General features: G+C 45.9%; 8 protein-coding genes and 2 long non-coding RNA genes across 13 annotated transcripts; 5 read left to right on the top strand and 5 right to left on the bottom strand.

Annotated features, from left to right (window-relative positions):
• Positions 1–7,544: 7,544 nt before the first annotated feature.
• Positions 7,545–40,852, bottom strand: Acvr2b (activin A receptor type 2B). Its single transcript, XM_059267172.1, has 11 exons — positions 40,801–40,852; positions 19,499–19,706; positions 19,067–19,176; positions 18,792–18,943; positions 18,571–18,714; positions 15,042–15,185; positions 14,674–14,822; positions 12,628–12,742; positions 11,093–11,231; positions 10,877–11,007; positions 7,545–10,359 (listed from the first exon to the last, which is right to left on the bottom strand). The coding sequence occupies exons 1-11, from the start codon at positions 40,850–40,852 to the stop codon at positions 10,165–10,167; spliced, it is 1,539 nt and encodes a 512-aa protein (XP_059123155.1). The 3' UTR covers positions 7,545–10,164.
• A 12,047-nt stretch (positions 40,853–52,899) lies between these two features.
• Xylb (xylulokinase) lies at positions 52,900–94,720 on the bottom strand. Of its 2 annotated transcripts, XM_059267170.1 has the most exons (20): positions 94,702–94,720; positions 89,028–89,110; positions 87,806–87,888; positions 86,442–86,511; positions 83,035–83,115; positions 80,114–80,200; positions 79,480–79,608; positions 77,753–77,818; positions 75,231–75,303; positions 71,935–72,053; positions 67,966–68,047; positions 66,542–66,582; positions 65,871–65,986; positions 64,988–65,103; positions 64,323–64,396; positions 61,775–61,871; positions 58,584–58,642; positions 56,838–56,925; positions 54,739–54,833; positions 52,900–53,748 (listed from the first exon to the last, which is right to left on the bottom strand). In XM_059267170.1, the coding sequence occupies exons 1-20, from the start codon at positions 94,718–94,720 to the stop codon at positions 53,671–53,673; spliced, it is 1,656 nt and encodes a 551-aa protein (XP_059123153.1). In that variant the 3' UTR covers positions 52,900–53,670. The 2 variants fall into 2 exon arrangements, with proteins under 2 accessions (XP_059123153.1, XP_059123154.1); XM_059267171.1 differs by lacking the exon at positions 94,702–94,720 and having other exon boundaries at positions 89,028–89,169.
• A 3,720-nt stretch (positions 94,721–98,440) lies between these two features.
• Positions 98,441–107,914, bottom strand: LOC131915526 (3-ketoacyl-CoA thiolase B, peroxisomal). Its single transcript, XM_059268881.1, has 12 exons — positions 107,647–107,914; positions 107,414–107,507; positions 106,328–106,385; positions 104,374–104,453; positions 103,911–103,953; positions 102,000–102,098; positions 100,983–101,063; positions 99,984–100,174; positions 99,656–99,835; positions 99,336–99,391; positions 99,105–99,250; positions 98,441–98,797 (listed from the first exon to the last, which is right to left on the bottom strand). The coding sequence occupies exons 1-12, from the start codon at positions 107,815–107,817 to the stop codon at positions 98,722–98,724; spliced, it is 1,275 nt and encodes a 424-aa protein (XP_059124864.1). The 5' UTR covers positions 107,818–107,914; the 3' UTR covers positions 98,441–98,721.
• A 753-nt stretch (positions 107,915–108,667) lies between these two features.
• Positions 108,668–113,179, top strand: Myd88 (MYD88 innate immune signal transduction adaptor). Its single transcript, XM_059268880.1, has 5 exons — positions 108,668–109,661; positions 110,382–110,516; positions 110,911–111,091; positions 111,244–111,335; positions 111,584–113,179. The coding sequence occupies exons 1-5, from the start codon at positions 109,334–109,336 to the stop codon at positions 111,736–111,738; spliced, it is 891 nt and encodes a 296-aa protein (XP_059124863.1). The 5' UTR covers positions 108,668–109,333; the 3' UTR covers positions 111,739–113,179.
• An 11,100-nt stretch (positions 113,180–124,279) lies between these two features.
• Positions 124,280–127,212, bottom strand: LOC131915527 (uncharacterized). The gene is made up of 3 exons (XR_009380352.1): positions 126,859–127,212; positions 126,102–126,725; positions 124,280–124,375 (listed from the first exon to the last, which is right to left on the bottom strand). It is a non-coding gene; the product is annotated as an uncharacterized LOC131915527 (long non-coding RNA).
• A 381-nt stretch (positions 127,213–127,593) lies between these two features.
• On the top strand, positions 127,594–219,545 carry Oxsr1 (oxidative stress responsive kinase 1). 2 transcript variants are annotated; one of them, XM_059268877.1, is made up of 18 exons: positions 127,594–127,760; positions 153,101–153,213; positions 158,385–158,493; positions 171,473–171,614; positions 185,195–185,250; positions 186,675–186,784; positions 189,536–189,637; positions 191,151–191,284; positions 196,551–196,599; positions 197,363–197,428; positions 201,057–201,179; positions 204,681–204,716; positions 209,881–210,027; positions 211,083–211,147; positions 213,613–213,665; positions 215,138–215,206; positions 216,319–216,383; positions 216,762–219,545. In XM_059268877.1, the coding sequence occupies exons 1-18, from the start codon at positions 127,691–127,693 to the stop codon at positions 216,834–216,836; spliced, it is 1,584 nt and encodes a 527-aa protein (XP_059124860.1). In that variant the 5' UTR covers positions 127,594–127,690; the 3' UTR covers positions 216,837–219,545. The 2 variants fall into 2 exon arrangements, with proteins under 2 accessions (XP_059124860.1, XP_059124861.1); XM_059268878.1 differs by lacking the exon at positions 127,594–127,760 and adding an exon at positions 157,050–157,141 and having other exon boundaries at positions 153,108–153,213.
• A 4,266-nt stretch (positions 219,546–223,811) lies between these two features.
• On the top strand, positions 223,812–230,848 carry LOC131914536 (solute carrier family 22 member 13-like). The gene is made up of 9 exons (XM_059267169.1): positions 223,812–225,113; positions 225,816–225,919; positions 226,128–226,282; positions 226,502–226,670; positions 226,835–226,955; positions 227,042–227,136; positions 227,338–227,552; positions 227,729–227,837; positions 228,086–230,848. Exons 1-9 carry the CDS (start codon positions 224,736–224,738, stop codon positions 228,303–228,305), a joined length of 1,566 nt encoding a protein of 521 aa, XP_059123152.1. The 5' UTR covers positions 223,812–224,735; the 3' UTR covers positions 228,306–230,848.
• Positions 230,849–235,733: 4,885 nt separating this feature from the next.
• LOC131914535 (solute carrier family 22 member 13) lies at positions 235,734–244,187 on the top strand. Its single transcript, XM_059267168.1, has 10 exons — positions 235,734–236,228; positions 241,136–241,239; positions 241,444–241,598; positions 241,814–241,982; positions 242,147–242,267; positions 242,354–242,448; positions 242,650–242,864; positions 243,041–243,149; positions 243,398–243,613; positions 243,852–244,187. The coding sequence occupies exons 1-10, from the start codon at positions 235,851–235,853 to the stop codon at positions 243,943–243,945; spliced, it is 1,656 nt and encodes a 551-aa protein (XP_059123151.1). The 5' UTR covers positions 235,734–235,850; the 3' UTR covers positions 243,946–244,187.
• Positions 244,188–250,307: 6,120 nt separating this feature from the next.
• Positions 250,308–252,039, bottom strand: LOC131914534 (uncharacterized). The gene is made up of 2 exons (XR_009380157.1): positions 251,726–252,039; positions 250,308–250,621 (listed from the first exon to the last, which is right to left on the bottom strand). It is a non-coding gene; the product is annotated as an uncharacterized LOC131914534 (long non-coding RNA).
• A 3,709-nt stretch (positions 252,040–255,748) lies between these two features.
• Slc22a14 (solute carrier family 22 member 14) lies at positions 255,749–272,773 on the top strand. Of its 2 annotated transcripts, XM_059268875.1 has the most exons (10): positions 255,749–256,281; positions 257,305–257,408; positions 257,623–257,777; positions 258,698–258,866; positions 267,802–267,922; positions 268,161–268,258; positions 268,600–268,814; positions 270,151–270,259; positions 271,598–271,792; positions 272,365–272,773. In XM_059268875.1, the coding sequence occupies exons 1-10, from the start codon at positions 255,769–255,771 to the stop codon at positions 272,564–272,566; spliced, it is 1,881 nt and encodes a 626-aa protein (XP_059124858.1). In that variant the 5' UTR covers positions 255,749–255,768; the 3' UTR covers positions 272,567–272,773. The 2 variants fall into 2 exon arrangements, with proteins under 2 accessions (XP_059124858.1, XP_059124859.1); XM_059268876.1 differs by lacking the exons at positions 267,802–267,922; positions 268,161–268,258.
• The last annotated feature ends 1,397 nt before the right edge of the window (positions 272,774–274,170 follow it).

Here is a 274,170-nt window from a genome sequence, read left to right as displayed (position 1 = left end):
TCTAAAGGACTAAAAGGGCCAAAGGTTGCACAACTGGACTGTTAAGAGCCACGTAAGAGCCTTCGAACAGATGCTTAGCAAAGGAACAGTTAAAAGGTATCTGCCCGGCCAGAAGTAGGACTCAAAAACAATGTTTCTCCACTTAAACAAATTAGTCATAGACCCTAAAATCTTGTTAGCAGAGAGCAACAAGCTCATTTCTAAATGTTCTCTGTGTGTTCTCTGCTAGGCAATAAGTGTTGGGCAGGGCTGTGGTGGCGCACGCGTTTAATCCCAGCACTCAGGAGGCAGAGGCAGGTGGATCTCTGTGAGTTCCAGGACAGCTAGGACTGTTAAACAGAGAAGCCCTGTCTTGAAAAACCCAAATAAATAAATAAATAAATAAATAAATAAATAAATAAATAAATAAATAAATAAACAAACCAGTGTTGGAGTTCCAGGACAGCTAGGACTGTTAAACAGAGAAGCCCTGTCTTGAAAAACCCAAATAAATAAATAAATAAATAAATAAATAAATAAATAAATAAATAAATAAATAAATAAATGAACCAGTGTTGTTTCACTCCCTTGAGGACTCGTGTTCTCACTCGGTGCTGTTATTTTCTCAGTGCCTCAGCAGCGATTCCACACTTCGCTGTGTTTGGCAGAGCAAGTCTCCTGCACCCAAACCCGGGCCTTCTCTGATCCACTCACAAGAATACTGCTCAGCATGGGCTGCAAAGCACAGGAAGACTTGAGGTGGGGTTCCTGGCGCTTTCAGAAAACATCCTCCTGCCTTTCAAGAACTCACCCTTAGTCACAGAACAGTCCATTTAGGAGATGACCTTGAGTCCCTGGCCTTCTCACCTCCATCTGCCAAGTACTCCGATACCAGAGTACTTGTGGTACTCTAGCTATGTGGTGCCACTAGCTATGGGGCTCTGGTTCCACTTTGGTTTTAGAAGTTTCCTGTATCATTACTAGTGTGTCTGTGCATGTCCATGCCATGGTGCACATGTGGAGGACAGGGAGCCTCTTGGCTGAGTTAGCTCTCTCCTTCCATCTTATGCAGGCTCTAGGGATCAAACTCCGGTCCAAACTCCAGCTTCTACGGTATCTTTAACTGTCTCAGCAGTCCAGCCGGCAGATATGGAGATGGTGCTTAGCTCCAGGCCCACGACAGCAGTCAGCAACTGCATGTGTATCCAGCAGGAACCCACAGACTAGAACCAACCCTGAAAGCAGGGAATGCTCTTACTGACTTCTAGCTCCCATAAAAAGAAATGTCAAACTCCCTCCATGGGGCTGCTGACAGAATGGCTCAGTGGTTAAGAGCACATGCTGCTCCTCCAGAGGACCCAAGTTCAGTTCCCAGCACCCACATGTCGGCTCACTACTACCTGTATGACTCCAGCTTCAGAGGATCTGATCACCAGTTTTGGCCTCCCTAGGCATCCACACACAGATAGCATACAAATACCCATATATAGAGATATTCACAAAATTTAAAAAAGAAAATAAAAGACAAGGATACTTTATTTATTATTATTTATTTTCATATACAAAAAGATAAAACTTGAAATAGTTCTAGATTTTTCCTCCTATTCTGTTGGGGGTGTGGCTGCTCCTTCACACAGGGGGAAAAACTACATTCACATCGGTTTGTTTGAGGACCCAGTGCAGAATTCCAGCAGCAAAACCCCAATGTAGCAGATCTAATTTCAAACTTGACACTCGTTTCTAAAATTACCACAGGGAAAAGGAGCAAAGACCCACTGCAAATGGATGAACTATGATACAATGTTCTTTCCAGAATGTTTGCATTTTGCAACTGTAGTTACATTGATGTCTGCTTCAGGCCATTATAGGGGTGTGTGTGTGTGTGTGTGTGTGTGTGTGTGTGTGTAATATATATATATATAAAAATCAGCACACTTTTCAAATCCAGACAGGGTAACAGCGACAAGCTTAACTCTGTATATATATATATATATTTTTTTTTTTTAAAGACATGATACTTTAGTATAACTTTTGTTAATTCAGTAGTACACACTATTTTCTGTTCTACAAAATGTCTGTTTTATAGCTACAAGGGTGAAAAGTGTCCTACTACATTTACACCTCACATATTCTGGCATACAAACAGTACGTAATCGAATTTGAGCCCAAAACTAGAAGTTTTGAGTTTTAGCACTTGAGAGAGCTTCCTCATGTCTACAGCCTGAAATCACAGACTAGTCACGCCTCCACACTTTGCAATGACTCGTCATGTTCAACCGTGAGAAACAGATGAATCCAAACTTTTAATTACAATTCATATATACAAGTTAGATAACACAGCTCAGTGAGACTTAGCTACCCATCCTAAGGGCAACACACACATTCTCCACTAAGTTAGACAAGTCTTAAGTTTTTTTCTTCCAAATAATGTACAAATTTAGAAGTAGCTGGTAAAACTGATAAATAAGATGGTAAATAAAAAGTGACATTTTCTGTTGGTTCCAAAACCGTCCCTGCAAAATCCCATGCTCTGCTGTGTTTTTTAACTCACTGTCTGTCGCGTGCCAAAAGCTCTTCTTCACAGGAATCGACATCAAACTCGATGCAAGGTAAGTTTACAGTACTGTGTAACACTAATCAGATTCAAGGACAAATGTGGAAAAATAGTAACAGGTGAAAAATCTGGCCTTCAACGTCACCATTGGGATCATGTCAAGTTCATGAGCAGATTCTCTTGTACAGTTGAAAAATGGCATCGTGTGGATTTGTGTCAAGGTACTGAAATCTAGAAGTATGTTTCTAATCTGCGGTAACTTTCTCCTTCAATTCTCAAGTACCACTCAATTTTCTTTGCATTTTTACAGAATTCTGGAAAAAAAAAAACAACTGAGGGAAAGCAAGCCGCTGGCATCTGAACAGTTGCGCTCTTGCTGATGGCCCTGGCGTGTCAAATGAGGGCTCTTGCCCATGTGACAACTGCTCGCTCCCGGGCGGCCTCTGACAACTAGTGTTTCCTACCCTGGTCTGTCGTGCTTTTCCCCTATGGAGAAATTATTTGGCTAAAATTCATACACTTAACTCGTGGCAGTGCTCTGGGAAAACCCCACTAGGCTAAAGCACTTACAGGGACCGAGGTCAACAGTCCGCTCAGCGGGGGCCGACACCAGACACCCAGAAGGCTGAGTTAAAACCCACCAGGAACACGCCGACCCTGGTGTCCCATGGTCAGCGGGACAGCCCAGGGCAGGCAGCTCATGGCTGAGTTACCACTTTTAATCTCAGCCTGCTGTCTATGCCCCAGAGACAAAAATTCAGATGTGGTGATAGCTGGTTAATTAAGCTTTTTGAACTGGTAAAAAAGGCTCTTTAAAAATATATATATATATATATTTATTTAAAATACATCAAAATGACAAGCAGCCATATCCCACAAGGCCTAATTCCACAGCAACGTATACTACAGACATCTTCCCAGAACGCACTGTGGCAGTGGATGGGGGGCTTCTACCCTGCTGTTTGAAGGAATGCTCTATGTCTGAGCTCTAGCGACTGGAAATGTGTTACAAAGAGCTCATCTTTGGAGCTGATTTGCGTGTGAGACCAGCCAGTTAGGTTGCTTTGCCTATTCAGACACGTGAGAATACTGAACATGGCAGAACACACAGGACACAGAAAGCACCGTTCGGATGACACTCCCAACCAGCCCCACCCCAGTGCCAGGACAGGCTTGCCAGAAGCCCCTGGGTCCACTGGGAAGAGTTTTGCTTTAAAACAAGTCAGTGGCCACACTCAGCGGACCTCCTGCATGTGTGGTAAGAGTCAGCAGTATCGAGAGGGCCCAGACGGTGACACCGTTCAACACGAGGTCTGAGGTAACTGGTTCTTAAAGTACCCGGATCACACAAGTGCATCCAGAAATGGGGGCTGGAAAGGGGGAGACGGGGAAGGGGCGGGGCTAGAAAAGACAGGGAGAGAGCTTACAGCAGTTGCTTTTGAGGGGTGGCTGACAAAAACAAAGGCACAACAGAATTACATTCCAAGACAGGCGGCCACAGAGCACAGACGTGTTCTTTATGGGGACCAGAACGGGGGGAACTGGCTTCCAGAACGCAGCTAGATCTGGAACTAAGTGTCCCAAGTAGAACAACATTCTAAACCAGGATGAACAGGGAGCGGAGCTGGTTTCAAAGGGCACACTAAGGATCTCTTAGCAGGAGGGCCCCGTCCAGTGTAGTTCTCTAAGCAGCAGGCTGGAGCCAGCAGGCAGCGGGTAGGAAGAGGCCTTCCGCCGGACCTCAGAACTGGCCACGGGACAAAGGACTTAACTGAATTATCTCCTCCCTGTACCCCATGCAAAGTCCCATCTAAGCAACCATCCACAAGGGGAGATGAAGGCTGCCTAGGCCTTGACGGAGACCCTCTGCAGGCATCTGAAAGACACCCTCCTCTGAGCTTCCTCTGTGGGTTCCTGGTTCACAACAGTTAGAGCAGAAAGCAGCCCTGATCAAAAGGGGCAAAACTCCTGGGAACTCTCCGCTTAATTCCGTCACTATATCCATGTGCCCCACCGTTTCCAAAGAATTTGTTTGGTCCTAGATAGTTCTGGTTAGTGGAACTCAGGCCACCAAATGCCCACGTCAATGTCTTCTGTAGCCCAAACCTTTCTCTAGACCGGTTCCTTCACGGCTCTGTCCCATCGCTTCCGAACCCACTATCGTGACCCCCTCTTATGTAAGGAGCAGACAACCTTTCACCATCAGAACCCTTTGTTCAGCAGAAATCAAACCCACGACAAGCTCCTCCCTTCACCCAGCCACTGTCCTCTCCACAGGCAGGGAGCAGGGCAGAGACATCACTGCCCTGTGAGAGGGGCTTAGGCCAAGGGGACCCGTAAAAGGACTCCAGGCTGCCAGTGTACTCAGGAACCCGTGCAAGCGCTAAGCTCCAGCACTCACGCTCCAGTGTGTGCATGATCCTGAAAGTAAAGCTCATTGCCTTGGATTACAGAAGCATTCTCACTCCAACTCACTAGTTTATAAAAATAATCTGTGGTATAAAACCATCTCCACACGGTGTGGAGCAACTGTCGAGTGACAGAACCAAACGCATGTGTGGCGCTAGACTTCATAAAGTGAAACTTCAAGGGGGTGTCTGTCACCCGGTTACTCTTTTATTTACAACTCCAGCTAAGAACACTGATGCAATGTGGTCAGGCATCAGGAATGGGCCTGTGCAACAAGCGTGGATGCTCAAGGACTTGAGGCAGGGTTTGTTCATTCACAAAAAACCTGCCTTTGCTTGCCCAAAAAAACTAATGGGGTCACACTTCTCCTACTGTAAACTCAGACACAAAGTTTACAAATGAACACAGGACCTCTCCTCTGCAGAGGTCCAGATCTCCCCGTATGAATGCAGCCATCTGGCTGCACACACTACCTCAGCTGAGACAGTCCACAGACGCTGGCCTGGAGAACAGGAGGCCCTGCAGAGCCCATTGCCCCACACTGGCGTTTAGGAAACATGCATTTTAATTCTTGAGGGAGACATGGCCAGGTGCTGCCACGGATGGGGGAAGTAGTGCTGGTTGGGCACTACTGAGCTACGCATAGCACCGCTAGAGCAGAGTCTCCCTTCCTTCACACCTGGAAGATGCCAGCGTGAAAAATGCTAAAAATCGGTTTAGGGAAAAAAAAAAAAAAAAGATGTAGGCATTCCTGATCTCAATTCAAATTGTCAGCCCAACAGTGATTTAGAGTAATCACAAATAAGTCCCAATAGCCCACCAAAAAACTTGGGCTGATGTATTGATAGTTTACAGGCCTTTTGAACTAATTTTTTAAATGTGGTTGAATCAACTAATTGATTCCCAAGGAAGTGTTTTAAACTTAATTTATTTTTCCTATAAAACTAAATCATTATCCCAAAACACTTCCCTAAACCTCCTAGAGGTCTGGGGTACATTCACAGTAGGGCTGCTGGCTACACAGCTACCCAGAATTGCGCATATGGAGCTATGCATTGAATCCTGAATGCATAGAAAGTTTATCATCTAGACGGTGAAAAACTCATCAGCTGAATTACTGGGCCAGTGTTAGCTGAGATTGAAATCTGTCACCAGGCCGAACAAGCCAGCTGCTGAGTACTTCCCAACTTAGTCTTTGCAAACGGCCAGTGATGAAGGGGAGTTGAAGTCACCCAAGCTGAGAGAAAAGGGACACCTTACCACCATCCTTTCTGGCTGTTTCTCTAGTTAGCAGATGGATGGTCAGAGAGCATGCTGAACTTCTGGGAAAGGCGTCATCTACCACTCCTGAAATGTAGACCAGGGCTTGATCATCTCTCCAAAGCTGTGCTACCAAAAGTCCAAAAAGATGAAATAGCTGATGCTTGGGATCAAGCTGAATGAACTGGAAACTGCTCTGATTCGGGGACGTATCTAATGAAGAAGGTCTTGAGAACAACGGAGGGAATTCAACTTCTAATACAGTAGCTTTGCTGTATTATTATATAGGAAAAACCAACAAGATATCCTCCTACCCAGCAGTACACACCAGGAACTCCACACACTAAACAGGTAAAATTCTGTGTGTAAGAGAGCCATCCAGTTCTCTAGCTCTGGATGAAACAGTCACTTCTTCACCTAAGTGGCTAAGCATAGAAACCACCACATGACAGGCTTTCTGAGCCAAAAAGCACATGGCAAACATCAAATATTTGTAGGCTGGCTACCAATTAAAACCATTCATAAAGCCCAAGCCCCAGGGCAGAGCAGCAAGACAGAGAGGGCCAAGGGTGTGGTCAACTCCAGGGAGCAGAGTGGCAGCCCACACACTGTGCTAGAAGCTCAAGCCCAGTCGGGAAGGCTGGCCCAGCTCCACCCAGCAAGCCTGGTAGCCTAGTGATGAGAAACAGATCTGCCCTTTGCTGTGGATGTGTGAGCAGAAGACCCAGCACCTGCCCTTGCATCTGGTGTCCATGGTGCCAGGCCAGCCCGTCAGCCCAGATGCCAATGACTGTTCCTAGGCTTCCTTGCCATCCCGTCAATGAGGGTTCTCTGCAGAGCTCCACAACTCAGCAGCCCTGTCCTTGCCTCTTTTGTCCTTCTCTGACATATTCACAGAAATCTCTGGCAACAAATGACTGCCTATTATCACAGGTATTTTAACCAGAACATTCTCCACCAAAGCCCACTGCCACAGGAGCCTGTTGGGACCACAACATGCAGTGTCGAAGAAGAAAGCATCTCTAGCCATTTCTCCTGACTTATCTCATCCCTTTCCACACACACGGACTTCCTCAGTCTTCCAAAAAGCTTTGGGGAGAGGAGACTAGAAGGGAAGTGATATGAAACCTGTGGGAAAACGCAAGGCAGAGGCCCCTTGACCCAACTAGACACAAGAAGAAGAAGAAGAAAAAGAAAGAGAGAGAGAAAGAGAGAAAAAAAGAAAGAAAGAAAGAAAGAAAGAAAGAAAGAAAGAAAGAAAGAAAGAAAGAAAGAGAGAAAGAAAGAGAAAAAGAAAAACAAAGGCCACCCAAGTTTCCAGGCCACACCCTGGGAGATCACCTAGCTTCCAGCATGAGCACCTGAGTGTGTTACCTGAAGCTCAAGGAGGTCTCCAGCCCCTATTCTCAGACACCACCACCCAGACTCTCCCTTTTCTAGGCCACAGCAAACAGGTTCCACCTCTTGACACTCCATTCCGATGCAAAGCCTGACATGGACACTGCTGTGGCTGGACACAGGGTCAGCAAAGAGGGGGGCCACCCCCAGAAAAGGTATCAGGCCTGCCCTGCCTGCAATGTGTCATGACTGGGATGTCCCACACCAGAGCTCAGCCAGGCCAGGATGCTTATGACAAGCAGACCAGCACACAAGAGAAGCCCACCCAGGTCACAAGGTCACACAGGGAAGCTGGGTTTACTGTTTGGCACATCGTGTGACTGGTGACTGGGTCACTCCTGCAGCTAAGTCACTACATTTCTTAGTGGTTTGTTTGTTAAAAGCAGAGGTCCCCACTGCCTGAGGAGAAAGCTAACGGAAGCAGATATGGCACTTTTCAATAAATATTTAAAGCTCCTTAAAAAAAGAAGTGAAAAGAAAAGCAACTGCTGTAAGACCTGTTTTGCTAGAAAAAAGTATTCTGAGAGAAGAAAATACCATAGCACAAAATCAAATGGGGGAGGAGGGTCACACATAACTCACAGAAACAAAGTACATGTCTCCCTACCTACCTGGCCAGCCCACAGTGATCCACGGAGACAAAGGCCAAGGTCTGAGGGGGAAGCCAGCAGACCTTCCTCAGCACCCTGTGCACAAATACCCACAGAAAAGAACAAGCCCAGGGCTGCCCCAGGCACCACACACGACATGCTGAGGGGAGCGGCTGCCCAGCCGTGAGCTGTGCCCTCCCAGACTTCACGGCACAGTGACAGGCGCTAGAGTCTACCTGCTGCCCAAGGAATTAACCCTCAAGAACTACTGAGGGGGTCTGAGGGCTGTGGTTCTGCCAAGTTAAAATAGGGGTGTCATCCTGAATACTACCCAGGGGACTTATGGAACAACACCTGACCCTCTAAGCAACCTAGGAGGAAGTGGCCTACCCTCAAGACAGAGATGACGAATGCCCAGACTCAGCTCAGACAGCCACCTACAGCTGACAACAATTATTTACAAGGGAGCTTTTATCAAACAAAAATGGTAGTCCTGACTAGAAGACACAAACTTTTTTCTTTTTCTCTATTTCTTTTAAACTTCCTTGTCATAAAAGCCAACTTACATTAAAATATACTTCCTACAAGACAACACAACTAACAAAATATATAATTAATAAAACGTACACAAGTAGAAAATTCTGAGGTATTTCTGGTTTGAGGTGGTCTGTGGTCGTGAAGTTACTTCTTTTACTTTTAAAATTTAAACCTCGGAAGCCACACAGTAAAGTATGTGTATATATGTGGATGTGTGTGTTCTGTCTGAAAAAGAATTAGCATGGTTCATAAATTAAAAAAAAAAAAAATTCCAATGTCGAAACAGCAGCATTAGGAACATTCAGCGCCTGGAGCAAGGTTATGGCGTAATAGAAAAACAGTTTTAGAATATGCACCACTTTAAAGGGTCTGGAGAAAGCCATGTCCATGAGCCTCAGAAAGGAGTCAGTAATTCCGCTGCATGGGGTCAAGCCAGAGCGGCAGGCCAGCAAGGTCCCCACCCAGGGATCCCCTGGGCCACCACGGGCATTTCCCCAAACTGCCAAGAAGAAACTGCAGTTCAGTATTTCCTCCATGAAAGAGATCTACAGCATCATGTCTAATGAAGAGTGTCCACTAAACTGTCACATCCTCCCCCAGTTCTAACACACGAGCAAGGCCAAGCCCATGTCAGTGGGAAGAAACTGGGCAGGGGGGCAGCCTGGCCCTGCTCCTGGACTTTCTCCAGACCCTGTGCTTGCTATTATTACTGCTCGGCCCCATAAGTCCTTACCCTCAATCCCTTGTTACCTGAGAAAACAGCCTCCATACCAAGAGTGTTGCTCCAAATGTGCCCACGTCCAGTGTAGCTCTGCTCCAAACCCTCCCCAGAACATCCTCCCTTCCAACGTCAGTCTAAAGCATCCTCCTCATCTCAGTTTCCCTCTGTTGGGTCAGGATGACACCCACTAGCTCCATGAAGACACATCTGCCATTTCTTAAGCTCACTGCCTGGAAAGGGAGAAACACAAAGTAAAGGGTGGGGGACCCTCTTCTGAGGAAGGGTATGTTCATGTAACAGTCTTCAAAGGTTCCTCTAGTAGAGATTGCAGCATTGAGTTTCCTAAGACAGGAGACGGGTTTCTCTGTGTTACAGATTCGAGACGACAAAGAGAACGCTGGCGGAAATGGATCCCGAAGGTCAGGAGGTGGCTGAGGCTCTGCAGCATGGCGCTGGTTCTGCGTTCACAGCTCAGCACCTCAACGCCTGCTGACGTGTCCGCTGTTTGCAATACAGTAGAACAATATGCTGGTAAAAACTGATCCAATCCAAAAATAATATTATTAATAATAATTATAATAATAATAAAAGTCAAGGTAAAATAGCAGCTGCATTTTATGTGTTTGTTGGTTTTATGGGATTTCCAAAACAAAACACAACTTTTTTCCTTTTTTCTTCAGATCCACTGAGTCTGGAGAGACACTCGTATCCTAGGCTTAGATGCTGGACTCTTTAGGGGGCAGGTCCACATTGGTGACAGAGGTCACCAGAGAGACGAGACAGTCCGAGGTAGTGCCGTTGACCGACCTCCTGATCAGGGACACCCGCTCCTCCACACAGCCTGCAGAAAGGCGAGCCTCTGCATCATGGTCCCAGCACTCCTCAATGGTCACACAGAGCTGGGCCAGGCCCTGCAGAGCAGTGGGAGAGAGAGAAGAATGCCTGTTAGGGCTCCGTAGTGAGGGCAGCAGTGACGATGTGTCAGGGGATCAGAGAGAGCCCATGACCTAGTCACAGCCATTGCAGGTCAATTAGAAGGCTGCGGATTGCAGGCCCCCAGACCCCTGCCCCCGTTAGTCACCCCAGAGTCTGGGCCTCCCTTAGAGCCCCAGGGGAATGTTCACTAAACTTCAACACAGGAAGAAGAGGAACTCCTGCACCCCGGGGCAGATGCAGCTGCTAGCCTTGGAGCACCAGACTCAAATCAAATTGTATGCAAAGCCCAAACACAAAGGTCCAACTTTAGCAGTTGAGCCACAGTGGGGACAAGAGGGACGCCAAGGCCTACCTTATTCCCCACAACCTCAGAGATACCTCCCTAGGGTCTAGGGAACATGGCAGCTTTCCCTTGTTCCTAGGCTCCTGACATACAAGGCAGGTCCCCTCCCCTTCCTCTCCCCAAAAGTCTCCAGAACCCAGCTCCCTCACCGGATGCTTCAGCCAGTGATCCTTAATGGCAGGCCTCATCTTCTTGTGGACAACCACCTCTTGCAGTTCCTCCAGTGAAGGGTGTTGGCCAATCTCCTCCTCAAAGGGCAGCATGTACTCATCAACAGGCCCTGAGAGGTGAGAGGCTGGTGAGATCACACAAGGCCCAGCTCCTGGTTCCCAACCCAGGACACCCAGGGCTGCCAATCCACTCACCATCTGCAGCCTTGCAACGAGAAACAAGCTCCCACAGCACCAGCCCCATAGCGTACATGTCGATGCGCAGGAAGGCGTCTCTCTGGAAGTTGATGGCTCCCTCCAGCACCTCAGGGGCCATGTACCGTCTAGTGCCAACCTACATGAAGACAGGGGAGGACAGGGTTTCCAGAGACCACTCAAACACACACTAAGCCGGGAGAACCGTAGCCTGTGTGCACAGACAGGTGAAGACAGAGGAATTCAAAACACAAAGCCTCTGAGGCAAAGCCCTACTCCATCAGTTAAGATTCTATCTGATGATAACTGTAAAAATATCACAAATGGAGACAGCACTGAGGAAATAGTTACACTGGTCCTTGAGCATCCCAACAAGCTGTTCTGAGGCTTTGGACTCTACAAGATTAATACCTGAAGCAAAGCCAGACACTTAGAAGGTGAGGCAAGAGAGTCAAGAGTTCAGACCAGCCTGAACTACACAGAGAGACCCTCTAGTAAACAAGGGAGTGAAGAGACGGCTTAGTGCCTCTGGTACTTGTCACTCAAGTGTGGAAATGGACGATTAAGATATCTAGAATCCGGGCTGGAGAGATGGCTCAGAGGTTAAGAGCACTGACTGCTCTTCCAGAGGACCTGAGTTCAATTCCCAGCAACCACATGGTGGCTCACAACCATCTGTAATGAGATCTGGCGCCCTCTTCTGTATACATAATAAATAAATATATCTAAAAAAAAAAAAATATCTAGAATCCACATAAATACAGCCTGCCTGCAACACCTGGGAGACAGAGCGGGGGTCCCGGAGCCAGCTGGCTGGACCAACTGGTGAGCTCTAGGCTCAAGCGGAAGACCCAGCCTTAACATCAAGGTGGCAGATGACCCAGGAAGATGCCCAGTGACTACCTCAGGCTTCCACATTCAAATGGGAAAACACATGCTAAGTAAGGAAATAAAGCAACATTTAAGAGGCCGAAACAAAACAGTGAGAATACATTTAAAAACACCAAGTGACTCTCCAGAATGACTTGCTGGCTTAGTTTTTCACTGCTTCTTGTAGGCATTTGGTTGGGATTCTCAGCACCTTTCCTCTCATTTTATCTCACTTAGTAATTACAACTGAGGGCAGGTGGGTGGCTCCAGGGTAAAGCTGCTTGTTGTCAAGCCTGACAACCAGAGTTCAATCCAAGGAACCCACAGGCTCTGAAAAAAATAACTGGCTTCCTAAAGTTGTCCCCTAACTAAAGCACGTGAGCAAGCTCACACACACACCCTAAAGGTATTTTTTAAAAATAAATGATTACAACAGAAAGAGAAAGACTGACATACAAGGAGGAGTGGCTGAAGCCCAAATGGGGAGCCTGGATTGTTCAGCTGACTGGCCAGAGGAAGCGTCGCCAACCTCCAGGCCTTGGTTTCCCAGCTGGTGAGACAAGAGCCCTGGTTCTAAGTTCCCGGGTAGCTCCAAAGTTGCTCCAGCTGATCCCCTGAGCATCAGCCCTATGCCAGCCCCTACTCCTGCCACCCAGACTCCTTACCTGCCCATGGGTGTCCCCTGGAGGCTTCCCTGGCTCGAACCGAACGGCCAGGCCAAAGTCTGCCAGCACAGCAGTGAGGTCACTCTTCAGCAGCACATTTTTGCTTTTGAAGTCCCTGTGGAGACCAACAGGCTCGCTGAAGCCCAGCATCAAGACCCAGCCTGCCTCCAGTCGACGACGGATCATGATCCTCTTTTCAACACGGCTCTCAAAGTACTAGAGCTGGGGCTTGCAGCTCAACCATCCCCAATTCTGTGGGGCAGGAGGCAAAACTGCTTGGGAGTCCCTCACCCGCCTTCTCTGGAAGGCTTCTGCTGGAGCCTGCAAGCAGGTCCCATCCTGGTGGCTGGGCAGACCCTATACCACAGTTCTAAAAGCCAGACAGTAAATTCTCAGAGGGCACATGAGTCTTCCGAGAAGTTTACAATATTTGGAATGGAGCAAGAATTTAAAATTAGTTTGCCAAAGCTGCACAGGCAGAGCAGAGCAAGAGTGTGTGCAGGCTCTCAGCTCTGCGGTCCTCAGTTATCCCAGCTTCTATCGCAGCCTTGCTGTGAACATTAAACTGAGGACTACAGATTCGTCAGCTCACCCCAACACTTACTAAGCATTGTTGTTAAGCTGAACTACATGCAAGAGTCAACTTTGCCTCATGTATGTCACGAATGTCAACACCACCAGGAGCCCCTCCGTCAGTCACAGACTGAAGTAGCTGTGGGGCCTTGATTCAGCTGCATCTACTATTATTCCATCATCTGTGCGGTGGGGCCAAGGACAGCTCCACCTCACCTATCGGAACAAGGTTCAGTGAGTTGACATTTCTTGAGCGTTTGGAACAGTGTCTTCTTTGGGGGGTTGGGGTGCGGGGGGAGGTTGAGAAAGGTCTCGATGTGTGGCCTTGGGTGACCTAGAATTCACTATGTAGTTCAGGCTGGCCTTGAACTCAGAGATCCATCTGCTCCTGCCTCCCTAGTGCTAGGATTAAAGGTGTGCACTACCCACCCAGCCCCACTGTGTACCATTTAATAGCACACAACAGTACCAAGTTAACTAGGTGGTTCTTAAGGAGTGACTCAAGGCTGGCATGATGGCTCATGTCTACAAGCCCAGAGTCTGGAAGGCTGTAGGAGTCATGAGTTCAAGGATAGCCTGAGCTACTTAATGAAACGCTAACTCAAAAAACAAAAGTATGGCCGAGTGGTGGTGGTACATGCCTTTGATCCTAGCATTTGGGAGGCAGAAGCAGGTGGATCTCAGAGTTCAAGGTCAACCTGGTCTACAGAGTGAGTTCTAGGACAGCCAGGGCTACACAGAGAAACCCTGTCTGGGGGGAAAAAAAAAAAAGATGTGGCTCAGAAGTCCTAAAAGATCCTAAGACAGTTTTTTTTGTTTGTTTGTTTTTTGTTTTTGTCAGAGCTGAGCTAAATCCCCAACCCCCCAAGACAGTTTTAAGAGCCCTGTGAGGTCAAATCATTTTTGTAATAATATACCATTTGCCTTCAATCCCAGTATAATGTCATCATCATGATACATAACCAAACACACCTGTTGTACACCAGTAAACATCAGCAAACATAACCTACATAGATTAGATAAATAGAGTCCTTCTTTTGTTTGTTTGTTTGGTTTTTTTTTGGTTTTTCGAGACAGGGTTTCTCTGTGTAGCTTTGCGCCTTTCCTGGAACTCACTTGGTAGTCCAGGCTGGCCTCGAACTCACAGAGATCCACCTGGCTCTGCCTCCCGAGTGCTGGGATTAAAGGCGTGTGCCACCACCGCCCGGTGGAAATAGAGTCCTTTTAAGGATACAAAATGGTCTTGACCAAAATCTGAGAACAGCTCTCCTAAAGGAGTTAGCACTTCCTCGTATGCCCAGTAGAGGGCTCCAGAACACTGACATGGAAAGCTAGCCATCTCCAGCTCACGGGAAGGCCAGGTTTGCTTCCACACACCACAGACACATTCAGGAAGGAGAGTCACCTCTGGTTTCTAACACCAGCCCTCTGGGCAACTCCAGCACATATCGGGGGGCTCCTTAACCCAGATACCTGTGGGCAATAGAAGGCTTGTGGCCCTCGCCACGACACCAGGGCACATCCTCATGCAGGTATGAGAGGCCTCGTGACATCGTCTCTGCCACATGACATAGTTCATTCCACGTGATGATGTTCCCCTTGAGGTAATCCGTGAGGGAGCCCTAAAAGAAGGCAGCACAGACTGTGGGCAAAGGCTCCAAATGCAGAACAAGATGCAACCCAGCCAAGTCCCAGGAGGAACATCTCATTGCAAAAGTGCCGAGTGGGCAGAGTGGTGATTCTTGCCATGGAAGTGACTGGGGGAGAGAGGTGCACCTGATACAGGCAGGGGTCATGAGAACTATCTGTCCGTTGGGGTCTCTCTGGTGGGTGTAGCTCACCTTGTCGTGGAAGGCTGTGATGAGCCACAGCTCCACCTCCAGGTTGGAGCCTCGCTTCTCGGCAGCAATGAACTGCAACAGGTTCTCGTGCTTCATGCCGGGTGTGCTGAAGATCTCCCGTTCACTCTGCCACGACTGCTTGTCCTGAGGCAGGGAGGCAGCTCAGTCTTGCCTCTCAGAGCCCCACAGCAGCACAGCCACCCAACACACCCATCTCCGTGCCCAGTCCTTGGCTTCCCAGCCCCAGCACTTGCAAATGGCATCTGGAGAACCAGGCCAACCACAACCTCCGAGGTGGCTGACACCAGCACCCTGATTTACAAACGGGATCACAAACACCAAGTGAGGTGCCCAGTGCCAGCCTGCAGGTGCTCGATCTTCTAAGTGTCTTGGGCAACAACTACTGGGATTGCCTGGGTCTGAAGCCTCTGAGGAGATCTTAATGTCAAAAACCAAACCCAGGGACTGGAGAGATGACTCAGGAGGTAAAGAGCCTGCTTGGCAAGCACAAAGACCCAAGTTCGGATCTCCAACAGCTACATAAAGTCAAGTATCACGTCAGCCTGTGACCCAGTGCTAGAAGCAGGAGGGGCAGAGACAGAGGGTCCCTGGGACTTGCTTGCAAACTAGTCTATCCAATCAGTGAGCTCCAGGCTCAGTGAGAGACCTTGTCTCCAAAAACTTAAAAAGTAAGAAGCTGGAGAGGTGGCTCTGGGGTAAAGAACACTGGCTGCTCTTCCTGAGTACCCAGGTTCAATTCTCAGCACATACATGGAGGCTCACAATTGTCTGTAACTCCAGTTCCAAGGATCCAATACCCTCTTCTGGCCTCCACAGGTTCCAGGTATGCATGTGGTACACACAGATACATGCAGACAAAACACTCACACACATAAAAATAAATATTTTTTATTCAAAATAAATAAAAATAAAAAATTTGGGGGCTGGAAAGATGGCTCAGAGGTTAAGAGCACTGGCTACTGGCTGCTCTTCCAAAAGTCCTGAGTTCAATTCTCAGCAACCACATGGTGGCTCACAACCATCTATAATGAGATCTGGTGCCCTCTTCTGGCAAGTAGGCATACATGCAGACAGAACACTGTATACATAATAAATAATATTTGCTCTGCCCACATATAGCTAGGGCTATATACTGCCCAAAGGAGGTGGTGTTGGTTACCGTTGTATGTGACCTCTTAAAAGGAGAGGAGATATATTTTAAAAGTATCTTGACTTCTAAATTTGGATCTAAAGATATGTTGCTTTGGAAAAGAGACTATACTTTTGTTTCCACAGGAAGAAAGAAACTGTGGATTTGTTCCAGGTTAAGATGGATCAGATTTGATCAAGCAAGACCTCCTGAACCTTGACAGATGGTATCTATCAACAAAGGTTATAGCCGGTCTTCCCAGGACTTGACCATTATCTTGATTTTTCTCAGGATCCCCATAAGATTGCTAGCACCCCCAATCAGCAGGAATTAGTATGAAAAGCTATGCCCAGATTCTCAAAATATTATTTATAAATGTTTATTTTTATTTAAAGGAGGTTAATTATAAATGCAATCTCTTTCTAAAGAAGAAAAAGAGATACAGATATGATAGGATGAAAGGGTAGATTATTGAATCTACTTTTAAAGAGCAACAACTTGTTTGAATTGTTTCACATTGCTATTGATTTTAGCTTATTGATACAAATTTAAAGTTAATTTTGTAATACTGTATATATATTTCTTGTATATGTACTGTATATATATATAAACTCTTGTTTAAGGTATTATGTTTATGTAATTCATTTAAAATTATAATGTATAATTAAGAAATGCAGATTAATAATTATTCATATATGATAAGCAAACTGATAGTCACGTTAGTTAAGTTTTCTAGGTATACATAGATATATTTCAATTAGGTAGGTAATCTTCAAATACTTCAAAGGCCTACAGAATATGGCATTTAAAATGTTTTAAAACTAAGACTTTTCTGGACAGTGAGACATGTCTGCTTCTGGCAGGACCAATTTACTTCAAAGAGGAAGATGGGCATTGAAGACACTCCATATGGAGTTTTTCTTCTTCTTGGCAAAACTGGCCACTAGGACAAGAAATTGCTCTTGCCTGGACTGCTTGACAGTATGCTGTATAAACTGAACATACAGAACCCATAGGAAAATAACCACTATACTTTGCCTAAACAGGGTGAGATGGTCCTTCAGGTTCCTGCTTCACAGAAGATACTGCCAGACATTCTGCAGGACACAGAGGAAAGCGACTGATGAACTTTGCCAATAGGCGAGACAATCTTTCAAATTTCCTACTTCACTAAAAAGTCTTCCAGAGACTCTAGGCCTGTAGGCTGAAGATAGATGCCCCAATGTTGCAGAGGAACTCTGGGTTACTGTCCAGGCAGCCAGATGTCTCTGTCATTTCTAGAGTTTTGGAAGTTGCTTACAATGCACTTCTTGTTTACTTAGGTAATATTATATCCTGCTAGGGTCTTTGATGGAGTTGAAGACTGATAATTATAATTATAGTTTTCCTTAGTTATGATAAAAGGTAAATTAAATATAAAACTTTAGACTCACAAATATAGGATTGATGATAGAATATTTTCTTTAATTTTATCAAATACAGATAGACTAGATATTGTAACTGTAATTCTTGCTTGATAACTGTTATATATAATTTTACTATTTAAAGTTAAAACCTTCCTTTTGATTAGATAGAAAAGGGAAAGTGCTGTGGGATGTCTTTCTATAACTGTGAATATGTGTTGCTCTCATTGGTTGATAAATTAAGCTGTTTGGCCAATGGCAAGGCAGAATAAGGTTAGGCGGTACATTCAAATGGAAGACAGAGACAAGAAGGGTGGAGTCAGGAGAGACGCCAGCCTGCTGCCCAAGGAGCAACAAGATGCCAGCAGACCGGTAACACCATGGCCACCTGGCAACATACAGATTAATAGAAATAGGTTAATTTAAGATGAAAGAGCTAGCTAGCAAGAAGCCTGAGACATAGACCATATAGCTTGTAATTAATATAAGCCTCTGTGTGTTACTTGGGACTGAGTGGCTGCAGAGACCAGGTGGGACACAGGAAGACATCCGACTACAAAAAATAAAAAATTTGTAAAAGGTGGAAAGCCAGGCATGGTGATACACACCTTTAATTCTAGCATGTGGGAGGTGGAGGCAGGTAGATCTCTGTGGGTTCCAAGCCAGCCAGGACTACATACTGAAACTCTGTCTCAAAAAAAAAAAAAAAAAAATAGGTGGAGTGCAATAAAGGAAAACACTCAAGTGTCAAACTCTGGCCTCCACACACACACCTGTGCCTACATGAATGTGTAAGTCACATACACAGAAGTAACAGCAAAACCCCAAACCAACATGGGTCCAAGTTTGGCAGCATCTGACCCTAATCCTCTGATGGACTCTCACCACGTGATCAGGAGCGTGGATGGCCCTATGGTTGAGACTCTACCGAAGACCACAGTGAGAGAAGATGGCCTGGATGCCCCCAGCAGCTCACCTGGAGAGGGAAGATCTTTACAGCTACAAAGTCATTCATGAGCTGAGCCTTCCAAACGCAGCCAAAGCGACCCCGAGCCTTGACCTCCAGCAGCTGCAGTGGCTTCAGGCCCACCAGCGGGGATGGGGGCGGAGGCCCAGGATCCTGGGAAAGCAAGGGCTAATGGGAGTCTGCCCAGCCATTCCTCCTCCCTGCCCTGTCCCATACTGACACCGCCTCACCTCATGGACGTCCACATGGCCGTAGGGAGGCTTGCGATGGCGATACATCCAGAAGGCCAGCAGGACGATAAGGGAGAGGCCCCCAATGGGCAGCAGCGAGTAGGCCAGCACCGTGAGCAGGGTGGGGGCTGTCGGGGGTGGCTCGTACGTGACTGGGGGACACATGGAGCCCTGTGTCACACAGCCCGCCCACTCCAACCCTCCAGAAGGCCCTGCAACCACTCCCCCCTGGCGCCAGAGTGTCCCATTTTTCCTTCTTTCCACGGGCTCCTCACCTTCTGGGCCCCCAGGCTCTGGCAAGTGGGTGAAGCGTTCGTTGCAGAAATTGCCTTCACAGCAGCAGAAGTACACCTGGGGGTTCTCCTCAGTGGCCACACACTCCTGCCTGCAAGCCCAGAGTCCATGTTACAAACTCCAGGGCAGGGAAGGCAAGGCTGTCCCAGGCCCCTCCCCACAGACAGAGCAGCTCCAGCGAACACCAGCAGGTGGGTGAACCCACTTCCGCTATACAGTGACCCACGTCTAAGACGGACAGCCAGGCACAGCCAGGCACTGAAACCTGAACTGAGGGGAGCAAACACCAGTACAAGGGCTTGGGATCCTGGGCATTGCCTCGGAAGCCGGTTTCCAGCTCAGACATCCTGCGATCAGGGGGTGGAGAGCACGGGCAGGCTTCAGCAGTGGGAGCGCGCCCCAGCCTAAGTTACCTGTCGTAGCAATTGAAGTCATCCAGCCAGCAGCCCTTCTTCACCAGCTCGATAGTGCCGGAGCTGTTGCGCCAGGAGGCGTAGCAGTGCAGACGCTTGTCCTGTTCGCCCTCGCAGCGCTCCAGGCCGCTCTGGTTGGTGCGCTCTAGCTCCCAGTTGGCATTGTAGTAGATACACTCCCGAGTCTCAGCCTCCCCGCGCCCGGAACCTGTGCCCAGAGAGGAGAGACGCTGAGCAGATGCCAGTGGCTTGTAACCGGTGAACGAGGCCGTGCTGAAGGCACCTGTAGGAGACACTAACTCACCCCTCTGCCCTCGATGCTGAACCCCTTCAACCCACACATCTAACAGCTCTTAGAAAGACCAGACTAGTTTTTCTTCCTCAGTCCCCTGCCCACACCGGCCAGTAATCAGGGAGGAGGAGCCTTCCTGCACTGTTCTTGCCCGGTGCTCGCCTGGTACTGCAGAATATCTAAGCCTTCTGAAAAGGGGTAAGCTCAGGGTCACCAAGGGGCATTTCTCTCAGACAGGAAAGATAAGCTGCAATCACAGACCAACTCTGCAGCTGGGTTTGGCCAACACCCCCAGACACTCCATCCACTCTTGCATGTTCTTTCCCCAACAGAAGTTCCATCTAGATGGCTGAACGTGCCGACTTAGTGTAGCCTCATTCACCCAATCCATCTTTCTCATCAACCGTACTAACAAGCCACAGTCCCAACCGTTTTGCCCACAATGACCCCATGAACCTACAGATGTAGGATAAGAAAGAGTACACAGCACCAAAGAAGGCTGTCTTGGTACCTCACAGGACCTCTCAACAAGGGGTGGATTTACTACCTCACTTCTAGAACCCTAGAAACCCTAAAGGAAATCGCATTAACTCAGCCCCTCTGCACCTCGGCCCACGAGCACCCCAGCTTCCAAAGGTGCCAGGAGCCTGGGTGGCACCTTTATTGCCTGCATACCCCAGGCTACTGTGGCAGTAGCTGGCAGTTGAGCTAGTACCCAGCCCAGGTACAGACCTGCTTCTCTCCAACCTGGAGTCCCACTGAACAACAGCAGCCATGGTAGCAGGGGCTATTCGACACATCCAGAGTGTGAGTAAAATAACCCCAACAATCCCCAGGACAAGGTGACAGCATCGGCACCATGAACACTTGTATGAGAAGTAGAAATAATATTATTGTTTGTGTGTGTGGTTTTTCAAAACAAGGTTCCTCTGTGTAGCCCTGGCTGTCCTGGAACTCACTCTGTAGACCAGACTGGTCTCAAACTCACAGAGATCAGCCTGCCTCTGCTGGGATTAAAGACATACATCTCTGTGCCTGGCTGAGACACAGAAGGCTATTGTATGTGTCCTCCTAGTGCCCAGCTTCCCCCACAAGACTGGAAGGCTGACCCCAAACAGATGGGGTAGATACACAAGGGCAGAGCGCTGTGGGTGCACTACTTAGAGAAAGGAAGGGCTAAGAACAGATGGCTTCAATATGAAGCACACACCGGCTATGCAGGCTTAGGGTGAACCCAGGGCTCCACGGATGTTTGGCTTCACGGTGTCCTAGGTTCAACCTCCAGCTCAGGAGAGCATCCACCTCCATTTGGACAACAATCAGCCCCTTGTTCAGGGTGAGGAGTCACAGGGGAACATAAACAGAGCGGGCCTGAGGCTGGCCTAGCTCCTCTCTCAGGCTACTGTCAGGCAGGAGCCCCTCTGCACTTCCTGGGAAATCCACATCAAGGCTCTAGGTAGGGCCCAAAGGCTCAGGATGTCACCTGAGCAACTGACCAGGCCTGCTCACAGCAAACCCTACAGAGCAGCTTCTTCACAGCTGTGTACCTGGGGCAAGTCACCTAGCCACATTATGGAGAAGTGACTGACAGCCTGCTTCCTAAAGCTGTGGAGATCCTTCCAGTCCAGGCCTCACACCAAGCCTGCCGGCAAGCTTTGCATCCCATGTGACATTCCACACCCCTCCCACACCACACCCAGGCTAGTGCCAGCTGGAGACCCAGGGGCCGCCCACTTCCTCTCTCCTCCCTGGCTCCCTTTCTTCACACTCTCACACCGGCTATTTATAGCCTATGGCAAAATTCCAACCACAAGGCCACCTAGCCTTTTAATAGATGAAGGCCTCCCGCCCACATCCCCTGCAGCCAGGTCAGGAGTCTCCCCAACTGGCCCTGCCTGCTCACCCATCCCAACAAGAGAGACCCCTACACAGCTACATTTCCACCAGTCCCAGGACCACAGCCAAGGCAGCTAGGAACAGGGAACCTAAAGGAGAGAAGGGGGGGGGGGGGGGGGGGAGATGAGGCTACAGTATGAGGAGCATGTGATGCACACAGCCCACGTGCATGAACACCCGCAGTGGCGTTTATCTTAGACTCCTCTACCCTGGGGCTGGGGACGTGGCTCAGTGGTTACATTCTTGCAGAGGGCTGGGTTTGGTTCCCAGCATCCACGTGGTAGCTCACAACCACCTGTAACTCCAGTTCCAGGGGATCCAATGCCCTCTTCTGGCCTCCACGGGCAATGCATACATGATACACATGCATGCAAAGTACCAATACACGTAAAACAGAAATAAATCTTTTTTAAAAAAAATCGTTACTCAACTAGCGGAGGTGGCACACGCCTTTAATCTCAGCATTCAGGAGGCAGAGGCAGGCGGATCTCCGAGTTCCACCTGTGTTTGTGTGCCATCCGGACTGACACCCACTTGGCACTACAAAGCATGAGAACCCTGAGTGGGCCACTTCACAGACGACAGAACTGAAGTACGGTGGCTCTTTGGAAGCCACTCCCTGAAATTCCTGTGCTTTAGAGCCATTGGCCGGCAGAGTGACCTCACCCTAACTTCATCTGCTCTCTGGCTGGACCCTCAGATTACGTACATCTAGCAGTGCCATAAGCAAAGCATTACGAAGCTTTACCACCTTCGTGGGCTCCTTTGTGGGCATTCCCTCTCAAAAATGCTGAGGCTAAGCACCTTCGACTCGGTAGATATTGCTAAATTCTTCTCCAGTTTTCAAGCAGCCTCACTGAGTCACAACCTCATCCAGGCTCCCGTGACACACATGGCACCTTCCCGACTACAAACCTTTCCTGGGAACGACTGTCATCCCTCTTCCCTATGTCGAGGAAAGTCTATGTCCTTGGGAGTAACCTGTTTATAACTGCACAGTAACCCCCTTGCCGCTTGTCATGCTGTCAAAACACACACACACACACACACAAAAAAAAAAAAAAAAAAAAAAAAAAAAAAAAAAAAAAAAAAAAAAAAAAACACCTCTGGTGCTAACGTGCCCAGGACATTTCTTGTAGTGTTTTCTCAATTTATTTCCCAACTTTCATTTTAAGGCTTTCTACCCACTTTTATTTTCTATCATTCAATCTAATGCTTCTTTCTTAAAACCAGACGTGAGTCCTAACGCACTCATGGTTTAAATTTGTGTTTTCTCATTTCTCTTTTTCCCTTGCAGTTCTGGTGATCAAACACTGCACTTCATGCAAACTAGCCACATGCTGGCCAACAAGGATTACCTTCTAAAATACCCTGTGCTGCCACTTCTGGCTGGGAAGCTAAGGTTCACTCCTAAACTAGTGTAAGCTAGTCGCTGAAGTGTAGCTCTTAGGCGGGAAGGCTGAGTTAATGAGCCTTCCCACCATCTCTCCCGGAAGTGACTGGTTTAACTCCATCACCTTTCAGTTTTCATTAATAATTGATCTTCATTGGGAATAAACTTTTAATGCATCATATTCAGTATTTAATATTTTTGCTGCCTGTATCTATCTCTAAAACATTATTTGTGGTTTATACAGCCAAGATTGCTTTTTTTGCTGCTATAATGGGTTCTTGAGTCTAGGTATATTAGCTACCTTTTGAGGGAAGTCTGCAAGGGTGCTTGCAGCCACGGCAAGGCAGGAGGACGCTTGCTCATTGGGGTGCGTCAGGAAGCAGCGACAAGGCTTGAGGTGGGGCTGAGCTACCACACCTTAAGGCCACCTGCAGTGACCCACTTCTTCCAGCTAAGCCGTGGTTCCCAAAGGCTCCAGAACCTCTGAACACAGCACCACCAGTGGGAAACAGTATTCCAACACATGAGCTTACAGGGGACATATCACACACCAAAACATGGACATTTCTAATCATTTTGGGATTCAAATGCTACCAATGTTTTGTTTGCTTCTTTTTCTAGAAGAATCTCATTCTGTGTCCCTGGCTGGCCTCGGGCTTGTGACCCTCCTGTCTTAGCCTCCCTGGACTGCAACTGTGTGTAGACTTGTATTGAAAACTTAATCCTCAATGCAAAAGGGGGGGGGGTGCTTTAAGAGATAGGGGCCCTTACTTCATGGATGAACTAATGTCATAGCACAGAGTAGGCTGGTAATCATGGGATTTATAAACACCCCCCACCCCATCTCTCTCACTCTCCATGTGATTTCTTCCACTGCATGAAAGGATATCACTGAGGCCTTCCATAAATGTTAGAGTCACACTCTTGGATTTACCAGCCTCAACTAATTATAAATTGTCCAGAGTGTGGTACTGTTTGTTACAGTAGCAGCCACAGACTAAAATACCTTTCTCATCACTGTGACCAAATACCTCACAAGCACCTAAGGGAGCCAGGAAGCCAGTCCTCAGCGAGCTTTGTCCTTTTTTCTTGAATTTAGTCCCAGTCCTGTTCCAGGGTCAGACATCCCTCAGTCCAACCTCTCTGGAAATACCCTCAGGCACAACCAATCGCGTGCCTCATGAATGGCCTACGTTGTTTCTTAACTCAATCCAGCTGACTGCAAAGTGACCACTGCCTACCCCTTCTTCATATTGCCCAAGTTTGTGTCATTTGGTAATCCTTTAAGATCTTACTTCCAGTTCACTGTTTCTTCCTATCACTATGTCTAATCTGTTTATCTCGTCTACTTTATTTTTATTTATTTGTTTGTTTTTTATTTATTTATTTTGGTTTTTCGAGACAGGGTTTCTCTGTGTAGCTTTGCGCCTTTCCTGGAACTCATTTTGAAGATTAGGCTGGCCTCAAACTCACACAGATCCACCTGGCTCTGCCTCCTGAGTGCTGGGATTAAAGGTGTGCGCCACCACCGCCCGGCCTTATTTTTATTGTTTAATTATTTTTATTTCATGTGCACTCATTTGCCAGCCTGTTTATTTGTGTGAAGGTGCCAGATTACCTGAAACTGGAGTTGCAGGCAGTTATGAGCTGCCACGTGAGTGTTGGCAACTGAACCAGGTCCTCTGGAAGAGCAGCCATGCTCTTCATCGCTGAGCCATCTCTCCAGACCCCTTATTTTTATTTTTTAAGACAGGGTTCCTCTCTGTAGCCCTGGCTGTCCTGGAACTCACTATGCAGACCAAGCTGGCCTTAAACTCACAGAGATTCACCTGCCTATTCCTGTCAAGAACAGTACCAGGCTTGCAAAGTATGCACAAAACCCAGGATTTGATGCCCAGCACCTAGAAAAGAAGTAAAACACCCCCCCTCCAAAGAAAAAAAATGTGGTGTGGTGAACGTGTGCCAGGAACAGAACTCAGGTCCTCTGGGAGAGCCAGAAATGCCCTAACCACTAAACCATCTCCACAGCCATCATCATCCTGGGTCAATTTTGATATTCTGTTCTTTGGACACTTCCAATCCCCCTCTAATTTTTTCATTTACTTTTATTATTTTTAATTGTGTATATGAATGCAGATAAGTATAGGTGACTGGATCCGGAGGCACTGGATCCCCCTGGAGCTGGATTATAGGTGACTATGTGCCACCACATGGTGCTGGGAACTGACCTTAGAACCTCCACAAGAGCAGTGCGCACCCTTAGCCAGAGCATTCTCTCCAACACTCTCCTCCTCCAATTTTAATTAAAATTTACTGACTTTTCGTTTGCTCATTTCTGATGACTTTCACTTGTGATAGGTTTTTTTTTTCCTCAGATTTGATATTGGATATCAAAATTATGTCCAATGGGGCCTTTTCTGTGGAAACATTACCGTCCAGAGAGAAGTGACCACTTTTGCTTCTGCCAAACTCCATACCAATCTGGAACACCTTTAATTTCTTGATTTAAAGTTTCCCAGAACAGGACATGAACTTTCTAACTCCCAGTTCATGCTTAGAGTTATAAATTGTCAGAGGAAGCTGCTCCCACCTCCACCTGCTCCCCGTTCACCCTCGGCTGAGACGTTACATTATCTAGTTGCTTTGTCAGCCATAGGCTACACGCTTTCCCTAAAGGGTTGACAGCAAGGAAGCCTTAGGGCAGGAGGACCCTAACCTCAACTCAACATCTACTGAACCTGTGCCTCTCAACTACGGAAATGGGCAGGCCTGAAGGAATGAGCAAGTTTCAGCAAGGTGTGTATGTCTGTGTGTGTCTGTGTGTGTGTCAGAGAATATGCCCTAAAGCCAGGCAGTGGTGGCTCATGCCTTTAATCCCAGCACTTGGAAAGAAGAGGCAAGCAGACCACTGTTAAGTCTGAGGCCAGCCTGGTCCAAAAAGAGAGTTCCAGAACAGCCAGGACTACACAGAGAAACCCTGCCTCAAAAAAACAAGACAAACAAACAAAGTATATGTCCTGTGCATGCAGGTCCCATGGAGGTCAGGAGCACGTATAAGATCCCCTGGAGCTGCAGTTTCAGGAGTTTGAGGGTCACCAGATGTGGGTGCTGGGAATAGAACTCAGGTCCTCTGAAGAGCCAGAAGCACTCCAACCATTGGACCATGTCTGCAGCCCAGGATAAGCAACCGTGCCTGGTGGAGGAATAAGACTTGTTTTCTGTGTCTTCACGCTCCTCTCTCACGTCCCTCCACAGGCAGCTCGTTACTCTTAGCATTTCAAGAGGCTTCTCAGTTCATTCGTCCACTATAAATGCCACAGAGAATCCAAGAGCATCTTCCAAGGTGACAGGACGAAGCCAGGGCATCTAATGTCACCTCACCAGACTCCATAAACAAGTCCCTGGCACCACCGCTCCACAGAACAGGGTGTGGCCCAGGGCCTTCTGCCGGCCCTGTAATTCCTGAAGAACACTGGAGAGCGTGCTACCAGATGACATTAGTGTTACAGGCATGTGTCCTCCCTCACAGAGAACTTTACCAAAGCCTAAGCCTGAAGGAATAAAAAACCCACAGAAAGGACAATTCAGAGCAGGCGAGTGGACAGAGGAGCAGAACTGACATACAGACCCCTTGACTGGCCATGAACAAAGCTGTGCAGCAGATTCCCACCACAGAAACAGCCAAGACTTGGCACTCCATGGCATCAGGTGTCGCCGTAACAATGGAGTAAAAAGGAGTCCAAAGACAGAGGATGGGCCGGTTAGGGCGGGCAGGCCCTCGGGCTCTCTCGTGGCTGGAGGCTGCCTTGCCCCAAACCCGCAGAGGCATAAAGCAGACTCTGGGTGGGAAGGAGCAGGTCACCTCAGGGCAGAGTCACACTGAAACCCAAGGAAGGACACAGCAAACACAGGCACTCAGCTCTCTCCTAGCTGAGGCTTCCAGGACCTCGGCCTTTCCTCCTCAGGAAAGACCAGAAGACCCTCTTCAGCAGAATCTAACTATCTAATCAGATCTCCACCTACAGGCTCAGAGCTCTCAATCAGCATCCAAACCCATCCTTAATCTAAAAGGCACAGGGCTGAAGATCAGTGATAAGAAACCAGCAGAGAAGATGAAGGGAAGACAACTTTTTAAGAACAGTTCACCCCTAGAGAGAAAGCAAAGGCCAATACACCTTGAAAAGTAGGACAGATAGCTCTGTGTGGGTGCTTGTGTGTGTGTGTGTGTGTGTGTGTGTGCGCGCGCGCCAATATCTAATAAGAAAGAAATGCCGGGCTGGAGAGATGGCTCAGCGGTTAAGAGCACTGGCTGTTCTTCCAGAGGTCCTGAGTTCAATTCCCAGCAACCACATGGTGGCTCCCAACCATCTGTAATGAGATCTGGCGCCCTCTTCTGGCATGTAGTCAGAACACTGTATACATAATAAATAAATCTTAAAAAAAAAAAAAAGAAAGAAAGAAATGCCGCTTACAATGGATAAGGAAGTTGACTGGTTTTGACCTTCTAACAACCAGTACTTGCAAGCTAGACTATGGTAGGACAATGCCCCCGCCCAGCTAACTATCAATGAACTGCAAAGGCAGAAGAGAAAAAGCAAGATTACAAGAACCTACCTCCAGAGGCTGGAGGGAGGCACAGTGGTTAGAGCACTGGCTGCTCCTGCAGAGGACCCAGGTTCTATTCCCAGCATTCATATGGCTACTCACAACCATCTGTGACTCCAGTCCCAGGGGTTACAATAACCTCTTCTGACCTCTATGGGCACCAGGCATGCATATATACATGTAGGCCAAACACTCATAAACAAAACAAAACAAAAAAAAAGAAGAAAAAAAGAAAAAAAATCAGCCTCCATCTGCCCTTCATCAAAATGTACTGGCACCTAGCTGCAGTGGCACACGCCTTTAATTCCAGCACTCGGGAGGCAGAGGCAGATGGATCTCTGAGTTCAAGGCCAGCCTGGTCTACAGAGCAAGTTCCAAGACAGCCAGGGCTACAGAGGAAGACCCTGTGAGACCCTGTCCCTAAACAAACAAACAGTACTGAGGAGCTGGAGAGAGAGCTAAGGTCGACAGCATGTAAAGCTCTTAGAAAGGACTCGAGTGCAGATTCATACATGCACACACATAATTAAAAATAAAATACATATTTTTTAATGTTCTGGAGGGTACACACCACCAAAACCAGAGATAAAACGAGGAAAACTTAGAAAACAAAACTTCAAGATCCAAACACAGACGTAATTGGTGAGTTTGTTCTGGGTGGTGATCATGAAAAATCCAGATGACAAGCCAGGCCAGGATAGGACCAGCAGCAAACTATTCAACCCTTTAGCTGACCCTAGAACTACACAGGCGTGGAACAGACTCCACACAACCAAACAAGCCAAGGAGCTGGGCAGGTATTCAGCAGCTGCTCTCCACAGAGGAATTCAGTCAATAGAATTACCTGTTGTAACAAACACAAACAGAGGCAAAATCAATGTCTTTGAGAGGAACATAACAGAATCTAGATTCTCTGTAGCTGCCATTCACAACACGGATATTATGCCCATTTTCAAGAGAAAACACAATGACTGTAGGCCAGCTCTAAGACAATTAATGCTGACATTAGCAAAGGGGTTAAACTAATACAAGTATTCCCAAGGTGTAGAGGAAAATGCATCCGGGGCTGGGAGAATGGCCTGGTCCTGGCCTGCAAATCTGTACTCTTCTTAGCTACACGACGCCTTCAATTGAGATGGTGTCTTCATTTCCTCCGGCCTTTTCCAGGTCCTTCAGAAAAGGGACAGGCCCTGGTCAGCAGAGGAGGAAGGCTCTGGTTTAATCTCTAGTACTTTGGGGGGGAGGGGAGCACAAAACTTAAAAACATCACATTTGAAATTTAAAATTCACTACAAGGGGCCACAACTTTATAACAGTTTGGATCTGAAGCTCCCCCTGCAACGGCTGGTGGGGTGTGTGTGTGTGTGTGTGTGTGTGTGTGTGTGTGTGTGTGACCCTCTGTGAGTTCACACAGACTCTCAGGAAGCAGAGCTCAGCCCTGGGTATGGCTCAGCGGGGCATGCCCTTGGGGCTGAATTTCATCCCATCCATTTCCGGCCCCCTCCTCTCTTCCTTCTTCCTCTTGCTCTCCTGACTGTCTACAATTCCACCTTGTCACTGCCGAGCAACACCTAAGCATGAGAGCTACCACGTCAGAACGAGCAGCATCGTTGTTGAATTCAGATGCGATGACCCTAATCTGGAGTGCACCCAGGCTGGCTTCCACTGGTTATGTGTTTAAAGCCATCGACGGTCACTAAAACTGGGCAACTGTAGAAGAAACTGAGGCCCAGGATGAGGTAAATCTTCCAGAAAGCATCTACAGGTGCTTCTGGCTGACAATAAAGGCATTATTAACCTCAAAACATTTTAATTCAACATTAGGATTTGTCTGGATCTTTGACTAACTGAAAAGGTTACTGACTGTAACCAGCCCTTGCTCAGTACTGGACCTCTTGTGTTCCCAGTCTCACAAGGCTGTCATGCACAATACAGTCTCTCACCTGCCCCAAAGAATGACAGAAAACAGACTCTGTGGCGAAAGTTATCTATCACCCATGCTCACAAAAATCCTGCCTGCAAATCTTCACTCTTCTTAGCTTCAGCCAGAGATGCTGTCTTTATTTTCTCTGGCCTGTTTGTTGCCTTCAGCAAAGGGATTGCCCCTGATTAGCGGGAGAGAAAGACTCTGCATCTGCTTTTTACCCAGCTTCTAGACATTTCTTCAGGACCAGTGTGCTCCAAATATACAGACACTGAAACAACCTAGATTCCAAGCTTTTCCTGCCTTCTATCTCTGTGTTTCAGACGATGACCACATCTGGATATGCTTCCCCAACACTCCAGGCCTTCTCATTTTTTCTCTGAAGCTCTACCCTACCTTCCACTGTGCCTCTGCTTGCCAACCTCCACCATGAATGCATGACTTTCTGGCTTCCTCACATCTATCAATAGTCCCAGAAATTGCTAAGATTTACAACTTGAATTCTCTCAAACTGTAGTAAAACTGCCTTGGGACTTCAGAAATCGAGGCAGCGAGGGCACAGACAGGCAAGCAGGTTGGCACTGAGTTCACCAGCATATACAAAACCACCCATGGAAAGTGTTAAACAAGAAGAGAGACCATAAAACAAAATCCAAAAAAAAAAAAAGTAACTTCCAGCTAGCTTAGTAGCCTGGGCCTTCATTTCTGGCAGGTGGCAGAGGCAGGCAAATCTCTGGGAGTTCCAGACCCCGTCTCAACAACAAAGTGGCTTCCACTCCAAATGTAATCCAAGAGGAAAACAGAATTCACTCTCTCAACTACCACCTTTATTACAAAACGCTATAGACTGATGTGTGTCACCACAACATCCACAGGTCAGAACCTCAGCCGTCACAGTGCCTGAGGCCAGCCTGGTCTACACTAAGTTCCACGACAGCCAGGGCTACAGATGCCCTGCCTGGAACGACAACAGAGTAGACAGAAAGTGAGGGAAGAGGCCATGAGCCATCTTTTAAGAGAGAACTCTGAGTGCACAAACAGGAAAGGCCACGGTGGCAGGCAGCCACTGTAAGCCAACAGGAGGGAAGAGCCTCTTCCATCAAGCCAGTCGGCATCTTACTCTCGAACTCCAGTCTCCAGTGCTGTGTGATTTCCCACGAAGTCTACTTTGCAGACAGAGGCATAAATAGTCTATGTCACCAGGACGAGGTAGAAGAGCCAACTGGGACAGTATGCGTACTAGAGACATTGCCACAAGTACAGTGTCATTGAAATCCATGAGCAGGGCCTGACAAGTCTGCTTACATCAGGACAGCTGAATCAAGTCACTGAGGAGACGCCGGACTTTGGAAATCACACCATTCCAAAATGCCTTCCCTACTTTTACATGTAATCATGGCAGAGGGCTGTATAAGGAAACCAGAGATACACCTGCCCACATACAGAAATTCCCAAGGCCCTTCTCATGAGCTCTTTATTACCACGTGTACAATTAGAATCCTGCCACACCAACACTCTGTCAAGCACACTGTGCTCACAGAGGCAGTGCCCACTACCCAGAGCTCTTCAGCCACCCTCAGCAGGTGCCACAGTCCCTGAAGAGGGTAGAGATGGCACACGGCATGGTAAGTGGCACACACACACACACACACACACACACACACACACACACACACGGCTATCACAAACTCAAGCTCCCTTGATGGCACTAGAACCGTGACACCTGGACAGGATCCTCTGTGGTTGAGCACTGTGGCCGAGGCTGAAGTCTAGACCCGAAGGAGCCCACACTGCCATCCTGCCCCTCTTCCACACCTGCTGCCACCACCTGCCATTTTCGGTGCTTATTTAAATTAGAAACACACACATCTTGTGTTCCAGGAATTACTGTCATTAATCTACATAAATGATATATAATCAGAAAGCCCACCGGTAGGAGGCCAGATAAAACATAATCCATACCCATAATACTTGAGAATTTTGCCTGGCTACTAAAAAGAGTAAACCAGGCATAGTGGCCCATGCCTTTAATCCTAGCACTTGGGAGGCAGAAGCAGGAGAATCACCACAAATCTGAGGCCAGTCTGAGCTACACGGTGAGTTCCAGGCCAGTGTAGGCTACAGTAAGACTTTGTCTCAAAAGTCAGTCAATCATGGTGATCTAGTTCCTGCCCTGTCTATTAAGAAAAAAACCAAAAACAACAAAAAAAAAAACCTTAGTAGATCTATGTATCTAAAGGCTGCCTACATGGATCTGAGTTTAAAAGATGTGAAAGTCACAGACACGGTGAGCAAGATGGATGGATACACACACACACACACACACACACACACACACACACACGAATGGTTCAAGGCTGTGAATATGACCATATAAAAGATAACAAGCAAAACTAGTTTATACTGCTGGAGTCAAGAACATGGCTGCCCTGGGGAGATGGGTCCGACAATCAGAATGGGAGGTGGGGCTTCAGAGCACACGTAGGATTCCCCAGGCCGACTGCAATCCTGAGAGTCCCTGAGACAGGAGGGGAGTTTTGGGAGACACAAACTTATAAATGTCTAATTCTTGTTTGTTTTTTGTTTTGTTTTTCAAGACAGGGTTTCCCTGTGTAGCCCTGGCTGTCCTGGAACTCACTTGGTAGCCCAGGCTGGCCTCGAACTCACAGAGATCCGCCTGCCTCTGCCTCCTGAGTGCCGGGATTAAAGGCGTGCGCCACTACTGCCTGGCTAAATGTCTAATTCTTGATCTGGATGCTGACGGCACAGGTACATTCAAGTTCATGGAAACACATCAAGTGCTAACTCATGACAATTACACTTTTCTTCTTTAGAAGTTTGTGTTCGGCTGTTTTGTCTGTCTGTCTGTGCACCATGTGCACTGCCCGGTGCCCATGGAGGTCAGAAGAGGGCGTTGGCTCCCCTGGATCTGCAGGGAGAGAGGTTTGTGAGGCACCATGTGGGCGCTGGCGTTCAAACCTCTGAGAGCAGTCAGTGCTCTTAACCACTGAGCCAACTCTCTAGCAGCAACCCTCCCCCCATGCCCGTTTTTAATTTTTGTGTTGTGGATCAAACCCAGAGCCTTGCACATGCTAAACACCTTCCACACCCATTTCTACATGTACTGGGCTATGCTCCATTCATCATCACGGGCTTCAGTGCATACCTGATACTTCAGCTAATGCCTGAAACAGTGATTCCATCAGGGACTCACCAAAGAAAGAGTGCTAATGCTCAAGCAACCTGTGTTTGATCCCAGGAACTCAGAAGACAGAGCCAGTTCCCACAAACTGTCCCCTGACCTCCACATGCATGCCATGGCACCTCCCCCACACACACTACACATTTTTTTAAGTGTAGATAAAAAATAAAACTCTATTTTTGTAGTTATTACCTATAATTGCACTATGGGGGGAAACGCCTGAAATAATGCGCACCAACCACAGACTTTCCCTGAGACGAGGAGGCAGTTCAGCTGGGACGGCATCAGCCTCGCACTCATGAAGCCCTCGGCTCCATCCCCCAGCACCACAGAAACTGGGTGTAGTGAAGCACACCAGTAACCGCAGCACTCAGGGGCCGGAGGCTGGAGGATCATAGTTCAAGACCAGCAGCGGCAGCAGCACAGCTGAGTTCAGGGCAGACTGGACTCCATGAGTCTTGGTCTCAGAAAAGGTGTGGGGAGGGGGTAGGAGAGACGGCTCAACAGGTAAAGTGCTTGCTGCTCTTGCAGAGGACCTGAGTTCCGTTCCCAGCACCCACAGCATGCAGCTCACAACCACCTGTAACTCCAGTTATAGGGGATCTGAAGTCTTCTTCTGGCCTCCATGGGCAATGCATGTACACAGTGCACAGAAACCTACACACACACACACACACACACACACACACACACACACACACACAAATAAATAACATTTTAAGGGGGAGAGCTTACTCAGGAGGCACTAGGCTTTTTGTTTCCCACCTCTCTGTTTTTGAGACAGAGTCTCCATAGCCCAGGCTGACCCCCAACTCCTCATGTTCCTGCCTCTCCCAAGTGCTGGAATTATAGGCATGCACTACCACACCCAACTTGAGACCCTAGTTGTACCTGCTAAATGTACAGCTAAATTTCTGCAACTGAGTATGTATGTGTTACTTAAACGGCTATAAACTTAATGAAAATTAAAAAGGGAGGGAGAAAATAAGGCTCATGTGACCTCTGCTCCCCACAGTGGTTAACCAAGAGACCCTTGGGTAAGGGGAGGTTTGGGTACAAAGGTTTTCAATATAGAGGAAGCAAGCCGAGCCCCACCCTTGGGCAGGGGTCACTCACCTTTCTCAACTAAGCCTGAGTCCCTGATGCTTCTAAGCCACTTTGCAGATAAACCCTGACCCACCTGTTCTGTGCAGAGACGCTAGATCTCCTGGGGGCCTGGGCCACAGACAAGGCTCCCACTGAACCCCACTTTGAATTCACATACAAAGGAAACCCTCCCCCCGGAAAATATGCAAAAGAAATGTTTCCTAACCCCTGGCTGCCAGCCCAGGGCTTGAGAACTCACGAGAACTTTCTGCATCAATGGACAGGACACAGCCAGGCTGGAGGTGGAAGGTGAAGAGGGTTGACAGTAAGAGGGCATCAGATGGCATTGTCGCCACACCTGCACACACTGGGCACCACCGCACGCCCAGAAGAGACCATCCTGGTGCGGACACTCCAGCCAGCTCCCAGGGCGGCCTCCCGCTTCCTTTCATTGGTTCAGGTCTGGAGGGCGGTCAAGCATCTCCCTCTCCTCAGATGGACAGACAACAGCTGGTCTGGTCACATCCTCCCGATCAGCGGGCCACAAACATGAAGAGGCAGCTCTTCCACCTCAGCCAAGCGCTCGGTTTCCAACAGCCTTCCCTTCTCCCAGAACTAATTTTAGCCTTCTTGGTTCTCAGAGGTGGAACCGAAATAGTCTGCTGAGGAACACGTTTACAAACAAGAGCATTGGCTTTGCCTCACAAACACCTCAGCTGTAGCCCAGAAAGTAGCCAGGGAGAAGCCCATTGTCCAGCAGGCCAGGCCCCTCCAGAGAACATTCCCCAGGGAGGGGGGCCGCAAACCTGCCCAGTGGGCCAGGCCTTCTCTCCAACACCAGCTCCCAGGAGTCATGTGTCCATGAATGAAAACACCAGGCTGAGCTGCCAGTCCTCAAGAGGATCTGAAGAAGGTGTGTGTGTGAGTAGCAACAGTGGGGCTGTCCAAGGCCAGGAGCCGTAGCTAGTCTAACGCCAGGAGGAGGCACCCTTGACCCTGGAACAATCCCACCTGGCATGGTCTGCTGATTTCCAGCCCCCACCGCTGTCACAGATGGAAGTATTCTGCTGACCTTAAGGACCAGGTTGGAGGAGGACAGCGGTGTCCCCCAACCCAAGAACCTGGGTGCCCAGCAGCAGCAGCACCAGGCCTGCAAGGAGCAGACACCTCCGGGCCTAGGACTCAAATGTCAGTCCGGTCCACACCGAGACCAAAAAGCAGCTGAGAAAAAGGGGTGTCTGACCCAGAGCAAAACACACTGGTGATGGCATGGGAGGAGGGCCAGACCCAAGAATTCTAGGAAGGCGACCACATAGGGAGATGGGCCCAGGTCTCATCTCAGCACACACTTCACAGGGTGATGTGGAGCGCTCGAAATGCTTGTGAGAAGGCTTGTGTCCACCCTGCTGCCTCCCAGAACAGTAAGCAGCTCAAGCACGGCAAGCTCTCACTTAGTGGGTCAGAAAGGAACGCCCCCAACAATCCTCAGCAGAACTCTGCATGAAAAGGAGTATGAAACATGGCCCAGCCCACAGGAGTTGCCAGCCTGCAGAGGCCAATATACAGGCCTCTGTGGAAGCCTGTATGTCTGTCACAGCTTACAGCACTACACGTTTCTAATGCAAGGCTTGCCCATCACACACACCTCCCAAGCCCTTGGGAAAAGACAGGCCCATACCTTTGGGGCGAGGCCGCGCCCCTGCCCTGGCCCTGGCGTCCTGGGCCTGAACGTTCCAGGCCCATAGCTGCTGTGGCTCCTCTGAGCGCCACAGGGCAGACCCACTGGGGGGGAAGGGCATGCCAGGATCCTGTTACGACCCAGGGGCTCTGAGACCCAGGGGCTCTGCCAACAGGTATAGCCTGGGTTCACCCAGCTCCCAGGTGAGGAGAGGGGGCGTCGGGCAGGCGGAGCCCCAGCAACAGGCACTTCCTGACATTCTGCGCTTGCGGGAGGGAGAGGCAAGAGTACCAGCCTCAAGGCAAAGGCCAGAGCAGGTGGGCGGGTGCGGGCGGGCAAGCTGCCCGGCCACCCACAACGGGCCGCCTCCCTGAAACCCGAACCACTTCTGGGAAAACTCAAGGATGCCAGGATTCTCCTCAGTGGCAGCCTGTCCGCTGGAAGCATTGATTCTGAACCAAAGGCACACTCAAACAGGCTCCACCGAGCAGGAATTGCCTATGAGGGAGAATTCAGCTCCCTACCCTGACTCCAGAGAAGATGAATGAACACTGTTTAACCATTAACCCCATCTCCCACAACTGTCTACCTCTGGTTCTCAACCTACGTAAGTATGATTTTGCCTCTAGCACTTAGCGATGCCAGGAATCACGTTCACTCACCATGATTAGAGATGAGATACTGGAATTGACCAGCAGAGGCCAGAGATGCAGCTAAGCCACACCTTCAATGTACAGGCCAGCCCTGTCATCACCATCATCATCATCATCACCACCACCACCACCCCACTCCCAACATAAACAGAGAATCCACAGATACAAATGCCAATGGTGTCGAAGTCTGGGAAACCCTGTTCTAGAGAGGCCCATGCATCTAGGACTGTCTACCCAGACTGTCTCCTAAAGTGTGGCTAGGGGGCTAGAAGACAACTCAGCCAGTAAAGTGTTTGCCATACAAGCATAAGGACCATTCAGATACCGAGCACCCATAAAAAGCCAGGCAGTGTAGCAAGCATTTGGAATCCTTGTTTCAAGGGTGAGTTCCAGGGTCAGAGAGACCCCATCTCAAAAATCAAGTGGGGGGCAGTGAGATGTCTCAGCAGTAAAGCTCGCCTGCTGCCAAGTCCAGCAACCAAAGCATGAGTCCCAGGACCCACTGTGGAGAACCAACTTCTTCAAGTTGTCCTCTGACCTCCACATACGCACTGAGCTGTGGTACATGCCCACAAACTGAAATGAAATGCTTTTAAAAGACAGAAAAAATCGAAGTGGAGAGTAATTGTAAAAGATGTTTAATGGTGATCTATGGCCTTGACATGATCCCACATGCACAGGTGTTACACACACACACGCACACGCACACGCATGCATGGGAGGTATGGATGAATATGAATGGTCCTGAATGATCCAGATCGGCTCTTAACCCTCCATCCACTGCAACCCAGTCCATGGTAATAGTTAGCATCTGTGAGTGGCTCTGAACTCAGACTCTGACACCCTGTGGATCCCACCTGCACTACTGACCTCCCAGGTAGGGAGGCTGAATACATAGGATGGCTTCCGGAGTGGGGAAGAAACCATAGAGACTGAGCAATGGGCAGAGCCACAAGTAGCAGAAGTAAAGGCAAGGGCATGTCCACAGACCAGAACAGGGTAAGCAGGGGTACCAAGAGAAGTCAGTCCAATGCAGGCAACCTTCTTCAGACAGGCTGTCCGCAGGAGAGCTGACTGCAGGGCAGTCAGGATTTTAGGGAGCCCAGAAAGGGAGCAGGATGGTACACACATACAAGGTGTCCAAGTACCCACGTAGGCACTGATTTATGTTTTCTGGAGTTCAGTTTTCTTAAATTTTAAGAGCAGCGTGACAAAAGACAACGGGGCTTTCCCCTAAGCCCCCAGCAAATGAGGGGCCTTGGGGAACTGCCAGGGCAAGTGCAGAGGCCTGGAGGACTCTGGGTACCAGGAAGAGCAGCAAAGGACTACCAAAGCCTACCTAAATAGGACTCAGTCAAAGGGTTCCAGGTCTTAAGACTTCACCCAGCTGTAGGGTCTGAGAGAGTGTCACATCTGCATGGAAAGCCTTTGAGTGCTGAGGAGGGTACCTACTCCTTCCAAAGGGCATCCCCACCTGATAGGCAGGCAGCCTCGAATGGTCACAGATAGGACAGAGAGCAGGGGACATCCTCTCTGGGGAGAGACTTCCATGACTCTGTAGCCCTTGTCCTTGGCCTCTCCCACTACAATGGACCAGAAGACTAAAGGTTACTCTCTCATACACACCTCCACCCACAAGGAAACGGACAAGAAACATCTCTGTGTCCGCGGTCAGCCTATGAGGACGTCTGGGGCAGTGGGTACCTGATAAGACCCTTCTTAGCCCCTGGCTCCTGCTCTTCTGCTCCGCTCCACCCTGAAGCCTTCCGCGCCGAACCCCAAGAACAGAAACAGATGTCAGAGAATAGAATGTGCAGACGTTCTCTGCAATGCAAGAGCCAAATGCCAGCCTCCCGAGGACAGCCGGGCCAGGCAGGTCTGGAAAGACGTCCAGACGTACCCACTGGTGGAGCTGCCTTCCTTCTCAGCCTGTGCTGTCCAAAACGGCAGCGACCAGCCAAATGTGACTACAGAGAACTGAAGTTAAAAATTTTGTCACGTCTCAGTAACTGTTTTAATAGTGATTATATGTTGAAATGACCAATCTTTACGTTAACTTAATTCCATTAATTATGAAAAAGGCCACCAATAATGTAATGGTCTTCGGAAGTGGGACCTCCAGGAAGCAGTGAAGGTTGGATGAGACCATGAGGGTGGGATCCTCATTGTAGGATTGGCTCTCTTAGGGCAGACCTGACCATCCCAGAACCCCAGTCTGGCTTCTAGAATCATGTAAAAATAAGCACTGCTGATTTTCAAATATAAATTTATATATGTGTATATACATATATATTTAAACATATATATCTACATATGGCTATTTTAACTTTATTTATGAGTTAGGTCTGCAGTTATCTGTGCACCATGCGTATGCATGATGCTCTAAGGGGCCAGAGAACATGGATCCTCCTGGAAGTGGAGTTCCAGGTGATTGTCATGAGTGACCATGTGGGTGTCAGGATTGGAACCTGGGTCCTCTACAACAGCAGCAAGCACTCTGAACCACCTGGCTACCTCTCCAGCCCCAATACTGCTGCCTGACTCATGCAGTCCTGCGGTACTAGGCCAGCCAAAACACACTAAGACACAACTATTCTCTTTCCTTTTACTGACATGACTATCGGGAATTCTAAAGTTAAATATATCTGCCCATGTTCCTATGTTTCTGCTGGCAGCACTAGGATAGATCTCTTCTTTTTACCACGGGGTTGAGTAATTCTGAAGACCGAGCCAGGAACATGAAGAAGAGACCATTTTGAAGCCAGAGGCCAGGTATGCCCCAACCAGGAACCAGGGAAGCGCTCCTCTAGTTCCTCAAGAGCAGTGGCCACCTTGAGATGACAAGAAACAACAGGTGACTCTACTTTGCCCGGGGCAGGAAGCACAGGTCCTGAGTCAGAACAGATGCCTGTCAGTGTATTCTGCTGTATATTCCCCAAACAGCGCAAAGAAGTAGTGGACACAGTACCCAGGAACCACTCTCACCCCGTGCCCAGATGGGAGGCAACTGGTGAAGCCAAACTGGAACAAACTGGCGCAGTGATACCCAGATTCCAAGTCTGAGGCGTACTGTCCTGAGAGCACGCTTTCAACAGGCCTGGACTAGAAAGGGACTGGCAGATCAGGAGTAGACATCCAGGAGGTCAAGAGGCAGCTAGGGGACTGCCATGTACCCTTGGATCAGCCCACTGCTGCCCTCCCCAAAGCAGGCCAAAGCTTTCCATCACTCCCAAGCCCTCATGCTTGGGGAAAACGTCAAAAGCAACATCACTTCAGTGAATGGCAGAAAGAAACAATGTTCAACCTGAGCACCGCTTGGCCTGGACCACTCCAGAACAGCATCGAAACTGCTTCCCAACCATAGCAAAGAAGTGGTCTCTGCCCTCTAGCCTGCGCACTCACATTCCACCTCACCCAGATTCGTGCAAAAACTCTCAGGGTCGGAATTAATTGCAGCCTCACTACCTTGCAATAGAAGGGAGCAGATTGAGGGTGGGGATCCCAGTGGGGCGTGCAATGGCCATCTGGGATACCCACCCCCGCAGTAACGGGGGATCCCAGCCCCTCCCCTGCACTCTGGGCCCCGCCCCTCGCGGGTTTACCAGACTCTGCGCTGCTGCCACCTCGGGCGGCAGGGGACCCGAGCTGCATGTGTAATGGGGGTTGGGAACAAAGACGCGCAGGACCCACAGCCCCGGCCACCGGGCACCAGCCGTCCCAAGCGCTACGATCTTTTCTCTCGAGTCTCAATGCCCGACTGTCCACGTTTCCCAGGGCTGCCCCAAGCCTGTCCTGGAGCTCCTAACAGAGTTAGGCACGCTTCAGCACCACCGGGACAGAGAGATCCGTGCCTGAGCTTTAGGCGCTTTCCCAACACAACTTCGCGCATACACACCCACACGTCCCAGTCCCCAAGCAGGCGAGCACCAGTTACGCACATCTCGCAGCCGCCTGCGGGCTGAGCGCGGGTCACTCACGCCCGCCACGTGCCGGCTGGAGCGATCTGAGACCTGTTGGTTCGCCTCCTCAACGTCCTCTCCACTCCCAGTAGCCCAAAACAAAAGCGGTCCCACGAGGGCGCATCTGTAGCCCGCTGCAAGGAAAGCGGGCGCAGGTAGGAGCCACTCGCGCGAGGATCGCGACGCAGAGTGGCCGGACGGAGTGCAGAGGGCTCCGAACGGGCTGTGTGGAGAGCCGTCTGCTTTGCTTTGCGACACCTATGGCTCTCAGGGGCGCGCAGCCCCATCCCAGCCATCCCCGATTAGATGCCCGCCCAGCCTGGCCGCCTTCCCCACGCTCAGGTTTTCCTCGCTCGGTTCCTGGGGTCCGCGAGTTGCAGAACCCGAACTCCGACCCTGACGCTCCAGGTTCCCCCATCACCGAGCGCCTCCGCGAGCCAGAATCGCGCAGAGGAACCGCACGGGCGAGCTTGTCTTTACGATCTCAAGCAGAGCGCCCCGCACGACCCCGATCCCAGGCAGGTGGCGCGGCGCCGAGGCCGCGGGGCCGCCCTTTGTTGGTAAACACCACGCGCCCCGGGTCCCCGCACCCCTACGCCGCGCCGGGTCCTTACCGGCGCACAGCGATCCCCAGAGAAGGGCGAGGGCCGCCCAGGGCGCCGTCATGTTCCGCGGCGCCGCCCCGCGGACACCCGGAGCCCGCGGGCAGGGCCGCGCTGCGCTCCCGGGGCGCGCAGGGCCCGGCGGCGGCGGCGGCGGCGGCTGCGCTCTGCTTCCCGCTCCTTCTCTGGGTCGCGCTTCCAGGCGCGCTCGCTTCTGCGCTTCGGTTCCCAGGCAGCGTGCGGGGACGGGGGCTCAGGGTCGCTGCGGGCGGCGCGCAGTGCGGCCCGGGCTATGGGACGACGCGGGGGCCGGGGGGCGGCGGCGGGGCGCGGGCCAGGGCGCGCCCGACGTGGGCATGGCGCAACGGGGCTGGGCCCGGGCCCCGGGCTCAGGGGCCGAGTCCGGAGGGGCCATGAACGGGGGGTGGGGGAGGGGAGCTGAACCGAGTCCAAAATGGCTCCTGAGCGGTGGCCACGGAGCCGAGCCAGCGGGGAAACCCGGATGTTGGATACAAAGAGGCGGGCGAGCTGGGCGGGGAGGGGGAGGGGAGGCGGGCCCTCCGGCCGCGTGGTCCGCGCCCCCCTCGGGGGCGGGGCCGGAGAGGAACAACAACACCGAGGCTCCGCCCCCAGCCCGCGCCCTCGGGAGACCGTGCGCGTGCTGCACCGGCTCCTAGGGCTAGGCGGGGCGCGCGCTCGGAGCTGGTGGGATTGGACTGCGGCCCACTGGGCTGCGGACTTTGGGATGACCCGTAGCCATCCTACTTGATGCCTACCCCAAACTATGGAGGCTACGCTGCGGGATGCATGCTCTTTTGAGACCCCTGAGTGAGTGGGTAGCCCCCGGACCCCAGAGCCTGGACACCTCTGTCCTCCAGCTCCCGCGCATCTTTATCGATGAACGGATTAACCGGCAGAAAAAAGCTGAAGTCTGAATTGACAGCAGTCCCCCACAACACACAGACAGCTATCTCCAAGCAGAGGAGGACCCACAGAGCAGCTGCAGGTGGGAGAGCTGTTGGTGACCTGCTTCCTGAAGGGTCCTCAGCCGTCCTACCTCCTTCATCTCCCCCTGCGAGGGTTACCTGCAACAATCCTCCCACCCATCTCTGCTCTTGTCACACACACACACACACACACACACACACACACACACACACAGCAGGTTCCTCCATTTCAGATTCCACATTCCTCATTACACAACCATGGCTTGGGAGAGTAACAGGGCTCCAGGCAAGCCTGGGAAAGCTAGTCACAGCTCTGAGAAGAGGCCCTGCCCTCGGCAAGGGAAGAGAGGAGGAAGGTGGCACCCAGAAGCCTGGGTCATTTCACTTGTCTGAGCCTCAGTTTACCCTCATGAAAGTGACAGCGTTAGACTGTTGTATAGTTTGTTACTGCTGCGGCTTTGTTTTTGAGCCGGGGATTCTCAGCCTCCAGAGTGGCTGAGATCACAGACCTGCACGACCTTTGCCCTTTCGTCTTTCCCCTCTCCTTGTGTAACCCCCAGATGACCTCAAGTTCTCCATCCCTCTGTGACTTTTCTTCTTTACTTAATTATTTTATTTTGTATGTTTGCCTGCATGTATGTATGTGCTCAGTGTGTATGCTAGCAAGTTAGAAGAAACTGTCAGATCCCCTAGAACTGGAGTTAGGAATGGCTATGAACTACCTTGTGGGTGGTTGGAACCGAACTTGAATCCTCTATAAGAGCAACAAGTGCTCTTAGCTGCTGAGTCACCTCTCCAGTCCCATGATTTTATATTATTATTATATTATTATTATTATTATTATTATTATTATTACTGGTAGTGATGTGGTAGTGCTGGTGGTGGTGGTGGTATTTTTGAGACAGGGTCTCACTGGCTGTCCTGGAAATCGCTCTGTAGACCAGACTGGCCTCGAACTCCCAGAGACCTGCCTGCCTCTGCCTTCTGAGTGCTGGGATTAAAGGAGTGCATTTATTTTATTTTTAATCATGTGTATATATGTATGTGTCTGTGTGTGGGTATGTCCATGTGCCCAAGCAAGCCAGAAGAGGGCACAGGATCCCCTGGAGCTGGGGCTAAAGGTGGCTGTGACTGCCCGACCCCCAATGGGTGCGGGGAACTAAACTCAGGTCTTCTGAAAGAGCAGTAAAACTCTGTTAACAGCTGAGTTGTTCCTCCAGCCCAGCTTTGCATTTTTTTTAATGAATGGTAGAAACTTACTCAAACAAGCCTGCAATGACAGACCCACTGTATCAGGGAAAGCATTAGTTATCTTTTCCATATTGGAAGAAAAAACAATCATCCATATGCTAAAAATTAGACTGATTGGTTCTGTTTTTCTGTTTTGTGATTGTGTAGATGAGAGAGAGAGAGAGTTGTTGGGGAAGGGTAATAAACATAAAGGGTCTCACATTAGCCCAGGCTGGCCACCTCTTCAATATGCAGCCAAGAATGACCTCGAAATTATGACCCTCCTGCCTCTATTCACCACATGCCTGGTTATGTGTGATGTGAGGATCAAACCTAGGGCTTCCTACATGTTAAAGGACACTGACAACTCAGCCACATCCCAGCTTCTGTACCTACACCACGTTATATGCCACATAATTCCCAGTGGTCCAAAATGCCCACACATCAAAATGCTGCTCTGGTATTACTGGGAAATTCCAAATTCATATGCTGAACTATTAGCTTCACAATTGCATTTGGCAACCTATCTTAGCATCCTGAATTTGACCGCACCAAAAGAGAACTCCCATATGTTTTCCTCTATGAACCTGCCCCTCCCTCTCCATCCCTGTCTGAATCGATGGCCCAATCAGTTGTTCATATCAAAGCCTTCTGAGTCACCCTTGAATATCCCATATCCAATCCATCAGCAAGCCTCAAAGGTGCATCCAACATCCAGCCGTTTTGTTCATGTTCCCTGTACCACACCAGCCTACCTCTCACATCTGGACTGTTTCCACAACAGTGGATGGAGAGGCTCCTTAACTGGTCATCTATGCCCATTCAAGTTGCTAAGTGTCTATTTCTTTTAAAAGGTGGGGAGAGGGAGAGGGGAAAGAGAGCATGCATTGTGATCAGACAACTTGCAATTGGTTCTCTCCTTCCACTGTATGGGTCCTGGGATTCAAACTCAAACCCTCAGGATTGGCAGCAGGTTCCTGCACCCAGTGAGCATGTCTTTGGCCTGAGTACACTTTTTAAATAGTAACTGAAGTGAATCTTTAAAAGATGGGGCTCTGGGGCTGGAGAGATGGCTCAGTGGTTAAAAGCACTTGCTGCTATGGCAGAGACCTGCACTTGGTTCCCAGGGTTCAGACTGGACAATTCACAAATGTCTATAACTCTAACTCCAAGGAATTTGAGATCTCTGCTAACCTCCACAAACACCTACATGCATGCCCGTGCATGCACACACACATATATACACACACAATTAAAAATAAAATAAATAAAAAGATACTTACATCACATTATAGTAATTCCCCTTTATCTGTGGTTTCTCTTTTCATTATATCAGTTACTAACAGCCAACCAAAGCCCAAAATATTAAATATGAATTTTTATAAATTAGAACTTTCAAACTGTGAACCAGCCTGGGTAGCATGCTGACTTCTTGCCACCCTGCTCTGACCCTCCCAGGACATGATTCCTGCCTTTGTCCAGATTTTCCACGTTGTATTTGCTACTCACTCACTGGTCTCTCTTTTTTAAGATTTATTTTTATTTGTATGTATGCACATTTGTGTGCACATGCCTGTGGAGGCCAGAGGAGAGTTACAGGAAGTTGTCAGTCATCCACTGTGGGTGCTGGGAGCTAAACTCAGGTCCTCTGCAAGAGCAACAAGCACTCTTTCTTAACCACTGAGCCATCTTCCCAATCACCCACTGGTTTGTTTGGTTTTTTTTGTTTGTTTGTTTTGGGTTTTTTTTGGTTTTTTGAGACAGAGTTTCTCTGTGTAGTTTTGGTGGCTGTCCTGGAACTCACTCCGTAGACCAGGCTGGCCTCGAATTTACAGAGATCTGCCTGGCTCTGCCTCCCGAGTGCTGGAATTAAAGTCATGTGCCACCACCGCCCGGCACCCATTGGTTTCTTAATGGCCATCTTGGTTATGAAATCAACCATCATGGAATCATGGTGTTTGTTTTCAAGGAACCTGCATTTCACTAAATAATGGTCCTTATTGGAGAATAATCCTGACAGCAATTCAGATATGCCAGAGAGAAGGCATGAACCATATTTCCTTTAGCACACAGTGAATAGTCTCTCTCTTTTTGTTGTTGTTGTTGTTTCCTGAGACAGGGTTTCTCTGTGTAACAGCTTCTGGCTGTCCTGGAACTCATTCTGTAGACCAGGCTAGCCTTGAACTCAGAGATTCTGCTTCTGCTTCCTGAGTGCTGGAATTTAAAAAAAAAAAAAAATGTGCCACCTCTCTTAGTTAAGGTTTCTATTGCTGTGAAGAGACACCAAGACCATTGCAACTCTTTTTTTTTTTTTTTTTGGTTTTTCGAGACAGGGTTTCTCTGTGTAGCTTTGCACCTTTCCTGGAACTCACTTGGTAGCCCAGGCTGGCCTCGAACTCACAGAGATCCGCCTGGCTCTGCCTCCCGAGTGCTGGGATTAAATGCATGCGCCACCACCGCCCAGCCCATTGCAACTCTTATAAGGGAAACATTTATTGGATGGCTCACTTACAGTTCAGAGGTTTAGTCCATTATCATCATGATGGGACATGGCAGCATGCAAGCAGACATGGTGCTGGAGAAATAGTTGAGAGTCCTATAGCTTGCAGGCAACAGGAAGTCAACTGAGACATGGCCAGCATCCTGAGCATTGGAAACCTCAAAGCCCACTCCCACAGGGACACACCTCCTCCAACAAAGCCATGCCTACTCCAACAAAGCCACACCTCCTAATAGTGCCACTCCCTATGAGATCATGGGGGCCAATTACATTCAATCTACCACATACCTGCCATTTGGGTGCTAAAAATCAAGTCTGGGTTCTCTGGAAGAGTAACAAGTGTTCTTAACTACCAAGTGTTGTTTTTCTGTTGGCTTATCAGCCACACCTGAATCTACTGATATTTTAACTACCTTTTGCACCCCACAGTCCTACAGTCAGCTCCCAGGTGCTCAGACCTCGGCCTAGCGGGGTTTCCAGTCCCATTGGCACTGGTTCAGCTGCCACCACCAAATGTAGGTTTTAACTAGGTTTCTATGATTCTATTTACCAACAAAGACTCGAGAGTCAGATGTTGGGGTGAAAACATGCTAGATCAGAGAAGCCAAGAAACAACCAGCTGACCTTCCTTTTTGATCAGAGACCAAACGAGAAGCATTTTTCCACTTGTCCCAAACCAAAAATGACTTCAAATCTCTAAATGCCTCCCTACTGCTTCCTGTGTGTCTGTCTCTCTATCCATGTTCCTGGCTCCTCCATCCTCTTTATGGCTAATTCCTGTCAACTAGTTACTACCTCTGCCCCCTGATCCAAGGTTAATTTTATTAACACAGTCTTGAAGTTTCACAGTGCAATCAAATATCCCATAGCAACCAAGCCATCTCTCCAATTCTTTTGTTTTTTTGTTTCGTTCTGTTTGAGACAGGATCTCACTACATAGCCCTGGCTGTCCAGGAACTCACTCTGTAGACCAAGTTGGCCTGGAACTCATGGAGATCTACTTACCTCTGCCTCCCAAGTGCTGGGATTGAAAGCATGCACCACCATACCTGCAACTTGATTTTTATTTTTAATCTATCTTGTCCTGGGAGTTTAATAGAAAGTTTTTCTCCACATTGGGCTGTTAAAAAAAGTTTCATTCTAGCCAGGCGTGGTGGCCATTTCAAGTTTTCTTTATAGTATAATAAATGGTGATTTAAAAACATTTATTTGTCTCTGTCTCTGTGTGTACACACACCCATGCAATCATGCACCTATCACAGTCAGAAGATAACTCTTAGGAGTCAGTCCTCCTTCTATGACGTGGACTGTAGGTCACACTCAGGCTGCCAAGCTTCTACCTTTACCTGTTCAGCCATCTCGCCCACTCTAAATGGTAAATTTTTATGCATGAGAATAGACATATTTCTATTTCAATACGGGACATCTGTGCTGGGGGGTAACTTAGTTGGTAACATGCTTGACTCACAAGCATAAAGACCTGAGTTTGATTCTCAGAATTCATATTAAAAACCAGGCCCCATGGCATGTGCTTGCAATCTCGGTGATGGTGGTGTGAGAGGTGGAGACCAGTGGATCCTTGGAAGCTTAATGGCCAGTCCCTGTCTCAAATAAAAAGTAGAAGGCATCTGAGAAATGTCATCCTGCTGTGGGATGTATGGCAAATGTGTTGCTAATTAATCAATAAAACACTGATTGGCCGTTGGCTAGGCAGGAAGTATAGGCGGGGCAAGGAAGAGAATAAAGCTGGGAAGTGGAAGGCTGAGTCAGAGAGACACTGCCAGCCGCCACGATGAAAAACAGCTTGTGAAGATGCCGGTAAGCCACGAGCCATGTGGCAAGGTATAGATTAATGGAAATGGATTAATTTGAGCTGTAGTTAGCAAGAAGCCTGCCACGGCCATACAGTTTGAAAGCAACATAAGTCTCTGTGTTTACTTGGTCGGGTCTGAGAGGCTGTGGGACTGGCAGGTGAAAGAGATTTGCCCTGACTGTGGGCCAGGCAGGAAAATTCAAGCTACATCATCCAAGCTAGTCCTGACCTCCACATGCACACACACACACACACACACACACACACACACACACACATATCCATATACACATGCACTCATCCACGCAAGCACACATACCCATCCATACACATATACATGCACCCATACACTTGCACTCATCCATAAACATATACACACCCATACACACACACATCCATACACACATGCATTCATCCACATACATACATGCACCATACACACACATATATGCGCCCCCCCCACACACACACACACACACGCACCCAATACACACACGTGTAACACAAATTCTAATTCGTCTTAATAAAAACCTGGAGTCAGATATCAGGGTGAAAGCTAAAAGTCCAGAGAAGCAGAGCAATCCACAGCCACTAGAGAGACTTCTTACCTCTAAGAATCCTCAGACTAAAAGGGCTGAGTTCCTGTCTCTTCCCACCTTATGTTCCTCTCTCTGCCCAGCAATATTTCCTTTTTTTTTTTCCTTCTGGTTTTAAAAGCTTCATTTGTATAACAGTGTTAAGTGTAAATCAATGAAATATTTATTGATATTTTCATAATGAGGACTTTAAACATTTATACACATGCACCCATACACACACATACCCACCCACCCACATACACATACACCCACACCCACACACGCCCATCCACAGGTGCACATGTACCCATCCACACGTACACATACACACACACACACACATTATCCACACATGCACACGCATGCACTCATACACACACACACACACACACACACACACACACACACACACACACGTCCATACACACATGCAAAGTGGAACATTCAATATATATTTAGGTCTAGTTTGTAGAAACAGCCTCCATGTAGTTTCATCTTCTTCAGCCTTGAATAAGAGAGTAGCGTGTTAAACCTGTTATTTCCAGCTGTCTGTTCTCCCTGCTGTTGCACAAATGTCACAGCTAATGGGAAAGGAAGACACGGGACTCTGGAGCAGGCAGAGGATTCCAGAACTTTATTTCAAGCTGACAGTCCAAACAGCTGAGCCTGTAGCACTGGTGATCCCTGGAGTCTGCCTCTAGCACTACCATGTCCTTCTTTATGTTCTTTCCAAGAACTCCGCCCTTTGAATGGATTCTGCGATCTGCTTCCTGTGGTTTTGTGTTTGGACTGTTGCTGCCCACTCCAATTTCCAGTCTTTCCAAACCACTAATTTCATACGTGCCTCTTCTAACATGACGGGAACATAGTGGTTTGTCAGCTGTTTGGAACTTCTTAGTCGGTGGACTAAGGGCTCTCAGCTTACGGACTGGATGCCTGCTAGAGCCTGTTGACTGTGCACACGAGGCTGCAGTTACCACGTGTTGCTTGTTAGGTGATGTGCTGCCTTTTCTTTGAACATTGAGGGAGATTTGCACTTCTACATGTATTTATTTATTCATTCATTTATTCACTGTGCATATATGAGGGTGTTCATGTGCCAGGGCACCTGTGTGGAGAGCAGAGGACAACGTGTGGGAGTCAGTTCTCTCCTTCTATCATATGCGTCCCCAGGGACAGAAATCAGGTAATAGAGCCTGGCAGCAAACACCCTTACCCACTGACCCATCTCCCTGGTGCCAAGATTTGCATTTTTTATTGCTTTTTGAAAGCTTTTTATTATACTGGTTGTATAGTTTTTAATACCGATGCCTTTAATATCACAAAGTAGTTTTAATGTCAGTTAGCCTTTTTCATTACTTAAGACTCAAGTATTTGGTCTGTAATTTTTTTTCCCTTGGTTTTGGTTTTTCGAGACAGGGTTTCTCTGTGTAGCTCTGGCTGCCCTGGAGCTCACTCTGTAGACCAGGCTAGCCTCAAACTCACAGGAATCCACCTGCCTCTGCCTCCCGAGTTCTGGGATTAAAGGTGTGCGCGTGCCAGCAGCGCCCAGCTAATTTTAAGTATTTTTGACTCCTCGAAATTGCACGTGTCACAGTGAGTTCTTTGTACTCTTTTCTCCTCTCCTGTCCTGGCTGGCTTCAGCTGTCAGTCTGACACAGTCTAGAGTCAGCTGAGGGACTCTCATTTGAAGGATTGCCCAGATCAGACTGGCCTGTGGCCATGTCTGTGAGAGACTGTCTTGATTGATGGTTGATGTGGGCGGGACTGGCCTACTGTGGGTGGCATCATCCCTAGGCCTGTGTGCCTGGGCTGTTTAAGAAACATAGCTGAGTGTGAGCCTTTGATGAAGCCAGTAAGCAGCATTCCTCCATGGTTTCTACAACAGTTCCCTGTGGTGGTATTATGTTCCCCAAAATATTGTGCACCCTAATAAACTTACCTGGGGTCAGAGACAGAACAGCCACTAGATACAAAGTTTAGAAAATGGTGGCACTCACACCTTTAATCCTAGCATTCCAGAGGTAGAAATCCCTCTGGATCTCTGTGAGTTCAAGGCCACATTGGAAATGGCCAGGCATGGTGACACACGCCTTTAATCCCAGAAAGTGAGCCTTTAATCCCAGAGAGTGGTAGTAGAAAGCAGAAAGGTATGTAAGGCGTGAGGACCAGAAACTAGAAGCATTTGGCTGGTTAAGCATTCAGGTTTTGAGCAGCACAGTTCAGCTGAGAGCCATTCGGATATGAGGACACAGAGGCTTCCAGTCTGAGGAAACAAGACCAGCTGAGGATCCGGCGAGGTGAGGTAGCTTGGCTTGTTCTGGTTCTCTGATCTTCCAGCTTCACCCCAATACCTGGCTACAGGTTTGATTTTATTAATAAGACTCTTTAAGATTCATCTACAGTTCCCGCCCTGACTTCCCTCAGGCATCACTGTGACCTGGAATGGGAAGACGAAATTAACCCTTTACCCGCCAAGTTGCCTTTGATCATGGTGTTTTTCACGCAGCAGAAAGCGAGTGAGGACATCTCTCCTTTCCTTGTAACCTTGTCAGAGCAGTGCCAGAGCAGTCTTCCACACCGGCACTCATGTGGCCTGCCCAGGTTCCCCCATCAGCTCCTGGCAGGGTGACAGCTGCTTTCTAGAAGAATGCTAAGAGGCTGTGAGTAAACCTTAGCTCTGGCATGACTAAAACCTTTTTCTATACCCATGCCACTTGGATACCTTAGCCAGGTAGACCTGAGCATCCTTCTGTTTTCACTTGCCTACATGGTGTGGGGTGGGGGGAGGCACGCACATTGCCACAGCACATGTAGGGAGGTCAAAGGACAACTTGCTGGAGTTGGTTCTCTCCTTCTACCATGTGGGTTACAGGGATTGAACTCAGGTCATCAGTCTTGGCAGCAAGCCCCTTTACCCACTGAGCCATCTCACTGGTCCTTATATTTTTCTTAGTTCTTTGAAAATGTTGTTCCAGGGTGCAGGAGTACTCAGTGACCTTTCCTAGTCTGGTATGGCCTGTAGCCTTGGTCCTGCCAAAATATTACAAAGCCTTAATGCCTGGGTCACCATGAAACCCTACTATAGCTAGGTTTACTAGGAAATCTGGGTAAGAAGGGGACTAATGACCTTCGCCCTTTATAAAATCAGGAGTGCTGATAAAAGCAGTGAAACTCTGAAAGGCTCCAGTCCTTCACCTGCCCATGGCCGTCATGAGCCGCTCCTGTCCTTCACCTGCCCATGGCCGTCATGAGCCGCTCCTGTCCTTCACCTGCCCATGGCCGTCATGAGCCGCTCCTGTCCTTCACCTCCCCATGGCCGTCATGAGCCGCTCCGAGTCCACTCAAGAACGTGTTGGCTAAACTTAACCATGAGGTTAGACAGACACTGCTGCACACTTGTCTGAGACACACCACGGAAAAGAGTTTTGTTCCACTGCTATCTTCTTTGCCGAGGAGTCCGACCCCGACCTGATCTTTCTTTTGAAAGAGTCTCCTTTGGTCTTGACAATTTCACTTTTCCCTTCAACACATAAAATGTTTTATATTACACAATGGATGTTGGGATATTGTGTTAGTTTTTTTTAACCTTTATTTTTATTTCACATGTGTGGCTGTTTTCTTGCTTTTGTCTGTGCATCGCATGGAGGACTGAAGAGGTTAGAAGAGGCCATCAGATCCCTTGAGGCTGGAGTTACAGACAGTTGTGAGCAGCCATGTGGGTGCTAGGAATCAAACCCAGGTCCTCTGGAAGAATAGCCAGTGCACTCAACCTCTAAACCATCCCTCTGTAGCTGCCCCGCCTCAGTTTATTGTTTTATGGTCTAAGAAAGCCTTTGTGATATAAAAATCTCAAAACACTGCTAGAACACATCTAAACTACAAGGTAGATCTTTCAGGACACAGTAGAGCTGCCAGTGCAGCTCAGCAAGGGAGGCTCGGCCAGGGTACAGATTTGAGCCCTGGCACTGCTGGAAAGGGGTGGGGGAGAAGGAGGGAGAGAGGTTGATTTGGGGTGTTTTCAAGAATTTGTTTTTATTTTGGGTAGTTCCAATTATCAACAGGGATCTTGTCTTTCGTCGCCGAGCGCTCTACTGTTCCTGTGTTGTCCTTTCTTCTCCGTCTTTTCTGCTGCCTCCTTGACATCCTGCCATGTCTGCCCCACTTTGACACGTGTAAGCCGGTCTCTGCACGGTCATGGTGCTGTTCTGTTCAGTCACTGTCTTCCCCCATAAGCCTGGTGTGCTTCCATTTGGATTTGCGTTTTAATTTGTCACCCATGGCGTCCGTCTGATCTATTGTAAGCAAGAGCTATGTTAGAACGTCTTCTTAGTTCACTGTTTTGTGGTCCTGATGCTGCTTCTGCTGTGGCTCAGTGTTTGTAAACTCTAACAAGCTGAGGCCCAGCGGCGTCTCCTCCGCAGCTCGGGTTTACTGTGGTGATGGTGGCTGCCCGCAGCTCCTTACCCCCGTCACACACGGAGCCCTTCCCTTCCAGGTGGAAGGTGCTCTTCTAGTCTATGCTCTGTCCTTTGGACTTCCCAGCAGTCACTGCTCTGATCCATGCGATCTCACACACCTGTCTGCAACATCTTGCCACTGCACCAGATCCAGTAGTCTAGTTTAAACAAGTCCTGAGTTTGGTGCAGCCTTGTGGCAAAGGAAAACTCTGGGGGTGTCACAGGAGCAAGGTCACAGGGGGCTTATCTGAGCAAGGAACAGAGAAGTCTAAGGTAAAAAAAAAAATTGAAGAGGAAGGAGGGAGGACTCAGCATCTGCACAAACATAATAGAATAAGTGGAAGTGAGAGTCAGAAAGTACGCCAAGTAAAAAGGAAATCCAGGCTGGGAGTTGGCTCAGCTGGCAGTGTTTTCCCAGCATGCATGGGGCCATGGGATCCCCTGTACTACATGAACCAGGTGTGGTGGCACATGCCTTTAATCCCAGCACTTGGCAGATCAGGAAGATCAGGAGTTTAAGGTCACCTTCAGCTGCAAAGAAAGTTTGAGGGCAGCCTGGGCTACAGGAGACCTTGTCTCAAAAAAAAAAAAAAAAAAAAAATCCAGAATTTAGAAATGTCTCGAAGAGAAACACACAACATTGCCATCATGTGAACTACAATGAAACAGGGGTGAACTAAAGGGTTAGCCTGGATGATGGCCCAGCCCCGTGACCTGGTCAGCACCAGTCCGGTATAGATAGACCGAGCTGGGGGAGGGCACAGGAAGGGTATTCACCAAGCCCATGAAGGTCATCTTGTGTGGGAAGTAAACCAGGAAGGTACGGGTAAGAAAGGGAGAAGATGGACAGACAGGAGAGGACCCTGGGAAGGCACTTCAAGAAACGGGGTAGAAACAGGTGGGAGGCCGATGAGGGGGGCACTGTGAAGTCTGGTTTGCAGGGAAGGATGGAGGTCCCAGTGTGGGGTGGGGTGTCGAAAGGTGAGGACCATGGAGCAGTGGTAAGTCAGGAAGAAGGCTGTCCCCTATTCTGTTGAGTTTGGTCCTAAAAGAGAGCTTGCTTTCTGCCTTTAAAATGGGGAAGGTGATCATCTTTGGTGGCCATACCCTACACACTGTGTTTTCCTGCCTCCTGGAATGAAAGACAGAAAAGGAGAGCTGCTTTGCCACCCTGGGACAGAGGCAACCCACATGTCTCCAGGGAGTCATGGCCAGCTTCAGGATGGTCCAGGACAGGACAGGAGCGCTCCACTGAGTCAACACAGCCCAGGAGCTGCGCAGAACAAGCAAGAGGACAGTGTCACTGGGGAATCTGGGCAGGAGGGAGGCAGCAGACTGCCAGGGCACACAGAGTTCATTCCAGAGGCCCCCGGGCCTGAGACAAGATTCTCTGTTCAAGTTCAGCATACCGAGGGAGAAGGGCCTCGTAGACCTGGAGGGGCAGAAAGAGAAGTTTATAATGGGGAAGGGGAAGTGCCTCTTATACCAGCTTACAGCCTACAATTTAAAAATGTAAATTCTGTTCGGTGGTAGGGGTGCATGCCTTTAATCCCAGCACTTGGGAGGCAGAGGCAAGTGGATCTCTGTGAGTTCAAGGACAGCCTGGTCTACAGAGTGAGTTCCAAGACAGCCAGGGCTGTTACACAGAGAAACCCTGTCTCAAAAAACAAAAAAAAACAACAACAAAAAAAAGTAAATCCTGAGGCTGGATGACACCCCAGTGGTTTAGAGCACTGGCTGCCCTTCCAGAGGACCCAGGTTTGAGTCTCAGCACCTACATAGTGACTCACTATGGTCTGTAACTCTAGTTCCAGGGGATCTGACACCCTCTTCCAGCCTTCTCAGTCATCAAGCACACACATGATGTATAAACATAGAGTAGACAAAACACTCATACACATAAAATAAAAATTTAAATAAATAAATACATATATTTATAAAACTTACTTCAAATTTCCAAAACCTTGTGCAAAACTAATGTGGATTATGACATTAGTAATTTCTCTAAGCAGTTATGTACTAAAATGATGATAATTTGGATACATTAGATTAAGTGGAATATATTATTAAAATTAATTTTGTTTCCATTTTTACTTTTGAAAAATGAGTTGGAGAGATGATGCAGTGATTAAGAGCATGTATTATCCTTGCAGAGGACCCAGGTTCAGGTCCCAGCACTCTTGATGTCTTTGTAAGCCAAGGATATAATTCCATAGTCAAGTGCATGCCTCCCACGGGTAAAACCCCAGGATCAATCCCCAAGTTCTTGGGAGTGGAGGAGGGGGAGGTAAGATTTCCCTCTAGTTGGGTATAGCAGGCTTAATGTAGATGAGAAAGAAAAACTTACCTTTTACAGAAAAGGAAAAAGACCCAAGCCAAACAGAGAAAACAAATGCTAAGAGAAAACCCGATGCCTTCTCACCTGGGAAGCTCCTGGGCTGGGGGTGGCAGCCAGGCTGGGATGTGGGGCTGATTTCACAACCTCTGAAAAGGCCACACTTGTCCCTCCTGCAAGGCCTAGAGGGGAAAGGTCATCTCACATTCATGCACATCGCAAACGAGGCTAACTGACTTGTGTGACAGACACTGCTATGGTGATAAACGCTGTCAGACCAGGAGGGTATGGCAGTGCAGCCCAGTGGCAGGTGTCGCCTCAGCATGCAAAGACCCTGGCTTCAGCCCAGCACCAGAACAAGAAACCCCCGAAATGTGTTTAAACTGGATTAGCCCAGCTCAGAAGAGTTGTTAAAAGTCACTGACAGCAAAACTGCTAAAAATAATTAAGATGGCCAGGCGGTGGTGGCACATGCCTTTAATCCCAGCACTTGGGAGGCAGAGGCAGGTGGATCTCTGTGAGTTCGAGGCCAGCCTGGTCTACAGAGCGAGATCCAGGACAGGCACCAAAACTACAAAGAGAAACCCTGTCTCGAAAAAAAAAATTAAGATGGGTGATGATTTCTGTTATACATATGGGAGAATGGGAAGTTTAAAGACCACCTGGAATCCAGAGCAAATGGGAAATCAACCTGGACGATTCTGTAAGACCTCATCTCAAAACAAAAAGTATATGGGGGCAGGGCTTGTGCTATAGCTTACCAAGCACAGACGAGTACATGGCCTGGGTTCAATCCCCTAGAATGGGGTAAAGGGTACAAATTTGGAAGTAAATTCACCGTGATCTTGCTACATGAAGTTGCATGAGGTGATGGAGAAAGGATTGAAGCATTCGTCATTAAGAGAACAGCACTTAGTGGAGACAGGACCTGTCCTTGGTGGAGCCTGGGGCCTATGCTGAGACACTTTGCTCAGCCTTGGTGTAGGGAGGAGGGGACTGGACCTGCCTTGGCTGAGTCTGCCAGGCTGGGCTGACTCCCCAGGGGAGACTTTGCCTTGGAGGAGGTGGGAGTGGGGGGTGGATTGGGGGGGAGGGCTGGGGGGTGGGAGGAGGGAGGACGGGGGAATCCGTGGCCGATATGTAAAATTAAGTTAATTATAAAATAAAAATACTATAAAAAGAGAGAGAGAACAGCACTTCATTCACTGTAATGTTGAAAGAAACATCAAGTTTAAGTGGGTGTGTTGAGAAGTGAAAAGTGAACGGGAAGAACAGACCCCTAGGGAAAGGGTGGCACCCTGATGACCTTGACAGCCAGGAGTTCCCCAGCAGACAGACGGCAGGGAAAAGCAACCTGCTGAGGAGGCTAACCTCAACCCTAACTGAGCTGTCTTCAGTCATGTCTGAAGTCTCAGGGAGACAGCCATCAGAGCCAGGGCCTCCAGGGAGCTGTCCACGGTTCTGGACTTCTCGGCTCTGAGGCCTTCCCCACTGTCCCAGTTTCTTGCTGTTCTGGACTTCTTCTGCAGCCAGGCTGCCTTCCTCTGCACTAGCTGGACCTACACCCACGTTCTGTGATGCCCTGGAGGCTTTCTGGCCTCTCTCTGTAGAGCTTGATTCTGATCAGGCCTCATCCAGTTTGAATACTATTTCCCTCTCCCCACTCTACTAGAGAACATGAGACAAAGGGTTCATTCTCGCCTGCTGGGAGGGACAGAAAGGAGGCTAACACTCCTGAGACTCTAGTGTCCCTCAAACTGGGAATGCCATCTGGGGTGGTTTGAAAGAAAATGGCCCCCAAAGGGAGTGGCACTATTAGGAGGTGTGGCCTCCTTGGAGTAGGTGTGGTCTTGTTGGGGGAGGTGTCACTGTAGACACTTGAGGTCTCATATAAGCTCAAGACCACTGTCTCAGTGTCTCCGTTCACTTCCTGTTGCCTGCAAGATGTAGGACTCTCAGCATGCCACCATACTCCCAGCCATGATGATAATGATGACTGAACCTCTGAAACTGTAAGCCACCACCTCAATTAAATGTTTTCCTTTATAAGGGCTGCCGTGGTCCGGGTGTCTCTTCACAGCAACAGAAGCCCTAACTAAGACACCATCCTCTCCCCTTCCCACTCTTCTCATCCCAGCGGTGCCTGAACACTCGCAGAGACAGCCGAGCCCCATTCATTGACCTACCATGAAAGGCTCGGTATGCAGAGCCCACGCAGGCTGAACTGGTGGTGTCTATGACATACACGGGGGCCCCAAAAACATCCGCAAGCACCTGGGAGGAACACAGAGGTTATACTGGGTGAGGGGTCACTCAGAGAGATCGTTTAGAAACGCTCTTTTCTCCTTGCTCATGTCTTCCGATGCCTTCCATTCAACGACAGCTGCCTGGTGATGAGACAGGGTGACCTGGGGAAGACCCTAGGGACGGGCCAGTCTCCAGGCTGTCCCTGTACCTTTTCAAAGACAAGAGCCTGCCATATAGCTCCAGCCAGCCTGAAATTTACAATGTAACCCAAGCTAGCCTCAAATTCACCTCTTCCTGCTCCAGCCTCCTGTGTGAGGAGATGGCAAGCATGCACCGCCATGCCCTGTACTGTTTTTAAAGACACGGTCTTACTATGTAACCCTGGCTGGTGTAGAAATCACTATTTAGACCAGGCTGGCTTAGAACTCACAGATCCACCTACTGCTATCTCCTGAGCACCAGGATTAACAGTGTGCACCACCACGTCTAATCCCCTGTGCGTGTGTGTGTGTGTGGGGGGGAGGTTTGCACACATGTGCATGCGCACGCGCATGTGTGTGGGGAAGGAGGCATCCTCCCGTGTGCAGGTACAAGTGGAGGCCAGAGGTTAATGCCAGGTGTCTTCTTCAATCACTTCACCTCACTGTTGAAATGTCTTTAATTTGGCCACCAGCTCACAGATTGGCTAGCGTGGCTGGCCAGCACTCCCAGACTCTCTTGTCTCCACTTCCCCAGTGCTGGGTACACATGACCAAGACTGACTTTTGATGGGGGTAGGAATCTGAACTCAGTTCCTCATGTCTGCATGGCAAGCACTTTACCAGCTGACTCATCCCCCAGCCCTGTCTATACTTTTAAGCTACTTACATCATTGTTTTGTGGGTTTTTTGTTTTTGTTTTTGTTTTTTGTTTTTGTCAACTCGGCACAAGCTAGAGTAATCTGAAAAGAGGGAAACATGGTTGAGAAAATGAGAAAATACCTCCATAAGATTAGCCTGTAGACAAGTCTGTGGGTCATTTTCCTAATTAGTAATTAATGTGGGAGTGGAGGACTCATTCCATTGTGGATGGTGCCATCCCTGGCGGGTGGTCCTAGGTTCTATAAGAAAGCAGGCTGAGCAAGCCATGAGGAACAAACCAGTAAGCAGCACCCGTCCATGGCTTCTGCTTCAGTTCTGGTCTGCAGGTGCCTGCGTTAGCTCCTGCCCTGACATCCCTCAGTGACAGACTTAGAAGCCGTCAGGCGAAATAAACCCTCTCCTCCCTAAGTTGCTTTTGCTCATGGTGTTTTATCACAGCAACACACACCCTAAGTTTGTTTATTTATTTTCTTCCAGTGTTGGGAAACAAGCCCAGAACCTCCAGTGTCACAAGACAACTGGGTGGATAGCTGAGAAGGTGGCTCCTTCAGTAAAGTGTTTGCTATAGGTGCACAGGACCTGACTTCAAACCCCTAGGAACCCACAGAAAAAAAGCTGTGTGTACAGCGCATGCCTGGAATCCCAGCCCCGGGAAAGCAAATGCCTGGGGCTTGCTAGCCTGCCATTCTGGTCAACTCTGTGAGCTCCAGGTTCAGTGAGAGACTTTGTTCCCCCAAATAAGGCAAAGAGTGACTAAGGAGACATTTAGCTCCTAGATACAACGACAAGGACAACGCTGAGGTGCGGGGCCACCACCACACGTACCTGTAAGATGTCTTTATTGTGAGATGCTCCTCCTGTGGCCAGAATCTTTGTTTTGGGCACTGTAAAACGAAAGACAAAACAGAACTAAAGTGGTTGTAGCAATTCTCCCAAGGCAGAAAGGACTCTCCTTCAGCCATGAAGGGCTTGTGTTGGGTCTATGGCTCCTGCTGATCTCCCAGGGCCGTGGAGAGACCCAAAGCTTGGCCTGTCCATGCAGGACTCCTCGTATGTCATCTACAGTCCATCTGCCTTTATCGTCTTTATCAACTAAAAAATTAAAGAATGAACTTGGGGTTGGAGCTGTAGCTCAGTAGGCAGAGTGCTTGCCTGGCAAACACAAGGCCTTGAGTTCAATCACGAGCACCCCACTCTGCTCCACCACCCCCTAAAAAATAGAAAAAGGGGAAAAACATCTCCCAACATATCAATACTAGAATTTTCTTCAATAGATAAGGGCTTCATATCCAAACCTTACAAAAAACTTTGGTGGCTTTTTTTTTCTTTTTTTCTTGTTCTCTTTAAAAAGGATTTATATGGGGGCTGGAGAGATGGCTCAGTGGTTAAGAGCACTGGCTGCTCTTCCAGAAGACCCTGGTTTGATTCCCAACACCCACATGGCAGCTCACAACTGTCTGTAACTCCAGTTCCAGGGGCGTCAACGCCTTCTTCTGGCCTCTGCAGGCATTAGGTCCACAAGTGGTACACAGACATCTATCTATGCAGTCAAAACACTCATATACATAAAGTGAGATTTTTAAAATGAAAAACAAAAATAATAAATAAAAAAAGGAACCTGCTGAGAGATGGCTCAGCAGATTAAGACACTTGGTGACAAGCCTGACGTCCTGAGTTCAGTCCCCAGAGCTCATGTGGTAGAAAGAGTGAACTGACCCCAAAGTTGTCCTCTGACCTCCACTTTCATGCTGAGTTGTATGTGCCCGCCTCCCATACACAAATAATAAATATACTTTAAAAACAAAAAGGAACCCCCACCCCCAAAACCAGGAGGTCTTGTTTAAAAAGGAACCCAGTAGAGCTTTCAAGGCAGGCTTGAATCTGCTTTTCAACTTGCTAAGAGAGTAAATGTCTTTATGTTCCACAGGAATTGCTCTTGAGTAACCATACACACTCCTTCCGGCCTCTCTGCCCTGCCTCCTCCTGCACTCTGGGCTGCTGGATGGCCCCTCCATGCCTAGATGTCCCCTACTGATGGTCCAAAGACCCCTGCTAGGCAATTAGAGCCAGTTTCTCTGCCCTACTCACACAATCTCATTTCTAAAGATGTCTGAGGGCTTTGAAAACCTTCAGGATTTTAAAAAAATACAGTTCCAAGATGGTTAAATGAGAGAGTCCATAGGAATTATTTTGTTTTATTTATGTTTGTTTGTTTGTTTATTTATTTGTTTGTTTGTTTGTTTATTATTTTTTCGAGACAGGGTTTCTCTGTGTAGCTTTGCTCCTTTCCTGGAACTCACTTGGTAGTCCAGGCTGGCCTCGAACTCACAGAGATCCGCCTGGCTCTGCCTCCCGAGTGCTGGGATTAAAGGCGTGTGCCACCACCACCCGGCTCATAGGAATTGTTTTACTTATTTTAATATTTGTATTAAAACTCAGGCATTGTTGGTACATACTGTAATCCCAGGACTTGGGAAGCAGAGTAAGGAAGATCAGGAGTTCAAGGTCATCTTCAGCTACAGAGCAGGTTCAAGGCTTCCCTAGTGGTGGCATTACAGGCATGAGCCAGCATGTCCATTTTATATGGTGCCGAGGATGGAACCAGGGCCTTGGGTTAGGCAGGCACTCCACCAACCGAGCCACGCCCAGTCCGAATTATCCTGGTTTAAGCAGCAGCAAGTAGTGTCTGCATTGAGTCTGAACACTGTTCCTTTGCTCACCATTAGTGTGTGTCACCTACAAATTCTGTGGCGTGTAACTAAGAGGGGGGTCCTCTTCATTTCTGTGTGGTAGTCTATCCTGTGAAGACACATGCATTATCCTGTCTACAATTTTTTTTGTTTTGTTTTCTTTTAATTTCTGTTTTGTTTTATCGAGACAAGGTCTGTCTGTGTCACCTGCTGGTCTGGAACTCACAGAGACCTGCCTACCTCTGCCTCTGCCTCCCAAGAGCTGTGATAAAATGACAAACACCACCACTCCCAGTCAGTCTGTCTACTCTTAATAGATACTAGATTGCTTTCATCTCGGGGCTAGTGAGCAAGGGCCACATTGAATGTTCTCATGGACACTTTTTTTTTCACGGATACCTTTAATGAACCTATGTATGTTCCTGTGCGTGTTTACATAAGAATAAGATTGCTGGCATGGTGTATATTCAGCTTAAGTAGATGCTGTCTATCGGGTTTCCCCGAGCTTATTTTTATAGTATCCTTCTACTTCGTTGGTTCAAAGACAATAAAACACTCAACACAGAACCTGAACTGTCCATAAAGGCTTCCACGGGCACTCCGAGGCAAAGAGGCTCATAGGGATTTTGTTGTTTCTTTGTTTATTGAGACAGGATCCTACTATGCAGCCCTTGCTGAGCTGGAAGTCACAGAGATGCACCTGCCTCTGCCTCCCTAGTGCTGGGACAAATGACCAACACTACCACACCCAGTGCTTCACTTGGACACTAGTGGGCTAGCACAGCCCTCTTGAAGACCCTTACAGTAGTCTAACTCCACCAGCGGGATGGAGTCACTGAGCTCTGGGACCTGCTTGCTCGGCAGCCAAGTTCTTAGGAAACCTTCCAAGAGCCCTGGGTCTGCCCTCTCCTCAGTCCTGTGAGTGCTGGCGGTGGCACTACATGACCACTCTTTCTGGTTCAGCTGAGAGGCCCAGTCATGGCCCCAGAACACAGGCCTTCCACCCACACTGTCCATATCCCCAAGGTTCAGAGCTCAGGATGCTTCTCTGCAGGTAGGACCTGGGGCACCCACAGACCTCTCCTGATGCCTACAACTTCTGACCAAGAAATCAGGTAAGCAGTGACAGAGCAGAGAAGCAGGCCACCCCGCCTCCGCATCGACATCTGCTCTCGGGAGCCTGAATCACTTCCTCACCCCACCCAGGACTGAGTCCACCCACCTTCTCCCCACCGCATCCTGTAACGAAAGACCCTTACTAGGTACTATCTCTGGGCCTCTGCCCCTCCCCAGCCCCAGAATACATCCACATGGCTGCTCACTTACTGACTCGGTAGCCGAGGCCTTCTGCATGAATCCTCTTGGCCATGAACTGTCCTTCGATCAGAGCTCGAATCTCCACATCCCCAGGGAATGCTGAGACCTGTTTACAGAAAGTGGGCACAGTGCGAGGGACTCTGCGTGTCTGTGCATGCGTGTGTGCGTGCGTGTGTGTGTGTGCGTGCGTGCGTGCATGTGTGTGTGTGTGCGCGCGCGCGCGTGTGTGTGCGCGCGCGCATGCGCTCGTGTGCATGTAAGTGACCTTACTTTTTTTTTTTTTAAATATTTATTTATTTATTTATTTATTTATTTATTTATTTATTTATTTATTTATTATGCATACAGTGTTCTGCCTGCATCCCTGCAGGATGGAAATGGGCACCAGGTTTCATTAGAAATGGTTGTGAGCCATCATGTGGTTGCTGGGAATTGAACTCAGGACCTCTGGAAGAACAGCCAGTTCTCTTAACCTCTGAGCCATCTCTCCAGCCCAAGTGACCTTACTTTAACCATCAATTTCACCTGTCCCACCTTCACACGGACACAGCTCTCACATGCACAGCTCACACCTCACCTGTGTGCCACTCTGAGGACTCAGTGACATCACAGTGCTCAGTCTCAGGCAGCCAAGGGTTCAAGTTCTGACTCTAACATTTCCCCTCTGACCCTGAATATCATGTGGATCTTCCTGTTTTGTCCTCTTTCCTAACTTAGGGCTGCAAAGACAGAACCCGGTTTTCAAGGTCACCATGGCCAAATTAGATTGACAGGACTTAGGATATGGAGTTGATGTTTGATAAGTGATAGCCAGGAACTTATCCTGAGTATCCACCATGACTCTGAAGCATCAAGACAGCTCAGATAGGAGTCACCCCCAGGCAGAGGCCTGCTTCTCCAGCCCCTCAGATCAAGAAGTAAACTTGCCACTTTCTCTCAATGCTCTTGCAGAGGACCCGGGTTCAGTTCCCAGTACCCCCACGTGGCAGCTCACAACTATCTGTAATCCCAGTTTCAGGGGACCCAGTGTCCTTGTTTGGCCTCTGAGGTCTCCAGACACACGATGTACATACATCCATGCAAGCAAATACTTATACATATGAAATGAGCAAATCTGGGGGAAAAAAACATATCTACTGAGTGAATGAATGAATGAAGAACCCTACTTTCTCCTTGGTGAGCTTAGAACTGAGGTACACAAGAGCAGGCTTAGGACTGACGTACGCAAGGGCAGGCATGTGTATCTTTTCTCTATAAACAGAAACTGAACTTCAACCTGAGGACCAGGATGAATTTTCTACATTGTTTGTTTGTTTGTTTGTTTATGACAGGGTCTTGCTACATAGCCCTGGCTGTCCTGGATCTCGCTCTGTAGACCAGGCTGACTTCGAACTCACAGAGATCCGCCTGCCTCTGCCTCCCGAGGGCTGGGATTAAAGGCATGCGCCACCCCCATGCCCAGAAAACTTTCTACATTGTATCCAAAGCATTCTAGCAAATGTTTAATACTTAATTTCCACCTGACTATTACAGTGACTAGAGTATCTCACCTAAGCTCCCCAACATCCACCAGGTTCACAAGCATCCTCCAGCTCCAACCCCCTCAAAACATGCTGTCAACTCATGGGAACTATCAGGAAACCCATCCCAACAGGGCTCTCCCGGAAGGGGCCCCAAGGAAACGAGAGAAAAGTGGCCTCTGAGAAGCGGCTTCAGGAAGGCCTGAGCTTCCTCCACCATCTGTGACCTTGTGACTTTGGGCCGGCCACTAAGGCCTCAGCTTCCCCATCTGTAAAAAGGGTTAGTCATGCCTACTTCACAGAGTTGCTTAGAGAGAGGACGATACTACAATCACACCACGATGCTGGGAACCCAATGGTGCTCAGTGAGTGCCACTGTCTCTCCCACAGGCTCTTCCCATTAGGAAGAAACTCCTGCCCTCAGGACCCAAGGGCTGCTGGGAGGTGGACGGTACAGCCACCAAGGAAATGTCCAGTGACACCAGTCTAGGGGCAGACAGTAGCTGACAGAGTACTCAGGTCCCCTGTATTCCTCCTTGGAGAAGGGACAGGGACTGTCAGCCCATTAAGGCCGCAGCCTCTAGAACGCCCCCGAGCACATCTGTAGATGGGCAGGTGACAGAACCCCTACAAGCAGCATGATCTGATGGCCGGTTGTTAAACAGAGTACTCCACACCTGAGTCGATGTAAACCCACAGCATATGTGTCTGGGGCTGGGGGATAGCTCCGCAGTTACAGTGCTTGCTGTGTGAGCAAGAGAACCTGAGTTTGGAGTCTGAGAGCCCACAGAAATGCCAGGTGGGCACAGTGGCTTGCCCGTAGTCCCAGCCTCAGAGGTGGAGACAGAATCCCCTGAACAAGCTCTGGGTTTCATCGAGAGAACCTGTCTCAATGAATCAGGTGGAAGAGCACTCAGGAAGATTCCCAGTGTCAGTCTTGGGCTGCCACACGCATGCACACCGGCAACACACATGCAAACATGCACACACACACCACACACATATACCATGAAAAGAAAAAAAAAGACGTAAGTTACCTCAATGTTTTCCGCATTAAACCTATGACGCCCGATAATTTCAGGGGTGATCTCCATTACATCGAAATAAAAACCTGAAGCAAAACCAGGAAGAGATTAGCTGCCAGCGACCCAGAACAAAGAACAGTTTCTCAAAAGTCTTCAAAAAGGGTGAAGCGAAGTTACCTCATCTGCACCTCAGGCCCCTTCCCATCCCCTCAAGGAGCCCTGCAGTATCCTCAGTCCTTCTCTCCCATAGAACAGGGGGGCTGGGATGGCCTGGGCTGTTCTGAGGTAACTCTTCTCACTTCCCCTCGGCAGCTCCCTAACCCTGAGCACCAAATGAGGTGTGCACAGAAGACATGGCCCTTCCTTCCTCAGGACGTGGCCTGGGTGCTATATTCTTCCTAACACAGCCTTGTGTCTGGGGCAGGAAGTTGCGGACAGAGAAGCAGCAGGGTCAGTAGATCCTGGGGCTGCCATTTCGTCACTAGGGGTTTTGAAGGGGTAGAAGGGGTCTGACTTTCCACACCCAAGGGGAGTCTCATGATCCCACCCTCAGAACCTGGGGGACCACACCAGTTTGTGAGACTACAAGTGTAAACAAAAAGGACCCCTCAAACTCCTCCACGCCCCCAACTCATGGTGTTCCAGGCCTTCCTGCCCCTGTCACAGGGCCAACCTACCCAAGTTTCCCTTGTTCCCCATCTCCGTGGACTGCAGGGCCTTAGAGAATTTGTTCCAGGAACAGGAAGCAGACTCATCTCGGATCTTCTCTCTCATAAGGGAGCCATTTTTGAAGCTGCAGAAATACACACAGCGTGAGTCCCAGGCTTCCAGGTTTCGTGGTGGTGTTTGGAACCCAGGTGCTCCACTAGGCAAGGATTCCACCACTAAACTTGACATGCAGACTGGACCCAGGGGTTTTAGAAGAGTTTTGGACAGAGGGGTCTCCAGGTCAGGCTAGACCACAACCCCTGGGCTGGGCACAGCAAACAGCCTGATCACAAGTATCTGAGGTTCTCCTGGGGTTCCATGGGCATCCTGGGAGGCGCTGGACTCACATTGTTCTGGGCTCTCTTTATGCTGGAAGCTGCCACAGTGGGGGTCCAGACAGGGCGTCCTGTACCTTGTATTAGCTCTCTAAGGGGGCAGTTACTAGCACAACTGGACCCGAACATTCTCCAGCGGGTCCTGGTGCTTACAGCTCAGAAGCCTTCTAAACCAGGTAGCTTCCAGCAGGTACCAAAGGCCTGTGGTCAGGGCTTAGAACGCACACCTCCTGTGAGAACCGTCAGGAAGCTAGCTGTCCCCCAGACCACGTGCTGAAGGTCAAGTTAGATATGTCAGAGCGCCATGAAGGACACGGGCGTTGGAGGTAGAGTTGGAATCCAGGCTTGGGGGACTACAGGCCTTGGCCTCTTCCCCAGATAGCACTGCTGTCAAGCGGAACTGGTGTCCCTGTGGTCTTGGCTACCCATGAGGCAATTTAGTAGGAATGCCTTGGGGTGCTGGTTATGCCGAATCGGTCTGCACCTCCCTCCCTCGACCCAGAGATTCCAGGATTACCACAGAAGTGCCATGTAGTGCTTCGTGTCTACTGGGTTGCAGAAGATGTGGCCTTCCAGGGCAGGCGTGGGCTCCTGAAGCCAGAGAAATAGGGTGTCACTGGTGCCCAGGCTGACCTGAGGAGAGAGAGCAGAGGGTGGGGTGCCTAGGGCTGGGCTACAAATGCTCCCTTTCTGCCAGTGACTTCTCCGCATCCTGCTCCCCCTCACCCAATCACTTCCTTCCTCATACTGCAGGTGACAACCGCCACCTCCTCAGAGACCCTCTTTCTTGACTCCCCATACCAGATGAGTTCAAGGTCTGCTACCCAGATCCAGGCTCTCATGGACACCATTATTGACTTTCTAGAACTCAATACAAAATCATGAAGATAATGGTTTCCCAAATGGCTTCCCTGCTGGATGTAGAAAGCCACAGATTAAATCTTCCCGCATACCCAGGAGTTCACAGCCCATGTCCAGCGCTCATGCACTATGCCCAGCAGACTAGTCACTGTCAAGCAGACAGGTCACGCTTGACATCAGCAAAGGGCCACGTCTGTCTAAGAAGGACAGTGGGCCACCATCCTCTTTAGAGGCAGCAGACCCCTTGGTGTGTAGCACACACACAACTGGGGCTCAGCACCGTGGTCCCCAGGACAGAAAGTCTGTAGGTGTGAGGAGTTACCTTACCGCAATATCACCTTCCTCCAGCCTCATGCCCGCCAGCGACGCTGAGAACGGGAGGGAAACCTCTGATTAGCAGGAGTCACATGACCCACAAACCAAAGCGCAGTAACCATGCGGACAGCAGCACAGATACCACCTTCTGCCTTAACCCACAGTTCAGCGAGCTGAGTTCAAGGAGCCCAAAAGGTGGCAGGGGTCAGAGGGTGGGCTGAAAAGTCTATTCTCTCAGGGATTCCAACTCCCCACCACTGCCTGGTTCTCCAAGAAGTCCAGAGAAGCAAGGAGACCAGACCAGGGCATCAAGAACATACAGGAAAGACAAAGGTGAGTCAGGAGTGCAACGAATCGTCCTCAGCCAGGACAAAGAAGGGCTGAGGTCATGAGGACTGTCCCCCCACCCGGACACAGGGTCCCCAGTAGCAATCCTCTGCCCTCGTTGCTGACACACCCCACTACTGAAGGAGACACAGCACACAGCTGGTCTTCTCACACATGCTGAGTGAGTGAACTGAGTGATGGAGAAACGCTGGATCAGACACCTCTGAACTCAGCTGGAGGCTGTGTTTCCAGCCTGTGCTCACGCCCAAGCACAGGAGACAGTGCAAAGCTCCCTCCACAGGAGGCCAAGTAAGGGCAGGACAGCTGAAGCCTGGGCACGAGGACAGCAAGGTGATCAAAAGGATGAAAAATGCTCACCCATGAGCCTACAGAGACGTCAGCAAGGAGAACCCCTTAGATCTAATGACGTCAAAACAGTGTCCCCAAGGAAGGGCTGAGACTGAGACAAAGAATCAAACTTCAGAGGGAAAAGAGAACCACAGAAGGCTTTATCAAGAAGCTGGGCTGCGGGCTGGGCATGGGGGCGCCCGGGCATGGGGGCGCCCGGGCATGGGGGCACCTGGGCATGGGGGCACGCACTTACAGCCCCAATGTTAGGGACTCAGCGTTGGGGAGGTAGAGACCAATAGATCTTTGAGGCTCTACCACCAGCCAGCCTAGTCTACCTGAGAGTTCCAGGTTAGTGAGAAATCCTACTTAAAAAAAGAAAGGTAGGCAGCATTATGAGGAATGGCAGACAGCTGAGGTTGTCCTCTGGTCTACACATGCACACACACATGCACATGCACCTGCACACACAAGTACATCTGCATACACATATGTGTACACACAGAGAGACATGAACAAACAGGAAGATGGAGAGGAATTCTTTAAAAGTCCAGTATGAACCAGGTGTGGTGGCTCACATCCATATTCCCCATACCCAGGGAGAGAGGACTAATGAGCATCTAAGGAGAGCCTGGGCTACATGGTAAGATCCAGGGCTTTCAGAGGGAGGCCCCATCTCAATTACATATCTATGGAAAAGGAAGGCGGGAAGTCCAGCAACCCATACTCACTTGGAGAGCAGTTCCTCCTGAGGCACTTACCTGGATTGTCCCCCGTGAAGGCCACCACTTTGCATGCTGGAAGGAATCCATAGCGCTGGACGTAGTAGGAGGAAATGGCTCCCTAAGGAGAAAGAGCACCCGTGCTCTGCTTAGGTGACCACAGCCTGCTCAGCACAGCCATGCACATCACCACTCGGGAGACTCCTGGCTCCAGATCACTGGAGCTGAAGGAATCTTCCACACCTCGAGCCAGGAGGAGGCTGCAGGCATCTGTGGCCGAGCCTGGAGCTCCATCACCCTTCCTAGCCACACACAGCAGAAGGAGTACAGGTTTGGAACCACAGGCCTGAGGTCACCTCGAGGATCATAGGAGTCTGAGATTGAGGGGAGTTAGAACATAGCAATCTCTAACTTGTACCTACTTTGTGAATGCCAAATTCTGGATACAACGTTGAAGAAAAGAAAGTAACAGGACATTGGTAAGCAAGCTCATAGATACAGCCAATGCCTTATTCACTTGTTTATCAGGCCAGCAACCAGACTAATAGTCAGACAGGCAAGTGCAAAGAACAGTGTTCTAAAGAAAACAAAGCAAGCTCAAGACCACCCTGGACCACATGAGACTGTCTCAAGAAAAAGGGGGTAGGTTAGAGGTGTAGCTCATTAGTCAGAATGCTCAACTAGCCACCACAAATCACTGGATTTGATCCCCAGCTCCACATAAAACCACACACACACACACACACACACACACACACACACACACACACGGCAAGGGGGCTGGAGAGACGGCTCAGCGGTTCAAATTCCTTGGTGCTACAGCAGAGATCTGGGTTTAGTTTCCGGCACCCACACGGTGCCTCACAACCACTTGTAACTCCAGGTCCAGGAAATCTTCTAACTCTGTGGGCACTGCCTGCACATGTTGTACACACAGACATGTAGGCAACCACTCTCACATGCAAAATAAATAAATCTTAAAAAAAAAATTAAATTAGGCATGGTGGTGTACATGTAATCTTAGCACTCAGAAGATCGAAGTAGTAGGTCAGAAGTTTAGGGTCAGCCTGGGCTACACAGCAAGTTCTGGGCCAGCCTGGGATCCCAGAGACCCTGTCTCAATAATAATAATAAGTATAAAGAAAATTAGCCAAAATAGACAGTTCAGGGGAGGGGACCCCTTTAAAACAAGAGCAGAGACCATCTCTCCTCAAACTGATAAATATTCTTTTTATAAAGAAGTTAGAAAAGGCAGGGCATGGTGGTTGATGCCTGTAATTCCAACACCCAGGAAGCTGAGACAGGAGGATGGCCATAAATTCAAGGCCAGTCTGGACTATATAGCATTAGGCCAGCATGAGCTACACAATAAAATTGCCTCAAAAAACATTTTGTTTTGTTGTTTTGTTTTTTGAGACAGTTTCTCTGTGTAGCTCTGGCTGTCCTGGAACTCACTCTGTAGACCAAGCTGGCCTTGAACTCAGAAATCCACCTACCTCCTGCCTCCTTAGTGCTGGGATTAAAGGTGTGCACCACCACCACCACCACTACCACCTGGCAAGAAACACATTTTTTAAAAGATTCTTTCCCCCAGTGTATGGGAAGAAAATTTTGTTCTAGCCAGCAATGTTTTGGGTTTCCCTGAGAACAAGCCATCGCCTGGGAAAATAAATGTCTGACCTAGGTTGCCTCAGAAGCCAGGGTGTGATGGGGCCTGCATGCAGGTTAACTCAGAGTAGTGACCCAGGAGACTAGAGAAAACAGGAGGGCAAGAGGCCTAAGAGTCCACCATCCCACCAGGCACCCCAAAGGCAACTGAGGCTGAAGCCACCGAGGAACTTCCGAAAGCTGGGACTGGTCCTGAGGACTGTCTCCCTGGGGACAAGCAGGAGGCAGTCGCTCACCCACAGGTTGTCATCCTCTTGGATGACGGCTGCCCCCCACGCTCACAGGACACATGAGTCAGGGAAGCCCAATAGAGAAAGTATGGTTCCAGCAGGGGTGGCACCTGCATGAAGCCACAGTGACTTCTCATCATCATTTGATGCGTGGTCAGTAAGTAAAGATGCATGTTTCAGAACCGGCTCTTTCCAGTTCCTCCAACACTCGCCTCTGAAAAGATTCCCATACATGCATTCTTGGCCTACGTAGGGCAAGCAAAGCCTTAGGCAAAGTCTTAGACAAAGAGTTGGTCTCGATTTCACATGAAACAAAAGACCATGGATGGCAGTTCACATTCCAGGGGCTCAGTATACAGACAAAAAACAAAGATAAAAGCAAAATTCCCACACTTCAGCAATCAGGCCACATCCACTTACTCGGGGCTCGACCCCTAGTGACCCATGACATCTTATACATAACTGAAGCCTAACTTCTTTGTTGTTTGTTTTTTGAGACAGGGTATCTCTGTGCAGCCCTGGCTGTCCTGGAACTCGCTCTGTAGATCAGACTGGCCTGGGACTCAGAGATCCACTTGTCTCTGCCTGGGATTAAAGCCCAGCCAAAGCCTAATTCTTAATGAACATGGTGTGTTACAAATGCCCCAGTCTCAAGTAAAACAACGTATGCTGTAACATTCACTACTCAGCAAGGCAACTTGGTATCCTTCCTCCTGTCCACACGGATATGGACCCTACACAATGAGACAAGAGTTAAGGCTGCTATACATGAACTCTCGCTGTCTCTCAGCAGTGTGACTCTCTGGACAGAGGCCCCTGTGTTTTAATTAACGCCCCCTTTGTGTATGCCTTGGTAAAATCCTCTAATGCCTGCACCACTCTCCGGCCTTCTACGCTGCTTCACACGGAAGTTGCCGGTTTTCTGTTTGCCTTTTCTGTCTTTCTGGCTTGTGGCACCCATGCATTTGTGTCTTGCACTGTAGGCTTCTCTGGGCAGGACTGTCCACACTTCAGCTCTGCCCACTGGCTTCACAGCACACCTTGGGTAACAGTGGTTTGGCTATGATGTTCTGCCCATGGTAGCAGGTCAGTGAGAATCTGAACACTGTGGATATGTCTGAGCATGGAACAGTCCGTCTTCCTGGTGGCCCACAATCAGTTCCATGAAGCCCCTCTCCTTCCTTCACACTCAGCTGTCTGTCCCTATGGGGTTCTTTCTGATTGTTCTGGCTTCACACGTGTGGCATGTGTGTCAAAAGACGCCATGGGCTCTTTACTCCCGTGCCTCTTCAGGACAGTCAAGAACAGAGCCGGCCAACCAGATCACACTTGGGTGTTCGGTTCATATCCATTCCAAATGGGTGGCACTACACTCATGGTCAAGTGCCCTTAACTTACTAGTGTGTCCAACCACCATCTGAAATCCTTTCAACATACTATATCTCATCTCATTTGCATGGGAGTCTTCTAAAACAGACAGTATTATCTCCAGGTGGGGAAACTAAATTGCAACTCTGATTAAACAGAGGCAGGTCAAGCTAGATGTGAGTTGCATGTCTTTACCCTCAGCACTGGGGGTCAGGAGCAGGTGGATCTCTATGTGTTCTAGGCCAGCCTGGTCTACATAACAAGTTCCAGGCCATCTAGGGCTATATAGAGACCCTGCCTCAAAACAAAGCAAAAACAATAACAATAAACCATGAACAGGCAAGCTTGAGCAAAGTCAAGGTTTAGCCTCAGTCGATGTGATGCCAGGGCCTGTCAGATCCTTAGTGTTTCTGGTTTCCAGAGCCTGCCTGCTGTAAGCTTCCATACCAGTGACCATAATTTCAGCACTCTGTGCATTTTTACCCTTCGGTGTGCAGAGACCCAGAAATCCTTCAGATAGTTTTGGAATCTAGCTCTGCCATGCAGAAGCCTCTTATCCAGATATTCAGATATTCTGACTAATGTCAAATGCTGAGTTTAGGCTTAAATGCAAGTGTGTGTGTGTGTGTGTGTGTGTGTGTGTGTGTGTGTGTGTGTGTATGTGCACATGAATGTGTGCACCCTGTAGGCTCCACCAGCAGTGCCAGTACCCACAGGAGTCATCACTGAAAAGAAGACTTACCACAACTGAGCACGAAGGAACCGGTGAGCCGAGCTTCTCCTCCAAATGGGGGGCACAGGCACCAAGACAAGCTTGGGACCAGACTTTGTCCTGGATCTGCAACAAATTCATTCCAGAACCTAAGGAAGGAAGGAAGGAAACAAAAATAAAAACATCTGGAGGTGTGGGGGCTTTGGTGGAGATAGGTGAAATTGGCAGATAAAATTAATTCTCTAGTGTAAATGTATGGCTGGTCTCTTTGTTTGTTTTTTGCTTAAGATTTATTTATTTGTATTTTATGTGTAGGAATGTTTGCCTGCATGTATGACTGTGCACACACATTCACACAGGACCAACGGAAAGCCATAAAAGAAGGTCATATGCTCCTGAAACTGGAGTTACAGATGAATGTAAGCTGTCATGTGGGTACTGGAAACTGAGCTCAGGTCCTCCACAGGAGCACTGAGCCACCTCTCCAGCCTTGTGGCTGGATCTATTTCATCACAGTGGGAAGGCAATACACTTTGAACATCTTGAACCCAAGAGCCAGAGGGCAGCAGGGCCTGTGTAAGTATACCACGTCGCCACCTCCTCCAAATGCTCTCCACAGACCCCCGTCACATGGGGAGCCTGAAAAATCTGCTCTTCTGAGGCCTGCCAGGAACAGGCATATCAACAACATGTTAACCAGAAATTGCTCCCTATGTCCCATGGGTTTCAAGGCATCCAGAGGCAGCCCTGACAGAGGGCAGCCCTCAGAGATTTCCCAATCTCATGGCTTTCCCAGGAAAAGACACATAAGATGGGGTCCTTATGATGGTATTTTTATACTTTTAAAGATTTATTTATTTATCTATTTAGTTAATGTGCACTGGTGTTTTGCCTGTATACACTTTGTGTGAGGATGTTGGATCCCCTGGAACTGGAGTTATAGACAGTTGTGAGCTGCCATGTAGGTGCTGGGACTTGAACTCAGGTCCTCTGGAAGATTAGCCAGTGCTCTTAAAAGCTGAACTATCTCTCCCAAGATTTATTATTTTTAATAATGTGCTTATGAGTCTGTCTGTGGTTATGTGCACATGACAGCAATCACCCAAGGAGCCCAGAAGAGGCTGTTAGATCCCCTGAAGCTGAAGGTCCCAGTGGTTGTGAGCCACCAGACATGGGTGCTGGGAACTAAACTTGGGTTCTCTGCAAGACCAGCACATGCTCTTAACCACTGAACCATCTCTCCAAAAGAGACCTGAGCTGCACACTTGCTGTTTTCACATGTCATGATACAAGAAGGCCTCACCAGCTGCCAAACAGGATCAAGTGCCTGAAATCAAAAAATCATTTTCTCTTTTTCTTCTTAAGACAGGGTCTCATACCCCAGGCTGATCCCAAACTTACGATGTAGCCGAGCGTGATCTGGAACTTCTCTTGTCCCCTCCCCCCCAGGGTTGGGATAACAGACATACACCACTATATCCAGCTTTCATGGGACTAGGAATTGCCCAGGGCTCCATGAATTCTAGGCAAGCACTCTACAACTGAACTATGTTACCAGCCCCTAAATAAACTTCCATTCTTTGTATATTACCTGGTCTCAGGTATTTTGTTATAACAACAGAAAACGGACTAAGATCCTCTTACACTCATCCTTGAGTTCTTTCAGCAACTTCCTCCTAGCTTCTTCTCTCTGCTGGCATCATGTCTATTTCCTCAGTTTTGATACTAAAAGCTAACACTTCTGAGCAGGGCACGGTGGCAGACATTTGTAATCAAAGTACCTCAGGAGGCAGAGGCAGAAGGATTGCTATGAGCTTGAAGCCAGCCTGGGCTACATATTGAGTTCAAGGCTAGCCTGAGGCACACAGCAAAATCCTGTTTCATAAAAACTAAAACCAGAGGCTAGAGAGATGGCTCAGTGATTAAGAGCTTGTGTGGTGATATATTGTTTTTATATATCTATATTTTTGTAATCTGGGAAATAAAGCTTGCCTGAAGATCAGAGGACAGAGCCAGCCACAGAGTTAGCCATAGAGTCAGGCAGTGGTGGCACACATCTTTAATCCTAGCACTCAGGAGGCAGAGGCAGAGATCTGTTTGGATTTCTGTGAGTTCAAGGCCACATTGGACTACATGAGATTAATCCAGTCTAAAAAAGAAACAGAGCCAGGCAGTGGTGGCACACACCTTTAATCCTAGCACTAGGGAGGTTGAAACAGGAAATTATATGGCTGAGTGGAGAAAGAAATATAAGGCGGGAGAAGACAGGAATTTGCTCTCTTGCAGATGCTCTGATAGGCTGAGGAGTTGGTAAGGTAAGAGGTGGTGGCTGTGGCTTGCTCTGCTTCTCTGATCTTTCTGGCTCTGGTTTTTATTATAAGACTATTTAGGATTCATGCAGCAGCTTGTCCTACTCTTGTAGAGGACCCAACTGGTTTCCAGGACCCACATCAGGTGCCTCACAGCCTCCTACAGCTGCAGCTCCAGAGGGGGCCGATGCCTCCATGGGCAACTGCACACAGGTGTGCACACACACGCACGCACGCACGCACGCACGCACGCACGCATAATTAAATAAAGTATATCTATTTTTTAAAACCCTAAAATCAAACAAAACAAAATCCCAAATGTTGAGTATGGCAGTACCCAACTGTTATCCCAGAAATTAGAAGGCAGAGGCAAGAGGTCAGGAGTTCAAGGTAATCCACAGCTTCATTGTAAGCTAAAGCCAGCTGGGCTACAAGAGACCATATCTCACAGAATAAAATTAGACTAAATAATAAATAAACACAATTCTCATAAATTTGCCAAATATGAGCAAAATAATAAGTAGCTTGTGAGAGTCGGATCCCAAGATGGTCCCTGTTGATTCTCGCCTCAGGTACTCACATCTTGTGAGGTGACCCCAACCCTGTCCCAGGCTGGTCCCTGAGATCAGAAGGATGGAACTTCCCAGATCAGCAAGGAGCAACTACAGCTTCTTGGCCCTTCTCTCATCCCCCCCCACCCCCCCCCACCCCCCCACCCCCGGCTGCCAGTTTGGTACCTTGTGAGTGATCTTGAACCAGGACCACCCAGTCCAGCTAGTGCCACATTCCAGACTAAGGGATACTCAGGCACTAAGTGAGAACTTAACATTTGCCATCTTCAGCCGGTAAGTGATGGGGACACTTGTAACACAACAGAAGATAACTAGTAGTCCTTCCTTCTTGGGAAATGATGAGATAGCAGCCTGACTGGCACCCACCCAGGCCGGATGAGGCGCTTGCTGTCCCCATGGCCACCCTGCATGTGAACAAGCGTCTCTCCATGCTCTGAAGACTTACCGTCACTGTAGTCGATGGGCGAGTACCCCCCCAGGAACAGAGAAGCAGCAAAGCTACTGACCAAGGAAATCCTCTGGAAAAGAAGGAAGCAGGGTGAGAGAGGACCTGCTTCCACACACCCTAAGCTACAGAACGCTTCACGCTCACACGCATATTTGCATGCGCACACACACACACACACACACACACACACACACACACACACACAGGAACAGAAGCTGAAACTTCAGCAGGTACTGATAGAGGCAAAGTGTCTGTTCAGAAGCAGCCAGAGTTCTGGGTAGTACTGGTTTAGGCCACAAAGCCATCATGACTGGGACCATGAAAGCCAAAGCCCTGTGAACATGCTGCACCTAGGGAGGCTAGTTTTCCATCTGGAATCCATTCACACACCCTCCATTCCTCACTCCTCTTCTGTGTCTTTGCATTTGGTCACAGGGAAGTGGACGTGTGGCCACAGAACACAGAATGTGCCAAGACTCTCAAGGCTACCACGAGTTTAAAGACAAACTGACCCCGACCCCAGAAGCTACGACACCCAGTCATGCCCCCAAGAGAATCACTGATGGACTGTAAACACCAGCCTGAGAATCTTTAAAGCCACCTTCCCACCCAGGGCTTCTAGACTCGAGAAGAGAGCCATCACCTCTAGTCCCCATTGGGACATACGCCTTGATTCCACACACATAACTTAAGGAGGGCTTTCAATCCTCAACGGCTAATGCTGCAAAGTAATCTGAAACGAATCATCAAATAATAAATTGCAGCCAGGTATAGTGGTATAGCCCTGTAGTCTTAGCACTTGAGGCTGAGGCAGGGGTTTGAAACCAACCCGGTCTACATAGTGAGTTCAAAGCTAGACTAGGTTACGCAGCAAACCATAATCAAAACAAAACACAAAATGCTGCATGTGTCGGGGCACACTTGTAAGTTTAGCTGTAATTTGGATGGGGGAGGAAGGAGGATCAGGAGTTCAAGGTTATCCTTAGCTTCATAGAGAGTTTGAGAACAACCTGGGCTACATGAGACAGTCTCAAAAAAAAAAAAAGTAAATAAGTAAATAAAAAGAATAAATGTTTGTAACTCTTATGGATTTGCCAAACAGGTACAAAAGCACAATATGTAGCTGGCTGTGGGAACTGGCCTTCAAGATGGTCCCTGTTGACCTTGACCGACCCACCCTCTGTGTCGGCAGCACTATCCAAGAGCTGGGGCTTCGGACTGAATCGAAAGGAACAGGTGAGGTGAGCATCAGCATTCGTCTCTCTGTGCTTTCTTTAAGGTTTATTTTTATTTCATGTGTGTGAGCATTTGTCTGCACGCATATATACTGTGCACCCATATGTGCCTGGTGCTCACAGAGGCCAGGAGAGCAAGTCCAGTCTCCTGGAACTGGAGTGACAGATGCCATGTGGGTGCAGGGAACTAAACCCAGGTCCTCTGCAAGAGCAGCCAGGCTCTTAACGTCTGAGCCACCTCTCCATCCTTCTCTCTGCTTTCTGACTAGGGACCCAATGTGACCAGCTGCCTCAAGCTCCTGACGCTTCAGCTTCCCTGCAGTGGTGGATTTGCACCCTCAACCTGTGGGCCAAAGTAAACTCTTCCTTCTCTTTGTTGCTTTTATTGGTTATTTTGTCACAACAAGAAGAAAATTAACTACAACAAGGAGCCAAGCATGTTGGGCCACACCCTTAATCCCAGCACTCAGGAATCCGAGGCAGGAGGATCAAGCCTTCCAGGATAGCCTGCACTACATAGTTAAATGCTGCTGCTGAAAGAAAAATAAAAAAAAGAAAAGAAAAGAAAAAATATGGAAGGAGGGCCAGCAGATGGCCCAGCAGGTTAGGGCACTTGCTACCAAGTCCAACAACTTGAGTTCCGTCTTTGGGCCCCATGTGGTGTAAGGAGAGAACCGACTCCCATAAGTTGTCCTCTGACCTCCACATACATACCCATACACACAAATAAGTAAATGGGATAATTCTGAAAGAAAGAGGGAAGGAGAAAGGAAGAACATCCTCAGCAATTTTATCATTGTGCAAACACCATCCAGCATGTTTATACAAATCTAGACAGGCCAGCCTAGAGCACACCTAGGCTGTACGGTGCAGCCCATGGCTCCTGGGCTACTATAGACAACTGTGGCACAGTGCCCTCTGTGGATCCAAAAGTAGAAAAGATAAAGGGGTTTTTGCCTTTACTTTTAATTTGTTTTACTGTATACTTGATCATGTGTGAGAGGTGCACACACACCACGGCACATATATGGAGGTCAGAGGGCAGCTTTCAGGAGTTGGTTCTCTCCTTCCACCCTGTAGGTCGTGGGGATCAAACTCAGGGGGTCAGGCTTGGAGGCAAGCACCTCAACCCACTGAGACATCTCAACAGCCCCCACTCTGAATCACTTAACACCTCCTCACCAAAGGCATTAATTAGCCAATGACGTAAGATGTGTTTGTGTCGGGCGAGTGTGACAAAAAGGATTGAAGTGTGACTCTGACGGAACACAAAGGCTCACCAACCTCGGAGTGTGCGTAGGCCTCGGGGCTTTGCTGGAAAAGCTTTGCTATCTGGTTCCCTGTAAAGCGCTGGGGGGAGAAAAAAAGACCACAGATTCTTAGACACTCAGATCCTGCACAGAATAATCTTAAAGTGAGGTTAGCATAGCATGATCTGGACATGGCATAGAATACCAATAGCTTTGAGAAACCCCCAAATCTAGAAATGCTTGTTATCAGCTCAACACGGGAGATGGTGTATTTTGGCCTTTGAGTCCTGAAAATGTTCTTGGTAATGAGCTCTTAGGCAGCCAGCAAACCCTATGCATTCACAGACAGAGCAGTAACCCCAGCTTACTGGGGGTGGGGGTGGGGGTGGTGTCTCACTCGTTCATTAGCTCTGTGACTAGCCCTTATTATAAGGGTCCTTAAAATATATTTACTCGTGTAGTTAGTGTGTATGGGTCTGTGTCTGAGTGTGTATCTGTGCACCATGTGTGCAGGAACCTACAGAGATCAGAAGAGGGAATAAGATCGCCTTGGAGCCACAGGTAGTTATGAGCTGTCCTGTAGGGGCTGGGAACCGAACCCAGGTCCTCTGCAAGAGCAGCCAGTGCTGTTAACCACAGAGCCCCCTTCCCAGTTCCGTGAGACCAGAAGCAGGGGCTCAGGTATTCTCCTGTGGAAACCGTATTCCTAATTGTTCTAACCGGGTTTTAAAATGTTTTGCCTTAGCCGGGCGGTGGTGGCGCACGCCTTTAATCCCAGCACTCGGGAAGCAGAGCCAGGCAAATCTTTGTGAGTTGAAGGCCAGCCTGGTCTACAGAGCAAGATCCAGGACAGGGCTGGGCGGTGGTGGCGCACGCTTTTAATCCCAGCACTCGGGAGGCAGAGGGAGGCGGATCTTTGTGAGTTTGAGGCCAGCCTGGGCTACAGAGTGAGATCCAGGACAGGCTCCAAAGCTACACAGAGAAACCCTGTCTTGAAAAAAGGAAGAAAAAAAAGAAAGAAAGAAAGAAAAGAAAAAAAAATCCAGGACAGGAAAAAAATTTTTTTGCCTTTATTTTTACTTTATTTATGAGGGAGTTATATATATGCCTTCCTCACGTAAATAAAATGTGTGTGTGTGTGTGTGTGTGTGTGTGTGTGTGTGTGTGTGTGTGTGTGAATGTCCATGTAGATGCCCAAGGAGGCCAAAAGTGGGTGTCCAATACCCGGGGCTGGGGTTACATGCCGGTGCTAGTCACCTGATGTCCTGGGAACTGAACCTCTGCAAGTGCAGTATGAACTCTGACCTGCTGAGCAATCTCTAGACCTCCATTCCCTGACTTAAGCCACATCATGTGACCCAAGATAGCCAATCACAACGAACGCTGGGACAGTGGCTAAAGCCTTGGGGCCCCTTGATTTAAGTCTGCTGGACACTATCTCCTTTCAGCTTCATTGCTATCATGAGGTTACAGACCATGAGTCTGAGGCAGCACACCCCTCCCCCATGCAGTAGATCCAGTGAGGGATGCAGCCGTGCTCATACCTGGGGCCTGCACCTGGCCTGGGGCCACATGCAAGGACCTTGCCATTGCCTGCTAAATGAAACAGGATAGCCTGGACCAGAACCCAGGGCCAACGTGTTCCAACCCGGCTTCAGGGAACGACACTAGCATCACTTCAGATGATCCCTGCCTCCCCCAAGCTGGCTGCCCACTACATCCTCCCAGAGCCTTACCCATCGTGACGAGCGTGTCACCTACCTCATAGGCCCGGGACCCTGTGAGGCAGCTGAGAGCCCGGGCCCCACCCACAGCAGCCTCCAGCTGGCGGCACTGGGCTGTGGTACTGGAGTCCATCCATACGGGACAGTTGCTGATGGAGAAGCTGTCCTAGAAAGAACAGCAGAGTTCAGGCTTTCCTTCTACCACTGACTACAGGCAACCCTGGGGCTGGTAGTCACACTGCCCATCATGTCAGGAAGACCCTGTGGACAGACCCCCTGCAGGACCAGTGAGGCCTCTCCAGAAAGCCTGAGGCGGGATGATCTCTGTTAGAGACACCTGGGCACATCAGGCTACAGGAGGCAAGGCAGCGGGCCACGGCGGCACCACAGTGCAGGTTTGGAGCTTTGGAGACAGGAGGGAAGGGAAACTGGAGACCCCACCTCCCAGCATCACCAAGGGCCACAGCTGTTCTGTGAAGGAAGGGACTCATTAATGAGGGCGTCATCTGCACCCCTGGGCAACCCCAAGGAGACTTCAGCCTGAGGGCTGAGCAGACGGCATTCCACCTTCTCACACTCATGCGGAGAAGCCTCAGATTGCAGGGTTCCCTGCACACACGGGTCCGTCTGCAGGGTTTGCAGAAGGTTATTAGATTCACAAGCATCTTCACCTGTAACTGCTGATGTAACGGGAGAGCTGGCGACAGGCTCGACAGCGCCAGGCTGGCTCCAGTCTTCCAGTAAACGCTCCCATGTTGCTGTTGAGGGGAATTCAAGCACATGTTCATCTACCATGCCTGGAGTCACAACCTCCTGCAGGCGCAGAGCCAGACTTCAAGCCAAAAAAAAAAAAATCCAAAAACAACAACAAAAACCATTCTCCAAGACTCTACCACCTCTCTGTCACATAACTCAGTGCCTTTATGACGCGTGGTTTTCACTTTTTGTTTGTTTTGTTTTGGTTTGGTTTTTTTTTTTTTTTGAGACAGGGTTTCTCTGTGTAGCTTTGCGCCTTTCCTGGAACTCGCTTTGCAGGCAGACCAGGCTGGCCTCGAACTCACAGAGATCCGCCTGCCTCTGCCTCCCGAGTGCTGGGATTAAAGGCGTGCGCCACCACCGCCCAGCGGTTTTCACTTTTATAAAATGAGAAGGAACTCCTTCCTATCACCTCAAAACTTGTAAGGAGGGTTCTGGAACCATCAGTCTGTACTGTGTATCTTTTGTCAAACTGTACTAATTTCTCAAATACCACCCACAGTAGTGCCTGAGGTTGTCTCACGCCATTTATTCACTCAACAAACATATTGGGCAGCAAGATCATGCCAGACACGAGTTAATAGGTTATTATTGACCCTGATGTCCAGGACCATGAACGTGAGTGAGGGAAAGACATAAAAACACAATTACAAACCCTGTGGAGGGCTCAGGCGATGCTCGGTTGTTAAAGTGCGTTTCCTGCAAGCGTGAGAACCCAAGTTCGGTCCTGTATTTAAAAAATAACCTGTGGGGCTGGAGAGATTACTCGGTGGTGGAGAGCATGGCTGCTCTTCTAGAGGGCCTAGCTTCAACTCGCAGCACCTACATGGTGGTTCCCAAACACCTGTAACTCCAATTCCAGAGGATCGGATATTCTCATCTGGCCTTGCAGGCACCAGGTGTGCCTGTGGTACACAGCCATGCCTGTAGACAAAACACTCATACACAGAAAATAAACAATAAATAAATAAACTTTAAAAAAAAATCTAGAGGGCTGGAAAGATGGCTAACAAAATAACAAAAGTAATAATAATCAAAACAACAAAAATCTGGCATGGTGGTGTGTGCTTATAATCCAGCACTGGGGAGGTGGGGACAGACAGGTTCCTGGGGCTCACTGGCTGGTCAGTCAGCCTAGCCTACTTGTTAAGCTCTAGAACAGTGAGAGACCCTGTCTCAAAAAGTAAGGATGACACCCAAGGTTGTCCCCTGACCACCCATATGTACAGACAGACATGGACATATGCACCCTCACACGCAAACCTGTGGAGCCGCAGTGATGAGAAAACAGAGGAAACAGCCGGTGGGTGTACAGACTGCGGCATGGACAGGATGGTAGGACGGAGCTCCAGGAAGAGGAAAAGCTGCAGAGAGCTGGGAACCTGCCGCCAAGCCTGACGACCTGAGTTTGATCCCAGCGTCCACATGGTAGAAGAACCAACTCCCAGAAGCTGTCTTGAGACCTCCACACACTTGCCCCGATATAGTGTCACAAATACACACATACACGAAATGTTTTTTGTATTTTAAAAAAGAGTAGCTAAAATTTAAGAAAGTGTATTATGTTCCAGGCACTGTCCGATGTATTTAACAGTCACAGTGACCCTGTGTGAGATAGGGGTGTGGAGGCCCCAGGAGTCTGGGTGATGTGACTTGGGTCAGGCTTCTAGGTGGCAGAGCTGGGCACGCCCAGAGCACCTCTTCTGGTTGGCAGCACCACACCAGCCCAGAATCACCACTGGGACCAGAGAACTTGAGGACCTCAGCCCAGTGTGTGGCACACACTCGCTCAGTCAATACTCTGGACAACAGGAACACTACAACTTTCTACTGGAAACACTCCCAGGGCTGGAGGGGTGGCTCAGCGGTTAAGGGAGCTTGCTGCTTTGGCAGAGGACCCAAGTTTGGTTCTGAACACCCACATCAGCGGGGCTCACAATTGCTTGTAACTCCAGCTCCAGGGGAACCAACATCCTCTTCTGGCCTCCTAAGGGCACCTACACTTATGTACACACACACACACACACACACACACACACACACACACACACGTAAAAAGAAACACATAAAACTGCTCTCATTGTTAGTATCACTCCTTATTGTTTTTCCTTCCAAGAACTAGAAAGCAGTTTTAGTGCCACCAAACAGCCACAATAACTCCATATTGAATGTCCTCTCCATCCCTTATGGGACCTGTGCATAGTTACCTATCAACTGTCTTCCTTTACTATTGTTTATCTACTAAGTACCGAGGAGTCAACGCCAGGCCTCACGCATGCCAGGAAAGTGCTCTACAACTGAATTATATCCTAGCCTTCTAATTTATTTTGAGACAGGGTCTCATTAACTTGCCCAGGCTAGCTTCAAACTTACCCTGTATAGCCCAGGTAGGCCTTGAACTTACAATCCTCTTGCTTTAGCCTTGCAATTAGCTGGGATTACAGGCCTACACCACCAAGCCCACCTAAATGTCCTATTTATACAACACCTTATCGTAGAAGCATCTCAGATCCTTTTGCAAGAAGATCAGCCATACAGCCCCTAAGGTGAACAAGCTGGAGGTACTGTCACTACCAAAGAAATGTGTACTCACTTTTGAGGCTAGCCTGGTCTACAGAGCCAAGTTCCAGGACAGTCAGGGCTACACAGAGAAACCCTGTCTGGAAAAATCTAAAAAGAAAAAGAAAAAGGAAGGAAGGGAGGGAGGGAGGAAGGAAAGAAAAAGGAAAGAAAAGAAAGAAAGAAATGCGCACTCCACAGGATGCCATCAGCTCAGCACCCACCCATTGCTGAGACAGCCAAGTTCCCAGGGCAAATGGGGCTGCTGTTGACAAACCTGGCCTGCCCCAGATAAGGCTAGAACTTGAGAGAAGTCAAAGCCAGAAGCCTTCATCTTCTCCAGGATCAGGTCCAGAGCCTGGGAAGAAGAACAGAATCCACCATGACCCAACAGAACCACTGAGTCCTCTATGAACCTTAGCTTAGAAATGTCAAAGCGCCGCAGAGAGGAGGGTTATCAACACAGGATCTGTAAGTATCAGGACAGCTAATTAACAAGCTGGCCTCAGCCACATAAAAGGCTCAACTTGGCTAAACACATTTTTTTTTGTTTGTCTGTTTTAAATGTTCATTTTTTTTTTGCCAGACATGGTGGCTCATCCCTTTAATCCCAGCACTTAGGAGTAGGTGGATCTCTGTGAGTTTGAGGCCAGCCTGGTCTACAAAGTAAGCTCCAGGATCGCCAGGGCTGTTACACAGAGAATCCCTGTCTTGAAAAATCCAACAAAACAAAACAAAACAAAACATTTATTTGTATTGGTGTGTATGTGTATGTGTGTATGTGAGTGTGTGTCCCATGTGTGCAGGTGCCTGAGGAGGCCAGAGGAGGTCACCTGATCCTCTCAAGCTGGAGTTAGATGACTGTGAGCAATCTGGCATGGGTGCTGGGAACTAAGCTCAGGTCCTCTGGAAGAGCAGCAAGCACTCTTAACCACTGAGTCATCTCTCCAGCCCCGATTTTTGATTTTTTGAGAGAAGGTCTCATGTAGTCCAGGCTGGCCCCCAACTCACTATGTAGCTAAGTGAAGGAGTCCTTGCAGGTATCCAGGGAAGCAAACTGCTCGAAGAGATAAGTATGAAAACCTGAGCTGGGCGGTGGTGGTGTATGCCTTTAATTCCAGTGCTTGGGAGGTAGAGGCAGGTGGATCTCTGAGTTCTAGGCCAGCCTGGTCTACAGGGTGACAGCCAGAGCTATAGAGAAACCCTGTTTCAAAAAAACCAAAAAAAAAAAAAAAAAAAAAAAAAGAAAGAAAGAAAAAGAAAACCTGGTGCAGATTGGCTTCATCAACCTGGATCAGACTATGGGGAGTCTAATAACAGGCAGCTTATTCCCAATATATTTAAGCCCAGTATAATTTGGAAAAAAGTTTCCTGGTGCAGTTCAACCCCTGGTGCACAAGGAAGCATAATTACATTGAGACTCAACTCAGGGCACAGGTCACCTCTTCCAAGAAGATGGGTTCTAGAGATGGGCTGCCTGTACCAGCTTTAATAGAGGTCATTGGCTGTTAGCCACTGCCTGTCCTAGTTGGAGGAGCTTGATACGGCCTGGCCCAACAGATAACACCAGGCTGTTAATCACTTCCAACGCTCAGCTGTCTGGACGGAAGAACAGGTTTTACATCTTCCCCATTGGAAAGACAATCCAGTGTGCTTAGCATTCCTGGTTTCTCTGGAGATCTGCAGACACAAGGACCTTCATGCTATGCTCCCAACAGCTAAGGTGACCTTGAACTCCTGATCTTTCTGCCTCTACCTCTGAAATGCTGGGATTCCAGATATGCACCACCATGCCTACTCTGCCTAAACAAATGTTGAATAAACGAAATCATAAACCATTAATCCTCAGGATTTCCGTCTCTACTTGGCATCCCCCAAGCACTAAGGAAGAACCAGAGCAAACAGCTCAAAGTTTTGTTTTTCTTTTACTTGTATTTCTCCTTCACCATCTGAATGACCCGAGCACGGCAGAGAAAGCAAGGCAGGCAGGTGTTGCCATCAGAGGAGGGTGCCAGGTCCAGACTGTCTGTCCACAGGAGCCTGAGGCGAAAGGGCTGAGGAGAGCCGGTGGTGGTGCTGCCAAGGGCCGTTTAACATGCTCATCCAGCTGGACTTTCTTCCCAGGAGTGGGTGGGACGGTGGTGGTGTCCAGCAGAGTACGACCTCACAGTCACATGCTAAGACCTCATGGGCTGGGCCGCAGCTAAGTTGGCCGAACACTTGCCTACCATACATAAAGCCCTGGGTTCCATCCCCAAAGCACACACACCCAAGCGTGGTGGCACATGATTATTATCTTAGCACTCAGGAGAAGGCTGGGGGATCAGAAGTTCAAGGTCACCCTCAGGTACACAATGTTTGAGGCCAATCTGGAATACATGAAGACCTGTCTCAGTATGTGTATATTTTATGGAAGATGACAGACAGACAGACAGACAGATATATGAACATTTCACGGCAGGAATCTGAGACTCATCCCAGCTCATATCTTCTGATGGCAGAGAAATCACTCCAGCTTTTGTCTAACCCTGACATCCCCACTCCATGCTGAGATCATTCCTGGCCCTGACAACATGCTTGTCAAACCTCAGACAGGAGGGCAGGGACCGGCAAAGTTGGAAACAAGTCCAGCTCCAGAGGCTGCGACAGCTCAGCGACCAGCCTGGCTCCGCAGGCAACCGGGGATCTCCTCCCACCTACCCCGACACAGCCCTCAATGTCTGGGACCTCTCGGCCCTTGCCTCTGACCTCCCACTTTGGTCTGGCGCAGTCTTCTGGAGTGCCTTTCAGCCAACCTGTCTGGGTAGAACCCACCCTTAACTCCACTCTTCCGGTGTTTGACCCATGATCAGGCAGACAAAACAGAACTCACTCTAGTTCAGTTTTTAAAAAGAGATTATGCAGGGGATGGTTCAACAGGAATGGGAGGACGGAGAGGATTTCTGGCACATACACACAGGGCTGCCTTGGACTCTCAAGTTGAAGGACTTTGCTGTCTCCAGCACATGAGGCAATCCAAGCCCTATCATGTCCATGTTGAACAAATCCTTGCACAGTTCACCAGATCTGGCCAGAGGCGGACCAGGGTGGATGGTCCAACGTAGGCGGGTTTAGCTTGGGGTTGATCTCAGCCTGACTAGTTGATTATAAGACGCTATTCTGAGTGACCATGCCGTGGGGACAAACACTAAGACACCAGGGGCCATGCTTGGACTGACATCAGGGACTGGGAAAGCCTGGCTCTATGTCCCTTTAGAGGTAGCATGGGCTGGGGATACAGCTCAGTTGGTAGAAGCTCCAGGACTGCATATTGGGCATGATGCTACACACCTATAACCCCACTTAAAGGGTAAAGACAGGAGGATCAGAAGTTCAAGGTCATCCTTGGCCACATAGTGAGTTCGAGACCACCCTGAGCTATGAGACCCTGCCTTTAAAAATAAATAAATCTTCAAAGGCAGGGCCTGCCAACCTTTGTGGCTCTGGTACCTAGAAGTCCCCTGAGAGTCCTCACAGACAAGGACAGGCATCAGCTAAGGCTGGTCTGCCCCAGGAACCACTCAACTTACTTTAACTCTGGTTAAAGGGTTAAACAGTCTCACCAGATGCCCCATGAGCTGCCACCTTGGGGCCACCAGTGACAGGCCGGATACAGGAGAAGGAAGGGAGCTTCCCTATGCTTACCTGGACCCACATCAGGACTGGAGAGGTGACCGTCAGCCTGTCCTTGTGTACATGGACACCGCCCTGAGTTCTGCAGGGAGAACAGGTATGTGGAATGGAGCTCCAGGGCAGGCTGAGCTCTGAGGAGCTGCCCCATAGTGGTAAGAGACCTCCAGGAAGAGGACAATATCCCTGAGTGCCAAGCAGAAATTATGTACTGACCAGGGGAAGATGTAAAGAAAAGATGTGGGATCTTTTTTCATATGAAACTGGACAGCTCATTTTTTTTTCCAGTTTTCATTTTATCTATATGCATGTGTTTGCCTATATGTATGTCTGTGTACCACATGTGTGCCTGGTGCCCTGGGAGGTCAGAATAGGCTATAAGATCTGCTAGAACTGGAGTCATAGATGGTTGTGAGCCACTGTGCTCAGGTCCTCTGGAAGAGCAGTCAGTGCTCTTAACCGCTGAGCCATCTCTCCAGCCCTGGGGAAGCATTTCCTAGAAGACACCTCAGAAGACAAAACCTTGCCTAGAAGGCAGGGTTGGGCCTCACGACTGAAAACTGGGTGGTGTCGTTGTTGTTTTTTCCCCTCAGAGTCTTACATTGTAGGTCAGGCTGGCCTGATGTGACCACTGGACTCTAGCCAGAAGCATGAGCTGATGGGAACTTTTTTGTTTTGTTTTGTTTTTTGTTTGTTTGTTTTTGACATAGGGTTTCTCTGGTTAGAACTCATTCTGTAGACCAGGCTGGCCTGGAACTCACAGAGATCTACCTGCCTCTGTCTCCCAAGTGCTGGGATCAAAGGTGTGCACCACCATCTCCCGGCTTTGTGAACATTTTTCTTTATAACTTCAGTCTGTGGTACTCTTTCATTAGCAACAGAAGATAGCCAAGTACAACCATCAAACTTTGGTACAGTGCCTGGCAAAAACAGATCTCAAATGTATGTGTGAATGGATGGATTGAATTAGGAAAGAATAGGGAAGAAATCACTCTCTGTATGGAAAGAGAAGATTCTCAGGGGTGGAGAGATAACTCAGAGGTTAAGACCTGAGTTCCGTTTCCCAGCACCCTGTGGTGGCTTACAAACATCTGAAACTCCGGTTACAGGAGATCTGATGTCTCTGTCCTATGTGGGCCCCAGGCATGAATGTGGTACACAGACATACATGCAAACAAACACCCATACATAATAATAATAATAATAATAATAATAATAATAATAATAATAATAATAATAATAGAAGGTGCTCAAGTTCTACGTAGAAGACCACCTCTTTGGCAACTGGGTTAAGTCAGAACAGTGTAGCTGATAAATGCAAATGGTTTAGGGAAGATTCAAACCGCCCACCCACTCACCCATGCATACGAAGTACATACCCAAATTCGGGGAGGTCTCTGTCAAAGTGCACACTATCCTCATAGAAGACGTTCAACTCTACATCAACAGCAACAATCTTAACCTGGAAGACATTTATGAAAATGGTATCTAGGGTTTTCTCAGCCTCTGCTTATGGCCCAAGGGACTTCCAACTTCAGTCATGGTTCACAGAGAGGGTAGTATTGTAACCACAGCAGCAGAAGTTTCATGGGGCACATGTTCAAAGATTTAGTAAAAAGAAAGAAAGAAAGAGAGAGAGAGAGAGGGAGAATTAAAGAATGGGAAAGCCAGGTGAAACTCCCACTGTCTATAAAAATCTGCTCCCCAAACAGTGGAGACCAGGATTCTATACCTGACAAGGAGGTGTGTCTCCAGGGGTTGTCCCCAGAGCCATGACCACGGTCAAGCCATACATGGCATCCTAATGAAGCCATTCCAAGCTCAGAGAAGGTGAGGACTCTCTGAGTCCTATGGGATGTTCCCCTCAGAGACCGGAAAAGTTCTGCCTCTCTTCATCCATCTGAGGAGAGGGGTTTCACAGCCACTGTGTGTGTTCCTCAAGGATGCATACTGAACCCCTCCCTGGGCGTCCCATGCCTACTTGGAAGCCAGGTTATAATTGCACTCAGCTATCTGCTGGAAACACCAACCTCTGACCAGCAGTCCTGGAAGCCTGGACCCTGGCGGGCTGCTGCCAGCCAAGAGAGGTCACTGGGGTGAGGGGGGGGGGGGGCAGTGGACGGGCAAAATCCGTTTATACACTAAGCCAGTTCACGTTTGTTTAAAAACAAAAGGGGCCTGCCATGGTGGCGCCCTCCTTTAAACCCAGCACTTGGGAGGAAAAGGCGGGAGAATCTCTATGAGTTCAAGGCCACCCTGGTCTACACAGTGAGTAGAGGCCAGCCAGAGCTACATAGTGAGGCCTTGTCTCAAAATATAAAATAAAATAATAAATAAAAATAAAAATAGTAAAGGCTGTGATCTGGATCTAGGTTTTGCATGCGCGCACGCCTCTGCCAGCCTGTGGGCTTTTCTGTTTTCGCTGGGTGTCCTGGGTCCCTGCCATCCGAAACCCTGACTCCGCGTGGACCCCTTGAGTCACTTCTCCCCGATGCACGTCCACGGTGTTCCGCGGGGAGGCACCCGCGGTTTCCGGGAGATCGTGTCTGGCTAAAAGGGCATCGCCAGGTTCCCCCTGGGCGCACCGCGACCCGCACATACCTGCTGCGTGCTGAAGTCCCAGCCCAGGCAACAGCGCCGGCCCGCGTGCTCCTTCATGGCCCTGGGGTTCCCGCTGCCGGTCTGTGAGTCCGTCGGTCCGTGTGTCCCGCGGTGGCGAGATTGTCGGCCAGATGGTCGCCGCGCTCCGACACCCGGAGACGCCAGGACCCGCCCCTCGCCACGCCCCGCAGGACTCTGGACTGGAGTCACGAGGCGGTCTACACTCTGGCGCCGCCTGCGGGAGGACGTTAGTGGGACTGCGTCTAGCTGGGGCGCTTGATGGTCCCTAGCATTGAGGGTCCCCACCCTGCAGCGCAGCGGCTTCCCTCCAGGTTCACCCGCCTGCCTTAAGAAGGTTTGGCTTTCCTTGGAGACACGTGGGACACAGGCGGGAACTCTGGGGTGACTAGTTCTTGCAGGTCCCTCAGGTGGTTCTGGGCCAGGGAATCTTTTGGAATTGCTCTTGGGTAGTGGAGTAGCTGTCGACCTCATGGTAGTGACTCGAAGGTCACAAGGAAATGGGTCCTGAGGTTGGAAGACCTAGGCTTTGACCAGCCTTGTCCGTACCTAGCACATCTCACCTCTGGATTTAAAATCAGTGTTCTTGGGTCTGTGAGATGGTTCAGGGGATTAAAGGCACTTGCCACCAAGCATGAGTACCTTAAAGAATCCACGTGGTAGAAAGATCCTACACATCTTACAAGTTATCCTCTGACCTACACACACACAGCATGGCACATGTGCCAACACACACACAAACACACACACACACACACACACACACACACCATAAACAAACAAACATACATGTGCCAATAAATAAATAAATAAATACATACATAAATGGCAACATTTGAGAAAAATCAGAGGTTGCGATAACCCCATGGATGACTCATTTATCTCGGCTGTCAGGTAATGTATTGGTGGTCTAATGTGTCAGGCAAGGCAAAGCCAGACAAGAACCCAAAACGTGTTCATAGAGCTGAAAGCACCTTCTTTTCCTGTGGGGACATCTTTCTAGAAATCCCCAGGACATCCACCTGCCTACAGGAAGTGCAGGCAATGTGCAGTTGGATCATCAGACTCTTCCCTTGCTGAACTCCAGCAGCTTGGAGCTCAGCCTGAACAAGAAGGCACTTAAACTAAGTTCCTGTCCTCCAGGACATTTACTGCTCATTGGGGACACAGGCCCTCAGCAGTTACTACTCAGGATGCCAATGCTCAGACACTGGGACTGCTCAGAAGCAAGTATGTGACCTGCTGAGCACACTTAGTCCTCACAGTGGTTTGACCGACTCTGTAGCACGAAATCCTAATTGGTCTTATTAATAAAAACCCAGAGTCAGATTCAGGGTGAAAGCTGACAGTCCAGAGAAACAGAGCAGCCAGCCACCAGACTTCTTACCTCTACCAAATCCTCAGCCTGAAAGAGTGCCAGCTCCTGTCTCCTCCTGCCTTACATTCCTCTCACTTCCTGACTCCACCTTCCTGGTGCTGGGATTAAAGGTGTGTGCCACCACTGCCTGGCCTCTATGGCTAACTAGTGGCTTAGCTCCACACCCTGATCTTCAGACAAGCTTTATTCGTTAGATCACAAACAAAATATCACTACACAACTCCATTCTATCTTTTGTTTGTCTGGGCCTTGTATTTTATTTATACTAACTCCATTTGGAAAGAAGGAAGGAAAAGGGAAGGGAGGGAGGGAGGGAGGGAGGGAGGTGGGGGGGAGGAAGGAAATGTTCCCCTAGTCATGGTTGCATATACCTGTAATCCCAGCACTTGGGAGGCCGAAACAAGAGAATCTCAAGTTCAAGACCACTCTGGATAAATTATTGAAACCCTGTCTCAAAATAAAATTAAAAGGGGGCTGAAGAAGCCAGTTGTGGTGGCCATGCCTTCAACCCCAGCACTCAAAAGGCAGAGACAGGTGGATCTCTAAATTCAAGGTCAGCCTGGTCTACAGAGAGAGTTCCAGGACAGCCAGGGCTACATAATAAGGAGACTGTCTCAAAATAACAGGTGGGGTGGGGGTGCTGAAATCCAAGCTGGGTGTGTTGTTGCATTGCATTTAATTCCAGCACTAGGGAGGCTGGGCAGATGGATCTTTATGAGTTTGAGGCCAACCTGATCTACATAGCAAATTCCAGGTCAGCCAAGGCTACACCGAGAGACAACCCCCCCACCCCCCAAAACAAAAAATGAAAGAAAAGAAGAAAAGTAAGTGGGGACTGAAGGTAGAGACTTTCCCTAACCTGTGCCCTAGAGTCAACCTTTTGTAACTACAAAAATCAAAATCTTAATTAAACTTGGGGTAGTAATTTACATCGTAATCCAGTACTTGGAAGGGTGAGACAAGAGGACCATGAGTTTGTGGACAGCCTGGGATACATAGCAAGATCTGGATCTGTATCAAAAATAATAATCCTCTCTCTCTCTCTCTCTCTCTCTCTCTCTCTCTCTCTCTCTCTCTCTCTCTCTCTTATTTTTTTGTTTGACAGTCTTGCTCTATGTCCCAGGTTGGACATATAAAATGTCTGGGCTCAAAAGACCCTTTTGCCCAGCACCCTTGGGTTTACACCCTCCTGCTGGAGCCTCCCTGGTGGCCTGTGACACCAGGTCTGGTGTGACAAAATCTGTTTTATTGTATTTTAAGACAAGATCTCATGTGCCCCAGGTTAGCCTGGAATTCTCTGTGTAGCTGAGACTGGCCTTGAATTCCTGATCCTCCTGCCTCACCTTCCCAAACGCTGTAATTGCAGGTCTACGCCACCATACCACTTTGAAGTTATCTTTTGCTGTTGTCCAAGGGTCAGCAGATTACCTGGGGATGAGCACATCTAAGCCTAGCTCAGTTGGGGTGGCTCTGCTCCACATGACTCTTGCCCTCACCCGGAGCTCAGTATGCTGTCTGAGAACACCAGAAAAGAGCTTGGGCAGCCATTTGAGAAGTATGTCCTGTGGCTACCCCAAAGTCAAGGGGTGGATGAGGCCAGGAAAAGGTGTGGATGCACAGTGGGATAAAGAATGGGGCCAAAGCCGGGCGGTGGTGGCACACGCCTTTAATCCCAGCACTCGGGAGGCAGAGCCAGGCGGATCTCTGTGAGTTCGAGGCCAGCCTGGGCTACCAAGTGAGTCCCAGGAAAGGCGCAAAGCTACACAGAGAAACCCTGTCTCGAAAAACCAAAAAAAAAAAAAAAAAAAAAAAAAAAAGAAAAAAAGAATGGGGCCAAGGTGGGGCTGGAGAGATGGTTAAGAGCATTGGCTGCTCTTCCAGAGGTCCTGAGTTCAATTCCCAGCAACAACATGGTGGCTCACAACCATCTATAATAAGATCTGGTGCCCTCTTCTGGTGTGCTGACATACATGTAGGCAGAACACTGTATACATAATAAACAAATAAATCTTAAAAGAAAAAAACAAAAACAAAAAAGGTTCAGGCCTCCACAAGAGCCCACTACTACCAGGACTACACAGTGAGATTCAGGCTCATAAACAAACAAACAAATAAAAATAAATAAAGCCAATGATGAAATCCACAAGAGGCTACACTACCACCAGGACTACACAGTGAGATTCAGGCTCAGGGCAGATGGAGGCTGCTCAGAGAGAATTATGAAGAACATATCAAACAACACAGAAATCATGACAGGCATAAGGTAGAAGCCATCAGAAGAGCCTTCCTGGAATGTGGGGCCTTTGGCAGTTACACATGCCACCAGGAGTGTTAGGTTGAACAGCAGAGAGGCGGATCTTATGAATTCAGCCAGAAAAGAATCAGAGAGACCCCAAGGACCTTACCGTGTGTCGTGGCCAATGTCATGGCCTAAAGAGCAAACACCTGTTTCTCTAAGGCTACAGTGCTGACTCCTGGTGAGGCTCTTTCTCAGCTTTGGAAATGGCCTCCTCTGTGTGTACGTCCCTAGAGAAAGGGGGCAACTCATGCTGTCGAGGGGTACAGGGAAGAAGACAGAACTCCACCTTGACACACCCAGGAGCTTGAGGAGTCCCCCTAATCTTTTGGTTACCTCAACTCGGGCCAACATACCATAGAATGTTTCAGGGGCTTTTGTTTTTACATTTATTATTTAGTGTGAGTAATGGTGTGTGTAGCAGTCAGAGGACAGTGTGCAGAAACAGGTTCTGTTCTTCTACCCTGCAGATTCTGGGCTCAATCTCAGGGCATAAGGATTGCCAGCCAGGGCCCTTACCCTCTGAGCCATCTTGATGGCTCAAGATATTTTAATGTAGACTTTAAGCACAAAAGAGAGAGATGGGCTGGAGAGATGGCTCCATGATTAAGAGCACATACTGCTTTTGCAGAGGAGCTGAATCCAGTACCCACATCTATCTAGCCTGGGCTACAGAGTAAGTTCAAGATCAGCCTGAGCAATTTAGTGATCTCTGTCTGAAAATTGAAATGAGTGTTGTGCAGGGCAGTGGTGGAACATGCCTTTAATCCCAGCACTCAGGAGCCAGAGGCAGGCGGATCTCTGAGTTGGAGGCCAGCCTGGTCTACAGAGTGAGTTTAGGTCAGCCAGGACTGTTAAACAGAGAAACCCTGTCTCGAAAAAACACAAAAACAAACACAAAATGAGGGCCGGAGTGTAGCTCAGCAGTAGTGTACTTGCCCAGCAGGTGCAAGGCCACAGATTCATTCCCCAGTATTGTGAGACAGAAATAAAAACAAACACACCAGAATGAGGGACTGAATTAGATAAGCAATTATAATTCAGATTCAATAACTTATTTTATGTATCTGTAATTGTATATTTCTATGCAGAAGACTTCATCTTGGGGTATATTAGAACTTAAATCTATCTTCAGTCTATTGTGACTCAGAAGAAATAAAATCAGTCTTTGAATCAGTGGGAGGCTGTTATGAGAGAAGGTAGTATTTGACCAACTCTCGCCATCAGGGCAAGCGTCGCAGAAGTCCTGGTCCAAGTCGGAGGGGGTGTTGGACCTGCCTTCTGTTAAATGAGTAACTTGTGCAGCTGACACTAAGATTTTTAGAAAGCTGAGTTAGTGTTTACAGCTGGACAAACGCTCAGTGGACTTTGATGTTTAAGCAAACCGAGCCCTGAAGGGAAAATAGCCTATTTTCCCCAAACAAGGATGTGCCTGCTGTTTGTGTCTGGACTCTCTTTAAAACAAATTTGGTTTAGGAAAATTAAATGTTAATCTTCTTTCTGATTTTACGGTGTTTATCCCCTGGGGTATGCCTGCCTAGTTTCCTTCACTCTGTGAACATTCGAAGCTAGTACATCCACACATATGAAACAAAAGTCTGGAAAGACATTGCCCTGTATTATCCATGAAAATTATCGGTGAGAATGAGATTCAGAAACTGGTGGTTAGGGGTCACTTTCACATGGTCATTTTCTTTATCTAGTTTATAATTTTTTAATTTACAAACTGAAATGATACAGAAAAGGAAAACGTTTCAGAAAAAATAAAATAGCACGTTCTCATCCACTGAGCCGTCTCTCCCATCCTACCCACATCTTTTGGAGGGACACAATGTCTCATGCATCAAACCATGCTGGCCCAGAATTATATAGACCTCAAACTCACAGTGATCTTCCTGCCTCAGCCTCCCCAGTGTTGAGATTATAATCTGGTTGACTGGAACTTTTAAAGAACCATTTGGTTTTTTAAATTACTTAAAAATTATGTGTATGTGCATCCATGCATGGGCGGAGTGCAGATGCTCTGGGATCCACAGAGGCTGGAGTTACAGGCAGTGGTGAGCCATCGGATATGAGTGAACTCAGGTCTTTAAAATCATTCTCTTTATGAGACAGGATCTATTTTTCTTTTTATTAAGAATATACTTTTTTCTCACATAATATTATCTTGATTACGTGCTCCCTCCCTCTCTTCCTCCCAGTTCCTCCTCCCCTCCCCTCCCACCTGGATCTCTCATTAGAAAACAAACAGGCCGGGCGGTGGTGGCGCACGCCTTTAAGCCCAGCACTTTAAAGCCCTAACATGACATTATGAGACAAGGAACCTCCAAAGATCCTGTTGAGTTCATTTTCTGTTGGCTGTCTACTGCTGGGCATGCAGCCTACCCTTAAGAGCAGTTTGCTGGGCTGGCCGGTGGTGGCGCACGCCTTTAAGCCCAGCACTTGGAGGCAGAGGCAGGTGGATTTCTGAATTTGAGGCCAGCTTGGTCTACAGAGAGAGTTCCAGGACAGCCTGGGCTACACAGAGAACCCCTGTCTAGAAGAAAAAAAAAAGTAGTTTGTTTCCCTAGTGAGACTCCCTTGGAGAAACTAAATTTTCATTTGCAAGTGGTTATCAATTCAAGATACCTTCTGGGTTAGGGATGGGGGCATATGCCCAATTCTCCTTTCAGCTCTAGGACCCCATCTAGGAGGTCTGTGCAGGTACTGTGAATGTTGCCTCGGTCTGTGAGTTCATGTGAGTTCGAGCATATGGTGTCCTCTATGCCCAAAGACAGGATTTCTTGTATCTCACGCTTGCCTCAAACTCCTAGATAGTTGAAAACCAGTGACCTCCTAACTCTCCAGCCTCCACCTCACTTTGCAAGTGCTTTACAGGCATGCACCACTCTGCTTGGCTTAAATATTCCCTCTTGGGGCTGGAGAGATGGCTCAGAGGTTAAGGGCACTGGCTGCTCTTCCAGAGGTCCTAAGTTCAATTCCCAGCAACCACATGGTGGCTCACAACCATCTGCAATGAGATCTGGCGCCCTCTTCTGGCCTGCAGGCAAACATGCAAAACATATATATACTCTTTCCTCTTAATAATGAGTGGTTTCAGCCAGGTGTGGAGGCACAAGCCTGTAATCCTAGCACTTGAGAAGAAAATGCAGGAGAATCTGCAGGTCAATGTCAGCTTTGGCCTATGTCCTACCCTGTTTGGTCCCTCTGTTCTCAGCCCACTCCTGTTCCACAGCCCAACTCCTCACAGCAGCCAGAGGCTCTGTGGAAGGAAAAAACCGCCTTGGATATCCTGTTTCAGTCCCTAGCAGGCCCCTCATGTCCTCAGGATAAAAACACTCTGCTCAGCCCAGATCACTTACTCAGCCAGTAAGGAAGGACAGTCTCCTTACTCTCTGTCCCCTCAGGCCTCTCCTCAGCGAAGGCTGTCAGTGCTGCACAGAGCAGGCGTGTGGGGACCAAATGCACCGGGCGGGGGCACTGCTGAGCTGTGTGCTGGGCAGCTGGGCCAGTCCAGTTAGAGACTGCCCCATGGAGGGGTCAAACAGGAAACCCCTGGACCTGCAGTAGCCACACGTGGAAAAGCAGGAGACAGCTTCAGACGGAGCAGTTCATTTCAACAACCTGGGGTGACACTGTGTCTCATCTACTGTCCTACCAGAAGCTCCAGGCTTACCAGATCCTCCTAGAGTGGACATTTGCAGAGTGAGAGATTGTATTTGCTCAGGGGTCTGCTCCTGGGGTTTGCCAACCAAACCACTCAGGCAAATTCGATTTTTCCCTGCCCCCCATGGAGGAAGACAGCACCTGTTCCCAGGCCTACCTTGCCCCAAGAGGGAGGGGCTGGAAGGTGGGAAGTCAACCACTCTCCTCTGAGGAGATTGAAGATGTAGCCTGTCTAGTATATTAAAGGGAAGCCACTCAGGCAGATCCAGAGGATGGCCTGATGGGTGGGGACAGTGAGCTCCCAACACAGCGGGGAGGGATGGACTGCTCCAGGCCTATGGAGCTCCAGGGCGAGCTTCATTGGCAGGAAGGTCACAGGTCAGTATGGAGCTGAGTTAGTTGGAGTGCCTGGCTTGGGTACAGGTAGTGTTGAAGGACAGATCCAGGGAAACGCCAGAGACCAGAAGCAGAGACAGAGCACACTAGCAAGACCCTACAGCCTAAAGTCTGGGCAGCAACTGAAGCCAAGGGGAGGAGCTTAACCATGGTGATGCATGAGGGTGACTTGGGGACTGCTGGGGTACCTGAGACTGAAGAAACTACCCTATGGTCCAGCGCCTAAGGAGCCAAGGGCTAAGCCTGGAGCACCCTGCTGTGGAACCCCATCTTCCAGGCTGTTGGCCTCCTGATCTTGAGGATATGAAAGGGTTAACCATTCTAGGGAGGGGAGACAGACATTTTCTTCAGTGGTGTGACCAACCACAAGCTGCCCATCCTCCTGTAAAGAAGCCGTGATAAAACTCTGGTTCATTAGGCTGGACTTGGGTGCAATCAACTTTGACCTGTTGTTGGCTGTCTGGAGGAAGGGATATTTGTTCTGGTCTGTGTAGAAGTTCACATGACAGCTCCACAGGAGGAGAAGCCAGAGGGTGACATCAGATGGCTGACTGACCTGCCCACCTAGGATCAGAGCACTGAGCTCCACCAGAGCCGGACAGCAGGTGCCCTCTGACCCACGCCTCTGCAGAATCCCACCTGCTCCTCTGGCTTTGGTGGCAATGTCAACTCCCTGCCATCTGCTGTCCTTGGCTCCGCTCAGAAGCATCAGTCCTTGGGGTCCCAGGGGCACACAGCTTACAACTCCACCCCTGCAAGGATGCTTCATCCCTGAGTCATAGGCGTGGGCTCCCAGGAGTGGCTTTTGTGTCTGTGTTACTGTTGTAATGCTCATCAGCCAGGTGGACTTCAGAACCTGCCTTGTGAACCAGCTGCATACCTGGGAGGTCTACCTGACGAAGGGCAGTGGCAGCTGGAGCAGCTGCACCAAGTGAGTGGGGATGTTGTGCCTTCTCACCTGCCCATTGCTCCTTGGAGGGACAGGACAAGGCACCTAAGAAGCCTGTTGGGTCCTGTCCATGCAGACAGGCTTCTCAAGATCGATAGCACCTGGCATTCCTGGAGTCCACCAGTCCTCCAGTCCCTCGCAGCCTTGCTCTGTGTTGCTGGCAAGACCACAGGTGACATCTGTGAGGCAGGACTGGTCTGAGAGGGACAACACATGGAGAACTGTGCCCATGAGTGTCCTTTTTTCTCAGTGCAGGACAAGGAAGCTAAGGCCTTGGGGTATACCCAGGAGTTCTCCAGTCTTTACAGGTGTTCTTCATTGGCAGGTGAAAGCTGCCCCTGGCTTCTGGGACACTGCCCCAGGGCCTGGGCACCGGCTGGAGCTGCCTAACCTCACTGTCCCCACTACCTGTTCCCAGGAGCAGCGGGCTATCCTGAGTCCAGGTGCTGGAGGTCTGCTGGCTGCAGCTGTAGGGCGGAGGATCTTGGGATGAGATGCCTCCTTCCTATACATGGTGCTGGATGGTTCCTGGGATGAGGGAGCCTCTGCCAGGGCAATGGTGTCAGCTGAGGTCCTGTAATGTCAGCTGAGGTCCTGCAATGACAGGTCTCCAAAGCTTGCACAAAGCTAGATCACTAGGGGGACCATGGCTCTTAATCATTATGCAGATCACACAGAATGACCCCTGGAGGAAACGACAGCCACCAAAATGAAACAACATACATTTATTACATCCATCCCACCTTAAGGGAGGCACCATCCCTCAGAGGTACACAATGACTTTGCAACCTGGGTGTCCCATGCTCACTTCAGCATAACTTGAGGTACCTGATGGGGCACTCCCACCTCTTTTTGCCACCAATGATCACATCTAAATTAAAGTGCTGTGATACCCCCCTCCAGTGCTGAGTGTCCCATGCAGGTGGCTTCTGCAGAGTCCCTCTCTGGCCACTACTGTAGGACTCTCTGGGCGGCGCCTGCAGCCAGGGCTTCAGTTCCCAGGATATTCAAAGACAGCAGCGGCTCCCATCCCCGTCCCGATGCACATGGACACCACTCCATAAGCCCTGGGGAAAAGAACCCGCGTTGGCTGGGCAGAGCTTGACCCCAGCCCATGCCCCCACCAGGCAGAGCTGCGTCTTATAGACACATGAGCAGAATAGATCTGTGGGAACTGAGCCCTAGACAGACACACACCCAGGTGGCAGACACCTTCCATAGGTTATGCTGCCTTTTAAGCAAGCCATCAGGAAGACAAGTGTCACCACTCCATGCCTAGTTCAGAACACCTGTGTGTGCTCACCTCCCCAAGCCCCAGCTTCCTGACACCCCGGCTCGGGCATCCCCACCACACTCCACAAGCAGCAGCCTTACCGTTTCCCACGACGCTTCAGTTCATTGAGCAGCGTGACCACCTGCCTTGCCCCAGTGCAGCCCAGGGGATGGCCCAGGGCTATTGCACCCCCCAGGGGGTTCACCTTCTCTGCAGGAATCCCCAGCTTCTCCACACAGTAGAGGGCCTGGAAGGAGCCGGAGCAGTAGCTGAAGCCTCCATCTGCTCTGAACCGCTGGCCCAATCGACCCCACCATGACACCCAGGCTCACCTGACTTGCAAAGGCCTCATTGATCTCAAAGATGTCTATGTCATTCACAGTCAGCCCTGCAGGCAAGATACAGACCAGAGCTGACAGTCACAGGCAGGACTCTGGATTTCCTCTGGGCTCCACCCCAAGTGCGGCTCTAGGGGTCTACCGTGTGTGCCAGGCGAGGGGGTTCCAACGGTAGGTCAGGGAGGCCTTGGATATGCGGTGCTAGCCTGACCCACCTTCATTCCAGAGCACCCGCAGGGTCAAACCCAGCACACCCCAGTCCCAGATACAGGGAATGAGGGGTCCAGGTCCAGGATGAGAAGGAGCCGCCTCACCTGCTTTCTGCAAAGCTGCAGGGATGGCATAGGCAGGGCCGATGCCCATGACGTCAGGAGGGACACCGACCACCGCGTAGGACCTCAGGACCCCAAGGATGGGAAGGCCCAATTCTTCAGCCTTGGACCTCCGGGCCAGCAGGACGGCAGCTGCTCCATCGCTCACCTGACTGGAGTTTCCTAGGGAGGAAGGGTGGGGCGAGGAGGCATCAGGCCGAGCTGAGGAGAGCCAGCCCTCCACCATCGCTTTGCCACGGGGCCTGGTCAGCTCCAGTTCTCAGAGTAGAACAGGCCACCTCCATCAACCCTATTCCTGGCCCACGCTCACCAGCTGTGGTGGAACCTCCATCCTTGAAGGCAGGCTTCAGCTTGGCCAGGCCCTCCATGGTGGTGCTGGGGCGGACGCCCTCGTCCTGGGACACGGTGATGATTTTTTTGTTGCCCTTGTCGTCGAGGACTGCGGTCGTCACAGGCACGATCTCAGCTCGGAAAGAGCCCCTGCTCTGGGCTCTCGCTGCCCTGCCAGCACCACAGACAGTGAGACACAGGCAGTGAGACACAGGCACGTCTGGGCTCCCTTCCTGCCTGTCCCTAGCTTTGGCCAACTCAGGAGAACATGTACTTTAGGGTTTGAAGTCTGGAAATATACTTGGCCCTTGGGGCGCTCTGGTTGGAAGGAATTCCTTAGGACCCTCACCTACCTTTTGGTAGGGACAGCACGCCTAAGGCCATCCAGGGCCTCTTCATCTGTCCCACAGCTCTAGATCATGTCTAATTCCCATCTCAAAGGGGAGGAGGGAGTTAACATTAAGTTTGTGTGCGTGCGTGCACACAAACACATACCATAGCATGCATGGTATGTCAGAGGTCATCTCTGGGGAGTCAGTTTCCTCCTTTCACCTTGTTAGAGGCAGTGTCTCATTTCTGTTATGCTGAGTTCAGGGAGCTGGACCACAAAACTCTAACTGCTTTTCTTGTCTCTGCTAAGACCCCTGCTTAAGGAGGCCACCTGGCCCGGATACCATGTATTTCTTTGTTGTCTCTTTGTACAGCTGGGCTGGTCAACCTAGCCTGCCCAGAGATCTGAGACTTCGTATTTCCCTGATGGCAGCTCAGCTTTGCCTGAGGTCACCTCCCCACAATCAAGCCTATTCCATAATTTGGGAAGGCAGTACCGTAGCACAACTCATCATGATGCTGGCCACTGAAACCTCCCAGCTAGAGAGATACGAGGTTTGTCCCTTAGCAGAGTTCTACCTGAAACTACCAGGTTGGCCCCGTGATCCATTCTCCAGCCCTATCAATAGCCCATCCCCGCTGTACTCACTTCTGCTGGGAGGCCAGAGCGAAGGCATCCTGCTTCTGCCGTGAAATGCCAAACCGCTCAGCCACGTTCTCCGAGGTTATCCTAGACACAAACAGTAAAGCAGGAGGCTGTGGGTCTGCTGGCCTGAGAGCTAGGGCCATACTGAAGGCCTGTGCGTGCACTTCTGGGCATCCAGGTCAGAGACAGGGTTTCCAGTCCATGCTCCAGGGACTCTTGGCTCATCATGGATATTGAGCACCCATATCAACAGATGCTCAAAGATTCAAAGACACCTCCTTAAAGGGTAGAGCAGCCTGAATGTGGGCCTACAAAAGGAACTGTCTCCTGGGTAAGTTGCCTCAGCCCATAAGACAAGGGCAGGAGGGATACTGGGGGTAATATCTGGCCTCAGTTTCTCCTATAGCTTCCAGGCTACTCTTGGAAACACAGGATGTGGACACAGCGAGGTCAGTCTGGAGTCCTCACATGGCCAGCCTCCCCAGAATCCCTTGCCCTTGGACACACACTGTGGAGAGCTCACAGACATGGCTGTAGTACGAAAGCATTGGAGAAAGGGAACAGATTCCCCACACTGCATCTCACAGGCCCTCTCCTTCATGTAAGGGAATCCAAGCTTCCCATGTTCTCAACTCTTGAGGCCTCCAAGGCTTTGGGGGCTGCTACCACTGCTTTCCCTGAGACACAGCACCTCAGACAGGGTAAGGCAGGATGAACTACATTTGGAAACCTGTGGAATCAGAAAGGGCTCTCTCTCTGTGTGTGTGTGTGTGTGTGTGTGTGTGTGTGTGTGTGTGTGTGTGTGTGTGTTTTGAGCGGGAGGAGGCAGGTCTCAGGAAAGGAAGCCAAGTGCAGCCTCAATCTCATACCCAGTTCCTATGGAGCATGAGACACCTAGGGGAAGAAGATTAAATACTGCCAGCCACAGAGGAGAACATTCCCTGGTGTCTGGTCAAGGACAGACAGAACAGTGACTGAACACACACATATATACACACACAGCTTCCTGTGGACACTCACCCCATAGGAATCAGGCAGTCTCTGGCCTTCTCTTTCTCCATTAGGCGTGAAGAAATATTCCCAGGGTTCCCTCTCTCAGACAAGGACATGGACTCCACCCTAAGGAGGAGGAGTGATTTCAGCTGTAGTAGGAAGTCCTAGGGATGGCCAGCTGAATGGCAATTTCAGGCAGCCCTCGGGAAATGTGGTAAGCTGTCTAGGAAGCCTGAGAAAGGCAGATGGTCCATGAGGCAGGTGGAGGTTATAGGGCAGCTGAGCTTCTCTCTCAAGTCCAGTCACTATATCAGACATACTCCCAGAGCCAAGACCCCACTGTCCAGTGCTGAGGCAGGAAATTGGCATCCCCGGGGCAGCCTTCTGGTACCCACTCCCCAGCATAAGGTATATGCCCTGAGTTAGGCCAAGCTCTCTGTAACTTCAAAGTCAAAAGGAGATGGGAGAAATTCCTTCCAAATAAGCACAAGGTTAATGTCAATCAAAGGGACCTGACTGGAGTAGACAGGGAGGATGGACAGGGAGTAGGTGTAGAGGACTCAGAAAAGGTGTGGGGGGCAGGTAAAGCGTATGATGAGAGCAGATGACCTTAACTGAGTGTTTTCTTCCTCTAACACTAGCTCGACCTCTTTTCAAGCACAGGAGCCCTTTACACAGTGTCACCTCATGACACAGACCCCATGGTGCCAGCTGTCCTTCTGGCAACATTCCCAGAGCTAAAGTACGTGTTCCCTTATAAAGATGAGGGCAGTGAGGGCTGAGTGGTGAGGAACTCACCCATAGCTGTCCAACCTGGACCACAACGAGACAGTCTGGCCCCGAGGAAGCCCTCAGCTAGGAGGCCGTGCACAAGCTGCACTCTCAAAGGCTAGGGGACGGTCAGGAGGTGATGTGGGCCTCCTCCAGACTCGCCTGCTTTCTCCAATACTGGGGTCCTCGAACTGATTGGACTAGACTCCCCTGAGGGACTCATGGAGCCCCGGCCCTTTCCCCAAGTCATCCCATTTGCTGTCCTCATTACGACAAACATGAAGAACTGCACCAGGCAGGCTGGCCGTGACCCTTGCCTCGCAGTCTCCGTTTGTGGACTATGGCTGTCACCCTGCTGACACACAGGCTAGGACGACCCAGTGAAGGGCGGCTAAGACCTGACCACGGCAGCAATGCCTCCTGACGGGAGACATGGCACAGAGGGTATGGAAGGCTGCTGGCCCCGGACCCTGCCAAGGCCTCCCTTAGATGTCTTTCCAGCTTCAGACACCCCAAGTCTACACCCTAGAGCCTGCCCTCCCTCGGAGCCACTTCCAAGTTAATTTCTACAGGCAGAAGCAAAACTGTAGTCTAAGTGGTGACAGTGAACAGATATCCAACAATCTGTCCCTCAGAACACAGCTGCCACTCGAACGCCAATGCAGTGACTAGAGAAAGGACAGACTAGTAAATGCTGATACAATAAAAGCTGTCCCTGGCTTTAGGATGGCTCCCAACCTAAGGTCCTCTTGTCTAAGTCTTCTCAACAGCTGGGACGGACAGGCATGAGCCACCATGCTCTGCTCTATGTGTCCCTGGGTTTAGGGGACCAAAACTGGTATTCGTCTCTCGACAGGCATAGAGAACACAGAAGTGCCCTTGAAGGCATTCTCCAGTGTAGTACTTCCTCAGCATGCTTGTCCACATGTTCTACTCTGGCAGATTCCCAGGCTACCTCAGAAACCAACTCCCTCTACTGCAGGTGCTGAGACAGAACCATTCCTGAGCAGCCCAGAGCTTGGGCCACTCCTGGACACATTTCTGGGAGCCCAGTCTAGTCAGCTGCCATGGTGGGCAGGGAGAATCATGTCCCTTCAGAATTGAGGAGAGGAAAATTAGTTTGATTATTACATTGGTTAATAAGGTCCGGCAGGAAGACAGTCTTACCCACAGGCCATGCCAATGTCATAAGACCCATTTCTGATGCCACCTGTAACAAAAGCACTTCATAACCATCCTTGGCCAGAGTGGGCCTGGCCTGGATCAGCACAGCCCGTTCCCTCCCTGCTCTTGGGGGACATTCACCAAAGCCTCACAGAAGACCCAGGAGCACCCAAAAAGGCTTGGGGTGTGACAATGGGTGCTCCTCCCCTCCTCTCTGCCTAGAGTCCCTAGGGTCAAGAACCAAGGTCAGAGCCAGTGGTGGTGGCGCACACCTTTAATCCCAGCACTCGGGAGGCAGAGGCAGGTGGATCTCTGAGTTCCGGGACAGCCTGGTCTACAGAGTGAGTTCCAGGACAGCCAGGGCTACACAGAGAAACTCTGTCTCGAAAAACACCCCAAAACAAAACAAACAAAAAAGGAACCAAGGTCAGGGCATGCTCATGGGCACCTGGCAGTCACAACTCACCAGCGATGTTGGCCACTGCCTGCAGACCCGATGAACACTGTCTGTTGACAGTAGACAACGGTACAGTCTCTGGAATGTCACTGAAACAGAAGGGAGATGGCAGTCAGCCCTGGATGTGCCACAGCTCCTAGACAGCAGGCCCCATGAGGCTCCAGGGCCCCATGAGGCCCATAGCAGTGTGTATAGACCAGAGGGATAACAGCTGGCCTTGTCCCCACCAGAGTAGATATATATAAAGGAGGGGTCAGGGACTGGGCAGACCCTGCCACTACAGCCACTTGCCACCAGGGTCCCCAAGCACGTGCCCTGCTACTGTGGCAGGGGAAGCCTGTTTGGGCCACAGGCATTCTTCTTCAACTTGGAAGACGTGACAGAGAAAAGGAGACATCTCTTTTGCCCACACAAAGACCGGCCACCAGCCTAAGAGCTAGGTCTCACAGACAAGGCCTCCAACCATCTCCACCACCTGGCCTCACCAGTACACACCTGTGTATCCTGTGTACCTTCTCTGAGCGTCTGCTCTGCCCGGGTGAAGAGTGCTTCTGACATGTTTGTTCTTGTGTTCTTAGTGTGATACTGGGCTCAGCTCTGGGAGCTACCTGGGCTGTCCCTCCGGGTAGATAACCCGTCTGGTCCAACAGTACAAAGAAAGCCTCAGCTGGGCAGTGGTGGCACATGCCTTTAGTCCCAGCACTCAGGAGGCAAGGCCATGTGGATCTCTGTGAGTTCAAGGCCAGCCTGGTCTACAGAGTGAGTTCCAGGACAGGAACCAAAACTATACAGAGAAACCCTGTCTCAAAAAAAAAAAAAAAAAAAAAAAGAAAAGAAAGGAAAGAAGAAAGAAAGCCTCATTTCTAGTGCCTCCTTAGACAAATTCAGGAAGTCCCTTGAGACTCTTGCTAATTCAGCTGTACAGTCAGGCTTGGAAACTCTCAGGCTGGGCTCTCAGTGACGGCTTTTCAGGCTTGATACACTCCTAGTGCCAAACTACCCATCCATCAAGCCCTTCCCCCAAGTCACCAAGTTTTCATCCAACAAGTACTGAGCACAAGGTACTGTGTTAAGGAGCCTAAGACACCAACAGTACTGTACCCCAGAGGATGCCCAATCAATATGCAGAAAATTAATCCACTGTCAGAGACGGAAAGAACAGGGTCAGTTGGCAAAGCCATAGCACAGGGAGGCACTTAGCAACCCACTGGACAGGAAGGTCAGTGTTCTGACACTTGAGAGCCAGTCTCCAAAGATGTTTGGGCAGGGATTGGCTAGAGCAAGGCGAGTGGGGAGAGAGCTCTCCATGGGGACAGACAGATGGACAGAGGCAGACAGGAGGAGGAAGCAGGGAAGAGATGAGGATGGAAAGTTACGGGGGGGAGGGGTATACCTTCGACCCCAGGCTAAGTCTGACCCCCTCTTAGATCCTACAGGTTCTGTTTTTTTCCCTGTTCTGACACTGGCCAGTATTGCTATTATGTCTCATCTAACTGAGGTGGAAGGTCTTCAATCTACACGTGGAAGTAACTGAACTACTGCTTTTCCAACCGGAAGATGACCAGGGCTCCTCTTGACTCCTTCCTCTTGGCTTCCCCCTCCCGCCCCTACCCTCAAGCTTCTCATAATAGACTGAGCCTTGAGTTCTCAGGCAGCGCAAGTAAGCAGAAGCAAAGTCATGGACCAACATGGTTGTATGATTATTTACCTGACATGTGAGGACAGAGTCCATGTGTCCAAAGGGTAAGCGACAAGTTGGCCTTAGGAAAAATCAGGCCACCTTTGCCCCACTTCCAAAGCTCTGGGTGTTCTGGCTCGGGGCCAGGTAACACACCGTTCAAGGTAGGAGAAAACTTGGGTCCAAGGACTCTGGTTGATTTGATATCGAGTGTCCAACCTGATAACCTGTCACCTACAGACTGGTCAATGGTGCTGGAGTCCCCACCAGAGGTTAAAGGATTACCTCAGAAATTGGGCGATGCGTGCCATGATGGCCCCAGCTCCGGGCTGAAGCACATTGCCTGTGGATAGAGACCTTATTCAGTACCAAGCTTTGCACACTAACTTTCAGCTGTGACTCCCAAAGAGGAGATATTCCAGATGTCTTCAGGATTTTCCCAGGCTCATTTGTAACTGTAGAAGTTCAGAGTCTGAGAAATGAGAAGCCAGCTACCAGCCTCCAGTCATACACCAGCCCCGTGCTGGAGGGCCACCAGCCCGCCTGCCAAGGCATGCCCCTCTAAATCAGCACAGCTGGGCGGGAGGCCTGCTTGCCTGGCAACAGGAGAGCCTCTAGGGTAAGAGGCGCACAGTGCAAAGCCTGAAAGCTGAGGGAAGTAGGGCTGTGGGTGAGGGAAGTCTAGCCTCCTCAAGTGTCCTCCTCCAAGCCCTGTGTCACTGGGGGAGGAAGAACAGGCTGGCACCCCGCAGGAAACCCTGTCCTACATTGTTCTAGTTCAGGGAAGAGCAGGGGTTAGGGCAGGGTGAACCCCGTCTACACCTGTAACCGAACCGGGGCTAGACCAGATGATTCTGATAGACAGGATGACAGAGTAGGTGGAGAACCGTGGCCTCCCACCTCCTGGAGTCTCCATAAACATCTGGGCTTTAGAGCAGTGGTTCTCAACCTTCCTAAGGCTGCGACACTTTAATACAGTTCCTCACGCTGTGGTGACCCCCAACTATAAAATTATTTCGTTGCTACTTCATAACTGTAATTTTGCTACTGTTACGAATCGTAATGTAAATATCTGTGTTTTCCGATGGTCTTGAGACCACTGTGAAAAAGCCGTTTGACCCTCCGAAAGGTCGTGACCCACAAGTTGAGAACCAATGACTTAAAGTCTGCACCACACGGCATCCCTGCTTTCCACCTCCACTCCGCTGGCTGATACGCCTGGAGGTACAGCACAGGCCATCAAGGAATCATCCTTGAAATTAGTGGACCCTGTCAAGTCTTGCTCTGTGAAACCCAAGTTCGCGGTGAGAAGGGGAGACCTTAGGAAGGAGGGGAGGGAGGGCCCAGAGCAGGCCCGGCAGGGGAGCTCACCCACGGAGATGTCGCCCAGCTGCTCAGGCTTTAGTTTCACGTCCTGGAGAACCGCGGTCAACACGGCCGACAGAAGCTCGTCCGGGGTGGTGTCCTGCAGGGCGAAGCGCAGCGGCGGTGAGCCCCGCTCCTGCATGACCACCCAGGGGACTGTGCGGTCACCTCACCCAGAGGGCAGGATCCCACCCGCACTGGCCGCCTTCTGCGCCCCTCACCCGCCGGAGGGACCTCACCTTGAAGCCGCCGCGGCCCGCACGGCCGATGGGGGTGCGCCGTCCGTGCACCACCACCACGTCGGAGGCCGAGGCCTGTGGGAAGCCAGCCGAGCAGGGAGCGGCTTGCAGCGCGGAGCTCGACTCTGGCCTGCCGGCCAGGTGGCCCAGCACTACCTGCAGCCGATGCATCGTGGAGGTGGGTCCGGGTTTGCCTGGGCGCTGGGTACAGAGATCTACGACTGAAAAACGATCCCCCGGCGCAAGCACAGGACAGTCTCTCCCGCAAGAGGCCTAAAAGTTGATCACAAGCCGGGTAGAATAATAACGCGAGTGGGGGGTGGGGTTCCTAAGGGACCCGCCCATTCCTAGACACAACCAACTAGGTTAAGGGGCGTCTGCTTGAGGGCACGCCTCCAGCTACCCACGCCTAGCCCCAGAGCCCCTCCCAAGGCTCGTCTCGAGACGATCTTTCCACTAAAAGCCCCGCCCGCCAATCCTACGGAGACCAGTCAGAATGTGCACCCTTAAGTCTCGCCCAGAAACGCAGACTGGAAGCTTAAGTTTGCGCAACCTTTTGCAGACACACGGGAAAGAGGCACCCCAAACTTTGCGTTTCCTAAAATGAACTCAGCCTCAAGGGAGCTCCTCCTCCAAAGTCTTGAGCTCAGCGCGCAGCAGCACGAAAGGCGGGAAGGCGGAGCCCGGCTCACGGCTTCTTCCTTTATTGGGCGAGCTAGGAAAAACACTCTAGTCTCCCATCAAAATTTGCTCTGCTGGGTCCCAGGTCCCAAAACTCAGGACCGAGGACCTATATAACGTTGCGGCGCCTAGTTCGGCCCCAACGGGGTTGGACTGTCACAGAAGCCCTCTCAGAAAAGAAAGCAATTTTTGTTTCCTGGTTGGTATGGAAAACTGATTTTACAAATGTGCTGAATGGCAGCCAGGTTCTTACTGTAGCGTGTCCCACACGTCTTAAGCCTGTTTTACTTCTGTTTGGGATGATGTCATTAGTGTCCACAATCTCCTAGGAATTCTACTTAGGCGGGGAGGGATGAAGACCCTGGGTCTAGACTGTAAGTAAGGTGGTAGGTCCGCGTGTTTTTTTTTTGCAGACCCCAGAGGGTAGAACTGAGTTTGCCTCAGATACCAAAGGGCAGAATGCCCTCAGTGCCAACTTGCGGGTAGGGTTGTGGCCTTCCCCTTTAAAAGGCAGTCACTACTTGCACCAGATGGCTGAGGGCAGATTGAGGCTTCACTTTGCCACTTCCGAAGCCACAGTCTGTCTTTTCCCTCCCCATTACCAGAATACAGGTTACTGTGCATAAGGGCTGAAACTCCTTCACGTCCTAAACAAGGCTAATTCACCTCACCATGCACCACTACCAGATCTCCCAGGACAGGTCAGTGGATCAAGACAGATGCCAAAGGCCTTTTTCTAGGTTCTCACAACTTCAAGGGGAGACGAGCAAAGACGAGAAACATAAGTGGGGTGAAGTTCAGGCCCTGTGTTCAGGTGTACATACAAACACTCTGAGGGTAGTGGCGGGACACCCCAGCTGCGCTCTTGTTCTCGGGACTCCAGATTCTAGCAAAGGGCGGAGCTTCTCGGAAAAAGAGAGAAGGCGGGGCTGACAGGAGCCCTAGGGGAAGTAGGAAGGAAGCTGGCCTGGTGAGCGGACATCACCAAGGCTCAGGCTGGCTCGCCATGTCTGCTGAAGGCCCCCGAGTGGGATCCATGTGCCTGGACTCCTCCAAATCCTCCCTACCCTTGGCCGCGCTCAACGTGCGAGTGCGGCGCCGTCTCTCGCTGTTTTTGAACGTGCGGACGCCGGTGGCGGCCGACTGGACCTCGCTGGCAGAGGAGATGGGCTTCGAGTACTTGGAGATCCGACAGCTGGAGACGCGCCCAGACCCCACCGGCAGTTTGTTGGATGCTTGGCAGGGGCGCTCTGGCGCGACAGTGGGCAAGCTGTTAGAGATGCTGGCCATGCTGGACCGTGAGGATATACTGCGGGAGCTGTGGTCCAGCATTGGTGAGGACGCCTGCTTTCTGGCTTTGTGCCAATGGTCGTCGAGGAGGCTGGCCTTGGCATATCAATCTTGTTTCATTTTTCTGGGGTGTGCTGTGGAGGGAGGGAGGGAGAGACGGTCGAATTTTCTATCAATATGCAGGACAGCATAGGGTTGGGGAGAGGGCTCAAAAACCCTGAGTTGTGGAAAGGATGTGGAATGAGTCTAGGCAACCTTGAGTTGGACTAAGAATCAAGATCTGCTTCTCTGGGAGTATCTCAGTTGTGTCAGGAGCAACAGAACAGGTGAAAGACTAAAGCCCCTTCTGGCATTCAACACAGTGCCCCTGCCCACAGTTAGGTATACCATGCTAGGTGGGGGCCATCACCCTCACTGAGCACTAGCCCGGTGTCTGAGCCCTTCTGGCATTCAAGGCCCTGCTCCCACTACCCTGCTCCCTGCAAGATGCCCAGTTTGGAGCCATTCTCAAGAGCCTTAGAAAGGGCATGCACGATGAAGTGTGAGAGGCAGATGCCAGCCAGACTTTGGTGGCCTTCCAGATGCCCACTCTGGGAGAGTCAGAAAGGGAGTGCCAGTTTGTCGGAGCTGTCCATGGCACCAGTGGCTAAAGGAGGCCCAGAGCCCAAGTAGGCTAATGGAACAGATACAGGGTATAGATGCAGAGTGTTTACAGCAGCCTGGGGCAACTGGGGAGCCTTCTACACCCTGTCTCTTCTCCACAGATGATGACTGCGAGAAATACATAGTGAGGCAGCAGACGCAGGAGTCTGAGAAGCCCTTACAGGTGGCCAGAGTGGAAAGCAGTGTCCCACAAACAAAGGAGCTGGAAGGCATCACCACTCTTGACGACCCCCTGGGTAAGGGCCCAGTGTCGTTCCTATCCCCTGGATAGGACAGGTGGGCCACAGCCCCAGGATGTGTGGTGTGCAGAGCATGCATGTTGGAACACAGATGGATAGACCTGGGACCTTGAACAAGTCACTCATTCTTTCTGAGTCTTGGTTTCCCCATCCAAGAAATGGGGATAATAGCAGTCCTATCTCTGAGGGCTTCTGAGACTGTAACGGCACGCCTCCAACACGGTTAACTCAGATTTCATCTGGGAGTTATTTTTTCTGGTGGGAAGGGCATATGTAAGACATCACTTTGGGATGGGTGCAGGCCCAGGTTCCCTTGATGGATGACTCCAGGCTGGGCTCCTTCCAGCCTTCCTTCAGAAAGCTGACCATTACCCTTGTCCCCTGTCCTCAGGACAAACACCAGAACGGTTCGATGCCTTCATCTGCTACTGCCCGAGTGATATTGAGTTTGTGCAGGAGATGATCAGGCAGCTAGAACAGACAGACTATCGGCTGAAGTTGTGTGTGTCCGACCGTGATGTCCTGCCGGGCACCTGTGTCTGGTCCATTGCCAGTGAGCTCATTGAGAAAAGGTTGGTTAGTCATCCAAAGGGGCAGGTGGGTGAGTGCATAAAACTCAGCTCTGCACTGGGTAGCCCTGGTACCGTGGGCCTCTCTGAGGCTCTCCTCTAGAGGTGAGCTGAAGGAAGTCATCCCAATGCCTGCACTCTGCCACTCTCCTTAGGTGTCGCCGGATGGTGGTGGTGGTTTCTGATGATTACCTACAGAGCAGGGAATGTGACTTCCAGACCAAGTTTGCTCTCAGCCTCTCTCCAGGTAAGCTAAGACCTGCTTTGGTTAGAGAGGGGAGGGGAGGGATAGCCTTAAGATTTCCAGACCAAGAATGCAGGACCAAAGCATGCCAGATCTCTGAGTGGGTGTACCTGTGAGCTTCTTTATGCAGTGGATAGGTACCATGGATACCTAGCTGGTGGAGAGCTGGTGTTGTCCCTTGCTTTGGAGACTGGGTCTGGCCCACCATAGGGCAGGGGCCTGGTCCCGATAGCACACCCTTTGGCTTCCAGGTGTCCAACAGAAGCGGCTGATTCCCATCAAATACAAGGCGATGAAGAAGGACTTCCCCAGTATCCTGCGGTTCATCACTATCTGCGACTATACCAACCCATGCACCAAGTCCTGGTTCTGGACCCGCCTTGCCAAGGCTTTGTCCCTGCCCTGAAGATGGCCCTGGGAGCCCTAGGTCTGTCAGTCTGTCCTTGCTCTTGTGCTTGCCTCCTCTGACATTGTAGGAGGGAATTTGTGGTCCACTCAGCCTTGGAGGTTCTAGCTCTACAGATGCTTCTCCAGCAGCCAGAACCCATCTGGACACCACCCCTCAAGTCCTGGATGGAACGAGTGACTGCAAGTGACATTGTTACTTGCTGGGTTGTCAGCCAGTACAGCGATTACCAGGGACCAGCTGAGCTACAGCCGAGCCATCTTTGGCCTCAGTTTTTCCACCTGAGAAACGGGATATGGAGATCAGGCAGGAACATGGCGAGGCATTGCTCTGGCTGAAGGAGAGCTGGCTGTGGGACCAGAGCATGCCAGGACGACTGCTTGCCCCATTTGCCTCACATTCCTGTTCCTCCTTTCACAGGGCAATGCGGAGCTGAGCTGACTTTGACCCATTCTCTGAAACCATCCTCTTTGCATCTTTGACCCCCTCAGCCTCAATCCTGTGTTCGGTGGTCACTAGTCTGGGTAACTGGGACCGCTTTTCCCTCCCAGGTAGCCATGCCTGTGCACATATCTCAGCTTCACTTTGCTTGAAGTGGGATCCTGTCCTCTGGCATGCCTATCATTTATAGTGGCCCCAGCAGGGCCCCCAGGACCACGTCATCAGGGAACCTTCCTCCTTGGCCCACCAACACAGAGACTTTCTCCAGCTTTCTGCACTTCGATTACTTACTTTGTTAACAAGCAGCAAACACACAGAAACATCCTTTCTCTAGTACTTGGAGGTATGTGGTCCCATGGAGTCCTATTCATTAGATAAGTGTAAATGTACACGTGCTCCTCACACAGATACTCCCTCACACACACAGGCATCTGCATACCTGTATTTACTTTGGGACAGCTCCTAAGAATGGCTGAGTAGAAGAGTTCTGCCATCAAGGGGACCTGGCCATCTCCCTGGATAAAAACGGGGTACCCTTACTACAGGTAGCAGCACATGCCTATAATCCAGCATTTGTGAGGTAGAGGCAGGAGAATCAGGATTTCAAGGCTCTCCTTGGATACACACCAAGTTTAAGGCCAGCCTGGACTACATGAGAGCTTATCACCTCTCTCACCCACCCATTCCCCCCTCCCCCGCCAAAAAAGAAGAAAAAGATGGGGGCACTGTTAATTTCTTCTCTCTCTTCTCTGATCACTGAAAGCAAAGTCTAGAAAGGCCCCAAATGTGAACGCATGCATGCCTTCAGCAAAATGAAGGTGAAAAAGGAGAAGCCGCCTCACACCACAACTCGGCAGGCTCGGCTGGTTCCTCCCCAGCAAGATGGTTTCCATATTCCTCTCAAGCTCTCTATCATGGAGGCAATGTCACTGTCTCTGGTCTCAGTGCTCAGGGCCACCCCAGGGTTCTGAATCCAACAGAAAATGTGCCTTCCTTCAGTGTCTGGGGCAGGAATGGAGGCCCCTTTGCATGACCTCATGAAGCACTTTTGTGGGCATTTTAAAACAATCTGGAGAAAGTATCTTCTCTACCTGTTATATAGGTTTTATGAGAACTTCAGTGAGATAGATGGGATAAAGGCTCATGTTTGCCATTTGTACTTCTGTATTGGAAATTTATAATAAAAATATTCTATTTGAGAAAGCATACTTGTGACTCTGTGTGTGTGTATGTGTGTGTGTGTGTGTGTGTGTGTGTGTGTGTGTTAAGGTGTTTGGAAGTAGATAGATAGGCCATGACTTTCTCATGTAAGAGAAGCTGCCCTGTAATGTGGTGTCCCCTCGGGCTTCCAGATGGCTAAGCCTCGGCCTCATAGGCTCAGGCTTCAGCAGGGACCAAGTGGAGACAAGGGTATCCATCAGCTCCAGAAAACTGCTTCCTCCACCAGCCTGAGCCTTTCCTAGGTTATACCATGTTCTAGGTCCTGGTCCTGCTGGTTGTATGTAGTGCCAGGGATTGAACCTAGGGTCCACGTTAAGCAAACTTTGTATCATCTAAACTGTCTCTCAGACCACTGTCTAGACCTTGATTATGGTGTTACACACATCCATGTATGTGATTGGATGGCTAAGTGCTACACACACAATACTGATGTTACATGTGAGGTCTTCAGATTGCCCTACAGTTATATCCCATGGTGCACTGGGTTATATCCCCTGGTACACTGGGTTAGAGACCTTGTGAAGAGTGTAAGAACTCCGATTACCTTTCCAACTTGCTGAAGATCTATAATTATCTCAGGATACAAAGTCTTAGAGCTAGTTGAGATGGAATGCCCCTAATTTCAACTAGGAAACATAACAAGACTGTCAAAAAAAAGATTTTAAAAATTAACTCCCCCCCCCCCCCCCCCCCCGAGACAGGGTTTCTCTGTGTAACAGCCCTGACTGGCTGTCCTGGAACCAGGATGGCCTTGAACTCACAGAGATCTGCCTGCCTCTGCCTCCCAAGTGCTGGAACTAAAGGCATGTGCCACTGTGCCCAGCTCCCAGAAACTTGATTTTTTTTTTTTTTTTTTTTTGAGGATCTGCTTGTTTGAGGACCAGGCCAAGACAGAATATACAAGCTAGTCATGCTCTGTTGTAAAGGAAATTAGACCCCAGTAGAAGAATCAAGATGCAAATGCAGGAAAGCCAGAACCACTCAGAACCCAGATGATAGAGCTCTGGACAGCTGGGATGCTGGCTGGACCAAAGGCAGCAGCATATCCCACATATCCTACAGAAGACAGGACTCTCAAAGTGGTGGTGGGAGGGGGGCAGGGAAAACCCTAACATGGGAGAAGCAGTATGGGAAAGATCTCAGGGATGCTGCAAATGAGAGGCACGTGTAGGATGGAGAATGGGATGGTCAGATAAGACCTTTGGGGCTCAGCAGAGATGACTGGGGCCATGGATCTCAGTCTGCAGCAGGGCCCTAGCTCAGGTCTGGGTGGGAAGGTGTGCTAGACTGAAGTATGTTAGGAGGAGCTGGGTAGTGGCTACCTGTAAGGTGGATTAGGTAAGTGGAAAAACAGGGTTGTAATGTCTGCTTCAGGAATCTGCTTGAAGAAAGACGAGAAAGGAAGTGGTGGTGAGCTGGTAAGGAGTGACTCTGGTCTCCACACTTCCTCTTTCCTCGGATCAAACCCCACTGGCTCACTCCAGTATATTCTATGTCACAGCACATCTCAATTTTGAGCAGCCACATTTCAAAGTGCTCAATTGCTACATGAGGCTGGTTGACTTTTTGACTTTATCTATTTTTTTAGATTTTTATTTTATGTATATAAGTGTTTTGTCTGCATGTATGTATGTGTACCACATGCATGCCTAATGTACACAGAGGCCAGAAGAGGACACTGAAACCTTGGAACTGGAGTTATAAATGGTTATGAGCCACCACGTGGGTGCTGGGAACTGAACTTGGGTCCTTTCCAAGACCAACAAGTGCTCTTAACCACTGGGCCAATTTTCCAGCCCAGAATCCCAGTACCTGGGAGTCCTTAGGTATATACCTAAGAGTGATAGAGCTGGGTAGGACTCTTCATATAAATTTCCACAGTGACTGCACCAGTTTACATGCTCATTAGCAATAAATAAGGGTTCTCTTTCTCCACAGAAATTTTTTGGGGTGTGTGTGTGTGTGTGTGTGTGTGTGTGTGTGTGTGTGTGTATGATTTTGCCTGCATGTATGTCTGTGCACCATATAATGCATTTCTCATGGAGGTGAGAAGAGGAGAAGAGGTCATCAGATTTTCTGGAACTGGAGTTACAGGTGAACCATCATGTGGGTGTCTGAATCCTCTGGAAGAGCAGCCTGTAGCTTGAGTTTTCCTGCCTGGCCCACAGTCAGGACAAATCTCTTGTCACCCGCCAGTCCCACAGCCACTCAGACCCAACCAAGCAAACCCAGAGACTTATATTGCTTACAAACTGTATGGTTGTGGCAGGCTTCTTGCTAACTGTTCTTACAGCTTAAATTAATCCATTTCCATCAATTTATGCCTTGCCACATGGCTCGTGGCTTACCGGCATCTTCACATGCTGGTTGTCATGGTGGCGGCTGGCAGTGTCTCTCTGACTCGGCCTTCCACTTCCCAGCTTTTCTCCTCCTTGTCCCGCCTATACTTCCTGCCTAGCCACTGGCCAATCAGTGATTTATTTACTGACCAATCAGCAACACTCTTGACATACAGACCATCCCACAGCAGCAGCCCACACCCGTAACTGCTGAGCTGTCTCTCCAGCCCTAATTCTTTTTATTCAGTGCAGAACTATGATATGGTGCTGTCTGTACTCAGGGTAGGTCTTCCAACCTCTGTTAGGCTTCTTTGGAAATGCCCTCACAGACATACCCAGAGGGTTTTCTTCTAGGTGAGTCTTAAGTCCCAGTAAGGTGCCACTCAAGATTAACCATCACACCTGCTGAAGAGCAGGGCCTGATGGGTTAGTTCTAGAGGGGGACCTGAGAAGTCTTAGGTCTTTTGACTTTATTTTAGTGTGTGATATATGTGTGATGGTTTGAATGAGAGTGACCCCCACAGGCTCATATATTTGAATGCATGTTCCCTAGTTGGTGGAACTGTTTGGGAAGGGTTAAGGGATGGGGCCGTGTTGGAGGAGATATGTCACTGGGGGGCAGACTCTGAGGTTTCAAAAGCCCATGCCATTCCCAGTCAGCTCTCTCTTTCTGCCTCCTGCTTGCAGATAAGGATGCAATCTCTCAGCTACTGCTCCAGCCCCATGTCTGCCTGCCCGCTGCCGTGACGGTCATGGACTTACCCTGTGAAACTGTAATCCAGCCCCCAATAAACTTTCTCCTCTAAGGTGCTTTGGTCATGGTGTTTCTTCACAGCAATAGAAAGGTAACTAAGACAGTCTGTGCCTGTTTGTGTGTTCATGTGTGTACACATTTGTGCACAGGAGCACATGCATGTGGAGGTCAGAGGTCAATGTCAGGCGTCTCCTTCAGTAGAACCTGGAGATCACCAATCTGTCTAGACTGGCTAGCAAGTCCCAGGATTTCTTTTCATCTTAAAAAAAAATAGCAGGGAGTTGGGGAGGGATGGTTCAACAGTACTCACATGGTGGCTCACAACTATCTACAATTCCAGTTCCAGCCGATCTAATACTTATTTCTGGCCTGTGTGGTACTAGGCACACATGTAGTGCATAGAAATATCATGCCACCAAAACACTCACACACACACACACAAAAAAAAAAAAATTTTTTTTTAAATTATTTTTAAAAAAATAGAAAACCAAAAAAAAAAAAAAAAAGAAAACCAGTGATTTCATATATCTTTGCTTCCTGACTGTGGACATAATATTACCAGTTGATGCTGTTGAAATCTAACTTTAAGGCATGGTGGTCCGATAAAATACAGGAGGTTATTCCAATGTTTTTGTATCTGTCGAGATTTGCTTTGTTGCCGAGCACGTGTCAATTTTTAAGAAGTTTCCACGGGATGCTGAGAAGAAGGTATATTCTTTTGTGTTAGGGTGGAATGTTCTGTAGATATTAAATCCATTTGAGTCATAAAGTCCGTGTTGCTCCTCGCCAACCTATCCCCTTTCTATGTGAATCAAATAGGAGCCTCCATTTTTTTTAATATGGTTTTTTTTTCAGCAGTTTCTTTTCTTTTTTTTTCAAGACAGGGTTTCTCTGTGTAGTTTTGGTGCCTGTCCTGGAACTCACTCTGTAGACCAGGCTGGCCTCAAACTCACAGAGATCTGCCTGCCTCTGCCTCCCGAGTGCTGGGATTAAAGGTATGCACTCTGGACACCCTTTTTAAAAGATTCTGTTACCAGTGGCTTCCCTTTACTATTACTCTTTCCCTGCCACGAGACTGTACCTTTAAGGAATGGGCCCAATCAGCCCTTCCTGCTGGGGACATGGCTCAGTGGCAGAGCTTGATTGAACAGCATGCATGAACGCCTCTGTTCACTCTCCAGTATCAGTATGGGGTTGAACAGGGAGGGGATTTCCTTTTTCAGGTTGCCGTTTTCAGGAATTTTATCACAGCACTGAGAAAAAGCAGCAGCAGACTTCTCAGTGATGCAAGGTTGAGAAGCTCTGACCCATACATCAGAATCAACACTCTTCTTCAGGCTGTGTGCTATGATTTCCCTCAACATTAGCTCCTGCCTTCCGAGGACATGACTCAGCCAAGTCATATATCCCAAACTGGAGTCAGGCAAGCCTTTGGGAGATCCCAGTGTGCAGAGTGAAAAGGGCTGAGTTCTGGGGCCATGGTGGAGCATGGACCTGTGAAATGGAGGCAAGCTGATGGCGGTACGTGGGATCCTGAAGCAAGTCTTGCTGCTAGAGTTTTCAGACATATAAGCCAGCAGAGCTCTGCTTGTTTAAACTAGGCTGTGTGCAAATCTTGCATTTTCTCTGTATCTCTTCCCCAGTCCTCCACCAGGCTCTGTGTCTCAAGATACCGACCTTGGATTGTTTCAGGCAGCTGCCCTGGTTTTCTGGTTTGCTGATGGCCAGCACCAACAGATTCAAAAGTGAGAGGAGAATGCAGGGGTATTCACATAGCCCGTGGCTCTCCTATCTAGGGGCTAGTGATGCCTGGTCTTTACCTTCAGGTAGCCTTTCCTGCACCTGCCCTTCTACTTCTGCTGGTCCTCATCCCATGACCATCTGGGGATTCTCTAGAGTAGCTAGCTTGGAAAGACTACACTAGTCCCTTGGCTTCCTTCACTCAGCCTGTGCCCCAGCAAACAGCTCCCTCGCCAAACTATTCTCAAGTTGTTACTTGGGCGGTTGTACCAGGCTCTTTCTTTCTTTTCTTTTCTTTTCTTTTCTTTCTTTCTTTCTTTCTTTCTTTCTTTCTTTCTTTCTTTCTTTCTTTCTTTTTCTTTTTCTTTTTTTTTTTTTTTTTTTTTTTGGTTTTTTTGAGACAGGGTTTCTCTGTGTAGCTTTGCGCCTTTCCTGGAACTCACTTTGTAGACCAGGCTGGCCTCTAACTCACAGAGATCTGCCTGCCTCTGCCTCCTGAGTGCTGGGATTAAAGGCGTGTACCACCACGGCTGTTTCTTTTAGGCCACCAACCAGCTCCCAAATCATGACAGAGACTTATTAGTCATGAATGCTCGACCTAGCTCTTATACTTAACCTGTTTTCTCTTTGTCTACATTTTGCTTCAAGGTTTTTTACCTTTCTTTCCTTCTGTATATCCACTGCTTCTCTATGACTGGCTGGCAACTGCTTGGCTTCTGGCCCTGGGCGTGTCCCTCTCTTTCTCCCTCATTCTCTTCTCCTTCATCTCAAGCCTAGATTTCTCCTCCTACTTAGTCTCTCTGCCTGCCAGCCCTGCCTATCCCTCTACTGCCTAGCTATTGGCCAGTCAGCTTTTTATTAGACCAATCAGATGCCTTAGGCAGACAAGGTGAAACAGATGCAACACATCCTTACACTGTTAAACAAATGCAGCATAAACAAATGTAACACAACTTTACACAATTAAAGTAATATTCCACAGCATAAACAAATGTAACCCACTGTAGCTAAAGTTTTCCTGCCTGGCCCACTGTCAGGACAAATCTCTCTCACCTGCCAGTCCCACAGCCGCTCAGACCCAACCAAGTAAACACAGAGACTTATATTGGTTACAAACTGTATGGCCATGGCAGGCTTCTTGCTAACTGTTCTTACAGCTTAAATTAATCCATTTCTATAAAGCTATACCTTGCCACGTGGCTCGTGGCTTACCGGCATCTTCACATGCTGCTTGCCGTGGTGGTGGCTGGCAGTGTTTCTGACTCAGCCTTCCACTTCCCAGCTTTATTCTCCTTCTTGTCCCGCCTATACTTCCTGCCTGGCCACTGGCCAATAAGTGATTTATTTATTGACCAATCAGCAACACACTTGACATACAGACCATCCCACAGCAACCTACCTTTACACAGTTAAAGTAATACTCCATAGTAGAAACAAATGTAACCCACCTTTACACAGTTAAATACTCCACAGCATAAACAAATGTAACCCACCTTTACACAGTTAAAGTAATACTCCACAACAGATGGTGTTGGTGTCATTTATTCTCATTGGTATCTGACTCAGTAATTGGGATTGGGAATGGCCTTAAGACGGGATTCCAGAATTGATCACATATGTTCTGCTGGGAAGCAACAACCTGGCAATCCACAGCAAGCAGTGTCATCGAAGAAACAGAAGATCATGCTAGAGATACAGGTGGTGGGCAAGCCAGCCATTCTGAGCACCAGTCCTGGGTGTTACCTGGTACACTGATCCATCAAGTTGGACTGGCACCTCAAGCTTCCATTGTGCAATGGACATGTTATATGCTGAGCTTATTCAAAGGCGTGATGAACTCTTCTAACCCAAAATCTTACTGTCTCTGTCTCCACCTATGCCTTTAAAGGAACACACTTCAGCAGTTAATAGAGGAAAAGAAAGCACAAGTTTCATCAAACTGTCTAGTGCCCAAAGTGACAGCAGTTGTACCTAGCCTACTATGGAGTGGCTTCAGAAGCTAATGGTGGAGGGGTGACTCCAATAGACAACATTGCTGTAGGTCTGTTGGAGGTCCAGACCTGACTTGACTCATGGGTAGTAGTGATTAATGGGTATGTCAGCTAGCTGATCAGGAATTTGGAAAGGACAGACTTAAAGACTGAAGACAAGGAGGGCAAGGGAAAAGATCTGTAGATGGATTGTTCATAGTGTCCTACAGAAATGGTCCATTTACAAAGAGGTCATAATGCCAGGGAAAGGGATTGTGGTGGCATCACACCATAGATTTCTCTCTGGTCAAGAGAGAAATTAAGTAGTCAGAAGCAATGGAAAAAAGGGGGTTGGAGAAATGACTCAGTGGTTTAGAGCACTTATTGATCTTGAAGAGGATCCAGGTTTGATTTCCAGCACTCACATGGTGACCCAACCATCCATGATTCCAGTTCCAGGGAATTTGGTGCCCTCTTATGGCCTCTGTGGGCATCAGGCATGCACATGGTGCACACACATATATGCAGGCTCTAAGACAATTCATATAAAATAAGTCTTTAAGGGGCTGGAGAGATGGCTCAGAGGTTAAGAGCACTGCTTGTTCTTCCAAAGGTCCTGAGTTCAATTCCCAGCAACCACATGGTGGCTCACAACTATCTGTAATGAGATCTGGTGCCCTCTTCTGGCTTGCAGGGATATGTGCAATACAGAATACTGTATACATAATAAATAAAAAAAATATAAGAAAAGGAATGAAAAAAAATAGAATTTGGTAGGTTGTAGGAAGGTGTTCTGATAAGGAGTAATTTGGAAGAGTTAGGGTGATTTCAAGGACAATGTTTTTATGAGATGAAGTCGTGGGAGTTGAGCCCTGAAGTGGGTCTGAAGAGTCTAGGAAAGATGCTCTCACAACTCCGCCTCAGAGGGATGTGAAAATGTGAAGGCTCTGAGGAGAGAAAGAGCTGGATAAGGACCAGAAGGAAGTCTCCCATGGATCTCAGAGACCTTCGCTTTTCGAGACAGGGTTTCTCTGTGTAGCCCTGGCTGTCCTGGAATTTGCTTTGTAGATGAGGCTGGCCTTGAACAGAGATCCATCTACCCCTGCCTCCTGAGTTCTGGGACAAAAGTTGTATGCGACCATGCATGGCTGCATTTTGTTTAAGACAGAGTCTTAGCCTTGAACTCGATTGTCCCTCTTCTACCTCTCCAGTTCAGGGATTAGAGGGCTGTGCCACCATGCCTAGGTTCCTCTGTTTGCTTGTTTATTTTGTGGTACTGGGAGTTGTAAGCATTCTTGTTCCACCACTGAATGTCATCCCAATCCTGCTACTTTGTTTCTGCCTTCATTGAGAGTCCTTTAAGCTATTTTTATACAGCTGTAGTATATAGTACCTACTATTTTAATATTTTCACATTTTACTTGTGTGGTTTCCTTTACTTCCCCATTCTTTAAAATGCTGCTGTGGTATGTTGCTTAAAATATATGCACAAGAGTTTATCTTGGATGTAGATAGTACAGTGTAGTTTGGGGGTTATAGCAGAAGCATATTTTTTACTTTTCCAGGTCATATCAAACTATTTTCCAAAGATCTTCCATCAACTCACATTCCAATTTGCTGAGGATGAGAGTTTCTGTTGTCCTTCATTTTGGCCAGCATTTAGTAGTCTCTCATTTAAAACTGTTTATTTGGAGAAAGGTGAAATTATATCTATCTATCTATCTATCTATCTATCTCTATATCTCTATATGTATATAGATATAGATATTTAAAGTCAGTGTCTCATGCAGCCCAGGCTGTCCTGGAACTTGCTATATGCTGCTGTGATAAAAAAAAATAGAAAGCAACTTGGGGAGGAGATGGTTTATTTGGCTTATAGAGTACAGTCTGTTATACAGGGAAGCCAAGGCAGGAACTCAAGACAGGCATCTCATAGAGGCAGGAAGAGAAGCAGAGGCTATGGGAATGATGCTACAGTGAACATCGTAATGAGATTTGTTTTATTATCTATCTATTGAAATGGTCTCATGTAGCCAGGGTTGAGCAGGAATTCACTTATATAGCGGAGGGTGGCCTTACACTCTTGCCTCCATTACCCAAGTTCTGGGTTTACAAGAATCTGTCACCATGCCCAATTTTGAAGTAGGTTTTTATATTTATTTTTTTTCGAGCAGAATGAATATAGGTTAAGGAAAAGTGAGATGAATTTCTGAAAGTGGGAGGGGCACTAAGGAGGAATAAGCTAAGTTGGCATTAAGACTCGATAAATCTGTACCAGATACTGTTTGAAATGTTGATACCCAGTCACCTGCCACTCGACTAAGTAGTCCCCATTTTGTGCTCATTAGCCTGAACTCATTAAGCTGATATGGTGCAAGCTTGGAAGAACCTGACCCTCCTCTCTAGCTCAGAGCCCAGTTTGATGCTGAGACTCCACTTTGGGCATTGACTATTTCTCTCCTATAATCACCTTTACACCTACCTTGTACTCCCTAAGTGTCTGTCACTTTGGACATGCGTGCTCTGGACTCACTGAGATGACAGTTTCTCACTGGGCTCCATTTTCCTAGCTTAAGGACATTCCTCTACAATCACAGTTCATGTAGTTAGTCAAACACTCTGACCTTACATGTGCCTCTGCAGGGTATTATGACAAACACAAAGCAGAAAACACACCTATGTGTGGTATGGTTGTTGGGCACAGGCAAAAGCACGTGTCCTAAGTACTGTCATTTTGACTTCAGACTCTATTTTACCTGTAGGGTGAAGCAAAGTTCAAGTTCCCAGGCCCTGGGGGAGCTGGGGACTTCCCAATAGCTGACCAACCTCCTCCTTAAACACTAGAAACAGTCCATTACTCATCTTTAGTTCTCTAAAACATATAGCTGTTCCTAATAACAGAAAGAACAAATGAATCTATTTGGATAGACTGAAAAGCTTACATTTTGTGTCGATTGACAAAGATGTAATGCATAGGGAAAGCCCCTAATCTTTAAATCCTGATTGGTGGAAAATGTAACTAACTTGGCACAGATGTTTGTGGGTTTTGTGCTTAAATACTTGCTGACATGAACATCTGGGGACACAGTCAGCTCCTGAGTCTATACTGTTGTCCCTGACTGGTCAGTTTCTGCCATGCTGCCCAGTGATAAATCTTGCTTTGTGTGACCGCTTGTGTCTGCTTGGGTTGTTTCGGAGCCTCAGACCCACAACATGGTTATTGTCCCTTCTTCTAGGAAAGAATGACATTAAATTTCATGTGACATGTAATAAGGACTCCATGAAAGGGATAGATTCCAGTATTCTGTAATTGGCCCTGATCGTGATAGGAAATTGAGAAAAATAGCTCATGACTGAGACATAAAATTGTGCTTTTAAAAATATATTCAGGCTGGGTGGTGGTGGTGTACGCCTTTAATGCCAGTACTTGGGAGACAGAGGCAGGCGGATCTCTGTGAGTTAGAGGCCAGTCTAGGCTACAGCGTGAGTTCCAGAAAAGGTGCAAAGCTACACAGAGAAACCCTGTCTCAAAAAACCAAAAAAAAAATTTTTTTCCAGAGGGGTAGGGCTAGGTAACAGGCTTTTTTGGACCGCCAGCCCCCAAATCATGACATGGAGACTTATTATTAAGTATGAATGCTTGGCCTTAGTTTAGACTTGTTCCTAACTAGTACTTATTAAATTTTTTCTTTATGTATATGAGTGCTCTGTCTGCATGTACAACTTCATGCCAGGAGAGGGCATCAATCCCACTAGATATGGTTGTGAGCCACCATGTGGTTGCTGGGAATTAAGTTCAGGACCTCTGGAAGAGCAGCCAGTGCTCTTAACTGCTGAGCCATCTCTCCAGCCCCTTAACTAGTCCTTAAAACTTAAATTAACCCATATTTTTAAAGCTATACTCTTTTATGTGGCTGTTACCTTTACCCTTACCATCCATCTTGCTTCCTCTGTGTTTGCCTGATGACTCCCTCTTTCTTCTTCCCAGAGTGCTCTCTGCTCAGCAGTCCTGTCTATACCTCCTGCCTAGCTATTGGCCATTTAGTTTTTTATTAAACCAATCACAGTGACACATCTTCACACAGTGTAAAGGTATATTCCACAACAGGGTTGTACCTCAGCAGTTTGGCTCTTGCTTAGGCTGTGTGAAGGCCTAGATTCAATCTTTCATTCTGCCAAGGAAGAAGGAAAAAAATTCAGGTTCCTCACAGCAGGTACCCACTAATTTCTAAACTTCAAAAGCAGTGTCTTTTATTTTAAAAGCCTATAAAACTTGAATTACTGTAACTACATAATTACCTGCTAATGATTACCCAAGACATCACTAGTCCTGAAATGTCTTTTCCTCTCTCTCCTAAAGGTACTAATGGCAAAATTCAAGTCAGGCAGCTGCTTAAGTGAGACAGCATGACTATGCTTTCACATCTGATTTCTCAGTCCAGTGATACATGGTGGTAGAGGTTTTGCACACACTGGTCATAGTGTTTGGGCCTGTTGCAAAATTCACCTTCTGAGAGTCGGCACATGAAACACATCTGTGACTGTCTGTGTGCTCTCTCTGATCCTGCAAGCATGCTCTGCCAGACACTGAGCTGGGGTGGGGTACAGGAGAGGTAACACTGTAAGGACTAAGATGTTCCTGGTTAATAGCTCACCTTTCTTTTCACCTCCTCCCTGTGCTCCTGTGGATTGGCCTTCATGAATGCTAGGCTAGTAAGAACTCTACCAATGAGCCACTTCCTGGTCTCTGGTCTCTCTCTCTCTCTCTTTCTCTCTCTCTCTCTGGCTGTCCTGGAACTCACTCTGTAGACCAGGCTGGCCTCCAAGTGCTGGGATTAAAGGCGTGCGCCCCCCACTACCTGGCTGTGTTCTGTAGTCTCTATGGTCATACTCAGCAGAATTAAGCCCATCATCACACACTAACCCCTCTCCCCTTTTCTCAGCTCTTCCATTCTTCAGAGTGCCTCTTGAGGTCACCCCTAAATAAACTCAAATTCTGTCTCAGAGCTTGATTTGGGAGGAAGGGATCTAAAGTAACAGAGGCATGGCTTTGAGAATGTGGGAAAAACAAGGTTCTCCTCCCAAGGAAAATATGCCATACTCTTGAGAAACCAGGGTGGGCTGTGGGGAATCTGTGATAGAAGGGTCAAGGTTCCAGACCTTGAGAGAGCCATAAGCAGAAGTGCAGTAAAACCATAATTTTATTAATAGTCTCAGACATACTTAAAACTACCTTATTTAAAGCACACTTTAGTTGGGCTCTCTAACTATTTGCTATCAAAGTACACCTTTCCTGTATTTTATGATTTATAATTGCTTATCTATGAATTTACTTAAGCTATCTACTGTTCACTACAAAAACTGCATACTCCACCATTAAAAAAAAAAAAGAAAAGAAAGAAAAAGGAACTAAGCACACTCTGGTCACCGTTAAGACAGTACTCGCATGGAAGATAACTCTAGAGGCTGAAGCTTGGCCTCGTGGCCTCAAATCCTCAATTCCTTGCTTCTTTCCTCATTAAAATCATGCTACTGTAACCTCTATCAGGCCACAGAGAGAAAGTGGGGGACCGGGGAAATAAAATGACCAGATCTATAGAACAAGTTTGGCTCCACTAATCCACTAAGGCACATGTATGAGGAGGAAAACAAGAAAACATTAATGAATGTACAGTGATGACATCTAACAATAACTTAGACCCAGTATCTTGAAATTTCATCACGAGATTGGTAGTTAGTTCCTCCTCTTTGTGGAACGGGAAAAAGAAGAGGCAGCCCTGAATTAACTATATTTAATTTCAAGGTGATGAAAAGAAAAATGTAAAGTCTGTCCTTGGTCCACACAGCCCAACAATTTCAGGTTGTTTTTGGCTTACTGATCTTTCTATAGTTACAAACCTTGAGAATTCTAATCCTCCCCACTTCCTCTTTATGTTACTTTCACTCTTCTTCGAGTAAGAGTTATCACATGCAGTAAATGTGCCACCGGTAATGCCGGAAACAGATTCGACAGCCAGACCTTGTAACTTTGTTGGGCTGGGCTATTCTGTCATCCCATTTTCTGTTTGCTGAAATCACTTTAGTCCTGCAAGGGCCACTTTCCCTGTGATGTTCCGTAAGTGCTATCAGCCAGATGATGTGCTCAGTGGACCTCCTTCTGGAGAGCTCAGCAGTGCTTCTATTGCTCGACAGGGTCTGCATTGAGAGGTGTTCGGCTGAGAACATGTCTGCATCGACTCTATCCAGGTTTATGTTTTTATGGTTTTTTCCCCTCCCATTTTACCAAAAAGCGATCTTCTAAGGCCGAGAAAACTGAACTGTGAGGATGACAAAAGACAGGGCCCTTGAAATGACCCCAAGGCGCGTGACAAAAATCTCACTTAACAGTCAAGGCGGTGTCTGGGCCGAGTCATCTAACCAAGGTCCCCGAGGCAGGTGCTCATTGGCTCTTCAGCCACGGAGCTGAGAAAAGGCTCAGCTCGCTCCCGCCCGGATCCTGGAGGCGGCGCTGAGAACTTCCGCCTTAGGGAAAAAAAAAAAAAAAATGTCATCACGGGCCGAGCTTCCGGTCCACACCGGAGCCCGCAAGACCTTTTATCCTAGTTGGCTGCGGTCCGCGAACCACACCCAGCCGCTCCCTGGGGCTTCTCCACACCCTGGGGAGCGGTTTGCACGTTGCGACGGTGTGACGGTGACGCCGTGACGTCACTCAGAGACCAGCGTCCCGAAAGGTCTCTGCTCCCCGGCGGAACAGCGAGTCAAGCTCCTGGAGGCGGGACTAACGTCTGACTGATGTCCACTCCCACCAGTTGCCCTTCTCGTGCTTCCTCAAACCAACCAATAAGTGAGGAGCAAAGCCCGCAACGTTCTTCAGCCGCCACAGGAAGCTCCGCTCCCTCCGCTTGGCACTCAGCGGCCGCCATGCTTAGTGTGGCTCCTCGTGCTGAGGCAGTTTGCTCTCTCTTGGCTTTCAGACGCCCTCAGTGAACCCCTTCCCGAGCACTTCCTCCCCCTGACTACTAACTTCACTTCTCCGCCTCCTCCCTCGCTCGCGGCTGGCCCGGCCACACCTAAGATGGCGGCTGGAGGCAGCGGGGCGGGGTTTCCCCGGCGCGGTGACGTCAGCGCGTAACGTGCCGGCAGGTGGAGGGAGAAGGGAAAGTTTGGCCGGTGCTTGGGGTTCGGGTGGAGGGCGGGACGGAGGGGCAGGGCCGAGGAGAAGCTTGTGTCGCGGTGCCGCGGAGGCCGAGGCCGGCTCGTGGGCCGGGCTAGGGACTGCGGGACGCGGAGCCGCAGGAGGCGAGGTCGGCCGCAGCCGCGCGTCCCCGCCTCGGGGCCGCGCTTGACCCGCGCGCCCCGGCGTCGTGCGCTCCAAGGCTGGGCCCGGCGGCTGGTGGGGGGCGGCGGCTGGGCGTGGGGAGGCGTGCGGCGAGTTGACCCGAGAGCCCGGTGCGTGAGGGGGCGCCGTGCCCGGCGCTGCAGCCGTCATGTCTGAGGACTCGAGCGCCCTGCCCTGGTCCATCAACAGGGACGACTACGAGCTGCAGGAGGTGATCGGTGAGAGCCGAGGGGCGACCCGCGGGGACTCTGTGGGCCCAAGCCTTGCAGGGCACTGGTGCGAGGCGTGCGCCCGGGGTGGGGCTCCCTCCGCAGGGAGAGGCGTACCTGAGACAGATGTGTCCTGTGCAGAAAGGCATGTGGATGGGTGGCAGGCCTGGTCGAGGCGGCACTGGGGTTCGTGGGCACAGCTAGCTGTGTCCCTGGGATCGTGGGCCGCAGGCACTTAGGTCCATCCCTGCACCCGCGCGACGACTCCGTCTAGTGTAGACGGAGTGCTGGTTTGCAGGGGCGGGGCTGAGGGAAGCTGCAGGTACCCGGTGTTGAGCAGGACAGACCTGGACAGACGTTGACTAGAACGAATGAAAAAAGCTGTAGCGGATCTTGGGAGGTGTCAGGAAGGCGAGGAGCGAGATTAGTTATAAGAAGGAATGATTTGGACGAGTCAGGTGATTTCAAGGAAGAGTGTTTTTCTGAGGTGAAGACCTGTTTTAAGTTGAGCCCTGAAGTGAGTTGTGAGTTGAGAGAAGATCGCCCTCCTTCCCCCGTTGAGGGGTGAGGAAATACGAAGACTCTGAGGAGAGAGAAAGTGCTCGATAAGTTTTAGGACCAGAAAGAGGGCATACATAGATCTCGGGGACCTTGGAAGCCATGTAAGGATTTTGGAGTTTTAAGTGTCCTTGGAGGGATCCCTAAACCTGGTTACCCTGTGTTGAGTGTACCTGAGTAGGATCTGAGAATACCACTTAGCTGACACCACACATGGATTTTCATTCTCAGAGGTGCATAGTCCTTGAGGAGCGAGTCGGTGGCACAGCAGGAGCACAGTGACCGTAGAAATCAAAAGGGGATGGGTTGAAACAGACTTCATCCGCTGTCATGAGCAGACTCCTGAGTGTCGGAAGGTTGTCTACACTGCCAGCATCCTGCCTTAAAAGTAGTTTTATACGAGGCCGGCTTAAGATCCCATAGCTTCCTTAAAGGTGCCAGGGTTTATTGCACTGCTTGTGTTTTTTTAAAACAAAACAAAACAAAACAAAAAAAAACAACCCCTGCCTGGGCGTACGCCTTTGATCCCAGCACTCAGGAGGCAGAGGCAGGCGGATCTCTTGAGTTCCAGGACAAGTACCAAAACTACACAGAGAAACCCTGTCTTGAAAAACCAAAAAAAAAAAAGCAGCCCACCAAATTCCTTTGTAGGGTGTGCACACTTGCAGTGGAAGATAGACTCCCCTGTTTGCTTCCCACCTTCTGTTCGATCAGTCTCATTAGTTGGCCTGGAACTGACCATTTGGCTGACGGGTTAGTAGAAAGGCTCCAGAGTCCTCCTGTCTCTTTACAGGGTCCCTGGGCCTGAGGCTTTCCATGGGATCCACACTCAGCTTGTCAGGCAGCTCAGCTTGGCAGCAGGTTTGCTGTGTAGCTGAGCCTGGTCTTGACCTCTTTTCCCTCCTGCCTCCATTTCTCTAAATTTCATTTTTATACTTTATTGGCTTCCTGTTTTCCAACAACATGGGCTAAGTTCTATCTAAAAGACATCAGCTGGCCAGTAAGATGGCTCCGTGGGTAAAGGAGACTGCTGCCAAGCCTGATCGTTTGGCACCCCTCACCCCTCATGGAAGTGTAACAGTGCATAAAGGATGTCTGGTCTTAAGTCACTCCGTAGGTCTGCCCTTGCTGCGTGTTGGGTCTTTAACACATACTGGTTGTGCTATCGACCTCTCTCTTGCTTGGTACCTTAAATTTCATGTTGAAGGAAGGGTTTAAATGGGAGATTCCAGAATGATGTCAGAAAAATAAAGAGTCCCTAGTATTGTTCTGGAAGAATAACATTGCGTTTCTTTCTGGTGGGGTGTATATCCTTCCTAGTTCTCCACAGCCTAACTGACTGTAGGAGTGGTTGGAGTCATTCTTGATGCTTTCGTTGTTCAGCTACAAACTTTGAGAGTTGCAAGGGCTGTAGAGATTTACTGACATTAATTTTGTATAGTCAGAACTATAGAACGGGATGTCTGAGTGGGCAATAAGAAGGGGTCTGTTAGTTTTCTAAGACTGGATTCTCACTCTGTCACAGAGTGATCCAAGGTTCATCAGAGGTTAAGAATACCAGTGTGGTTTGGTCATCTCTGGGGAGACAGACGGCTCAGTGGCTAGGAGTGCGTCCTGCTCTGCAGAGGACCTGAGTTTGGGGCCTAGCACCTGTGTCAGGTGCTCTCAGCTGCCTGAAATAGAAACTCCAGGAGAGCTGATGACCTCTTCTGGCCTCAGGCACCCGCATATACATAATATTTGAAAACACAGATACGAACATATACACATAGATAAAAATTAAAATAAAGCTTAAACTGTATTAAGTATGATTTAATACCATGAATTTCAGTCTTTTTATTTAGTGATTTCTTTTTGGGGGGTAAGTTTCCTTTAAACCATCACATCATCCAGTTTAGACTATTCCTATCATCCCTATGAGATTCCTTTGTACTTCCTGCCCCTAGTCCATGCAACCACAAGTTTATTTTTGTCTATAGGTTTGTCTTTTATGGATCATATAATAATATAATAATGTGACCTTTGCTGTCTGGCTTCTGTCACACAGCACACTGTTTTTACTTTCCTAAAAATGTTTGTGCAAGTATAATTTACATCCCATGAAATAAACTTGATTAAAGTGTCCAGTTAGTAATATTTTAGTGAATTTGCAAGAGTTGTTCAGTCATCACCACAATCCGGTTTTAGAACATTTCTCTCATTCCAGAATGATGCCTCACGTCCATTTGCAGTAACTCCCCGTTCCACCCCAGCCCCAGGCAACCCAAACTTTATTTTCTGTCTGGACATTTCATATGAAAACAGTCATATAATGTGTATTCCTTGGTGTTTGCTGAGGTTCACCCATGTCCCATAGCACGAAGTAACGGTTGTACGTAGTTCCTTTTTATTGGACACCAGTTGATGGGCATTGGCTTGTTTCTGTTCCGTGGCTGTTCGGAATAAAGCTATTAGTATTCACATCAAGTCTTCTTGGAAAAATTTTTTTTTTGTACCAACTCAGTAGAATCGCAAGGTCATAATGGTAAGCTTCTGTCTGTAAACTGCCAAAATGGTTTGTCAAAGTACTCATACCATTTTACATTCTACTGGATCGTGTGAGAATTCCCATTTCTATACAACTTAGCAATTTGCAGTTGGTCTTTTTTGTATGTGTGAATGCACTTGTGTGTTTAAGGGAGCGAGCCCAGGGCCTCTCACATGCTAAACGTGTGCTTGCTGCTCAACTACATGGCTAGCCCTGTCTCTTTGGTTATAGCCATTCTAGTAGATTTGCAGTGGTATCTTACTGCATTTCTCCAAGGCCTAATGTGCTTGCTTATTAGACTTTCACACACATATCTTTAATTCTCTTACTTGGGTTGTACTTTGGTACTTTTTTGAGAAAAGGCTCTCCTTGGGAGCCCAGGCTGGTCTTGGATTGGTGGCACTTTTCTCTGTCTGTCTGTCTGTCTGCCTGCCTGCCTCCCTGGCTCCCTGGCTCCCTGGCTCGCTCTCTCTCTCTCTCTCTCTCTCTCTCTCTCTCTCTCTCTCTCTCTTTCTTTCTTTCTCTTTTTTTCCTGAGATAGAATATCACCATGTAGCTCTGGCTGTCCTGGAACTCCCTGTGTAGACCAGGCTGGCCTCAAACTCACAGAGATCTTCATGCGTCTGCCTCCCCAAGTGCTGGGATTAAAGATGTGCCACCACCTGGCTCTAAGAGAAATTTTGATTAAATTTTTTTTTATTAATTTATTTTAAGACGGTCTAGCTATGTAGTTCTAGCTGGCTTGGAACTTGAGGTAATTCTGCTTCTGCCTCCTGAGGGCTGCGATTATAGGCTTGAGCCACCACACTTGGCTAAAAGTTTTACATTTTAGTGAAGTTTCTTTTTATATTGGTTTTGCTTTTGGTGTATATACACCTAAGACATCTTTACCCAACATCATAGAGATTTTTTGTTATTTTTTTGCTTTTTTCAAGACAGAGTTTCTCTGTGTAGCTTTGGATCCTGTCCTGGAACTCACTCTGTAGATCAGGCTGGCCCCAAACACAGAGATCACAGGATCACAGAGATCCACCTGCCTCTGCTTCCCAAATGGTGGGGGCTTGCTATTTTCTTTAAGTATGGTTACTGTAGCTGTTACATCTAAGTGTCTGATACATTTTGAGGTTTTGTATGATGACAGATAAGGGAAACTACCTTGTTTTGTTTGAAGACGTTGAGAGGGAAGATGAGAGAGCAGCTTTTAGGAGTCTTCTTTCCCCTCTGCCGTGTTGGTTCTGGGGACTGGACTTAGGCTGGCAGGTTCCTTTACCTTTGCGCTCTCTCACTGGCCCCTTGCTCTCCTTTATGGTAAAGTAACAAAAACTGCCTTGGGGACATGTTCACCGTACAGGTTGGACTTCAAGAATTTTATCATCTTAAAGATGTTTTGGCAAGCTTAAAAAATTTCCTATATGATTATTTGTAGGAGTTAGTACTCTCACAGTTAATCATTCGTTTTAGTAACTTTGAGCTCATCTCTAGTCTAGTCTTACATTAGAAATTTTCAGCAGCTGGAGAGATGGCTCAGCAGTTCAGAGCACTTACCATTATTCCAGGGGACCTAGGTTCAATTCCCAGAACCCATGTTTCGTACCTCACAACTGCTTGTAACTCCACCTACAAGGGATCTGATACCTTATTCTGATCTCTGTGTGTATGCACACAAATAAAAATAGAATGTTTAAAAAAAGAGTCTCAGCATGGTTATACTATATTTGAACGAGTGGAGAGAGTTTTAAAAATAAGAAATTTGGGATTAGACTGACTAACTTTGTCTTTACCACTTAATAGATTTGCCATTGTGGACACATTCTGTGCATTTGGGTTTTGTTCTGTTTTTTAATATGTATTGGTGTTTTGTCTGCATGTATGTCTGTGTGAGGATGTCGGATCCCCTGGAACTGGAGTTACAGACAGTTGTGACCTGCCTTGTGGGTGCTGGAAATTGAACCCAGGTCCTCTTAAAGAGCAGCCAGTGCTCCTAACCACTGAGCAATCTCTCATGCCCCTGTTCCAACTTGTATTAAATGCTCCCTAAAGTAGTTGTTATTGTCTATTTTCTTTCCTTCTCTTTGTCTTTCTTTTTTTGTAACAGAGTCTCTACATAGCCTTGGCTATCCTGGAACTCACTGTGTAGACCAGGGTAGACTCAAACTCACAGAGATCCACCTGTGTCTGCCTCTCAGTCCTGTGTTAAAAGGCTTGCACCACCATGCCTGGCCCCTTTGTCTTATATTTCTCAGATTCTGATATTGTTATGAAACATGAAATTCTATGTGATTTAAAATATTTAAAAAATTTATTTGTGTGAGGGAGGGTTCTTGGTGGTCTGTGTACATCTGTGTGTATGGTTGTGTGCACCCCTTGTGTGGAGGCCAGAGGTGGACATGGGGTATCTTCTGTGGCTCCCCATTTTGTTATGTCTCTGCATCCTTACACTCCACCCTGTACTGGGGTTACAGACACATCCCCTGCTTTTACCCAGGGGCTAGTATCTGAACAACTCAGGTCTTCATGTTTGTATATTAGTCACTCTGCCCACTGAGCCATTTATCTAGTCCCATGATTTGAATTTTGAATCTGTTGGTAAGCTTATTGGAACATCTCTGCATGCCCCTTCTCCCTTTGAGGTTTCATTCAAGGTTTGGTAGATTAGGCGTTGCCACTATGGTATTGTTAACACTACATTATGGTGATAGAGACAAAAACCAGCTTGGCAGAAACCACCTTGGCAAAGAAGGACTGTGCCATATGGCTTTTATTGTCATCTAAAAGTCTCAGTAATGACTAGTTACTTCAGACTGAGTTTAAAAACTGGAAAACTTTGAACTAGTTTTGAGGTTTGGTTTTGGTTGATATTCTCCCAGGTTTGCAGAGGCAACTCAATAGTTTTGTTCTTTACTTCCTTCTCACTGTAGTATTTGTGAGTTTTCACTAGCTGCACATCTGAATCTTCAAAATCGTGATTTCCAAATGTAGATTCTAGAGCATTCCTCCATAATTGTGAAAGACTAGTGTTCTGTCTGTAGTGCTGTGTTTTCTGTTTACTTCGGAGAGTCAGGTGACATTTTCAGTGAGGTCATCATGAGATCCTCAACTTCATAGGGTTAGACCAGAAATTGCATTTGTCTGCACGTAACAGTAGTTGAATACAGTCCTTCCCCTCCTGTATAGAAGACTGAGGTGGCTAGCGTCCAGATGTCGTATCTGAGGCCCTTGGTTTCCATGCCATCACAACTTAGCTGTGACTCACTCACGATGGTGTGGTATTTGTTTCCCCTCCAGCTTCATGCTCACATCTAGTCAGGAAGAATGGGGCAGAAAGACAGAGACATGGCAGCTGAGGTAGCACCCTTTCAAGGAGCTTTTCTGTCCTGGATGTCTTATCATTGACTTCTTCTATTTTATTGTTTTGAACTATGTAATTTGGTCATTGCAAGGGGGACTGGGGAATGAAGCTTTTTTTTTTAGCTGGGTAGTACATTATTACTTCAATAAAATAGGAGAAAGTTGTGAATAAAGCTACTGTTTTGTTTTTGTCAAAACTAGGTGAATCATATACAAGGTTCTCTTGATAAAGAATTAAATAGTTAATTACATTTTAAAAAAATAAGTTATTTTATGTGCATTGGTGTTTTGCCTGCATGTGTGTCTGTGTGAGGGTGTCACATCTTGGAGTTACAAACAGTTGTGAGCTGTCATGTCGGTGCTGGGAATTGAACCTGGGTCCTCTGGAAGAGTAATCAGTGCTCTTAACTGCTGGGCCATCTGTCCAGTCCATAGTTAATTAAATTTAATTAAACAGTGAAAATTAAAATAGTTAAACAAGACATTGCAAGTAAATAATTTAACCTGATGCATAGTGAATGTTAGTGTTAATTTTAAGAACTAATTACCTACCAGTTAAGAGCATAGTATTGAACACCATGTAGGTCCAGTCTCTTAAGTCCTGCTTTGCCTTGCATGAATTGGATGACCTAAGTGTTTAAAAATTTTTTTATTGCCGGGTGGTGGTGGTGGTGCACGCCTTTAATCCCAGCACTCGGGAGGCAGAGACAGGCGGATCTTTGTGAGTTCGAGGCCAGCCTGATCTACAGAGCGAGATCCAGGAAAGGCACAAAGCTACACAGAGAAACTGTCTCGAAAAACCAAAAAGAAAAAAAAATTTATTGTTATTATTTTATGTGTATGTGTTTTGTGTGTATATCTGTGCACCATGTGTGTGCCTGGTGACCAAGGAGGCCATGAGAGTTTGTCAGATCTCTTGGAACTGGAGTTCTAGATGGTTGTGTGCTCTTAACCACTGAGTCATCTCTCTAGTCTATAACCTGAGTCTTAACTTTGCTTACACTGTTTTATTTGCATTATTTTGTGAGACCAGTAATAGCTAACTGATGGGATTATTGTCATGATTAGATGGAAAAAAAAGATATTTAAGAAATTGCTCAGCATACTAAGTTGTCAGTTAATGTCCGCATTCATGATAATGACAGTGAGGGATGCCATAAAGACTGGGTTATTTTTGTGTTCTCTCTTAAGCAAGGACTTTTTTCCCTGAAGAATATTCTACTGTTTGATTAATTTCTTTAAGCGTTTATTGTGCACCTGTTATATACCAGGCACTGGTCTGAGTTCAGAGATAAAGCAGGGAAGCAAACTCAGAAACCCTTCCTTTCCTGGAGTTAGTGACTCTGCTGTGGGGAAAAGGGAAAAGACTGTAGGTACTAGAGATAGAAATGGGGGTGCGATTTTAAATAGGCTAGGGAAAGCTTCACCTGGGCGGCATTGGAGGAGAGACCTGAAGGAGGTGTGTGCTTATGATAGAGAGTTTGTTCCAGGAGGAATTGAGCAGGACTCTTGAGTACAAGAGTAGGTAGGGGTGGCAAGAGCAGAGCCTGACAGTGTGAACTAACACACTGGGGAAGAGGTTCAGAAGATAGTGTGGTAGGGAGGCGAGGTCTTGGCTGTCAGAATCTAAGTCACTGTAGGAACTTAGCTTTGTTTTTTGTGTATACATGCGTATGGGCACGCATGTAGAAGTCAGAGGACAGGTTGTGTAAATTAGTTCTCTTATTCCACTGTGGTGGTTTGAATGAAAATGGTCCCTATAGGCTCATGTATTTTAATACTTGATCCTAGTTAGTGGACCTGTTTGGGAAGGATTAGGTATGGCCTTGCTGGAGGACTTGTGTCACTGGGAATGGGCTTTGAGGTTTCAAAAGACTCCTTAGATTCCCAGTTCTCTATCTTTGCCTCTTGGCTGTGGATCAAGATGTGAGCTCACAGCTGTTCTTCACTCTGCCGTTATGGACTCTATCTAACCCTTTGCAACTGCAAACCAAATAAATGCTTTGTTTTATAAGTTGCCTTGGTTGTAGTGTTTTATCACAGCAACAGAAAAGTAACTGAGAAGTCCACTTTGTATGTTCTGGAGATTGAACTGAAGTTGTCAGACTTAGTGGCAAGGTACTCTGCCCATTGAGCTGTCTTGTAAGCCTGACCTTGGCTTTGAGAAAAATCAAAAGCTATCTCAAGTCAATGGTTTTGAACATTGGTTTAACTTGAACTGCCTTGCATTTTTAAACTTGGGCTGCTGTATGAAGTTTTTGTTGTTTGTTCGTTTGTGTGTTTTTTTGTTTTTTGTTTTTTTGTTTTTTAAGACAGGGCTTCTCTGTGTAACAGCCCTGGCTGCCGGGCTGTCCTCGAACTCACAGAGATTCTCCTGCCTCTGCTTCCCAAATGGTGGGATTAAAGGCATGCGCCATCACAGCCCAGTGGACCATATATCTCTTAGTAGTAATGGCTGGACAAATTCTGGTAGGGAAATACATTTTTTTCTCTTTTCTTTGCATGCGTGTGTGTGTGTGTGTGTGTGTGTGTGTGTGTGTGTGTGTGTTGGAGGTCAGAGAACAACTTTCAGGAGGTGCTTCTCTTGTTCTCTCATGTGGTCCCTAGGGATTGAACTCAGGTGTGGTCAAAAGCACCTTTGCCCACTGAGCCATCTTAATGGCCTTTCTCTATTTTTTTTTTTTTTTTTTTTTTTTTGGTTTTTCGAGACAGGGTTTCTCTGTGTAGCTTTGCGCCTCTCCTGGAACTCACTTGGTAGCCCAGGCTGGCCTCGAACTCACAGAGATCCGCCTGGCTCTGCCTCCCGAGTGCTGGGATTAAAGGCGTGCGCCACCACCGCCCGGCGGCCTTTCTCTATTTTTAAACTAATTTTTAAATTAGCACTTAAAGTGATGAGGTTTATTATGGCATTTTTCATACATAGAAAATTATACTTTATTCTTATTCATCATTTTCTACTTCTGTCTTAGTTACTTTTCTATTGCTGAGACAAAAGATCGTGACCAAGGTGACTTATAAAAGAAACCATTTAAGCTGGGCGGTAGTGGCACATGCCTTTAATCCTAGCACTTGGGAGGCAGAGATAGGCAAATTTCTGTGAGCTTGAGACCATCCTAGTCTATAAAGCAAGTTCCAGGACAGCCAGGGCTACACAGAGAAACCCTGACTTGAAAAACACAAACAAAAAAGGCATTTAATTTGGGGGCTCTCGGTTCCAGAGGGTTAGAGGCCATAACCATCATGGCAGGGAGTTTGGCAGCAGGCAGGCAGGCATGGTGCTGAATCAGTAGCTGTGAATTTACATCTTGAGACGACAACCACCAAGCTGAGATGCTGTGGGTGTTGAAACCTACAAGCCCACACCCAGTGACACCTCCTCTAACAAGGCCACACCTCCTAATCCTTCCAAAACAGTTCCACCAACTGGGCACCAAGTATTCAAATATATGAATATGGATGGGGCCGTTCTCATTACACCACCTCAGCCTCATCTGCCCCTTCCTCTTTGCTGGTGCTAGTCCTCCTCTCACATAGTCTTCTCTCCTGCTTTCGCAGGACTTCCACTGTCCTCTCTCTTCCCTTCCCTTCCCTTCCTTACCATGTGTCTTCAATTGATTTTTTTTTTTTTGAAAGGTTTTTTGAGACAGCTCATCTTCACTTTGTAAATTAATGTTTGGTGTGTGATATACACTAACAGTGAAGTTGCAGAAGTATACCAGGGCAGATGGTGGAGGAGATAAGGATAAAAGTCTGGGCTGGAGGATGCAAACAGGGAAATCTGTGAACAGTGACTGTTAAGGCAGTTGCTTCCATACTTGGAAAGCACTTGTGAGGGTACTTCTTATCCGATGCCTGTGTGTTTACACTGAATAGTTGTTTCAGCTGTTACACTAAATAAGTAATGACAGTCTTGCCCTGTGTCGTGCCCTTATTTTGTTTATGCTAAGACAACACCGTGGTGAATCCTGTGCATAAACTTGTGGTTTAAAGGAACACTCATGCATTAAGGTTTTGTTTCAAAGAATACCTTTACAATTTGTCTCTAATCCTCCTGTTGCTATATTCTTGCAAAATATTAGAGACAAGTTAATAATTATGAATGATTTTTGGATATCCTTTCCTATTCTGTTTGTTATTAATTGCTGTTTTCTATGTCGTAATTGTTTTTCTAATGAAGGAACGTTATCAGCTAGTCTGAATTAGTAGTATTGAATGTTTGTTTACTGTATTACCATAGTGCTTTGTGTTAGAACTTTGAGATGTTTTAACTTTTGTTTTGGGGAAATCCTATAAGTATGGATTGTTAGAAGTGCTTGTTAGAAGAACTGAAGCTGCAGGTCTCTTATCATCAAATGGTAAAATTCCAGCCCTTTGTCTTTGGCTGTTTATTGAATCATACCAGAGCTTAACTGATAAATTGTTTATAGAAACTTATTTATTGAATTAAACTTGGAGTGACAAAAACATTTTAAGGCCAGTGAAATGGATCAATGGGTAAAGGAGCTTGCTGCCAAGCCTGACATCTGTTGACACAAAACCCGCAACCTCTCATCTTAAAGGGAATCAGAGAGTTTATTCTGGAGCCATTTTGAGTAACCGTTGCCTGGGAACATGTATTTAGGTTACTCCAAAATCTATGTTCCAATGTGGAAGCACTTTCATGGTTTGCTTAGCAATTGGGATTGCTAAGGTATATTGCAGAAGAAAGTTGTAAATCAAGGCAAGTTTAAAACATCTTGGTAGGTATATCAAAGAGGCAGGTACAAAAGAAGATAGAGGGAGCTTTCCTATAGGCCCAGGACTGTTTGATCACATTCTTAACTTTTGGATTGGTGGATTGGTCTGCTAAGTTAATAGATTACTGCTAGTCGCAAGATGTTAGTTCAGACTGAGGTAGGCAAAGAATTGGCTGTTCTAGAGGGCTAGAACTGCTCAGGATAAGGAAATTAGCTTCTGGATCTGCAATATTCCAGTCTCTCCACAGTCCTGAAATTCACACACACACCACACACACACACCACACACACACATACACCACACACACAATGAATGTAATAAAAAGATAATTCTAGATGAACAGCTATGACTGATGTATTTCATTGTTAGTTCATTCTTAGCTAATGAACTCGTGTGTCAAGGAAATAAGAACTAAGTTAAAACCATTTCATTGTCTTTATGGTAGTCCCCTATCTATGCCTTTTATTTCTCAGGTTTTAGTTACCTATTGTCACCTGAGATCTGAAATAAAAAAATTAATTATTCACTCACTCACTCACTCACTCACTCACTCGTTTATTTATTTATTTATTGAGACAGTGTTTCTCTGTGTAGCCCTGTTTGTTTGTTTATTTATTTATTGAGACAGAGTTTCTTTCTGTAGCCCTGGCTGTCCTGGAACTCGCTCTGTGGAACAGATTGGCCTCAAACTCACAGAGATCCACCTGCCTCTGCCTCCTGAGTGCTGTGACTGAGTGCCACCATGCCTGGCTGAGATCTGAAATTTTTAAATGGAAAATTCCAGAAATAACTTATGAACTTTAAATTGTGCACTCTTCTGAGTAGCACAGTGAGACTGGCTACAGTCCTCACTGCAGGATGTGGTTGTCCAGGATGTCCATGCTGCCTTCTTTGTCAGCAGGCCTTCCCTGACTGAACCATTGGTATTATACTCAGCTTGTGTTAGCCCTTAGTGATGGCTCCAATGCAAGACATTGGTGCTGGCAGTTCTCACATACATGCCAGAGAGAAACCATAGAGGATTTCCCTGACAGCAGAACACACAAGCTGCATCTGCAGCATTTGTTTTTTGTTTTTATTTTATTTTTGCATTCACACAAGTGTGTGTGTGTGTGTGTGTGTGTGTGTGTGTGTGTATGTGTGTATGTATGACAGGCTGACCTTGAATTCAAGATTCTTCTGCCTCTTAAAGGTTGTATTTAGAGGTATAGCATACCCATACAGCTCCAAGGTGAAAGGTCTTAATAATAAAAGAAAAAAAAATCAGAGCTGAGCATGGTGACTCCTGTCTGTAATCATATAGTATTGAAGAGGTAGAGGCAGGAGGATTAGGAGTTCATGTTCATCCTCTGTTACAGAGAGTTCAAAGCCAGCCTAGGCTGTAAGAAACTGTCTCAAACAAAACGGCAGTAATAAAATCATAATGGTAATTGGGATTGCTAAGGTATATGGTGAGAATGGACATTGCATTTCTAAAGTTGTAAATCAGGAAATTTTATATTGTTACAATTACTGTTTGAATTTGTTATTTTTTGCATTTTATTGTGCCTAATTGAGATTAAACTTTACCATAATTATGTGTAAGAGAAAAATATCATTGTAGGGTTCAGTATTATTCCCTGGTTGCAGACATCCTCTAGGATGTCCTGTGAGTGGCATATATAGACATAATGTTAATATAGTTCAGGGTAGCATTTCAGGTTTTGTTTATGGTTAATCAGTTTAAATTATACAGTGGTAGATTAGAATACCACTAGAGAACACACTTGGAGAATTAACTTGATCACTAGGAGCACACAATAATAGACGTGAGATTGTTTAATTAAACAAAGTGACAATATAGAAGAGTCATTGTGTCTTCTGTGACTTGAACATTTCTGGATAGTCAGCCTCCTTCAGTGACCTGTTCCCAAGCATCACACAGTGGTTTCTCTGATAGCAAGAGGGGGAAAGTCTTCTGTATGGTTTTGTTCATAGAAGTGAGTGTAAATCACTGTCACTTAACCTGTTGTACTCAAGTGCCTCATAAAAGATGTTCAGCCTTTTAAAAAGCTAATTGCAGAGCACTCCAGTGGTAGTCTGTTGGGATAGATTTATTTCATTTTATATTTTATTAGACAGATGGGTAGATAAACCACTAAAAAGAAGGTAACACAAAGGCATCTGATAATCTCTTCTTGTAAGTTAAACCCAAAAAAAAGCATCTACAGTTTCTTGTGAGGAAGGTATGGAAATGAGGTGTGTCCTGTTGGCTTCAGATAGTTGAAGATAGCAGCTGAGTCTTCTGAATTGTAAAGTAAATCTTGTTTGTTGGAATGGGAGGTCAGATGGAAACTAACATTTTGAGGAGATCGGCAGACTTTCCTTAGTGTCTGCGCCATTTTGTAATTCTACTAACAGTGCAGGAGCATTACAATATTTTTTTCATATTTTCCTATTGACACTTTATATTTTATTTTCTGAGGTAGGATCATTTGATGTATCCCAGGCGATCCTTGAACTCATGACTTTTCTATCTCAGCCTTCCTAGCAACTACTCTCAGCTATTGTTTGTGTTGTGCTGAGGATTGAACCTAGGGCCATATTTATCCTAGACAAGCATTCTGCCTCCAAAATGTGTCCTTAAATCTCCCCTCCCCCAAACCGGGGCCTTGTACTTGCTAGGCAAGTACTTTACCTATAAGTGATTTAATTCCTCCCTCTCTTCTCCCCTCCCTCCCTCCCTCTTTCTCTACCTCTCTCTCTCTTTTTCCTTTTGATTTAGCTATCTTAATAGGTACTGAAGTTGTATCTTGTAGATTTTTGTCATTCTTTTCCTATACCTTGGCCCTTTACACAAGTGCTCTGTCACTGAGCTGTGAACTGTGTGTAGTCTTGGACCTCCTATACTTTTGGGAAGGACTGCTTTTGTTTGTTTTTGAGGTTGGGTCTCATGTACCCCAGACTGGCTTTGAATTCTAGGGAATCTCCTGCTTGTGCCTCCCAAGTAGAATTTACAAGTGTGAACCATCATGCTTGGCTTATGAAGGAATTTTTAAAATTGAGAACATCCTTAGGTGCTATTTTATGCTGTATATTATATTTTAACTTTTATTCTTTAAATATTTGAATAATGACTGATAAAAATGACAAAAGTTATAATCTGAGAGTAAAATAGTATGTCTGAGCCCAAGTTATTTTTGTTAGGTTATATAAACAACACACATTTAAGATAATCTTTAAAAAAAAGGATACATTCTTTGTCATATTGTTTTTGTTCTCTCTCTCTCTCTCTCTCTCTCTCTCTCTCTCTCTCTCTCTCTCTCTCTCTCCTTTTTTTCTTGAGACAGAGTCTCACCATATAGCTCTGGAACTGGCTATGTAGATCAGGCTGGTCTAGAACCCACAGAGATCCACCTGCCTCTGCCTCCTGAGTGCTGGGAGTAAAGGCTGTGTGTAAGACAAATTGCTAAATGGTCTTATTAATAAAAAACCTGGAGCCAGATATTGGGGTTAAAACTGAGAGATCAGAAGAATAGGACAAGCCACAGACAACCTCACTTTATTAACCCTCAGCATCCAGAGAGACCTCCTTCCTGTATACCCATGCCTATATGCCTTTCTGTTCTGCCATCTCACTTCCTCTCTCCGCCCAACTACATCACTTCCTGTCTGTCTGTACAGAGCTCCAGACTACTGTGGTTAATGCTGGGATTAAAGGCGTGTGTCACCACACCTGGCTCTTGTTTCCAGTGTGGCCTTGAACTCACAGAGATCTGGATGGATCTCTGCCTCCCGAATGCTAGGATTAAAGGCATGTGCTACCACTGCCCAACTTCTATGTTTAATATAGTGGCTGGCTTTTTCCTCTGATCCTCAGATAAGCTTTATTGGGGTACACAGATAAAATATCACCACATTTCCTCTTTTTTTGTCTCATATAAAAAATTCTAGGGCTGGAGAGATGGCTCAGAGGTTAAGAGCACTGACTGCTCTTCCAGAGGTCCTGAGTTCAATTCCCAGCAACCACATGGTGGCTCACAACCATCTGTAATGAGATCTGGTACCCTCTTCTGGCCTGCAGTCACATATGCTGTACACATAATAAATAAATAAATCTTTAAAAAAAAATCTAACTAATATAAGAAGAACTATATACAATAAGTACAATAACTATATACAGTATATACAGGCAATAAATACATCAACAGTGTCAAATCCATTTGCATTTGACAAATTCAGTGAAAATATTCCATTATCTATCTTACCTTGGTGAGTCCAAAATGTACCTAATTCACTTTCTATCCTAACTTGTATTACTAACTGAAAACTATCTTTTGATGTCTTTCAAACGTATACATTTTACACGTCTTAGTAAGTTTCTTTTCTGAATTTCTTAACAAGAAAAACTATAACTATCTAATCTTCAACTCCCTCAGAGACTTGAGAAGGAAATAATATTACCTAGTTAAACAGGAAGTGCAAACAAGCGACTTCCAAAAAATGTGAGTTATGACAGAAACAGCTGGCTGCCTGGACAGTCACTTGAGGTTTCTCTGCAATGTTAGGGCATCCATTCTTTGGCCTACAGGCTTAGCATATCTGACAGACTCATCTGTGAAGCAGGATTTTCTAAAGAGGCTTCCTACCTTGTCTTGGCAAGGATTGGCAGTCCTTTCTTTTGTGTTCTGCTTGTCCATTTTGGACAGCATACTGTCAGCAGTTGATTCGAGGGCACTTACTTGCCCAGTGGCTAACTTTTGTCACAATGAAAGTAAACTCCATATGGAGTTTCTTCAGTGCCCATCATCTTCTCTGAAGTAGATTGATGCTTCCAGGAGCAGACTGTCTCATAGTCATAAAAACAAGAACAAAATCTATGTTATTAAAACATCTTAAATGCTATATTCTGTAGACCTCTGAAGTGTTTGAAGATGACCTGTCTATCTAAAATATATTTCTGCTTGACCTTGAAAACATACCTAATATGACTGCAAGTTTGATTGTAATGACTAACTACTACAATTCTTTATATCCTAATTAATTGGTAATAATAATTTTCAAGGATTAGCAAATTGCATTACATTATTAAATGAACTGTATAGGTACAATACCTTGAACAAGATTAGAAATATATGTACAATATTTTCTAACAAAATCAATTTCCAATTTGTATCAACATAATTTGTATACAATATACAAAAATCCAATCTAATGTAAAATGTTTAAAACTGGTAGTTGCCTTCTAAAAGTGGATTCAATAATCTACCTTTTTATGTTATATCTATATCCTCTCATTTTTCTTTTCAGAGTAGATTCAATAATCTACCCTTTAGTCTATCATTCTTATATCTTTTTTTCCAGAGTAATTTCAATAATCTACCTCTTATCTATATCCTCTTTTTCCTTTTTCTTTTTTCCAAACAAGAACCTTAAATCTAATCTCCTTTGTTTAGCCCTTTTCCTAACCATTAGCAATAACAACTTGTAATCAATCATTCTAAACAATGACAATTACCCATAACCCATTGAAAGAACAAAAACCACCCAACCCACCTCTTGGGAATGTGGGTGTCATGTTCTTAAAATTACTTCCTGCTGTTGGGGGGCAAAGGAATCTTTAGGGATCCCGAGGAAAAAATTTTTAGGTTAATTGTCAAGTTCCGGGAGAGGTAGTTGTATCATTTGTTGTCCAGTCTCTATATAATGGGAAAGTTCAGGGCTTTCTCAAGTCCTCACTTGAATAGTCTGTGAGGCTGGATCATCTCAGCAAGCCATCTCAAAATTGTCCTGATCAGTTTGTAGCCCAAAGCTGATCTTTGGGTGATGTTTGTCAGCTTAATGGTATTATTATTGTCCATGTGGAATCATCGTTGTGGGGCCCCATCATCTGTTTGGAGACTTCAGAGTTGCTGTTCAGTGTGGTCATGGTTTCCTGCAGAAAACTGATAGAGACTCAAACTCGAAATCATGTACAGGAAGCTAGATGAAGCCTTTTTTTCTAGAATTAGTACCCTATATGACCAATAATATCATGACAAAAGTTATATATATATATATATATATATATATATATATATATATATATCTTATAAATTTTGATATAAAATTCATACCTTAAGAAAAGTTTCAAAGAATCAAAATAGAACCAAAGAATTATGAGATTAGTGGCAATAGAATAGTCCCTTAATTTTGATTTTCTCCTGTCCCTTATCAGATGGCTCTTCTGACATGATACAGAGATTTTGCATTTTCTTTTAACAAGCATGCTTGGGTTTAGAGAAGGAGAGAGCCATTCTCCAAATCCAAAGCCAGCTTTAATTTTTAATTGAACTGGAACTCCATAAAGACCATTTGTGTTTAGTGTCTGTTTAGAAGAGCAGAAACAAACATTTAGGAAGACTTATGAAATTTTATATGTGATATACCAATAGGCCAATTTACTCTTTTTCTTGGGACATTTTTTTTCTGGATGATTTGTCCTTTTTCTTCAGATGTCTCATTTGCCCAGTGTTCTTCAGATTCCTTAGCCTTCATTCTCCTGAAAGACAAAAACAAAAACCCTTCCCCAACCCTAACTTTGGGGAAGTTCCCTTTGGGCAAGTTATATCTGATTAAATGAAAAGCATTTGTTACTTGTATAAGTTAATTTAAATTGAATGGTCATGCTGGCTGATGAACTATCACCTCTTCTAACTAAGAGGTCTCTCGTTCAAATCGAACCTTTATCAATTTTGATGATAACCATAGCTTTTCTTCTCCTGTAGAAACAAAAGCAAAACCTCGTCCCCAACTTAATACAGCTGTGCTACCATGTCAAGCTGTCCTCTTCTTATATTCTTAGGTTGACTTGTAATTAAAAAACAGTTAACAAAATTATCAGATTTCTTTGTCTACCACAGTTTGTTTTTGTTTTTTAAACATGGGGTGGTTTGCCAAAGGGAGTGGTACTGTTAGAAGGTGTGGCCTTGTTGAAGAAAGTGTGTTACTGTGGGGGCAGGTTCAGACAGTTGGCTTCCTGTTGCTTGCAAGATGTAGCATTCTCAGCTCCACCACCACATCTGCCTGCATGCCACCATGCTCCCCTCTATGATGACAATGGCCTGAATCTCTGAAACTGTAAGTGAGCCATCCCAATTAAATGTTTTCTTTATAAGAGTTTTTGTGGTCATGCTGTCTCTTCAGAGCAATGAAAACCTAAGCCAAGACAACCCAGAAATCTAGAATTGATTTTTCCTTCCAATATACCAGAAAAGTTTCCTTCTTATAAAAACTTATATCATGTAAGTTGAAAAAAAAATAGTATACTTCCTCATTGAAGCCTATAGACAACAGTACTTGGGAGGCAGAGGCAGGTGAATTTCTGAGTTCGAGGCCAGCCTGATCTATAGGTCTACAGATTGAGTTCCAGGACAGCCAGGGCTACACAGAGAAACCCTGTGTAAGAGGTCAGCCTGCCTGTTTCCAGTACTGGAATTAAAGGCCTATGCCACCATGCCCGCTGACCTTGAGCTCTTCTTTCTTTCTATCTGCCTGCCTGTCTGTCTGTCTGTGTATCTGTCTATTTTTGACAGGGTTTCTCTGTGTAGCCCTGACTGTCCTGGAACTAGCTCTGTAGACCAGGCTGATCTGGAACTCACAGAGAGCTGCCTGCCTCTACTTCCTGAGTGCTGGGATTAAATGGACCAAAGGCTCGTACCACTATGCCCAAGTTATTTTACTTTACTTTATTTTTCAAAGGCAGGCACTGAGTATGTAGTCTTGGCTAGCTTGGAGCTCTCTGTGTACACCAAGCTGGCTTGGAAATCAAAGATCCCCCTGCTTCTGCCTTCTAAGTGCTGGGATTAAAGGTGTTGTAGGCAAAGTTTTCCCATCCCAGTAGCCTCTTCCAAATTACCACACTGAGGCTTATATTACTTATAAAGCTCAGTCAATAGCTTGGGCTTATTACTACTCACTCTTACAACTTAAATTAACCCATTTCTATTCATCTGCATTCTGCCACATGAGTTGTGGCTTTACCTGTCTTCCAGCATGTCCTGCTCCCTCGGAGGCTCCTGGCAACTCCCCTGACTCTGCTCTTCTTCGTATCATTCTCAGTTTGGCTTTCCTGCTTAACTTCCTGCCTGGCCTGTTGGCTTTTTATTAACCAATGAGAGTAATACATATTCACAGTGTACAGAAAGATTATTCCACAGCAAGGTATGGGTCACCGCACCAGGGTCTGTGTTAGCTACTTGTTTCTTGTATTTACTTGTAGAAAATATGTATCTTTCTATTTAGGATTTTGCTCAATGCTTTTTCCTGACGCCCTTCCTCACTTTAGATATTTAGGATTTCGTTTTGTTTCTGAGATGGGGTTTTACTTTATAACCTTGGCTAACCTTGAATTCCCTGAGCCTGGGTTGGTCTGGACCTTAATGATCCTCCTGTCTTACCCTGAGGCATACTTGAGGTTGTAGACCTGTAATGAAATGATCCACTGAGATAGTTATTGACAACCATGCTGATTAAACCACTTAACATTTTTGTCCATTAATGGCCAGACCAAGAGTGGGCTTGTGTCTCTAGAAAGTCTCCAGTGACCAAGCTTGGGTATAGCATTTTTTTGTTTGTTTGTTTGTTTTTGTTTTTTGAGACAGGGTTTCTCTGTGTAACATCCCTGGCTGTCCTGGAACTCACTTTGTAGACCAGACTGGCCTTCAACTCTTTGAGATCCACCTGCCTCTGCCTCCCAAGTGCTGGAATTAAAGGCGTGAGACACCAACTGCCCAGCTGGGGTACAGCATTTTTAAAGGCAAAACCCACAAAGACCATAATTTATATTTAAGTTAATTTAGGGTAAAATTAGCCTTGAAATGTTTATTCCTGGTAGAGAACAGTAATTATTTCAGCTATGCCATCATAATTTTTTTTAACAGGGTTTCTCTGTGTAGCCTTGGTTGTCCTTGAACTAGCTTTATAGATCAGGCTGGCCTTGAACTCACACATAACAATTTTTTTTTTTTACTTAATATCTTTTTTAGTTATTAGTTTACTTTAATTATTTTGGTTAATACATCTGGACTATGGCCAAGGCCATGGGACTCTCAGGTGTATTGCCAAGGTAGATGTGACTGTTGGGGGAAGGGTGTAGGGGCTGAGAACTATCTAAGCAAACACAGAATGGAGTGAGAACAGGATGGTGTTATCTTAGTTCAGTATCTGGGTACTTGCCTCATCTTACATTGTTGCATACTTCTCTTAGGTTTATTATTATTATTTTAGTTTTTAGAAGACTGAAGAAATTGTTCAGTGATTAAGAGCAATAGCGGTTCTTCTAGAGGACATGGGTTTGATTCCCAGCGCCCACATAGCAGCTCACAACCATCTATAACTCTAGTTCCAGGGAATCTAGTACCTTCTTCTGGCCTCTGTGGGACCAGATACACACATGGTGCACTGATACACATGCTGGCAAAACATCCACATACACAAATAAATAAAATTTAGACGTTTCTTTGTGTGGTATGTGTGTGCATGTCCATGTGTAGCACACATGTGAAGGACAGTTGTCTGTGTAGGGTGACTTCTTCAGTTGTTCTCCTTGTATTTGAGACCCAGTCACTTACTGAACCTGGGCCTCACTGATCCAACAAGGCTAGCTGGCCAGTGGGTTCCGAGGAGCCTGTCTCTTGTTTCCTCAGCACTAGGACTCCCGGCATGTGCTGCCATGCCCAGCTTTTGCAGGGTTCTGAGTCTCTGAGCTCAGGGCCTCACGCTTGTGTGGTAAGCACTTTATGGATGGAGCCGTCTCCCCAACCATTTTACAGGTTGATTCGGACTCTTATTCAAGTCAAACTCTGCTGAAAGTAAATACTTGTTATAAGGGAGTCTAGGTAACTTGGCCCCAGAATAGTGGAAGCATTTTGAGTTTTGAGTTCAGCAGTTGACTGAGGACTGTTTATTAGTGCAGCTACTGTGCAATACATAAAGCATTTTTTCCTCTTAACTTGGCAACATTTTCTTGAAATTACTTTATATTTAAGATGAAGATGAGATACTAGAGAAGGAGGGGAGAGAATTTAATGATCACTTTCCCTGTAGTGTTTAATGTTTTTCCGTCTGGGAGCTTTTACTGTACAAGAGAACATTTAGTGTATGATCATAGAAGTGATTAAAACATTGGGGGTGTATTTCAGTGAACTGTATAAAGGATGGAGAGCTGGTAGGGATAATTTGCCCTTCTGTGTTTTGGTAAAGATTCAAGTACTTTTGAACCTTAATAAGCTCAGCCTAGACCAAATAATACTCGAGACACACGTGTTTGAACAGTTTAAATAACCAAAACTTATGTAATGAGTAAATAAGTGAGTGATAGCAGTCATTAATTGAGCATTTCTCTGCCAGGCACATGGTTGGGAAATGGAAATTTATTCTCTCACTAGTAGTGGAGCTGTTGAGTGATTTTTCAGTCCATTCAATGATAGTTCTTGAAAATAAGTGAGTTTTGAGTCAGGCTTTGGAAGGAGGACATCGCGTGAGTTAATATATAGGAAGAAAGACACATTACTTGTTTAAGATGGTGCTTAATTACATTCAGGACATGAAGAATGAGTTAATATGTTCAGTTATCAAATACTCGGTGCAGTGTCCAGTAGGTGCTATGATTCAGAGGTCGGAGGAGTGATTTACAAATGCACATTTCATTCTTGGTGGAGGAAGGATTCCACCTAGATAAGATTTTAAAATAATCCATGTCAGGAAGGCAAGTGATGGGCCGGAGAGAGGAGGAGAGAGAAGGGAAGGCTGGATGGGTGAGGAGAATGAGATTAAATTTGTTGTTTAACTTCCATAACCTTAAAGGGCTTGATAATGCCTTGACCCTCGTTTTTGGGAGTGGGGGCAGGGAGGAAGGGGAAGCCAGCCAACAAGAGCTTTTAGGTAACCCATTCAGTTTCTGCGTTGGGGCTGAGTTTTGGTTCTTTTTGTAGCATTGCTCCATGCTCTTTTCAACATTCTTGAATTAGGAGGTGACCATTGTAGTAGTCTTTGTTTGTGTGTTTGCTTTGTTTTGCTTTTCAAGACAGGGTTTCGAAAAGCAAACAGGACAGCCCTGGCTGTCCTGGAACCCTCTTTGTAGACCTCAAGCTCACAGAGATCTGCCTGCTTCTGTCTCCTGAGTGCTGGAATTAAAGATGTGTACCACCACCACCCAGCTTATGGTTGCAGTATTCTGAAAAAAATAAGATAAAAGTGACTTCTTTCTTTTTTTTTTGAGACAGGGTCTCTATGTAGTCCTAGCCGTCCCGGAATGGGCTCTGTAGACCAGGCTGGTCTCACAGAGATTTTCCTACCTCAGCCTCCTGTGTTCTGGGATTTTAAAATGTCTACTTGATTAAAATTTTTTGCATTTAGTATATTTTGTAATCATCACTAAGAGAAAGAACAAACCTACCTTATGATGTAGTTACTTTCACTCCTCATTCTCAACTCCTGCCAACCACTATTTTGTCTCTGGATTTGCGTGTTCTGAACATTTTCTATAAAGGAAATCTGATAATATGGGCCTTTGACGCTGGACTTCCCTCACTCAGCCTCTTCTCTCTAGGTTTACCCGTGCTTTAGTGTGTGTCAGTGGTCATTTCTTGACTCGTGGCTCATCACTTCCAACCTTCCCTTCTGTTACCTTGACTGAGGAATTGATGCCTCCCTCTTTCACTTTGGTGGATCCTTTTCATTACATTGAACCCATCCAGATAATTCAAAATAATCTTCCCATCTTAAGCTTTGTACTTTCTTTTTTATGTTTTTGGGACTGGTCTCATGTAGTGAGAGACCTGGGACTAACTCTGGAGCCCAGTGTGACCTTAGACTCTTAGTCTTTTCCTTCTGCTCCTTGAGTGCTGGGGTTACAGTTGTGTACCACCATGCTTAGCTTTAGATCTTTAACTTGACAATATCTAACAAGTATTTTTATTTGATGTATGGATGTTTTGCCTGCATGTATGTCTGTTCACGGTTGGTACCCATGGAGGCCAGAAGAGGGCTTTGGATCCCTTGGAACTGGAGTTAGAGTTGGTTGTGAGCCAATTACCAAATGTGTGCTGGAAAACTACAAGAGTAGCAAGTGCGTTTAACCACGGAGCCATCTCTCCAGCTCTAAAGTGTGTATGTATTTTTTCTTTTTGTTGTATCAGGTAATATATTTGTAGGTTTTTGAGATAGAACATATATGTCTTGGGGATGGGAGCATTATTTTATGTACTATATGTAGTATAGATCCCTCACTGTTAACTCTACTGCTCCCTAAGGCTTTTTCCTCAGAGTGTTTTCTTTGTTGTTTAGATAAGTTATTTAGCTTGTCTTTAAGTTCACAGATTTTATCCTGTGTGATCTATACATCATTGAGTTCCCAGCAAATGCTTTTTCTCAGTCAGTATACATCTTATTTGTATAATTCCATTTGGTACTTTAAAAATAACTTCTGGGTACACATTTCATTGTCTTTTTTTCTTCACATTAACAGAAAAGATGTTTTTGGTGAGCCAAACAAATTTTTGTAGGTAAATTCGTAGTGTGACCGATTTAGCCACTGCTGTTAGTCTCCTTCAGACAAGTACCAAGACTGAAAGAAGCAAAACCTGGTGCTGAGAACAGACTGTGTTGGTAGAGCTTGTTTGTGCTCAGCAGTCCAAGGCCTGTGCCCAGTCTCTAGCACAACCCTAACCCTGTGTGTGCGCGCGTGCTCGTGTGTGTGTGTGTGTGTGTGTGTGTGTGTGTGTGTGTGTATGCACACACACACTGTACCATAGTGCCTGTGTAGAGGTCAGAGGACAGCTTCCAGGGTTACTTCTCTCCATCATGTGAGTCCTGTGGCTGGAACTCAGGTTTTCAGGCTTGGCAGCAAGCATCTTTACCAGCTGAGCCTGCCTCCCATCCCAGTTTCTTCATTCAGAATTTATTTTATTTTTTGACATTCTCTTGTAACCCAGGATGATCTCCAACTTGTCATGTAGTCAGACATGACTTTAAACTGACCCTCTTGCCTCTACTTCCTAAGTGCTGGGATTACAGGTATTCCATACGTCATTTTGATTTCATCCTGGACATTTGGGTTGTTATGTTGGTAGACCTTGTTCTTATTTTCCTCTTGTATTCCGGCAAGCAGTTGCTCTATTTATGTTTAGTGTATAGCTTTCTGTCCTACTTTTGGGAGTTGTAATACCCTTGGTAATTTAGTTTTCAGGGGTCTTGTGATATTGCTCTGGTACCACTGTGGCTCCTGTGCAGGATCTGTCCGGGCCCTATGTACTGCTAAAGGCTGGTTGGCTTGGCATTGCCATAGATGTGGACAGGGTTGAACTGCCTGCCACTGTTGAAGGTGTAAAGTAGAGGACCATGTTCATGCTGCTGCCGGAGTCATTTGGGCCAGTCCTGTCCTGGATGAGGACTGCGGAATATTTTGACTTTCTAGATCTGTGCTGAGCTGTCCTTTTCACAGATCTTTAGCCAGAGGGCAGGCTTTTCTAGTTTGTTGGCTTGTCTGTGCATCTATCTATCTTTACTTTCTTGGTGGCTCTGAAGTGCAGACCTTTCTGTTGTCCAGCCTGAAACATATGGGAGAGAAAAGGGAAATTCATTGAACTCACCACGGGTTTTCTAGCTCCAGGGTCTCTAGCTGGTACCTCCTTTCTATACCTTCTAAAACCCTTTTGTGATCATTTTTCAGTTGTTTTTATGGTATTTAGTTGTATTTGGAGAACAGGGAGTATGGACCTATGCTATCATACTTTAGAACTGGAATCCTAACGATTTTCAATTTTTTTGCACTCTTATTTATTGGCTCTAGACTTGAAATAGCTGAGGGTGGTTTTTGTTTTTTAATTCTTAATTATGTTTTCATTATTTTGTATGTGTGTGTATGTGTGAAGGTCAGAGGACAGCTTTTTGGAATCACTTCTTTCCTTCTACCATGCGGGCATTGGGTTTGAACTCAGGCTGTGAGGCTTGCTGTCAGGTGGGAACCTTTACCTGCTGAGCCATCCTGCTGGCCCTGAGGTTCTTAAGGTTGTGTTCACTAGCTCTCTAGGGCATGTCTCCTCATCTGTTGTTCACTGCAGAGCAAGACAGGCTTAGTCCTCACTGTTTAAATGAAACTGTGGTGATTCAAAATGTCGTGCTTTATCTGTGTATTATTTATTTATGTATTTGTTTTCAGGGAGTGGAGCAACTGCTGTGGTCCAAGCAGCGTATTGTGCCCCCAAAAAGGAGAAAGTGGCAATCAAACGGATAAACCTTGAGAAGTGTCAGACTAGCATGGATGAACTCCTGGTATGCATAGCTCTTATTTCTTTCTTTTCTTTTCTTTTTTTTTTATAAATTATTTTTATTATTTATTTTTATGTGCATTGGTGTTTGACCTACATGTATGTCTGTGTGAAGGTGTCAGATCGCCCTGGAACTAAAGTTATAGACAATTGTGAGCTGCCATGTGGGTGCTGGGAATTGAACCCGGGTCCTCTGGAAGAGTAGCCAGTGCTCCCCTCCCCCCCATTCTCTGTGTAGTTTTGGTGCCTGTCCTGGATCTCGCTCTGTAGACCAGGGTGGCCTCGAACTCACAGAGATTCGCCTGGCTCTGCCTCCCGAGTGCTGGGATTAAAGGCGTGCGCCACCACCATCCAGCAAGTAACCAGTGCTCTTAACCGCTGAGCCATCTCTCCAGCCCCTTAGCTCATATTTCTTAAGTGGAGAGACTTGCTCTTGTAGTTTATGTTAAAGGATGTTTTTAGTTTCTTTTGAAAAGGTGACTTATTTTCATTAATAAATGATTATTATAAAATTTATAAAATCAAAGTAAGTTGAAAAAAATTACAATCTTATTACTCTGAGGTTAACATTTGGTACGTACTTTTTTTAGACTGAATATTTAAATTAGCATTTTTGTGATTTTTCTCTCTTTTTGTGTATTTCTCTTTACATTGAATGGCTAGTTGTACCGTTCTATCTGTGTTTGCTCATGTAGGTTTAGTAAATATATGTGTAGTATCCATTGAATAGAGATAGTTTATTGACCATGTGTTCTAGTTTTATATGGTTGCTGTTTGTTCTTATTGATACAGTGGCAGTTACTTAGTTCTCATCTCTATAAGTAACACCATGGATTTGTGATTCCTGGGTCAAGACTCTTAGAGAAACATCAGTTGTGTTATGCACACTGATGGAAGATAAGAGACAGAATGGGCCCTCTACCTCTTTTTTATTTATTTTAAAACTGTTTTTTTTTTTTGAGACAGGGTCTCACTATGTAGTCCTGGCTGCCCTGAAACTCTCTGCATAGATCAGGCTGGCCTCAGACTCTCAGACTCAAAGCACCTGAGTACTGAGATTAAAGACATGTACCACCATGCTGGTTTTAAATTTATTTTTAGAGTTTATGTTGGTGTGTGTATGTACAGTGTACATGTTTGTGGGTTTGCTAGTGCATATGTAGGCCGGAGTTGAGTGTTGGGTGTCTTCCTCAATTGCTTTCCACTGTATTTTTGAGGTGAGCCTGAGTTTTCGAATTTGAGTTGATTGGCTAGCTGTCAAGCCCCAGAGTCCTCCTGCCTCTGCCTTCCATTACTGGGATTACAGGCATGTGCTATGTCAGGCTTTTATGCGTGTTCTGAGGATCGGACTTAGCTAGGAATAGAGGTGATAAAAGATGGTTTATTGGGAAGGGAAAAAAAAAGCAACCTCACAGGGATTATTTTGTATTTTTGTTGTATTCTTGGATTAGCAGTATAGTTTAAGAATATAGCCTTGTGTTGTAGGCTATATAGTGAGTTACAGAACAGCCAAGGCTATGTAGAGAAACCTTGTCTCAAAATACATAAATTAATAATAAAAAAAGCCATGTAGTAAGTGCTTAGCAAGGAAAATTAGACAGCTTTAAAAGTCATATCTTTATTTCCTTTTTTTGTTTTTGAGACAGGGTTTCTCTTTATATAGCTCTGGCTGTCCTGGAACTATATATGTAGTCCAGGCTGGCCTTGAATCCACCTGCCTGTACCTCCTCAGTACTGGGATTAAAGGCATATGCCACTATGCCTGGCTCATTTAATATTTTTTTATTTTTTGTTATTATTTTGCAGAGTTAGCAATCAAATCTAGAGTTGTATGTATGCTAGGTAAATGCTGCTCTACTGAGTTATATTCTTAGTTCATTTAATGTTTTAATGTTTTAAATCCTGGTGAGTTTTGTTTTGTTCTTTGCTTAAGGATGAAATATAATAGCCCCTTTAGGGGCCTTTCTAAATAATACAGTACTTGAGAGCTGTAATCTACCATATTAGATGTCTTGATATTTTTATTTTATAATGATTTTTTCCCCTAAGATTATTTGCAGTGGAGCTGGAGAGTTTGCTCAATGGTTATGAGCACTTGTTGCTCTTATAGACAACCCACCCTGCACTCACATGGCAACTTACAACCATATTTAACTCCACCAACCTCCACTAACACCAAGCATAAACATGGTACTCATACATACATGTAGGCAAAATATTCATACGCATTAATAAAATAAACCTAAAAAGTATTTTTTAAAAAAGGTGTATAGAGCTAGTGATAGAAAAGTCAGGGATGGACTGTAAAGGCATTACTGCTAAGCCTGATGACCTGAGTTTAATCCTTAGGACCTACAAGGTGAAAGTAAACAACCAGCTCCCAAAAATTATCCTCCGAGGTGTGTCTGCATACATACCATGGCAGAATGCACAGATGTATGCATGCATGTACTCACACATTCTCTCTCTCTCTTACTCAGTAAATACATACAATAAAACAGTGATGAGAAAAGGCAAGGGTTAGGACTGAGATTCCCTGCCTGTCTAGAAGTTTTCCCATTGCTCCCCACCCCCACCCCCTTAGTTATGGTGACAGGGAGTAAACTGCTGAGCTGCATCTGTAAACCTCCACTGTCCAAGAGGAACTGAGTTACTGGTGGTGTCCGTACTGAATATTGGGGCATAATCACAGTGAAAGAGAACATAGTAGTTATAGCTGTTAATAGGCAGCTGCTTACTTAGTTCTTTCTTTTCTTTTCTGTTTCCTGAGTTTTTAGAAGTTAAGGAGCCTAAAAGCCCCTGCTGGTGACTTTATGGCTTGCAAAATATATAGAGCAAGGTCTTTTCTATAAATCAATTCGCATTTAAGTAGAAAAGATGAAAAAATAGCATTTATCGAGTACTTCATTTATCATTTTTAAAGAATTTAAAAAGCTTTCTATACCAAAGATATAAAGCATGTACATGAATAAATGAAAAGCTGTATAAATCACTGTAGAATTTCTTTCATTCAACAAATGTTTAATAGAGGTGGTATACATGTACCAGGCACAATGATAAAGGCAAAGAATACTCTTAGCTTTCATTGAGCTTACAGGTTGTGTGTGTGTGTGTGTGTGTGTGTGTGTGTGTGTGTGTTGGGGTGTGTGCAGAAAATAACTAGGCAATAAGTTCAGGAGCTAGAGAGGTGGCTCAGTGGTTCTGAGCATTTGCTGCCCTTCAGAGGACCTGTGTTAAATTGTTAGCATCCAAGTCAGGTGGCTCACAACTGCCTGTAACTTTAACAGCTCCAAGTCATCCATTGCCCTCTTCTGACCTTTGTGGGTGCACAGGTGCACACTTACCCCAAATAAGAATAATTAAGAAAATAGTGTAAGTTCTATTTTAAACACATACGTGTGCACACACATTGGAGATTGAACTAAGGACCTAGCACATGCTAGGCAAGTACTCCATTACTAAGGTTATAGCTCCATGATGACTGGGAAAATAGGATTTAACAACTGTGCTTTTATGAGGTAGAGTTTTTATGTAGCCCAAGGTGGCCTTAAAAACCAGGGTGGGAGGACTGGTTAAATGCTCTGGCTGCTCTTTCAGAGGACCCAGGTTCAACTCCCTCAACCCACATGGTGGCTCACAACCATTCATAACTCCACTTCCAGGGGTCTGACACCCTCTTCTGACCTCCATAGGCACCAGGCATGCATATGGTGTACAGACATATATTCAGGCAAAATACTCATACACATAAAGTAAAATAAATAAGTATATATTTAAAAACCCTCTATGTAGCTGAATCTGTCCTTAGACTCTTTTATTCCTCTCGCCTTCCCCTCCCAGGTGCTAGGATTGCGTGCATGTGCCATCACATGTGGGAATCCGGTTCTAAGTCCTGGCCTTCATGTAGCCCTCAGTCTAGCAGAGCCAGACAAGTAAGCTCATATGTACTGTGTAGTATTTACGTGCTGTCACGGGAGAAGGTGCACAAGGTGCTTGGAAGTTAAGGGGCTCTTGGACTTCCAGTCTAAGGCCTCTCCCATCTGGAAAAATACAGTTGTTATTTTGCCTTTTTAATTAAAAAGAAAAAAAAGGAGAAAAAGGAGGAGGAGGAGCAGCAGCAGCCCCTGACAAACCTGGATGCTTTGGGAAAATATTAAAAAAAATACCTACATTGAAATCAGGTTGCTAAGTTAAGATGCTGTGGGAATATATGTGGTGCAGAGGGAACTGTAGGGTTCAAGGTCCAGAGATAGAAGCATGAAGTTGTTTTGTGTGGCTACATCTTAGAAGTGAGGTCAGAAGGGATAGGGATAAGACCAGAGGGTCCCTGGTTTCACTCAGGGTCTCTAAAACATTTAATTGTCCCTTGTTAATTTAAATGTTCTAAACCGAGATAGAGTTAGGCTTTGGCACAGGTCTCACTACTCTGGATTAGTGTATAACTTTGTACCATTTCAGGTTACTTCTCTTTGATGTGAGAATTGTTAATAATTTCACAAAAATTAGGTGAACTGATATTTTAGTAAGACAGAACAACCCCCCACAGACAGGCAGACAAAAACATTTACCTTCTGTTTATTAGTAATTATTTTCTGTTGGCCAGATTTCCCAAGATAGTTATTCAAGGATACCTTGAAGTAAAACTATGTGTCCCAGTGGAGGCCTCTGAGGTACTATGCCAGGATGTGATAAACAGTGCAAGTTTTCTGTTTCAGAGATTACTAATATAGTGTCTAGGAGGAGGAGAGTTAGAGTCAGAATTGACTGACGGAAACTACATGGTTTTCTGGTTGAGCCTTTTTTTTTTTTTTTTTTTGGTTTATCTGTGTAGCCCTGACTGTCTGTCCTGAAACTTGCTCTGTAGACCAAGCTGGCCTGGAACTCACAGAGAGCCACCTGCCTCTGCCTCCCGAGTGCTGGGTTTAAAGGCCTGGTTTAGCCTTTTTAGATGGGATCTTGCCGGTGTGTCCTGATCTCAGCCTTCCTTCCTCTCAAGTGCCAGGATTAGAGGTGTATGCAGCCTGGCCTGTAGCCATTCATGAAGAGATTAGTACCTTGGAAATCCCAGAGAAGACTGTAACATAGTCCTGGGATAACTAAATCTGGATTTGCTAATTTATAGGGGTTGCTTTAAGCTGGAATTTAATAAGTGACTGTGTATTTTCTTCTTTGTAGAAAGAAATTCAAGCCATGAGTCAATGCCATCATCCTAATATTGTGTCTTACTACACGTCTTTTGTGGTAAAAGATGAGCTGTGGCTAGTCATGAAGCTGCTAAGTGGAGGTGAGTATATATACTACAGTGGAATGCCAAGTTCTGTGGGTTAAAAATTTAATAAAAATTCCCCAGCACTCAGAGCAAAGGCAGCACTCTGAGTTCAAGGACAGTCTCGTGTACAGATCAAGTTCCAGGCTGGCCAGAGTTACACAGTGAGATCTTGTCTAGAAATAAATAAATAAAAATTCTTCTTATTCTGATAGGGTTTTGTTGACATTTTACATTTGAGGATACTGAGAATGTAGTTTAAATAAAACATATGCTAGTGTGTAGTTTCGATAGGTTTCACACATTCTATTTGACTGTTATACCTCCAGCATCTCTCTTAATGTAGTATAGCTTCCTTCCCCTTCCTTCCAGGACATCAGCTGATTGAAAAGTTTTGTCTGTTTATCTAGATTTATTAGATTCTTCCTTTTTGATGTGATGCCTAATCTGTATGTCTGTTTCTAGCACACTGAGCATTAGATTAAAAATTCAGCGTGATGGAATTTAGGCTAAATATTTTTAGGTCTGTAACGTTGCACATTCCATATTGCATCACATCAGGAAGGTTTCCAATCTGAACATGCATTTATTAGTAATGTTTGTTTTGTTTGTTTAAGATTATGACAACCAAGGTCTCTCTATAATAAGGATTTTCCCTTGTAGCTAGCAGGTAATCTGTGAGATGAAACTTTGCCACTATTATTCTAGGTTCCCCACAGGTCTTATATTTTATATACTTTAGCATTCAGTCCTTGTTTAAATCAGTTAATTCATTAGAAGTTATTTTTTTATTACTGCATTGTTTTTTTTTTGTTTTTTGTTTATCGAGACAGGATTTCTCTGTGTAGCCCTGGCTGTCATCATTTCTTTTGTAAATATAAATGTGTGTGTGTGTGGGTATGTGTATATTTTAAGAGGAACCTTGCCTTATTAACTGGGGCTCTTTAATCTGTACTGTAGTTCCCATTAAAAAGGCAGAATAAAAAGATCGAGGGCAGGTAAGATGGCTCATCTGGTAAAACACTTGCTGTAAAGTGCAAACCTCATGGCCTGCTTGGCTCTGGGAGCCGCAAAGGGGATGGAGGCCTGATTTCCACAAGGCTGTCTTCTGAGCACGTGTGCACTAAAGTGTTCATGCCTGCCCCAGTAACAAATGAACATTGAATATATTGAAAAAAGTGATTGTTAGCCTGGAGAGAGATGACTTAGTAGTTAAGAAAACTTGTTCTTGCAGAGGACTGATTTCCAGTTGCAGCACCCACATGGTGGCTTACAACTATCCGTAACCCCAGTTCCCCAGGATCTGATGCTTTTGGACCTCTGGGGGTACCGGGTACACATGTGGTGCGTGTGTGTGTGTGTGTGTGTGTGTGTGTGTGTGTGTGTGTGTATACATATGTATATGTATGTATGTATATATGTGCAAAATACTCATACACAGAAAATAAATCTAAGATAATTTTAAAAATGGATTGTTGAGGTGAGTATAGTGGCTCATGCCTGTAATCCCCCAGCACATGGGAGGCTGAGGCAGGAATATTTCAAGTTTGGGGTCAGCTTAGACTATATATAGCTGGTTCCTTGCAATTTTGAGTCTAGATTTTTTTTCCTGTGTGTGTGTGTGCACATGCTTGTATGTTCATATGTGCATTCACATGTGCCTGTGCACAGGCATATTTGTTTTTGTGTGTTTGTGTTCATATGTGTGCAGTTGTGTATATGTATAGTCAAGAAGACTAATTTTTATTCCTTAGATGCCCCCCACCCTCTTTGGTTTGAGACCGGGTCTTTCACTGCCCTGATCTTTGCCAAGTGGTCTAAGCTGGCTGACCAGCAAACCCCATGGTCTGCCTGTATCCTCCTACCCAGTGCTGGGATTATGAGATCGAGTTACCACATCCAGCCTTTTTTTCCCAAGTGGGTTCTGGGAATTGACTCAGGTTCTGGTGCTTGGTTTTTACTGGCTGAGCTATTTCCCCAGCCGTATTCAGAGTTCCTCAGGCTCACATTTGCATTCTTTCTCCCCAGATCTAGATTCAGTTGATATTTTCACTGAAGACTGGTATTATAAAGCAGAACTTTGATACTTGAAGTGTCCATTACCATGGCCTCAGTGATTTCAGAACTTGGAAATATTGTATGTTACAAGTAAATCATAATTTCACATTAATATTTCCTGTTTGAACAAAATATAAATTTATAAAGCTATTTTAATATTATACTTGAATTTAGCTGGAGTTTTCCTCCAGTCCTGCCTGGCCCACAGTCAGGACAAATCTCTTTCACCTGCCAGTCCCACAGCCGCTCAGACCCAACCAAGTAAACACAGAGACTTATATTGCTTACAAACTGTATGTCCGTGCCAGGCTTCTTGCTAACTGTTCTTATATCTTAAATTAATCCATTTCTATAAATCTATACCTTGCCACGTGGCTCGTGGCTTACCGGCATCTTCACATGCTGCTTGTCATGGTGGCGGCTGGCAGTGTCTCCCTCCGCCTTCCTGTTATCTCAATTCTCCTCTCTGTTAGTCCCACCTATACTTCCTGCCTGGCCACTGGCCAATCAGTGTTTTATTTATTGACCAATCAGAGCATTTGACATACAGACCATCCCACAGCACTTGAATCTCTTCTCTTGCACAGAAAATTTTTTTCTTGTAACGTATATGTAATATACACAAATACATGTACATTTGGGATGTGTAGATTGAACATTTTTTTGTTTTTGCTTTTCAAGACAGGGTTTCTCTGTGTGACCCTGGTTGTCCTGGAACTTGCTCTGTAGACCAGGCTGGCTTTGAACTCACAGAGATCTGCTTACCTCTGCCTTCTGAGTGCTGGGATTAAAGGTGTGCACCACCACTGCTCAGCTTATTGAACATTTTTTTTTTTTTTTTTTTTTTCGAGACAGGGTTTCTCTGTGTAGCTTTGCGCCTTTCCTGGAACTCACTTGGTAGCCCAGGCTGGCCTCGAACTCACAGAGATCCGCCTGGCTCTGCCTCCCAAGTGCTGGGATTAAAGGCGTGCGCCACCACCGCCCGGCTTGAACATTTTTTTTTAATGGTTATATGAAGACACATGCTATATATAGTGATACATCTTTTTTTTTTTTTTTTTTTTAAACCCCTTTTGGTAAAGCTTCAGTTTGAATGTGTTGCAAGGTTGGTAGGACTTGTGAGTGATGGAGCCTCTTGGTCTTCCCATTCTATGTTGCTTGGTTTCTGTGTGCATTTGTTTTTTATAAGGGAGTGTGATTTTTCCCATCTTATAGTGTATAGTTACAGAAGGAAGAATCCACATTTTTAGTTTTTAGTTTTGGTATAGTATTTCACTTCATACTTCTCAGAGAGACATAGGCTTAGAATAAAATCCACCTTTTTCTTCAGCAATTGCTTGTCACTAGAACAGCTTCAGCTCTGAACCTTTCTATGTGTTTGCTGAGTAAGAATGCCATCCTGCATTCCAGGATGAATGGATTGATGAGGTGACACAAGATCGCAGAAGTGAAGCATCTGCCACCGTGCCTTCATGCAGAGGTGCACAGGAAAGTTTAGTTATAGCAGGGGTCTTCCCTGCACTGTGCTTTCATGCAGAGGTACACAGGAAAGCTTAGTTATAGCAGGGGTCTTCCCTGCACCGTGCCTTCATGCAGAGGTACACAGGAAAGCTTAGTTATAGCAGGGGTCTTCCCTGCACCGTGCCTTCATGCAGAGGTACACAGGAAAGCTTAGTTATAGCAGGGGTCTTCCCTGCACCGTGCCTTCATGCAGAGGTACACAGGAAAGCTTAGTTATAGCAAGAGTCTTCCATGCTGCTGGAGCTTCCAGCGTAGCCAGAATCACCTCTATGTTTTAATCCGTTAGTGTCAATGGAGACACTGGATTGCTTTGTTAAAGACTGTTTCATGTGATGGTTGCTAACACCAACCACCTTTCAAGATGGTAGTCAAGCATGGTTCTTTTCAGTATGGACAGATATGAGAATAGCAGGTAATATTCTATCTTTAGTTATTGATCACTTATAGCATAATGATCCTTATTTGTGATTTATAAAAATGTGTAATACAGAGTTTTTCATGTTTTGAAAAAAATTTCATGATGAATGGGAAAGTCTACTTAATTCTCTCATCACTTCCCTGTGCTCACCCAATCTTTCTGCACCTTTTATGCACATTGACTGTCTCGTTAAAGGATTCCTATTTCTCTGTCCATGATCCTAGTCATGGACAGGCAGGACATCAGAAAGGTAGTTTTTTTTTTTTTTTAAACTTGCTTTTTGTCTCTCCTGGTCTCAGGTTTTCTGAGTCAGTTTCTGATTTTTCCCTCCTAGCACTAGGATACTTTAAAATATGTCCTAGTCATAATCCTCATATAATCATGTATATTTTTATAAGTCAGCATCTTAATATATCTATTTTTAAAATTTTTCTAAATTTGTTTATTTTTATGTATATGAGTGCTCTATCTGCATGCATGCCTTTATGCCAGAAGAGGGCATCAGATCCCACTAAAGGTGGTTGTGAGCTATCATATGGTTGCTGGGAATTGAAGTCAGGACCTCTGTAAGAACAGCCAGTGCTTTTAACCACTGAGCCATCTCTCCAGCCCCTAAATATCTGTTTTTAAATATTAAAAGTTTGTATTATTTAGAAAGGTGAAATCTTAATCTGCTGGGCTGTGGTGTGTGCCTTTAATCCCAGTTCGAGGCCAGCCTGGTCTACAGAATGATTTCCAGGACAGGCTCCAAAACTACAGAGAGACCCTGTCTTGGAAGAAAAAAAAAAAAAAAAAAAAGGGTAGTGGTGGTGCTGGAGAGATGGCTCAGCAGATAAGAGAACTGGGTGTTCTTCCACAGGACCCAGGTACCAGAGGACCCAGGTTCAATTCCCAGTACCCGCATGATAACTAACAACCTCTGCAACTGCAGTTCCAGGAGATCTGATGTCCTTTCCTGGTTTCTATGGGCATTTACCTAGTACACGGACTTACTTGCAGGCAAAACACCCATATATATATAAAATAAAAATGAGTAAAATAAAAAAGGTGAAATATTCCTTTTCCTATTATAGAATAAACCTTTAAACTAAATAGATATATTAAGCAATATTTAGAAAACAAAACAAACTAGAACTAAATCCATCATATGTGTGTGTGTTTGTGTGTGTGTGTGTGTGTCTAAACATATGTATATTTACATTAAGGAATTTTATTCTGGGGGTTGGAGAGATGGCTCAGAGGTTAAGAGCACTGGCTGCTCTTCCAGAGGTCCTGAGTTCAATTCCCAGTAACCACATGGTGGCTCACAACCACCTGTAATGAGATCTGGTGCCCTCTTCTGGCCTGCAGGGATACATGCAGACAGAACACTATATACATAATAAGTCTTAAAAAAAAAGAAATTTTATTCTGATATTTTCAGAAATAAGAATAACACCTTACATTTTGAATTTACTTTTTTTTATTTGTTTTGTGTTTTAGATAGAGTCTTTGTAGACCTGGCTGTCCTGGAGCTCACAATGTAGACCTGGAGAGCCTTTAATTCACAGTAATTCCCTGCCTCTGCATCCCAAATGCTGGGTTTAAAGGTTGTGTGCCACCACATCTGGGAACTTTAATATTTTTGAAACAGTCTCACTATAAAGCCCTGGATGGCCTAGAACATTCTATGTAGACCAAGTGTGGGGATTAAAGGCATGTGCCACCCCTCTCAGTGAAACTGATATTCTAAAACCACCATTTCTTGGACGTTTTGTTAAACTAAGTGTCATTGATTAGACTGATTTTACAAGCATTTCATAGTACTTTCTTATAATACTTGGTTAATTATAAGAAATTAACCTTGACAGTGAGCCAGGGAGTGGAGGGAGGCAGAGTCAGGAGGATCTTTTGAGTTCGAATGCAGCCTGGTCTACAGAGTGAGTTCCAGGACAGCCAGGGCTACACAGAGAAATCCTCTCTTGGGGAAAAGACCAAAAAGCCAAACCTTGACAGTGATTACTGGCAGTTACTACTATTTTCATAGATCTTTAGAAGTGCTTTCTGTCCAGACATCTGTTTCTGCAGTTTGTTAGCACCATACTGAAGTGTAAGGTCTTCAAAACTAGGTAGTTGGGCCAGCAGGTTGCCCTCTGGCCTCCGTCCACTTTCATGCACCATGTTCATCCGTGTGCACACAGATAAGTAAAGAAAACGACTCCGAGGGCTTAAGAAAACCTGAGAGGAAGGAAAGCAAGTACTTCCATCATTAACGGATTATGTGTAGAATTACAAAAATCTAATCTAGTGTATCTTCTTAGATAGTAAGGTATTTTGTTATTTAGAACCATTCTTATCTTTGTTAAATGCTAAGAGAGAAAAATTTGGGTAGTCTTTTGATTTAAGCAGGGCCCAGCAGAATATCTGGTTAATAGTGATGAGCTTTGCATGTTTAATCAGTAGCAGTGACTTTTTAGCTTTTTTGACATCTATTGGCTTATAATGCAATACTGGGCTAAACAAATTTTGGGCCCCCTGAAACCTCAATGGCCCAGAGACATCTTAGTAGTGGCAGTAGTCATTAAGGGTTGGGGACATAATTCAATGGAAGAATGCTTGTCTAGCATGGGCAAGGCCCTGGCTCAGTCCCCAACCCTATAAGAGAAAGGGAGAGAGTAATAGCTAAGTTTTTACATGAGTTTATTTTTGTTCTTAAAAAGGATCTTTTCATAAAAGCAAAGTGAGGAAAGGAATATGTAGATTAATTCATTTGGTTAAGTGACAGATTTTACAGGAATCTTAAGTTAGCAGTTGCTTTATTCTTTGTCCATATTATTATTTTTTTAAAAAATGGTTAAAAATTTTAATTTTTATTAGATGTATTTATGTGTATGTGGTATACCGTGTGTATGCAGTACCCACAGAAGTCAGAAGTGGGCATTGGATCACCTGGAACTGGAGTTTCGGACAGTTGTGAACCAGCATGTGGGTGCTGGGAACTGAAGCTAGGTTCTCTGCAAGAGCAACAAATGCTCTTAACTATTGAGCCATCTCTTGTCAATATTATTTTGAAATTAGCAGTGATTTCCGTGGATAATTAGGGCTTTGTGTTGTCTTGTATATTATTAGAGGGACCAGTCTTAATATTATACATCCCAGGGGCTCAGGAGACAACTACTAATGGCGAGGACTATTTTCAGGAAATAGAATCTCAGCACACCGAGCTCTGTAGTCCACTTGCTTTAATTCCTCTGGCATAACATCCTATATACACAGCTTCAGTTCTGTTCTCGTGCCTAGCTCCTTTCTTGCCTGATTTCTCTTTATACTTATCTATTGCTCCCTCTAAGTTCTATCTTAATTCTCTCATCTTAATTCTGCCTCATCTAGGTCCTTTTCACCTTGTTCTTACCCAGCTAGGACTTTTCCATCTGACTCTTCCTCATCTTCCATCTCGTTCCTCTAGTCCTCTCTTCTAGCCCTTCAATCTAGTTCTTCCCCATCTCAGTTTGTTCCTCTCAAGTTCTTACCCATCTAGTTCTTCCATTTTCTTTTCTCTTCCATGTCCTACCTAAATCTCCCTGGAATCCAGTTATATCAAGCCCCCTCTTCAAGCAAGCTCACCAGGCTTTCTTTAACAATCCAAAATGGGAGTGGTAAAAGAGAAGGTCAACTAAGTGCTAATGACTGGTTAGCATATCACTGTTAGTCCTTGAAAGTGGCTAAGAGAGATATCTGATCCCAGAGAAAGCCTTTCCTGAGGCTGTTCTCCAAATACCTGGAATGTGTATGTCCAGAGAGCGATCAGTCCATACCGTTAGCCCTTCTTAGGGAAAAGTCAATTGGGAAAACTATGAAAGCACACATGATTTTCATAACAGAATACAGCTGATATATAACAAGCCAAATAACACCAAAAACTCCTTGGAATTTGGATTTTTCCGGAGGAATTCCCTGATCTCTCCAGGTAGTGACTTTGCCATAACCAGCTGAGTTCTTATGATGTATTCCTGCGGCCTGCAGCAGTATTGCTATAGTTGGGTTTTTTTTTTTTTTTTTTGTTTTTTTTTTTTTTTTTTTTTTTTACTCTTTGCTCTTTGGGGGCCTGCCACCTAGCTCCCAAATAAATACATGGAGACTTACTCTTAGTATTTATAAATGCCTGGCCTTAGCTTGGCTTATTTCTAAGCAGCTTTTCTTAAATTATCCTGTCTACCTTTTGCTTCTGGGCTTTTTACCTTTCTATATACCTTACTTTTTTGGTTTTTCGAGACAGGGTTTCTCTGTAGCTTTGGAGCCTGTCCTGGACTAGTTCTATAGACCAGGCTGGCCTCGAACTCACAGAGATCCACCTGCCTCTGCCTCCCAAGTGCTGGGATTACAGGCGTGCGCCACCACCGCCCGGCTCTATACCTTTCTTTACGTTTTACTCTGTGTCTGGCTGGGTGGCTGTCCTCTGGCATCCTCCTCTACTTCTCCTTTTTCTCAATCCTTGTCTTCCTCCTCTAGATTTCTCCTATTTAATCTCTCTGCATGTCAGCCCCACCTCTCCTTTTTCCTGCCTAGCTATTGACCATTCAGCTGTTCATTAGACCAATTAGGTATTTGAGGCAGGTTAAGTAACATAGCTTTACAGAGTTAAGCAAATGCAACATAAAAGAGTACAACACATCTTTGCATCATTAAACAAATATTCCACAGCATAAACAAATGTAACACATCTTAAACTAATATTACACAACACATTGCTGTTTGATGTATATTATTCTGTGCTCAAGCTGTAATGGTACATAGATTATTTTAGGGAGTAGAAGAGCTATATTTTTAACTTTTTGCTTTGTTACAAAATTTGTAGTAAATCTCATTTTTCAGTATTTTATTTGCTTTATTCTAAAAAATACTTGAGTTTTAAGTATTTTTTCTTGTAAAATTTCTTTCCTTCTTTTTTTTAAAGACTTAATTACTTTGTATACAGTATGTATGACCAGAAGAGGGCACCAGATCTCATTACAGATGGTTGTGAGCTACCGTGTGGTTGCTGGGAATTGAACTCAGGACCTCTGGAATGGCAGTCAGTGCTTGTAACTTCTGAGCCATATCTCCAGCGTAAAATTTCTTTTTGAAACAGGTTTTCATATAGTTTAAGGCTGGCCTCTTCTAACTTACTGTGTATTGAAGATGATCTTGAACCCTATTAATTTAGTCTGAATGTACCTCTTGAGTGCTTGGGTTGCAGGGACCACCATACTTGGTTTATGCAGTGCTAGAATCAAAGCCAGCCTCATACCTGCTAGACTTTGTCAGCTGAGCTGCACCCCGCAGCCTGCAGTGCCCGGGTTTAATGACGCTAAATGTCTTTTGAAATGCAACTTCTTGGGCTTGTAGTTACATAAGGACAATCTGTGGAGTTTGTGGTCCTCTTTTTTTTTTCCCCCCTTTGATTTTTTACTAGCTTGCATGTTAAAGTTCAAAAACTGAGTTTTCCCTATATAACATTTCTTGCAGATTGTGGTTAAGGACATAATACAGTACACACTCCTACAACTGTCTCCAAAATCCCTACTTTTCTTTAGTTAATTGGGTTAATTGAATTGTCCAGTGATAATTGTTAGTTTCTTTTTGCTTACTGTGTTTTACCTTCACCTTTCTTTTAGTTGACATGAAAACTGTGTAACCTTAATTGTTGTTGTTTTTTCTTTTACTCTTTTGGGGGCCTAGCCACTCAGCTCCCAAATAAATCATACATGGAGGCTTATTCTTACTTATAAATGTCTGGCCTTTGCTTGTCTTCTTGTCTACCAGCTTTCCTTAACTTAAATTATCCTGTCTATCTTTTGCCTCTGGGCTTTTCCCACTCTCTTACTTCTGTAAATCTTATTCTTACTCTGTGGCTTGCTGTGTAGCTGGGTGACTGGCCCCTGGAGTCCTCTTCCTTCTCTGGCTTCTAGATCTTTCCTCCCAGATTTCTCCTATATATTCTTTCTGCCTGCCAGCCCTGCCTATCCTTTCTCTTGCCTTGCTATTGGCTGTTCAGTTTTTTATTAGACCATCAGATGTTTTAGACAGGCAAAGGAACACAGCTTCACATAGTTAAACAAATGCAAGATAAACAAAAGTAACACACCTTAAAATAATATTCTACAACATTTCCCCCTTTTTGTCTAAATAAAAGAAAGGCTTTAACTTTAACATAGTAAAACTACATACAACAAAATATTAAGTAGGAATTACATTTACAATATTCTGTCCATTTGTAGTTAGCATATTCAAAGAAAATAATGCATTATCTATCCTATCTTAGTGAATCCAGAATTTTACACCTAACTTACTTTATATCATAACTAAGAAAAACTGCAACTATAACTATCTAGTTTTCAATTCCATCAAAGACACAGAAGGATGTAATGTTATCTAACAACAGAGACATTTGGCTGCCTGGACAGTCACCCAAAGTTCTTCTGCAATGTTATAGCATCCGTTTTCAGCCATAGTATCTGGCAGACTTTTCAGTGAAGCAGGAATTTTGGACTGTCCTGCCTTGTTTTGGCAAACTTCAGTGGTCACTTTCCTGTGGGTTCTGCATGTCTGTCCAGTCTGCACAGCACACTGTCAACAGTCAAAGGCAAGAGCAGATTCTTGCCCAGTGGCTAACCTTGCCACAGTGAAAGCAAACTCCGCAAGGAGTTTCTTCAATGCCCATCATCTCTGAGGTAAATTGGTGCTTCCGGGAGTAAATGTGTCTCTTTTGAAGACCATCTATGTATCTAAAATATATGTCTCTGTGTGTTATATGTAGCCCTGGCTGTTTGAGAGCTCATGTAGACCAGGTTGGCCCTGAACTCACAAATATCTGCCTGCCTCTGCCTCCCAAGTGCTGGGATTAAAGGCGTGTGCCACCATACCTGGCGCATGCGCGCGCGCGTGTGTGTGTGTGTGTGTGTGTGTGTGTGTGTGTGTGTGTGTATTTATTTTGTAGTAAGTTCTAGGTAATAATATAATAGGACTTAATTGTAGTTTTTGTTTAATTTTTCTTTTGTTGTTTGGTTTTTTTGAGACAGGATATCATTGGCTAGGCTGAGCTGGAACTCAGTATATAGTGCAGGTTGGCCTTGAACTTACAACAATCCTCCCTGAGCCTTTGAGTGCCAGAAATACAGCTTGAGCATAATTGTTAAATAAATAAATTCTGTTGGTTTTAAATTCTATCAGGTTTCCCCCCATTTCCAGTCTTTTAAAATTTTAAAAATTCTTGAAGTTTTAAACATGGAATTCTACTTTCTCACTAAATAGTTCTTGTGGCCTGTTTCAGAAGAAAGAGGGCTCATTGATTCGGTTATTTGCTTCAGGGCTTTGTGTGTGACTGATGAACTCAACAGAACTGAACTTCTCCCTAGGCCGTCTGGATTTCAAGTTTGTAAACCCCATTTATCGAGGAAGGGAAAGCTGCCCTGAAATGTGCTAGGAAGTATTGTGTGGAGTTTGGGACCTCTCTGGCTCCTTAGCTCTAGAGAGAATAAAATGCCTGTCTCCTGCTGGAAGTCCTGAGTGGTAGTGGGCTGCTTCCAGAGGGGAGAGTTGGGAGAATAGTACTTGAAAGCAGTTCTCTTGTCTTCAGTCTTTCTTCCCAGTCCTCTCCTCTCCTCTTCAAGGTATTGGTGCTAGAACTCCAAGTAGGGGTTGCTTTCTTTTTTCTTTTAAGGCTGAATCTCACTGTGTTGCTCTGCCTGGCCTGGAACTCAGTGATTCGCCTGTCTGTTCTGCAGGCACTGAAGTTCAGATTTCTGTAGTGTGCTCTCTTTCCAAGAATATCATTACCCTCTTCTGATCCTCCTGTGGTCTTTCTTTATTCAGGCTTAAGGTGTCATCCATAATCAGTTGCCACTACTGGGCAGTGGAGTCATTTCTATGTATTTTTATGGGTCTGTCAACATTTTTTTTTTGAGTGTAAGTAATTTTGATTGTCAGTGTTCTGTGGTTTTAACTGATATGTAGTAGTTTGTTCCTCTTGCTCCTTTGTTTAGTAGGAGTAGCATCTTCTATCCTGAGAGGAATTGGATTGATAAGACATCTGGGCATTACTTAAGGAAGAACTGAAATTGCTGTTATTCTCATGTTTGCCTTTGCCTTATTGTTTTATTTATGTATTTGTTATCCTAGAATTATAGCTTTTAAGCTGACTTGATTACTGTATAGTCAGGGTTCTCTAGAGCAACAGAATTTATAGAATGAATCTCTTAATATATAGAAAGGGGATTTATTAGAGTGGTTTACAGACTGTGGTCCAGGTAATCCAACAATGGCTACCTGTGAACAGAAGGTCCTAGAATCCACAAAGCTGGATGTCTTAGCTGGTGGTCTTCAGTAGATTTAGAAGTAGCTCTTCCTACTTCAAATTAAGCAAAAATCCCTCACAGGTGTGCCCTCCGTTTTGGGGTTTTAGTTAATTCCAGATTAGTTGACAACCAAGAATAGCCATCACAATAACAAATGTGATTTTTACTTTTCATGTATTTCTTCATTGATTTGACTTGTATTTCTACAAGTTAGTTATAAAATACTGCGCAATCTACTCTGGGTTGAACACTGCTTTGGTTTGTGATATCTTTTTTTGTTGTTGTTTTTTGTTTTGTTTTTCGAGAGAGGGTTTCTCTGTGTAGCTTTGGAGCCTATTCTGAAACTCACCCTGTAGACCAGGCTGGCCTCGAACTCACAGAGATCCTCCTGCCTCTGCCTCCTGAGTACTGGGATTAAAGACGTGCACCACCATGCTAGGCAGTTTGTGATATCTTAAATTAGAATGTTTTTGATTGGTGTGGTTCACCCAGGGCTTCTTCATAAATGACTAAAATACTACATTAACCCTTACAAGGTTAGAATATAGAATAGAGAGCTAGTATTTGATACTTTTTCCTTTCTTTCTTACATAATTTGTGTACATGTTCTAATGTGGTTTGATTCCTAACTAGAGCTGAATAATTGAATGAATTAAAATTTTTATTGGGTTATGTTTCCTGTTTTCAGGTTCTGTTCTGGATATTATTAAGCATATTGTGGCAAAAGGGGAGCACAAAAGTGGAGTCCTAGATGAGCCGACCATTGCTACAATCTTGCGCGAAGTCTTAGAGGGATTGGAATACCTGCACAAGAATGGGCAGATCCACAGGTTCGTGAAGGCTGCCCTTTCTCCTTTCTAGGTTGTGTTCGTGTGCCTGGGCCTCACTGAGGACAGTTTCTTTCCGCTAGGAATGTTTCATGCTGAGCCCTGTGCTTTTGTATTACCAGCTTCAGTTTGTTTTGCTGATTATAGTTTGAATTATACAACCCATAAATATTAAGAAAGTAATAAATTTTCAAAAACAAAACAAAAAGTAAGCCTGGTAAATATGGGTATTCAGGAGGCAGAGGCAGGTGGATCTCTTGAGTTTGCGGCCAGCCTGGTCTACAGAGTGAGTTTGGGGACAGAGTGAGTTTGGGGACAGCCAGGGTCGCCTAGTAAGGCTCTGTCTCAAAGAACAAGCAAATGTGGTAAGTGTTTTAGTCAAATTGGAAAATGAAAAAAACAGAACAATTTGATTTTTGCCAAGAAGACAATCATTGGTAATGTTTGAAAGAGTGCTTTCTATTTTCTTTTCTGTTTCCTAAAGTACTTAAGAGAATGGTATTTATATAATTTTGTCTCTCATTTTTGGGGTGCTAGGGATCGAACTCAGGTTCTTGTGTGCATGCTAGGCAAATGTTCTACCACAGAGCTGTATATTTCTAGCCCTTAAAAATCAAAACAGCAACATAAACACCAGCTTTTAAAAGTCTTGCTGACTTGCCCAGGCTGGCCTTTAACTCCTGATCCTTTTGCCCTACCCTTCCAAATACTGGGATTACAGGTATATGCACACTGTCTATTGCTCTTCTCATTTTATTTTCTATCTTAAGTATTTTTCTAAATTATTGCAAAGTTCTTAATTAAATACTACTTTTTAATTAGAGCTTTAAAGTTTTCCGTTTTCTATAGTCAGCACAACCTGGACCCAGTGCTGCTACCTGAGGACTGATGGGTAGACACTGGATGCGTTATGTGTAAGCCCTTTCCAGACTCCTTGTGGGGCTGCCATCTGGTCCAGTGGAGTTGTTACTGCCCAAGGAAATGAAGGGCTTTTCCCTTAAGCCGTCTTTTGCTGCTGTATAGGGAGTTGACACGCATGGATCCTATGGAGGGTGAGGTTCTGTAGTAGCACATTGAGGGTTTGTATAAAAGATGCTCCTTGAAGTTTCCTCCTACTTCTCTATCGTTTCTATTTTCCTGAGAGCGACCAAATAAATAAATAAATAAATAAATAAATAAATAAATAAATAGATAGATAAATCACAATTCTAATGGAATGTATGTGTATATCTAAATCAATGACCTTGTAATCATAAATGCCATCTGTTTCCTGATTCATGTCAATATCCAACCATCTTGAATTCAGATATCAGAGAAAAGCATCAGAAACAGTCAAAAAGATGTTTCATATTGTCAGATCCATTTGGGAACAGTTGAGATTATTTGGGAAAATCAGTCTTTTTTATTTAATTTAATTTATTCTTTCACAGTTTCGTACATGTATGCGATACTGCTTTGATACTCTCCCTACCCCATTATCCTCTCACCCCCTTTCACCTGACGGCTTTTCCAACAAGTCCCCTCCTGCTCCCATGTCTGTTTGAGTGTGTGCAGTTAATTAGGCTGGCTAGCTAATTAACTAATTAGTTAGGGGATTATTCACTTCAGGGAGGGCAGTTACCAGTAGCTGTACTACTCAGGAATGTGACTCTCCCTCTCCCTGGAATCATTAATTGCTTATAGGTCATCAGGGAGGAGTGAGGCCTTATCAGCCCCTCTGCAACCATGCTGAAATATTGATTGGAGGGGCTTGTCCTGTGTAGATAGCCACTTCTGTTCTGAATTCATGGGTACAACAGCCATGTCTTGTCCAAAGTATAATGTCTGACAGCACTCTGGCTTTGGTAGCCCTTCTGCCTCTTCTTCCTGCCTCTTCCTGAGTCTTGGAGATGGCGATATGGACATCCCCTTTAGGGTTGAGGATGTACAGTCATTGATTCTCAGCATTTCGACCACTTAGGAGTTTCTGTATTAACAGTAATCCACTGCATCCAGGAACTTTTCTGACCAAGACTCAGAGCAGCACTAATCTGTGGATATAAATATAAATATTCAGAAGGCAGTTTGATAGTGTGTCCATTTAAGAAAGTAAGGTTCCTATTTAGGGCCTGTGACTGGACCATGGGCTGTTGACCAGGTTTATAGTACCAGGCATGATTTCTCCTGTGGAGAGGATATCAAATTCAGTCAGATAGCGGTTGCTCACTCCACAGCTGTCATGCCATTATTGTGTCAGTTGACAGATCTTGCCTGTGAGAGTTCATAGCTGAGTAAGACTGTTGATTTTTTTTTCCTGTGTTTTAGTTTGCTTTCTCTTGCTGTGACAAATACCATGACCAAAAGCAACGTGTAGTGTGGTGGGGTTTATTTGACTTACAGGCCAATGCAGGAACTTTAAGCAGTAGCCATGGGAGAATACTGCTTACTGGTATGCTCAGCTGGCTTTCTTATACAGCCCAGGCAGGCCACATGCCTAAGGATGGCACTGCCCACAGTTGACTGTTAGCAAGGAATAAAATTCCTCATAGACAATTCTTGGCTTGAGGTTCCTTTTTCAGATGACTTTAGTTTGTGTCAGGTTGACACCCGAAGCTAACGGTGACATTCTCCAGCAGCCTGCATAAGTGTTGTGTCACTGTGAAAGCTATCCAGGAGGGAGGCGGCTTCCCCTCAGTTCCAGCTTGACTTCTCCATGCCCTGCAACCACAGTGTATGGCATCTTCAACAAGAGGGTGTTTTAAAACATTGATTTTTTGTTTTATGTGTATATATGAGCATCTGCACATAGGTTTGTAAACTGTGTGCTTGCCTGGTATATGAAGAGGGTGTCGTAGTCTTTGGAACTGGAGTTACAGGGACGTGTGGGCCACTTGATTGTGGGTCCTCTGCCAAGAGTAGAAGTAGATGGCTCTTAACCACTGAGATATCTGTCAGCCCTTGGCCTTCATGGTTGAAAAACAGTTGTGCACACGTACAATTCTTGCCTCACAAGGTTTGTTCATTCAATTGCTTTTTGACTGTAGTACGTGCAGTGCATCTCATTAACTTGAGGTCCCCATGGTGCCAATGCTAAGGCAGCGTTAGCTCTAAACTCCCATGCCCCTGCACACATTCTTTTTCTCTTGCTGCTCTCAGCGTATTCCCCCCTTTGGGTTTGGGTTTTAACAGTTTTACTATATTGCTGTTGGATATACACATTGTTTTGTGTGTGTGATTCCTTCCTTCCTTCCTTCCTTCCTTCCTTCCTTCCTTCCTTCCTTCCTTCCTTCCTTCCTTCTGTTTTGAATTTGTAGATTAATTTTTTTCCTTTTCCATTTCCTTTTGTTGGCTGTTATTTTTGTTGTTATTATTGTTTGTTATGTTTGTTGACATGCTTGCTTTCCTCTCAGATTTCTGAAGGCACTGCTGATTTTTCTTGTCTGTCCTTTAGACTGATAATTCTGTCTTGAAATTTAAAGATTGTTCTGCCATCGTAAATCAGCTTCTAGTAGAATGAACCCTTCTAGTAGAATAGTCAGTAATCCTTGCACCCTTCCCACCCCCCCTTTTTCCCTTCGCTTGCCTATTCTCTTACACTCACCCTCACTGCCTTCCCTTCCCCTCTTCCAGTGTGTCTGCTTCTCTTGGCCTTGGTTTGCGTTCTTTTTATTTTGCAGTCTGATGAATGGGTAGAGGTCATACTCAAATAGCAGTAGCCTCCTGTGGATGTTAGAGTATATCTGTTCAGAAGCCTGGGGTGGTGGTGCAGGACAGCACTTTCTGACCAGGCTCTTGAAGTCTCCTTTGCTCTTTGGGTACATCCTTTCAGTTGGTGGAAGTGTAGTACAGCAAAGGCTCTGTGTCGATTGAGCAAGCTGTCTTCAATGTCTTTGTTTCTAGTTGGACTGAAGTCACAGGTGGTAGTCAGTGTCTGTCCTCTCCTGATGGCCAGCCTCAGAAGGTGGCCTCTGTTAGTAGTGTCACTGTGTAGGGTGCTGCCCCCACTTCTGCTCAGATGAGTCTGAAGATCTCTGGCTAGAGATGGATCACTCAGCATGAGGTGGACCACACAAAAATAGCTCTCGCCTCAGAGGGGATAAGAATCTGTTTATTTTGGAGCTCACTAAAATGTGAGTACCCATGGTCCGGGAACACAGAATTAGGTTACCCCAAATTCCATGTTCCAATGAGTAGTAATTTCATAGACACAAAGAAGGTCATAAATCAAGACACTTTTCGAATACGTTGTTGGAAACATCAGGTAGGTGATTACAGCTAAGGCAGAAACCTCTTCTCCAGTCTCCAATGCTGTCTGATGAACCTTTAGGCTGTGGTTGGTGGGAGCTAATGCTCTGCTAAGTCAAAAGGCTCACCTGATAGTCACAAGAATGCTAGATCAAGCAGAGGTGGATAGGGTGGGGCAGGCTAACAGGGGGGCTGAAGATAGCCCAAGATAAACTTGAGTTGCTTTGGACCTACAACATTCTGACCTCTCCACGGTCTTTGAAGTTGTAATCAGATAATCAGCCTTGTGGAAACTTGAGTACAAGGCGTAGCTTCTTTTTAGAAACTTTCATCCACAGTGCTGTGTGTGCCCTAGTAGAACTGCCACACAGACGGAGCTGGATCTGGTCCTGGACCAGAACACCTAGGGTCCCACTTTTCTATCTGATATGATTCAGTTTTCTAAGCATGTTTCTAAGGTTGATTTCCAGAGCACTGAAATGATTGTTTTCATCAAATATGTGCAGCAATGAGGGCGATTTTTAAGATTTTTCAAATAGACCTACTCTTAGATTTTGTATATTTCTTCCATGAGATTATCCTAAAAACAGGAGCCCCATACTTAAAAGATATTCCTAGGAAAAATCTCTGAGGGAGAGAATTTTCTCTCTCTCCCTCCCTTCCCCCCTCCCTCTCCTACCCCCCCTCCGCCCCCCAGTTCTGAGAAATTTCACATGACTTTTTAACGAGTAGTAACCTTTTTTTTTTTTTCTGGTGCTGACATTGAACCTAGCATTCTAAGGCTGGTACAGGTTGCCTGCAGTGACCAACCTGCTTTCAGGTCACTTTCAGAGGTATGTTGCATGGAACAGCTCGACGTACAGTCATGCAGAATAGGGCAGTCTAAAGTTCTGTGTGGGTGAGCTCCACATGGACACTCTTCTTTCTTAATGTAGGCTTGAGTTTCCAACCTATATCATTTTTCTCTCTGAAGACCATTTTTTAAAAGTGTGTGTGTGTATGTGTGTGTGTGTGTGTGTGTGTGTGTGTGTGTGTGTGTGTGTTCAGGCACATCTCTTTGGGGTCTGTGGACATCTAGGGTGTCACTCCTTGCCTGCTAGCATGTTTTGAATAGGGATTTTTCTTATTTACTGCTGGCTTGTGAGCCTTCTAGGGTTTTCTGGAATACTTTTAACATTTCTCGCAAGAGCTCTACTGACTACAGATTTTCTTAAATTTCTTTTTGAGAAAAATCTTTTTTTCCTTCACTTTTGAAGCATAATCTCAACAGATAGAGATTAAATTCATTCAAAAAATTTTTTTCTCTGCCTCGGTTTTGAGTCTGTTTGTCTTTCTGTGTCTTTCCCTGTGTCTTCCCATATATACCTGTGTGCCCTAGAGTGTACTAGGGAAAGGTGTCTAATTCAAGGCCTCTGTTACACTGACAGATGCCCCTGCTTTCTATTTATAGCTTTCTGTATTATTTAGAATGATATATTTTTTCACATGTGCTACAAATCATGGACTGTTAATTTTTTCTTTTATTTATTTTTTATTTCTTTTTTTTAGACCATTATGTTTTTAAAAAATGTTTTAACAGTTATTTTTATTCATGTGTATGAGTGTCTGTTATGTTTATGCGACAGCCAGAAGGGGTATTGGTTCCCCTGGAACTGAAGTCACTGGTGCTGGGAACTATACTTGGGTCCTGTGGAAGATCAGTAAGTGCTCTTAATAGTTGAGCCATTTCTCCAGCCCTGACTCTGTCTTTAAGACATAGCAGAATCTCATGGGAAACTCTAGAAAGTATTGCTATCTGGGTCTACTGCAAGAAATTCATTTCATTGGGATGAAGCCTGGGCACTGGGATTTCTAAAGGCTCCCCAGGTGATTCTGAGTCAGTGGTTCTCAACCTTCCTACTGCTATGACCCTTTAATACAGTTCTTCATGTCATGGTGACCCTAACCATATAATTATTTTCATTGGTACTTCATAACTGTAATTTTGCTAATGTTACATAATGTAAATGTATGTAAGGTGAATATTTGTGTTTTACGTTGGTCTTAGGAGACTTTTGTGAAAGCTTGTTTGACAACCCCTCCCCCAGCAGTTGTGACCCACAGGTTGAGAACCAGTGCTCTTAGAGCATCCAGAAGTCCTGTGTAGTGTAGATTTCTGTAAGTAGTTCTGAAATACACTAGTCAGGTCTAGGAGAAGGTTGAATTGGGAAACCTATGTCAGGTTTCCTACCCTGTCTGCCTCACTAGATTTTTCAGGTCTTTTTTTTTTTTTTTTTTTTTGCATTGAGACAGGGTCTCAGTATGCAGCCCTGACTGGCCTGGAACTTGTTTATATAGAGCAGGCTAGCCTTGAACTCACAGAGATCTACCTGTCTCTGCTTCCTGATGACTAGGATCAAAGATTTGCATCCCTGTGCTCAGGCTGACTGAAAGGGTTTTGCGACAAAAGAGTATCTTGGTGATCAGGGCCAAGGAATGCCACAAAATCACACCATGCAAGAGATCTCAGGCAAGAGATTTACTGGGGGGAGGGGTGGGCACAAAATGGCTGCCTCTGAGTGGGGATGGAGAACAGAGACAGACCAGGTCGTGATGGTGGGCTTTATTTATAAAGGGGTATGGAGCATGCACGTAGGGAAAATACAGACATGGCTACGGTGGAAACACATGGCATTGGCCATTAGTTATGACTGGTCTGGGTTGTAAGCACTGGGTCACCGGTTCCAGAATGTGGTGGTTCTTAGTTGATGTCTTAGTTAGGGTTTCTATTGCTGTGATGAGACACCATTCCCATGACAACTCTAATAAAGGAAAACATTTAACTGGGACTAGCTTACAGTTTCAGAGGTTTAGTCCATTATTAAAAACGTGGAAAACGTGGGGGCATGCAGGCAGACATGGTTCTGGAGAAGGAGCTGAGAGTTCTGTATCTTGATCCACAGGCAGCAGAGGTGAAAGTGACACTAGGCCTAGTTTGAGCATCTGAGACCTCAGAGCCCACCCCACAGTGACATACTGCCCCAACAAGGCCACACCTAATTTGCAAGACACCTAATAGTCCACTCCCTATGGGTCAAGCATTCACATGCCTGAGTCTATGGGGTCATTCCTATTCAAACCACCACAGCTGACTAACACTGGCTTCAGAGATTCTGATTTGGGTGGACATGGTGCTTATTTAATCTTTTCTCTCAATATGCCCCAGTATTTTTCCCTGCAAAGAGATTAGCTTAACAGAAGTGCTACATGTCTGTAAGATGTCTGTGCTGTGGATATCGTTCTGTATGCTGAGTGCTATGGATGTCTTTCTGTATGCTGTGAATGAATATATGTGGCTCTGATTGGTTGATAAATAAAACACTGATTGGCCAGTAGCCACACAAAATGTATAGGTGGGACAAGGAGAGAGGAGAATTCTGGGAACAGAAAGGCTGAGTCAGCCAGCCAGACACAGAGGAAACAATATGTAAAGACAAAACTGAAAAAAGGTACCAAGCCACATAACTAAACATAAATAAGAAATATGGGTTAATTTAAATGCAAGAGCTAGTCAATAGTTAGCCTGAGCTAATGGCTGAGCAGTTTTAATTAATATAAGCCTCTGTGTGTTTACTTGGGTCCAAGCGGCTGCAGGGCCATGGAAGCCATACAAGACCAGGAAAACTTGAGCTACATGTCTAATGTAGTGTATTTCTAGCCGTGGTTGTGATTCATTGCTTCTATTAACCCCTTGTCAAGTTTCCCACAAACTTGTGTTCTTCTCTGTGGAGAAAGCCAAATATGTCTATTGCATTGCTTTTAGTTTTAGGAGGAACTTGTAACTTTGGGTAACAATGGCATGTGAGAAATGGCAGTGAGCAGGGAAAAACAAATCCAGTATTCCTGCTATGCAAAAGTAAATAAGAGAGTCAGTCCCCAGGGCTGCAGGATTGCTTAGAATAGTTTGAGACAGAGTAAGACAAGTTCTTTAGCCCAGTGGTGGCACATACCTTTAGTACCAGCACTCAGGAGGCAGAGGCAAACTGATCTCTGAGTTCCAGGCCAGCCTGGTCTACAGAGTGAGTTCCAGAACGGCCAGGGCTACACAGAGAAACCCTGTCTTGAAAAACAACAACAAACAAGGTCGTTCCTCCCCCCCCCCCCCAACTGTATTGGTATCTGGATGGATACCAGGTTGCAGATCTCTTCCTTGAGAAGTCCCTTGTCTTGTTGCATGTGAGAAGCCTGGTGTTTTAGAGTACTCAGTGAGCCACAGCATTGGTTTACTTTTAAACCTGAAACTTATTCTATGGATTGTACTTTTAGTTTGAAAGGGAAATAGTTGCTTAACCTAAGGCTCTGCTGGAAGATGGATTAGTGCCTTATGAAACACAAACAGCGTTACCTAAATAGGTGATACCTATATATGACTTCTGCCTTCAAGCCGCTCAAAATGGTGGATAGAAAAAAATTGATCTTCTCAATTCCATCGGACTAAATTATGTTAACACTGTGTATTTACCTTTGGTGTGGTATGGTAAGAATGGCTTTTGTATGACATGAGAAATGTCATATACATTTCACTAGAAGGGTATCATAGAGAACACTTGACCATTATCCCTCAAAACTGGCGAGGTCACCAAAAGCAAGGATAGTCAGAAATTGTCACTGTGGAGAGCCTAAGGAGACCTGGCAGCTAAATATAATTTGCTTTTCTGGGTGGACTCCTGGGCTAGAAAGGAACATTTGGTAAAAACTAAGGGAATCTGAATAGGCTCTGTGTATGTGAGGGGTGCAGTAAAGAAACCTTCCTGGCACTCTATGATTGGGAGCGGGTTATTGTTGGTAAGAGAGAGAAAAAGAAACAGACTGGACATGGCCAGGGCTGTCTTCAAGAGAAGGGACAATAGCAAGAGTGACAGCCATGAGAGTAGCAGGGATCTGGAGCAGCCTGGGGTCGGGGGGCTTGCCTTAGTGCAGAAGTCAGGGAGGTGAGCAGGGCCAGGATGCTATTGTGGGGCTTTGAGACATACAACAAGTATGTGTGAAAAGGCACTGAGGGAGTCTGGAGGCCTGCATGGGCTTTGATATGCAACCACAGGTATATGTCAATGGAAAGCCTTCTATCCCTTCTGCTAGAGGCAAGCCAAGTGACCCATCTCACAAGTTCCTGAGGAATGCTGGCTTTCATCTAGCCACCAGATATCCTTTAGTCCAGCTTGAGCTCATTTCTGGACATACACACTGCCTGAGACCTAGCACTGTAGTCTTGAGCTAATGATGTCTTAATCTGGGCTCATTAATTTTAACAAAAGTACCACACTGAAGTAAGGTGTTAATAATGAGTGTGTGGGAACTTTTGTATTTTCTTTTCAATTTTTTATGTAAAGCATTAGAACCCCCCTCCCCCAAATCCTAATGCTCTGTTTCAAAGAATACAACTTCTTGCCATTTTCTTATGACTCCTTTGAGAAGCATTTTATGCCAATATACACATATGTGAATATGTATGTGTACACACACACACACACACACACACACACACACACACACACACACAAAATCTCTGATTCTGTTTTCTTCTCCCCTTGGTTTTCCTAAGACAGAGTTTCTCTGTGTAGCCCTGGTCTGTTCTGGCATTCACTCTGTAGATCAGGCTGGCCTCAAACTCAAAACCTGCCTCTGCTTCCTGAGTGCTGGGGTTAAAAGCATGTGCCACCACTGCCCAGCACTATTCTGTTTTTTAAGCAAAAAAGTTACATTATATGAAGCTTTTCTCTTCCCTCTTCAGAATATATTTAAAGCACACCTATAATTCCACATACTTGGATTACTGAGGCAACAGGATCTTGAGATAAAGACTAGCTTGGGTTACACAGTAAAACTCTTCAAAACTAAACAAAGACAAGAAGGGCTGGAGAATCAGCTTAGTGGTCAAGAGCACTGGCTATTCTTGTAGAGGATATAGGTTCAGTTCCCAGCACCTGCATGGAGGCTAACAGCCATCTCTGACTTCAGTTCCATGGGTTCCAGTGCCCTCTTCCAACCTTCTTGAGTACCAGGCAAACACATGGTACACATGCATACATTCAGACAAAACCCCCATATACATTTTATAAATGAATGAAGAAACAGGATTATATTTGGGTTATTTTCTATAAGCTTGTGTATTCACTGGTATATACAAATAGATTCTTCACTGGTGACCTACTGTAGTTTTTTATTTTTTTTACTCTTTGCTCTTTGGGGGCCCACCACCCAGCTCCCAAATAAATACACAGGGACTTAATTCTTACTTATGAATGCCCAACAAACAAATACACAGGGACTTAATTCTTACTTATGAATGCCCAACAAACATAATGCTTGTTTCTAGCCAGCTTTTCTTAAATTATCCTCTCTACCTTCTGTCTCTGGGCTTTTACCTTTTTCTATTCTATATATCTTTCTTTCCTTCTTACTCTGTGGCTGGCTGTGTGGCTGTGTGGTTGGCCCCTGATGTCCTCCTCTCCTCTTTTTTCATGTTCCTTCTCTTCCCTTTTTCTCTTATTTATTCTCTCTGTCCACCAGCCCTGCCTATCCTTTTCTCCTGGCTCGCCATTGGCCGGTCAGCTCTTTATTAGACTAATCAGGTGTTTTAGACAAAGTAACACAGCTTTACAGAGTTAACAACATAAAAGAATGCAACACATCTTTGCTTCATTAAACACATATTCCACAGCATAAACAAATGTAACACATCTTAAACTAATATTTTATAACAACCTACTGATGAATAATTAGGTCATTCCTATTCTTTGACTGAAGTATATTTAGTTTATAACTCTAACATCTGGAACAGAATGTAGGTGGTAGAAACTGGGGTTGGAGGCAACATTTGGTTAGTATTTCATTTTCAACCCCTCTTGCCATACCCCTCCTCATACTTGTGAGGAAAAAAAAAAATACCAGATAGGTAGTCCTCTGTTGCTGGGTCCTAATGACTCTTTTGGGGGAGGTATGGTGGTATTTTACTTGTACTGAAATGTGATTTTAAGTGTATGTTAATAAATAAAGTTGCCTGGGGGTCAGAGTTATAGAGCCATAGCAAGTGCGTGGCAGTGGTGGCGCACACCTTTAAGGACCTGGAGGGCGGTACATACAGGCAATGACAAGGCAGTCACGTGTTTAGTTTACAACCAATGAGAAGGCAGAACATCTAGACTATTTAAAGACATACACACAGGAAGTAGGCCTCTTTTTTTTTTTTTTGGTTTTTCGAGACAGGGTTTCTCTGTGTAGCTTTGCGCCTTTCCTGGGACTCACTTGGTAGTCCAGGATGGCCTCGAACTCACAGAGATCCGCCTGGCTCTGCCTCCCGAGTGCTGGGATTAAAGGCGTGCGCCACCACCGCCCGCACTTGCTATGGCTCTATAACTCTGACCCCCAGGCAACTTTATTTATTAACATACAATTAAAATCACATTTCAGTACAAGTAAAATACCACCACAGGGAGGGGGTGAGAAGGTGTGGCGTCAACGACACAGACACTGGGAGTCATATGAAAGGCAAACAGCAGACTCACTTATTCAGTGACGAGGAAAGCCTTATATACCCTCCTCCCAGCACCCAGGCTGCGTTCAGATCTGGTGACATTGCATGCTTGCCCCTCATTGGCTAGGCACAATCAGGACCTCTGACAGCGCCTGTGGCTAGGGCTTCAGGCAGACTCCAGGTTGGCTCATAAGGAAGTATGTTATGTGCATGCTTTGGCAACTGATTTGAGCCTTATTTTCCTGCAGTCCTCTATGTAGTTTATTGACTCTATTTGATGATTGGATGATTGATTACTGCAGATGCAAGAGGTAGTGCATTATTATGCAGATCAAATATAGCTTATGGTGAAATGGGGAGACACAGAAGTACAGCCATCTAGTAAACTCTGCAAGTACTATAGGACAGGTAGGAAAGAGGATGGAGGAAGTAGTGGTCGAATTGTACTCTTCTTCATTGGGTTTGTGAGAAACTCTTTTCTTACCAAAGGTAGTTAAGGTTCTTTTTAGCCTGAAAGGATTCACATTTCCTAAACCATCTTTCCTTTTGCATCAATTAGCCAGTCAAGTTAGATTGTAAAGTGTAGCTCCCACCAATGGAGTGAGACATAGTCATCACTAATGTCAGGGATAAAAAATGGAAGCAATCTTGGCCGAATGTACTTGCTAGCCTGGTTTGGGTTTTGGTGCACTGTTTTTACAAAAAGAATTGCCATGCTGAGTTGCTTTCTCTTTCTTTGTGTGTTCCTTTGTGCAACGTCAAAATTTTGTTTTGTGGTTTTTGAGACAGGATCTGGCTGGCCTGCAATGCTCTATGTAGACCAGGATAGCCTCAAACCTACTGGCCATGTCCAGTCTGTTTCTTTTTCTCTCAGCCCCAGATTCTTCCAGATGCCTCTGGCTGTTCTCTCTCTTACCAACAATAACCCGCCCCTAATCATAGAGTGCCAGGAAGGTTTCCTTACTGTACCCCTCACATACACAGAGCCTATTCAGATTCCCTTAGTTTTTACCCAAACTATGACCAAAAAAGTGTCATAGAATTTGGAAAATAAAAGACAGGGTTATGTAAAATCTACTACTGTCCAGAGTGCTGGGATTCAAGCTGTGTCCCACTATACTTGGCATTGTTTATTTTTTTAGATAACAAACATGTTGTTACATGTGGTTCACAGTGAAAAAATATCCAGTTCTGAGTAATTTTGTTTTATTTTGTAAGTGTACAGTAGTATCTGTTTTCAAATATGTACTCATTAATCAGTTAGAAAGTAAGAACTGAGGGTTGAGGAACTTGGAAGAGAATGATCCATTGTTTTTTAGAATGTAGTTTGTATAGAAAAAATTTTATGTTTCAGCAATAAGAATTAGGTGAGGATAGATGAGAGTCACTTTCTTTGGCCATTATCATCCCAGCCAAGAATATTTAATGAGCCGGGCACTGGTGGCGCATGCCTTTAATCCCAGCACTTAGGATGCAGAGGCAGGCAGATCTCTGTGAGTTTGAGGCCAGCCTGGTCTACAGAGTGAGTACCAGGACAGACTCCAAAGCTACACAGAGAAACCCTGCCTCGGAAAGGAAAAAGAAAAGAAAAGAAAAAAAAAAAAAGAATATTTAATGAGCTTAAGTTTTCTAGGTGGTATAAAAAGTTGTATTCCCTATTATAGTTTTATTTTTAATGTTTGGATTATAATATAAATAGCTAAAACTTTAAAAAGTACTATTGACTTTAATACTCTAATATAAAACAAAATATTTAAATAGTGCTAATATTTTGTAAATAAACAGATGCTTCTTAAATAGTGCTATTTTAAAGAACAAATGTTGATGGTATTTTTTTTCCTTGAAGAGATGTGAAAGCTGGAAACATTCTCCTAGGAGAAGATGGCTCTGTACAGATCGCAGGTAATTACCATGACTTAGTTTCCTTTGGTTGGAGTGTGTGTGTGTCATGCATGAATGCATGCAGGTATGTGGTTTCACATTTGTTGCTACTTTGCCTCTGAGACCTTTTGTCCCTGCATCCTGAGCACTCATAGAAGCAGCTACTCTGCCTGTCTAGCATTTGTATGGGTGCTGGGGATCCAGACTTAGGTCCTCATGCTAGTTTAATGTCTCTCTCATGGTTTTGATTATACTTGCCTAGTGGTCAGCTATGTTGAGCATCTTTTCATGTTTATATTGTCTATTTGCTTTTCTTAGGTGAAATCCTGTGCCTTTTTTTAAATGTGATTTTTGTTGTTGCTGAATTATAGGAAACCCCCCCCCCCCCAATCAGGGTTTCTCTGTAGTTTTGGTGTCTGTCCTGGATCTCACTCTTTAGACCAGGCTGGCCTCAAACTCATAAGATCCTCCTGGCTCTGCCTCCCCAAGTGCTGGGATTAAAGGTATACACCACCGCCGCCCAGTGAATTGTAGAATTATTGTTGTTGTTATTATTATTATTAGAGACAAAAATCTCTTTGTAGCCTGTATTGATTGACTTCTGACTCTTTAGCCTTGGAATGTAGATTTTGTTTTTGTATATTCTGGATATTAATACTTTTACAGTTGTGGTTTCAAATATTTTTTCTGAATCTGTAGCTTAAGTTTTCCTGCCTGGCCCACAGTCAGGGCAAATCTCTCTCACCTGCCAGTCCCACAGCCACTCAGACCCGACCAAGTAAACACAGAGACTTATGTTGGTTACAAACTGTATGGCCGTGGCAGGCTTCTTGCTAACTGTTCTTACAGTTTAAATTAATTCATTTCCATAAACCTATCCCTTGCCACATGGCTCGTGGCTTACCAGGATCTTCACATGCAGCTTGTCATGGTGGCAGCTGGCAGTGTCTCTCTGACTCAGCCTTCCACTTCCCAGCTTTATTCTCCTCCTTGCCCCGCCTATACTTCCTGCCTAGCCAACGGCCAATCAGTGTTTTATTGATTAATCAACAACACATTTGCCATACATCCCACAGCATGAATCTGTGGGTTCATGGGTTTCAATCTAGAGCTCATTAGACCCTTTGATTTGGGTTCTAACCTTACCCTGAGGGAGGCAGAGTAAGAGCATGTCAGAGCAGGGAGCTGTTCATGACTTCCTGGAAGCTGAAGTAAGAAGGGGTCTTTGTGGAACATTGACTCATTTCCTCCTAGTGGGCTCAACCTCTACACCATCTCCCCAAGTGTTATCATATTCTGACTACAGGGATCAGTCCTTGATTATATGGAATTCTCAGAAGCTATCACTTCTCAAAGCCCAGCAGTTGGCAACGAGCCCGAATTCATGAGCCTGTGGGAGCTCCTTCCTCTTCCAACCATCACAAATGCCGTCTGTTCTGTTCCAGACTTCGGTGTTAGTGCTTTTTTAGCAACTGGTGGTGACATTACCAGAAACAAAGTGCGGAAGACGTTTGTCGGCACCCCGTGCTGGATGGCACCCGAAGTTATGGAGCAGGTACTGTGAGTTTCATCTTTTTGAAATGGTTCAGGATTTTGTTAGGAAACCTCAGTAGTGTTTATATTTGTTCAGTATACAAGGTTGGCTGCATGAAATGTGTGTTTCCATTGATTGGTTAAGACCTTGGTCTAAGGAAAGATAGTATCACAGTACAAAACAAACAAACAAAAAATAGATCTTTACGTAGGACCTCAGAAACTTAAGACTATACCAAAGATAATCAAGTAGTAAGAAAATAAAACAATGAAAAATATCTATTTTAGTACAGACTAAATGACCTAGTTGTTTAGCTTATAGTTTTCTTGCTGCGGCTCTTTTCCCTTTCCTACTGCACCTCAGACCACTCACTGCAGTCTCTTGTCCTTAGTCTCATCATGTGCCAGTGAACACTCTTAAACCCAGTGCTTATTTCTGAGTGCTTCTCTCCTTTCTTCCTCATGGTGTTTGAGATTATTCATGCTTCAGCCTAATTTCCTTCTTCAGTTTTCTCCTGCTCACCAGGCTGTTCCTCTGGCCTCTAGGCCATCTACTCCTTTGTTTGTGTTTTGTTTTCTTTTTCAAGACGGGCTTTCTTTGTGCAGCCCTGCTGTCCTGGAACTTGATTTGTGGACCAGGCTGTCCTCAACTCAGAGATCCTCCTGCTCGGATGATGTTGGCCACCAGGCCTGGCTCTGTCTACTCTTGAGTTTTCCAATAGGATGTGGTAGAGTACACATGGTATCCAGGAACAGGCTGGAACTGGAGGATGTGAGGTTGAGGCCAGCCTGGGCTAGACCTGGACACTGTTTCAAAGAAAAGAAGACATTGTTTCCTAAGGTCATTTTCTGGGCTCTTTTCTTCTTTAGTGCGTGTATTCACTTGATGTTCTTTTTTTATTTTATTTTTTAGTTTTTTGAGACAGGGTTTCTCTGTGTAGTTTTGGTGCCTATCTTGGATCTTGCTCTGTAGACCAGGCTGGCCTCGAACTCACAGAGATCCTCTTGGCCCTGCCTCCCGAGTGCTGGGATTAAAGGCGTGCGCCACCATTGCCCGGCTCACTTATCAGTACTAACACCTGTAAAAGATTCCTAAATTATGTGCAAATCAGCCTTATTTCTCAAGACTCCAGGTATCTTTCAATACTATATGGGAGTTTTTCATGAGTATCTTAGATGTATTACTACACAGCCTGTGGAAGGAGGGCTCTACAGGCTACACAAGGTCATAAGAGGCTGTGCATAGGAACAAAATGAACAAACACAGGCTGTGGAGAAAGGAGGGTCGGGGGGATAGGAATGAATATGAGCATTCATTAGTTTTCCTGGGATAGAGGATGTGGCAGGGGTTTAATCTACTTCTCAGTTAAGCAGGGGCTTTCCCTGGTCTGTTTGGTAGAGAAGCATGTTGAAATATTGTCCATGCAGGGAGCTTGCCTTTGGGTCATTAGAGGTCTTCCTGTTTTACCAGAAGGCAGGACAGCAACATATTGATGACTGAATTTAAGTCTTGATGGTGGCAGTATAAATGTGAGAAATGTGATAGCCTGTTCATACCAACGACGTAAAAAAAAAATCCACAGTCCCTTTTGTAGCTAGAGTTTTCCTGCCTGGCCCATAGTCAGGACAAATCTCCGTCACCCGCCAGTCCCACAGCCGCTCAAACCTGACCAAGTAAACACAGAGACTTATATTGATTACAAACTGTATGGCCGTGGCAGGCTTCTTGCTAACTGTTCTTACAGCTTAAATTAATCCATTTCTATAAATCTATACCTTGCCACATGGCTCGTGGCTTACCAGCATCTTCACACGCGGCTTGTCATGGTGGCGGCTGGCAGTGTCTCCCCCACAGCCTTCCACTTCCCAGAATTCTTTTCCTTGTCCTGCCTATACTTCCTGCCTAGCCAATGGCCAATCAGTGATTTATTTACTGACCAATCAGCAACACACTTGACATACAGACCATCCCACAGCACCCTTTATAACTTTTCTCAATTGTAGGAATAATGATAAAATACCTGGGTATGGTAGCACATTTTTTTAATCCCATCACTCTGGAGACTGAGGCAGGATGGAGAATTCCAGTCTGGCCTGCCTAATGTGATCTTGTCTTAAAACAAAAACAAAAGCCCCAGGAGGAGAGAGACAGGAAATAAAGGGAAGGAAAGGCAAGGAGGGGAAAAACAAGGAAGAAAAGAAAAAAAAAGGTGTCCTGGAATTTGGAAAATAAAAGACAGGGCTATGTAAAGTCTTCGTTCCCATTTTGTCTTTTTTGTTTGTTTTTTAAATTTTGTTTGTTTTGTAAATAGAGCACACCTTTTAATTATATCACACTTAATGATAGTTTCATATTTTTGTTTTATGACTATTTTTCCATATTTTCATGCAAAATTAATAAACACTGCTAGTAATTGACTATACCATTCTTTTAAGTGATTATAATAGTTAATAGTTTACTGGTTTAAGGTTTATGAACACATTGTGGTAGTGCACATTTACAATCCCAGTGCTTAGGCTGAGGCAGGAGAATCAAAAATTCAAGCCTAGCCTGGGATGTACAGAGAAACCTCTCAAAAACGAACCCCCCCCCAAAAAAAAAACAAAAAAAAACAAAAAAACCTGCCAAAGCTTATGAACACTTTAATTTTTCATGACATCCTAGAAACTTTTGTAAGTGTTTTAGTCTGGTTAAAGTAATTGTGCACGTTTCTCTTTTTCTCTCTCTCTCTCTCTCTCTCTCTCTCTCTGCCCCTCCCTCCAACTCCTTCAGGTTCGAGGTTATGATTTTAAAGCTGATATCTGGAGTTTTGGAATCACAGCGATTGAACTGGCCACAGGGGCAGCTCCTTATCATAAATATCCACCAATGAAGGTGAGGCTCATATTCAAAGTATTATTCCAGCTCAAGTCCCAGTTACTTTTCACAGCTTTTTTTTTTTTTTTTAAATGTCCTTTGGTGTTTTGCCTGCATGTATGTCTTGTGTGAAGGCGTTGGGTCCCCTAGAACCGAAGTTACAGACAATTGTGAGCCATCATGTAGGTTCTAGAAGTTGAACCCGGGCCCTCTGGAAGAACATTCAGTGCTCCTAACTGCCGATCCATCTCTCCAGCCCCTTTTTCTGAGCCTTTGACATTTGCCAGTCATACCCGTAGTTATTTATTTTCCTAGATTTTGTATGTGTATTGTAGCAAAATATAATCTTTCTAATAAAATTACCAACCTAGCCATTTTTACTTGGTGTTATGTATGGATCAAACCCAGGATAAACTATTTTTGGATGTGCAGTCAAGTTACAGACGTTCATGATATGTTTTCTTCGCCATCTACAAACTCTTTTTCCTTGGGTTCAGAGTCTTTGAACTCTTTATGTAGTTCCTCATAGAATTCCGAGTGAACTGGTGGATTACAGTCGTCTTGCTGTGCTGTGAACACAGAACTGCTGCCCTGGTCTCACTGCGGTTTGGTCTATTATCCAACCGTGGTTTCTCTGCCCATCTGCCTCTCGTAGCCTCTGGTGACAGAATAGCTAAGACGTCCCAGGTTGCAGGGAGGCAGGAAGAATGGGAACTTAATGTCTGAATGGGTGATTTCTGTATAGAAGTTTCTGGAAGAAAAGGTCCACACTATGTAAAGTCAAGGGAGAACAGGTCAAGTACTGGACAAGCTAACGGCCACACATATATTCCTTTTGCTGTGGCTTTGATGTTTTGTTTTCATAGTAGGTTGGAAGTAGAAGAATTAGAGCTGGGGACGTGAATAAAGGATTTTAACTAAAGGATATAATAGCAGTGTTTGACAGTGGGCACTTGTGGGCAGGTTGGGTAAGAATCCATCCATCTATAGCTCTTAACTAATGTCCAGTACACATGAAAACCTTCGGTTCTAAACAACCACTCTATTTCTTGTGGTGCTTGGTGTTGGGCTCAGGGTCTCACACATGCTAGACAAGTACGTATATCCCCTGAGCTATATCCCCAACCCTTAAAATCCCTCTTAGATGTTAACGTGTATGTGTGCATGTATATCTGCGTGTGAGCTTTTAGAGACCACAGGTTATTGTCAGTCACTCTTCACCTTATATTTTGAGACAGGGTTTCTCCCTGAAACTGGAACTTGACAGTATGGCTGGATTGGATGGCCAGCAAACCGCAAGGAGCTCCTCCTGCTCCCCAGTTGGGATTTCAGGCGTGGACCACACACCCGGCGTTTTTATGTGAATTCTGAAGGGTTAAATTCAGGTCCTTCCTTCTGCTTGTAGTGCAGCAAGCACTCTGCTGGCTGAGCCGTCTCTCCAGCCCCTAGAGTCAACTTCTGGAATGTTAGGAAGCTTTAATCCATATTAAAAACCCCTTAGAAGTTCATACTGTATTGAAAATTCTTACAGGTTTTAATGCTAACACTCCAGAACGATCCTCCTTCTTTGGAAACCGGTGTTCAAGATAAAGAAATGCTGAAAAAGTATGGAAAATCATTTAGAAAAATGATTTCATTGTGCCTTCAAAAGGATCCAGAAAAAAGGTAAAATATTAGAAAATGTGACGTGTCTCTTTTTGATACATAAACAATGTGGGAAACCCTAAATTTTACATGTGTATGTATATGTGGGATTATGTGTGTACTCTTAAAATGAATGAAATACAAACTTTGGAAACATTTATAAAGGCCATTTTACAAGATTGGAAGGGACTGAGTTGTTTTCTGTGTTCTTTTAAGTATATTGTATATCTTGATGGTTCAGATCTTGATTAATTTCTTTCTTTTTTTTTTTTTTTTTGGTTTTTCGAGACAGGGTTTCTCTGTGTAGCTTTGCGCCTTTCCTGGAACTCGCTTTGGAGACCAGGCTGGCCTTGAACTCACAGAGATCCGCCTGGATCTGCTTCCCGAGTGCTGGGATTAAAGGCGTGCGCCACCACCGCCCGGCCTTAATTTCTTAAAACTATGAAATTATGAGCTGGGTGGTGGTGGTGCACACGTTTAATCCCAGCACTTGGGAGGCAGAAGCAAGTGGATCTCTGTGAGTTCTAGGCCAGCCTGGCTACAGAGTGAGTTCCAGGACAGCCAAGGATAGACAGAGAAACCAAAAAGCAAATTAACTATGAAATTATATATTGTGAATTCTGTATTAGTAAAATGCCATATTAATGGGAAAGTTTTTCTTTTTCCTTTTTTTTTTTTTTTTTTTTTTTTTTTTTTTTTTTTTTTTTTTTTTTGAGGTAGGGTTTCTCTGTGTAGCTTTGGAGCCTGTCCTGGAACTCACTCTGTAAACCAAACTGGCCTCAGACTCACAGAGATCTGCCTGCCTCTGCTTCCCGAGTGCTAGGATTAAAGTTATGTGCCACCAGGGCTGGGAAGTTTTTCTTTTTCCAACTTGCACTTAAAATATAATTGCCATTTACAGTTTAATAACAAAAGAGCTTTAACATAACACATTTATATTTCGTGCCAAATAATTGTACTTTCCATGTTGGAAAAATTGTAGTAAACACAATTTAAAATAGTTTCCTTGTCCGCTTTAGACACAGTCAGTGGTAAGTAGCAGGCTCTTAACTAAGGGTATTTAGTGTGTGTGTTGCTTTTGAACAGCATTTGTAGGTGAGATCACTGAATGGAGCCTTCTGTTTTAAGGTCACTCACATCTCTAGTCTCAAAGGTAGAACTTGAATTTAAAGCTCATCCTTTGTAACTTGGGGCTGCATCCTCACTGTATCTTAGTTTCTGTTTGTGTGTGTATACATCAGCTTCCCATATCCACCACCCCCACACACATCTGCAGGTTCATCTACCTGTGGATCCAAGTACTCTGATCCAATTATATCAGCACTCAGCATCATCCGCCTCTTCTTTGTCCTCATTCCCTGAGCAACACAGTATAACAGCTGTTGGCATTGAATTGGCAGGATAGCGCTGCTCTAGTTAAGCTGGAGGTGGTGAAAGTGCGGGAGGATTGTGTGGGTCCTACACAGATACTGGTCCATGTAAATACAAGGGATTGAGCATCAGAGTTTTGGTATTGGCAAAGGGATACAATTTTCTGGAAACAATTCTCCTGGGATACCACAGGACGACTGTATATTCCACAAAGTTTCTTAGTACTAAAAGTTGTTTAATTTTGTTTTCTCTAAAGGTCGACAAAAATAAAAGACTTTGACATCCTTGATCATGTGTCTAGTATATGTAATGGGGCTTCAGAATTTACTGTTGGAAATTTTAGAAAGGGTAAGAAAAACAGCAGAAAAGTTCATGTGTATGTTTTTAGAATTTTTTTCTGTTTCTCAGCAGTGGCTAAAATTGATAGGAATACCTTTGTTTCTGCCAAGCTAGCTGTCAAAAAGAACAAATTCCTTTGTTACAAATACCTAGAAGTAACAAATAAAAATCCATCAAACTTAAAAGATCTTTAGGTGCCAGAAATAGTGAAGAAACCATAAATTACAGAAGAGTCCTGAACTAATCCAGTGGCTCCCTCCAGTGGAACATCACTCACTCCAATATCCTACTAGGTTGGCTTTCTGAATCCAGTGCTGTGACTTTTGGAATTAGGACCTTGGGTCCACCTGGAGGAGATTTTCAGCTGAGTTCCCATATAAAGATAGGATCATCTTCCTCCTCTTTTTTTATAAATATTTATTTCTAGTTTATACACATGAATGTTTGCCTCTGTGTACATCACATACACACAAGAAGCCTCCCTCCCTTCTCAGTGAGATGCTAAACAGAATAAAAACTGGTCATTGCCAAGAGGCACCAACATCTCTCCTCATCGTTTTGACTTTATTTCTACGGGTTGAGTCTGAATTTATATTCTCTACATTAGATGCATACACTGCACCTCCTAGGGTTTAAGCATTGAAGTACTGTTGTCAGGCAGCTTCATTTTGGGCTGCAAGGGTCTCAGAAGTGCACTCAGAGAACACCAGCAAATCCAGGTCTCCGGCTCCTGGGAACAACACTCCACTCAAGCTGCTGTCAGCCACTCAAGCTGCAGCACACGTGGTGACGCTGCACCATGAACTAGAGTTGGCAGACACGATAGCTTTAGTTCTTCAGGAAGTTTCATAATGCAGTGGTAGCTGAAAAGATTATAAATCTTTAAATTTATTAAAACCATAAATCAAAACCATAGGGAAAGTTTGATTATGACCACAGAATCAAGCAAGACTTCTAGAATGAGAAGGTTCAGTTAAAATGTAAAACAATGGATTCCCCTTGTATGGGGTGGGCTGTAATTTGCTCCTGATTGGATAAGATATAAAGAAAGATCCACTAGATGACCAAGGGCACAGCATAATGAACCTTAGACAATGATGCAGTAAGAAAGGTTATTGCCTGTGAAGCCTTCTTCACCCATTCCATAATTCCAGTTTATAATGAGAAAGTAGCAAAGAGCTCCAAGTTGAGAAATATGCTATAGAATATCTGTATTTATCAGAAGTATCAAGCAAAGAAGAAATTGAAAAACCTGGCTGATTAGAAGAGATTGATTGGACATGGAGACTAGATGTGACAGATATGCCACAGGAGCTTTGACAGAGAAGGGTACCATGGGAAACTGATGAAATCTGTAGTTTCTAGTTAGAAAGATTGTCCTAGTGTTAATGCTTTAGTTATTTCTTGATAATTATAATTTGATCATGTCAAAGGCTAACTTCATGAAGCTAGAGAAGGATATGAAGGAATAGTGTATCATCTTTTCAACTCTTCCATAAGTCAAACTATTTCAAAATAGATATTTTTTAAATCTCTGAGAAGTATAGAAAATGCATTCCAATTTGAGAACTAGAATTAAATGTTATTTAAGATCAAACAACATAAAACTCAACCCTTATTAAACCCATTAAACAGAAGAAGGAAAGAAAACGAAACAACAACAACAAAAACTATCAACTGGTTAAGTCCCAAGCACTGTCATAAACATTTAAAGCACTTACACCATCTCATTTAATTTTCACAGTAATCTTCCAGGACAGTACTTTTCCTTTCTCTATTTTACAAATGAAGAAATAAATCAGAGGTTAACTAGCCTTGTGCAAATCACACCTGGAGTAAATGGGACGTTCAGTCTGTATGTACACAATCACACAAATGCTTGTATGCACATGGTAGACTTACCAGGGAGAGACTGGTAAGAATGGAGGAGAAGTAATAGTTAAATAACAGCCTGTCAGCCTAACACTTGGGCGGACGAGGAGGATCAGAAGTTAGCGGTCAGCTGTGGCTGGTAAGCCAAGGTTGAGGGCAGCCTTGGCTACATGAGACTCAAAAACAATCTACTCATGGAAAGACAGAACTGCAGAGTTTGTAGCTGTGAAGCCTTGACTCTTCACATTAGAGATTCCAGATGGTGTCTCTTCTTGCTGCTGTGCATCTCTTATATACAGCCTCAGTAATCCCCTGCTGAGGAACTGCAGGCGGCTGCCTCTAGTCACGTGAGTGAGGCCAAACCACAGTTAAGTTGTATAAGGGAGAGTAACTGCCAGTTCTCCAGCTAGTCAAGTTCTAGAGTTCTAGAGTGAACATGGAATGAGGTTGTTTTGTTTTGTTTTTGTAGTGACTGAGTTTTGTAGTCACGTCCTTTCATTACACTTCCACAGTTGTACTTGAGAAAAAGGAATGGACCTAGAAGAAAGAAATGAGTACTAAGGTGCTATCCTGGCAAAGAAAGCGTTAAACATTGAAATCTTTACCAAATGAAGAGTGCCACTGTTTAATTTCAGTTGACATAGCATTTGCCGTTTGTTCCTAATCTGCGTTAATCTTCTGAGGCATTGGTTCTTAAGCTTAAAATTTACTTTGGAACTACCTGGGAAGGTTTAAGAACTACTGACACTTCAGTCTCACTCCCAAATATTATGCTTTATTTGGTGAGATAAAGCCTAGTGTAGGGCCAGGTGGTGGTGGCGTATGCTTTTAATCCCAGCACTCGGGAGGAAGAGGCAGGTGGATCTCTGAGTTTTAAGGCCAGCCTGGTCTACAAAGTGAGTTCCAGGACAGGCTCCAAAGCTACACAGAGAAACTCTGTCTTGAAAAACCAAAAAAAAAAAAAAAAAGTTCTGTACAAACTTCCATCCTCATCATTGGGATGAAACAAGACAGAACCAACACTGTTCTTAGCTCTGAGAGACCATTGAATAGCATTACATGGTAATTATGTGGTAATGTTAGGTGAGGTCTTTGAAGAGTAAATTCTTTATTCTTAGTGATCTTCTTATGAAAGCTTGTAAAGTTGATAAGTTGATAATGAAGAATTTACTCCAAACAAGATCATGCATAACTGAACACAACTGAATTTGGGTTAAATTTGGGAAATATACTTTAAATATTTTTTTTCCTTAAAGGGAAATTGAGCAATCTCTAAGAATCTGTTGTTGCCTTAAATTGAAACCTATTGGGCAGCTGTATAGCAAGAATCAAAATGTTTTATTTCTCTTTTCCAATTTAAATGCATTTTTACACTTTGCTAACACTTTTAGATAGTTGTCGTCTAACTCCCTGAAAATTATATTGCTAAGTGGCAAACATTGGAAGTCCCTAAGAATCGTCTTCTAGAAACAGTATTTTACTAATGAATTTTTCAAAGATTCTGCAGTTGTCATTAGCACATTTCTATTTGAATTTTTGTTCTACTCAGCGTCCTATACCAAGTTTATCCTGCTTTTTAGCAGGGGAAAGAAAGTGAAATATACTGAGGATGTTTTAGTTTGCTGTTCAGGAAATAGTTTCTCATTTTTCAAGATGGAAATTAATATTGTGCTTGAAAACTAAAAATTCTCCTTTCTGCTTTTAGACCAACAGCAGCAGAGCTATTGAGGCACAAGTTTTTCCAGAAAGCAAAGGTGGGCATTCCAGCTTTTGAGTGTATGCATCCATATGGTACTAGTTGTGTTCAGAGTTTATAAGCTGCATTTCTTAAGCATGGTTAAGATGGTTACATTTGGAGAAATGATGGTAGATAAAATAATTACTAAAGGTATTATGTATGCAGTTTTTGATAAGTAAGATAACTTGTTTTGGGGAGCTGGAGTGAGATGCTTTCCACATAAGCATAAAGACCTAAATTTGATCCCCAGAACCCATAAATAAATTGAGGTGTAGAGACTTGGCTTATAATTCCCCTAGAATTGAGTAAGTGGAGACAGATGGACCCTAGAACTCTTTGGCTAGTAAGACTAGGCTAATTCATGACCTCAAGTCTCAATGAGAAATTTTATCCTAACACACATATGACATACATCTGCCTACACATGAACAGTTTTTTTTTTCCTATTGTAAAAGCAATCTGAACAATTGAGCTCTCTGAACTAATAAATACCCCATATCCCAACCATAAAGCATTAGTACGTTTGGAAATGCAGGGCCAACAAAGGACATACAGTAAAGGGAGCTTTTCATAGAAAATGATTACTAGTACACACTAAAGGTTTGTCTCCAGTTGAAAAATGATGGAAGTACTGTATAAAAGCCTTCAGAGTGAAAAGATAAAAGCTTTTCTCATCTCTTCACAAAACAGTTTACTTATCACATATTAATTGTGATTGACACTTCTGTGTCAGTGTTCTGTTCAATAAAAGGTTCTGATAACTTACTTTTATTTTTTAGAATAAAGAATTTCTTCAAGAAAAAATATTACAGAAAGCACCTACCATTTCTGAAAGATCTAAGAAGGTAAATGGGGGTATCATCAGGGTTTAATTCATTTTTCTTAGGTTGCTTAGAATAGATTTGTGGGAGTTCTTTGTTGTTTTTTTTGCATTTTTAAAGTGGGTGCTATTCTGTTGATAGAAATGTGGATTATTCATTTTCAGCCATTTTAAAGCATTTTATATACCCAGTCAGCAAATACCTGTCAGCTGTATGCCTAGGTGTTACTCTGCTGTCTCCTAGAATAACAAGGTGGGCTGGATGGCAGTTGGTGGTGAGTCTGTTCTAACCCATGCTAGTAACTGTTTCCAGCTGTCTAGAGATGGGGATTTTGCATAGCACTTACAGCTTGGGGTATAAGGCATATTACCTCCTAACTTTAGACAATGTTATAACAAAGCACCTTGTTTGGTGTGTGTTGTTTCTAAGAACTTTGGTCATAATTTGAACATAAAGAATACATTAAAGTCCCAGTTTGGACAAAATTGATGTTTGCCATTTCACCACGAAGAACCCCCCTCCCCCAATTTCTTTACTCTTCTCCCCTTAAAGGAGACTTAGCACGTGTGAAGGAAATGTTGTCCCATGGATTTCTGTTGATGATGGACTAGAGGGAGAAGACCAGGGTCCTCTCTGTTCCATATGATATAGTAGAAGGCTTGTCTGGAAATTAGGGTCCTTCTGGTATATGGTATAGTATAAGGCCTGCCTAGGAAGTTGGGACCATTCTGGTAGAAGCTTACTGTCTGTACATTTGACTACTTGAAGTGAAGGTCTTTCTTCAGAAGGTTTTGCTTAATATAGAACAAAGGTATCTTAAATATTCTAAGTTTATATACTTACTAACAATCACTAACAGCATATTAGCTTGTCTTCACTTCTGAGCTCTGTCATTCTGCAAGTAGAAATGCTCAAGTCTGATTATTTTTTTGTTTTTTGTTTTTGTTTTTTCGAGACAGGGTTTCTCTGTGTAGCTTTGCACCTTTCCTGGAACTCACTTGGTAGCCCAGGCTGGCCTTGAACTCACAGATATCCGCCTGGCTCTGCCTCCTGAGTGCTGGGATTAAAGGCGTGCGCCACCACCGCCCGGCTCAAGTCTGATTATTAAGAGATCTCCATTTTTGCTGGGTGGTGGTGTCCACCATTAATCCCAGCACTCGGGAGGCAGAGACAAGTAGATCTCTATGAGTTCGAGACCAGCCTTGTCTACAGAGCAAGCTCCAGGAAAACCAGGGCTACACAGAAAAGCCCTGTTTTGAAAAACAAAACAAAAAGATCTCCATTTTCTTCTTCATAAAGTGCTCATGAGAAGCTAGTCTTTTCTTCCCTAGAATTAAAATGATACAACTTCCCTTCTAGAAAGTTTCCCTTCCGTTTTTACTTGTATTCTTTCCCCTTGAGTTTATCAACTGCTGTCACTTGTCAGGATCACAAGGAGTTCAGTGTATAATCGGGTTATCACAGATGACTGAAATCTAATGTCTGGGGAATGGGAATGTTCCTTCCATGGCTGGCCACTCGGGAAAACACTGTTCATTGTCCCACTCACTTTAGGTCATTAGTATAGCACTTCCTCAAAATTGTTTTCCTTGACTACCTGAACTCCAACTTTTTATTCCTTCATGTTTTGCTTTACTTTGAAGAACGTTTCACTATCTAACTTGTGACAGCTATTAGAACAAAAGCTTATGTTTTCTACATTGTCTTAGTAGGCCTAGGTCAGTTTTCTGTACACAGTAAACATTCACAAATAATTTAATGCAATTTAAAATCTCTATGCTTGTAATTGCAGTAAATCCTAATTGAAATTGTTTAGTGTCTACAGTGTGATTTCTTTAAGATCGGTGAACCTCAGAAAAACCCCTCAAGCTGGGTTTTATAACATACATCTGCAATCATACACTTACAATATTTTGGAGGCTGAAACAAAAGGATTGTAAGTGAGGCTAGCCTGAACAATGTTGTGAGAGGCTGTCTCAAAATTAAATTTGGGGGTGGGAATGGGGAGCTGGCTGGATGGGTAAAGTACCTGTTGCACAAGCATGAGAACACATAAAAAAAACAGACATGAGAGATTATGCCTGTAACTCTAGCCTAGGGAGTGAGAGGATGGAGACAGATGATCCCTGAAGCTCATTGGATACACAGCAGCCTAGCCAAATTGATGGACTTGAGATTCTGTGAGGGACCCTATCTCATAAAATAAGGGTGAGGGCTGGAGAGGGAGGACCAGTGGCTAAGAGCACTTGTTGCTCTTGTAGAGGCCTTGGGTCCAATTCTCAGCACTCACATGGTAGCTCACAGCCTGGGCACCATAGCATGCACATGGTGTGCACACATCCAAGCAAAACATACATAAAATAGGATAAATAAACTTAAAAACATAAAGTTGAAGGACAATTGAGGAAAGATAACTCCTTACGATGGCCTTGGGCTGTTATATGTTCATGCACACATACATGTATTCATAAGCTCACATACACATTCCACAAGCATACACACACATACTCACACTCACAGCTATAGCTCAATGGTAGAATACTTCTCATAAGGCCTTGAATTCAATCCACAGTACTTCAAAAACAAAACAAAAATTATAAGAGTGAAAGTTGAGCTAAAAGCAGGAGGGTTAGTTGAAAGTTAGACTCTACTTACCCTTCATTCCATGTTGTACACTGGGGTCTAAGAAGTTTATTTTGCAGAAAGAGCAAGACTGCTATCTAAACCAAAGGGCATGGCTGGTAAGATGGCTTAGCAGGTAAAGATGACTTCCAGAACCTACATTGTAGAAGAAGAGAAGCAACTTTTACAGGAGTATGAGTGAGGGAGTGTGTTGACCTCTGTGAGTACACAAATACACATTCTCTCTCTCTCTCTCTCTCTCTCTCTCTCTCTCTCTCTCTCTCTCTCTCTCAATGTTAATAAAAAGATTGAGAATTCCTACAACTCAGTAAGTAGCAAACAAACCCAGTTTTTAATATGAATAAAAGATGGAATAGAGCAGGGCATTGGTGGCGCATGCCTTTGATCCCAGCACTTTGGAGGCAGAGGCAGGTGGATCTCTGGGAGTTGAAGGCTAGCCTGGTCTACAAAGTGAGTTCTAGGACAGCCAGGACTACACAGAGAAACCCTGTCTCGAAAATTAAAAAAAAAAAAAAAAAAAGTTGAAGCTGGATATGGTGGTGCACACCTTTAATTCCAACACTGAGGAGACAGGCAGGCTGATTAGTGTCAGTTCAAGGCCAGCCTGGTCTATAATGCAAGTTCCAGGGCAGCCATAGCTATACAGTGATACCCTGACCCAAAAGAGGAAAAAAGAAGTTGAAAAATAATGGATTCTTTACCTTGGGTTTGTGTATGGAATATGTGAAACCTCCTTTCTTCTCCTTTAAATATCTTGGGACATTACATGTTAAATTTTTTCCCCTATGCTTTAACATAAAAACTATTATTGGGGTTAAGAGTAAAAGAGGCTTGTGGTTAAAGTACCAACTAGATAGAGCAGATTGAGGGATAGAGGGTGTGAATTTGTATGGCACACTTACCAGGATAATAATGACCTAGTTACTGTTTTATTTAGGTGAAAAAAGAATTGAGGTTCCTGTTCAGTGTATACAAAACACCCTAATTCTCACGCCTTCCTTTTGCTCAGGTTCGGAGAGTACCGGGTTCCAGCGGCCGTCTCCATAAGACAGAGGACGGAGGCTGGGAATGGAGTGATGATGAATTTGATGAGGAAAGTGAGGAAGGGAGAGCAGCCATCTCACAACTCAGGGTAAGTGTTAGTGAACTGGATAGACTCTTCAGCTAGAGTTGTCTGTGAGCTGGAAGAGAAGGAAGACAAGAACTACTGACGGTTTGCTGGGTACTATGTAGCAAGCTAGACGGGCATGCTCTCTGAATGTGATGACATTTAGAACATATGAAAATGACTCATGTTTAGAGGTGGAAACTGTCTTGATATGGAGAATAACTGGACTGTACTAATGGCCAGACACTGCAGAAGAATTGTGAACTAGAAGACCTTGTAACATAAAACCATGTCCTGGAAGCATGTCACCCCTTACGTGGAGAGGAACAGTGGACTTCTTTAATTGGTATATATTGGATATATTATGTTGCCATGTTTGTGTGTGTGCCTTGGGGTCTTCCTTTTCCTTTGCTTCATCATTCTTACCTCAAATTATGTATAGATGTATGTCTATACCTTGCCTGCTCAGTACCCTTTTTTTTTTTTTTTGGTGAGTTTAATAATGGTCATGTTTATATCATTGCCTAGTGGGATCTACTCTCATGGGAGTTCTTAGGACTCTTTTTGTTACCTTTTTGGAGATGAGATTTCTCTGTAGGTCTGGCTGTCCTGGAGCTCTCTATAAAGAGAAGGCCTTGAACGCATAGAGATTCTCCTGCCTCTGCTTCCCAAATGCTGGGGTTAAAGGTGTGCACCACCATGCCCAGTTCCCTTAGGACTCTTGATGTTCATCATTGAATTTTTACTTACCTGGTAGATTTTTTTTTTTTTTTTTTTTTGGTTTTTTGAGACAGGGTTTCTCTGTGTAGCTTTGTGCCTTTTCCTGGAACTCACTTGGTAGCCCAGGCTGGCCTCGAACTCACAGAGATCCGCCTGCCTCTGCCTCCCGAGTGCTGGGATTAAAGGCGTGCGCCACCACCGCCCGGCTAACCTGGTAGATTTTTAAGTCTAATTCTTTTGTATAACTAAGTTTTTTAAGGCCTTGCCAATGAAAATTGGCAAATATTTATTAAGCATCAAACTTAGAAAAGTCTTGCAAAAGATACAAATGGTAAACATTTGTTTTGCTTAATTGTGGATAGTTTCTGTGCTGTTCTTGAAGTTGACTGTGGTAGTTTGAATAGGTATGGCCCCCATACACTCATGTGTTTGAATACATGGCCATAGAGAGCAGCACTATTAGGAAATGTGACGCTGTGGAGGCAGGCTTTGAGGTCTTATAGATGCTTAAGCCCTGCCCACTGGGACAGTTGCTTCTGCTGTCTGTGGATCAAGGTGTAGAACTCTCCGCTCCTTCTCCAGTACCATCTCTACCTGCATACCACTGTGAAGATAATGGACTAACCCTTTAGAACTGTAGTAGAAACCCTAATGAAGACATTTGCTCACCATTCCTTTCTCCGATCTGCTGCACATCCTGTGTGCAGTCTGTCTCATGTCAAGTACTGCAATAATGTAAAAGTTTATTCCTTTGTTTTTCGTGTCTCCACATCACTGTCTGTGTTGTTTGTTTCCTTTCTTATTAATTTTTTTCATGTTGCTACTTAGTTTTTAAAATATAGGTAGTATAGCCATAAGACACCATTTATAATGTCTCTTTGATAACTCTGAGGTCCATGCCGGTTCTGTTTGCTTCAGTGTCTGTTCACACTGGCATTAGGAGGGCTTTCCCGCTTCATTAGGTGCTAGACAAGGTGAATTTTACTTATTGCTTACCAATAATTTTGTGATTTTGTAGTTAGAAAAATTAGTTAATTTGTAAGGTGATAGGTTTCATTGTGATACTTTTTTTTTGTTTTTTTTTTGTTTTTGTTTTTTTTTTTTGTTTTTGAGACAGGGTTTCTCCGTGTAGCTTTGCGCCTTTCCTGGAACTCACTTGGTAGCCCAGGCTGGCCTCGAACTCACAGAGATCCGCCTGGCTCTGCCTCCCGAGTGCTGGAATTAAAGGCGTGCGCCACCACCGCCCGGCCATTGTGATACTTTCATATGTGTATACCATTCTATTTTGTTCTTATCTTCCCTACTATTATCTTCCCGCATCCTCTTGGAAAAGTCTCTCCTCTGTCTTCGTGTCCCCCATTCCATTTCTCTTGATCTGCTTACTTGGCTTGGGTGCCATAGTGTGTATGTCACTTTCCTAGTTCTCTCTCCCTGTACTTCCCTTCCCCCTTTCAACCTAGATTCGTCATATAACAGAAAATGTGATTATATAACATTTGTCTGAGTCTTATCTCTATGTACTCTGGTCTAAATGCCATCATGCATATACACAGGTGTGGTGTATCTGGGATATATGATAGGTTTAGTTTTAGTTTTATTATATTTATTTATTTTGAGAATTTTTTAAATTAATTTAAGATACACAGTGATACACAGTAGTGAGTTTCATTATGGCATTTCTGTTTACACTTTGTCTTTCCTGCTGTGATCACACTCTTGTCCTTCCTCCATTCCCCTTCCTTGTTTCCAGCTCGAGTGCTGCTGCTCTCCTCCCTCCTTTCTAATATCCCCTGTTCAATTTTCATGTAACATACATTCCATTATTTTCTCCCCACTCCCCCTTAAGATATCTTCAACTCTTCTGATTCTCTTTCTAGACTCACCGACCATGCAAACACAAATGAAAGATGAAATCTAGGCACCACATAGGATGTATTTGTCTTTCTAGGGGTGTCTGGTTTCACAGTGGTTTCCATTTTCACTTGTTTTCCTACAAATGCCATGCTTTTGTTTTTCTTCATGAATAAAATTCCATTGTATACTTACCACATTTATTTTATCCAGTTTTCTGTTTAGTGGACATGTAGCTGGATAACACAGCTGTAAGCATGGATGTGCAAGAATGTCTATAATGGAACTTTGAAAATATGTCAAATAACTAGCTTAAAGATTTAGATTTGGCCCATGATCTTAGGTATATAATACGTTTGATTATGTTTATTAACATAATCATTAACATAAACATTACTCATATGTTTATGATTAATGGAAAGAAATTTGGCTTTTGAGTATGACCTTTTACTACCTGAGAATTCACACAGTATGGTTGTTTGCTTATAAAACTGATTTTGTTACATTTTCTTTTTGTTTTGCTCTGTGTATTCTCTTTTGTTTGAGGTCAGTGCTGGGGTGGGTGTGGGGGGGCTGTGTCTCAACTGTGTAGCCCTGGCTGGCCTGGAACTCAATTTGTCGACTAAGCTGGCCTTGAACTCACAGAGATGCACCTGCCTCTGCTTCCTGAGTGCTGGGATTATATGTGTGAGCTACCATGCCTGGCTGAAACTGTTAACTTGTAATACGATAAATATATTGTTATGTTCATTATGGACTACTTGAACAACAACTGTAGTAATATCACAACAGGTTTCTTTTTTTTTTTTTTCAGAAAAGTTAAATGAGTTAATTTATGGCTCCAAATGGAATGTAATCAGTATGATTTGCAGTGTCTTGGAATTTGCTACTTGAAACTGACTACAAATAATCTTAAGTTTTGAGCTAACAAGTGTCTTTTCCTGTGTCTTTCAGTCTCCCCGAGTGAAAGACTCACTATCAAATTCTGAGGTGAGTAACAAGATTATCAAGTCCTTAAATAGACATTTTATTTTGTATTTTGGCTTTAATTTTAAGTTTATTCAGTCAGACTGTTTTTGTCTCTCTGTATCACTGTGTGTGATTGAATGTTAATGAGGTATTATACCAGCCAGATCTGAAGTTGGCTTAAAGCTCAGACCGTTCCTTGCTTGCTGAACTGTTTTTTAGGCTTGAGCTGCTTGAAGTGGAAAGTAGTTGTTTTCCCTTAATCTGTCTAGGAACTTGTCATCTTGTCCTTGCATTTGATTTTTTTTTTTTTTAAAGCAAGTAAATCCTTTTTTTTTTTTTTTTTTTTTTTGTACTTATTTGTACCAGTGTGATAGGCAGTTCCGTCAAACAGCATCCTGTAAAGTGGGCTTTTCTTATTTTTACTCTCTGAGAGAAGTGCTTTCATGGGTCTATTATGTTGTATAGTCTTCCTCCTGGTAGCACCTTCTATTTTGAGTATGGTATGTGATTTAAAAGCATATATTTACTCTTAATTTGTGCACATTGTATGCAGATTACATGCACTACCAAGTACATGACTCAAGTTTATATTAACTACCAACAGGCTAGTGTGTGACAGTGCATGACAACTGCTGTCTGTTCCTGTCCCTCACTCTCTGTGTACAATGGAATTGCTCTTCTTCCAAGGCCTGAAATTATGTCAGTCCCTGTCCATTCTTTTGGCCAGTGGGAAGTTAGAAGGGGGCTGAGGTTATGGCTTTGTTGGTAGAATGCTTCCCTAGCATACTTGGAAGCCTTGGGTCCCATCCCCAGTACTACACAAAACTAGCTGTGGATGTATATGCCTGTAATTCCAGCTCTTGACAGGTAGGAGGATTAGTAATTCACGATCAGCTGGGCTCATGCCTTTAACCCCAACACTTGGGAGGCAGAGGCAGGTGAGTCTCTGTGAGTTCGAGGCCAGCCTGGTCTATAGAGCAAGTTCCAGGACATCCAGGACTGTTACACAGAGAAACTCTGTCTTGAAAATAGCAAATAAATAAATAAATAAATAAATAAATAAATAAATAAATAAATAAATAAAAAAAATAGTTCAAGATCATTCTTGGCCACATAATGTGTCTAAAGCTAGTCTGGAATACATGAGACCCTGCCCTTCACCCCACCCTCTTAAAAAGTTAGCAGAAGGAAGAGCCACTCTGTGATTCCTTATTTTTTAACCCTGTCACTATGAACTGCATTCCTTGTGTGATAGTAATACCATGCTTAATAGCTCCTGCTGCTGAGGTAGACTTGACTGTGGAGAGGAAACTCCTCCAGTGTGTTCACTTACTCTAAGTTTAGAACGATTGCTTCTGATTTAACTTATATTGATTAATTTCTTAAAAATTAAATGAGAAAGTATTTTACAGATTATCCTGAGTTTTCCTTTTTGATCTTTTCAGTCTCTTTCCCTAAAAGCATCTCCATGTGAGTTCTTACATACCCACATTCTCATGCTATTTACATTGTTTTTAATTTAATTGTGATAAAGTTAATATAACATAAAATTCTCAGTTCCAGTCATTTTCAGTTTGGTGACATTGAATACATTCATTCTAGTGTAACCATTGCCACATCTATCCCAAGAACTTTCCATGCTAAAACTCTATCTATTGAATTTCCTCTCACCTTTAGTTCCTGACAACTTCCTTTATATTTTCTATCTCTATAAACTTGATTATTCTATATACTTCATATTAGTAGAGTCATAATATATGTTCTTTTCTCACTGACTTATTTTACCCAGCACAGTGTCCTTATGGTTCATCCATGTTGTAGCATCTCTCAGAATGTCTTCCTAATTTTTAAGACTACCTATCTGATATTTCATTATATATGTAGGCAGGGTATATTTTCTTTCTTCATCTGCCAGACAACAACTGAAGTGCACTGTAGACAACGCTGCCCTGAACACGAGTGTCTAATAGCTGCTCTCAGTTCTCTGGGATTGCTGAACAGTGGTCATTCCATTATGTTTTCAACTTGTTTGCTTTGAGGCAATGTACTACTTTGTAGTCCAAGTTGGCTTCAAACTCATAATCCTACTGCCTCAGCATCCTAAGTACTAGGATTACAAGTATGTGCCACTATGCTTTGGTGTTTAAAGTTTTTGAAGAATAGCTGTATTGTTTCCTGTAGTGCTTATACCATTTTTCATCACTACCAACAGTGTACTGAGATTTCAGTTTTTCCATATTTACTTTCCCTGACCCCTGCTTTGTTTTGGTGACAGGACCTTCATATAGCCCAGTCTGGCTCCAACTCACTAAGTAGCCGAGGCTGACCTAGATCCTGAACTTGTGCCTCCACCTCCTCAGGATGGGGAATATAGGCTTGTACCACCATGCTTGGTTTTATGCAGTGATAGGAATCAAACCTAGGACTTTGTGCCTATGAGGCTGGGCTACAACTATATCCCTTCCCATTTTGTTTCTTTGTTTTCTATATCCTTTTGGTCTTTATGGTTAGATAGTCATATGTACATATAATGTGGAAGTTGCCATTTTGAAATTCTAATAATTACATGAACTTACTCAGAACTAAAATTTAAGTTCTATTTTTCTGTCAAAATCTAAAAACAATGCTAGCTTTTTGCTATGCAATTAATGAATATAAAAGTTTCATTAGGTTTTATTTCTGGCCTCCTTATTTTGTTCTTTAATTCTAAATTTAATTTTAATTTCTATGTATGTATGTATGCATGTATGTATGTGTGTGTGTGTGTGTGTGTGTGTGTGTAGGGGCACATGCATGTGGGTGCTCACAGAAACCAGAAGATAGGATCAGATCCCCGGGGCTGGAGTTACAGGCAATTGTTATCTGTTTGATGTGGGTGCTGAGAACTGAACTCTGGTCCTCTGCAAGAACAGCAAGCCCTCTTAAACACTGAGTCATTTCTCCAGCCTATCTCCTTGATTTTACTTATGTACAATGTTAGAGAGGGAGTGTGTGTGTGCGCCTGTCTGTCTACCTGTTTATTAATTATTTTCTATCAAAAGTAGGCCTCTATTATGGTCCATTGACTTTTCTTTTAGTACTAAAATTGTCTGTTACATTGATCTTTTTCCCAGTAGCTAATTTAAAATATTTAGCTTACTTTTGTAATCAAGATCTGTTTTTCCTGAAGATTACCTAATTAAAATGTATTAACATTTGTAGTGTACAAAGTGTAATGTCTGTTAGTTACCAAGCTTCCCATTCTCCTCTGCCCCTCATACAAACTCTGACTATTTAGCCTGTCTGGCTTTGTACTCCTTACCTATCTTCCTGCCTAGGCCTCCTTCCTTTGATATGTGTTGTGTATATTAGGTAAATATACAATACTACAATTCCTTGAGGCTTTGTCGAACAGCCTTGGTGTTATTTGTCCCTTGTCCATCCTTCTTCTTCTGTATTGTTCTCCCTTTTGCCCTCCCCAGGTGGAAGCCCCTTCCTGTTACTTCCTTTCCTACCTGTTATCACCTCTTTCCTGCTTTTCTTCTCCCCACCCCCACTCTGTGGTTCTTTCTTAGTTTCTGTGGTTATGTACTTATATCTGAGGATTTGGAGCTAGGAACCTCAGATGAGAACATGAAGCATTTGTTTTTCTGGGTCTGGTTTATTTACCTCAATATAATCTTTTTTAGGTTTCTCCATTTACCTACAAAGTTCATGATTTCGTTTTTCTTTACAGTTGAATAGTACCCTTTTGTGTATATGAACCACATTTTCCTTGTCCATTCATCTGTTGAAGGGCATTTAAATTGTTTTCACTTCCTGGCTATTGCGAATAGAGTAGCCATGACCATTGCTGAGCAGGTATCTGTGGAGTCGGAAATCAAGTCCTTTGGCATATCCCAGGAGTGGCATAGCTGAATCATATGGTAGATTTACTTTTAGTTTTCCTGCCAACGCTTTTTCCCATGACCTTGCCAGCATTTGTTGTCAGATGTTTTGATGATCTAAGTCATTCTGACTGGGGTGATGAAATCTCAAAGTTGTTTTAATTTGTTTCTCTGATTGCTTAGGATGGTGAACACATTTTGAGGTGTTTCTAGGCCATTTTTATTTCTTCTGTTGAGAATTCTCCGTTTAGACCCTTGACTACTACTTATTGGGTCATTTGTTTCCTTGATTCTTTGTCTTTTGAGTTCTTTGTATATTGTGGTTATTAATCCTCTGTCAGATATGTAGCTGACAAAGGTTCTCTCCCATTCTGTGGGTAGCTTCTTCACTTGCCTGATTGTTTCCTTAGCTTTTCTGTAGTTTTATGAGGTCCTAGCTGTCAGTTGTTGGCCTTGCCTCCTGGGCAAATGGAGTCTCATTCAGAAAGTCCTTACATATATCTTAGAGGGTACAGCCTGTATTTTCTTGTAGAAATTTTAGTGTTTCCGGTTTCAGATTGAGGACTTTGATCCACTTCCATCTAATTTTTGTGTAAGGTATGATAGATATGGGTCTAATTTCATTCTTCACATGGCAATCCAGTTTTCCCAGCACCATTTCTTGAAGATGTTGTCTTTTCTTCCTTTTTTTTTTTTTTTTTTTTTTTTTTTCTTCTCTAGGGTCACAGTTTGGGAAGCCATAATTCCCAGGTGTGATGGCTCCCTCTGGTTGGCTTCTTGTGAGGCTGTGACTGCACCATGACCTGACAGTTGCATGACATGTGTGAGCATATGCAAAAGAGATGGGGATAGCTAGAAGAGAGTCTAGGCTGTCTGTTAGAGCAGCCCACTCTCACAAGCGCTGATCTGTCTACTTACCCTCTTCCAGAGGTCAGGCAACAGCAACCCACTCACCTCCCACTGGGTTCATCTTTTAAAGATTTTATAATTCTATCTCAGAACGTTGCTAGACCAGGTATGACAGCACACATCTATAATCCCAACTTTTGGAAGCTGAAGGACCAGCCTTGACTACCTAGCAAGCTCCAGACCAGCCTGTTTAATAAAGCAAAAACACCCTCCTCTACAAAACCAAAACCAGAATCTAAAAGATTTTAGAATGCTTAGAAATACTGACTTGTGTGTAGTACAGACAAATGCAGAAAAGTGGTAATGATTCAGTAGCAAGACAAGACACGGTGAGAGTGTTGCCCTGTGAGTCCGCTCAGATGTCGTAGACCTCTCTCCTACTTACACAGCACTGCATGTGTTTGCTGCAGCTCTTCTCAGCAGCTGATCCCATGGGTACTTTGCTCCAAGTTCCAGAACAGATTTCTGCTCATCTACCTCAGCCTTCTGGCCAGATGCCTACACAGCCTGCTCAAGTCTCTCTCCTGCCCCCTGCCGAGCAAGTGAAAACTGCACAGGTACAGTGGGATGTGCTTTCATGGTCCCTCACCTTGTGGCAGATGAGAAAAATTAATGCAGCCTGTGACCTCTCCAGTTGATACTTTGGTTTGGAACAAGTGAGAAATTCTGTCTTCATAGTTTTTCAGGTACAGATAAAAGCATTCAATAAGGATCACACAGATTTTTAAGCAAAAAAATAAGTTAATTATGAAAACATACCAAGTGCAAACAATTTGGCTAATATATTGTCAGCTCTTCATTAGATCTTTATTAAATTTAATGAGACTAAGTCCAGTCAATAGAGTTAATTCTGAGACTGGAAAGTTAGCTGCCTTTCCTTTTTGCTCACTTACACACATTAATACTTCTTTTTCAGGCTCTTATGTTTTCAGAATTACTCTATTTAAGATATTTGTTCATTTTGTGAGAGTTGATTTTGTGAAAGCTTGGTAAAATTTAATTAAGCGCACACAGTTGTCATGAAATTGCAGTGTGGTGGTAGTATCTGGGTGATAACAGCTTCACTGTGAATCCCTGCATGCTGTGTAACTCTGGCTCCATTTTGGAGACTCTGATGCTCTATATTGTGGAAAAGACATGGAAGTTCTGATGTTTCCTTTTGTACTTTAATGTATCATCATCTCCTGTTCAGTCTTTGGAGACCACTGCTCTGAGAACTTCCAGGTAGTCCTAGTGGTGACTTCATTTGGCCCTTCCTTCATCTATCACATGGGGAAAAAATACAGGTGTCTTAGAAGAATTAATTGAAAGATTGGACTTATTTCATAGACACAGTATGTCCTTCATCAAGCAAAGGGTAGCTTTTTCCTGGCACTTGGTTGAATAGAGCCCTGGGAGACAGCTAGTTTAGGCCTTTCCTTGGGAATTAACGTTCTGATTGTATTTGACATGGGCGACAGCTGCCTTTTGTTGCTCCTTTGGAGTTGGTATCCTGCCACAGCAGGAGACATCTTAGAGACCAGAAGGACTTGGGCTGGAGAGAAAAGAAACTGCTGCCAAGTGTCTTTCATAGATGACCGGTCAGTGACTTTATACTGTCAATGTGTTTCAGGCTCAGTCTACAGGAGACCGCTCCCAGGAGACCAAGGTCCCTATCAGTCTAGTGTTGAGATTAAGGTACGTGGGCACTTGCTGCTTTATGAGTACTCTGTAGATGTTGTAATAGTTGGGAGTAAGAGTAACTGCATAGGATTGTGTGTGTTTCTAACAGAGATATGTCATGTGTACTGTTAGATATTATGTTCTAATTTCTCTACCTTAACTAGAACTTCCAGGGAGCCTGGGTAGTTTCAAGTCTCAGCACATAGAATATTCAAGCTGTACCTCACCAGTCAGATGTGAGTTTCTGGAGTCATTATATTAACTGCTTCCAGTATGGTCCCCATTCCTTTTCCTGCCCTTTCTACCTGTTCAAACCCTGGCCATCTTAAGTCCTATTTAAAAACTATCTTTGGGCTGAGCAGTGGTGATACACACCTTTAATCTCAGCACTTGGGAGGCAGAGGCAGGTGGATCTCTGTGAGTTCGAGGTCAGCCTGGTCTACAGAGGGAGTTCCAGGATAGCCAGGACTATTCCACAGAGAAACCCTGTCCCCCCAAAACAAAGCAACGATGAAAAAAACCAACTATTTTGGGGGCTGGAAGAGATGGTTCAATGGTTAAGAGCACTGGCTGCTTTTGCAGAGGTCCTGGGTTTGGTTCCTAGCACCCAGATAAGGCTCACAACCATCTTTAACTCCAGGCCCAAGATATCTGACACCCTCTTCTGGGCTCTGAGGTCACCAGGAATGCACATGGTGGACAGACATAGATACAGGCAAAACACTCATCACATAAAAGACATAAATAAACAAAAACTTCTAAAGCTTTCTTCTCCATCCAAATCTCGTGTGTTCTGGACTGTTAGAAATTTGAAGGAATAACGTGCACTTAGTTTTGTGAGTCTGTCCTAGTGGACCAGCGGGAATAAGGATGAAAAGGGGCCTCTGTCATTTGAATCGCTCCTTCCTGTGTTTACACAGGTCTTTCTCTTAGGTTTATTTTACTATATGTTCTAGTTCATTTTTTGTTGCCAAAACAGAATACCAAAGATTGAGTAATTTATAAATAATAGAGGTTTAGGCAAGTGTGATTCACACCTATAATCCTAGCCCTTGGGAGACTGAGGCAGGAGAATTGCTGAGAGTCTGAGTCAACCCCAGCTAGAGAGTAAGATCTTGTCTTAACAGCAGCAACAAAATCCAGAGATTTATTTCTTACAGTAGAGACCAGAAGCCCAGAGCTGTAGATCTGCACCTACACCTGAGGAAGGCCTTCATGTTGCTTTATCCTGTGGCAGAGAAGACAAGAGCTCACAGGGAAACAGGAGACATGGTTCACATAACAGACCCACTCACTGAATTAGCCTGTAACCTCTCAGAGCTGCATTAGGAATCACCTTTCCAACACAGTAACTCTGATCATAGCATTATCTTAGTCGGAATAAGGGTGGGAATGGGCATGAGTATCCTTGATAAAAGATTCTTGTCTTCATCAGTAGGTGGGGTAATAAACTCAAAGGTAACTTGATGATAGTGCTGAAAGTGTTAGCTCAGAGCCCTGTAGAGTGAGCACATCAGGACAAAGTATATGATCTGTGGGAACAGAATAATCTCTTCGTATATGCATGCACATTCACATATAAACACATACATCCATACATATATATGCATGCATATATAGACATACACTGCTAATCCCACTGGTTGAGAATAAGACCACTACCACAGTTTAGAGTCAAGTTTTGAAGCAAGCTTTAATTAAATACTGACCAGGTTGATAGACTGTCTGGCCAGGTCCATCTCTGGTTTCCCAGAAAATGGCCCCAAGTCACGTTTTGCAGGGGGTTAAAAAGGCAAAACCCGGGGCTGGAGGGATAGCTCAGAGGTTAAGAGCACTGACTGTTCTTCCAGAGGTCCTGAGTTCAATTCCCAGCAACCACATGGTGGCTCACAACCATCTGTAATGAGATCTGGCGCCCTCTTCTGTATACATAATGAATAAATAAATCTTAAAAAAAAAAAAAGGGAAAACCCATAATTCACTGCATTTCCCATGAGGTCCAATCACGTACAAGTATACATACTAACATACTTCCTGCCGGCATATCTCCCACTTATATCCAGTTAGGGGCAAGGTTACATCCTGACGTATTTCCTGCCTCTAAACCTCCTGCCTACATGTGATCAAGCACATCCAGTGCAGATGGGTCAAACAAACTTCTGTAGGGGAGTGAAAACATGTGACTTGTTGTCTCCCATAAACAATAGCCTCCAGAATTTCAGGAACTATCTGTCCTTGGGCAAAGGGCCTGCAGATCAGAGACATTTTTTGTTTCATGGATCTCTTAGTCATAGTAATTAAAACTTAAAATGTAACTTTGACTCTCACAATACATACATATATATACATACACACATATACATACATACACACACACACACACACACATACACACACACACACACATATATAGGCAGACTATAATAAATTCTGCATAAATCCAGAAATTCTTATTTTCTTTATTCTGTTTTCTTTCATAGAAATTCCAAAAAAGAACTAAATGATATTCGATTTGAATTTACTCCTGGGAGAGGTACGTATTAAAAAGTATGGTAAAAAAAAAAAAATGGTCAAAAACACAATGACTAATAATTTGCTACTTAGTTAGGTGTAAAGTTTTTGTCATTTAGATAAAGTTTTGCTTTTAAATGATGGTAAACTTTCTGGTTTAGGTTTTGGAAAATATGTATGAAGAAAAACTATGGATTTACTAGTTCTTTCACCTGGAAACCTGACTGTAATAAGCTGTATAGTAATGAACACAAGCCCATTAGTAAATTGGTCATGCATTTCCCTAAACATTGTCCCATTCAGTTCTTAAAACAGCCACCCAAGGAAAAATGATTCCCATTTAATAGAGGATGAACTCCAGGGTTAAAGGAAGGCAGAAGAACTTGTTCATAAGCTAGAAAGAGGCACTGAAGTTCAGTTGAAGTTCTTTCAGAGGCCAGAGTCCTCATTCTCATCATGACACATACTGCTTCTCTCTGATAGTAAGCTAGAGACACAGTGCAGGCTTCCTTTCTCCTCGTGTGGAAGCTGAGCCTTGTCACAGTGCTGTTTCTAGTTGTGAACTTCACCCTGCAGCAAGGCTTCTCTTTCTTGGCACTGTTAGCTCAGGCTTCTGAGTCGAGGAGTGGCCAGCAAGTGTCTGGTGCTGGGTTCCACATCCAATTTTACTTCTTTTAAGGAGAATGAGTGCAAACACACAGAGGGGTGCGCATTACTGCTTAGGAGTATGTCCAGGAATTTTAACTGCTAGTCTTTTGTATGGATGTGTACACACTACCTCTGCATTGGTTCTCTTGTTCCTTCAGTACCTCATCAGTTAAAGATGAAATTGGTTGGTTTGTTTGCTTATTTGAGACAGGGCCTCATTGTGTGGTACTGACTGGCCCTGAACTCATAGAGGTCTGCCTCCAGGGTGCTGTGATTAAAGGTTCATGACAGCATGCCCAGCCTAAAGATGCAATTAGATTGAGATAGTTTGCTTCATATATTTGGTTTCTGGTTATATCCATCACTTACATTGTATTGCCTAGCATAAGTAGGTAAGAAAACAAACTGCCAGAATAATGATAATAAATTTTAGTAAACTTTTATGATTCTCAGAGAAGATTCTAAAGTATTTTCTTAAGTTTTGAGAATAAATTTCCATATCACTGGCACTGAATTTCATGTCTCAAAACTTGAGAGCTCAAGTGCAAAGTTATATTTAACATAGGAATATCTCGTTATCACTGTAGGGTTGTGAACATTATACAGTTTAGAAACTTATCTCTTACTTTGAGTTGGTATTTGCCTTATAGTTCATATAGAGTCTGCTCCCTCGCCAGATCTGTGAGAATTCTCACTTGAGAGTCTAGGACAACCCCCACCTGCCTTCTTTATTCTGTGGATTTAGTAGCCAGCTGATTCTGACAGTGTTGATACCTGTGCTGACCAGGAGAGCCACAGTGGCATGTGCACACAAGAAATTGAGCGCTGTGTTCTTTGTCCCTGCAGATACAGCAGAGGGGGTCTCTCAGGAGCTCATTTCTGCTGGCCTGGTGGATGGAAGGGACTTAGTAATAGGTGAGCATGTTACTTTTTTGTCATCTGGTATACATGGTACCTAGAAACCCAGCTTCCAGTGAGCATCTCTGTTGCTTCTTGAAGTAGTCTTGGCTTCACTAAAATTACAGTATCAAGGACAGTTCCTTATCAGAGCAAAAAAGCAAAAACCTGTCCTACCTCAGACCCTTGAGAGTGGTAGATGTCTCTCGGACGCTGTAGAAGAGATAGGAAAAGTCACAAGTTAGTAAGTTAATGGCTCTTCCGTTTCTGATCCGTTGGCATAACTAATCTTTACAGAACACAGAAGTGAGGAGGACAGAGACTGAATCCTAGAAAAACCAAAGTAAAGGCAGGCCACAGTTGCTAATACAGTTGGGCTGCCAGTACTTTCCTCTGAAATAAGAACTAATGGATAGTTTAGACTTTGTGGGCCTTGTATGGTCTGTCTTTTTTCATTGTTTTTCGGAGTACAGTGTCTTGTTTGTAACCTGGGCAGACCTGGAATTTAGTATCCTTTTCCTGTCTCAGCCTCCACAGTACTAGAGTTACAGGTGTATATCTCACAATTGGGTTTTGTAGTATGTCATTTGTAAATCCTTCTGATTTATAGGTAGAACAAAAATAGACCACAGGCTATATACTATAACTAGGTTGGCTCCTAGTTACAGTCTATTAACATAAGGTATATCTTTTAATAAACTGTCTAAAAAAGGGTAGCTAATACATTTTAAATATTGTTAATTTAACAATGATTCAGGATTGGAGATCAGCAATAGCTTTGATTTGGAAAATGACTGGCCTTTTTCCTCCATTTTGATTGTACATTAAAGATTCTTAACCACCATTTTAAGATTTTTAAAATATTAAAAATGAGCCGGGCGGTGGTGGCGCACGCCTTTAATCCCAGCACTCGGGAGGCAGAGCCAGGCGGTTCTCTGTGAGTTCGAGGCCAGCAGCCTGGGCTACCAAGTGAGTTCCAGGAAAGGCGCAAAGCTACACAGAGAAACCCTGTCTTGAAAAACCAAAAAAAAAAAAAAAAAAAATATATATATATATATATATATATATACATATATATATTAAAAATGTGTTTATGTAGCTGCTCATTAATTTTCTTTGTATGATTACAGTGGCAGCTAATCTGCAGAAAATTGTGGAAGAACCTCAATCAAACCGATCTGTCACTTTCAAACTGGTACTCACCCCTCTTACCCATCTGCAGACTAGCCCTTCTATTCCCGAATGCCAAGACTGTTAGAACATGCTGAGCGCTGTCCATTTACCCTTCCTAAGACCCCTGGCTAAACTCTCACCTTGAGTGGCCTCACTTCTCTCTCCCTCCCAGAAGCCTCCATCCCAGACTTCTGACTTCTCTCAAAAAAAATTGTGAAGCTGTTTGACCCTAGTTGTAGGAACAGCCCCATCATTTCTGGAAGAAACAAAGTAGTCTTCTGTTTGTATCCCAGGGACCGTTCACTTACTACCTTCCTTTCTGCAGTCCTTAACCAGTTTTTTTGCTACCTAAAAGTTTATTTATAAATTGTCACACCTTGTCATTTTGTTTGATTCTTAGGCATCTGGTGTTGAAGGTTCCGATATTCCTGATGATGGCAAACTAATAGGATTTGCCCAGCTCAGCATCAGCTAAACCTCAGTCCTGGAAGAGTCAGCCTAAGGAGGTGCCACACATGCCTATCTGTTGCTTCTGTTGGCCTGAACCTACAACTGCCAAAGAACCCAGCAACAAACTTCCCGGCTTGGAGCTTTAGAGTTCTTTATTTGTGTTGTTCTTGCCATCTCCCCATCCCGTTTCCCCACAAGGAGAGAAAAGTTGGATTCCCAGTGGCCAGCATCCCCTCAGAGAGTTCCGTTAGTAGATATGCTGCCCATGTCCCCTCTCTTCCTCCATCTGAGAAGCAGCCAGCGTGCCTCAAGGCCCAGGGTAGAAATCTCTTAGCTCATTCTTGCCTTACTACAGTGATGGCCCAAGTGGATAGTAGCAGCTGCATTGGGCATCCTCATCTTGCCGGTTCTCCCACACCTGCTGGGATATCTTGGGATATCTCTTTAACATTGAAGTAGCAATTAAAATTGATTGTTCAGCTGGAGCCCAGAGAATTTAATTAGTGTTTTTTCTTTGTACCTGATGCTAATTCTAGCAACCTTTGTTAGGAAAAAGCACAGCCTCAGATGGAGGCAGCCTAAACTCTTGTCTGTTCTGTTCCTGGTGTCTCTACGTGTTTTGCTGAAGCTGCTCTCAGGCACCCCCTTCACTGCTCCCTCCAGAAAGGGTTGCTAGCCTTAACTTCAGCTGGTGCAAAACACCTGACAGGAGTCAGACTTCAGCCGTCCGCTCCTTCAGAGTGGAACCTCGGGTGGTTTTTGCAGAGAACATCAAGTAATGGCTTATAACTCTTATCTTGCCAGAGGTAGTTTTTGAGCAAGAAAAGGAACTCGTAAGTCATATCATTGGGAAAGCATTTTCAATTTTAAAAATTTAAACTGAAGAAAAACTGACCCTTGATCCTCCTGTGAAGATGGATTTGCCTGGCTTCTGCGTCATGAGGAAGTGGTGTGCACGGCTGAGACTTTGACAGCAGTAAAGGAGGCCGGCCTGGGCCAGAGGCCTGCCTTCTGCTCCTCCTGCACTGACTCCTCGGAGGGGTCTTCATTCACTGAACCTGACCCAAGATGGAACATGAAACCACACGTGCCGTGACCTTTAGGTTTTATGAGTAGACAGTGTTAATTTGATTTTCTACAGAAATTATGTAAATTATTCTTTAGGTTTAAAAAAGAGCACTCAATGCAATATGTGAATAATCAGTGGGGTTGGTTTTTCTTTTTTCCTACTCTTTAATAGCATTTGTCTGATTGCTAATAAGCCTACCAAGTTAACAAATTTTATATAAGAATGGAATAGTCAGTCTGGCCTTAAAGAGACATACAAAGATGGGCTGTGGCCCCTAGAAAGGGACTAGTTAGTTGCCTTTTATAGAGTTCCTTGGACCTGCCATTGTTGTTCTGATGAACAAGAATTGGTACCTAATGTGTTCCCACCCTCACACCGGCCCCACATAGTTCTGAGGATCAAACCACAGTATTGCTCATGCAGGCAGCTCTGGAGTTTCCTCTTGGGACACACCCAAGAGCTTCCCTGTCCTGATTGTGTCACCTCCTGTGCCATTCTGAGCCTGCAGTTTGTCATGGACTTTCTTCACCTGTTAGGAGTGCAAAGGCATGTTGGGAAAGGGATGCTGGAAAGGAAGAGAAGATGGGCCTGAGAAGGAAGTTCAGAGGCGAATAGATTAGATACCAGAGTCCAAGGTCCCAGCAGGATTCGTGAAAGGAGGAACCTGCTGAGCTAGGAGAGAGAACAAAGATTGACCAGCTAGCTAGAAAAACATTCACCCTCCCTCCCTCATTCCCTCCCTCCCTGCCTGTCTCCCTGTCTCCCTGTCTGTCTTTCTTAATCTTAATAGAGAGGTAGGACTGTGAGGAAGCAAGGACAGGGAGCTGTGATTGAGGTACAGAAAACAGGTGTGTCATCTTTGGCACAAGACTAGTGGCTTGCTATAGAATCTGTTTTGCTTTCAACAGCCTGTCTTAATTCACTTAAGACCTCAAGAAAGAATGTGTAACATCACTCTGTTGTAGTTTTTGACTTGAGGTGGTCCAGTGCCGGGCTGGAAATATGCAGCAGCCCCTCTCCTGTTCACGTTCTTCAGACCATCTTCACCTTTGCCCTGGTGTGGGGGACAGGCATGACAGTAAAAGTGGTCTGGGCTTTCTTTTTCAGTTCATCATTTGCTTTTCTGGGAATTAGAAGGTAGGCACCAAGACCCAGGACAGTGTTACTTGTTCTGCATGATGTGTGGTGAATCCCTCTGCTGGCTTACACAGTGATGTGAGATACCAGTCAATGGAAACTGCCCAGGCGGGACAGTGTGGAACCCGGGGCCCATTTCTCTCCTTCCCGGGATCAGTGCTTCAGGGTGGACCTCTGTCACTAGGTCCTCAAGATACCCTTGTCCCTGGAGGAGAGACTAACTATAGCACAAGATAATATGTGCCAATGCTATTTGTGAAATGTGTGGTCTTTCTAAACAATTAAAGGGATTGTTTTTGGTTTTTTATTTTCTTTTTTTTTGAACCAAATCTTAGAGCCAGCTGAGACTGTTAAATAATCTGGAGGATGGGATAATGATGTACCAGTAAATGTAAGTTCCTCCTTACGACATATGCTAGATGATGGGAGATGTAAAATATTACCTTCCCCCTCTTCTCTTGACTTTGTATTTTACTGCATGTTTTCTTCTTCATTTTTAATCAATAAAGAATAAATTGTCTGTAGTGATGTATGGATGCTTTTTTTTTTTTATGGCTGTTGATAAAGCGCTCTGGGGAGTAGGACATGAAATCACTACTTTTAATTTTCATGTGACCAGGACGAAGACAATGTGTATAAACAGTAAAATGAGCTTACTGACATGCAAATTTCTTAGTAGAACAGCTTCACACTGCTGTGCTCAAGTTGGGGAAACACATGCCCCAATGGGAAGAATGAAGAGCACCCGAGGAACTGGACATGAGACGTTATGAACCATCTCCATATGTCTTGATTTTGTTCTGAATCTTTGATTCTGCTTATGGTTTTAGACAGGGAAGGATACTAGATTCTAGCCATTGGGATTCCTTTCAGAAAGTGTAGAGCAGTGCTGAACTGGTCCCTACGGTGCTTAGCTACTAAAATGGTGTGGCTTTGTGATCATAATCTACCTTTCTGATCATAGTCCTTCCTGATGGAAGTAGCCAGAATCTATGGCAGGATTGGCGTTTCTTTGAGAGTGCTGTGGAGCTGGAAGCTGATGAAAGCTCACTTTCAAGATGAGCAAATTAAAGAGTGTTGTACACAGAGTCTGGGCCAGGTTCTCAGATGTGACCATGCTGTGTACAAGAGGTTAGGTCAGGACCTGTTCTAACAGATGGGAGTGTCCCAGCTTGGACACTTAGTTTTACTTTGTCCTTTGGGTCAGGTCATTATCCCATGTTAGTTTTTAAAGTAGACTTCAATTTTTAGGATAGTAGAGTTTCACAGCAAAATCAAGTAGAATGTATTCTCTACACTTAAACAGCCTTTCTCTGCCTCTTAGGCTCCACATTGGCATAATGCTTTTGATACAGTTAATAAACTCCATCTGTGCATTATCACCCTAAACCCATAATTTACAGTAAGATTTATTCTTGCTGTTGTATGGTCTATGGTTTTGACACGTATAGCGATATAGCCACCTTTATATATAATCTCTTGGCCCTATAAATACTCAGTTCTGCCTGCTCTGTTCCTCTCTTCCCCCACTGACCCTTGGGAACGAATGTTTTTTGTTGTTGGTGGATTATTTTTGTTCTTTTCCTGCCACTAATAAAGGGGTTGAACCTAGGACCTCATGCATGTTGGACAAGCACTCTTCCGTTGATTTTCATCCCACACGACCCATTGCTCTTTGTATAGTTAGCATCCCTCAGTATGTAGTCTGTTCAGATCAGCTTCTTTGGTGTTCATCTAAAATTCTTTCATGTCTTTTCATAATTAATAACTTCTGTTTTTTTTAGCACTTAATTCCAGTGTCTACCACAGCTTATCACCCACCCACTGAAGGACATCATTTGTGCTTCCAAGTTTGGACAGTTAAGAACAAAGCTCCTGAAATCATCTTTGTGCAGGGTTTTGTGTGGTCACGGGCCTTCAACTCATTAGACAGATGGGCAATGAGCATAATTGCTGGGTCTTAAGGTAAGAGTATGTTTAATTTTGTAAGTAAATTGCTCAACCATGTTCAAAATAGCTGTATTGTTGCATTCCTGTTGCTCTGTACTCTTGGCATGTTCTAGTGATGTTAGTATTTTGATTGTGGCTGTTCTATTAGGTGTACAGTAGTTCCTTAATTTGAGTTTCCTAATGAATGTGCTGTTGAACATCCTCATATATGTCAACTTGCTTTGTGTATGTTCTGGAGACATGGCTATTCAGGTATTATTTGAAGTAAGCTCAGACTTACAGATATATTTGCAAATAAACAGTACCAAAGATTCACCTGTATTTGCTTTGTGGCTTCTCTAAATGTAAATATCTCACATAATTATATACATCTATCAAAATCAGGACACTAGCCTTGATAGGATGCTGTTGACTAATATCAAGCTAATATCCAGCTCTTCTCACTGTGAGACCCTGGAGAACATATGTAAATACATCTCTGCTAGTTATGTTGACTGATCCTGTGCTTCAAAAGTGCCCATTACAGTTCTCCACTGTAAAGTTACTGCTTTTCTCTTTGTAGTTAATATTTGTGGGGAGATAAAATTTGTGACGTTATGAATACTTTATACTCTGTCCATCTTTCCTGGTTGATTCTTTCCTAACAAATGTTACTTCATGTTTTCCAAATGGTCGTTTCCTATCACTGTTGGCTTCACTTTTTTTTTCCTTTTTGAGACAAGGTTTCTTGGTGTAATAGCCCTGGCTGTCCTAGAACTTGCTCTGTAGACCAGTCTGGCCTCAAACTCACAGAGATCCACCTGCCTCTGTCTCCTGGTGGAGGTGTGTGCTACCACCGCTGGTTGACTCCACATTTTTAAACTGGGATTCTACCGTGAAGAAAGGCTTTTCCTTTTCACTGTGTGTTGAATCTACTTATTTACATAAATGTTCAGAATAAGAATACTCCAACTCGTTGGTGGGAGAGGGTATAATGGGGCAGTAGTGAGAAGGCATAAAAGTGCTCTTTATGCACCATATTTGACTTTGCCACTTACTTGAACTGGTCAGGGACGAGGGCAGTCACATCACTGAAGAATGCTTATGTACATGTGCAAGAGGAATTGTAGAGGGAGACTTTGTCCTGTGTTCTTGTTATCATTGATTGCTTTGGGGGGTTGGGATACACTGGGAGAGCTTGTATTTGTTTTTAATCTAGTAAAAGCACTATCAGTTTCTCCCTTAATTAGAACTGAAAATGCAACACACACCTCTCCTATATTCACTCTTGCTTTCTTGATTTATCTTTGGTCCTAAAAAGAAAGGGTCTTTTTGTGTGTCTCCTGACCTTCATGCTGCTCTGGGATTAGCTAGTATTACACAGCAACAGAAAAAATAAGATCAGAAGACTTACACAGCAGAAGACCATCAAGGCCATAGCCAAGAATGGGCTCTTGGCAGAATTAATGCAGGCTAGGTTGTATTTTTCTTTGAAAATTTCATACATGTTTATCTTAGTCATGTCCACCTTCTACTCCCTATTTCATACATGTATATCTTAGTCACACCCATCTTCTCCCTGTTTCATATGTGTATATCTTAGTCATATCCACCTCTACTCCTATTTCCCAATTCTCCCTAACACATCTTCTATTGTGGAATAATCTTTTTGTACACTGTGAAGATGTGCCATTCTGATTGGTTTAATAAAAAGCTGAATGGCCAATTGCTAGGTAGGATTTTCAGGCACACGGGACACTGGAAAGAAGAAGAGGAGAGTCACAGCCAGACCGAGAGGAAGCAGCATGGACAGTACAGAGTAAAGGTAATAAAGCCATGAGATAAAAAGTAGATTGATAAAAATTGATTAATTTAAGTTGTTAAGAGCTAGTTAGTTACAAGCCTAAGCTATCAGCCAAATTTTATAATTAATAAGTCTCTGTGTCATTATTGGGGAGCTGGCAGTCTTGACAAAAAGATCTGACTACATCCTTCCTAACTTTCTGTCTTCATTTTGTTGTTTTTAAAGTTTTAAAAGATGTGTTTATGTTTATGTGCATGAGTCTTTTGCCTGCATGTATGTATTATGTGCATCATGTGCATGCCTGATGCCCATGGAGATCAGAGAGGACATTTGATACCTTGAAACTGCAGTTACAGATGGGTGTGAGCTGCCATGTGGGTGCTGGGAACCAAATCTAAGTCCTCTGCAAGAATAAGAAGTGCTCTTAACCATTGAGCCATCTCTCTGGCCTCTTGTTTAAAAAACAGTAAATAATCCACTGAATACAGTTATTAGACATAAGAGTTCATATGTGCATGGATCCAAAGGAGCATGGTCAACCTATCAATGGCCTTTCCTTCAAAGGATGCCTCTTCCTTCAGCAGCAGCCAGCAGCTGCCATTAACACCTCAGCTGAGGTGAAGGAGGAGTGTGGGGAGAAGCAGGAGCACACCAGAACTTTGCCTACTTACTAGGCATTGACCAACCTTTTCTCACCCCTTCCCTCCCTGTGCCCCCAGGGACTCTGGTAACCACGCTACTCTTATCTTGTGTGAGATAAAGATTTTAAAGATTTCACGTTTGAGATCATGTGGTGTTGGTCTTTGTATGCTTGGCTGTGTTCAGTTACTGTAATGATCTCCAGTTTGAAATATGTTATCACAAAGAACAGGATTTCATTGTTTTATGGTGAATAATATTCTGTTGTATATATGTGCCACATTTCCTTTATGGACACTTTGGTAGTTTCCATTTCTTAAATGCTAGCATTTCTAACTGGCTTGATCTTGCATAGGTCCTGTGCAGGTAACTAACTATAGCTGAAGGAGCTGATGTGTGCAACAGCCCTGTCATATCTGATGGTCAGCATCCCACAGCACCCCACCCCAGCCTGCAGCTCGGAGATTCTCCCCGCCCTCTCTTCTGTGTTGTCCCATGAGCCTCATGTGGAGGTAGACACAGATATTCCCTCTGGTTGAGCACTCACAGTGACTAGTTAACAAGTCTCAAAATTAACCACTACCCTCTACAACAAGAAGCTTCTTTGACCAAGATTGAGAGCATCACATATACATGAATATAAAAACAAAAGTATTTAGGAGGCAGTTTTACATTATAGCTATTTAACAAAACAAAACTCAGAGATTATTTCCCAGGGCTTAAGACTTTAGTAGCCAGGGGATTTGATCATGTTCACAGCCCCAGGCATAAATTTCCTTCTATAGAGCAAGCCTCAACTCCAGCTGAGAACAGTTGGGTTAGCCTATGACAGTCTTGCCACAATTGCACCAGGAGGCACATTTTGCCTGGCATTGTAGCATGTGGGGATGAATGCTGGGTAAAACCATTGATAAAGGACTTTTACCGTGTACCTGTCATATCCTCACTTCTGGTGAGGTTGCAGACACGCTCAGAATCTGAGTTTTTAGTGGTGGGAAGGCATAAGACTGGGAACTGTTGAAGATGTTATAGTTGGAGCCAGTGAGGATGACAACTACATCTTGTTGGAGATTTTGGCCTGGAAAGGTGTTCTTCCGTACTGTTTTGATGCTGTATCTGTCACAGCCAATAAAGCATTCTTAGATGAGTGTGGTTTTGTTTTTGTTTTTGTTTCTCTCAGGTTCATTCTTGTCGGTCTAGGGAGATAAGGTATAAGCTGACAGGTGTAGCTGCTCAAAGCTGGTTAAACATTAACTCAGCTGTCACCACAGCCCAGAGCAGCAAGCGCCCCAAAGCCAAGTTTCAGACCTGCCTGGTGTTCCTAGACTAAGGAGTGAGCAGCAGACATGGCTCACTTTGCACAGGTCATGGCTGAAGTGGGCGACTTTGGTCGCTTCCAGGTACAGGTGACCATCCTGATGGGCATCCCCAACTTCCTGTCTGCATTCTTCGTGTTTAGTCAGATCTTCATGGTCCTTGATGAGGCTCACCACTGTTCAGTGTCGTGGGTCAAGAACCACACTTTCAACCTAAGTGCTGCTGAGCAGCTGGCAGTCAGCATCCCCAACGACACGGCAGGCAGACCTGAGTCCTGCCTCATGTTCCGGCCCCCTCCTGACAACGCCAGCCTGCAAGACGTCCTCAGCCACCGCTTCAATGAGACCCAGGCCTGTGACTCAGGCTGGGACTATCCTGAGAACAGGCCTCAGTCCCTGAAGAATGAGGTAGGACTGCCTGTTCTCAGGCTGTCACAGGCCTGTCTATTCCTCTGGCCCTGTGCCTTTGGTTGATACTTGCTGTTTTGTATCTTTCCTGATGCCTGTTTGGGTTTATGCTTATTTTCTCCTTTGCCAGTCATCCTGGTCCACTGCCCCTGGTGGGCATCACAGGCCAGATACATCCTGTGCCCAACCTTGAGCTCTGTATGCCAGTTGATTGCATGTGCCACTTACTTTCTCTGTGTGCTCTGCTGCCTGAGTATCTGTTCATTTTTGCATGCCTTCTTGTCCCTGTCTTTTGACTTGTCTCTCTGTTGGTCCATCTGCCTGCCTTTATTCTTCTCCCTACCTGCTGTTCTCTCTGTCCATTTTATAAGATCTGCCTGATGGCCTCCCTTCCTGTCCTGACTTGCCCTGTCTCCGTCCGTGTTTATTTACCGGCCTCGTTGCTTGCCCATGGTGCTTTCCTGTTCTTCAACCTCTACCTAGTTCTATGCCTGCCTGCCTGCCTATGGGAAACAGTTGTATGATGTCAGTCAGAAGTCAACAATGATAGGATATCTCATAACATTTTAAATACTCTGTGCTCAATAACTCACTATGGTGCTGAGGGTAGCCTTGGCTCACAGTGTGGGAGCCATAGGGTTTAGATGATAAACTTGATCCTGGCTGCTATGCCAAGTCTTACATACCCTATTTCCATTTCAGTTTGACCTGGTGTGTGATCGGAAGAACCTGAAGAGGACTTCACAGTCAGTGTTCATGGCTGGACTCCTCGTTGGTGCTCTCGTCTTTGGGCCCGTCTGCGATTGGTATGTGCTGCTTACCCAGCATGCTTTAGGCTCCTGCTGCTGACTCAGTTATTCCCTGAAGTTTTGTTAGTCATCAGGATAAGTCCTCATGCCTGCCTTCAAATGGGGCTCCGTGGAAGACCCTGTCTCCTCACTCTGACAGAGAGCTGAGGACAGGCCTGCCTGGGAAGGCCTCCTCACTTCACAACATGTCCCTCTGTTAACCCAGGATTGGCCGAAGAGCCAGTATTCTGCTGCAGCTGTTTGTGTCAGGCCTCATAGGCGTGGCCACAGCCTTCGTGCCCAGCTTTGAGCTCTACATGGTTCTGTGCTTTATGTCGGCTACTGCTGTCGCTGGATATATGATGAGCACCATGATCTTTGGTGAGTATCTGGGCCCTGGAGCCTTCAGGTACAGTCTGAAATCTGAGCTCTTGAGAGCCCCTGAACAGCCTGTGGGGATAGTTCAGTCATTTGTACCCTAGGAGGTCATAGCAGAGCTTCCTCTTCTGGGAACGTACACAGTGCTTGGCATGATACCATCTGGATATCATGGAGAGTGACTGGGCAGATTCCGCCCCAGTCTCAGCCTTGTCTTCACAGTTTCAGAATGGGTGGGGCCGTCCTGGAGAACAAAAGCCATGGTCCTGGCCCAGAGCAGCTTTGCCATTGGACTGATGGTGCTAGCAGGCCTGGCCTATGGTGTCCGCAACTGGAGACTCCTTCAGCTAATAGGCACCACACCAGTCTTCTTGCTTGTCTTCTACTTCTGGTAGGGAGACCCTTGGCAGTGATAGGCCACCCTCTGTTGGGAGTGCTGTGGCAGGGTGCAGAGGAGGGGCCTGTGGAGCTTGGGTGGGAGACTCAGTGTGCCCTGGAATTCTGGGCGGCTGCACAGGGATCAACCTCAGTACCAGAGCCACGTGTGGTTGACAGGGTTTTGCCAGAATCTCCACGGTGGCTCCTCTCCCAAGGAAAGATAGAGGAGGCCAAACAGCTGGTCCAGAAGGCGGCTTCAGTGAACAGGCGGCCACTTTCTGCAGAGCTCCTGAGCCAGGTACCTGTTAGCAGGCACAGGCTCACCCCCGCCTCAAGCCAGTCTCTATGCCTGTGTCCCGGCCCCTCACTGTGCCCTTCTTCTAGCTGGTCCCTGAGAAGACAGGCCCCTCGGGGAATGCCCTGGATCTTTTCAGACACCCCCGTCTCAGGAAGGTGACCCTGATTCTCATTGCTGTCTGGTAAGTGTCCAGGGCCTTGTCCCTCAGTGAGGACAGAGCCAGAGGACTGCTCCTGCTCTGCAGTGTGTCACTGGAGGGATGGACAGAGGCTCTGTGAGCGTCGTGGTCTCTCCCGTGGTGTGAGCTCCTTGAGCCAGGCTGTTCCTTTGGGTATGACTTGATGTACACCCAGCAGTGACAGGGATACTTGGCACTTTGTAGGTTTGTGGACAGTCTGGTGTACTATGGCCTCAGCTTCCAAGTGGGGGACTTTGGCCTTGACATCTACCTGACACAGCTAATATTTGGGGCAGTGGAGTTGCCTGCCCGCTATTCCAGCATCTTCATGATGGAGAAGCTGGGTCGCAAGTGGAGCCAGTTAGGTTCTCTGACTCTGGCGGGCGTCATGTGCGTCGTCATCATCTTCATCCCAGCAGGTACGAGGCTGTCTTCCTCCCTGCCAGGGCTCTCCACATTGCCGCACTCCCCTTCAGGACCAAGGCTTCCCCAGGGTTTGGGCATAGAGGGTGAGGCACTTGAGTAGACAGGGAGGTGTGCAGGCTTAGGTGATGGTGTCCTTCTCTCTGTGTGGCTGACACGCGTTCTCCTCCAGGTCTCCCCACGGTGGTCACTGTGCTAGCCGTGGTGGGGAAGTTTGCCTCATCTGCTGCCTTCACCATATCCTATGTGTACACTGCTGAGCTCTTTCCCACCATCATCAGGTGAGAACTGCTGGGGTGACTTTGGTTCTCTGCCCTGGGGATCTACTGTCACCCATCCTTCTGGCCCTTTGCCACCAGCCACAGGCAGCCAGTGAGCTGCCTACGGGCCTAGGCCACTGGAAGTTTATAGCAACTCCCCAAGTCGCCATAGGACACTGGAGGACAGAGAGACGTGGGCGTGCCATGGCCTTCTCATGACCAGAGTGTGGGACGGAAGTAAGAGCGAAGGCTTGTGCTGCTTTCCCCAGGCAAACAGGCATGGGGTTGGTGAGCATCTTCTCCAGGATTGGTGGCATCATCTCACCGCTTGTGATGCTGCTGGAACAGTACCACAGGGCACTCCCCATGCTCATCTTTGGCAGCCTCCCAATCGGAGCAGGCCTACTGTGTGCTCTGCTGCCTGAGACACGGGGCCAGACGCTGAAGGACACCATCCAGGACCTGGAGCAGGGGTGCCCCCCACGGTGAGCATTGGCTTCTGGACCTCACATTAGGATCCTTCTCCCTAGAGCCAGGTCTTCCCATCACCATTATTGCTTACTTGGCAACATAGTGCCCCTTCGTGCCACAGATTCATGTTGTAGGTCATTTTCTTCCTCCTGGACCACTGCTGACTTCTTTCTTCTCTTGCAGATCTTAAGTGGCACAGTCTCCTGAGAAAGAAATGGTGGTTAAAGGAAGAAGTTCTATCCTCAGGGTTCCCATCGGCCATCCTCCTCCTTCCAACTGTGGTTGTTAAGGGCTTGTTCATTTACAGCAACAGATCACACAGTGGATACCTCTTGGGCCTGTTTTGAGGGAGAGACAAGACCAGCTTTTTGGTCAGAACCAGCCTCTCTCTCTCTCTCTGAAGTATTGCCCAGTACCATGTTTGAATTAAGATCCTGGGTGTGTCTTTGTCTTTGCCTCTTGGATTGTGTCTGTGCCATGTCTTGGTGAGCAGGATCACAGAGGAAGGAGTGTATGCATATGTAACATATCAATCACAGCACAAGCCAGAGCTTGGGGAAGCACAAGTAACAGTCTTCTCCTTGTTCCCACCTCTTAAACCTCCCACTGGGATTCACATTGTCATACCTGGGCCCAATGTCAATGCAAACCCTTGGAGAACACTGTGAAACTATTTCCAGAGCATCACAGATTCTTTGAGAAACTTCCTCCTTCACACTTGGTCACCTTCTCTTGTCAGGGTGGGTGTGAGCAGTGCTGTACCTGTACTCTGTGCATCCAGTCATGGCTATTTCGTACTGTTCTCTTTTGAAATCATGGACAAACATGTTCTTCAGCTTCCTACCATTACCATACTATGCCCCTCTAATAAAAAGAGTACATACAGAAATGGGAAAGTGCATTTCAAGGCTGAAGCCGTTTACTTCTCTGAGTGATGTGATTATGTATGTGCCTCCTTCTTGGCAGTGATTATCCTGGGAAAAGACTTAAAGGCATCCTTTATTGACACAGCCATATTGCAAGTGTTTTCCTGTTGCTTTTGGTTTTGTTGTTTGTTTTGTGGTATGAGCTGTATTCCCAGACCTGCCTTTGGTGTCTTTGTAGACATTATCTTTTCCATTTCTTAGGTATTGGATGTCTGGGGATAAGTGTTTTCATTGTGTAATGTTTAATTTTCATTGTCAGCCTGACTGGATTTGAATCATCATGGAAGAACTAACTGGGTGTGTCTGTGAAGATGCTTTTAGAAGTCTAACTGAGGAGGAAAACCCTTCCTGAATGAGGGCAACATTATCCCATTGGCTAAGGCCCTGGGTGAATAAATAAAAATACGGAAGGGAGCTGAGCAGCCGAGTTCAAGTCTCTACTTCCTGCTACAATGACTTCCCTGCATTGATTTCATGACTCCCTGAATGGAACTGTACCCTCAAACTGTGAGCCAGAGTAAATTCTCCCCTCACTTTCTATGCTGAGTATTTTGTCACAGCAATGAGAAGAATAGCCCAGAAAATTGGTACCGAGGTTAGGGGCTTTCTGTGACAGACCTGATCATGCAATTCTTAGGCCTTCAGAAATGGTTTGCAAGAGGAATACAAGAGTTTGAAACTTTAGGCCAAAGGATCCCTAAAATGCTGTAAGCAGAGCTTAATGGACCATTCTAGTAGGAGCTTGTAAGACAAAAACAGTAAAAGAAATTCAGGTAGTCTCATTCCACTTTCCAAAGGGAAACAAGCACTCCACTGGAATTGGACTGGATGCCTTTGATGACACATTCTGTCAAAGAGTTTGGCTGCATTTTATTCCATGAGAACTTGAATGAAGTGGAATTCAAAACACGTATGAGATTCCAGCCAGTACACTATCAGGCTCTGATGTGACTATTGCTTATGTATTCAGATCTGCAGTGTGAGAGAGCAGACAGATAAGAAAAATGTGAACTTTGTTGGGAATGTACTGTGAGCAATTTGAAGTTGCAGATAAAGAAAATGCAGGCAAACCACTATACTTAATTTTTAGAGGAATTGGCACCATTAAAGAGAATGTGGAGACAGTAGAAAAGGTATCTTTAAAGATAAGCCTCCACCTGTGAAAGGCTGGTATTTGTGAAAATAGAGGTTCATTCAAAGGAAGAGCCTGAACTGAGTGAGAACGGTGTGGAAGGAGTTCCCCTGTTCAAAAACAGCTAAATAAAGAAATGATTTTCCCAGGGTGACCATACAGAGGCCACTGCAAACTCTTAACTGTCAACCAAGGGTGCTAGGCAACATCTCAAGCTGGCAACAGGACTTGGCAGCATCATATACATGGTACTCATTCTGTAAGCACAAAAGATATAGAAGTGAAGGGTCAGGGATGCTTGCTGCAAGGTTCCAGAAAGCTGCTGAGGCCAAGCAGCATGTGATGGGTTTAGAGTCCCTCCAAGGAGACTTTTAGGGAACATTACAAATATCTGTTAAGGTGTAGAAAGCAGACACAAGACAAGAGGCAGCCCAAGTGAGCAGTTTGGGGTAGCGGGCTGGAGCTGCCCCAGGCTGTCATTGGAGCCCTTCTGAGTGTATTTACAAGTGTCCTGGTCCTTTATCTGCTGTCAGGTAAAGGTCTGTCTTTATCAGTAGCTAATTGAAGGTCATACCTGCCTGTGCTGTAGATCATGTCCTCTAGGTATGACATAGCCACATCAGAGCAGCTGTGATTCCCAGTGTGAGACTGTGATAGGATAGGAGGGTCACTAGACCTTGGCCTGAGATTACAGTCTCTGCATGCCTTTTTCCTCCACACTGATTTTATGTTATCTGTTCCTGATGCATGTGGCCTTGGGAGGTGCTAGAGTCTGCAGAAGGGTGAAAGTTCACACTGTTTATTCAGCTTTTAGGAGGTTATCACTCATCTAGGATTGAATTTTCAGTATACAACTATTAAAGGTTATCCACGCCTCTGTAACACCTTGTGCATACTTAGTAACCCAGTGAACTCATTAGTTTACCAAGGTGGACTTGGGTAGATCATCTCTGTTCTAGACATGGTGGTCTGTAGTGTGAATAGATGCCTGTTCACATCTCCCTAGGGAAGTAATGCTGTTGTGTGTTCTTGTCTGTATCTTGACAAGTACAACAGAAGGTTCTTGATAGGGAAAGACAGGCTAGCATGTGGTGTGCCATCCCTATCTTCAGTAGGGTGCTGTTGAATAGAGAATAGCCTTTATTCTCTGGGGACATGGTAGCAGTGGGACTACTGCTCAGCTCTATGGTTGTCATTGTTGAAGCTGGTACAGGATCCAGATCTCAAACATAGAGGGCAGGAGTCTCTCCAATCTAGACCACAGATTTACTATTTTATAGTGGACAATTTCACCTAGTATTGTGGTTTAGATAAGAAAGGCTCCCATAGGCTTATATATTTGAACACTTAGTCACCAGGGAATGGAACTGTTTGAGAAGGATTAGGGAGGTGTGGCCTTGTTGGATGAAATATGTCGCTGGGGTGGGCTTTGAGTTTTCAAAAGTCCATGTCAAGTCCAGTGTCTGTCTTTATTCTCCCCCAGCCCCTAACTCCCTCACCTGTAGATCAGGATGTAAACACTCAGCCTCATTCCTGGTTGTCTGCTGCCATGCTTCCTGTCATGATAATGGCCTAATCTTCTGAAATTGTAAGCAAGACCTCAATTAAATGCTTTCTTTTGTAAGAGTTGCCTTGGTCATGGTGTCTCCTCACAGCAACAGAGCAGTAACTTAGACAGCTAGTATGCACAAGGTCCTGGATACTATTTCTAGCACTAAAAAACACAGTAATGGGTGATTTTGTAGGTCACTTTACACTAATCCTCTCAGGTTCTATTCTTGGACGCCCCGACTAGAGATTAAAAGCAAAAGGGTCTAGCAATCTGACCCCCTGAGATTAAGACCACTACCCTGCTGTTCTGTGAATCTTGAGTTCTCTCAAGATGAACAACAAAAATCAACATAAAATTCTGTAGCTTTTCTACATATCAGTAGGAAACATGCTGAGAAAACAGGAAAATCAAGGAAACACACATAATCTTGGCAAAGGGAATGAAAGACTGCTACAGTAAAAAGTTTAAGGCACTGAAGAAATTGAAGAAGGTAGAAAATGGGAAGATGCCTCATGCTCATGGATCTGCAGAATTAATATTTTGAACATGGATATATTACTAAAATCAATCTATAGTTCAATGTCATTTTTCAAAGGATTTTTGAAGAGTCTGAAATTCATATGGAAGCACAAAAGATCCTGATTAGCAGAAAGCAAAGATGGAAGTATTGTGTGTAAATCAATGTAATACAGCAGAGAACCCAGAAATAAACCCATGCAGCCATAGCCATATGATTCTTGACTTTAGTGCCAAAAATATGCATTAGAGAAAAGAAAGTCTCTTCAACTGATGGTGCTGGGAAAGCTGGGTTTGACATACAGAATAATAAACCAAATACTTATTTCTCACTCTGATGTGGAGTAATCCTTTTGTGCATTGTGAAAATGTGTTGCTCGTTCTCATTGTTAATGAAAAGCTGATAGGCTGATAGCTAAGCAGGATTTTTCAGAGCAGAGAGAATGCTGGGAAAAAGAAGGGCAAAGTCAGAGGAGTCACAGGAGAGACACACAGGAAGCAGGAGATGAACATGCTGTGCTGAAAGAAGGCACCGCTACGTGGTACAAGGTAGATAAGAAATATGGAGTCAGGCAGTGGTAGAGCTCAGCACTCGGGAGGCAGAGCCAGGCAGATCTCTGTGAGTTCAAGGCCAGCTTGATCTACAGAGCAAGATCCAGGACAAGCACCAAAACTATACAGAGAAACACTGTCTTGAAAAACAATAAATTAAATAAATAAATAAATAAATAAATAAGTGTTAATTTAAAATTTAAGAGCTAGTAACAAGCCTGAGCTACTGACTGAGCATTTATAATATTAAGCCTCTTTGTGGTTATTTGGGAGAAGCTGCCGAGACACAGAGAACTCTACCTCCATCACTCTGGACGAAAATTAATTCAAAGTGAATCAAAGACCTTGTGAGATTTGAAGACCTGTTAAGACAAGAGGAAAATGTAGAGAAAGCACTTCAAGATATAAGTATAAGCAAGGAATTTCCAAAAAGAATTTCACCAGTACAAGAAATGATTACAAGATTTGACAAATGGAATTGTTTGACCTTAAAAAGCCCCTGCATAACAAAGGAAATGATCAGAATGAGAGACATCTGTGCTGTATGTACATTGGACAGGATGATTATTCACAATATATAAAGAACTAAAATCACTCCCTTTCCCCAAAAGAGCAAACAATGGGTGTGCAAATTTAAAGACGTTTCTCAAAAAACAAAAATGATTAATAAATACATGAAGAAATGTCCAATATTGTTAGTCATAAGGAAGTTACATTGAGCTTATGCTTCACCCAGTTGAAACAACTATTATCAAGAAAGCAAATCACAACAAATGCTAGTGACCACGTGGAAAAGGAGCCTTATACACGACCCGTGGGATCGCGTGTTCAGTGTGTGGGGCACATGGTGGTATGATGTGAGCACCAAAGGATTTGGACAGCTTCCCCCTTACAGTCTTGCTGTCTGCATCCCACATAACCACTACTCTAGACTGTATCTGCTCAATGTGTGTGGCTTTCCTTAATATTTCATGTTCCAGCCATCTTTAAATTCCTGGGGTCTCCATTACAGCCTTGTATCATCCTCATGGCTTAAGTTATTGCTTATTCAACAGCTTCCTGAACAGACTTCAACTCCAAAACACATAGTGGACTAAATGCATTTTGCATTATGTTATGGTCACAGGCCCATGGGAGCCAGGGATGGAATGTGGAGGTTTGAAGGAATATGGCCCCCAGAGACTCATGTGCTTGGATTCTTGGCCCATAGAGAGTGGCACTATTAGGAGGTGTGGCCTTGTTGGAGTAGATGTGTCACTGTGAGGCAAGCTTTGTAGTTTCATATGCTCAAGGCATGCCCAGTGTGGGAGACAGTTCATTTTCTGTTGCCTGCAGATCAAGATGTAGAACTCTCAGCTACATCTCCAGCATCATGTCTGCCTCCATGCTGCCTTGCTTCTTGCCATGACAATAATAGACTAAACCTCTGAAACTGTAATCCATCCCTAATTAAATATTTTTCTTTATAATAGTTGCTGTGGTCATGGTGCCTCTTCATAGCAATAGAAACCCAAACCAAGACACATAGTCTGGCCTCACAGGCTTTCCTTGACCCCCATGATTTGGTAACTTTCAAATTCTGTACAACTACAAAGCCAGGACCATATAGATTATTCCAAGGTCTGCCGCCCATTGTAGAGGTCATTGGTCCTCCTTTGACCGTGGCTGAAGTAACCATTCAGGTCTTGAGTGTCTGACACAACAAAGCACTGTCTTCTCAAAGCAAAGCCTTTCAAATGCGTTTACAATTTCACCCTGGAATGGGAGGGGCCAATTCTTAAGCTGCTCTTAAGGCATCTTTCTTATTGTCCTAATGAAAAGAGCTTGGCTTTTTAAAGTGTGGCCCAACATTAATTGCTCTTTGCTGGTCAAAGTTTTTCAAATCTTTATACCTCAGTTTTTATTCCTAATTCTCACAGTAAACCTACCCAAAAGCAGCTAGCAGTACATACCTATGCCGTTGTCTGAATCTGTACTGCCATGAAATTTCTTCTACCAGATTCATCATCCCATTGTCTTTGAACTCAGCATCACAACATCACAGAACAGATTAAATGTAGACAAGTTTGTACTTGTTTTCCAGAATGTGACATGGATGGATTCTAGTCTGGTTCCTTAGACTTCTCTTCCATCAGGAACCTCATGAGCACAGCCATTACTCTTCATTCCTATCAGCATTCTGGTCTTTGGTACTTTTGTCAGAATGATCCACAAAGCTCTGTTTACAAGAAGACTGCTTATTTGCGTCCCTGAACCTTTCCACCGTCCTCAGCTAACCCTTTCCAAAGACTCTAAACCACTTGATGAGATGCTATCACAGCCACTATCCTAGTTCTCAATGCCAGTTTTTGGTGCTACTCGACTTTCTGTGCTGTGACAACAGACTGGACAGCAGTAACTTAAAGGATGACAGATTATTCCGGTTCCTGTTTTCAGAGACTTCCTGTTCACCAGGCTCTGGTTTCTGTGGTGAAGCCTGACAGTATGACAGAAGGGTGTGCTGGAACAAGACTGCCAGCCTCATGGTATTCTGGAAGCATAGGGATAGAGAAAGATTGAGGCTGCAATATCTCCTCCAAAGGCATGCCTTAAATCACTCACTTCCTTCGAGTAGGCCCCACCTCCTAAAGGTTGCACTTCCTCTCGGTAGTACCGCCAGGTGGACACCAAGTCTTCAACAGATGAGACCTTTGAGGGGATGCATTTAAACGTCAAACCATAGCACTTTCTTAGGCTACAGCTAGTAGAAGAGGTGTGAGAGGCAGAGCTCAGCAAGACTGGATTAAACATTAACTCAGCTGTCACCACAGCCCAGAGCAGCAAGCGCCCCAAAGCCAAGTTTCAGACCTGCCTGGTGTTCCTAGACTAAGGAGTGAGCAGCAGACATGGCTCACTTTGCACAGGTCATGGCTGAAGTGGGCGACTTTGGTCGCTTCCAGGTACAGGTGACCATCCTGATGGGCATCCCCAACTTCCTGTCTGCATTCTTCGTGTTTAGTCAGATCTTCATGGTCCTTGATGAGGCTCACCACTGTTCAGTGTCCTGGGTCAAGAACCACACTTTCAACCTAAGTGCTGCTGAGCAGCTGGCAGTCAGCATCCCCAACGACACGGCAGGCAGACCTGAGTCCTGCCTCATGTTCCGGCCCCCTCCTGACAACGCCAGCCTGCAAGACGTCCTCAGCCACCGCTTCAATGAGACCCAGGCCTGTGACTCAGGCTGGGACTATCCTGAGAACAGGCCTCAGTCCCTGAAGAATGAGGTGGGATAGCTTGTTGTCTGTGTGCCCCCTTGTATGGGTCTGTCAGTTCTTCTGTCTGACCTTGTGCCTTTGATCACCCTCTTGCTCTGTTTCTGTGTCTATGCGTGTATGTAGCCATCTGTTGCCTGTTCTCCCTTTTCTGGTCATCCCATGTTTCTCTTTGTCCTCTGTCTGTTGGCCTATCTCTCCCTCTCTGATTTTCTCTGTCTGTTTGGCTTGTTGTTCATCAGGGTTTCATGTTTGCCTATCCTTTGTGAACCTGGTGGCACCAAGGTACCCATAAACTGTTGACAGAGAAGAGGAGATATTTTATGGAGAAGAAAAACAAGAGGAAGCCTGGTTGCAGACAAGGGATGTCGTGTCTGGGAGCTGAATCCAACTCTGGTGCATTAAGGAAGGGGGCCTGGGCCACAGAGACCAGATGGGAAGTTTGCTATGCTTCATAACCTCTTTTAGTTGTTGTCTATTTGTTTAATACCCTTGAAACTAACACATGCACAAAAATTGGCAAGAGGTTGGGAGATGGCTCAGTGGGTAAAGTACTTGCTGAGTTTGGATCCATACCACCCATGTAAAAAGTTGATGGCATATGCCCAGCCACTTGCCTTTATTTCTGTCCCCATTTATCTGTGTCCACTGCCCCCTTTATCTTTCGGAGTACCCCTCTGCAAGTCTGCCTGGCTATAAGTTACCGTATTCCAAAGACTTCTAGTGCCAGATATCTAATGCTCTCTTCCTGTTTGGTCATGGTGGTTATCACAGCAACAGCACACTAGGGTTGTCTGCTTCCCTGGAGTTGTTTTGTCTCCAGTTTACATATCTCAGATTTGACATTCACCTGAGCTTCTTCACCATGGTATTGGCCACTCAGAGGGCCCCTTCTCCGCTCTCTCTCTCATTGTTTTTTTTGAAACAAGATTTCTCTGTGTAGCCCTGGCTGTACTGGAATTTAGACATCCATCTGCCTCTGCCTCCCGAGTGCTGGATTAAAGGCGTGCACCACCAACACCCAGCTTCAGAGGCCTCTCTTTATCCTTAGTTATTAACCTATCCTGTGCTGGGTAGGCTAGGCCTTGGGCAGCCTAACTACCCCACACGCTACCCTCCTACCTCAGATTTTCCAGGAAATGTACAACTTTGCCACCTTTGGAAATGTGTGTACTGTTCCACATGATAATCCCAAACTCTATTCCAGAGCAGCACTCTCTTAGTGTGAGCTCCCATATACAAGGAAGGGCTCTGCAGACCAACCCAAGGGACTCTCTTTGAGCAGACACTTTGCTATAATGAGTGGCTTCATTTTCAAATGGAAACAAAATGACACTAATTTGAAGAGAGCATGTTTTATGATAGACTGCGTGCCCTTGAAGATGTTTCCCCTTCTCAATGTATCTTTGCAACATTACCTGGATACCTAACCTCAGTAAAATGAAAACATGCCTGGCTGCCCTATCTACATAGGCTGGTGAATAGAAATGGATATACCGTCAACGAGCCACAGCAATGTGATTTGTCTGGGGACCAAAGGCATCTGAATGGGAGGGAAGGGAATACAGAAAGAATGGCCCTTTTTTAAGGATCTGGAGGCATGAAATGCCTAGCACATTGAGAGATCATGGCATAAAAAGTATCTGGGAGATAGGTACAAGCTTTTGAAAGGTCTTAGGGGCAGTGCCAAGGAGTTGGGACTTTCTCTTAGAAACCAGAGAGAGCCACTGAAATTTAGGGTATGGAGAGGGAGATAAGATGGGATGTGCTTTAAGAAATGAGAGTGGAAGTCTGTAGGCCACCACCACGGGCCTTGAACAGAACCACTCGCTGTATGTATTAAAACCCAAAGAGGGTGATGACTGGCATGCCAAGTTGGAACCCTGTAGGCAGAAGTTTTCCTGTGTCCCACCCAGTCCCACAGCTGCTTGGTCCCAAGTAAACACAAAGAGGCTTATATTAATTACAAACTGTATGGCCTATGGCTCAGGATTCTTGCTAGCTAGCTGTTATAACTTAACTCAACATGTTCCTATTAATCTATGCTTTGCCCCGTAGCTTTACAGCATTACCTGTTCTCTCACATCTTGCTTCTCCTGGGGGCAGCTCACAGAATCTGTCTGACTCCATCCTTCAGCTCCATCTTCAATTTGAATGTACGCCTAACCTTATTCTGCCTCACCATTGGCCAAACAGCTTTATTTATCAGCCAATGAGAGCAAACCATATTCATAGCTACAGAAAGACATCCCACAGCAGAACCCTTCATTCCTTGTTGTCTGCCACATGACCCCTCTACCTGAGACTGGGCACACAGAGGGAAGGGGGGCCTGCAAGTCTGAGGTGCTGCACCCCTGAATGGTGCAGTGCTAAGCTTTCCCAAGGACTTAAGCTGCAAGGGATGTAAACTAAGGGGAGGTGGCAAATGGTGCCAGGCTTGGAAGCGACTGTGGCTTCGCATTTGTGTCTGCAAAGCACCGCACCCCCGACAGCTTTGTGGCCACAGGCACAGCTCATAGTCATCCTAGCCAACCTGGACTGGGAGTTTCCTATGTAACAGCCACTAGTCTAGAAGTGCTACAGATGACCTGATCATATTGGGTAACATCACATGATCGACTTTATCCCCATTTTTGCACAGATGGAGAACAGGCTCGAGGTCACACAAAGCCATTTAGCTCCAGCTGTGGAGCCTGGTGGCAGCAGGACCCTATCTACTTTCACTCATTTTAAGTGATTTCTTACTGTGATACAACCTCTAGGCACTAGACAGAACCAGGCTGTGTGGAACTGAAAAGAACAACAGTTGAGTTCCCCGTCTTGTCTGGTCTCATTCAGAAGCAGTTAGGTCACCATCCCACACATCCTGTAAGTCCTTCAGAAGGAGCTGTTGTCCTTGAGAAGTATGAGTGCAGCAACTCTTGGATTGGTTAATTTCTTGCTAAGTTACTTAATTGATGATCAGCTAGCTAGGTGTAAGCTTTAGTCCAGCTATTCATTAATCTATTCCCAGCAAATATTCTCTCAGGCTTCACTTCATTTCCTTCTATGTGTACAGCAACAGGCACGTATCACCTCCACATGCTGCCGTCCGACTTTGGACCAAGTGTTTCTAACCAGCCAGGGTCCTTTTGTTCAATTTGGGATAGCAATTATGGAAAGGCAAGAGACAGCTCTTTTCAGTGTTTTTAGTCTTACGGATGGTTAATTTTGGTTGTCAACTTGGTTGGCTTAAGAAACTCCTACTAGGCATGTCCAACCTTTTGACATTGTGATGCAACATTGTCTACAAAGTTCACACTTGTGCAATCTAATTACAGTGGGGAATAAAGCTAGGCATGAGTGGTGCATGCCTTTATCCTGGTCCCTCATGAATATTTTGGTAGGAACACACTCTTTGCTGGCACACAGTACATGGTTGTGACACTGGAAGAGCCCTCACAGGATGGGTTTCCACCTAAGCATTCATGCAAGGGACTGATCCACACAAGGGCACAGAACTTCCATTCAGGGCCACAGCCTGGAAGTTTGTAGTAGATATGCAGGGATATGTGGATCTACATACTTTCTCTATTCGGTCTTCTTGGTGTGGTCAGCTTATTTCTAGGTGCGTTGACATTTTCCCCAGGGGATCTGTATTCCTCTTCAAACTCCTTGTGTGTATCTGTCTTGACCAAAAGGCATGCGCCAGCACTCTTCAGAATTCTGATCAAACTGTGGGCATTTGAAGGTAAATGGACAGTCACATATGAAACTTGGGAGGGCCTGAGTAGCTTACACAGGAGACAGGTTCTGTTTGTCAGGAAGCAGCTAGAAGAGGTCTGTCAGAAGTTTCCAGATTTTACATTCTTTTTGTGTCAATGATTTTACATGGTACTCTCCGTGCCAGAAGAAGTACTTACCAGTTCTATGGATTAAGTAATTAAGTACAAATAGTTTAATGGTATTTTTACCCTAACAAGTAGTTGTTTTAAAAATTAATGCACAGAGCTGTCATTGTGACACATGCCTGTGATCCTGAGCTCAGGAGGCAGAGGATGAGGAGTTCAAGGTTATCCTGCCTACAAAGTGAGTTTGAGTACAGCCTGGGCTACATGACACCTGCCTCAAAATAAACAAATGAAAACATGAGTACACACTGTGCTAGTTAGCTTATTATCACCTTGACATAACCTAGATTCACCAGGGAAGAGGGATTTCCCAGATCAGACTAACTGGTGGCCACAAGGTTGTCTTGACTGATGATTGCTGTGAGAGAGCCCAACCCACTGCGGGTGATCCTGTTCCTGGGCAGGTGGTCTTGGGCTGAGCATGAGCCTGTGAGGAGCCAGTAATCAGCCTTCTGCCATGATTCCTGCCTCTGCTTCTGCCTTGAGCTGCTGCCCGACTTCCCTCAGCAACGGATTATGACCTGGGAGTGTTAACCAAATAAACCCTGTTGCTTTTTAGTCTTTTTTTTTTTTTTTTTTTTTTTTTTTACCATAGCAACAGAAAGAGAAGAAGTAATCTGCTTAGTTCTTTGGAAGACCGAAACACACTAATAGGATGCCTGTCATGGAGCCGGCGCGCAGCTTCTTGGTCTTCCAACACTGCCACCCTCAGTTTTGGTTTCATGTAGAATTGCACAAGTTATTTGCTTTTTATAAAAGCAACAGTCAAACAAGATACTGTGTAAATTTAATGTCATTGGAGGGGAAAAAACTATACCCAATGTTGAATTGTGAATTCTTGGGCAAGATGTGATATTGGACAGAATTCAAAGATTGCTATGATATTTCTGTTTAGATTTTAACTGTCCTGTGCCCACAGTGTTGACTATGGGGTAACTTGGTACACAACATGGAAAATATGGGGCCCTAGAAAGTGAAGTTGGACCTAGATGCTGCACTTGGCCTTACATGAATATTTTTCTGCCTCAGTTTGACCTGGTGTGTGATCGGAAGAACCTGAAGAGCACTTCACAGTCAGTGTTCATGGCTGGACTCCTCGTTGGGGCCCTCGTCTTTGGGCCTGTCTGCGATTGGTATGTGCCGCTGACCCAGCATGCTTTAGGCTCCTGCTGCTGACTCAGTTATTCCCTGAAGTTTTGTTAGTCATCAAGATAAGTCCTCATGCCTGCCTTCAAATGGGGCTCTGTGGAAGATCCTGTCTCCTCACTCAGAGAGCCGAGGACAGGCCTGCCTGGGAAGGCCTCCTCACTTCACAACATGTCCCTCTGTTAACTCAGGATTGGCCGAAGACCCTCCCTCCTGGTGCAGCTACTCCTGTCTGCCATTACGAGCATAGCCACAGCCTTTGTGTCCAGCTTTGAGCTCTATATGGCCCTACACTTTGCTACAGCTACTGCTATCGCTGGATATTTACTAAGCACCAATGTCCTCCGTGAGTATCTGGGCCCAAGAGCCTTCTTCCTCGGAGTCAGAGTTAGAGCCCTGAAATTGCCTCTGGGGATGGTGTCAGCCAGCTGCACCTAAGGAGGTCACATCAAAGTTTTCTGTGCTGGGGCCGAGTCACATCTCTGACATTCTGGCATTTGGTAATCACCAGGGGTGGGTGAGTGGGCAGATTCCGCCCCAGTCTCAGCCTTGTCTTCACAGTTTCAGAATGGGTGGGGCCGTCCTGGAGAACAAAAGCCATGGTCCTGGCCCAGAGCAGCTTTGCCATTGGACTGATGGTGCTAGCAGGCCTGGCCTATGGTGTCCGCAACTGGAGACTCCTTCAGCTAATAGGCACCACACCAGTCTTCTTGCTTGTCTTCTACTTCTGGTAGGGAGACCCTTGGCAGTGATAGGCCACCCTCTGTTGGGAGTGCTGTGGCAGGGTGCAGAGGAGGGGCCTGTGGAGCTTGGGTGGGAGACTCAGTGTGCCCTGGAATTCTGGGCGGCTGCACAGGGATCAACCTCAGTACCAGAGCCACGTGTGGTTGACAGGGTTTTGCCAGAATCTCCACGGTGGCTCCTCTCCCAAGGAAAGATAGAGGAGGCCAAACAGCTGGTCCAGAAGGCGGCTTCAGTGAACAGGCGGCCACTTTCTGCAGAGCTCCTGAGCCAGGTACCTGTTAGCAGGCACAGGCTCACCCCCGCCTCAAGCCAGTCTCTATGCCTGTGTCCCGGCCCCTCACTGTGCCCTTCTTCTAGCTGGTCCCTGAGAAGACAGGCCCCTCGGGGAATGCCCTGGATCTTTTCAGACACCCCCGTCTCAGGAAGGTGACCCTGATTCTCATTGCTGTCTGGTAAGTGTCCAGGGCCTTGTCCCTCAGTGAGGACAGAGCCAGAGGACTGCTCCTGCTCTGCAGTGTGTCACTGGAGGGATGGACAGAGGCTCTGTGAGCGTCGTGGTCTCTCCCGTGGTGTGAGCTCCTTGAGCCAGGCTGTTCCTTTGGGTATGACTTGATGTACACCCAGCAGTGACAGGGATACTTGGCACTTTGTAGGTTTGTGGACAGTCTGGTGTACTATGGCCTCAGCTTCCAAGTGGGGGACTTTGGCCTTGACATCTACCTGACACAGCTAATATTTGGGGCAGTGGAGTTGCCTGCCCGCTATTCCAGCATCTTCATGATGGAGAAGCTGGGTCGCAAGTGGAGCCAGTTAGGTTCTCTGACTCTGGCGGGCGTCATGTGCGTCGTCATCATCTTCATCCCAGCAGGTACGAGGCTGTCTTCCTCCCTGCCAGGGCTCTCCACATTGCCGCACTCCCCTTCAGGACCAAGGCTTCCCCAGGGTTTGGGCATAGAGGGTGAGGCACTTGAGTAGACAGGGAGGTGTGCAGGCTTAGGTGATGGTGTCCTTCTCTCTGTGTGGCTGACACGCGTTCTCCTCCAGGTCTCCCCACGGTGGTCACTGTGCTAGCCGTGGTGGGGAAGTTTGCCTCATCTGCTGCCTTCACCATATCCTATGTGTACACTGCTGAGCTCTTTCCCACCATCATCAGGTGAGAACTGCTGGGGTGACTTTGGTTCTCTGCCCTGGGGATCTACTGTCACCCATCCTTCTGGCCCTTTGCCACCAGCCACAGGCAGCCAGTGAGCTGCCTACGGGCCTAGGCCACTGGAAGTTTATAGCAACTCCCCAAGTCGCCATAGGACACTGGAGGACAGAGAGACGTGGGCGTGCCATGGCCTTCTCATGACCAGAGTGTGGGACGGAAGTAAGAGCGAAGGCTTGTGCTGCTTTCCCCAGGCAAACAGGCATGGGGTTGGTGAGCATCTTCTCCAGGATTGGTGGCATCATCTCACCGCTTGTGATGCTGCTGGAACAGTACCACAGGGCACTCCCCATGCTCATCTTTGGCAGCCTCCCAATCGGAGCAGGCCTACTGTGTGCTCTGCTGCCTGAGACACGGGGCCAGACGCTGAAGGACACCATCCAGGACCTGGAGCAGGGGTGCCCCCCACGGTGAGCATTGGCTTCTGGACCTCACATTAGGATCCTTCTCCCTAGAGCCAGGTCTCCCCATCACCATTACTCCATTTTTGCTTACTCATTGCTTACTGGGCAACATGGTGCCGCCTTGGTACCACTGATATCTGACTGGCTTTAGAGCACATTCCCCCTACTTTACGCAAGGAATGGTAAGAGATGTGTCATGGGACCATGTGCTGGGCAGCCACTGACTGTATTCTCCTCCTTGTAGGTCCCACAATGCAACAGCTCAGAGAAAAGAAGTGGAGGCCACAGGAAGGACTTCCAATAGGAGGATGGCCGTTGTGAAGAGTTCATACTTCTGATGACAGTCACTAAGAGCCAGCCCATCAAAACAGAGCACTGCCCACACCATCTTCTGGATTTTGTCAGGATCCAAAGGGAAACAGGGACCAGGCAGCCTTGTTCATGTAGGCAACACACCATGACCTGTTCACAGCCTCGGCTCCATGCTGTGAACCCAATGGAAGTATCAAGGACTGTACCCCTTTCTCCTCACACACACACACCACACCGCAGTGCCGTGACTTGGTCTTCCTTGACAGTCTCTGAAGTTATGGCCTCACTGTCCCCTCAGTTTGGAACACTCCACCCTCAGGAAACAAACAGAAGGGGACGGCTCCCTCCCAAATAAAAGCAGCTCGAACCCAGAACAGGGACCAGTAGGACCAGCTGTGGGAGCAGGCTAACAAAGAAACGTGGTTTTCCAGATTTACTTTGAAGATCCCTTCTTTCTGGCTAGTGGCCAGCTTGTGCCTTGCATGTGTGAGGCTGCCAAGGAAAGGAGACTGGGCAGCCCCTCCCCCACTGTGCCTTGATGCCCAATAGGTAAGGAAGAGGGTAGAGCTCCTTCTGCTTAGCTGATTGTGGTTGTTATTTACCAGCATGCCCTGGCTTATCAGCAGTCTGCATTTGATGGCTGCTAAGAGCTGCCTCTGCTACCACGGCATACTCGTGGGTCATTTAGAGGTTCTCTGTGCTGTTTGCTAGTGGAAACACCATTCTGTCACCCTTGTTTAGAGAAGGGAGTAGTTGAGGACAAGCTGCCGTGGACATTTGCAGATGTCCTATGGCTTACCCTGTTAAGCAGGTTATCTTTAGTGTTTGCTCATGAGCAGTTCAGAAGCTAAGATATCTGGGACCCCAGAGGAGATTCTGCCCAGGCCAGATCTCAAGGGAATCTTATTATGTATACAGCGTTCTGCCTACATATATGCCTGCACACCAGAAGAGGGCACAAGATCAAATTATAGATGGCTGTGAGCCACCATGTGGTTGCTGGGAATTGAAGGACCTCTGGAAGGACCTCTGAGCCATCTCTCCAGCCCCAGATCTCAAGGGAATCTTAAGAACATGGTGGTTAGCATATGTCAATCCACACGTGTCCTCTAGAGGGTGCTGTTGAACAGATAAAAGCTGATACACAGTGACTTGCTATTCAGTGCTGTGGTTGTGTTTGTTGGGGCTGGTGCAGCATTTAGATCTCAAGCATTGGGGGGCAGGGGTCCTTCAAATCTGGACCCCAGCCTTCCCATTTTACAGTGAGAGATTTTGTTCATCATGTGGGAGACATTCTCACCTACCCACACACTTGCACCAAACGGGTGATTTCATAGGTAGTACTTCATGTTAAACTGCAAACTCTGCTTGAGCGTGAAAAGCAAAGAGGTCTGGCAGTTTGCTCTCCACAGGTGACTTCTGAGATTGAGACCACTATACTAGACATCTTGAATTCTTGGCTTCTCTGTGTCCAAGCTCTAAGATGTTGCCATACTCCTCTGGTTAACTGTATCTCTGCTTTGACACGGTCCCCAGAGGCCTGGCCCTTATGTCGTCCAGTTCCTCTCACAGGTGCAAACCTGTGTCCTTGGAACTGAGGACCAATGTCAGTAGACAACCCATGTCCTCAGCCCTTCTTGGAAGGGCTCTGTCCCCCTGCCTCTGCATATGGTTGTAAAAGCTCCCACAGCAGGAGCGCTGGGTAAAGGACCCCTTTCCTCCTCAGTGCGGCTTCACTTGCCAAACTCAGTCTGTGGGAACCCTCCCCCTGAGTCTGGTCTCATGTCTGCACCTCCAGATCACATGCCCCATTCTTCTGTAACTTTTCTACCTGGCTCATGGCTGCCCTGTCTATTCCAGTTACTGTCATCTTTGGAGAAAGTCATTTCCTGCCAAAATCTCATATGAATGGGTAGATGAGTCTCATTCAGACATCTCATTTTCTTACTACAACATCTGCTCTAGTTCCTTCTGTGTAACTGTGACCCACATGAGAGAGAACAAGTTCAAGGTTTATTTTTTATTCGTGTATGTTTACCAGCCTGCCATGTGAATGCTGTACCTGAATAGGCCAGAAGAGGGCATCAGGTCCCCTGGAGCTAGAGTAACAGGTGTCTGTAAGCTGCCCAAGGTAGGTACCGGAATAGAATGGAACTCAGCAAGATCGCCTAACTGCTGAGCCATCTCTTCAGCCCTAACAGAACAACTTTCAAGGAGGAAGGATTTCTGCTCAGGATTTCAAAAGTTTTCATCCATAGCTGCTGAGCCTCATGTGCGTCAGCAGAACATCCTGGGGGTGGGGATGTGTGGTGGGGAAAGTTCTCCTGATGGTTAGGGAAGAAGGTGAGGAATGGACTGAGGACCATGTACAGCTTTCAGAGGTGTGCTTCCGGTGACCTGCTTCCTCTAACTAGGCCCCACCTCCTAAAGTTTCTCAAATAGTATCAAATAGTCACACGAAGCTCTTGGGGTCATTTCATATTCAAACTCTGATGGCATGTTAATACTTCGGTTGGTTTGCGATGTTCTTTCCACCTGACTTACTCTGCTTGGGGTACCACAACAGCAGACAGGCAGTCTGAGGTGAGGGTGCCAGCGTGGCCAGGTTCTGGTGAAGAGCCTTTCCATATACCTATGTGCATCCCTATACATCCTCCTCTAGACCTCAGGTATGGAAGGCCACTTCTCTTGGTCATCACATGGCCTCCCTTGGTGTGTATGCATGGAGAGAAATTTCTCTTTCCCCCTTCCTGTAAGGTCACTAATTCCATCTGGAAGGTCCCACCCTAATGACCATGTTTAGGTATGATCTAATTATAGTCATGCCCTGGCCTCCACATACCATGACCCGGGGTAAGGGGTATCATGTACGAACTGGAGGGAATGCAAGCATTGTACAGAAGCACTCTCAGCTCCACTGGGACCCTGTGCTCTGTTGGCTCTTCTAGTCTCTCTCTCACCTCTCAGATCACAGGATGAAGCCATCCTTCCAACTGCCGTTGAGACAGATTGATCCTGTCCTTGTCACCAGCACCTCACACTTTAATTCTTGTGTTGTTTGGTTGTGTCCAACTAGAAAAGCCACAGCATCCCAAGTACCTGTGCTGTGGGATGTTCTGTATGTCACATGTGTTGCTGATTAGTCAGTAAGTGAAACACTGATTGGCCATTGGCTAGGCGGGAAGTGTAGGTGGGACAAGGAGGAGAATAAAGCTGGGAGGTGGAAGGCTGAGTCAGAGAGACACTGCCAGCCGCAACCATGACAAGCTGCATGTGAAGATCCTGGTAAGCCACGAGCCATGTGGCAAGGTATAGATTTATGGAAATGAATTAATTTAAGCTGTAAGAACAGTTAGCAAGAAGCCTGCCACGGCCATACAGTTTGTAACCAGTATAAGTCTCTGTGCTTACTTGGTTGGGTCTGAGCGGTTGTGGGACTGGCAGGTAAGAGAGATTTGTCCTGATTGTGGGCCAGGCAGGAAAACTCTAGCTACAAATGGCGCCCAACGTGGGGCAAGAGTTTCCACCTAAAAACTGAGAAAAAAGATTCTAAAACGGAGCTAAAAACAGTTCCTAATTGTCTCTCTCAAATGAGCGGCAGCTGCTGGTTTGAGCTACTGGTGGGTTCCTAGCATGTGTGCTCGACCTGCTGCCCCGTATGGTGGGAATGAAGCCTCTGCAAGTGGCACATTAAGCTGCATGGTGGATTTAGCCTTTGCTAGCATAAAACAAAAAAAAGAGGTTTCTGGACTACAAGCTGCTTGGATAAAAGCATAGACCCACAATAGCTCCCAAAGCTGGTGGTAAACGTAGCCATGTTGGGAAGCTGAGGTGGGCGGAGCCAGCAGCCACAGCTGCTGCAGTTTAAAGCAATAGATTCACAATAAGACAGATTCAGATGTAATAGTTTACAATGTGTGTAAAATATACGTAGGCTTGAAAGAGATAAAAAAGGTGATATATACAGTTACAGAAACAAATACATAGTTTTAAAAAATAAAGTGTTTAAAGAGACAGTAAAAAAAATTAATATAAAAAATAAGCCACGTGAAGATGAATATTACACTGAGAATCTGGATTGTGTTGTCTTTGGGATTTTTAACTGCAGAAAAACATTTCATTGTAAAAGCTGTTGAGTTAAACCAAAATGTATATTTTAAAGATACCTTGACTTCAAAATTTGGATATAAGGATATGTTGCTTTGGAAAAGAGTCTCTTTTGTTCCCACAGAAAGCCAAAGGCTATGGATTTGTTCAAGATTAAGATACATCAGGTTTGACCAGCCAAGACCCCCTGAAAGGTCTCCAATGACACCATGGCCCAGATGATCCAACATCCAGAACGATTTGAAGGCAACTGGCTCAGACGATACACCCTCATGGACTATTCCATAATTCTAAAATTTTCTTTGTTTCCCCATAAGATACAGCACCCCCCTCCAGCAGGAAGTAGTAAGAGAAGCTACGCCCAAATTCCCTAATTATATGTAATTTTACTTTGTTAAGGTTAAAACCTTCCTTTTTGAAAAAAAAAAGGGGGAAGTGCTGTGGGATGTTCTGTATGTCACATGTGTTGCTGATTAGTCAGTAAGTGAAACACTGATTGGCCATTGGCTAGGCGGGAAGTGTAGGCGGGACATGGAGGAGAATAAAGCTGGGAGGTGGAAGGCTGAGTCAGAGAGACACTGCCAGCCGCCACCATGACAAGCCGCATGTGAAGATTCTGGTAAGCCACGAGCCATGTGGCAAGGTATAGATTTATGGAAATGAATTAATTTAAGCTGTAAGAACAGTTAGCAAGAAGCCTGCCACGGCCATACAGTTTGTAACCAGTATAAGTCTCTGTGCTTACTTGGTTGGGTCTGAGCGGTTGTGGGACTGGCAGGTGAGAGAGATTTGTCCTGATTGTGGGCCAGGCAGGAAAACTCTAGTTACATACCTGTGCTGTCTCTGTACCCCAGACAACGAGAGAGTCATGCACTGTACACTTGCAGTTTTCTGTGAATTCAGCGACCAGCCTCCCCTGGACACTTAACAGCCCTGCTTCTAATGGACGTCTTTTCTGTCTCCACTAATGGTCATTTTTCTTCTCCACTCTGCATGTCTCCTGTCCTGCATTTCCCAACCAGGAACTCCTCCCCTTGCTTCACAAACAGGGGCCACCGTGTGCCAACTCTCCAGGCTACCTACTAGCAAACATATTGACCTAGCGGTGATGCCATGACCTTTGCCCCAAACCTGGTTGCTGCTGAATGTTACCCCTCTTTCCTTGTCAGCCTCTGTCCCCTGTTTCCGTGGGTCAAGGATCCTGGGCATCAGGCAGGTCAGTGAAGGCTCTCAGTTGCATTTGCCTCCATGTATCCATGGCAGCAAGACACTTCCGGTCCTTCTGGAGTATCTGCTACTCTCAGAGCTCTCTAGTGAGCCAATGACTGTCCACTGTGCCAGGTGGTCAGTCCAGGCCACTTGCCTCCATAGGAGTCTGGGACAAGACTTGACTGCCATCATATTGGCAACAAGAAGGTCTCAGGGCCTTCCTGTGGGACTGGCCCTTGCTGCATTGCTCCCTGATTGCCATCTCCTGGCTTTTGTTCCTCAGAAACTAGGGCCAAAGTGACCATCAGTTCTGCATTCAGCTCACATGGGTTAAAGTTTCTTCATACAGCAAAGGGAGACAAATGGTATTCTAGGGTTTTGTATGTAAATGACGTAACTATATGTGTGCATGGATGCTGTGTATATGTGTGGCATGTGGGGGTCAGAGGTTTTTATAGCTAGGGTCTCTATTGCTGTGAAGAGACACCATGACCACAGCAACTCTTATAAAGAAAACATTTCATTGACTTGACGGCTTACAGTTTCAGAGGTTCAGTCTATTATCATTATGGTGGGACATGGCACTAAGCAGGCAGACATGGTTCTGGAGAATTAGCTAGGAGCCCTACATCTTGCTGGCAACAGGAAGTGGTCTCAGTATCACACTGAGCAGAGCTTGAGCATAATATGAGACCTCAAAGCCACCTCCACAGTGACGACGCACTTCCTCTAACAAGGCCACACCTCCCAACAGCGACTCCCTTTGGGGGCCATTTTCTTTTAAACCACCACAGAGGGTGACTTTGCGTTGTTCTTGGCCTTCTGTCTTGCCTGAGACAGTCTCTTTGCTGTGTATTCCAGAGTACCTTCTGGGGATTCCCATCTCACTACAGTAATGCTGGTGGGTTATAGATGTACACTACCACTCCTGCTTTACATAAGTTCTGGGGAATTCAAACATAGGCCCTCGTGCTTGTGGGCAAACATGGTACTCACTAAACCACCTCCTCAGCCCATCATGTGTATGTGTGTGTATGTGTGTGTTTAATTAAAAACAAAGCTAATTAGCATGTATAGCTGGCATGAATGTTAGCTCTTTAAGCTCATGTGTAAAGAAACATTGTTTCTTGCCCTTAAGCATCTCTCTGTCATGTGTTCACTGGAGCGTCGGTCTCAGGTGGCCTCAGTGCTCTCCAGTGCCTAGAGATGAGGCCGTAGGCAGGGCTCGCAGGACCAGGTGGCTCCGCATCCTGATTGTTGTCCTTACCAACTGCTGGGTTCCCACTGTGCCACTTGCTCAGGCCTCAGCTTTTAAGATTGGGGAACTCAAAGGAGCCCGAGGGCCTTGGACCAGCTGCTCAGGTGACCCATAAACATCCGGGAGGCCTGATGAAGAAGAGAGGTTCTATGTCCCAGACACCAAGAAAGTTTCTGTGCCTTCCCAGGTAACTGGAGACTTGAAGGTCCATGAACTGACAAGTGGTGGTAAGGATAGTTCTCTGTGATGGTGGCTTTTATCTAACAGCAAATTCAGAGTGGGAGGGAGGAGGTAAGGAGGGAGAAGAGGGAGAGGAGTGTGCATGTGTGCGTATGTACATATGTGGAAGCCAGAGGTCAACCTTGGGTGCCATTGTTTGGGAGCCACACACCTTCTCACTCTCTCTGTCTCTGTCTGTCTGTCTGTCTGTCTCTCGTGTGTGTGTGTGTGTGTGTGTGTGTGTGTGTGTGTGCACATGTGGAAGCCAGAGGTCAACACCAGGTGTCTTTTTCAATCATTCTCCCCCTTACTTTTTGAGATTTGGTCTCACTGAACCTGAAAGTCTTTGATTTAGAGAGTCTGACTGACTAATGAGCTCCAGGGGTCTACCTGTCCCCCTCCCATCCCCCTCCCATCCCCCTCCACCTCTCTCCACTCCTCCCCCTCCCCCCTGCAGTGCAATGCAGGTGTATGGATGGGGCTATGCCTAGCTTTTACACGGCTGCTTGGAGATTTGAATTCAGGGCTTCTTGCTTATGTGGCAAGCTCTTTACCAGCTGCTGAGCCTTCTCCCTAGCCCCTCCATCTTGTTAGATGAGATGAGATCTGTTGCTGGTACCTGAGATGTGCCAATCAGGCTAGGCTGGCTGTCCAGCTGGCCTCAGGGGTCCCCTCATCTCTGCCCCTGTGGTGCTGGGATTACCACACAAGCCGTCACTTCTAGTTTCCGCATAGGTCCTCTACACTTGTGTGGTGAGCCCTTGGCCTGCTGAGTTGTCTCCTAAGTCCTGTGTCCTAATTTTTCTCAGCCAGTTTTCCCAGTGTCCTGAGCAGTGTTGTGTGCACTGATGGAGACGTCTGGCAAGTCTGGTCCCCAGCCTCCTTTGCTGTCGTCCCTGCTTCTTACCAGGTGTCTCTGAGCCATGTCCTAGGGCCAGAGTCAGGGTCCCTCAGGTCCTCTGCTTCCCCACAACCAGTTGAGGCTGGCTCCTGGTCCTATATTGATTCCCTACCTCTACTCCAAGCGAAAAGACTGGAGTCCCATTTCCACTAACAGAAGGGCTCTGGCTCCTTGGGAGGTGGTTCAGACTCGGGCGGTTCTGTCAAGCTGGCTGATGGAGTAGTGACCTTGAGGCAGACCAGAGGTGTAGTGTAGAGATAGGCCCTTCCAGGTGTGGGATTGGGAAGGCTTGAAGGACGGCTGACAAAGGGGTTTCATTTCGAGGGGCTTTCAGTATAGAGGACAATTTGCGTAAAGGCACAAGGTTGCCTCACAGGCAGTTTGTATACTTGCCTTAACCAATTCTGGCCCCAAGACTGTGGCTACTTGTGTTGTGTGTCTGGAGTAGAATATGGCCCTCGACATTCCCAGCCCACTCTCTCCATCCCATTGTGACACCATCTCCAGCCACCAATGGAACCCCAGGGTTCTGCTTCCAAGGACACAGTTGGGTCTGGACAGCAGTCAGGTGGGCCCTGGCTTAGACTTGTGGTCCTGTCTCCAGGGAGGAGGGACGGGAGTGTGTGTAGAAGGTGGCAATTATGATGGTACCTGGTGAGTGTGGAGCCATGTTCTCAACACAGATGTGGACAGGAATGTGTCTGGGCCTGTTCAGCTGTGGGAACTCTGTGGAAAGAGCAGGCTGTCCTCAAGGGACACGTGAGTTTTCAGGTGTGGCACCTGGCCATTTTCTGTGTGCAGGTGGAGTGCTGGACTGTCTGTTTTTCTAGCAGGACCTTTAGGATCAGGGGAGGGCGGTGTGGTCAGGGGTCTTGCAGATTGCCAATCCCCATGGGTATTCCGTGGAGGGAGGAGTGCTCAGGGAAGGGAAGGGTGGTCAGGAGCCTTGCAGACTACCAGTCCCTATGGGTATCTGAGTAATGCGAAATTAACCAGGCTGGCCTTGAAATCATCTTGTACCCTAGGCAGCCCCTCAACCTTGGGATCCTCCTGCCTCAGCTTCACAAGTAGCTGGAATTACAGGCCTATAGTGCCAGACCCAGCTTCCTTCTTTTACTTTGGCCTGAATTTTTATTATCTTCTTTGAATTTATTCTTTACTTTTTCTTTTACTTTTTATAATGAAACTTAATTGATCGATATTCAGCCTTTAATTTTCTATTAAAAAGCAGCCAAAGCTCTACATCCCTACAAATTACCAATTTTAAACCACCCATACATTTGATTCTTTATTGTCGTCACTTATAAATACTTTAATTTCCTATGATTTCTTTAATGTTTGAGGTACTCACAAGTCTTTTCCTTAATGTATTGAGCAATGAGAAGACTCATGGCCAAAGTTAAGTTGATCCTTCTCTGTTGATGTTCAGATGACTGAGCGTGGCCACCATGACCACAAGGAAGTAGATTGAATTGTGTGGATGTATGTGTTTCGGCATTTGCATCAAAATACCAAGACTTCCAGTAAAACTAGCACAGTTGAGATAGACTGGTGTCGACACAAGGGTATGCACACAGAGCCATGAAACAGAGCAGAGCTTGGCACCAGGTCCGCACAGATGCAGTCAACTGGGCAGACGTAATGGAGGAAATGGAGTCTTCTCAATGAGTGTACTATACTAATTGGCTATCTATAGAGAAAATATTAATTTAGATACATCCACCTTTTACGAAAATTAACTCAAATCAGACCATAGACTTAAATGTGAAACAACACAATAAAACTTCTAGAATAAAAACAGCAGAAAACCTTAGAGATCTTGGGTTCGGCAATGAGATTTTTTAGCTATAACATCAAAAGTAAAACCTCAGAAAGAAAAAGAATAAGCACATTGGGGCTTGTTTAAAACTGAGACTGTGTGCTGTACAAAGATCCCCACGAGAAGGGTGAAAAGTCAGAGGCCAAACGAGCATTGGAGCCGGGCGGTGGTGGTGCACACCTTCAATCTCAGCACTCGGGAGGCAGAGGCAGGCGGATCTTTGTGATTTCGAGGCCAGGCTGGTCTACAGAGTGAGATCCAGGAAAGGCGCAAAGCTACACAGAGAAACCCTGTCTCAAACAAACAAACAAACAAACAAACAAACAACCCCCCCAAAAAAACCAAAAAACGAGCATTGGATAAGGGCTCATATCTGAACTACAGGTTTTGAAGTAGGCAGCAGTGACTTGGGTGTGTGTGGTGTGGCTCAGCAGTTAAGAGCAGTGCCGCTCTTGCAGTGGACCCCAGTTTGACTCCCAGCACCCAGCATAACTCCAGCTCCATGGGGCAGTCTGACTCCCTCTTCTGGACACCATAGGTACCTGCACTCATGTATACACTGATAAAAATAAGTCTCTAAAACTAGGCAAATATGGCTGGTGTTTTTAGTCTAGTAGTTGAAACACTTGTCTAACATGTAGAAGATCCTGAGATAAATATATATAGAGAGAGACATAGATAGACAGACAGACATATATAGGAATTAAGACATAGGCACAAGAAGAGCAATCCTCTAAGGAGAAATAGAGACAGAAAATGAGAAGATAAAAAGATGTCATTAGCAATTGCAATCCACAACAATCACACCACTGCTATACGCCTATCCAGAATGGCTGAAATAAAGTGAACTGATCATAGCAGTTCCTGGCAAGGACGTGGAACAAACAGAATTCTCATTCATCATTGGTGGAATTGCAGAGTCATGCTGACCGTTTGAAAGACTCCAGCATCCCTAGCACCCATGCTCATAGAGGTTTATCCAAATGCTTTGAAAACTTAAGTCCACACAAAAACTTCCACAGAGATGTTTATTGTGGCCTCCTTCACAGTTGCCGAACAACGCAAACAACTAGAATGTCCTTCAGCAGGTGAATGTGGCTGTGGCTCATGCATGCAGCCAAGTGCGTGACTTAAAAAGTGGGGTCAGGCAGCCATGTTGATGAGACCTCATGATTACAGCTTCTCTGACATTTCTAGGAGATAAAATTTCACAGTAAACTTTGTTTCTCTGCATTTTACAATTTTTCCATCTCCCTTCTGCTATAATCCCTGAGCCCCAGGTGTGGGAGTTGTGATGTAGACATATGAGTTGGGGCTGGCCAGGCAGTGGTGGCGTATGTCTTTAATCCCAGCACTTGGGAGGCAGAGCCAGGCAGATCTCTGTGAGTTCAAGGCCAGCCTGGTCTGCAGAGTGAGTTCCAGGACAGGCTCCAAAGCTACACAGAGAAACCCTGTCTTGAAAAACAAAACAAACCAAAAACAAACAATAAAATGAGTTGGGACTGGGCCACCCATAGTCACTGGTCCCTCTGCAGAATTCACATACACTTCCATGGAAGTGTTACTAATGTAATAGGTACATAGTATTAAAAATATTATAATACCAAGCGGTTTGTAGTGACAAGTTCCCAGTCTTTGAGAATCTTGCAGCCTCAGCTTGCAGAACATTTCCACAGAAAAAGTAGCTGGAGCGTTCCCAACTCACAGCCTTTTTAGTGCTGCCGAGGGGGTTTGGCTCCAAACACAGGGTTAGGATTAGTTTTCGCTCCTTACTCTGTCCCAAGGTAGTGTCCTGAGTACTGCCTATACCCATCACTGCCCTCGCCTGCTGCATCACTTTGCTCCATGTCACCGGCTGTCCCCCTCCTCTTCCAGTGTTCCACATTCCAGCCTGGCTTCCAAGCTGTATGGTTAAGGCTTCAAGCCATGCCTTTGGCCTCCAGGCCTTTGCCGCTCGCTCCTGATTCAGCTGTTTATTTTAATTCGTTATTTACTTATTTTGAAGGAGGGGGGATCCCTGGAGTTCTTTGCTACCTTTGAAATTCCAATGATGCCTCAGATGTGTGAATAGTTTGTTGTGAGGAAACTGTCAGAGAGCTCCTGGCATTCATGAGGAGAACATGCTGTAAGACACTCAAAATGTCCATTGCACTAAAAATTGGATGGTTGAGCCTGGAGGAACGAATTATACAGACTAAGAGACTTTGGAAAGGATGGAAGGGACCATGTACTCATTGATCCAAGGCAGAGGGTGTTTTCTGTCCCTTGGCTCCTGTATTGGGATCTGATATTGGGAAATGGTGACAGAGGACTGAACTGCATCCTTTCTTGAACAGATGGAAGAAAAACAGAATTCCAAGCCGGCATCCGGACCCCAGAGTCCCAGGAGCACACAGCAACATGAGATCTCCTTCCCCTCCCATTCCTGGTCCTTGGAGATGTTGTTCCGCAGATTGAAGGCCCTAGATGCCAGGAGAGAGGACAAGCTGACCAGTGTCATGGATACCTTGGGGGAGTTTGGCACATTCCAGTGGAGGCTGGTGGCCCTCACCTTCATCCCCAGCATGCTGTCCTCCTTCTTCATGCTTTCTGACCACTTCATGGTCACAGCCCAGAGGCCCTACTGTAACACTAGCTGGATCCTGGCAGTGGGCCCCAACCTCTCAGTGGCTGATCAGCTGAATCTGACCCTGCCCCGAGCACCCAATGGCAGTTTCCTGACATGCCTCATGTATATACCTGTGTCATGGGATCTAGATTCTATCATCCATTTTGGCCTCAATTATACAGAAACCTGCAAATATGGGTGGATCTATCCTTATGCTGACAAGCGCTCTCTGATCAATGAGGTACACTTTTGTCTTGTGTTGTGTTGCCTGTGGCTACCCAGGAAAAGTGGCAGAGATGGGTAGCAATTGGCCTGAGCATACTTTGCAGAGGTTTACCAGAGAAGGAAATTGGGGCTCTTGTTCCCCAGTCCTGGGCCCCACTTTCTTAGCCAGGAAACTAGAATGCATTATGGCTTAGAGACAGGCTTGCCACCTGTCCAGAGAATTCAGGACAGGTTGTGGCTCTTGTCTTCTGGTCAAGGGAAGACCCTGCAGCTGAGAGCACTTAGGGATGGGGCATAGGTAGCTATGTGTAGGGAGTATTTACTCTGTTACCTCTGTATCCCCTCAGGCATCTGGCAGACCTTGGATCTAAGCCTGGATTGAGATAGTAGAGGCACTTGGCAAGGGAGATGGGTCAGGAGGCAACCAAGCAGGATGCACAGAAGCTAGGGGTGGAGTTGGGCATTTCTCACAAGCTTGTATTGGGCATTTCTCACAGGGCTTCATACCTTGAGTTGAGGCCTGGGCCTTTTTCCATGGGAAGCTCCAAGTTGGAGCCCAGGACCAGTATGTGTGCCCATGCTTAAGAAGCCCCACCAATCCCCCTTCTTGCCTCAGGTCTTCACTTCCTCTCTCCAGGGTTAGCTACAGGGTCTACCAGGTGCCGGACAGACAGGGTCCAGGTGTAACAGATGCTTTACATGGAACTACTGTCCCTTTGCCTGGGTGTCGTCTGCCTAAGGCAGTGCTTTTCAACCTGTGGGTTGCAACCCCCTTGGAGGTCAAAGAACCCTTTCACAGGGCTCTCATATCAGATATCCTGCATATCAGGTATTTACATTACGATTCAGAATAGTAGCAAAATCACAGTTATGCAGTGGTAACAGAACAATTTTTAGGTTAGGGGGGTCACCACAGCATGAGAACTGTATTAAAGGGTCTCAGCCTCAGGAAGGCTGAGCGCCACTGGCCTAAGGGTTCTGCTCTGGGCCAAGCTCAGCCTGTGTGGAAGCTGCCGTCAGTGCCTTGTCTCACCTGCAGTTTGACCTGGTGTGTGGTAACGAACCGAAGAAGGAAAGCATGCAGACTGTGTTCCTGGCGGGAATCCTGACAGGCTCTCTCCTCTTCGGGTTCTTAAGTGACAAGTGAGTCTCCTGGCATTCCCACTGACCCCGGGATACTCTGCCTCCTTCTCAGGAGATGGCATAGCCCATGGACTCTGAATGAATCTCAAGCTGGGGAAGGCAAACTCAGGGATGCTCCAAAGCCCTGGGGTAACACAGAGCCTGGCCCAGGTGCACAACCACGGCTGGCCCCGGAAGTGTGGCGCTTGGTGGCATCTCCTCCTCATACCTACAGGATGGGCCGCTATCCAACCATCCTGATGTCGCTGCTGGGGCTCCTCATCTTTGGCTTCGGAACAGCCTTTGTGAACAGCTTTTACCAGTATCTGTTCTTCCGCTTCGTTGTGGCCCTGGCGGCTGTGGGTTATGCCATCAGCAGCGTGTCTTTAGGTGACTGACTCTCAAGGGACAAGGTGGGATGGAAATGGATACAGTTCAGGAGGGAGCAGGAGGCAGATCTACCCGGGGTGCACAGGCTAACACTAACTTTTGGGGAGGCAGCAGGGCCACAGAACCCAAAGGGGAAGGAGTAAGAGGTTCCACTCTTGGCTGCCTGAAGGTGTGAGGGAGTCTAAAGGGGGTGCCCCCGACCCTCGTCCCCCATGGTATTCTCCTGTACCTCGAATGTTCCTCTCATGCTTCTTGTATCTCCCGCACCTTGAGAATCAAGGGAGCTGCTAAGTCCTGTATGTGCTTTGCTTATTTCATTCTGAGCCTCAGAGAGTTCGCCAGTTTGTTCAGGGCACACAGCAGGAAGGGGCGGGGTTTCCACCCAGGCCTGTGCAATGCTAACAACACCAATGCATGTACACCCTTTCCTAGACTCAAATGCCTGCAGTCCCTCATTTTCTTGGGGCTCCCTGGCACCTCTTCTCACCGAGAACCTGCCAGAGCATAGCAGAAGGGACTAACCCTCTGTAGAGCCTTAGGCCAAGGAGAGCAAAGCACGAATACACTCCAAGACAAGTAGTTCCTTGTCTCAGCACACGTCAGACCATGGAGGTGCCCTGAATGAGGGAGTGGCTGGGGGCAGAAGAAATGGAAGCGTGTGTGTGTGTGTGTGTGTGTGTGTGTGTGTGTGTGTGTGTGTGGTGTCCGAGGAGGTTCATCAAGGCATAGGGTGTGCATGGGGGGGGGGGGACACAGAGACAGTCTAGCTCTGAGAGGTGTCTGAAGATCTGGAACAGGCAGAAGAAACTTTGTCTACTCTGAACTTTCCAGGGCAGGGTGGGCATGTCAGCCAGCTACCTGGAAGGCCAGCCTGGGGACTGTGAACTGACCACAGCTTTGTCCTCACGTTCTCTGCACAGTCATGGAGTGGCTGGTGGGTGAGCACCGGGCCCACGCTGTCATTCTGGAGCACTGCTTCATTGCTGTAGGGGTCCTTTTCCTGTCGGGGGCTGCCTACAAAATCTTCCACTGGAGGCTGCTGTTCCTGTTGGGCGGCATGCCCATGTTTCCCCTCATTTCCAATATCTGGTGAGTAAGCAGTACAGGGTATACACAGGGCGGGTCTCACAGGTGGGAATGGAGGGGGCATGGAAGTGGGTGGGAGATGCATGGCCTGAGAAGGAGGCAGAGGCATTCACCACCCTCAGAGAAGAACCTGAAAGAAATGTCAGAGAGTCAGTCAGAGGGACAGTGGGAGTGACAGAGGTCCCAAGACAGGCAAAGGTCAGGCTTGAAGAGGTAGGACTGAAAAACTTGGGATGGCCTTGGTCACCCTCTTGAGGTGATATCACTGGAGGAGAGCCAGAGGCATGACCCATGAGTTGAAGCTGAGTAAATGGAGTCCCTTTTACTCCAATGACCTTCAGGGGAAAAGTAGCTTTTGTGGTCGGCTGAGGCATGTCCAAGCTATTTGCTGTTTTCAAATGTAGGGAGCCACAGACAGGAATCTAAGAGGTGGGAGCTGTGAAGGCACCACTCATGTAGCAAAGCCCGGAGGAACAAGGAGGGACAAGAGCGTGCTGGCTCTGTCTGAGCAGAGGGGAGTCAAGGCTGAGAAGGAGCTAGGAGACAGAAAAATGAACGAAAAATCTCAACAACTCTAACGGGCATCAGGAAGTAGAATCGAGGCTTCAGGGGGTGGAGATAATGGGTAAGAAGCTGGGGACCTGAGACGTGACCGCAGCCTGCCTGGCTTCAGAGCCCCTGCCTGGAACTGCCTGCACCAAACATAGGATAAATACAAAAGATGAGGCGATGAGTTACAACAGGGGACATTTCCAGTTCTGCAGAAGTGAGGAACCAGCCGTGACAGTCCTTTGAGATCAGTGAGTGTGGGTGGCAGATCCCAGGTTGTGTGTGTCTGTCATGTATCTGGGACAGCTTGATCTTAAGGGTCAGAGGGTTTAAAAATCTTCAAGATTTCTAAAAATGTTATTAACGCAGGGCTGGGAAGATAGCCAGACCCAGTGGGCACGGTGCCTGCCATGCAGATGTGAGGATCTGACTTTGGGTCCCAGCATCCATGTGTAGCTAGAGTTTTCCTGCCTGGCCCACAGTCAGGGCAAATCTCTTTCACCTGCCAGTCCCACAGCCTCTCAGACCCGACCAAGTAAACACAGAGACTTATGTTGCTTTCAAACTGTATGGCCATGGCAGGCTTCTTGCTAACTGTTCTTATATCTTAAATTAATCCATTTCCATTAATCTATACCTTGCCACATGGCTCGTGGCTTACTGGCATCTTCACATGCTGTTTCTCATCGTGGCAGCTGGCAGTGTCTCTCTGACTCAGCCTTCCACTTCCCAGCTTTATTCTCCTCCTTGTCCCGCCTACACTTCCTGCCTAGCCAATGGCCAATCAGTATTTTATTTATTGACTAATTAGCAACACATTTGCCATACAGAACATCCCACAGCACTTCCCCCCTTTTTTTTTCAAAAAGGAAGGTTTTAACCTTAACAAAGTAAAATTACATATAATTTGGGAATTTGGGCGTAGCTTCTCTTACTACTTCCTGCTGGAGGGGGGTGCTGTATCTTATGGGGACACAAAGAAAATTTTAGGATTATGGAATAGTCCATGAGGCTGTATTGTCTGAGCCAGTTGCCTTGAATCCAATCTGAACGTTGGATTATCTGGGCCATGGTGTCATTGGAGACCTTTCAGGAGGTCTTGGCTGGTCAAACCTGATGTATCTTAATCTTGAACAAATCCATAGCCTCTGGCTTTCTGTGGGAACAAAAGCAGAAACTCTTTTCCAAAGTAACATATCCTTACTTCTAAATTTTGAAGTCAAGATATCTTTAAAATATATATATTGGTTTAACTCAACAGCTTTTACAATCAAATGTTTTTCTGCAGTTAAAAATCCCAAAGACAACATAATCCAGACTCTCTGTGTAATATCCATTTTTACATGGCTTATTTTTTATACTACCTTTACTGTCTCTTTGAAGACTTTATTTTTAAAAACTATTTCTTTATATAACTGTATATATTCCTTTTCTTTCTCTTTCAAGCCTACGTACATTTTTACACACATTGTAAACTATTACACCTGAATCTGTCTTATTGTGAATCTATTGCTTTAAACTGCATCAGCTGTGACTGCTGGCTCCGCCCACCTCAGCTTCCCAACATTGCGGTGGTTCATTTTCCACCAGCTCTGGGAGCTATAGTGGGTCTATGCTTTTATCCAAGCAGCGTGTAGCCCAGAAACATCATTTTTTTGTTTTGTACTAACAAAGGCTAAATCCACCATGCAGCTTAATGTGCCACTTGCAGAGGCTTCATTCCCGCCATATGCAGGTCAAGTGCACACGCCAGGAACCCATAAGTAGCTCAAACCAGCAGCTGCCACTCATTTGAGAGAGACAATTAGGAAGCTGGTTTTAGCTCCGTTTTAGAATCTTTTTTCTCAGTTTTTAGGTGGAAACTCTTGCCACCACGTTGGACGCCATTTTTAGCTAGAGTTTTCCTGCCTGGCCCACAGTCAGGGCAAATCTCTTTCACCTGCCAGTCCCACAGCCTCTCAGACCCGACCAAGTAAACACAGAGACTTATGTTGCTTTCAAACTATATGGCCATGGCAGGCTTCTTGCTAACTGTTCTTATATCTTAAATTAATCCATTTCCATTAATCTATACCTTGCCACATGGCTCGTGGCTTACCGGCATCTTCACATGCTGTTTCTCATCGTGGAGGCTGGCAGTGTCTCTCTGACTCAGCCTTCCACTTCCCAGCTTTATTCTCCTCCTTGTCCCGCCTACACTTCCTGCCTAGCCAATGGCCAATCAGTGTTTTATTTATTGACTAATTAGCAACACATTTGCCATACAGAACATCCCACAGCATCCATGTAAAGGCCAACCTGCATGCTTTTAATCCCAGCACCAGAGGGACAAGGGCAGAGGATCCCTGGGGCTCCTGCTCAGCCAGTCTAGCATAGTCAGTTAATCCCAGGCGCAGGTGAGAGACTCTGCTTCAAAAATCAACAGGTTGGTTCCTGAGAAATGACACCCAATGTTGACTTCTGACTTCCACACAAATGCACACATACACACACATTGCCACACACACACCCTGTGCACACGTATGTCTGCACACACATAAACATGTACACACACACACACACACACACACACCATACAACCTCTATACAAGTATTGCTAATGTAATAGGTACATATTATTAAAAATATTATAATACCAGGAGGTTTGTAGTGACAAGTTCCCAGTTTCTCCTCTCTCAGCCTCTGGTTCCTTTCCCAGAATTCCTCACTGAGTTTTTTCAGTCTTCTCCTGGCTGTTGTGCATGCTTAGAGCCAATATCATCTTCAGTGGGCTGAATTCACCGGGGCACAGTTTTCTTCAGCCGCTGCCTACAGACAGGGCCTTTCAGCTAATTCTCCCCAATACCTGCGATATCCTGGAAAGGTCCCATCTCTTTCCAGCCACTCTTACTTGTAAGAATAAGTGTCATTTTGATAACTAAGAATAGAGACTGAGGATGTAGATCAGTCGTAGAGAGTTTGCCTAGCTTATGCAAGATCCTCAGACTCCATTACTGCACTGAAAACAACATCTGGACCCCATCCCCAGTGTCTGACCAACAGCTGGACCCCGCCCCCAGTGTCTGACTGGCAGCTGAATCTTACCCCAGTGTCTGTAACAGCAGGCAGGCCTCAATGGAGTCTAGGAATCTACACTCTTAACTTTCCAATGGTGACTCTGGCTCACTGGCCACACTTCGGGACCCACTCTGTTTGGTGGTTTTCCTCCAAGGATCCCAAGACCTGATTCTACCCTTTACACTCTCCAGGGAGTCTGGAGGCAGGAATTCTTGCCTTTTTAAAACTGCTTTTCTTGAGATTATAATTACATTATTTCCCCTTCCCTTTTCGCCTTCTTGTCACTGAAGAACTTCCTTTCAGTTCCCAGGTACTTTCCTTCTCCAGCCTTTCTCTATGCTTTTAGCATAAATTCACAAGGGAATGGAGCAGCCCCACCCGTGAGAACTTGTGTCTAGGGCCCTCTGGAACTAGGACAGTCTCCCACATTTCTCTAAATATGCTGTGCAGCATTGGCTTTGTGGGCTGCTGTGTGATGAGATTGTAAATGATGAGATGGAATCATCTGGGAGACATGCCTCTGAGGGATTATCTTGATTAATCAAGATGGAAAGACAAGCCCACTGTGGGTGGCATCATTCCCTGGGTTGGCATCCTGGATTGTATAAAAAGGAAAAAGTACAAGCATCCATTGCTCCACTTCTGACTTGAGATGTGACATGACCAGTTGCCCCAAGTTCCTGCCACTGTGGCTTCCCCATCACGGTAGACTCTGAACTGTGAGACCTTCTTCCTTAAGCTGCTTTTGCTGGACATTTTATCAGAGCAATGAGAAAAGTAACTAATGTAGCTGCCTTTGGGGCAGAGGTCCTGAGATTGAATCGCACTGTGTAATCAAACTGCCTTTATAACCTGAGGATGTGTCTTGTAACTTTCTAAGCTTCCTGAGGAATCTCCTCCTCCTCCCTCCAGGAGAGAGTGTTTCAGTTTGGAGGCCATGGCTACAACAGTGAGGGTATGTTAACTACAATTCACATTCCTGTGACAAAATCCCAGGCGAAAGCAACCTAAGAAAGGGAAGGGTCATTTTTGGTTGACAGTTATAGGGTACAATTCCTCACGGCAGGAGCTAAGGCAGTTGGCATGCCGCATCCAAGTCAGGTAGAGGGAGGGGGAGGGTGGGAAGAGGGAAGAAGAGTGAGAGGGAGGAGGAGAAGGGAGACATGCTGATCTTCAGCTCACTTTCTCTTTTTTATTCAGTCCAGGAACCAGACCATGGAATGCTGCCCACGTTTAGGGCGGGTATTGCCAGCTCAATTAATGGAATGTAGAAATTCCTTTACAGACACCCCCAGAGGTTTATCTCCTAGGTGACTGTGTGATATTAACTACCATAGAGGATGTAAGCATTTAGATCATAGCACCTACTGAGTTAGAGGTACTCCATTTATGTTCCCCCTTGTAGAGAACTTGTTTTTTATTTTTCAAGGTTTATTGTATGCGTACGAGTGTTTTATCTGCATGTCTGTGTACACATGGGAGGCCAGAAGAGAGAGTTGGATCCCTGGACTTCGGAGTTACAGAGAGTCATGAGGCAGTGTGTGGGTGCTGAGAATCAAACCCAGGACCTCCTGAGCAGCAGCCAGTGCTCTTACCCTCAGAACCATCTTGCCATCCATGTACTTCTGAGTGCACTTGGTGTCGCTCTTCAGCCATGTCTTTTCCCCAGGTGTTTTGTCTCTGAGAGCTCATAACGTTTTTAGAAGCTCTGGGTTTTGGTGGACACATGCCTAATATCCTGTCTTTTAGAAGAAGTTCCGGTTTGAGTCCCTCAACCTCAGCGTGGAAAGCTGTGGTTTATCACAGCTAGACCATGGCGAAGAAGGAAGGAGCAGAGAAAATAGGGGGTGAATTAGTCTCTGGTGTCCCAAATGAATGCCTGCAGCAGCCAGCTGGAGGCCAGAGTGATGCAAGAAGTTGGCACTTTGTAGAGAGCATCTTATCAGGGACCCAGCTTCCACTGGCTCTGCCTCTGTGACTTTGGTCACAGCCTCATTTCCCGAGTCTAAGAATAAAATGTCATACTAGGTCCAGGGCAAGGTGTAGAGTAAACACAATGTTTTATACGAGTAGACTATGTTTAATACCAAGTGGTGTTTTTCCTTATGTTTTTTGAACCTACCTTCTTGAACTTCGGTGCTTCAGTTGGTCATCTGTGTGGGGTCTGACAGCCTGGAGGGATTGGGAAAATGGAAAAGGAACATTAGTTTTTGATATCTGTATTAGTTACTTTTCTATTTCTCTGATATGACACCATGACCAAGGCAATGTATAAAAGAGAGTTTATTGGAGGCTTAGTTTCTGAGAGTTAGAGTCTATGACCATCATGACAGGGAGTATGGCAGCAGGCAGGCAGGCATGGCATTGGAGCCATAGCTGAGAGCCAGCAGATCACAGAAAGATGAAGTCTACCTTGGTGAATGAACAAGTTTATTGATGTCACTTAGTGGCATATGGGAAACTCACAGGCAGTTGCATCACCAAGAAGTCCCTCTATAAGTCATTGCTGACACATTACACATTTTAATATCCCAGGACTATATAGCAGAGGCAGGAGGGAGCAGTGGTTATAGTCTCAGGAGAGGGTTAGGGGATGATATTGTGACCCTCCCACCCTTTCTCTAAGAGATGATGTTAGCAGACCCATGACCATAAACCTAGTTATCTGCTACATAGTCTATTGACTTTGTTGCCATGACTATGGGCCAAGGTCTGCTGTAGGTCACTACAGCCACTCTGCTTCATGGTAGTGATGGTCATGTCAAGCCCCAAGACAACAGCTGTAGAGCACTATGTCTTCTTCTACAGTGTTCCCAGAGCTTGGAGAGGCTGTTGAATGTCTGTTCCTTCACTAGGCCTGAGGATTGGCCCACATATGCTATAGCAACAGGCACTTATTCTCAGCAGTTTGACTGCTTGTTAGTCTCTGCAGTAATGACCACCTAATGTAGAAAGAAATTTTCCTTCCGTTGGCATCCAGTAGCAGTATAGTCATAAATGTCTACAGAACAAGTTGACAGGCATGTTGTATTGGCTTACCAAAACAGTACTAGTGACTTCCCCACTGGAGCTTACCGTTTCCCAAGCCACAAGTTTTTGTCTGATCACTGTACCCAACATGGGTTCCCCCATGGAGCGAGCATTGAGTCCAGTGTGGAGGCAGGTGGTTGCATCTGTAACTGCTGTGCCACTGCCGTTACCCCAGAGCCATGCTGATAAACAGGGCCCAGAACTGAGCAAGCGTATTGGCGATGACAGTTCTCTCCTAGTAGCCTGTATAACACCCTCAGAAAGGATGATCACTCACAAGTAACTCACTTACAGCTAAGATTTAGCTCGATTTGTTTGCTGAAACCAGAGCGTGTGGTATCTTTAGCATTAGGGACTACCCATCCTATTTTGGCATGCAGCCATGGCAGTGGTAATAGCCTGAATGGTTTACGGGACTTCAAAGACCTCCTTGGACAGAGCTGTGGCCTACTCCTCTGTATTTAAGGTTGGAACTATCTTACAGAGATCTCGTCTGGCACTTCTACCTTGTGTGCTCTCTCCTCATTATCCAACCCTTCCCTGGGTTTCAAGGCTTTGGATCCCAGCAGGGGCTTTTCTGCAAAGATCTCATTTATAATCTTTCCCTTATGCTACCTCAAGACATAAAACGACGACAACCAAATGCCAAGTCAGCATTTCCATCCGTCTTTCCTCTTGTTTAGTTTACCTGCCAATCATGGTCTTTACAGAGAACACCACACCACAGCTTCTCCCCTTGGCGACTTCTCCTTTTGTCATAGGCAAGTTCCCTTGGGCCGGCGGCTTAGCTTCAGTTCGTGTTTTGTGACCTACAGCAACAGCCACGCAACACAGCAGTGCAACTGCCTCTACGTGTTCTAACAGCTGGTGCATGTGTGCTGCTGCCAGGGATCACAACATAGTGTCTAGTTCACCAGCTTTTTGGGAGACACCCCTGTGTGCATGTGGTAAACCACATTCATCAAGGAAGGAATTCCAGTACATACCGCACAAAGCAAGATGGGCAACCCAGGATTTCTTCCATGGGTGTTCCACCCTGAGTCACCTTTGCTGGTTTTTGTAAAAAAAAAAAAAAAAAAAAAAAATATTGTATGCAGGTATGTGTCTGTGTGTGAGTATGTGCACATGTGTGCACATATCTGCAGAAGACAGACAGAAGGTGTCAGTTCCCAAGGAGTTGGAGTTACAGGTGATTGGGAGCCGCCAGACATGGGTGCTGGAAACTGAACTTAAGTCCTCTGCAAAATCAGTATGCACTTCTAACCACTGGACCATCTCTATAACCCTCCACTCTTGGTGGTGGTGTTTGTTTTTTCCTTTTATTGAAAATTGATTTCTTTCTCACATAATCTGTGAGAAATATATCTGTTTTTTTTTTTTAACTGAGTCTTGTTTGTAGTCTTGGCTAGCCTACTACTCTTATGGAATCCAGGCTGACCGCAAATTTACAAGAATCCCCATCTCAGTCTCCCAAATGCTGGTTTATAGGTATGCCACCATGCCTGTCTCTCATCATTGTTTCTATCGAGTCCCTGTTGTGCAAGAACCAACTATTGTACACTTACCCTAGAGAGATGGAAAAGACACATTTATTCAGCCCAATAATAAAAAGGCCAACAGACCAAGGAAAGATTTGTCAAGTCTGGTTTGGCAAATACATGAACTTACTGACGTCCCTTGCATGCACACAGGCAGCTCACAGACAGGTACGTCACCAGGCACCCCATCCCTTCGTCAGCTTTTTACCTTTTATGTACTTCAGCATCTCTAAGATCCTGCTACTACACAGCAATGGGTAGAAGGGAGTGGAATGTTCAACGGCCTTATTACCACCTTCAGAGTTAGCCATTGTAGACTTAGTCCTTTTCATTTTGTTGCCACAACCATGGGCCAAGGAGTGTTTGCCGTAGACACCACAGCCATTCTGCTTCATGGTGGTGACGGTCATGTCAAGCCTGAAGGAAATAGCTACACTAGAGTTTTCACAGAGTGGGCACGGAGGATGATGCTCAGGCATGTCCTCGAACCCGGAAAGAAGAGCTGAGAAGTGACTGGGGAAGGGCAAAGGGATCAAGAGGCTGAGTACTGCCACTGAGCGGCCGGCAGTGGGGGTTGTAGAGGCTTGCATAAGAAGGCCTGGCTGCCGTATGGGTGCAGAAGGCATCTTGAGGTCGGTGGTGGCTTTCAAGATTCCTTGGTCACGTGCTGATACAGATGGCCACAGCGGAGGTATCTCTGCTGGAGAGTCACTAGTCTCTGGGCATCCTGAAATTCTGAAGTAAGAGAGAGGTGGGCCGTACAGGGTTCTCCGAGAGTCCCCACGATGGCTGATGGTGAAAGGGAAAGTGGAGGAGGCCGTAAAGGTGCTGTGCTATGCGGCTGAGGTGAACAAGACGACCATTCCTTTAAATCTACTAAATGAGGTGAGAGGCCTCGGGCCAGGAGGGAGGCCTGGGCTGGAGACCGTGGGAAGGCCTCTTCCCTCACCCTTTCATGGAACCTCAGTCTGCTGTTTCAGAATGATCATGACAAAACCAAGCCCGGCCTGCACAAGGCCAGAAAGTGGCTAGCACTGGGGGAGGGGCAGGCCTCGCCTGGTGTGTCGGGGCAGAGAGCAAGCTGGGGTCTCGGCTGCCTTTGGCTGGTCTTGCTGTCTTATAGCTGCAGCTGCAGAGAAAGAAGGTGACTAAGGCCTCCATCATGGACTTCTACACCAACCAGCACCTCTTCAAGGTGGTCTTGTCCATGGCCTGTGTGTGGTGAGTGTCCAGGGCTGGCTGCAAACTCGGCCATGGCATGGAGGTTGCTCAGGCCTAGGGTCAGGTCTCAGTGTTTGTGTCTTTCCTACAGCACACCTCTTCTCTTGCCTCTGTCCTGTTCCTCCTGAGACTCAATCCTTCCTCCCTCCTCTTCTTCCTCCTCCCTTCCCTCTCCTCTCCCCCCCTTCCCCTTTCTCTTCCCTCCTCTTCCTCCTCTGCTCTTTCCTCTCCTGTCTCCCGCGCTATTCCTCCTTCTGTCTCTCCATCCTCCTCCTCCTCCTCCTCCTCCTCCTCCTCCTCCTCCTTTCTCTCTCCCTTGCTCTCTTATTGTTTTGTTCCAGGTTTACCGTCAGTTACATCTATTTTACACTGAGCCTCAAGATGAAGGATCTCGGGGTAGACATCTACTTCAGACAAGTGATCCCAGGCATTGTGGAGGTGCCGGCCCGGCTGTGCTGTATAGTTCTCCTGGAGCACTTGGGGAGGAAATGTAGCCTGTTCCTGAGTCTCATCCTAGTTGCCATCATGTGTTTGTTTCTCCTTTTCCTCCCTCAAGGTACAACATGCCAAGAGGCCGCCTCCAGACCTCTCACTTCTTCAAGGTCTTCCTAGTGTCTCTTTTCTGGGCTAGCCAGCTAAGCACAGGAGTTGGCTTCCTGTGTCTATCATTTGCCCTTCCTGAGGAAGCCCCAGCCCCCAAGACAGCATGTACCCACGTTCAGAGACCTGAGAGAGGAACTCGGGCTGTCCAAAAAAGAGCTATCCTTGTGTGTGAGGGCAGGCAACTGCTACGGCAACCTCTATGGCCCCATTCCAGCCCACACCAGAAGCAGATTTAGTGGGTAAATGAGAGTAGATGGTAGCAAGTATTACCTGCGGTGTGCAGGATAACCTGCTCATTGAAGAGTAGATGGTAGCAAGTATTACCTGCGGTGTGCAGGATAACCTGCTCATTGAACAGTAGATGGTAGCAAGTATTACCTGCGATGTCCAGGATAAACTGCTCATTGAAGATTGGTGTAGTGGTGACCTGGACCCATGGCAATCGTCTTGCTCAGAGACCTTTCTCAGTGGCTCACTGCCTGGCTCCTGGTGCTCAGGATTGTTTCCCACATTTCAAGATCCTTGGGCAGTGAGCATGGGTCAGTCTGTGGGGCTGGAGTGCATGGAGCTGTGGTGCCCCATGGCCAGTGCCTAGTAGGGGGGCTGCAATGCATGTTTTCCTAAGGAGCCCCCTTCTTTCTCTCAGAGCACCTCGCAGGATCCTCCCAGATGTGAGCAGATATTGGTTAGTTACCACAAAACGAAACATTTGCAGGTTTCTACAGCCTGGTGTTTATTGTTACTGATGTTATTGTTGTTGAGCAGAGCACTGAATCCAGGTGACAGATTTACAGATCCCATATGTTGGCAAGAAACTAGGAGTAGGATTCTGGGGATAAAAGTCTGAGGGCTGGAGAGGGGTTCAGTTGGTGAAGCGCTTGCTGCAGAGACATAAAGAACTGACTTTGGACACCCCGCACTCACGTGAGAATCTCAGCACGACAGCATGGGCCATAGTCTGGGTTTGGGGGAGAAAGAGGCAGGAGGATCTCAGGTTTGCTGCCCAGCTAATCTTATTGAATCAGCAAGTGCCAGGCTCAGTGAGAAACCCTATCCCTGCAAAATAGGGTTTGGCTGCCAAAGCCCTGTCCAGCTCTCCCACTACGGTAACTTCAGGACTGGCTGGGCCTATGTAGATCTTCCTCTGGCTGAATGTCTGAGTCTGCTGGCTAGGTGACTAAGTGGTAGGGGTGGGCCATTCAGCTGCCTTTGGTAAGGGACTGAGAGAAGGCTGGAGGGCCCTAAAGGTAGGGTGGCCCAAGACTCAGGGCCATGCTGTCTTCACTCAGAGCTGAAGACAACGATAGTCGTGATGCTTGTGCTTGGAGAGTTTAGCCTGGCTGCCACTGTCACTATATTCCTGGTCTACACTGCTGAGCTCCTCCCCACTGTCCTCAGGTATGGAGTCTGGTGGGGTGGGGGGGACTAGGGGGATGGGACAGTGCCAAGATTGATGTAGCAGCCAAGACTGAACATTTGCCAGGAAACAATCACTATGTTAAACATGGTTTGCATGGATTGGCTCACCCAGCTCTCATCAGAAAACAAAACCCAAATGCTTTCATTCACCTTTGAGTTGACAAAATCAAAGACGTGAAAGGCCCTGGTCTAGGTCACACGTGGCAAGTCAGAGCCGGAGTCTGTACTAAGGGATGTCTTGGTTTCGTTTTCTGTCACTGTGATAAAATACCATGACACAAGTAACTTAGAGAAAAGGAAGTACACTCCGGCTCTCAGTTAAAGGGGACAGCTCATTATGGTGGGACAGTCCAGGCATAGGAGCTTGAAGCAGCTGACTACATCACACCACAGTCCAGGATCCCAGCCAAGGGAATGGTGCCACCCATAGTAGGTGAGTCTTCCCATCTCAGTTAACCTGATCCCCTGCCATCATGCTCAGGGGCCAGTCTCTCAGATGCTTCTAGATTTTGTGGGATTGACAAAGCATGAACCATCACATGGGGTCTGACTCCAGTCCCTGCCTGGCACCTTGTCCTCATTTGCTTTCTATTGTGTGATATATGCCAAGACCAAAAGCAGCTTGGGGAAGGAAGGCTTTTAACCTCACAGCGTACCTTCATAAAGGGAAATCAGGAGAGGAACCTGGGGACAGGACTAAAGCAGAAGCCATGCTGGAATGCTGCTTACTGGATTGTTCCTTATGAATTGTTCAGTTTGCTTTCTTAGACACCCCTGGACTACCTTCCCAGGGGTGGCACTGCTCACAGTGAGCTGGGCCCTCCCACACCAATCATCAATCAAGGAAACGCCCCCCACCAGACTTGCCCATTGGCCAATCTGATGGGGGCATTTTCTCAATTGAGGTTCTGTCTTCCCAGATGACTCTAGGTGTGTCAAACTGACACAACTAGCCAGCCCACACCAGATGCCTGGAATGTGTTTGGGTTGCCCCGAGGTTCCTCCTCTTCTCCCACAGAGCTCCTGGTAATAGCAACCCTGTCTTTCTGACCCCTGGGCTGCATCCTTTCCTCATATGATCATATGCCATTACGATGTGTACATGATTAATAACTCACTCACAATATCCAAGGAGGAGGCCAGGAGAAATAACTACCTCTCTTAAATTGATGAAGAACTGGATTCTCCAAGGTCTCATACACTGGGCTGGAATAGGGTAAATGCAGAGTATGTGGTTTTAGGTAGTGTCTCCCTTTCACTATACCCAGCCTCTGAGCATAAGAAGTCGTCTAAAGCAGGTCTCAACCCCACTTTCAGGTCTACAGGTCTGGGAATGGTGTCTCTAGCCTTGACAGGTGGGGCCGTCACAGCTCTGACCGTCTTCAACCAGATCAAAACACAGCTGCCCATCTTCTTCTGCTGTCTCTCTTGTGTCGTGGCCTTGTGCTTCTCCTCCTTGGTGCCAGAAACAGGAAACAAGCCTCTCAATGATGGCATAGAGTACAGTACAAGGTAGATGAGCAGACCTCCTTGTCTAAAGCCAGACATTGTCCATCACAATGACAAGAGGGCCCATGACATGAAGATCACCCTGTTCAAAGCAATCTCCCCAGATCTTCTGGATGTGGTCACTTGCCTGGGTCCAGCTTAGGCTCTGCCAATTTTCTCCCTCTGTTTGGCTTTCCTTGCCCATAGATCCTCTCTTTGCCCTGCCTCATCTGCCTATCTGGACTGGGGCATTGTCCTTGGAGATAAGGAAGCTAAGGTGACATAAATTCATTCAGTGTTAGGACCTCTTCTCCTAAAGGGTTTTTGAGAAAATTAGGCCCACGTTGTAAACGGTCCAGCATGTGGCAGGTACTCAGTGAAAGCTAGTGACAGAGATGGTGAGACACACTCCAAAGTTACAGGGAAGAGGGGTTCTAGTTGGGCCAGGGAATGGAGTCAGCCTGATCCTGAAGATAGGGCTCCTCTTGGACCCATGACCAAGCTTGGCTGGGGACCTAGATGACTGAGAACACCCCATCTCTCTCAGAAGAGGTCATGATTAAAGATGTCTCATGATTTTTTTTCATCATCCAAAGAGAGTCTATCGACTTCAAGAGGAGAAGCCAGGAAATTGCTGCAATGATTATAGCTGGGGAGTCCATGTCTGATGTTGTGATTGATGAAGTGACAAAGAATACCATTCTCAATGCCATGCCTCTACAATCAGAAGTAGACATGTTCTTCAACACGGCCTCGGAGAAGCCCAGCACCAGTGAAATACCCAGTCCAGCTCCCTGAGGACCAGCTTCCCCAGAACATTTTGGATTGGAGTTTAATGGCTGGGTGGGGGCCATGGATTCAAGGCCTCAAACTCTAGTTCCAGTCTGGCATGTGGGCAGAGTATGTCCTTCTCCAAGGCCAGCCCCCAGGATCCAAAAATAGCCCCTTCTGAAGGAGGAGCTAAGTTGTGATTCATTCCAATAAAATATCATGTTGGTCTTGAAATGGTTAGGTCAAGGTTAGCTGTGTCCTGACAACCCAGAGGCTGTGGCCTAGACAGGCATAGGGTGGTGATTAGATGGGCAACTAAGCCTTTTCAGGACCTTTGGCTAAATCTTCAGGGACAGCAAATAGTTCTCTGGATAGAGTGGGTGTGGGATGGGCAATATATCTGAAGTCCAGAGACAGAACAAGGGTACCAATAATACCTTCTAACCCAGACATCAGTTCAAGCCCAGACCAAGGCCAGAATTCATGAAGGTATGGATGGAATGTGAATGATTAATGAGAACATCTCTCATTGCTTAGGGTATTCTCACTCTTCCCCTTGATATTCCAAATAAGCATGACTTTAAAACTGATCTATCTCAATTCAAGCTTTATCCTGAGAGATGCCCTAACTGATGGCGCCAGTGAAGCTGGCCTCTGACTTCCACCACCCCAAGAAAAAGCCCCTGTGACATTTCATGTTAATTGTCAACTTGACATGATCTACAATCACCTGGGGATCATGCCTATGGGTGATTATCTTGATCAGGTTAGTTGAGGTGGGAAGACCTGCCTGCTGTCTATGATGCCATTCCTTGAGTTGGGTCCTGAACTGCATAAGAGGAAAGTTAGCTGAGAAGCAGCCAGTGTGTATTCATCCCTTTCTGCTTCTTGACTGCCGATGTAATGGGATCACTTAATTTCAAGATCTCTACCCTGATAAACTGTAACCTCAAACTATAAAACTATGAGCTGAAATAAACTCTGTCTCCCTTAGGTTGCTTTTGTCATGGTATTTTATCACAGTGATGGAGAGTAACTATCCTAGTTAGTCATCTGGACACAGTTATCTAGGAAGAAAACCTCCCTCAAGGAATTGTTTAGATCAGATTGGCCTGTGGGCATGTTTGTAAGGATTGTCTTGATTATTAATTGATGCAGGAGGGCTTGGTCTACTACAGGCAGTATCATCCCTAGGTCCTGGGCTGTGTAAAGCTAAGCTTGAGCAGTGAGTGAGACAGGGAAGTGTTCCTGCCTCCAAATTCCTGTCTTGAGTTTCTGTCTAGACTTTGTTCAGTGATGGATTGTGTAGGTAAATTCCATGTTTTGCAACTCTGTGAGTTTGGTGTCCTGGGTTTTGGCACCAAAAATGTAGGTAAATGGGTTGCAACAACTCTGGGAAAGGTGTCCTGACTACCTGGGGGTCAGGCAACACCTTGAGCTGCTTAGGACAGCTCTGATGGCTGAACTGCAAGGAGACAGTTTAGCCCTGGAGGGCGAGGTATCCTGGACACCTCAAGATGCTCAGAACAACAGCTCTGCCCTGAAGGTGTCTCCGACACCTGGAGCTGCGTAGCACAGCTCTGATGGTTGAAATGCAAGGAGACAGGTCAACCCTGGAGAGTGAGGTATCC

The sequence above is a fragment of the Peromyscus eremicus genome, chromosome 7, assembly GCF_949786415.1.
Source record: "Peromyscus eremicus chromosome 7, PerEre_H2_v1, whole genome shotgun sequence".
Taxonomy (NCBI): domain Eukaryota; kingdom Metazoa; phylum Chordata; class Mammalia; order Rodentia; family Cricetidae; genus Peromyscus; species Peromyscus eremicus.
Note: the sequence above shows the minus strand (reverse complement) of the source record. Positions and strands in the feature narration are given on the sequence as shown.

What these genes read in the sequence shown, in the direction of transcription:
- Slc22a14 (XM_059268875.1), top strand. Translation starts at nt 255,769, where the DNA reads ATGGAAGAAAAACAGAATTCCAAGCCGGCATCCGGACCCCAGAGTCCC. An exon ending in AGCGCTCTCTGATCAATGAG is followed by an intron (nt 256,282 to 257,304) that starts GTACACTTTTGT and finishes TCTCACCTGCAG; the next exon opens with TTTGACCTGGTGTGTGGTAA. An exon ending in TTGTCCATGGCCTGTGTGTG is followed by an intron (nt 268,259 to 268,599) that starts GTGAGTGTCCAG and finishes GTTTTGTTCCAG; the next exon opens with GTTTACCGTCAGTTACATCT.
- Xylb (XM_059267170.1), bottom strand. An exon ending in TTCCTTCGTGCTCAGTTGTG is followed by an intron (nt 68,048 to 71,934) that starts GTAAGTCTTCTT and finishes CTTTCTCCTTAG; the next exon opens with GGAGCCATTTCCTCCTACTA. An exon ending in TGCATACCGAGCCTTTCATG is followed by an intron (nt 54,834 to 56,837) that starts GTAGGTCAATGA and finishes TTTCCCCTCTAG; the next exon opens with GCCTTGCAGGAGGGACAAGT.
- Oxsr1 (XM_059268877.1), top strand. Translation starts at nt 127,691, where the DNA reads ATGTCTGAGGACTCGAGCGCCCTGCCCTGGTCCATCAACAGGGACGAC. An exon ending in CAAAAGGATCCAGAAAAAAG is followed by an intron (nt 191,285 to 196,550) that starts GTAAAATATTAG and finishes TTCTGCTTTTAG; the next exon opens with ACCAACAGCAGCAGAGCTAT. An exon ending in AGCAAGTGAAAACTGCACAG is followed by an intron (nt 210,028 to 211,082) that starts GTACAGTGGGAT and finishes AATGTGTTTCAG; the next exon opens with GCTCAGTCTACAGGAGACCG.
- Myd88 (XM_059268880.1), top strand. Translation starts at nt 109,334, where the DNA reads ATGTCTGCTGAAGGCCCCCGAGTGGGATCCATGTGCCTGGACTCCTCC. An exon ending in CACTCTTGACGACCCCCTGG is followed by an intron (nt 110,517 to 110,910) that starts GTAAGGGCCCAG and finishes CCCTGTCCTCAG; the next exon opens with GACAAACACCAGAACGGTTC. An exon ending in AGTGAGCTCATTGAGAAAAG is followed by an intron (nt 111,092 to 111,243) that starts GTTGGTTAGTCA and finishes CACTCTCCTTAG; the next exon opens with GTGTCGCCGGATGGTGGTGG.
- LOC131914536 (XM_059267169.1), top strand. Translation starts at nt 224,736, where the DNA reads ATGGCTCACTTTGCACAGGTCATGGCTGAAGTGGGCGACTTTGGTCGC. An exon ending in TTTGGGCCCGTCTGCGATTG is followed by an intron (nt 225,920 to 226,127) that starts GTATGTGCTGCT and finishes CTGTTAACCCAG; the next exon opens with GATTGGCCGAAGAGCCAGTA. An exon ending in CTGCAGAGCTCCTGAGCCAG is followed by an intron (nt 226,956 to 227,041) that starts GTACCTGTTAGC and finishes CCCTTCTTCTAG; the next exon opens with CTGGTCCCTGAGAAGACAGG.
- Acvr2b (XM_059267172.1), bottom strand. Translation starts at nt 40,852, where the DNA reads ATGACGGCGCCCTGGGCGGCCCTCGCCCTTCTCTGGGGATCGCTGTGC. An exon ending in GACTTCAATTGCTACGACAG is followed by an intron (nt 19,177 to 19,498) that starts GTAACTTAGGCT and finishes CTGGGCTTGCAG; the next exon opens with GCAGGAGTGTGTGGCCACTG. An exon ending in TCACAGCCTTCCACGACAAG is followed by an intron (nt 14,823 to 15,041) that starts GTGAGCTACACC and finishes GCCTTCTTTTAG; the next exon opens with GGCTCCCTCACGGATTACCT.
- LOC131914535 (XM_059267168.1), top strand. Translation starts at nt 235,851, where the DNA reads ATGGCTCACTTTGCACAGGTCATGGCTGAAGTGGGCGACTTTGGTCGC. An exon ending in CTGATTCTCATTGCTGTCTG is followed by an intron (nt 242,449 to 242,649) that starts GTAAGTGTCCAG and finishes GGCACTTTGTAG; the next exon opens with GTTTGTGGACAGTCTGGTGT. An exon ending in CTCTTTCCCACCATCATCAG is followed by an intron (nt 243,150 to 243,397) that starts GTGAGAACTGCT and finishes TGCTTTCCCCAG; the next exon opens with GCAAACAGGCATGGGGTTGG.
- LOC131915526 (XM_059268881.1), bottom strand. Translation starts at nt 107,817, where the DNA reads ATGCATCGGCTGCAGGTAGTGCTGGGCCACCTGGCCGGCAGGCCAGAG. An exon ending in CGGGCCGCGGCGGCTTCAAG is followed by an intron (nt 107,508 to 107,646) that starts GTGAGGTCCCTC and finishes TTCGCCCTGCAG; the next exon opens with GACACCACCCCGGACGAGCT. An exon ending in GCTGGGCGACATCTCCGTGG is followed by an intron (nt 106,386 to 107,413) that starts GTGAGCTCCCCT and finishes CTCTATCCACAG; the next exon opens with GCAATGTGCTTCAGCCCGGA.